At 44.6% G+C, this 245475-nt stretch overlaps 2 protein-coding genes across 2 annotated transcripts; one reads left to right on the top strand and one right to left on the bottom strand.

Annotated features, from left to right (window-relative positions):
* Positions 1–18603: 18603 nt before the first annotated feature.
* Positions 18604–195077, bottom strand: LOC130121798 (protein unc-13 homolog B-like). Its single transcript, XM_056290699.1, has 40 exons — positions 194824–195077; positions 164095–164124; positions 136865–136964; positions 128132–128249; positions 126073–126196; positions 123715–123788; positions 122843–122900; positions 117730–117943; positions 96396–96701; positions 96216–96306; positions 81074–81120; positions 79864–79942; positions 79591–79596; positions 78810–78884; positions 77257–77476; positions 74079–74306; positions 72479–72620; positions 69156–69325; positions 62885–63000; positions 61711–61874; positions 60388–60538; positions 59920–59988; positions 58056–58145; positions 56787–56924; positions 55482–55612; positions 53776–53861; positions 53033–53159; positions 52303–52399; positions 50541–50684; positions 49806–49883; positions 48220–48297; positions 39251–39339; positions 38788–38934; positions 34426–34549; positions 32393–32446; positions 30449–30526; positions 28994–29141; positions 27800–27892; positions 23115–23274; positions 18604–20383 (listed from the first exon to the last, which is right to left on the bottom strand). Exons 1-40 carry the CDS (start codon positions 194843–194845, stop codon positions 20098–20100), a joined length of 4752 nt encoding a protein of 1583 aa, XP_056146674.1. The 5' UTR covers positions 194846–195077; the 3' UTR covers positions 18604–20097.
* Positions 195078–207376: 12299 nt separating this feature from the next.
* Positions 207377–230985, top strand: pigo (phosphatidylinositol glycan anchor biosynthesis, class O). The gene is made up of 11 exons (XM_056290695.1): positions 207377–207408; positions 207877–208373; positions 209286–209429; positions 209731–209854; positions 210394–210553; positions 215137–215319; positions 215691–217293; positions 218186–218389; positions 219102–219286; positions 225534–225604; positions 230856–230985. Exons 2-11 carry the CDS (start codon positions 207896–207898, stop codon positions 230983–230985), a joined length of 3282 nt encoding a protein of 1093 aa, XP_056146670.1. The 5' UTR covers positions 207377–207408; positions 207877–207895.
* Positions 230986–245475: the final 14490 nt, after the last annotated feature.

Here is a 245475-nt window from a genome sequence, read left to right as displayed (position 1 = left end):
TAACTGTGAATCCTTAAACCCCGCCGGACTCGAACCTCCGCGACGGCACAGGACGAAACGGACTCGAACCTCCCCGACGGCAGAGGACGAAAAAACGCGGGAGAGAAAGCCACCCGGCGCGCGCCATGCGTGCGGAGGCGGAGCTTCTCGAAGCTTCTGAGGCGTTCCTACGAATCGGTGGATTTTGTGTCCCCAACGTTTAACAATCAGAAAAAAGCCTAAAAATGTATTAAAAACTATGTGTATTATGCATTATTTTATCAATCAAGGTGTCCTCTTTATTGGCTGATATAAAAAATTGATAAAAACTGCATAGAACACTGAGAGACACCCGATTTTGGCCTGTCCCCACTGTCTACACTAAACTTTAGTATGAAATATAATCTATATAATAATTTATAAAAGTACGTATTTTTCATTTATTGTGTAGCCCCACTTGTAATTTAGACATTACATACATTTTCCTCTCAAAAAATTATTCAACATTAGTTTAAAAATACACTTTTAGATCCATCCCCAGGTTTTCCCTCAGTCCTGTTATCCTGATACATAAACCCCCCTTAAAATGTTGGAACATTCCGCAAGTGACATCATCAACAGGATATTGCATCATCTCAGTCCCCTGAAGGAAATGGCAAAACCCAAAGTAAGTTCTCTCACTCTGTCTTTTATATTTTTAATAATACTGTAAGAATGACAGGCAACGTAAATCATAACCTTATGTCCTCTTACCAAAAGTATTTCTTATGCTCTAATGATTTTTTTTATTATTTGAGGTTTTTTTTTATCACTTGAAGGTGCTTGAAGTCCACATGGTGCTAGCATGGTTTTTCATGTGTTAGCTTTGGCTGCGTAGCTACATTTGTGCTAAATCCTCAGTCCTGTTACGACTGAATAACAGTAACAGGAATGAGGATTTTCAATGAAAGGGGCATTTTGAAGGGGATGGTGAGGTAGAGAGAGGTGGGGTGAAATAGGGAGGGGGGTAGGTAGAGTAGTGGACCTACTGTAGGGTAGTGTTTCCCCCCTAGTGGTATCTGGTGGAACTGCAGGGGGTCCATTGGAAAGCTTTCATCCCTGTATTGGGTGGTAAATATTGTAGAACTAATAATTAAGATAAAATCATGGTAATAACTAAGTTATAAGATTCTTCAGCACATTATGTCAAATATTTTTATGGGGGGGGGGGCTATATGCTAGGGTTCCAGAGCTCTAAAAAAGCTTGAGAACCAGTGGTGTAGAGCAGTGTTTCTCAACCGGGGGTCCGCGGACCCCTAGTGGTCCGTGGTGTAATTGCAAGGGGTCCGTGAAAATAAAATATCTTTAAAAAAAAGATCCTGACATTTATAGAAATAGGATTATTTTACTAAAATGTGACTGAGACCTTTATCTACCTAAACTATAAAGGGTAATAGGACTTTTTTCTCTACTTACATCTGTTTGACAAGTGTCATTTATTGTATTTTAATAAGAGATCTCGCTCCCGTTTGCATTGTTAAACGTTACTGAATACATATTCGGTTTTGTTACATATATCTGAAAGTTACTGAATACATATTCTGTTTTGTTACACATATCTGAAAGTTACTGAATACATATTCTGTTTTGTTACATATATCTGAAAGTTACTGCATAAGAATTCTGTTTTGTTACATATATCTGAAAGTTACTGAATACATATTCTGTTTTGTTACATATATCTGAAAGTTACTGCATAAGAATTCTGTTTTGTTAACTATATCTAAGTTACAACTGAAAGCTCTTATTTTTGCCCCAAAGAGTGAATAAATGCTATAATGCAATTTAAAATGCAGTTTCTACTGTTTCTATCAAATTGCAACCCCCCTCCCCCAAGATCAGGTGGAGGGGTCCTCAGGGTAGATCAAAAATACGCAGGGGGTCCAGGACCCCAAAAAGGTTGAGAACCACTGGTGTAGAGAGGCGGGAAGGTCAAGAGGGGAGGGACTGGAGTGCAGAAGTAGGTAAAGGAAGGGTGGATGGATGCAGGGATGGGTGGAGCAAGATAGAGAAGAGGGGAAATTGAGTTTGTTTTGTGAATTTTGTATAACATGAATTCATTGGTTGGTGTTTTACAGCTGGACTTGCAAACATTTTAATAATGTGAACACCTTACTTTCAGGGAGGCAGTCGTTTAAGTGCTGCAGAGAAGCAGCGGAGATATCGTGCTCGGCGCGATGCTGATCCAGAAAGGAGAGAGCAATACTTAAAAAAGTAGCAGCAGAAATACAAGGATGACTTAGCTTCAGGCAGGAAGAAGCTTGTTAATGATTCAGGCAGGAGGGACAAGGCCAGACGTCGGAAAGAATGGAGGGAGACCTACTACAGGATGAAGTCCAGGAAAAAAACGTTACAAAATGTTTTTGCCTTTGCAGAAGATGCAGAGCCCATAGGCGCAATACACACATACAGAGTGAGAGGCGTGGGACATGAGCGCAGCGATATGAGTGGGACACACACACACACACACACACACGGTTCCTTGTTTGGTCAAATTCTGACACTTGTGACACCTGTTCAGACATGATTAGTTACTGTTCTCTATTTTACTCTCCATTCTTTATAGCCCTTTTAATTTTTTTCTCTTCTCTACAGATACATGCACATGCAAACTCACACACACACACGCACACACAAACGATTGAAGGAAGAGGACATTTTCGGTTCCATGTTTGGACAATGTTGACACTTCTAACACCTATTCAGTTACTTTTCTTCATTCTGTTCTGTCATAGTCAGCCATTGAGCACTTCTTAACAATTCTTTTTTACTTACATTTGATTGAGGGAGGTTCTGAGACATCCAGTTGTTCACATGGACGTAGACACTCAATCCTGTTACTCAGCTTTCATTCCTGTTACTCGGTGTTCATTCCTGTTACTCACTTGTTTTACTTGAAAAAATAAAGATTAAACATGTATTTTTCAATTTGTCTTTGCCCATCATTTAAACATAAACACTTGTTGGATACATCACATAAGCATTTTTTGATCAAATTCAGGTTGGGGTCTCCCCAAAAAAATAAATAACTGGCTTTGTATTTTGAAAATAAATGCATTTTACCTGCAAACTTCTGACTTTTTACCCAAAGCTATATATGTTTTGAATATTTATCAAATTATTTCATATACACACACAGTTCCTTGAGGGAAAAAATTGATTTACTTTTATTTGATATATTTATAGTAAAAAAGAGTATTGGTAACAGGACTGAAACATATGTGGTTATCTTCCATTTTGAAACCTTGTAAAAATTTAAATAAATGTGCCTGAGATTGACGGTTACATATTTTGAATAGTTAAACATGTATGTTTTCAGATACAACCCTGAAAAAAATTGAAAACTGAAGTTTTAATTTTGAAAAATATCAACATGCAAAATCCACCAATTCGTAGGGCTGACCCTTCTAGTTTCTAGATTAGACGCTTCTAGATTAGAAGCTTCTAGAAAGCCGCCATGTTTGTATGACACTGCATTGAAGGTGACTTTGTAGGAGAGGTCCGTAGCTTAGCATGTTAACCACGTTAGCAATGATAAAAAGTAGATTTAGATTATGTACTTCTATAAAACACCAGTCGGGATAACCGAAGATGATAAAATTAGTTCATGGCTATGTGATAATTGTTTTTTGTGTGCCTATGAGCCGTGTGTGATCTGGTTTAACCGTCCCAGCTGCCCCCTGAATTCGCTGCCGATAGCATCCGGGTGTGGGCCATTTCAGGCAATGATGCGGCACTGGTGGCCTTCTTCTGACCCTGACAAAATGGATGTGAGCCTGAAGTGGCCCACATGTATAATAGCAAATATGGCTCAAATATGCCAAACAAAATGTGGACCTTTTTTTGGCAAAGATGTGGTGCTCTGGGCAACATGTGATCTGGATGTGTCCCTGAAGTGACCCGTGTGGTAAATAGTGACTATGGCCCAAATATCATAAAACAAATATGGGCCACCTTTGGCAAATATGTGGCACATGTGGCTGCTATGGCTTGCTTCTGGCCCAGATCTGGCAAACATAAGTGGACCGCCCAAGTGCCACATTCCATGCGGTATGTGGGCCGGATGAAAGTGTCAGTGTGGGACGGGTCCGGGCTGCAGCAGTTTTGCTATCTGGGTACAGTATTGTAGTGAATTAAGGGGGCAGCCCGGGACCGCCACAGCCGGGACGCGAACCCGTGTCTCCCACACCGCAAGTGACGGCTGTGGGAGACTGCCTCCTTAATTTGCTACATTGGCGTCAGAAGTGGAGCGGGGTAGTGTAACGTGCATGGAGAAGTAGACACGTTAGGCCTTGGCTAAGGGGTCGGACCCTTTAGTCTAGCGGTTAGCGATGTCTCCCGCGGTACGGGGGCTACGGGTTCGCGTCCCGGCTGCGGCAGTTCCTGTGGTTGCCCCCAGAATTCGCTACAGTATGTTAAGTACACTGAGGGAGCCATGAAACCGGAGTCACCTCCCATATATGCAAACCTACATGGCCAATAAAAGTGATTCTGGGATATATCAGATCACTTAGATACCGAGTTTATTGTCTGTAGTTGTAGAATCGTGACAAAACTTTTCTTTGAGACAACAAGAATCAATTGCAGATTGTTTTAATGTAAACATGGACGCATTTGTTACCATTGTGGTCAGAAATGTCTTGGCAGAAATGATACACAACCATGTCGCGTACTGTCAGTAGACAACAGTGGGAGGTGCTGAGCAGTTCTGAAGCAGGCTTGTGAGCCTCTGCTGATGAATCTGGCCTGCATTAGTAAAGACGACACTGCTCTGGGTTTTTTAGGAAAGGTTAGCCGAGTTATTTCGCCAGACGTGTTTTTTACCCATGCTGCATGTCGGCACCAGAGGAAAGCATCACACACATGCATTGACTGACACTACTCACATAGTTTACAAATCACTTAATTGGAGTGTTTACATGAGTGTTTACATTTTAAAGCACGATACATTTTCCAAGTAGCAATAATACAAATAAAACATTACAAAAATGCAGTTTGACTGATACACCACGCCTGCTTATGACTGTAGGGATCTACTGACAGTGCAGGGTTCACAATGTCAGAATAGATGCAATAAAAAAACAAAACATCAACAAGAAGTCAAAACTTGGCACAAGGAATATGTACATCACAGAATAGATACCAGTCTGCAAAACCACTTATGAGGATGAAAGAGAGTTAATTCGCTGTAAGAAATGAGTAATTTCAGAATGTGTTGTTGTTTTGGTGGTTTCCACGTGGTGTGAAGAGGAACTGATTAAAAAGGTGCAGATGCTGACTTGGTTTCTTGACAGCAGTGTGAAACCACTGACGCTTTAAACATTTTCATCCATTTATGAGTTGGTTGGCACACACATCAGTCCAACCCACAAGGAGGCTGAAGTCATTCAAATACAACTGACGAGGGCTGGGAGAACAACACATTAAAGAAACCAGAAATACACAAAAACCACAGACTGTGAAGGAATCCCAACCAACACTCTGTCTGTTTTTACAAATCACTTCGGATGAATAAAGACACATCACAGTGAGGGACATCATGTGGGACACTGGTTTGACATAACGGGCAAAGTGACCGATCCCCGTCGCTGAGAGACAAAGGGAATAATGGCTAAAAAAAGAAAAAAGAAAAAAGAAAAAAAGAGGTTGAATTGAAGCACAAACATTTTCTATTTTCACCAAAGTAAGGCCACTCAGAGGAACACAAAAGAAAAAAGAAAAAGAGCAGGAAGTTATAAGTAAACCACATGTCCTTTAATTTCTACTCATCAACTGAACAGCTCGTCTCCAGAATTTAAATCATCCATTATGGAAAAGTCTTAAAAGGAAGGGAGTCTTTAATAAAAGTATCATCATGTCAATAAAATACACAAGTTACACTTTTCTCTTTTAATTTTGTGCTGCCGATCATTTTACAACAGAACCCTTTTCTTTCCCATAATGGTCGGTACCATCTTGGAGCACAAGACTGCAGCTGAACTGCAGTCAACTAGTTCCTGCAGCAACAGCCCATTAAAACCAACCACTGTGCAAATACTCAAACACACTACTACTACTACTACGAGGGACTGTATGGGACATAAATCAAACTTACCTCTTACAAACACAACTGAAAATTAAAGCTTCTCATATTAACAACTGAAAACATCTCACACGTACTCCTTAAAATCAAACCTCTCACATGTACTACTGAAATCCCCTCACACATGCAAGTGTGTAGTGTTGTACTCTTCTGAAGTCCACTCCGACTACTGACTCCCGCCATTGCTCGATGGAGTTTTAATGAATGATAACAATGTGAAAGATATGTCTGGATCAGAACCATACATCAGCACTGCAGTTGCAGTGTCTGACTTTGTACTTGGCCGTAGCAATGTGATAATGTGTCAGTGTAAGGCTATTAAGCACTGGTTGTAAATAAATGAGAACATGAATACAGGTATGCTTTCTGGTAATGCTTAGATATCTTGGCCTATGCTACTTAGGAGCTGGTTTGTTAAACACTCAAGCATCTATGTATTCTGTGGGCTTAGGGACACATAATGGGTAATACATAACATGTAATGGGTATAGATACATTTGGAATTCAAGAGTCTAAAAATTGTGATTTTTTAAAAAAATAGTTAGCAGCAGATTTATGCTTGTGATCCATTGGTGTCATAAGCTTCATTTAAGGAGTGTTTCAGTGTGACATTTCTCAACCTTAGCAGAGACCGTGATCCTAGGACTTTCTTCTGTCTTTGAGTTCTTGAATTACAAGTTTGGGGGTGTAATTTCAATGCCTTATGAATAAGTGTTGCTTTCTGTATTGCCTGTGAGAGGTTTATTTACAACAGAGTATGTAGGTTTAATTCATAAACCCAGCCACTGGGGATGCACAAGCCAATGCATTCTTAGTGCCAATCCCAAGCCCGGATAAATAGGAAGGGTTGTGTCAGGAAGGGCATCCGGCATAAAACCTTTTCCAAATCAAAAATGCGGATCATAAATCAGATTTTCATACCGAATTGGTTGAGGCCCGCGTTACAAACGACCGCCACCAGTACTGCTGGCCAGCAGGGTGTTGGTGGAAAATATGCTACTGTTGGGTGAGGGACGTTGGCTGTGAGATGGATGAGAAAGAAGAATTCTGGAGTGAGCTGAATGAAGCGGTGGAGAGTGTACCCGAGGAGGAGAGTGGTGATTGGAGTGGACATCGATGGGCATGTTGGTGAAGGGAACAGAGGTGATGAGGATGTGATGGGTAGGTATGGTGTCAAGGAGAGGAATGTGGTAGGACAGACGGTGGTGGCTTTTGCAAAAAGGATGGAAATGGCTGTGGTACATACATATTCAATAAGAGGGAAGAACACAGGGTGATGTATAAGAGTGGAGGAAGTTGCACACAGGTGGAGTATATCTTATGCAGGAAGTTCAATCTGAAAGAGAATGGAGACTGCAAGGTGGTGACAGGGGAGAACGTAGCTAGGCAGCATTGCATGGTGGTCTTTAGGAGAGTGAAGAGTGAAGGCAGAGCCAAGGATCAAATGGTGGAAGTTGAAGAAGGAACCTTGTTGTGTGTAGTTCAGGGAGGAGTTAAGACAGGCACTGGGTAGTGGTGAAGAGTTGTAGGATGGCTGGACAACTACTGCAGAAGTGGTGAGGGATACAGCTAGGAAGGTGCTTGATCTGTCATCTGGACAGAGGAAGGAGGACAAGGAGACTTGGTGGTGGTGTGAGGAAGCACAGGAAAGTATACGGAGGAAAATGTTGGTGAAGAAGAAGTGGTATAGTCAGAGATGAAGAAAGTAGACAGGAGCACAAGGAGATGCTGTGTAAGGTGAAGAAAGGGGTGATGAAGGCTAAGGAAAAGGTGTATGGCGAGATGAATGAGAGCTTGGACACTGAGGAAGGAGAAGAAGGACTTGTACCTATCGGCTAGATAGAGAGACCGAGTTGGGAAGGATGTGCAGCCGGTTTGGGGGATGAAGGATAGAGATGGAAATGTGCTGACAAGCGGGGAGAGTGTGTCGAGAAGGTGGAAGGAATACTCTGAGTGGCGGATGAATGAAGAAAATGAGAGAGAAGGTTGGATGATGTGAGGATAGTGAATCAGGAAGTGTGGTGGATTAGCAAGGAAGTGAATTGAGGGCAGCTATAAAGAGGATGAAGAGCAGAAAGGCGGTTTGGTCTAGATGACATATCTGTGGAGGCATGGAGACGTTAAGAAGATGGCAGTTGAGTTTTTAACTAGATTGTTCAAAGGGACACTTCGCCAATTTTCAACCTTATCTCTATCCGAATTTGGGATAGTGTGAAAAACGTCTGCAGTTGTTGCCAATGATCTCTGCGTCTCTGGGACGTAGTTGCAAAATTTGTTCTTCTTCTGGCGCCAATGACGTAATTTGAGGTGTCAGTGACAGTTGGTGACAAGCAAGAACTACAGGCAAGTTCAGCATGGATTTCTAGTCTAGTCTCTAGCCTCCAGGGCATACTCTAGCTGTCACTCAAAAACAAAACTTCCTTGTTCTCGTCACCTTGTATTGCAAACTAGCTACGTTTCCAACAGAGAAAATGGCATCCCAAATGGTGAGTGCAGAGGATCTTATGAACAAGGATACATTTACAGTGTTTTGGCTGACTCGGATACTCAACCGTATTTGTTTGAGCCAGAGTATACGATCGAAGAAATGCTGCGGAGAGAGGCCGAGGTTGCTGCGGCATTAGCCGAGCAAGAGGATATGGCTGGTGGGGACATCCACAACCTCAGCTGCAGAGAGCAAACAGCAACTGGTGGTGCTTTTGCTCAAATATTCTCTGCGCCGTTGCACTTCATCACCTCTTATTTCACCTGTATTAGTCAATCTTTGTGTATACATCTGAATATTGTTGTGTTGTAGTTGTTATTCTATGTTAAGTACGTGGAGAGAGCCACAAAACAGGAGTCAAATTCCATGTTTGTGCAAACCTACATGGCCAAACATGAATCTGATTCTGATTTTGAATTGCCCTCTAGTGCCAACAGAAACTGAATCAGTCTGCTGCAATGAATTTCAGCATAGGCAGTTTTTGTTGGGTGCTGTTGCCATGCAAACCCGAGACCACCTGTGTATGGATTGCTATGCATGGAAGTTTTACAGAGGCGACAGAGGTGTATTGGATACTTTCTTCAGGATCCCAAAGATAAACTGGAAAAGACAACCAAGACCAACAGGGCTGCAAGAGTAGATGACCGTTGAGTATTTTATCACTTAAGTCTGTTTTGGCCAAGAAAGTAATAGCTATAGGTGAGTATGGTGATACACGGCAATGTTGGACAAGCGGTTTTCTCAACACGTTTATACTGACTGCATGGCAACCTCTTTGTAATGTTATAAAATATGTAAATAATAGTCTCGCAATCGGTTGTGCAGCTTTTACCCTGTCTTATATAACTCACTTTATGACAGCCATCAGCCAGTCCAACCTCTTTACGACAGCTACTGTTATCAGTACATCTCCCCACTTCAATGAAGACAACATACAACAGACAGCTTATCATAGGAAGACAACATTAATTTGTGAACATTCTGTCACAGTTCCATGATGGGATGGTGGCACGGGTGATCATGGGAGGACAGGAATCGGCACTGTTTAATGTATGCACTGGAGTGAGGCAAAGGTGTGTGCTGGCACCGTTACTCTTCACCATTTTCCTCCTATGTGTCACAAAGATTTTTCATAAAGATCTGGGACTGGGATCACAGACTTTAGGTTAGATGGAAACCACTTAAACATTCGAAGGTTCCAGGCAAGCACTAAATTGTCTGCAGTGCAGGTCTTTGAGGTGCAGTACACTGATGACTGCGCTCTTGTGGCTCACACAGCAGAACTGCAAACCATCCTTGCCACAGTTGTGAATGCCTACAGCAGGCTGGGTCTATCAGTCTGTGATTGAGTGAGGTCTTTTGACCAGGAATGAACTGAAAGACTGAGCCGTATTAAGCCTTGGCTAGTCTTCAGTTCCCTAGGCTGGCTAATATTGGTGAGGGATGGCTGAAGGAGCTGGGCTAGATCTACATAGTTACCAGAGAGGATCTGCTGGCGTAAAGTTGGAGGGACAGGAGAATGAATTGAATTGAACTGAATTGAATTGATTGATGAAGCTGGCCACAGGGGTAGCATTGTTCTGGCTAGGGTGAAATTGTCACATGTAAAAAAAAAACATCTGGGTGTTCGGGAGGGAGGGGCAAAAGGATAGACCAGTAGAAAATGGAGGTAACTGATATAATGCAGCTTGGTTCATCTGAGATGGGAACCCTGGGGTCGCTGAAGGCTCTTGGATTGATGTGTTGGCTGTTAGGGAAGTATTAGAAGTAGAAGGAGCCGTGTTGTTGGCTATGGCCCTGGAGGAGGAGGTGCCATCATGAGTGACGATCCTGGAGGTGGGTAGCTCAGGTAAGGAAGCACGGGAGGCTTGGAGTCTGCTGTGGCTGGTGTGATGGTGGATGCCGAATAAAGCTGAAACAACCTAATTTTATTGTTGGAGTGACTGAAGCGAGTGCCGTTCCTCTTTAGGGCGTGCTGAAGGTGAGCGACAGTAAAGTCTCTGTTTGTTTTGGAACTTAGATATGGAGATGGCCGACGCGCTGGAGGCGTGCTTTGAGTACTCAGAGGAAGGCTATTGGGAGTTAGCTGTGAGGGAGGCTACTGACGAGGACAGCGATCAAGCCGGCTTCCATATCTGTCTGTTGCGGCCGCGTATGGACTTGGATGGGGTGCCCACGAAGCTGAGACGTGTGTATGATAGAGCGCAAGCGGCTTTGGTGAGAAGATTGGCTATGGTCTGTGAAAATAACATAACTGGAGAAGAACCACTTTTGAGCAGATCGTCGCCTGGATTGGATAGACTGATTTTCAGTTCGGGATCCATGGTGAGTTGGTTTTTGTTTTATTTTCCAAGATGGCATCAGTCTGTTTTTAATTAATGCAGGCACGAAGCATGGTCTGTCATCAAGAGAATGTAGAGAAACAGTGCTGGATAGGTTGATCGGGTATAAGTAGGCTTACCGGGTGATTAGAGGAGTGGTTGAGGTGTGGCCCTGCTCCAAACCTTAAGTTAACAAGTTAACTTCATTAATTGACTTGCCCAGTATTTTTATTTTTCCTCAGCCACTTTGCCAGACTTCTCATTATGTCACTTTACAAAACAGGACTGGTGTTTTGCAGTTGCTTCTTGTTAGGATGGTTTTGGGACTTCTACAGTGCTTGGGGGATGAACAGGCCGAGGGAGCAGGAGTGATGACGTCCGCACTTTGTAGGCAAACGTAGGGCCCCTCCCGTCTTTGTGCAATGACAAGTTCAACAAGGCACACTGAAGTTGTGCGTGTGAGGTTCATAAACTGTCTTCACAACCCATTGCTTTGTCCTCCCAGCAGTAAAGTTTCCTTTGGACCTCACCTGAAATGACAAAAAAAGATATTTGGGGAAACAGAACAGATGAAGACTTGGATGAACTTTTGCTCACTGTCATATTTTCATCACCTTTAAAATGGTGAAGGTGAAGTGTTCAGTTTATTTAAAAAATTAAAAAAGGCAAACAACTTGGGACGGAGGTGACTATGTAAATTTTCCACATTGATGTCTACATTGACATCAAGTGTCATCGAAAAAATACCAACAAAATACAGTTTCTACCTTTGCTGTTAGTGGCAGGCTTCCTCTTCACATGTTTTCAATGTGCCCCAAAACCACAAGTTGCCCTCTTTCCTTCATGCCCATGTAGGAGAAGTGTTGTCTCTTGGGCATGTACTTCCAACATTGCAGAGTAGAACACTTCCAATAGACCTGTGTAATGGAAAAAATACATTGTTTTCAGAAATGAGATTTCTACAACATTGAAATGCTGGTATCCACATAAAACAGTAGGGGAAGGGCTTCCAAGCTGGCCCAACATGATGAAAATATACAAACCCCAATTCCAATGAAGTTGGGACGTTGTGTAAAATGTGAATAAAAACAGAATACAATGATTTGCAAATCCTTTTCCACCTATATTCAATTGAATACACTACAAACACAAGATATTTAATGTTCAAACTGATAAAATTTACTGTTTTTTGCAAATATTCCCTCATTTTGAATGTGATGCCTGCAACACGTTCCAAAGAAGCTGGGACAGGGGCAACAAAAGACTGGGAAAGTTGAGGAATGCTCAGAAAACACCTGTCTGGAACATTCCACAGGTGAACAGGTTACCTGGAAACAGGGGAGTGTCATGATTGGGTATAAAAGGAGCATCCCCGAAAGGCTCAGTCGTTCACAAGCAAGGATGGGGCGAGGGTCACCACTTTGTGAACAACTGTGTGAGCCAATAGTCCAACAGTTTAAGAACAACGTTTCTCAACGTACAACTGCAAGGAATTTAGGGATTTCATCATCTCCAGTCCATAATATCATCACAAGATTCAGAGAATCCGGAGAAATCTCTGCACGTAAGCGGCAAGGCCCAAAACCAACACTGCATGCCCGTGACCTTCGACCCCTCAGGCGGCACTGCATTAAAAACCGACATCATTGTGTAAAGGATATGACCACGTGGGCTCAGGAGCACTTGGGAAAACCATCGTCAGTTAACACAGTTGGTCGCTACGTCTACAAGTGCAAGTTAAAACTCCACCATGCAAAGCCAAAGCCAGATATCCACACCACCCAGAAACAGCACCGACTTCTCTGGCCCGAGCTCATCTGAGATGGACTGACGCCAAGTGGACAAGTGTGCTGTGGTCTGACGAGTCCACGTTTCACATTGTTCTTGGAAATCATGGACGTGGTGTCCTCTGGGCTAAAGAGGAAAAGGACCATCCAGATTGTTATCAGCCCAGAGTCCAAAAGCCAGCATCTGTGATGGTATGGGGGGTGTTAGTGCCCCATGGCATCATGGGTAGCTTGCACATCTGTGAAGGCACCATTAATGCTGAAGGTACATACAGGTTTTGGAGCAACATATGCTGCCATCCAAGCGACGTCTTTTTCAGGGACGTCCCTGCTTATTTCAGCAAGACAATGCCAAGCCACATTCTGCACGAGTTACACCAGCGGGGCTTCGTAGTAAAAGAGTGCAGGTACTGGACTGGCCTGCCTGCAGTCCAGACCTGCCTGCAGTCCAGACCTGCCTGCAGTCCAGACCTGTCTCCCATTGAACATGTGTGGCGCATTATGAAGCGCAAAATACAACAACGGAGACCCCGGACTGTTGAGCAACTGAAGTCGTACATCAAGCAAGAATGGGAAAGAATTCCACCTACAAAGCTTTAACAAGTAGTGTCCTCAGTTCCCAAACGCTTATTGAGTGTTGTTAAAAGGAAAGGTGGTGTAACACAGTGGTGAACATGCCCCTGTCCCAGCTTCTTTGGAACGTGTTGCAGGCATCAAATTCAAAATGAGGGAATATTTGCAAAAAAACAATAAAGTTTATCAGCTGGAACATTAAATATCTTGTCTTTGTAGTGTATTCAATTGAATACAGGTCGAAAAGGGTTTGCAAATCATTGTATTCTGTTTTTATTTACATTTTACACAACAGCCCAACTTCATTGGAATTGGGGTTTGTATATAAAAGTAAAAAGTGCCTTTAATGCAACAACATATTTATCAGTTCTGTGGTAGTTCACAGAAGAAGGTGGATGAGTTTAAATACTTGGGGTCCAAAGTAACGGGGAGTGCAGAAGAGAGGTGAAGAAGAGAGTGCAGGCAGGGTGGAGTGGGTGGAGAAGAGTGTCAGGAGTGATGTGTGACAGAAGGGTACCAGCAAGAGTTAAAGGGAAGGTTTACAAGATGGTAGTGAGACCAGCTATGTTGTATGGTTTGGAGACAGCGGCACTGATGAGAAGACAGGAGGTGGAGCTGGAGGTGGCAGAGATGAAGATGATAAGATTTTCCCTGGGAGTGATGAAGAAGGACAGGATTAGGAAGGAGTATATTAGAGGGACAGCTCAGGTTGGACATTTTGGAGACAAAGCAAGAGAGGCAATATTGAGATGGTTTGGACGTGTGTGGAGGAGAGATGCTGGGTATACTGGGAGAAGGATGCTGAATATGGAGCTGCCAGGGAAGAGGAGAAGAGGAGGGCCAAAGAGGAGGTTTTCATGCAGGTGGCTGGTGTGACAGAGGAAGATGCAGAGGACAGGAAGAGATGGAAACGGACGATCCGCTGCTGCGACCCCTAATGGGAGCAGCCAAAAGTAGCAGCGGTAGTAGTAGCAGTAGCAGTAGTAGTAGTAGTAGTAGTAGTAGTAGTAGTAGTAGTATAGTAGTTCACAGAAAACAAACAGCACTAAGAAGTCAGGAACAAAGGCAGCTACTGCTGCATGCTGCATGTATGCCTACAAGCATTCAGCTACTGTTGCATGTATGTATGTATGTATGTATGTATGTATGTATGTATGTATGTATGTATGTATGTCTACAGCCATGCAGCCTTACTTCTAGGCCTACTGTAAGAGTGTCAGCCCAACATCACAGCACATTTTGGTCAGAGCTCAAGACAAAGTTTCCATTAGCATTAGTTTCTAAAGTTATAGTCAAGTCTTAACTCTGGAATGAGCCCACTTTGATTGTGGGCTGAAGCAGCAACAGGTTGTGTTTCTGTCCCACAGCTGGGCATACAGCAGTTTGTTCTTCAATCTACGGTGACAGAGTAAAAATAACTACGATTAGCAGTTGTACCGGTAAACCATCTCAACACTAAATAGAGCAGACACAATATGGAATTGTACATGCTATGCATTCCATGTAACTAACGTTAGCTAAAAACAAAAAACAAAAAAAAAACTTACCCCCATTCAACATCACTTCTCTGGGAGTTCTCCATTGCCCATCCTAGATAGCAAAATTGCTATGGCCCGAACCCGTCCCACGCCGACACTTTCATCTGGCCCACATACCACGCTGAATGATGGCACTTTGGCGGTCCGCTCCTGTTTGCCAGATCTGGGCCAGAACCAAGCCATAGCAATGCCGCATGTGCCACATATTTGCCAAAGGTGGCCCATATTTGTTTTGTGATATTTGGGCCATATTCACCATTTACCACACGGGGCACTGCAGGGTCACGTCCAGATTACATGTTGCCGAGAGCACCGCATCTTTGCTGTTACGTTAACAGGGAACGTAAGATTTGCCAAAAAAGGCCCACATTTGATTTGGCATATTTGGGCCATATTTGCTATTATACATGTGGGCCACTCCAGGCTCACATCCATTTTGTCAGGGCCAGAAGGCCATCAGTGCCGCATCATTGCCTGAAGTGGCCCACATCCGGATGCTATCCGGGATGGTCAATATCACTTCCAAAGAGTGGGCACAACAGAGGGCATAGCAACTTCTTGATGCGTCCTCTCATCAACCATGACTTTATGTCCCTGTTGTAGTCATCTGCTGCAAAAAGCAAAGAGCATACCCGAAGATTTCCCAGGACTGATGTCGGTGCATTTTCGTCACATTTGGGGCTTTTTAGTCGCCCGGAGACATTATTTGGACCATTCAACATCTGTTGGTAATCGCTGGCAGGTTACACTTCCTCCCCTCTCTTCTTTCTGTAGTTGTTGCATCCAGGTAATATACAATGAGAAGGCATGTTTGTTGTCAATAAAACTAATCCAATTCAGTTTATGTCACATTTTGGTTTTCTGATCAAAGAGTGAAGATTTCAAGATGCCGTTCTTTGTACACAAAGCTGCAAGAAATGCTCGCCTCCATGAGCTGGGCAGGCTTTGGGAGGATTTGGGGTTTGGGTGTCAGAAGTTTGCGCACAATGCATTCTGGTAAATGTAGGCACTGCCAGCAGGGGTCCGCGACCAGGAAAACTCAGATTTCTCTGTCAATATAGCATGTGCTGAGGAATTTATTGCTTCAACTGATTATATTCGCGCTCAACACTGATGGGACATCCACACAAAAACCAACAGTTTCCCTTTAATACAATCATGGAAAGTGAGAGGATGCCTGAGGAGTACAGGGAAGGTTTACTGCAGAACTGTAGCAACTACAGAGGTATAAAGTTGATCAGCCACAGCATGAAGATATGGGAAAGAGTAATAGAAGCTAGGTTAAGAGGAGGAGAGGTGATGATCAGCAGCAGCAGTATGGGTTCATGCCAGGAAAGAGCACCACAGATGTGATGTTTGCTTTGAGAATGTTGATGGAGAAGTACAGAGAAGGCCAGAAGGAGTTGCATTGTGTCTTTGTGGATTTAGAGAAAGCTTATGACAGGGTGCCGAGAGAGGAGGTGTGGTATTGTATGAGGAAGTCGGGAGTTGCAGAGAAGTATGTAGGAGTGGTGCAGGATATGTATGAGGGCGGTGTGACAGTGGTGAGGTGTGCAGTTGGAATGACAGATGGGTTCAAGGTGGAGGTGGGATTACATCAGGGATCGGCTCTGAGCCCTTGCTTGATGGACGAGATCAGGCAGGAGTCTCCGTGGACTATGCTGTTCGCGGATGACATTGTGGTCTATAGTGAGAGTAGGGTGCAGGTTGAGGAGAGTCTGGAGAGGTGGAGGTATGCACTGGAGAGAAGAAGAATGAAAGTCAGTAGCAGCAAGACAGAATACATATGCATGAATGAGAGGGAGGACAGTGGAATGGTGAGGATATCAGCAGAGATGGATGAGATTAAATACTTGGGGTCAACTGCCCAAAGTAACGGGGAGTGCAGGAGAGATTGCAGGCAGGGTGGAGTGGGTGGAGAAGAGTGTCAGGAGTGATGTGTGACAGAAGGGTACCAGCAAGAGTTAAAGGGAAGGTTTACAAGATGGTAGTGAGACCAGCTATGTTGTATGGTCTGGAGACAGTGGCACTGATGAAAAGACAGGAGGTGGAGCTGGAGGTGGCAGAGATGAAGATGATAAGATTTTCCCTGGGAGTGATGAAGAAGGACAGGATTAGGAAGGAGTATATTAGAGGGACAGCTCAGGTTGGACGGTTTGGAGACAAAGCAAGAGAGGCAAGATTGAGATGGTTTGGACATGTGTGGAGGAGAGATGCTGGGTATACGTGGACTTCAACTGTTGTGCTGATGACACCCAGATATACCTCATCACCCATTCCCCTCACAATCCACCCCTCTCTCACATCGACTCCTGTCTGTCTGCAGTTAAAGTCTGGAAGCAGCAAAACCTTCTCAAACTCAAAAGTGACAAAACTGAACTCCTCTTCATTGGCTCCAAGTCCACCCTCAGCCAAATCAACAACCTTGCACTCACCATTGATGGCACTACTGTCTCCCCTTGCTCCCAGGCACGCAACCTTGGTTTGATCCTTGATCCCACCCTCTCCCTTGAGCCACATATCCACCAACTGGTCAAATCCTCCTTCTACCACCTTCGCAACATTGCGAAAATAAGATCCTCTCTCACACGCCCTGCTGCTGAGATACTGATCCATGCCTCCATCTCCTCCCGCCTTGATTGCTGCAACTCACTCCTCTGTGGCATCAGTGCTAGCTCTATCAAGAGACTCCAACTGGTCCAGAATGCATCCGCCCGACTTTTAACTTTCACCAAATCCTGGCACCACATCATCCAGGTCCTAAAAGACCTCCACTGGCTACCCATCTCCCACCGGATCAATTACAAAATCCTGGTTCTTACTTATGAAGCCCTTCACAAACTGGCTCCCCCATACCTCACCGACCTCCTCTCCCCCTACCAACCCTCTCGGTCCCTCAGATCCACCTCAGCCTCCCTTCTGTCTACCCCCAGGACCAACCTCCGCAGCTTTGGTGACCGAGCCTTCTCCAGGGCAGCTCCCAGGCTCTGGAACTCACTTCCCCAAATCATTAGACTCAGAATCCCTCCCACTCTTCCAATCCCGTCTCAAGACACACCTTTTCTCCATTGCCTTCTCGTGTCCCCCGTCCTCTTGTCCACCCCTGGTCTGGGGCAGGCTGGGGACTGAGCGCTCGACCTGCCCCCTCCCTCAACTCCCTCCCCAAGCGCATCAGACTGCTGCGGGCTGCCCACATTCAGGTCATTGATTGGGACTCACCTCTTGAGACTTCATCTGTGATTTATGTGATTTAGGATGTTTGTTTTTCTTTCCCTTTTATATCTGTCCAAGTGGGAGAGTACCGCTGGCCTCGTGTGTGGCTGCCCCTTCTCCCTCTTGTAGCCTCCTTTCCCATCCACCCCTGTATGTCTGTTATGTTTATCTGTCGTCTTGTTTCACCCCGTTTATCGTAAAGCCACTTTGAGTATTAGAAAAGTGCTACATAAGTTTAATTTATTATTATTATTATATTGGGAGAAGGATGCTGAATATGGAGCTGCCAGGGAAGAGGAGAAGAGGAAGGCCAAAGAGGAGGTTTATGGATGTGGTGAGGGAGGACATGCAGGTGGCTGGTGTGACAGAGGAAGATGCAGAGGACAGGAAGGGATGGAAACGGATGATCCGCTGTGGCGCCCCCTAACGGGAGCAGCTAAAAACAGAGGATGATGTAGGTATATTTATAGTATGTATGAGGCTGGATTTCAGTAGTGTATGCGAGAGGTTTATTTTCAGTGAAGTGTGGACGTTACATTTCAGTAGAGTGTGTGAGAGGAGTTGAATGGAATATGTATTTCAGTATTGTTCTATTTCCAGTATTATACGTGAGAGAATTTCAGTTAAGTATGTGAGCGATACGTTTGTTTTATGTCACCATACGGCCCCTCATACATAATGAATGCCTACCTGGGGGGTTTTTTTATTCATAAGGTTTTGGTCTACTAAGAGTTGACACGCACAATAAATACCACATCTGTTGCAGAGTTTAGCACAGACACAACTCTATGTCTTAGGTTCATCAATAGCATCTTTCAGACTGGAGATTTCAGGGAAGCCTTTCAGGAAATAAGAGGAGAATTATGAGCATCATGAACACAAAAGTTTATGTCAAGGCACACAATCAGACTGAAAACACAATCAGACTGAGAACTTCTTTAAATTCAGGGCTGTTATTGACCTCAATCCTGCCCTATAATGCTGGCTGTGTATTACAATACAAACATTTTGACACCAGTGAGACATCCGAGTGTCTCCGCTCCCGCTGTGTCCAACATAGTTGACAGGTTGTAGAACTCAGGACTGCACATTTTACCATTTCCTGTCTGCTTGCTGTCATCCTTTCCTCCACTGTGCACTCTTCATACACAAATGATGGGTTGCTTACGCATTCATTTGGCTCTGAAAAATGGCAGCCATCACTGCAGTGGAGTTAAAGAGGAAGGCCGGCAGCACTGACAAGACTGTCCAACTTCACCACATTCACAGTTTGTAAAGTGTAAGGCATCAGTCACATGGCAACGGTATAGGGGAGTAAGACTGAAGGGGGTACTACACAAAAAAACACCAGGGATACGAGGGGGGACGGGCTTACATGGCTGTCTTGGTGGGCCTGGACCCTTACCCTCAGCATTCCCTTGAGGCCGTGGTGTTGCCTAATTGGCTGTCCACAGCTGAGGAATGGGTTCAAAGTGTCTGCAGGTCAATATCAGTCGGGATGCCTGTTTAAGTGGGTAGCTGTATGTAATTGTGTGTGTGTGTGTGTGTGTAATCTGTGAGTACTGTACAACGCTAGTTTAATCATGTGGGAGTGGTTAAAAACATGGAAATATGAGTAGGTGAGAATACTGGAAGTTGTGAGCGTGACAGCGTGTGTTGTTGAGCTCAGCAAGGTGACGCCAGACAACCAACAGCAGTAGCAGAAGTTCAGGAAGAGTGTCACCGGGAAAACATCCCCTGATACAAGAACAATGGCAGAGCTAATCTGTTAAAATAAGATGGGATGGACTTTATTTCCCTTTGAGGAAATTCATATCCTGCATTCATCCCAACACACACTGGGAGCAGTGGGCAGCCGCTGTGGAGCATCCGGCGACCAACTCCAGTTCCTCTTGCCACGCCTTGGTCGGGGGCACAGACAGAAGTATTAACCTAGCACAAATGTCTTTTTGACATTCATTTTCATCCCACAACTAGCTCTCAATGGGAGGGGGGGGGCACCCATAACTAGCTCTCAATGGGGGGGGGCACCCATCCTTCCATCGTCCTTCCTTCCTTCCTTTCTTTCTCTAAGTGCTCCTCATCTCCCCTCCTCAGCCGAGCGTGTCTCTGACTTCAACCTGACAAACTCTTTGGCCACATCATCACCGACGCGCTGGGAGAGGATGCGCATGGCAGTGAGTCCCGTGTCGTCCATGCAGACGCGCTGGCCCAGCGGACACCAGCAGGCGCAGCTGCCCTTCTCCATGATGTCTCTCAGCTGAATCACAGTCAGGCCCACCACGCGGTCTGCGCGGCCGAAGCAGTAGTCCTTCACGCACACCTGCAGCTCGTAGCAGTCGAAGCCATCCTGGTTTCCCAGCAAGCTGTGGGGGGAGGAGGAGGATGGTGATCAACTCATTCTTTTAAACATTTAAAGTATGGAGCAGTACAACCTTTTTTGTTTTTCTTCCCACTTTTTCTCCCCACTTGTACCCGGCCATTTGCCCCACTCCGGTCTCTGCTCCACCCCCTCTGCTGATCCGGGGAGGGCTGCAGACTACCACATGACTCCTCCCATACATGTGGAGTCACCAGCCGCTTCTTTTCACCTGACAGTGAGGAGTTTCACCAGGGGGACGTAGCACGTGGGAGGATCACGTTATTCTCCCCAACCAACCAGAGGAGGCGCTAGTGCAGCGACCAGGACACATACCCCCATCGGGCTTCCCACCCGCAGACACGGCCAATTGTGTCTGTAGGGACGCCCGACCAAGCCGGAGGCAACACGGGGATTCGAACCGGTGATGCCTATGTTGGTAGGCAACGGAATAGACCGCTACGCTACCCGGATGTCCTGGAGCAGTACAATCTGGGTACAGTCGCTTAGTTTAAGTGGCTCCCAACTCGAGGGAAGTAGTGCTGAGCGGTGTAGACTTGGCTGAGCGGTGCAGACTTGGATTGTGTGAAGTCAATGGCAGATTAATTTGGATCGTCAGGTTGTTTTTCCCACCATGAAATCCACACAGGCTCCCATGTGCCAAAGGATGCGGTAAATCACACCATCTTGCTTTTATTTGTGACATGTTACTCGTTGCTGTTGGTACTGGACTTTACTCTCAGGTAAAATCTCTTGATACCCACACTCGAGTTTGGACTGGAATCGACCCAATACCCAAAACCAGTTTTGCCAGAGGTGCATCCTTAAAGTATACAACAGGCCCGGGTGATGCTGACAAGATCTATTATCACACAGCATCAGTGTTTTAAATACTGAATGTTTCTTAAATAAGTCAACATCATGATCATGAGATTCTGGCAGGGACTTCACACTCTTTCATATGATCACACTCTTTACAGGGCCTAGAGGGAACAGTCCAGCATCGTTTATTCATAACGCCACAAAGAGAAGCCTAAAAACACAAATGTAGTCACACGGTTTAAAGTAGAGTGCATAAAATGATATCTTCACATAAATAAGAATATCCTACATAAATATGATAATGATAAAATGTTCACAACAATAACAGAGGAAACAGATGGAAAAATAGAAAAATAACCATTTAACCCACACCACATCTTCTAACCAACCATGCTGAGGCCTTCTGCTTTTCTGTTTTTGGTGCCGACCTTTTCTTGTACAGTCTCGTCTCTGTTTCTCTGGTTCATCTTTATTTAAAACAATTTGTCGACTTTGTCTTTGATATAGGGCCTAATAAATTAACTATAGTAACAGTAGTAACTAATGCAATAATAACAACAATTGCAATGATAATAATTAGTATTATTGTTATAAATCTAAAAAAATGAGAGGTCTCATTGTACTTGAGTAATAACAATAACTTGATTGTTATCATTATTATATTATCATTAATAATCATAATTTATTATTATCATTAATAATAATACATTATTATTATTATTATTATTATATAGTACCCAGCTGCTGTTGGACTTGGTCTGGAATTTGCAGGTTTTCCCCCTACTTTTTTAATAGTACTACTCATACTGCTAACGATAATAATAAACTTTTTTAATATTACTACTACTACTACTACTCGTACTGCTCATGATAATAATAAACTTTTTTAATATTACTACTACTACTCGTACTGCTAATGATAATAATAAACTTTTTTAATATTACTACTACTACTACTCGTACTGCTCATGATAATAATAAACTTTTTTAATATTACTACCACTACTCGTACTGCTAATGATAATAATAAACTTTTTTAATATTACTACTACTACTACTCGTACTGCTCATGATAATAATAAACTTTTTTAATATTACTACTACTACTACTCGTACTGCTCATGATAATAATAAACTTTTTTAATATTACTACTACTACTACTCGTACTGCTTATGATAATAATAAACTTTTTTAATATTACTACTACTCATACTGCTAATGATAATAAAAACTTTTTTAATATTACTACTACTACTACTCGTACTGCTAATGATAATAACAAACTTTTTTAATATTACTACTAGTACTACTCATACTGCTAATGATAATAATAAACTTTTTCAATATTACTACTACTACTCGTACTGCTAATAATAATAAACTTTTTTAATATTACTACTACTACTACTGCTAATGATAATAATACACTTTTTTAATATTACTAGTACTACTACTCGTACTGCTAATGATAATAATAAACTTTTTTAATATTACTACTACTACTACTCATACTGCTAATGATAATAATACACTTTTTTAACATTACTAGTACTACTACTCGTACTGCTAATGATAATAATAAACTTTTTTAATATTACTACTACTACTACTCGTACTGCTCATGATAATAATAAACTTTTTTAATATTACTACTACTACTACTACTCGTACTGCTCATGATAATAATAAACTTTTTTAATATTACTACTACTACTACTACTCGTACTGCTCATGATAATAATAAACTTTTTTAATATTACTACTACTACTACTACTCGTACTGCTCATGATAATAATAAACTTTTTTAATATTACTACTACTACTACTACTCGTACTGCTCATGATAATAATAAACTTTTTTAATATTACTACTACTACTACTACTCGTACTGCTCATGATAATAGCAAACTTACAAATGATAGGTCTCGTTGTACTTTGGAGCCCAGCTGTTGTTCTTGGACTTGGTCTGGAATTTGCGTTTCTTGTCGCTGAGGTTTGGTCCAATCATGGTGAGCTCCACGAACGGCCGGAACATTCCAGATGTCTGCCATTTCAAGTCACTGGCTCCCACGACTGATGTAACACACACACACACACACACACACACGCACACACACACACACACACACACACACACACACACACACACACACACACACACGGAAAGGAAGGTGCAGATTTCTTTAGGATAAGCAAGATGAATCATTTTCATAACTCCATGTTTAACACTCGTCTGTCTGCCCTGTCTATTATACTGAGCTGTAGCATGTTTCATCTGTCTGCCCTGTCTGTTATACTGAGCTGCAGCATGTTTCATCTGTCTGCCCTGTCTGTTATACTGAGCTGCAGCATGTTTCATCTGTCTGCCCTGTCTGTTATACTGAGCTGCAGCATGTTTCACCTGTCTGCCCTGTCTGTTATACTGAGCTGCAGCATGTTTCACCTGTCTGCCCTGTCTGTTATACTGAGCTGCAGCATGTTTCACCTGTCTGCCCTGTCTGTTATACTGAGCTGTAGCATGTTTCATCTGTCTGCCCTGTCTGTTATACTGAGCTGCAGCATGTTTCATCTGTCTGCCCTGTCTGTTATACTGAGCTGTAGCATGTTTCACCTGTCTGCCCTGTCTGTTATACTGAGCTGCAGCATGTTTCATCTGTCTGCCCTGTCTGTTATACTGAGCTGCAGCATGTTTCACCTGTCTGCCCTGTCTGTTATACTGAGCTGCAGCATGTTTCACCTGTCTGCCCTGTCTGTTATACTGAGCTGCAGCATGTTTCACCTGTCTGCCCTGTCTGTTATACTGAGCTGTAGCATGTTTCACCTGTCTGCCCTGTCTGTTATACTGAGCTGTAGCATGTTTCATCTGTCTGCCCTGTCTGTTATACTGAGCTGCAGCATGTTTCATCTGTCTGCCCTGTCTGTTATACTGAGCTGCAGCATGTTTCATCTGTCTGCCCTGTCTGTTATACTGAGCTGCAGCATGTTTCATCTGTCTGCCCTGTCTGTTATACTGAGCTGCAGCATGTTTCATCTGTCTGCCCTGTCTGTTATACTGAGCTGTAGCATGTTTCACCTGTCTGCCCTGTCTGTTATACTGAGCTGTAGCATGTTTCGTCTGTCTGCCCTGTCTGTTATACTGAGCTGTAGCATGTTTCACCTGTCTGCCCTGTCTGTTATACTGAGCTGCAGCATGTTTCATCTGTCTGCCCTGTCTGTTATACTGAGCTGTAGCATGTTTCATCTGTCTGCCCTGTCTGTTATACTGAGCTGTAGCATGTTTCACCTGTCTGCCCTGTCTGTTATACTGAGCTGTAGCATGTTTCACCTGTCTGCTCTGTCTGTTATACTGAGCTGTAGCATGTTTCATCTGTCTGCCCTGTCTGTTATACTGAGCTGCAGCATGTTTCATCTGTCTGCCCTGTCTGTTATACTGAGCTGCAGCATGTTTCATCTGTCTGCCCTGTCTGTTATACTGAGCTGTAGCATGTTTCACCTGTCTGCTCTGTCTGTTATACTGAGCTGTAGCATGTTTCATCTGTCTGCCCTGTCTGTTATACTGAGCTGCAGCATGTTTCATCTGTCTGCCCTGTCTGTTATACTGAGCTGCAGCATGTTTCATCTGTCTGCCCTGTCTGTTATACTGAGCTGTAGCATGTTTCACCTGTCTGCTCTGTCTGTTATACTGAGCTGTAGCATGTTTCATCTGTCTGCCCTGTCTGTTATACTGAGCTGTAGCATGTTTCACCTGTCTGCTCTGTCTGTTATACTGAGCTGTAGCATGTTTCATCTGTCTGCCCTGTCTGTTATACTGAGCTGTAGCATGTTTCACCTGTCTGCTCTGTCTGTTATACTGAGCTGCAGCATGTTTCATCTGTCTGCCCTGTCTGTTATACTGAGCTGCAGCATGTTTCACCTGTCTGCTCTGTCTGTTATACTGAGCTGCAGCATGTTTGGTCTGTCTGCTCTGTCTGTTATACTGAGCTGCAGCATGTTTCATCTGTCTGCCCTGTCTGTTATACTGAGCTGCAGCATGTTTGGTCTGTCTGCCCTGTCTGTTATACTGAGCTGTAGCATGTTTCATCTGTCTGCCCTGTCTGTTATACTGAGCTGTAGCATGTTTCACCTGTCTGCTCTGTCTGTTATACTGAGCTGTAGCATGTTTCACCTGTCTGCTCTGTCTGTTATACTGAGCTGCAGCATGTTTCACCTGTCTGCCCTGTCTGTTATACTGAGCTGTAGCATGTTTCACCTGTCTGCCCTGTCTATTATACTGAGCTGTAGCATGTTTCACCTGTCTGCCCTGTCTGTTATACTGAGCTGTAGCATGTTTCATCTGTCTGCCCTGTCTGTTATACTGAGCTGCAGCATGTTTCACCTGTCTGCTCTGTCTGTTATACTGAGCTGTAGCATGTTTCATCTGTCTGCCCTGTCTGTTATACTGAGCTGCAGCATGTTTGGTCTGTCTGCCCTGTCTGTTATACTGAGCTGTAGCATGTTTCATCTGTCTGCCCTGTCTGTTATACTGAGCTGCAGCATGTTTCATCTGTCTGCCCTGTCTGTTATACTGAGCTGTAGCATGTTTCATCTGTCTGCCCTGTCTGTTATACTGAGCTGTAGCATGTTTCATCTGTCTGCCCTGTCTGTTATACTGAGCTGCAGCATGTTTCACCTGTCTGCTCTGTCTGTTATACTGAGCTGTAGCATGTTTCATCTGTCTGCCCTATCTGTTATACTGAGCTGTAGCAGGTTCATCTGTCTGCCCTGTCTGTTATACTGAGCTGCAGCATGTTTCACCTGTCTGCTCTGTCTGTTATACTGAGCTGTAGCAGGTTTCACCTGTCTGCCCTGTCTGTTATACTGAGCTGTAGCATGTTTCACCTGTCTGCTCTGTCTGTTATACTGAGCTGCAGCATGTTTCACCTGTCTGCCCTGTCTGTTATACTGAGCTGTAGCATGTTTCATCTGTCTGCCCTGTCTGTTATACTGAGCTGCAGCATGTTTCGTCTGTCTGCCCTGTCTGTTATACTGAGCTGTAGCATGTTTCATCTGTCTGCCCTGTCTGTTATACTGAGCTGCAGCATGTTTCATCTGTCTGCCCTGTCTGTTATACTGAGCTGCAGCATGTTTCACCTGTCTGCCCTGTCTGTTATACTGAGCTGTAGCATGTTTCATCTGTCTGCCCTGTCTGTTATACTGAGCTGCAGCATGTTTCACCTGTCTGCTCTGTCTGTTATACTGAGCTGCAGCATGTTTCACCTGTCTGCCCTGTCTGTTATACTGAGCTGTAGCATGTTTCATCTGTCTGCCCTGTCTGTTATACTGAGCTGTAGCATGTTTCGTCTGTCTGCCCTGTCTGTTATACTGAGCTGCAGCATGTTTCATCTGTCTGCTCTGTCTGTTATACTGAGCTGCAGCATGTTTCATCTGTCTGCCCTGTCTATTATACTGAGCTGTAGCATGTTTCACCTGTCTGCCCTGTCTATTATACTGAGCTGCAGCATGTTTCATCTGTCTGCCCTGTCTGTTATACTGAGCTGTAGCATGTTTCATCTGTCTGCCCTGTCTGTTATACTGAGCTGCAGCATGTTTCACCTGTCTGCCCTGTCTGTTATACTGAGCTGCAGCATGTTTCGTCTGTCTGCCCTGTCTGTTATACTGAGCTGCAGCATGTTTCATCTGTCTGCCCTGTCTGTTATACTGAGCTGTAGCATGTTTCATCTGTCTGCCCTGTCTGTTATACTGAGCTGTAGCAGGTTTCATCTGTCTGCCCTGTTTCATCTGTCTGCCCTGTCTGTTATACTGAGCTGTAGCATGTTTCACCTGTCTGCCCTGTCTTTTATACTGAGCTGCAGCATGTTTCGTCTGTCTGCCCTGTCTGTTATACTGAGCTGCAGCATGTTTCATCTGTCTGCCCTGTCTGTTATACTGAGCTGCAGCATGTTTCATCTGCCTGTCCTGTCTGTTACACTGAGCTGCAGCATGTTTCATCTGTCTGCCCTGTCTGTTATACTGAGCTGCAGCATGTTTCACCTGTCTGCCCTGTCTGTTATACTGAGCTGTAGCAGGTTTCATCTGTCTGCCCTGTCTGTTATACTGAGCTGCAGCATGTTTCATCTGTCTGCCCTGTCTGTTATACTGAGCTGTAGCATGTTTCGTCTGTCTGCCCTGTCTGTTATACTGAGCTGTAGCATGTTTCATCTGTCTGCCCTGTCTGTTATACTGAGCTGTAGCATGTTTCATCTGTCTGCCCTGTCTGTTATACTGAGCTGTAGCATGTTTCATCTGTCTGCCCTGTCTGTTATACTGAGCTGTAGCATGTTTCATCTATCGTGCAGCTTGATTGTCCAGTCACTGCCTTTCAGGGATCTAAGGTGCACATCCAATAAATACACCTAACATGGCATGATATTCTTGGCTGTGATATGATTACTATGGAGCAAATGTACTATTGCTAGTACTACGCTATAGAGTACTACTATATGATCAGTTTTTAGTGTTATATGATGCCAGCTGGTGAGTTAATCTGACTCTGCTGTCTGCTGCAGTGGATACGTGTCTGGTGAATCTGGAAATGTAAAATGTGAGTAATGAAAGTGACCTTTGACAGTAACTTTACGCTCTCCATTTCCTGGATGAGTGTGAAGGTCAATCTGGATGGAAACCTCACCGATTGGTTTGTCCACCCCCGAGCCTAGTGCGAGGATGAAGATGCATCAGTAAGTTTTCATTTGCACGGTCATTTTAATCTTAACACAAAGAAATCATGTATGATAGAGAATTCAGAGCTATTATGATGATGAAGATACAGGCTGGGTAACAGAGTAGGATGAGGAAGAGGAGATGGGCAGGGCTGAACCACCTCAGAGGTAGCTGACATATATTAAGGAGGGGTGGGGGAGGGGAGGGGGTGGCAGGTCAGGATGGGGGAGGGTTGCTGGGATCACAGCATTAACCTACCCCTGCTGGGCTGTATTTTTTCGCTGGGCGTTAACCTAATACCCTTTCCATTGTGCACTGGTATAGAGGCAGCACAAGAGATTAAGAGAAAACAGCAACATCGTGTCAACAAACCACAGCAGTGACACCTCATAAAACACAACAGACAAAAGAGCAAACATACTGTTAACAGGTGTTTTAATGTAAATAAATATCATATGTGAATAAATAATTATAAATTGTCAATTTATAATTTATAAATAATAAAATAACTTATGAATTTATTATAAATTATAAAACTTAATAAATATAAATAAGCATATTAATGAATAATTTATATTTATAAATAATATAATTCATAAATTTACTGTAAATACTTAAATATGAATATCGGTTTTAAACCATTGATAATTTATAAATAATAATTTATAAATTTATCATAAATTATAAATACTTAATACGTATAAATAAATATCAGTTGCTTTATATCCTTCAAATGGGAATTTTAAAAAGAATATAAGTTACAGTAACTTAGCATTAGCTTAAGTAAATTATTAATAAATCATTAATAGGCTGAGGCCTAAAAAGGAAAGTAAGCCATTGACACTTTAAGCTAGCTGATGACTTTGGAGGCTGATTTTTGGATTTTTAGAGTTGAGGTGGTGCCACTCAATAACACTGGAGTAAGAAAAAAAAAATTTTTTAACACTAGATCAGAATAACTAGACAATTTAAACAGTATTAGTACAGGAAGGAAAAGATGGAAACGGACGATCCGCTGTGGCGACCCCTAACGGGAGCGGCCGAAAGTAGTAGTAGTAGCCGAAGTAGTAGTATAGCAGTAATTGCGGGCTACCTTGAGTGTGTTGCGTGGTCACAAATGTCTTGATGAGTGTGTCTGTTGTTTGGGTGTAGAGAGACAAAGCATGGCGTAGAGACGACAGTTCAGGACTCTTCTCCAGGAAGCCCTTCTTCAGCCCATTACCTCCAGCGTGGAAGTATTGCTGCAATAGAGGAAGAGGGACACAAAAAAATGTGAGGAGAGAACAGAAAATAGGTTGCCACTGTTTTCTGATTATTTACATTACAACGATTAGATACATCTAGATGCTAACCACTTCATAATAACATAACATCTACATATCATCTAGACGCTACCCGCTTCATACATAACATAACATCTACATAACATCTAGACGCTACCCGCTTCATACATAACATAACATCTACATAACATCTAGATGCTAACCACTTCATACATAACATAACATTTACATATCATCTAGGCGCTAACCGCTTCATACATAACATAACATCTACATAACATCTAGATGCTAACCACTTCATACATAACATAACATGTACATATCATCTAGACGCTACCCGCTTCATACATAACATAACATCTACATAACATCTAGACGCTAACCGCTTCATACATAACATAACATCTACATAACATCTAGATGCTAACCACTTCATACATAACATAACATCTACATAACATCTAGGCGCTAACCGCTTCATACATAACATCTACATAACATCTAGATGCTAACCATTTCAGCTACTTTCTTATGACTCAAGCTCTCGGCCAGGAGAAGATGTGCTTCACTGTAGGTTTTGAATATGTACATGGTGAACCATTTTTATTTTACACAATTTTTGTTAAGATTTTCTTTTGGCATATATTTTTTTCCCTAATTAGATTAGACAGCGACGGTGAAGAGGCAGACAGGAATGGGAGACAGAGAGAGGTATGGCATGCAACAAAGGTCGCCGGCTGGAATTGAACCAGCGTATTATAGTGTAACTTTTTACAAATGTTATGCAATCAATGCAACGTTGGTTGTGTTTCAGGGCAGATAAAACTACAATGAAACAGTTCACATACCTTTTGCATCACTGTACAACATTTAACAGCCCATGTGTGACTGTTTTCTCAACCTGCCTTGTCAACACTCATTAAAAGTCTGCAGTGTAACTGCTCACATTAACGTCAAGACCAAAACAAACCAACAACTCATTAATGTATTCTGAAACATCAGCCTGGAAGTAGCCCAGAGCACCTACAGCCTTTCTGAGTGGCCAGAGATCTGCAGATGGTAGCTGGTTTAGATGCCTCACCATAATCATTCACTTCCCCATTGCCCTAAAGTCACCAGAAAATCCAGGGTTTTAAACTAGCAACCCCACAGGATGGAAGTCCACTTTCTTAACAACAAAGGTACCAGAGGTGATAAATGAATACTGGATGAGGCCGAGTTCACCCTGTCTACACGACACTGTCATAAATGTACTATACACTGACCTTGATGGTGTCCAGAGCCACATCCATGACAGCACACTGCCTGGGAGACAGGCTCCTGGCTTCCCCCGCCATGTGATCCTGCATCATACAAGAGAAGAGATTTTCACTGTCCAACCAAAACTGACATCTTATCTTCGGCCTCTCTCATGCACCTTCCCCTCATCCCCTTATTGCTACGCTACGAAGAAAGAAGAAGAAAAAAAAAGCTCCTCGGTCTTTGTGACAGTTGATGCAAAGACAAAAGATTTTGCTGAAATCCAAAAACGTACCTGGTGCTGCTTTTAACACACATAGACAATACCAGACAGACAGATGGATGGACGGGCAGATAGATAGATAGATAGATAGATAGATAGATAGATAGATAGATAGATAGATAGATAGATAGATAGATAGATAGATAGATAGATGCAGGCAGATAGATAGATAGATAGATAGATAGATAGATAGATAGATAGATAGATAGATAGATAGATAGATAGATAGATAGATAGATAGATAGATAGATATAGAAACGTGGTTTGAAGTATGTGGTCAGGTTTACGGACTATGACCTGTATACGTTCCTGTATAAAGTTGAATGATATAGGAAATCCAGTTGCTTCTGCTGGCGTCCAATTAACTCGCGCGCTGTGTTAAAAGGAACATTTCACCAATTTTCAACTTTATTGACATCCTTCTGCAACAGAGATAGCACATCAACATCACCCGTACTTCTTCCTGATAGTTTCTGCATCTCTGGGTGGGGCAGCAGTGAAACAGAGATTTTTCTATCCATTCTGGCATCAGTTCACAGACTGAAAACTAAGCTTGGGTTTCTCATCACCACTCTAATCGACTCTAAAGATGGCATTTAAAAGACACATCTCGAGGATGTGTTTTGCCAGTGGAAGTGTTTTTACAGCGATGGGAATGATGATACAAAAACATGCACACAATGCATTCTGCTGTGGAAAAGACTGTGCAGGAGAACACCAGTTTCTCTGTCAATATAGCACATAGTGAGGATTGTAGTGCTTCAGTCGAATACATTACCAGTTAGTACTGACTGGACATTCATAAAACCATTGGCAAAATGTTCCTTTAACAATCCTGGCCAACTTAACCTCATCCTTTATTTGGGTTTCCATAACGAGCTGTAATACCAAACACAAGTAAAGCTGACATAGACGCTCTCAGAAATGTCCAGGCTCTCATGCACCAAAACGTTTCTATTTAAACAGTTTCTGATTGGCCAACTTGCCATCAATGTGTATCGCTAAAAGATCACAACATTCTACAATTTCAACAGGTTGGTCACAGAGAGGGGGTGGGAGAAGGGTGTCGCCACTCTTAACAATAAGTTCCTTGGTCAGGGTTAGACTTATTCTGGTTCTGACAACGTTATCTAAAAAAACACTGGACCAGCACCACAACTGAAGACTAGAGACTTGACCCAAGTAAGAGTTCATTTAACTGCTGTTTTTGTAAAACAGGCCAACAAGGGCCATGTCATCAGCATATCCAGACACTTTACAGTACAGCCTCATTTCATTGGTTTATATAGAAAATAATAAAGGTGATAATACAGTGTTATAATGGTACAATTTCATTTAGCAGATGCTTTTATCCAAAGTGACGTACAGCTCCGAGTTAATACAACATAAACAAGGATTTAGTCAGGAGATAACAATGCAAGTGCAAAAAACTAGATTCAGGTCTGGTAGGACATAGGTGCACAAAGGCAATGCATAGGGTGCATAGAAGTGATTTTTTTACACCAACCCCCACATTCAAAGAACCAAATAGACAAAAAGCCAGCAGAGACAACCGACAGTGATGAGTTGACTTCAGATAATCAGACAGACCAGTTGATCACAACACTTTCTGATTGTCAAATGAGTAATTCTGAGGTTAGTTACTCATTAAAGGCAAGCTGATGGAAGCGCAAATAGAAAATGGTACCTTGAGTTTGGAGAGTTGTCCGAGTTCTTTGGCAGCAGAGAGGATTTGAGCCCCCTGATCACAAGGTAACAGTAAACACAAATTATTGACTCAATTATGTATGATTAGTCATCTGAAGAGTTGCTGAAAAAATTGTAGATGTATTCATTCATTCATCCCTTCTTTTCACATACTATTTTAAAGCGATTTAGTGTTGTGGGGTTTGAGTCTATCCCAGTAGGTAGTGGGCAGAGGGCAGGGAGACACTCAGGACAGATAGGACCCACACACAATTCATCCCATTTATACCAACAGACAATTTGGGCTTTAAGGACTCAATTTTAGAGTGTCTAGTTCACCTAATATGTGTGTCTTTTAAAGGTATGATCCATAATGGCGTGCAGCACCATGGCTATGTGAGGTAGGAAGTGCCCGGATTACAAACAAGTTCCATTTTTGAGTCTGTTCGTAAGTTGAATTTGTATGTGAGTCACAACAGTTATGTACAGTTCACATCTAGTGTCAATTAGTCAAATGTTTATCTCAGTATATAGTATATATTTGACCTAAAACATAAATATAACAATGCAGTAATAATAATAAATGTAACTACAGTACAGTATTGATAATTGAGAGAATGTGTGCATGGATATAACACATTAAGAAAAGTTTCTTAAGCTGTTTAGATGAAAAAGAAAAGATAAATAAAGGTTAACAAGTGCTCTCATTCTAACTGATGTCTTGCATACTGGAAGGAGCTTTAATTAACTTAATTAATTAGGAATATTACGCTGATTTTGAGCCTCTAACCAAATTACCAACAACCTTTACACTTCAATAATTAAACCCGTGTTGCTTAATGATAATTGTGGCTTTCATTTGGACAGAGCCTTACACAGACTCCATCACTCTCCCCTTGTCCTTTATAATTGTCCCGATGGTTGATCGACTGTAGCCGAACGCTTTTCCAATGTTTGTTGGCATTTCACCTCTCTGAACGCTTTAATATTTCCACTTTCGTTTCAACCGTGATCGTTTTGCTTTTCTTCGATGCATCACCATCACTTACACCAGATTTACGCTTTGAAGCCACGATTATGAGGGTAAACACGTGAAAAAATTAAGTCAAAATACAATACACACAATGTTTACGCGATCTGACTTAAAATGGTGATGATGACATGGCGTTGTTCTGTCTTGGGCAAACGAACCGCCTAAAACGTGCAGTGTTTTGAGCGTCGCCCAAAGTTGTGCGACCGTTCGCTAGTACAAACCATGGTGTGTAACTCCATCCATCCATTCCATCCATTATCCAAACCGCTTATCCTGCTCTCCGGGTTGTGGGATGCTGGAGCCTATCCCAGCAGTAATATGTGTCTAGCTTTATTTTTAAAAATAATAGGCTTTATGCAGGTCGGTTCATAAGTGCGGGAGTTCATAAGTTGGGCGTTTGTAAGCTGGGCGTTCATAAGTCGGGCGTTCATAAGCTGGGCGTTTGTAAGTCAGGCATCCGTAACCCGGGGACTACCAGTATTGCTACAACATGGGCACTCTACTGACAAGAAATGTGAGGTTCCTCACCATCAGGTCAACACTGTATCTTCTCATTATCAAGAAACAAAGCAAACAACAGTTACAAAGTGTGACCAAAACAACGGCACGGGTGGAGCGGATGGCCACCGTGTGCATCAAGGTTGTCCCTTCAACTGTGTAATGAAAACAAGCTGTGGACAGACAAGTCACTGAATCATAAGCTACATCAACGCAACATACAACAGATGAGTACTGGGTTGAACCCAGATAAGCTCTGAGGAAACATATCTAACAAATGCTGTAAAGTATAACATGTATTGTAAAACAGGAAATATAGGTGGAGGAGTAAGGGGGTTGACACATGTAGCTAGAAGGATGGATTCAAACCTGAGCCAAGCTTGATGCTGTATGGTATGTGCTGATCTGACTGAGTCACTTAAATGGCCCTTTCAATTTGAAATTACAACAGGTTTAATTTAAAAACACAAAAAAACCTTACGCCTTAAACTGCGTACACTTACAAAGGTGTCGTTGCCCTGGGGCAGGACGATTGTCTTCTCCAGGCTGCTCATCACAATCCTCCACAGCTCCTTCAGGACCCGCTTCAGTACGGTCTTCTCACACACCGTGGCAAACAGCGTCAACCTGAACACACACACAATAATTCACGCACATGCAAACACATGCAAAACACACACACACTGGTTAAACATAGTGGAATAACTGGTTTATTGTTGCAGCGCGGTGTGTGTAGGCCCATTGGGTGCATTTGTGTATGAATACACATGAATGATGGTTGAATGTGTACCCCATTCATTCATTCATTTATTCATCATCAGCTGCTTTTCCGGGGTCAGGTTGCGGTGGCAGCAAGCTAAGTAGGGCACTCCAGACATCCCTCTCCCCAGCAACACCCTCCAGCTCCTCCTTAGGGATCCCAAGGTGTTCCCAAGCCAGACTGGACATATAGTCCCTCCAGCGAGTTCTGGGTCTACCCCAGGGTCTCCTCCCAGTTGGCCGTGCCCGGTAAACCTCCAAAGGAAGGTGCCCAGGAGGCATCCTAATCAGATGCCCAAACCACCTCAACTGGCTCCTTTCGACACGGAAGGAGCAGCGGCTCTACGCCAAGCTCCCTCCGGATGTCCAAGCTCCTCACCCTATCTCTAAGGCTGAACCCAGACACCCTACAGAGGAAACTCATTTCAGCCATTTGCATCCGTGATCACACCCTTTCAGTCAGCACCCAAAGCTCATGACCATAGGTGAGGGTTGGAACAAAGATTGACTGGTAAATTGAGAGCTTTGCCTTCCGGCTCAGCTCCCTCTTCACCACAACGGTCTGGTACAATGTCCGCATTACTGCTGATGCTGCACCAATCTGCCTGTCAATCTCCCACTCCAGCCTACCCTCACTCGTGAACAAGACCTCGAGATACTTGAACTCCTTCACTTGAGGCAACAACTCATCCCCAACCCGGAGGGAGCAATCCACCATTTTCCGGTAGAGAACCATGGCCTCAGACTTGGAGGTGCGGACTCTCATCCCGGCCATTTCACACTCAGCTGCAAACTGCCCCAGTGCATGCTGGAGATTGTGTTCTGATGAAGCCAACAAAACCACATCATCTGCGAAATTGCAGAGATGCAATTTTGAGGTTCCAAAAATGGACACACTCCTCACCTTGGCTGCACCTTGAGATCCTGTCCATGAATATCACAAACAGAATCGGAGACAAGGGAAAACCTTGGCGGAGTCCGACACCCACCGAAAACCTGTTTGACTTTGTGTCAAGAATGCGAACACAGCTCTCTCTTGGGTTAATAAAGGGCCAGATGGCTTGTAGCAACTGCCCGGTACCCTATATTCCCGCAGTACATAGTCGTAAGCCTTCTCCAAATCCACAAAACACATGTAGACCGGCTGGTCAAACTCCCATGCCCCCCTCAGCACTTCCGCAAGGGTAAAGAGTTGGTCTGTTGTTCCAAGGCCAGGACGGAATCCGCATTGTTCCTCCTGGAGCCGAGGTTCGACAATCGGTCTGAGCCTCCTTTCGAGCTCTCTAGAGTAGACTTTCCCAGGGAGGCTGAGCAATGCGATGCCCCGATAATTGGAGCACACCCTCCGGTCCCCCTTTTTGAATATGGGAACCACCACCCCAGTCTGTCACCCCACAGGCACTGTCCCCGACCTCCACGCGACACTGAAGAGGCGTGTCAACCAAGACAGTCCAACAATGTCCAGAGCCTTCAGCATCTCAGGACGAATCTCATCCACGCCTTGCCACTGAGGAGCTTTTTAACTACTTCAGAGACCTCTGCCAGGGATATGGGTGGGGCTTCCCCTGAGTCTTCATACTCTACCTCCTCCACTGACGACATGTTAGTCGGGTTCAGGAGCTCCTCAGAGTGTTCTTTCCACCGCTCGACAACATCCCCAGTCCGGGTCAACAGTTCCCCTCCCCGGCTGAACACAGCCTGAGTCGAGCCCTGCTTCCCCTTCCTGAGTCACCGGATGGTTTGCCAGAACTTCCTTGAGGCCAACCGAAAGTCCTTCTCCATAGCCTTGCCGAACTCCTCTCACACCCGAGATTTTGCTTCTGCGATCGCCGAAGCGGCAGCCCTTCTGGCCTCCCGGTACCTGTCTGCTGCTTCAGGAGACCCCTGGACCAACCAAGTCCGAAAGGCCTCCTTCTTCAGCCTGACGGCTTCCCTCACCCCCGGTGTCCACCAGCGGGTTCTTAGGTTGCCGCCTCGACAGGCACCGATGACCTTATGACCACAGTTCCTGCCTGCCGCATCTACAATAGAGGCTTTGAACATGGCCCACTCAGACTCCATGTCCCCAGCCTCCCTCAGGATACATGAGAACTTCTTTCAGAGGTGGGAGTTGAAGACCTCACGGACAGGGGCCTCCGCCAGACGTTCCCAGTTCACTCTCACTACACGTTTGGGTTTGCCAGGTCTGTCCGGCAGCCTTCCCCGCCATCTGAGTCAACTCACCACCAGGTGGCGATCAGTCGACAGCTCTGCTCCTCTCTTCACCTGAGTGTCCAAAACATACGGCCGCAGATCTGATGATACGACCACAAAGTCCATCATCGACCTTCAGCCTAAGGTGTTCTGGTACCAAGTACACTTATGAACTATACCTTATGTTCGAACATGGTGTTTGTTATGACCAATCCATGACTCGCATAGAAGTCCAATAACAAGGCACATTACATTACAGTCATTTAGCCGACGCTTTTATCCAAAGCGACTTACAATAAGTGCATTTAACGTAGGAAATCAAGAGAACTACTTGTCATCAGAGGTCATAAGTGCATCTAAACAAGCATCTAAGAGCAAAACCAGTGCTAAAGTAAAAGTGCAAGAAAGATTCCCTGATCTGAACCGCTCGGGTTCAGATCAGGGAGGCCATTCCTCCCGATCATGCCCCTCCAGGTTTCTCCATTGTTGCCCATGTGAGCGTTGAAGTCCCTCAGCAGAACTATAGAGTCCCGAGGCGGAGCCCAATCCAGGACACCACCCAGAGACTCCAAGAAGGCCGAATACTCCAAACTGCTATTCGGTGCATAAGCACACACAACAGTCAGAGCCTTTCCCCCAGCGACTCGCAGTCGTATAGAGGCAACCCTCTCATTCCCCGGGGAGAACTCCAACACGGCGGTGCTCAACCGGGGACTTGTGAGTATCCCCACACCCGCCCGGCGCCTGTCACCTTGGCCAACTCCGGAAAAGTAATGAGTCCATCCCCTCTCCAGGTGTTTGGTACCAGAGCCCATGCTATGTGTGGAGGTGAGCCCAACTATATCTAGTTATTACCGCTACACCTCCCGCACCAGCTCAGGCTCCTTCCCAGCCAGAGAAGTGGCATTCCATGTCCTGAGGACCAATCTGCGATGCTGGAAGTCGGCAAACCCCGGTTCCTGCCTTTGCCTGCATTACACCCTACCCCAATGCTCATCCGCACGTGTGGTGGGTCCACGGGGTGGTGGCTCCATGTTGTTTTTTTGGGCTGGGCCCGACCAGGCCCCATGGGCCAAGGCCCGGCCACCAGACACTCGCCAGCGAGCTCCCCTCCCAGGTCTGGCTCCAGGAGGGGGCCCCGGTTTCCCTTTTCCGGGCGAGGTGCAGTAACTCTGCTGGCCCCTCCCCTGAATGTGTACCAACACATTTAATTTGATTAATACAATAATAAAAAAAATCCTTCTTTTCTATAAATGTATATTCTTGAGACACATTCATCTCACATCTGGAGTATAAGTAGTACAGGTTCACTTCGACCACTGAACTAAGAATCAAGGTTCATCCTCTACAGTATTACATGGACGCTGTGCTTGACAATACTTAAAAAAAAAATCTTCTGTGATCCTAAAATATGTCCCTTTTTCATTTTGGATTTCCCCCCTTTTTCTCCCCAGTTGTACTTGGCCAAATACCCCACTCTTCCAAGCCGTCCTGGTCTCTCTGCTCCACCCCCTCTGCTGATCCGGGGAGGGCTGCAGACTACCACATGCCTCCTCCAATATATGAGGAGTCACCAGCCGCTTCTTTTCACCTGACAGTGAGGAGTTTCACCAGGGGGAATAGCGTGTGGGAGGATCACGCTATTCCCCCCAGTTCCCCCTCCCTCATGAACAGGCGCATCGACAGACCAGAGGAGGTGCTAGTGCAGCCACCAGGACACATACCCACATCCGGCTTCCCACCCACAGACACGGCCAATTGTGTCTGTAGGGACGCCCGACCAAGCTGGAGAGAACACAGGGATTTGATCCGGTGATCCCCACCAGTTCAAATCCCTGTGTTCAGTAGGAAACGGAATAGACCGCCACGCTACCCGGACGCCCAAAATACTATGTGGCTTTTAATCCACTCACTTTCCATCAAGCAGATCCATTAAAGGCCGCAGCATATTGTCGGAGTCGGCCTCCACCTGGTTCCTGTTGTTGGTGTTGAGTGGTCCTTTGATTTGATACAGCAGAGAGGCCATCTGTCTCATACACTCACTGATCCGAGTCTGGAAACTGTGTGTTACACACACACACACACACACACACACAGGTACAGACAGACAGAGAGTGAGACAGACAGCGAGAGAGAGCCAGAGAGAGAGATAGACAGCGAGAAACAGACAGAGAGACAGAGAGACAGAGAGAGTGAGACAGACAGCGAGAGACAGAGAGACAGAGAGAATAGCACTTAAGGAATTGCAAGTGCAAGAAAGACAAAGTGAACACAGACAGTTGTCTGTATGTACTATGTGTGCACACGTGCGTGTGTTTTTGTGAGTATTTGTGTTTGTGTGTGTGTGTGTGTGTGGGGGGGGGGGGCTGGGATTACCTGGCCCCAAATGTAGTACAAAGCTCATCCAGCACATTGTTCAGCTTGACTTGCAGCTCATTCAGTAAGTCACTGGCCTCTGTATCCATCTGCAGAGAAACACACACAACTGTTAACAGAGAGAATACACACAACTAGTAACAGAGAGAAACACACACAACTGTTAACAGAGAGAAATACACACAAGTGTTAACAGAGAGAAATACACACAAGTGTTAACTGAGAGAAATACACACAACTAGTAACAGAGAGAAATACACACAAGTGTTAACAGAGAGAAATACACACAAATATTAACAGACAGAAATACACACAACTATTAACAAAGAGAAACACACACAACTGTTAACAGAGAGAAATACACACAACTATTAACAGAGAGAGATCTGATTCCTGTAAACAAGACATGTGAAAGCAACCACTATATAACTCATGAAATAATACACCACCCCCCCTTCTCCCCAACTGTACTTGGCCAATTACCCCACTCTTCCGAGCCGTCCCGGTCTCTGCTCCACCCCCGCCGCTGATCCGGGGAGGGCTGCAGACTACCACATGCCTCCTCCCATATATGTGGTGTCGCCAGCCGCTTCTTTTCACCTGACAGTGAGGAGTTTCACCAGGGGGACGTAGCATGTGGGAGGATCATGCTATTCCTCCCAATTTCCCCTCCCCCCCAAACAGGCGCCCCAACCGACCAGAGGAGGCGCTAGTGCAGCCACCAGGACACATACCCACATCCGGCTTCCCACCCGCAGACACGGCCAATTGTGTCTGTAAGGACAGCTGACCAAGCTGGTGGTAACACGGGGACTCGAACTGGCGATCCCCGTGTTGGTAGGCAAAGGAATAGATTGCTACGCTACCCGGACGCCCGAAATGATAAAACTTTGACGATCCAATCCATTCAGTTTACTAGAAAACAATAACGTAATCACTGACACCTACAAATGAGTCAGGAAATAGAAAATAGTCAAATTCAAGGAAGGAAGTGCATGGTGGAGGTGAACACCGTCTGCTGACACCTTCCCAAGTTACATGGATAAAGCAGAGATCCTCATAGTAGTTCACAAATGTGGATTAGTTCATCACTCCCACCACTGACAAAGTGACCTGGTATTTAACTAAAGCACACACACACACACACACACACACACACACACACACACACACACACACACACACACACACACACACACACACACACAAATTCCAACCAACCCACCTTTTTGCCAGCGACTGCCACCTTTTAAAAGGGAGCATATTCAAAAAGAGTTAAATTTGGCATGGAGTCTATGTCTTCATAGCAGTGATTCACACAAGCACTGGGACGGGGGACGGGGGGTCTAGGGAAGGGAAGTGAGCTGAAAATACTCCTCCTTAACATGCTGACACTCAGGTGTAAAATCACCTAAACAACGCCTGCCCAGGACCAACCCTGAGCCCTTCAGATGGAGCAGTGGCTCATGAAGTCACTGGTCCACTGGTCTGGTTGGTTTATTGGTCTGGTTGGTTCATTAGTCTGGTTGGTTTATTGGTCTGGTTGGTTCACTAGTCTGGTTGTTGGTTCATTGGTCTGGTTGGTTCACTAGTCTGGTTGTTGGTTCATTGGTCTGGTTGGTTCATTAGTCTGATTGGTTCATTGGGCTGGTTGGTTCATTGGTCTGGTTGGACCATTGGTCTGGATGGTTCATTGGTCTGGTTGGTTCATTGGTCTGGTTGGATCATTGGTCTGGTTAGTTGGTCTGGTTGGTTGGTTTGGTTGGTTCATTAGTCTGGTTAGTTGGTCTGGTTGGTTGGTCTGGTTGGATCATTGGTCTGGTTGGTTGATGGACGGCCAGGATAAGGTGGTGATATTTGAAAGGAGAGACTGATAAAGTTCTGCTTCAAAACACCAGAGGGAGGGCTTTAGAGGACGGACAGGGGCTAGAAATGGATTGGGTACTGTTGATGATGTAATACTTTTATGTCTATTAAATGATCGTCTCTGCGTGTAAGAGAGAATAATTTAATGTGATTGTCTGTGTGTGTTCATACAGTGCATCCGGAAAGTATTCACACCCCTTCACTTTCCCCACATTTTGTTATGTTACAGCCTTATTCCAAAATGGATTAAATTCCTTTCTTTCCTCCTCAATCTACACACAATACCCCATAATGACAAAGCGAAAAAGGTTTTGTAAAAATTTTTGCAAATTTATTAAAAATAAAAAACTGAAATATTGCATGTACATAAGTATTCACAGCCTTTACTCAGTACTTGGTTGAGGCACCCTTGGCAGTGATTACAGCCTCAAGTCTTTTTGGTATGAAGCTACAAGCTTGGCACACCTATATTTGGGGTATTTCTCCCATTCTTCTCTGCAGATCCTCTCCAGCTCTGTAAGGTTAGATGGGGAGCGTCGCTGCACAGCTATTTTCAGGTCTTTCCAGAGATATTCAATGGGGTTCAAGTCTGGGCTCTGGCTGGGCCACTCAAGGACATTCACAGACTCGTCCCGAAGCCACTCCTTCGTTGTCTTGGCTGTGTGCTTAGGGTCGTTGTCGTGTTGAAAGGTAAACCTTCTCCCCAGTCTGAGGTCCTGAGCGCTCTGGAGCAGGTTTTCATCAAGGATCTCTCTGTACTTTGCTCCATCCATCTTTCCCTCGATCCTGACTAGTCTCCCAGTTCCTGCCGCTGAAGAACATCCCCACAGCATGATGCTGCCACCACCATGCTTCACTGTAGGGATGGTATTAGCAAGGTGATGAGAGGTGCCTGGTTTCCTCCAGACGTGACGTTTGGCATTCAGGCCAAAGAGTTCAATCTTGGTTTCATCAGACCAGAGAATCTTGTTTCTCATGGTCTGAGAGTCCTTTAGGTGCTTTCTGGTAAACTCCAAGCGGGCTGTCATGTGCCTTTTACTGAGCAGAGGCTTCCGTCTGGCCACTCTACCATAAAGGCCTGATTGGTGGAGTGCTGCAGAGATGGTTGTCCTTCTGGAAGGTTCTCCCATCTCCACAGAGGAACGCTGGAGCTCTGTCAGAGTGACCATTGGGTTCTTGGTCACCTCCCTGACCAAGGCCCTTCTCCCCCGATTGCTCAGTTTGGCTGGGCGGGCAACTCTAGGAAGAGTCCTGGTGGATCCAAACTTCTTCCATTTGCGAATGATGGAGACCACTGTGCTCTTCGGGACCTTCAAAGCTGTAGAAATGTTTTTGTGCCCTTCCCCAGATCTGTGCCTCGATACAATCCTGTCTCGGAGGTCCACAGACAATTCCTTTGACTTCATGGCTTGGTTTCTGCTCTGACATGCACTGTCAACAGTGGGACCTTATATAGACAGGTGTGTGCCTTTCCAAATCATGTCCCATCCATTGAATTTACTACAGGTGGACTCCAATCAAGATGTAGAAACATCTCAAGGATGATCAGTGGAAACAGGAGGAACCTGAGCTCAATGTTGAGTGTCATAGCAAAGGCTGTGAATACTTATGTACATGCAGTATTCCAGTTTTTTATTTTTAATAAATTTGCAAAAATTTCTACACAACCTTTATCGCTTTGTCATTGTGGGGTATTGTGTGTAGATTGATGAGAAAAAAAAAGAATTTAATCCATTTTGGAATAAGGCTGTAACATAACAACATGTGGGGAAAGTGAAGGGGTGTGAATAATTTCCGGATGCACTATGCGTCTGTAAACCTACACTCACCTTTTTCTCTTCGAAAGCAATTTCCGGCTAGGGAAATGAAGGAAGAGGCAAGGAAGGACAACCTCGATTAATGTTATTTTTCACGTGGAATCCAATTTTAATCTAGTTTATTAGGAAAAACTCAGAGCTGTTTTCAGTCCTGTTAAATGTGCTGGATGCAAAACTACACCTCAAAATGAACCCCTGAACATACTGCACACCATAGAACCTACCTTCTCCATCGTGGGGGTGTCCATCTTTGTACGAGGAGGAAAAATAAGATGTGGAACTGTAAGACCATCTGGAACTATTTTAAAACTTCATTGAACTTGACATAAGAAGACTAAGCAACAGGGAAGTCTGGAGGACTAATTCACATCAGAGCTCCAAACCTCAGGACAGCTCTACAAGCCAAACTGGAACAAAAACTAGCATCTATGCGAACTTTGACCATATTTGAAATATGTGTGCAACAAACACCCACCTTTTCCTTCTCAGTCTATTGCAAACATAACACAACAAATAAAAAAGGAAAATATCAATTAAAGGAAACAAAGTAGAAAATTCAAATATAACAAGTCTTTCTCAGGTATGAATGATGGGTTTTAGGGAAAGGCCAGGGAAAACAGCACTGCTATCGATGAAGAACGTGGAAAAAGACTACAGACCACCAGCAACACACTGCACATGGTGTTAGGTGTCACCATGAAAGGTATGGTGGGGGGTTAGGTGTCACCATGAAAGGCACAGCGGGGGGTCAGGTGTCACCAGGAAACACATGTACTCTGACCAAAGCACAGATTCAGGACTTTGACCCTGATGGCACATTTTGCGGGAGATACAGGAAAATTAACGGATGGGAGTGCGATTATGACGTTCTTTGGTTGGCATCACTGGAAGAAACAACAGCAAACCTCAATCTCAACTTTGTCCCCTTCCTCTCTGACTTCCTCCTCTTCCTCCTCCTCACTCTCCCCAAACTGGGGGTGGGAGTGAAAAAAACAACACAAATCATAGTAAACGTTGACAGGTAGCCACCAGGGTTTCAAATTGATGTATTCAAATTCAATGTGGCATCCAGATATCAAAATACAAGTTATTACAACATTAACTTAATACTCTGCCTCCATTTTGTTTACTCATTAATGGTATACAGCAGCATTTTATCTCCATAAATGGTGAGGTGAAGATGTAAGTACTGTATGTTGCCATGCATCAGGGACCCTGCCCTCACCCACCTGCCATCCTATCCCTCTAGTGTCGCGCTGGAGAAAGAATAAAAAAAAGTGGCCATGTTTGTGAAATTCCTGACAAAATACCCCTGAATCACAGATAGAAGGTAAGAAAGTGAGAGTACATAATAAGACACCTTTTTTTTTTCTTGTGTCATACCGTTAAAAATAATTCAAAGGCCTACTTTACTTATCACTGGCGCCATGTCTCACTCTGACCCTCTAGACCAGGGGTGGGCAGGGGTCTTATCCAGAAAGGGCCAGTGTGGGTGAAGGTTTTTATTCTAAGCAAGCAGTTACATACTTGTGTCTCTTAATCAAGTTCCCCAGCAAAGACTCGTACTGGTTGATTAGTGGGGTCAGGTGTGTAACTGCTTGGCTGGAACAAAAACCTGCACCCACACTGGCCCTTTCTGGATAAGATTGCCCATCCTTGCTCTAGACCTTAAAGTCTAGACAATATTAGGCAGCTCAGGTCCTCCGTCTGCTGCTTGGATTCTATCCCTACCAAACTTTTAAAAAAAGTTTTTAATTGCTTAGCACATGATTTTTTTTTGGAAATTGTTAACTGCTCTCTTCAGGCAGGTGTATTTCCTGCAGCGCCTAAGACAGCTGTCGTTAAACCACTTCTGAAGAAGAGTAATCCTGATGCGACAGCCACTGCCAACTAGAGGCCCATCTCCAACTTAGCATTCCTCAACAAAATACTTGAAAAACAGTTTATACTCAAGTTAATAACTATTTAATATCGAACAACCTTCTAGCCATTTAAGACTCAGAGACAAAGAATTGCAGCTCAGTTCAGCTCTTTGTCTCTGGAGTGCAAAAGTGAAGCTGGAAAAATCTCAGTGTAATCATAGACAGCGATCTGAATTTTAAGAGCCACATCAATCATCTCACAAGATCAGCCCTCCACCATCTCTAAAACATTTCAAAACTAAGGGGGCTTTCTTTCAAAATCAGACTGTGGGAAACTAATCCATGTATTTACACCAGGTAGACTAGACTACCGTAATGGACTCCCAAAATCACCGGCCTCCCAAAATCAGTTGTGCGCCAACTACAGCTAATTCAAAATGCGATAGCCCGTGTTCTCACCAGAACTAAATTGTATGAGCACATTACACCTGTTCTTATATCTCTGCACTGGCTCCCCGTCAACACCAGAATTGATTTTAAAATTCTTTTAATTTTATACAAAGCTCTAAATGGCCTTGCACCACGCTATGTAAAAGGCATGTTTACTCCTTACAAACCAGCAAGAACTCTCAGGTCTAATGGCAGGGGTCTTTTAACCATCCCTCATGCTAGGTCTAGAGCAGGGGAAGCTGCATTTTCTATTTACGCCCCAAGTAGATGGAACGCCCAGCCTGAGGACCTGAGAGAGGCCCCCCACACTGGACACATTTAAAACCAGGTTAAAAACCTTACTTTCAAATCAGCCTACGGCTAAGTTCTTGGTGTGTTTGTGTGTGTGTGTTCTGTATATTTTGCTATTTTTATATATTCTGCTAAGATTGTTACTTTTAATTAATCAGCTTTGATGGCATTTTCCGAAATCAGTTTTAAACTTGTCTGTACTTTTATAAAATTTGTCTGTACTTTTATTTCTTATTTTATGCTTTTTTTTACTTATCGTTTGCCTGTAAAGCTCTTCGAATGACCTCTGCGCTGATAAGGTGCTATACAAATAAACTTGCCTTGCCTTGCCTTACACACACACGCACACTCACACCTAGGGACAATTTAGTACGGTCAAGTCACCTGACCTACATGTCTTTGGACTGTGGGAGGAAACCAGAGCACCCGGAGGAAACCCATGCAGAGGGTCCACACAGAGGAAGACCCGGGATGACCCCCAAATTTGGACTACCCCGGGGCTCGAACCCAGGACCTTGTTGTTGTGAGGCGACTGTGCTAACCACTGTGCCACCGTGCCTCCAGCCATAGACCAGTTGAATCAAATGTTCATATCAAACAGCACATCTACTTGGCAAAAGGGAGCCTGAATCCAAATGCTGCAGATTTACAGTACCCACCATTGTCTCCATCTCCTGGTCTTGAGTTATAACCTGCTGTCCAAGCCAGAAAGAAATATACGTCTTATTTTCTATATTAATGAATGTAGCTGTAGGAAAAAAAAGCTTCACATTTAATCTAACTACTGAGGACAAATTTGTGTTTGGATAAAATTCAGTACATATATATATATATATATATATATATATATATATATATATATATATATATATATATATATATATGTATATATATATATAAAAACTCGCTGCATCATGATGCAAACCTACCTCCTCATCTTCCTCTTCCACCAGTTCATCTTGCTTTAATGGTAGTAAACACAGTGGATGAAATTTAATATTTGCTCCCTAACTTCTATAATGCTATGGCCTACTACACAAGTCTATGAGAGGCAACACTATGGCTGCAACAATAAAGTAAAACCCCACATGCACAAAGCCTAGAAACACGATGAGGACTCTAGGGAAAGGGAGGTCAAACAGATTCTATTGACAGACCATCATGGTCCTTACTTTACTACGGCCAGGACACTGATATGGAGGACACAAATAAATGACTGGGACTAAGTGAAATGCTAATGCGACACTCCAATCTAATAGCTAGCACAAGGTCAACCTGTGATGGCATTAATCTGAAGCTCTTCTTTCAATACAGTATCACACCGCACAGCACTATGATGGGACACACTACAGTCCAAATCCAGTGCCAACACGCTACACATCCCACTGTACATACCCTTGCTTCTTCTGTGGCAATCTGATGTAGGGAAACATGGATGAAGTGCTTACAAAATATACACACACATATATATATATATGTATATAAAGAGAGAGAGAGAGCTGATGAATTAGAATGGTCATAATCTTCACTGGATGGATGAGGTTTTTTGTGTTTATGTGTTTTTTAAATAGTTATTAATACATGAGGAGTCAGTATGGTCCTCTCTGCCACACTCTCATCACTTCACTCAGTACTACACAGTCACATCTCATTCAGTACAACAGTTTAAACACTCTCCACACAAAAGTTCCCCAAAATAGTAAAAATCCATCCATCCATTATCCAAACCGCTTATCATACGCAGGGTCATGGGCAGTAAAAATCCAGTCCAATGATTTTTAATTACAATGAGACCCCCCCCTTCTCCCTAATTTTACTTGGCCAATTACCCCACTCTTCCAAGCCTTCCGGTCGCTGCTCCACCCCCTCTGCTGATCTGGGGAGGGCTGCAGACTACCACATGTCTCCTCTGATACATGTGGAGTCACCAGCCGCCACTGGATCCCTGTGTTGGTAGGTAACGGAATAGACTGCTAGGCTACTCGGACGCCGACAATAAAAATTTTATGATGGAATAATTATATTTGGAATACAATTTTATTCAGCTTTAGGAGAATCATTTGATTTGTTATAACTGTTTTAGCCTCAGTCCTGAGTTCAGAAGACTCTTCGGCTAGCTAGTTAGTGTACTAAGCTAGCTAGCTTACTAACTAGCATGATGTTCCTGGGCACTTATTCAAAAACAGACCAACTGACAGACTGATGATGACAGTTTACTGACTTTCCGATCAAATCAGAGTGTCAGATGATGATCATTTATTAGCAGAATCTGATTGGTTTTCTGAAAGGGTTTAATTATGTTGACAACCAGGAGGACAGCATCTCCAGGGACTGTAGTCAGATGGTGAAAACAACAGCAGTTCTAATATTTTGGGAAACTGTACATGACCAAACCCTCTGTCCAAAATACGAGATTGGACATTATTTTCAATGGACTGGATCTTCAGAAAAAGTTACAAAGTTCACCAAAACGTTTCTTTTCATTATTATTCATTTGGTTGTGTGGAAAACTATATTAATATCTGAACTTTGTAAATAAATGCAAATTTTTTATAACTCATACTGAAATAAATCCCTTTTGTATATCCTCTTTAAGGGATTCACCCAAACCAGTTATTATCCAGCTATAAAAACTCTGGAAATTCACCGTGTGCAGTGTCATCAGCTTTGAGTCTCCACCAACCTGTTTGGCACCCATGGACTCAAATATCCTCTCCAGCTGGATCCTCAGCTGTTGGGCATTATTCATCAGGACGCAAGGCTGCGACGAAGGTAAATGACATTGTAAATAAAGCTGACCATGGACCTGAAACCAGCACGAGACACATACTGTGTTGAGAATAACACAATTGTTCTCTTTGTTTGTGTGTACAAAGTCAATTCACTTCTAAGCCCACCCGCTGATATGTGGTTCTCAGCCAGGTTCTCAGTGGAAATCATGGAAATTTGAAATATCACTCTATTTATTGTCTGTGCGCTTGTCATTATACTGTATGTGAAGCCCATTCAAATGATGTATCATAAATCTGTTAGTGTCTCCTGGATCATGACAAAAACAGTTTAATGTGTCTGTTTGATGAATACATGTGATGGTGACTTAGGCTAACGTCTTGGACTTGAGACAAACTTGACTGTCGGGACACATGGGAAAGACTTGACACTTTTTTTCCCCTTTGGATCCCCCCCACCCCCACCCCTTTTCTCCCCAATTGTACTTGGCCAATCACCCCACTCTTTCAAGCTGTCCTGGTCGCTGCTCCACCCCCTGCTGATCTGGGGAGGGCTGCAGACTACCACATGTCTCCTCCCATACATGTGGAGTCACCAGCCGCTTCTTTCCACCTGACAGTGAGGAGTTTCACCAGGGGGACGTAGCGCACGGGAGGATCACACTATTCCCCCCAGTTCCCCCTCCCCCCTGAACAGGCGCCCCGACTGACCAGAGGAGGTGCTAGTGCAGCGACCAGGACACACACCAACATCTGGCTTCCCACCCGCAGTCACGGCCAATTGTGTCTGTAGGGACGTCCGACCAAGCTGGAGGTAACACAGGGATTCGAACCAGCGATCCCCGTGTTGGTAGGCAACGTAATAGACCGCCACGCCACCTGGATGTCAAGACTTGACACTTGACCCTGAAAACTTGAATTGAGATGACTCGAACCTACAAATGGGAACTCTGAAAAGTCTGAGAAAATAGTCGGTCATCCCCTTACTTTTAGCATCAAAGACGTGCTTTGGGTGACTAGGAAAGCGCTATATAAATGTAATGATGATGATGATTATTGTCCGGATCACTCAAAATAACACAGGGGCACTGCCTCCTGCTAAAACAGTAATCAGTATTTCCTATCTTTTAAGCACATTGTTCATTTTTCACATTTCATATTTCTTGAAAATGTGACTATACTATACTATAAATTAATCAAACAGCTTTTAACCAGCTGAAAAGCTTTAACCACTTTAAAAAAAAGGGATAATGTTCATCGTTTAAGAAAGAAACATAAAGGAATAGAGAGAACATATCAATAAGTTCAGCAATACTCAAATCAGTGAAACGTGTCGTTTTTAACGTCTTAATAAACCAGTCCGCCAGATGTTTAGCTTTGTGGTCTTGATATCTAGTGGGTTAGTCTGCAAACAGAACAACTGAAAGCATGTTGGTGTTTTCAGACTCCAGCATGTCACCATGAGAGGCTGCATGGCATGAGAGAGACAGGTGAGGAAGATGTCGAAGAGACGGTTCATGTGAAAGCACGGACAACTTACGATCTTTTCTTTGTCAATGTACGAAGGAAAACTCTTGGTCAGAATGGCACTATACTGCAGAAGAACTTTGGCAATAGTCTGTGTGGATAAAGAGAAAGACACGTCAGGACAATGTAGTAGAACAGAAAATGTATATACTGTAATTTTGTTTTATGCAGTTTAAATTCCAATTTTGCACACCAACACTGAAGTGCTGAGCAGAGTTAAGCAAGCTACTGGTCACCATGACAGTTTACTGACAATAGAAAGAAAACATAAAAAAGGAAATGAAACTGTTTGGGCACGTTTGCCGAACGGAAAGGGTAAACAACAGTGAAGAATGGCTACAGACGAGCGTAGTGGAGGCAGGGAGGGCTGCGATGGATAGGGGACAGTGGAAGAGACTTGCTGAGGCATCAGCTGTGCTCCTACAACCTCCATAGGTTACGCAACTGATGGTGATGATGATGATGATGATGAGTAAGTGACAGGCTGCTGTCATGAGGCCTAAGGGTAGCATACTGTAGGAGTACAGTAGGTTGGATTGCAGTATGTCTGCAGGAACATCTAGAATGACTCCCAGATGCTCCTTGATGAAGTGCAGAAAAATAGTTTCTAAACTGTAGCAGAGCTGCCCTTGAGCAAAGGAGATTATTTCCAATTCCACATTTCTACTTAATGAGGACTAATCAAGTTCCTCTCAGAGAAGTGTGGCTGTCCCTGCAGACGGTGCAGTTGGTCAGTGATGAGCGTTACCTTGGAGAACCTGCGGCTGTACTGTGCCATGGCGTTTGGATCAGGACACTCCAGTTTCTTGATGATCTCAAAGGTCTGGTTGAGCTGAGTGAAGACGTCCAGCACGGAGCAGGAGAACAGAGCATGCTCTGACATCTGCTGGAACTGGGAAGAGTAGAGAACCTCAGCAAACCAAACACACAATTATTGTCTATGTCTACTTGATATATTCTACCATATTATAATAGACAGAACATGAACGATAACAAAATTCTTCATTCAACACTTTTCATTTACTTCTTTCAAACTAGAGCTGAAAACTGTGAAAATATGTTGCTTTTAGATGCAAAGCACCTCATGAACCTGGCTTTTAACTCATCCACTGTCAAACTGATATTTAGTCCCACGTTCAGCATCTGAAAATATAGGCTGTGGTAAAATGTAAAAGTTTTTTTTAAAACTAGCATTATTATTGTTATTGCGACTATTATTATTGTGATTATTATTGTTATTGTGATTATTATTATCATTGTTATTATTATTGTTGGGGGGAGGGATGTCTGGACTGCCCTACTTAGCTTGACACCATCGCGACCCAACCCAGGAGAAGCAGCTGATGATGAGATGAGATGATTATTTTTATTACTGTCCATCCATTATCCAAACCTGCTTATCCTACACAGGGTCGCGGGGATGCCGGAGCCTATCCCAGCAGTCATTGGGCAGCAGGTGGGGAGACACTCTGGATGGGCCGTCTCTCTCTCTCTCTCTCTCTCTCTCTCTCTCTCTCTCTCTCTCTCTCTCTCTCTCTCTCTCTCTCTCTCTCTCTCTCTCTCCACTCTCTCACACACACACACACACACACACACACACACACACACACACACACACACACACACCTAGGGACAATTTTTACGGCCGAGTCACCTGACCTACATGTCTTTGGACTGTGGGAGGAAACCCATGCAGACACGGGGAGAACTTGCAAACTCCACACAAAGGATGACCCCCAAGGTTGGACTACCCTGGGGCTCGAACCCAGGACCTTCTTGCTGTGAGGTGACTGTGCTAATCAATGCACCACCGTGCCACCTGGCCAAGTACAATTGGGGAGAAAAGGGGGGGGGGGGTCCAAAAAAACAAAAAGCTAAAACATTTTTGGGAAAAAATTATTATTATTATTGTTTGAACCCAGCCACTGGAGATGTACAAGTGCATTCTTAGTGCCGGTTCAAGCCTAAATAAATGGGGAGGGTTGCGTTGTTCGATCATTGCTTGATGCAATCTTAATAAAAAATTGATGTGTTGTAGCTTTTGTAGGCTGATGCTGAATGAAAAAGATATTAAATTATTTTCAGATTCAGTCAACAGAAACAACCAAATGACCCGTGAGTGCTGGACAGGATTCAGATAAGAGGGTCGTGATACAGCCACAGATAAACAGGGAATGATTTGTCCTTCTCTGCTTTGGCTACATCTAGCTGATAATCAGAGTTTATTTGATGCTCTTCAACAATAAATCTTGAAACTTGACTAATATTGAGCACTAACTACAATAAAAATCCACTTTTAAAAGAAAATAAATAAAGGAGTATAAAGATCAGGAGAGTAGTCACAGCGAACACGTTCCTTAGTGTTCACTGCATCTGGCATCATAGGAGGTATTGTTTTGGACTCAGTATGTGTGAGACTGTGGTGAAGCTCCTGAAGGAACTGTTAGAAAGGTGGCCAATTACGTAGTACAGAGATAACACAGAGGGGCTGGACAGAAAAACAATTTTACTCCTTCTCTCTTGTCTCTCTCTAGGGCCCCATGCATGAACTCCATGGAAACGTCTTCATTCTCATCCAGCCACTGGAGCACAAACGGCAGGAACCACCTGCAGGGTGAGGAGGTCTCATTAAAATCCTGTATGGTCTATGTATATGAACCACCTACAGGGTGAGGAGGTCTCATTAAAATACTGTATGGTATATGTATATGAACCACCTGTAGGGTGAGGAGGTCTCATTAAAATACTGTATGGTATATGTATATGAACCACCTGTAGGGTGAGGAGGTCTCATTAAAATACTGTATGGTATATGTATATGAACCACCTGCAGGGTGAGGAGGTCTCATTAAAATACTGTATGGTATATGTATATGAACCACCTACAGGGTGAGGAGGTCTCATTAAAATACTGTATGGTATATGTATATGAACAACCTGTAGGGTGAGGAGGTCTCATTAAAATACTGTAAGGTATATGTATATGAAACTCTGACTTGATTATCAAAACCGAGGTTAGCATCGAATATTACCCCAAGATTCCTAGCAGCCTGCTTAAGACTACCTGACAGACCACCGAGATTAGTACCAGGAGGGCTGACGGAATTCGGGGGACCACACAGTAATTTTGCTATTGCTGTGTGTGATGTGAAGAACCCAACCACGTGTATTCTGATCCCTATCATCTAATAAGTTAATGTTTCCTCTTCCTATATGCATGAACAGGAAGTGGTTACTTACGACGGGTAGTCTGGGACAACTCCCTTGAAGCTTGGCAGCTCCTTGATATACTCATTGTGGAGCCATTTAACCTTGAAGTGAAGGTTCATGTAGTCGGTACTCTTACACAGTCTGTGCTTCTCGTGCTCTGTGGAGGAACAGGGAAAAGGAGATGAACAAAAACAGTGTGTGAAGTGTGTGGTGGGTAAGTTTCTGTGTTGTTGCAGTGTGAGCTGGAAAAGGTCAGTAAAACAGAGATGATAGTGAGCGGTAACATATAAATCCCTTAGCAGAATGTATAGTTGAATAAGCAATTATCCTGCCAGGTATACAATGTTAAACTGAACATTTTGTAGTGTAAAGGCAACAAAACACAAACAAACGGGGGCATCCAAGTAGGGTGGCGGTCTATTCTGTTGCCTACCAACATGGGGATCGCCGGTTCAAATCCCCATGTTACCTCCGGCTTGATCGGACGTCCCTACAGACACAATTGGCCATGTCTGCGGATGGGAAGTCGGACGTGGGTATTTTAAACAGGCGAACATAAAATTATTATCGGTGTCCGCCAATGTTTTTCTCAATAGCTGCAAACTGGCCAACAATTGTCATATCAGTGTAAGATTATCACATTTAGATTAAATACCAGCAAAATCAAAACGATGGCAGGAAATATGACAACATATATTTTACTTGATCCAGCAAAATATAATTTGGGGGTAGATGGGATATTTTGGAGGACACTGGGCATGTTGGAGTCTCACCTTCTATGGCATACTTCATGTCCTGAGCAAACAGGGTCCACATGACCTCAGCAGACACCTTGCCTACGTTCAGTTCTTGAGGGAACCTGAAAGGGAAATGGCAGGTTGAGACACCATCATGCAGTTATAGAACAACTTCAGGTAATATGAAATACATAATGGACTAATCATTAACTCTTAGAAGGGACGTTTTTTAGACACATTCTAAGGTGTGGAACACTTCAGAGGCTATTAGGAAGCATGGGAAACTGTACTGATACATACTGTATTGATTCGTAAAAGTGCTACACAACTACTACTACTACTTCTACTACTACTTTGGGCTGCTCCCGTTAGGGGGCGCCACAGCGGATCATCCGTTTCCATCTCTACCTGTCCTCTGCATCTTCCTCTGTCACACCAGCCACCTGCATGTCCTCCCTCACCACACCCATAAACCTCCTCTTTGGCCTTCCTCTTCTCCTCTTCCCTGGCAGCTCCATATTCAGCATCCTTCTCCCAATATACCCAGCATTTCTCCTCCACACATGTCCAAACCATCTCAACCCCCCCCCTTTTCTCCCTAATTGTACTTGGCCAATTACCCCACTCTTCTGAGCTGTCCCGGTCGCTGCTCCACCCCCTCTACGGATCCCGAGAAGGCTGCAGACTACCACGTCTCCTCCGATACATGTGAAGTCACCAGCCGCTTCTTTTCAACTGACAGTGAGGAGTTTCACCAGCGGGGCGTAGCACGTGGGAGGATCACACTATTCCTCCTCCCCCTGAACAGGCGCCCCGACCAACCAGAGGGGGCGCTAGTGCAGCTACCAGGACAAATACCCACATCTGGCTTCCCAACCGCAGACATGGCCAATTGTGTCTGTAGGGATAGCCAACCAAGCCGGAGGCAACACAGGGATTCCAACTGGCGATCCCCGTGTTGGTAGGCAACAGCATAGACCGCTATGCTACCTGGACACCCCCACCACCTCAATCTTGCCTCTCTTGCTTTGTCTCCAAACCGTCCAACCTGAGCTGTCCCTCTAATATACTCATTCCTAATCCTGTCCTTCTTCATCACTCCCAGTGAAAATCTTATCATCTTCATCTCTGCCACCTCCAGCTCCACCTCCTGTCTTTTCATCAGTGCCACTGTCTCCAAACCATACAACATAGCTGGTCTCACAACCATCTTGTAAACCTTCCCTTTAACTCTTGCTGGTACCCTTCTGTCACACATCACTCCTGACACTCTTCTCCACCCACTCCACCCTGCCTGCACTCTCTTCTTCACCTCTCTCCTGCACCCCCCGTTACTTTGAACAGTTGACCCCAAGTATTTAAATTCATATGCCTTCGTCACCTCTGCTCCTTGCATCCTCACCATTCCACTGTCCTCCCTCTTGTCACTGGAACTCCTGTCACTGTCTGAATCATTTGGCGACTTTATAATTGTGATTACAGCTCTACCAAATCCTCAAAACAAACAAATACACAGTCCAAGTGAATGTGTAAATCCCAACCCTAAAGCATCCAGATATGAAGCATTCTGTAATTGCAACCAGCTTTGGGTCTGTGGATTAAAAACCTTGTTTAAGAAACAAAGTCTGAACTATGAGACCTAAAGAAAAAAGAGAAAACTCCAAGGGGAAGGATGTTGTGTGATGGTGAAATGTTATGTTTCTTGCCAGTTTAAGAGAGCAAGGTACATGCTGATTACTCACTGGTTCAGTACAGGTGTGTAGGAGTTCCTGTCCTCCTCGATGATGGAGACGATAAGCGTGATGAGTTTGGGCCAGAAGTCCAGGTTCTTGATACTTGGGCCCTGCTCTTCCAGAGGGAGATCCTCCTTGTTCTGAATCAGAACACAACACAGTCAGTCATGAAAGGAGAACTGAGAGGATTTCAACCGATCAGTTCACATTGGGCCTGAAGATCTGAGAGCCTATACAATAGGAGTCGTTGTCCCTGCAGAAGTTCTCATTCATGCTCAGGGATACTGTGAAGTATCCTGATGCGAAAAGAAAATAACAAACAAACAAAAACTAACAATTTCTATTTAGCTTCCGCATTTTGAGGTTCCTCTTCATACCATGAGGGCAGCAGTATGGGTGAATGCAAACGATTTGCTCTAATTTCTACTTGGTGTTACTCTCCACAACAATAACTGTATTCATTTTATTTTATTTTATTTTTTGTGGATTTTTAGATAGATGGATAATTTTATTAGCCACACGACCAGGGCCGGTGGAATCCCCCCCCCCCTTTCCTCCCCAACTGTACTTGGCCAATTACTCCACTCTTTCGAGCCGTCCCGGTCGCTGCTCCACCCCCTCTGCTGATCCGGGGAGGGCTGCGGACTACCACATGCCTCCTCCGAGACATGTGGAGTTGCCAGCCGCTTCTTTTCCCCTGACAGTGAGGAGTTTCATCAGGGGGACATGGTGTATGAGAGGATCACGCTATTCCCCCCAGTTCCCCCTCCCTCCTGAACAGGCGCCCTGGCCGACCAGAGCAGGTGCTAGTGCAGCCACCAGGACACATACCCACATCTGGCTTCCCAGCTGCAGACACGGCCAATTGTGTCTGTAGGGTCGCCCGACCAAGCCGGAGGTAACGCAAGGATTCGAGCTGACAGCCCCGTGTTGGTAGGCACCGGAATAGACCGCCACGCTACCCGTTTTTTCTTACCTTTTTAATCTTATATTTCTAATGTAAATGCAGTCTATAATTAGAACCGAGAAAAAGGTGAATATAAAATTTCAAATGCAATTTCATGAAATCACTGGCCTCCAGAATTGGACATTGGTCACCAGTATCAGTTGTCCTTTTGCATCATAGCTGATGGCGTTGTTACTGGTCACTTTACTGTGAAGTTGTCATACAAAATTTTAGGGTGATTTTTCATGCCAATTTAAGATATTCTTATCAAATAGTCCATTACATCATGAACTGTACTATTCCTTTCTTTCCACCATGTGTTTGGAGCCATGCTAAAATTTCCTCAGGGTGACCACTTTGTGACTCACTGTGTCCAGAGGTTGGTACTCTCTGCTGTAGAGCTCATGACAGTTATTAAAGATGTAGTCATAGGTGGAGTTGAGGCAGGCCTTGACACAGTCTCTCACCACCTGGCTCGCTCTGGGAGGAGACTGCAACTCCTGTACCTGAAGAGACAAACCAACCAATATAAATCAGGCTTGATTGGGGGATATCGTGCTATGTATGTCACCTGTTTCACAACTTAATACTAATACTATTACTACTACTACTACTATTACTGCTACTACTACTTCTACTGCTAATACTGCTACTTTCAGTTGCTCCCGTTAGGGGGCGCCACAGCGGATCATCTGTTTCCATCTCTTCCTGTCTTCTGCATCTTCCTCTGTCACACCAGCCACCTGCATGTCCTCCCTCACCATATCCATAAACCTCCTCTTTGGCCTTCCTCTTCTCCTCTTCCTTTGCAGCTCCATATTCAGCATCCTTCTCCCAGTATACCCAGCATCTCTCCTCCACACATGTCCACACCATCTCAATCTTGTCTCTCTTGCTTTGTCTCCAAACCGTCCAACCTGAGCTGTCCCTCTAATATACTCGTTCCTAATCCTGTCCTTCTTCATCACCCCCAATGAAAATCTTATCATCTTCATCTCTGCCACCTCCAGCTCCACCTCCTGTCTTTTCATCAGTGCTACTGTCTCCAAACCATACAACATAGCTGGTCTCACTACCATCTTGTAAACCTTCCCTTTAACTCTTGCTGGTACCCTTCTGTCACACATCACTCCTGACACTCTTCTCCACCCACTCCACACTGCCTGCACTCTCTTCTCCACCTCTTTCCTGCACTCCCCGTTACTTTGGACAGTTGACCCCAAGTATTTAAACTAATCCACCTTCATCACCTCCACTCCTTGCATCCTCACCATTCCACTGTCCTCCTTCTCATTCATGCATAGGTATTCTGTCTTGCTCCTACTGACTTTCATTCCTCTTCTCTCCAGTGCATACCTCCACCTCTCCAGGCTCTCCTCAACCTCCACCCTACTCTCACTACAGATCACAGTGTCATCCGCGAACATCATAGTCCACGGATACTCCTGCCTGGTCTCGTCTGTCAATCTGTCCATCACCACTGCACAACTTGTTTCACAACTTAATGTTCAGGAAACTATTTGATGCATTTATAAGCAAAGCAAGTAAATGCCACCTGCCCAGAATCTGTACAGGGAAATGAGTGAACAAGTAGAAAGAACAAGGAAAGGAAAGGAGAACTGCAAGACCTGCCCTACCTTCATCCTAAAGAAAGTGATACTGGTTAGAAGGTCCACGGTAGACTTCAAATCCTGTAGCCGGTCTTTACTGCTTGCAGGGAAATGGTTCTAGGAGAAAATAAAGTTATAAACATTTAACTTTTTAAAAACAAAACAATGAAAATAAAAATTGTGCTTATGAAAACATGTCACATTAAAAGAGAGAACTTACACCACATAACATGAACATCAGTGTCATCAGCATAGCGCTCATCACAACTACAAACAGATGTAACGTATGATACCCTTTTTTGAAAACGTATCAAATGACTAAATTATTTCAAAGATCGTGAAATAATCTAAAATCGGGAGATGAGAGTGTTAACATTCACATGTTGCAGATATTTTCAATTTAAAAAAAATGTTTGTTAGCATCCAAACTAATTAATGTAGGTTGCAACCAAAACTGGGGGCACACGGTCTGTAATCAGACTCGGAATCAACTTTATTCATTAGACACAATATCGAAATAAAACGAAAAGAAAGTTTTGTGTGCATCTAAATAAGGCCAATGGTTTGTGTTAATTATTGTAATCCACTCAAGAGGAAAAGACCACAATAAGATCTCCCTAATCTCAGACGACACTTCCATCCATCCATTATCCAAGCCGCTTATCCCAATGGGGGTCGCGGGATGCTTGAGCCTATCCCAAGGCAGCAGGCGGGGAGACACCCTTGACAGGCCGCCAGATCATCACAGCCCCCCCCCCCCACCCCCACAAACACACACCCCCACACACCTAGAGACCATGACTACGTCCAATCCAGCTGACCTACATGTCTTTGGACTGTGGGAAGAAACCGGAGTCCCCGGAGGAAACCCACGCAGACATGGGGAGAACATGCAAACTCCACACAGGGGACGACCTGGGACGACCCCCAAGGTTGGACTACCCCGGGGCTCGAACCCAGGACCTTCTTGCTGTGAGGTGACTGCACTAACCACTGCACCACCGTGCCACCCAGACGACACTTCATATCTCCAAAATGTTTCAAGAAAAAATTGTCAACTTTATTCATGTTTGAGTTTGGGATGTTGGCATTTATTCTTTTAAAACTTAATTCAACGGTTAACACGAATTCATTCTATCTCATCTCATCTCATCTCATCTCATCTTCAGTCGCTTCTCCGGGGTCGGGTCGCGGTGGCAGCAAGCTAAGTAGGGCACGCCAGATGTCCCTCTCCCCAGCAACGCCCTCCAGCTACTCCTGGGGGATCCCAAGGCGTTCCCAGGCCAGATTGGACATGTAGTCCCTCCAGAGAGTTCTGGGTCTACCCCGGGGTCTCCTCCCAGCTGGACGTGCCCGGAAAACCTCCAAAGGAAGGTGCCCAGGAGGCATCCTGATCAGATGCCCGAACCATCTCAACAGGCTTCTTTCGATGCAAAGGAGCAGCAGCTCTACTCCGAGCTCCCTCCGGATCTCTGAGCTCCTCACCCTATCTCTAAGGCTGAGTCCAGACACCCTACGGAGGAAACTCATTTCAGCCGCTTGTATCCGCAGTCTCACCCTTTTGGTCACTACCCAAAGCTCATGACCACAGGTGAGGGCTGGAATGAAGACTGACTGGTAAATTGAGAGCTTTGCGTTCCGGCTCAGCTCCCTCTACACCACAACAGTCCGGTACAATGTCCACATTACTGCTGATGCTGCACTAACCCACCTGTTAAGTTGATTTTTTTTTATGTAGAATGAATTCCAGGAATTTTGCTCTGGTACCAAACTCCTAGAATTCATTCTACATAAAGATAAAGAACTACAACTTGAAGTACAAGATTTATGTACACCCAATCAACATGATCAGTTTTGACAACATCAGTGTGTAGTGATAGTTCAGTCTTACCCTGTAAGTTGAGAGGTCAATGCGCAACGAGTTGTGTAGCTGGTCCAAAAGCTTGACAAAGCGTTCTTTCTACATGGGTGAAGAGGGAAGACATGAGATAAATGAAAAAACGAGGAAACGACAAAAGGACAGAGTTGGACATCAGAGGCAGCAGAACAGAACAGACAAATGCAACCTATGGGGGACAGAGAGGATTATGTCGCTGGTTTACATTTCTATGCTTGTGTACTGGTGAGAATAGAATGAGAGAGAGAGACAGAGACAGAGAGAAGAGAGAAAGGGTGATTAACAGACAAAAGACAGAGACAGAAGCAGAGTCCATCTGAATGTCGCAGTGTGTCTGTGGGTGGCTCTCTCAAAGGTTGGAGGAACAGAGGAAGTGGGGATGACTGAACAGACAGACATAAATATGGACAGACTGACAAACAGAGACAAAGAGACGTTGTGTGTGTTCATGCTGATACAAACCCCAAAGTTGGAGGCAGCGAAGCGATCGGAGGCGGACACGTTGGTTGAAGCGGTGGTGTGGGCGTAGAAGGCGTTGATGTTGGCCAGCAGGGTGCTCATCACTGCAGGAACCCCGGGACACATGTACTTTGAAGACAGACAGGCAAAGTGCCTAGAGAGGAGCGGGGGAGGGCACCATGATGAGGGCCAGAAGAACCACCGCCACTTACAGATCAACTTAATCATGTATGTATAGGGGTTACTCTAACCTAGAATATTCCATCATTTACCAAATATTAAAAGCGTCTTCAGGCAATTCCAAATGCCATCCGTCATTATGGTGAACCAGTATAACTTGGTTTAGTTGGCTTCTTGAGAAAACCCTTACTTATATTCCTCTCAATTACAGTGTGGAGCAGAGCAAGTACTGTACAGTGACATTTATATTTATGATTCAGAAAGGGTATACAAGTAATCATCTTTGCTAAAGCATTATCAAAAACATAGCCTCCATGGTAGACAGATATATTGGCGTCTGTGTGAAGTAGGAAACTAGCCTTTAAAAAGTGCACTAGATATTGCCAGTGCAGGCATGTGCAGTTGCAGCATGAATACATTGCCATTCTTTTACATGTAACAGTTGTGTTGAGCACAGCCCTAGTGAGGCCTGTTGTAGAGCTTGACCATTATAACCCACACATACTCAAATGCAAAACAAAATAAAACATTCGCAAACTCGAAAACAAATGACAGGTAAAACCCCTGTCAATCACAGTGACGGATCATGATGCTATGTGTTGCAGTACCTACAAAGGACACTAGAGGGCTTTGACTCAAAACTGGGAGAAGGCGCCTCTGAATGCAGGTTGGATGTATTCATAAGTACACAGGTATGCAGAGGTTGGATTTGGGCAATATCATGTGACGGTTCACCGTGACTGGCCGTGCCTCTGTTTGGCCAGCAAGAGTCCTCTTGGGGGTCTTGTTTTCCCCTAATGGTTCCTAATAGAAACAGCCATTTCATCTCCCCCATCAGCTACCTGGCACGGTTAAGCTGAGGGATGGCCCACCGAAGTGCACTTTGTGTGAGTGATGGGCCCAGCTAACAGGCATCTGTATGGAGGATGACATTTCATGGAGACTGATCCGTCCTCAGCCCATTTATAATTGACTTTCCTTCATTTGGAGGCCACGGGGGAATGACAACACCACCAAATGGCTACTTCATAAGGGAGGAAAAGTAGAATGGGGGGGGGGGGCAAGAAGGAACAGGGGATGAAGAGATAGAGGTGACAGGTACATGGACATTTATTCCCTTTGTCCGAGGGGTTATCTTAGACTCACGTCATAGCCTGGTAGATTGATTCAATACCATAACGAATGGCAAACTCATCCACTATCTCCTGTGTCACGTCATCGAAGTAGACCTTCCAGGCTTCATCTCCATGAGCCTCTGGGATCTTCACCACCCCTTGGCCCAACACGTCGGTCGAATGATGGAACAAGTTCTGGGATGGAGAGAATCACAGTTAACGAAAACTCCCTTTGATTCTTTAGGATTTGAGTTCTCTTGACCAGTCTGTCTCACAAAACTCCTTAAACCTTTATCCAACTTTATCTATTTTTATGAGAAATAATACTACATGCTATATTTTACAAAATAAACCGTCTTAACTTGGGTATTTTTAGATTTATCAATGTGATTCCTGCTTCGCTGAATCACAGGACAGTCTACAGCCAAGATTGACAAAAGGTATAGGTGGGAGGTATAGGTGGGAGGGAGGGGATCTGACCCAGTGTTAGTGAGCAGGCCTTTACATTTTACTGCATTTCAGGCATTTACTTGAAGCTATTACCATCAGTTAAAAAGTGACTTGCTCAAGGACACTACAAAAGGGCAGATGGCTGCTGATGGGCACAGAACTGTTGTGCTGTTATAAAGACTGGACCGGTGACATTTTGGTAACACTGTATTGAATCCAAAAGAAGAAACTAGTAACTTAGCTTGTCCCCCATCAGGGAGGTCAGAGGGACAATCTCTTCAACCATAGGACTCCACTGCTGCCCAAATACATAGCATGTTTTTTGTTGTTTATAGTTTTAGCAGACATAAAGATATGCAGCTCCTGTGCTGAACTCAAACTCACGATGTTGTCATGAGACCTGCGTCTGCATGGCATGCACTTTGCTGGTAGAGCCACTAGCATGTCCACACTGTGTGAGCCTCAAAACAACCCATGCACCTGTGTGTTTAGGTCGCTGACAAACAAACTGCTGATGCCTCTGCAGATGCTACATCAGCTGCAAGACAATGCTGCAGGATGCAGTACCTCATGCAAGCACATCAGCTGCAAGACAATGCTGCAGGGTGCAGTACCTCATGCAAGCACATCAGCTGCAAGACAATGCTGCAGGATGCAGTACCTCATGTAAGCACATCAGCTGCAAGACAATGCTGCAGGATGCAGTACCTCATGCAAGCACATCAGCTGCAAGACAATGCTGCAGGGTGCAGTACCTCATGCAGGCACGTGTACTGCACGTGATAGGGAGCAACCTTCTCCTCTCCTTTGATCTCCACGCTGATCTGGAGTCGAATGGCACCCGATACAGCCGACTTGTCCGTTCTCTTCTCTGTTTGGAAACACATGAGCAACAGCACGGTTAACCTGTGTAGGCACAAAGCTGTACACACACACACACACACATCCATCCATCCATCTGTTATCCAAACCGCTTATCCTGCTCTCAGGGTCGCGGGGATGCTGGAGCCTATCCCAGCAGTCACTGGGCTGCAGGCGGGAGACACCCTGGACAGGCCATCAGGCCATCACAGGGCCCAAACACAAACAAACACACACACACAAACACACATCCCTTTTTTTGCATATGTATGTGTATGTACACACACACATGCAGACACACACACATGCATAAGTAGAGACAGACACAGACACACAGGCATTCACAAGTCATCATTCCAACTGAAGTCTGTGTAAACTCTGCCAGTACAACCAGGTATGTTAACAGACAGTCATGACAGTCTGTTATCATGTCAACACGACGGTCATGACAGTCTGTTATCATGTCAACATGACGGTCATGACAGTCTGTTATCATGTCAACACGACAGTCATGAGACAGTCTGTTATCATGTCAACATGATGGTCATGACAGTGTTATCATGTCAACACGACGGTCATGATAGTCTGTTATCATGTCAACACGACAGTCATGAGACAGTCTGTTATCATGTCAACATGATGGTCATGACAGTGTTATCATGTCAACACGACGGTCATGATAGTCTGTTATCATGCCAACACGACGGTCATGACAGTCTGTTATCATGCCAACACGACGGTCATGACAGTCTGTTATCATGTCAACATGACGGTCATGACAGTCTGTTATCATGCCAACATGACGGTCATGACAGTCTGTTATCATGCCAACACGACGGTCATGATAGTCTGTTATCATGCCAACATGACGGTCATGCCAACATGACGGTCATGACAGTCTGTTATCATGCCAACACGACGGTCATGATAGTCTGTTATCATATCAACATGACGGTCATGAGTCTGTTATCATGTCAACACGACGGTCATGTCAGTCTGTTATCATGTCAACACGACGGTCATGATAGTCTGTTATCATGCCAACATGACGGTCATGCCAACATGACGGTCATGATAGTCTGTTATCATGTCAACACGACGGTCATGATAGTCTGTTATCATGCCAACATGACGGTCATGACAACATGACGGTCATGACAGTCTGTTATCATGCCAACATGACGGTCATGACAGTCTGTTATCATGTCAATTATCATGTCAACACGACAGTCGTGACAGTCTGTTATCATGTCAACACGACGGTCGTGACAGTCTGTTATCATGTCAACACGACGGTCATGACAGTCTGTTATCATGTCAACATGACGGTCGTGACAGTCTGTTATCATGTCAATTATCATGCCAACATGACGGTCATGACAGTCTGTTATCATGTCAATTATCATGTCAACACGACGGTCATGACAGTCTGTTATCATGTCAACACGACGGTCGTGACAGTCTGTTATCATGTCAACACGACGGTCATGACAGTCTGTTATCATGTCAACATGACGGTCGTGACAGTCTGTTATCATGTCAATTATCATGTCAACACGACGGTCATGACAGTCTGTTACCATGTCAACACGACGGTCATGACAGTCTGTTATCATGTCAATTATCATGTCAACACGACGGTCGTGACAGTCTGTTACCATGTCAACATGACGGTCATGACGATCTGTTATCATGTCAACACAATGGTCATGACAGTCTGGTATCATGTCAACATGATGGTCATGACAGTCTGGTATCATGTCAACATGATGGTCATGACAGTCTGTTATCATGTCAACATGATGGTCATGACAGTCTGTTATCATGTCAACATGATGGTCATGACAGTCTGGTATCATGTCAACATGATGGTCATGACAGTCTGTTACCATGTCAACATGACGGTCATGACGATCTGTTATCATGTCAACACAATGGTCATGACAGTCTGGTATCATGTCAGCATGATGGTCATGACAGTCTGGTATCATGTCAACATGATGGTCATGACAGTCTGTTATCATGTCAACATGATGGTCATGACAGTCTGTTATCATGTCAACATGATGGTCATGACAGTCTGGTATCATGTCAACATGACGGTCATGACAGTCTGGTATCATGTCAACATGATGGTCATGACAGTCTGTTATCATGTCAACATGACGGTCATGACAGTCTGTTATCATGTCAACATGATGGTCATGACAGTCTGGTATCATGTCAACATGACGGTCATGACAGTCTGGTATCATGTCAACATGATGGTCATGACAGTCTGGTATCATGTCAACACGACGGTCATGACAGTCTGTTATCATGTCAACACGATGGTCATGACAGTCTGTTATCATGTCAACACAATGGTCATGACAGTCTGTTATCATGTCAACACGATGGTCATGAGACAGTCTGTTACCATGTCAACATGATGGTCATGACAGTCTGTTATCATGTCAACACGACGGTCATGACAGTCTGTTATCATGTCAACACGACGGTCATGACAGTCTGGTATCATGTCAACATGATGGTCATGACAGTCTGTTATCATGTCAACACAATGGTCATGACAGTCTGGTATCATGTCAACATGATGGTCATGACAGTCTGCTATCATGTCAACATGATGGTCATGACAGTCTGTTATCATGTCAACACGACGGTCATGACAGTCTGTTATTGTGGCAGATCTGTTCGAGGGTCGCCACTGTAACGTCTCTACATCTGTGCAGGAGCTGCAAACAGAAATAGGACCCCTCCATCTGACAGCAAGGAAGCCAATTCGCAGTGGGCATGAACGCGTTCCAGAGGTGGTGTTGAGATGGTGCTGTTCTGGGGGTGGGGTACTGAGTGGCTCACCCCTGCTATTTGCCCTGACAGTCCCATTATTAGGGGTAATTTGTACGTGTTGCTGGAGCGGTTGATTTGTGACTGGAGTGCTGGTACTTGAAAGTCACAGATTGGCTTTGAGAAGAGAGATCGCCTGAGACAGGAGAGGGGAGGGGAAGATGATTGGGTGGTTGGGGGCGGGGTGCTGGGATAGCGTACTACTGATCCTGCATTTGTCCTTATGATATATACAACATAAAACAACATCATATGGTATTCCTCTTCGAAACAATTAGGCAATCGAAACGCCTTGAAGTTCCTCTCATCTCAGCGAAGTTGAACTCTCACTTGAAATATGATGATGATGGTGATGATGATTTATTTCTAACATGTAATAAGTAGGATATAGCATACAGTTAAGCCACTGCCAATAATGTGAAGTGATCAACAAATCCACACATCAAACTCAGTGAACACAACTCCGTATGCATCACATTATTTGTTACATGTTGGAAAAGCAGTAGGAAGTGCACACTTATTTTTTTCCTGCCCTTTCTCTCCTGCTCTTAAGTTATTTATATAGATATTGTTCCTACCCCTTCTCACCTACTCTAAGTTATATTATATTATATTATTTATTTTTCCTACCCCTTCTCACCTACTCTTAAGTGAATTCAGCTACCGTACATTACAAACTCAAGTCCCACTGTACTGTATAGTTCACGTTCAATGCTGCACAATACAAACTCACCTACTGTGAACAATAAGAGAAAAGACAAAAACACACGACAGAAAGAGAAAGAAAAACATGCTAATGTCATGTAGCAAGAATAAACATATCTCAGTGCTAAATACAACCCAAATATCGACTCACTGTCATAGAAAGAAAAAAATGTAATTAGGATTGTTTGGAGATAGACGGTTAACACAACTCTTCATCGTCCCTATATCTCTTGATAATCAGACCTTTGTACTTCTTGAACTGTGTAATGTTTGTACTGTGTTTGAGTTCCATGCTCATACTGTTCCACAGTTTACCCCACAGATTGAAATGCCCATGCTCTTCACAGTTGTACCAACACATCATTTCTTGAAGTTTGATTTCCCTCTCAAATTATATTCCACTCCTCTATCTGAGAGCATTTTTGTATATTACTGGGTAGTAGATTGTTTCTTGCTTTGAACATTATGGTTCCAATCTATAAAAATTGTGACAAACATATTGTATCAAATTATAGACCTGTGTCTTTGCTATCTCAATTTTCTAAAATACTTTAAAAATTATTTGTAAATAGACTTGATGACTTTATTGACAAATATAAGTTATTGAGGGCCTGTCAATATGGGTTTAGGAGCAACCGATCGACATCTTTAGCAGTGATGGATTTTGTAGAAAATATACCAACAGCAGTAGATAAGAAACAAAACACTGTAGGTATTTTTATTGATTTACGTAAAGCATTTGACACAATCCATCATTCCCTACTCTTGCAGAAATTGGAGCACTTTGGTATAAGAGGTGTCACACAACGCTGGTTAAGAAGGTATTCAATAATAGGTTTCGATATGTGAATATTGAAATCACTGAATTACATCTAAGAAGAGTAACTTGTGGTGTTCCACAAGGTTCAGTATTGGGACCTAAGTTGTTTATACTTTATTTAAATTAGATTTCTATGGTATCTAACATGTTGAAATTTGTTACGTTTGCTAATGATAGAATTTTATTTTGTTCTGGGGAGGACATGAACAAATTGTTGAAAACAGTAGAAAGGGAATTAAGAATGTTACAAAAATGGTTTGATACCAAGAAGTTATCACTAAATGAAAATAAAACAAAATGTAAATGTTCGGTGGTTTTAGGGCAGGCAGGGCAATTAGCAACACTCCTGGGTGTTATTCTTTTCCATTGCAACTAAAGTCTCCTACAGGTGGTGGGGTGACTGTACAGCTACAGGTGGATCCAGCATGAGCTTCAAGTCTATGTAGAGCCTCCACACGTGTTACATTCCCATGGATTAAAACCACAGCTGGCAGATGAAAAGAAACATTAGGTGACTCTATATGTATGAGGGCGCCCTTGAAAGTTGCCCTCCCTGAATACTGTAGGGGGTCGTGCAATGGTGGGACCACAGATTAACAGGGAATAGGACTGGGGAAAAAAGGTTAAAACCTGGGAAAATATAGGACCTTTAACTTTAGACTACATTCTCAAAATGTAAAACCTCTAAATGTTCTTGTGAAAACCTTCTTGAGTCATGTGACTAACATTGGAAAACAAAAGGGCATACAACCTCTATTACTAGGAATCCTTTGCCATCGTTGCCACTCATATATATATATGTATTTTTTTTTTTTTTTAGACAGCTGCAAAAAGGTAACATTTTGAATTGAAGGCTCAGAAGACAAACACAAGTTGCCTACCAACACGGGGATCCTGGTTCGAATCCCCGTGTGGCCTCCGGCTTGGTCGGGCGTTCCTACAGACACAATAGGTTGTGTTTGCGGGTTGGAAGCCGGATGTGGGTATGTGTCCTGGTAGCTGCACTAGCGCCTCCTCTGGTCGGTTAGAGCGCCTGTTCAGGGGGGAGGGGGAACTGGGTGGAATAGCGTGATCCTCCCACGTGTTACGTCCCTCTGGTGAAACTCCTCACTGTCAGGTGAAAAGAAGTGGCTGGTGACTCCACATGTATGGGAGGAGACATGTGGTAGTCTGCAGCCCTCCCCGGATCACCAGAGGGGGTGGAGCAGAGACCGGGACGGCTCGGAAGGGTGGGGTAATTGGCCAAGTACATCCATCCATCCATCCATTATCCGAACTGCTTATCCTGCTCTCAGGGTTGTGGGGATGCTGGAGCCTATCCCAGCAGTCATTGAGCGACAGGCGGGGAGACACCCTGGACAGGCCGCCAGGCCATCACACAGGGCCGACATATACACACACACACACACTCATACGTAGGGACAATTTAGTACGGCCGATTCACCTGACCTACATGTCTTTGGACTGTGGGAGGAAACCGGAGCACCCGGAGGAAACCCACGCAGACACAGGGAGAACATGCAAACCCCCCCAAGTCCCCAAGGTTGGACTACCCCGGGACTCGAACCCAGAACCTTCTTGATGTGAGGCGACTGCGCTAACCATTGCACTACCGTGCCCCCTGGCCAAGTACAATTGAGAAGAAAAAGGGGGAAAAATACAAAAAAAGAAAAAAAAAGAAAAGAAAGATATTCTATCAGAGTGAAACATCAATTTAAGATACACCCATAGCCATACGATCAACCTCCTTCCATGTCATATAGTATTTTTCATAAGGGCACCATACTGACCCAGGTTGTACCAGACGTCCATCTCTCCGCTTAACGTTCGCACTTCGATTATACTCTGGCCCAGGAAGTCGTCAGACTCCCTTTTCAGACGCTGCTTCACCCTGGACTTAATGTCATCGTCCTCATCCCACACTCGCACTTTGATCCGATCCGATGAATTGTGGCACTCACTGAGGGAGATCATCAGAGATGGTGGACATGGCAGGAATATAGCATACGTATGTTAATGGACAAATTCACCGAACCTAATGTGCACATCCAGGAAGTAGCGATGGTCTGTATTGCCTATTAAAACTTGGAACTGCTTTGGTGTAACTCATATTACACAAAAACCAGTCTTTTCCTGTTCAGAGCCTGTCCCACACTTACTACATGTACCAGCAAGCTGCTACAGCGTAATGCTTCTAATACCTCCGCTCTCGCTCTCTCTCTGTCTCACTCGCTCTCTCTCTGTCTGTCTCTCTCTCCCTCCCTCCCTCCCTCCCCCTAACTCACTGTCTCTCCTGTAGTGTTTTATTTCCCAAGTATGTGACATCATTTTACATGTTATCCTTATGCGGTGCTAACAGAGAGCGATTTAGTCTGTGTGCATGGAGTAACTTTGGTCTATGTGCATGGAGTAACTTTGGTCTATGTGGCATAACTTTGGTCTCTGTGCATGGAGTAACTTTGGTCTATGTGCATGGAGTAACTTTGGTCAATGTGCATGGAGTGATTTTGGTCTATGTGCATGGAGTAACTTTTGTCTATGTGCATGGAGTAACTTTTGTCTATGTGTATGGAGTAACTTTAGTCTGTGTGCATGGAGTAACTTTAGTCTATGTGCATGGAGTAACTGTCAGTGTGTATGGACGAACTTTAGTCTATGTGCATGGAGTAACTTTGGTCTATGTGCATGGAGTAACTTTGGTCTATGCACATGGAGTAACTTTGGTCTCTGTGCATGGAGTAACTTTGGTCTCTGTGCATGGAGTAACTTTAGTCTATGTGCATGGAGTAACTGTCAGTGTGCATTGAGTAACTTTGGTCTATGTGCATGGAGTAACTGTCAGTGTGCACTGAGTAACTTTAGTCCAAGTGCATGAAGTAACTTTTGTCTATGTGCATGGAGTAACTTTAGTCTATGTGCATGGAGTTACTGTCAGTGTGCATGGAGTAACGTTGGTCTATGTGCATGGAGTAACTGTCAGTGTGCACTGAGTAACTTTAGTCCAAGTGCATGAAGTAACTTTTGTCTATGTGCATGGAGTAACTTTAGTCTATGTGCTTGGAGTAACTTTACGTGCATGGAATAACTTTGGTCAATGTGCATGGATTAACTTTAGTCTATGTGCTTAAAGTAACTTTGGTCTATGTGCATGGAGTAACTTTACATGCATGGAGTAACTTTGGTCAATGTGCATGGAGTAACTTTAGTCTGTGTGCACGGAGTAACTTTGGTCAATGTGCATGGATTAACTTTAGTCTATGTGCTTAAAGTAACTTTGGTCTATGTGCATGGAGTAACTTTAGTCTGTGTGCATGGAGTAACTTTAGTCTATGTGCATGGAGTAACTGTCAGTGTGTATGGACGAACTTTAGTCTATGTGCATGGAGTAACTTTGGTCTATGTGCATGGAGTAACTTTGGTCTATGCACATGGAGTAACTTTGGTCTCTGTGCATGGAGTAACTTTGGTCTCTGTGCATGGAGTAACTTTAGTCTATGTGCATGGAGTAACTGTCAGTGTGCATTGAGTAACTTTGGTCTATGTGCATGGAGTAACTGTCAGTGTGCACTGAGTAACTTTAGTCCAAGTGCATGAAGTAACTTTTGTCTATGTGCATGGAGTAACTTTAGTCTATGTGCATGGAGTTACTGTCAGTGTGCATGGAGTAACGTTGGTCTATGTGCATGGAGTAACTGTCAGTGTGCACTGAGTAACTTTAGTCCAAGTGCATGAAGTAACTTTTGTCTATGTGCATGGAGTAACTTTAGTCTATGTGCTTGGAGTAACTTTACGTGCATGGAATAACTTTGGTCAATGTGCATGGATTAACTTTAGTCTATGTGCTTAAAGTAACTTTGGTCTATGTGCATGGAGTAACTTTACATGCATGGAGTAACTTTGGTCAATGTGCATGGAGTAACTTTAGTCTGTGTGCACGGAGTAACTTTGGTCAATGTGCATGGATTAACTTTAGTCTATGTGCTTAAAGTAACTTTGGTCAATGTGCATGGAGTAACTTTAGTCTGTGTGCATGGCGTAACTTTGGTCTATGTGCATGCAGTAACTTTAGTCTGTGTGCATGGCGTAACTTTGGTCTATGTGCATGGAGTAACTTTAGTCTGTGTGCATGGAGTAACTTTGGTATATGTGCATGGAGTAACTTTACATGCATGGAGTAACTTTGGTCAATGCGCATGGAGTAACTTTAGTCTATGTGCATGCAGTAACTTTAGTCTATGTGCATGGAGTAACTTTAGTCTGCGTGCATGGAGTAACTGGTCTATGTGCATGGAGTAACTGTCAGTGTGCATGGAGTAACTTTGGTTTATGTGGAGTAACTTTGGTCAAGCAAATCACCATCGTCTATGTGTTTGTACTGAGCTCTAGTTACTGAGCCTCGTGTTGTTTTTGATTGCAGTCGTCCTTTAAAACAAAGACTTGATGAGTCCGCGGTGGTGTAGCGGTCTAAGCATCGGCTCTGTGTCGATGCAGTTGCCCACTGGGGACTGGGGTTTGCGCCCCGGTCTCGTCAGATCCGACTATGGCCGGACTCGACGAAGCAGCGATCATTGGCAACGCTGTCTTCGGGAGGGGGGCGGAGTCGGCTTGTGTTCGTCACGTGAATGCGTCCCTGTGTGTGTCGGAAAAACAGTGGTTCGGCTTGGAGTCGCCTTGTCACGAAAGTGGCGAGGCGGTCTCCTTCGAGACTGCCGGCCGGAGAGATGCAGTTGGCGAACGCATACAGTGCGAGGGTGGGTGTTTGAATTAAAATAGGGATCGATTGGCCACTAAATTGGGAGAAAAAGGGAAAAATCAGAAATAAATTTATAAAAAAAAAAAAAAACAAAGACTTGATAAATATAAGACACATAAAAACCTTCTGCATGAGAATATGAATACATTTTTGTCAAAACACAAGAAAAGTTTTCTCTCTAGTATATATAATTAATAAAACACATTGAAACTTTATGATCAGGCTCATCAGCATCTTTGGCTGAAATTGGCTGAGATTTGGAATACGTTTGTATTCCAACCAACTTTTTAAGAGACAAGAAAACAGAAATGTGGTGAGCCAACATTTTACAGCACAGTTTGTTTTGGTGGTCAGACTCACAAATGGAACTTCTCTTCCCAGACAGGGTTGAGGTTTCCATAGATGGTTTTGGTCCTCTTTTTGGTCTTTCCCACCTGGACAGTTACATAGGGATCACTGGACCCAGTTTTATCTTTTGCTTGAAGGCCTTGGGCGCACAAGACTACAGATATGAAGAAAAGCAATAAACTTTTTAGAAAAAAAAGAAAAAACTTTCCACACACAAGATCATCTTGTTATAAAAACACTATAACCATCTATGGTATCGATGTAATCCTGAATAATGGGCATGCACCTTCATTCACCCCTTTCTCACTGCTGCCACAAATTCTGTGTGTAACAGTGGGTAATGTACCAATGTGATCACACAGCCATCTGAAATATTACACATATTGCCTGAAGTCAGAATCTCATAATAGCTCATCAAAATATTGATAATTGTTAAATGACTACTTTAATAAGGGCTTCCGCATGACTTTTCCCTTTATGGTTCTTCTGGATTGGTTTGTTGGTGAGTTTGTCTCTCTCTCCCCTTCTTACTTTAACCAAGGTGTCCAGTTCACCCCCACCTCACCTAAACAAGGGTCTCATGCCACAGCCAAATTCTTCTTCTTCTTCTCTCTCCAATAACCATTTCTTATACAAATATTTTATCAGCTGGATATCTGATGCCCATGTCAGTATGTCTATCCCTAATGCAAATCAAGGATGTGACAGAATGTAGTACTGACACTGCATAGAGAGACTGACTGGCTGACTGAAGGCCAATATACACAGGCACCAGCTGATAGGTGTCAGAAAGTACACCCCTATTCATTTCAATAAACAGCCTGCCCACATTGGTGCCTTCTAGGCTCGAGTCCACAGATAGCTGTTTGACGAGAGGGACTTGTCAGTACACTGTTCCATCAGCAGATGTCAGTGCTCCTACAGACGTGTGTTTTCTATGGGAGGAAGGCATTAGCTGAATTTTGCAGAGCAGTGCTAAACACGGCCGGATTAGTATTTGAAGGGTGTCATTCTAGTGTGTGCTACAGGAGGCATCTTTTTACATTTTCACCCCTTTTTCTCAGCTATTGTATCCGGCCAATTACTCCACTCCCCAGAGCCGTCCCGGTCACTGCTCCACCGCCTCTGCCGATCCAGGGAAGGCTGCAGACGACCACATGCCTCCTCCGATACATGTGGAGTCACCAGCCTCTTCTTTTCACCTGACAGTGAGGAGTTTCACCAGGGGGACGTAGCGCGTGGGAGGATCATGCTATTCCCCCCAGTTCCCCCTCCCCCCCGGAAAGGCGCCCCGACCGACCAGAAGAGGCGCTAGTGCAGCAACCAGGACACATACCCACATCTGGCTTCTCACCCGCAGACATGGCCAATTGTGTCTGTAGGGAAACTCGACCAAGCCGGAGGTAACACAGGGATTCGAACTGGCGATCCCCGTGTTGGTAGGCAAAGAATAGACTGGTACGCTACCCGGAGGATCCTACAGGAGGCATCTTGACTCAAGTCATTAGACTCACTGCTCTGTTTTGGCACCAGTGTGTGCTGGCCTTGACTCACACAGAATTCCTCATCCACTCTATGGTATGGATCAGTGAGTAAGGCATACAGTACCTACCTGTGATCGTGATCTTGGCTGACCACTTCGAGGTGCCATCTAGGACACTTTGTTTGATGGTCTTCATCTGCTGCGCGTGGATTGCCTTGTTGATAACAAACACATCCCTGATAACATCAAATATCTCTGGCTTGTTCCTTTCCCTGATCTTCATCCGATCCTTCATCGCCATGATGATGTTCTGGGTGCGGTCCTCGGCTCCATGCTTTGAACTCTTCTCTGCAGCACCTAGTGGATCAGCCCCAACACACAGTGAGACATCCGTTTTAAGAGGGGGGGAACAAAAAAAAAAAAAAAAAACATGTTTCTGTTTGTTCATATTAATTTCACTAGGCTACTAACTGCAAACTTGACAATATCAGAAATGGCCAGTGAGTGACTTCCAAACAAATCCACAAACTGATTTTTTTTCTCTCCCCTTTTTCTCGCCAGTTGAATCCAGTATATTACCCCACTCTTCCGAGCTGTCCCGGTTGCTGCTCCACCCCCTCTGCCGATCCAGTGAGGGCTGCAGACTACCACACGCCTCCTCCCATACATGTGGAGTCACCAGCTGCTTCTTTTCACCTGACAGTGAGGAGTTTCACCAGGGGGACGTAGCATGTGGGAGGATCACGCTATTCCCCCCAGTTCCCCCTCCCCCCCCCGAACAGGTGCTCTGACCAACCAGAGGAGGCGCTAGTGCAGCGACCAGGACACATACCCACATTTGGCTTCCCACCTGCAGACACGGCCAATTGTGTCTGTAGGGACACCCGACCAAGCCGGAGGTAACACGGGGATTCGAACCGGTGATCCCCGTGTTGGTAGACAATGGAATAAACTGCTACGCTACCCGGATGCCCCAGAAACTGAATATCAATTAATTATGTGTTTTTGATATTTCATACAGAGCTGGAAACACAGTGACGGTTTAAATGTCACAGACTATCAATATGTAGAAAAGCTGAGCTGAAAAACATCGCACAACTTTCAAATTGAAGAAACGTGCCAAAATTATCTTGTTTCATTTGTATTTTATAGCTTTCATTTATTCAGACACAAATGCAGCCACACACACACACACACACACACACACACACACACACACACACACACACATATTCACACCTAGGGACAATTTAGTACAGCCAATTGACCTGACCTACATGTCTTTTGATTCACCTGACCTACATGTCTTTTGATTCACCTGACCTACATGTCTTTTGATTCACCTTACCTACATGTGTTTTGATTCACCTGACCCACGTCTTTGAGTCACCTGACCTACATGTCTTTGAGTCACCTGACCTACATGTCTTTTGATTCACCTGACCTACATGCCTTTGATTCACCTGACCTACATGTCTTTTGATTCACCTGACCTACATGTCTTTGAGTTACCTGACCGACATGTCTTTTGAGTCAACTGACCTACATGTCTTTTGATTCACCTGACCTACATGTCTTTGAGTTACCTGACCTACATGTCTTTGATTCACCTGACCTACATGTCTTTTGATTCACCTGACCTACATGTCTTTGAGTTACCTGACCTACATGTCTTTGAGTCACCTGACCTACATGTCTTTTGATTCACCTGACCTACATGTCTTTGAGTTACCTGACCTACATGTCTTTGAGTCACCTGACCTACATGTCTTTTGATTCACCTGACCTACATGTCTTTGAGTCACCTGACCTACATGTCTTTTGATTCACCTGACCTACATGTCTTTTGATTCACCTTACCTACATGTGTTTTGATTCACCTGACCCACGTCTTTGAGTCACCTGACCTACATGTCTTTGAGTCACCTGACCTACATGTCTTTTGATTCACCTGACCTACATGTCTTTGATTCACCTGACCTACATGTCTTTTGATTCACCTGACCTACATGTCTTTGAGTTACCTGACCGACATGTCTTTTGAGTCAACTGACCTACATGTCTTTTGATTCACCTTACCTACATGTCTTTGAGTTACCTGACCTACATGTCTTTGATTCACCTGACCTACATGTCTTTTGATTCACCTGACCTACATGTCTTTTGATTCACCTGACCTACATGTCTTTTGATTCACCTGACCTACATGTCTTTGAGTCACCTGACCTACATGTCTTTGAGTCACCTGACCTACATGTCTTTTGATTCACCTGACCTACGTCTTTGAGTCACCTGACCTACATGTCTTTTGATTCACCTGACCTACATGTCTTTTGATTCACCTGACCTACATGTCTTTGAGTCACCTGACCTACATGTCTTTGAGTCACCTGACCTACATGTCTTTTGATTCACCTGACCTACATGTCTTTGAGTCACCTGACCTACATGTCTTTGAGTCACCTGACCTACATGTCTTTTGATTCACCTGACCTACGTCTTTGAGTCACCTGACCTACATGTCTTTGAGTCACCTGACCTACATGTCTTTGATTCACCGACTTACATGTCTTTGAGTCACCTGACCTACATGTCTTTGATTCACCCGACCTACATGTCTTTGAGTCACCCGACCTACATGTCTTTGAGTCACCTGACCTACACGTCTTTGAGTCACCTGACCTATATGTCTTTGAGTCACCTGACCTACATGACTTTGAGTCACCTGACCTACATGTCTTTGAGTCACCTGACCTACATGACTTTGAGTCACCTGACCTACATGTCTTTGGACTGTGGGAGGAAACCGGAGCATCTGGGGGAAACCCATGCAGACACGGGGAGAACATGCAAACTCCACACAGAGGACGACCCGGGACGACCCCCAAGGTTGGGCTACCCTGGGGCTTGAAGCCAGGACCTTCTTACTGTGAGGCAACTGTGCTAACCACTGTGCTGCACAATATAATCTAATAGTAATATATTACCGTGCAATAAGATAAGGATGTCCAATTTGCCTGTTTTTATTCCTTCTTGTAACACAAATTATGGCCGTACATATTAAAAAAGGTCAGTTCCAAGGTATTAAATAGAGAATAAATTAGCCCAACTGGCTGATGATATGACAATATTTCTACCTAATAGACGTGCGGAGACCAAAACAGTTAGATGTACTGAGGAATTTTCTGCTGTGTCAGGTTATATACATTTCATTTCATTGTTATATGCATTTCTGTATATAGCAATACAATATTCCCACTTTTATTTCTCCATCCCTTTCTTTCTTTTCTCTATCAGTATTACTTACGTTGCAGACAGTCTGCATTCAGCAGCTCTTGGCACTTCTCATGACATTTGACGCCGCATTCTGAGCAACGCATGCCTTGGCGAGCGATGCCCCATAGTAGTCCCTCACACTCATAGCAGTAGGTGGGCGTAGTGGCGGTCCACACCTCAAAGCTATGTGGAGTGGTGCAAGATATCGGGTAAATGAGAGCCTGCAAGGTCTTCTTGTAGACATGGTTTTTCTGCAGGACGGATAAAAAAAGAGTTTGATTTACTGTTTGGGATCATTTCTGATATGTCTGACAGTTCAGGAAAATTAAAGTGTCATAAGACAGAAGGTTAAGTCATATTGTAATCCAGATCCATCAGCTGGGCTTTTTTTGAAATTCAAGCGTGTAGGAAAGCATCTCCTTGACGCTGGTGCTCCACTCCTCCACATCGGCCACTCTCTGCTCTATCCCCTAAAATCTTTCTGCTTTTTCTTTTAACTCAGGAACAATACCATTTAGTTTCTGAGTTATTTCTCCTCGGAAGTCCACCAGCTCACTCTTGAGTGCTCCAGTTGTTTAGTGGAATTCTTTCTCCACATCCGAATGGACCGGACCGCCTGTATCTCCTCGGCAATGACGTTAGCTTGGATAGCCTCCATAGCTTTGTGTTCAGCTAGCGTGTTAGCTCTATTGGCTGTGTCCTCACTTTTCGTCAGTGATTTCTCGTCTTTTCTTAGGTTTTGTTGCGGTTTTCCTCTGGTCCGTCTTTTGTTTCCCCGTTTCATTCTATAATATCAACTTCTTGATTATCCAGTACCTTTTTTTATGGGGGGAGTAAGACCGTCTGGGAGCCTCCGTTTTATGCTACTGCTAGCTCCTCACCATACCGGAAGTCATCAAGACACTGTTTGATCTAAAAATCTAATTTGTCTTGTAAAATGTAAAAATAAATAAATAAATAAATCCACCAAATGGATTGGCGCTGGGTCTCATTTCTACAAGGCAATTATACTTGTGTAACCGGTTATTTTCTTGCCCGGTGCGGGATTCGATACGGGGTGTACTGCACCACAAGGCGACATTGCTAACGGCTCGGCTAAAGGGTCAGACCCGTTAGCTAGGGGCTAACGTGTCTTATTAGTAGTTTACAGTCGTCACCCTCCCCGGAAGCGCGCCCTCGCGCTTTGTTATTCCCGCGCTCCGAAAAGACTTCTGAGGATCTGCACACTTCCGGATCCCACCGCTGCCACCAATGTAACCGGTTATTTTCTTGCCCGGTGCGGGATTCGATACGGGGTGTACTGCACCACAAGGCGACGTCACTAACCGCTCGGCTAAAGGGTCAGACCCGCTAGCTAGGGGCTAACGTGTCTTATTAGTAGTTTACACTTGCTTCTAGATTACTGTGAAACGAAATGCCTCCGTTTTATTTCTCTCTAGATACTGATACATGAAACATGAAGAAGGTTCTTACTACACTGGAGGCATTTATAATTAATTTGAGAAATACAAGATTTTGAGATTGAATATGAGACCAAATGATCTGCTGAGAAATGTTTTCTGCAGTATTTGTAACCATACATACCAACTCTTCATCTTTGATGGATGAACGTGCAGCCATGGCCGATGTGATCCCTGCTTTCCTGGCTTGGACCAGCGACTGGAGTAACGTGTGGCACAAAAATGAGGTCAGTAACTATCTTAGCTGACATATCAACATGGAAACAATCCCCCAACGAGTTCAATCCCAATACATCACAAAAAGAATGAAGGCCAGGGTGGTAAAAAAAAAAAAAAAAAGAGCGGGGGGTCAAGAGTCTTCCAAGGGTGGTCAGTAGGGTTATGCAGATAAAAATATTTATTTTTAGAGACATCAGAGGATTTTTCCCAACACCCATGTCAGTAGTATTAGGGAACAGCTGGCGTTTTAAGAACATTGCGAGGAAATTACCACCAGGATCATGGCCATATTAGTGGTGAAAATATGGAGCAACAAAACCATCACCGGCAAATTTATGTAATTGTTAGTGTGTCATCATTTGCCCTTTCTTAAAATGTTCTGTACAAGGCTCAACAGGTGTAGATGGGGGGAATAAAAACATAAGACGGATTTATATTTGTATCTGATGTGTTGATTGTACCTCAAATGACAATATCAAGTAGGAGCAAAGTGTACCTCTTGCAAAGAGGATGCAAGAAAATTGGTTATTTTACATGAAAAAGTCTATCATCATTACTCATCGGCAACATAACGAGAGTTGCGTGCTTTGCAAATAAGCGTTTCATGCATCTGCAGTTTAGTTTGTCCTACTTGATATTTTCTCATTAGTAGAAAAGGGAGGGGCAGCTGCGTTCTATTAACTTACCATAGCCTGACCAAGGAGAGTGAATGCATTCAAGAGAGTTGTGGGTGGATAGTTTTGGGTTTAAGAGAGGAGGGAGAGAGAAATTAGCAGTCTGATTTCATACTTGTCTCCATCTGTTGATATCAATCTCATCCCAAATTCACCTCAAGGGTATAAAAATAACTGACACTTCAGTGCTTCTATCACAAATACACAAACATGCCATCACAATGAAAGAACGAAACAAACAGAATTGATGAAGGGGGTGGGGGGTGGATGGGGGGTGGTACTGACCACATCGCTGACCAAGGGAATGGGCTTCTTCTTACGCAGGTCTGGCATACTGTCAATTCCATACAGACCTGATCCATCACTGAAGACCAATCAAAGTTTAGACATATTAGAAAAACCTCAGTATACAGACAAGACTTACAATTTATGGGTTTGCAAACTAATTCCACTAAACTTAAGAAAATGAAATCATAACAACACTTCCTACAAATATTTAATGGATAAAATCATTAGACCAGTTCCGCATTATTGTTCAATTGCTTAGTTATTCACGTTTAAAAACCAAGCATTGTGATTTGTCCAAATAATAGTGTGGAGAACGAGGGGGTCGGGGGTTGCGAGAGTAGGTTGCAGGTGGAGGAGAGTCTGGAGAGGTGGAGGTATGCATGGGAGAGAAGAGGAATGAGAGTGAGTAGGAGCAAGACGGACTACCTATGTGTGAATGAGAGGGAGGACAGTGGAATGGTGAGGATGCAAGGAGTAGAGGTGACGAAGGTGAATGAGTTTAAATACTTGGGGTCAACTGTCCAAAGTAACGGGAAGTGCAGAAGAGAGGTGAAGAAGAGAGTGCAGGCAGGGTGGAGTGGGTGGAGAAGAGTGTCAGGAGTGATTTGCAATAGAAGGGTACCAGCAAGAGTTAAAGGGATGGTTTACAAGATGGTAGTGAGACCAGCTATGTTATATGGTTTGACAGTGGCACTGATGAAAAGACAGGAGGTGGAGCTGGAGGTGGCAGAGATGAAGATGATAAGATTTTCATTGGGAGTGACGAAGAAGGACAGGATTAGGAAGGAGTATATTAGAGGGACAGCTCAGGTTGGACGGTTTGGAGACAAAGCAAGAGAGACAAAATTGAGATGGTTTGGACATGTGTGGAGGAGAGATGCTGGGTATACTGGGAGAAGGATGCTGAATATGGAGCTGCCAGGGAAGAGGAGAAGAGGAAGGCCAAAGAGGAGGTTTATAGATGTGGTGAGGGAGGACATGCAGGTGGCTGGTGTGACAGAGGAAGATGCAGAGGACAGGAAGAGATGGAAACGGATCATCCGCTGTGGCGCCCCTTAACGGGAGCAGCTGAAAGTAGTAATAGTAATAGTAGTAGTAGTAATAGTAGTAGAAGTAGTAGTAGTAGCAGTAGTAGTAATAGTAGCAGTAGTAGTAGTAGTAGTGTGGAGAACGACTCAAGAGATGTTTGCTTCACAGTGAGACTTACCCTGGTTTGACCCAAGTCTGTCCGGAGTTGGGCTTTTCATCACGCGCCTACAAGATTTCAAAGGTTAAACTTCAGATGCAGTTCTTACAATGTCTAAGATGAAATACTACATGATGAAGTTAACTTTGGTTGAGTTTCACCCCTTCAAAAAATTGCATGCAAAGTTCCAAGAAAAATAAAACAAAAGATGATGCAGTATTATATCCATAGTTAAGTACAGTTGAACCACTTGGTCAAATAAATGCTGTCCAACATGTCAGCCTGGTATTATGATAAAATACAAGATGTTTTTTAACACAGTGGAAGACAGAAATGGAGCACACACTGAGAAGATGAATAAGTGGTACTCTTAAATCAAGACGGGTGAAGCCGTTCGACTATTACTTTTGCCGGCAGAAGTTACTGGGGCTTGTGGTTCCCTCTGGGGGGTTTTCTCCCAACATGGGCTTCTGATACTGTTTGAAACGTATGGGAAAACGAAGAATCATCTGCTGTATGCTACCGCTAGAGATGGGGCTGAGAGAGTGCTCCGGTGCGTCAATGAACACCATACCAAATATGTTCTATTGATAGTAGAGAAAAATTGATGAGATGATATAAATCACTGCTGTCTATTTTGGAGCACCCATAGCTTGAAATTTCAGATGACAAGGGTGCTCATGGTCTTGTTTGAATTAGAACGTTGTTTAAATATTGAATTTCCATCCATCCACTACCCACACCGCTTATCCTGCTCTGAGGGTTGCGGGGATGCTGGAGCCTATCCCAGCAGTCATTGGGCGGCAGGCAGGGAGACACCCTGGACCGACTGCCAAGCCATCACACAGGGCCGACGTGCACACACACACACACACACACACACACACACACACACACACACATTCACACCTCGGGATAATTTAGTAATTTAGTACGGCTGATCCACCTGACCTACATGTCTTTGGACTGTGGGAGGGAACCGGAGCCCCCGGAGGAAACCCACGCAGACACGGGGAGAACATGCAAACTCCACACAGAGGACGACCCGGGACGACCCCCGAGGTTGGACTACCCCGGGGCTCGAACCCAGGACCTTCTCGCTGTGAGGCAACCGCGTTAACCACTGTGCCACCGTGCTGCCCATAATACTGAATTTATTTCACCTTATTTAGATTCACAGAAGCTTCAATCAACCGTTGGAAAGCTGTGGAATATTCTTAAAAGTGCATCCTAAACGCATCCCAAAAGTTAGAAAAATATAGATCGTAGGTGGTATGACAAATGCAAATCAAAGAGCGAGAGCAAAGCTTGAGGCTATCGATCATGGGATATGAGAAAGGCAATGGAAATTGTGGTGGTGTCATAAAAAAATTATAAAAATTTAGGGCAAGCAACACAACCATGGTCAAGAGAAATAGAACACATAAACTTAAAAACAACACATGAACTTAAATAGGTAGGTTTTATGTCACGAGTGACCTGATAATCTTCTCTGTCATTTTCTGCAAAGGAAAAAAAAAAAAAGGTAACAGAATCAGAACTCATGAAATTACTGCAGCAGAGCAGGTTTACCAGAATACATCTAAACACTGGGGTTTAAAGAGAGGGCAACACATAAATACTGTATTGTTTAAACTCAAAATTGCATTATCAGAGGCCAATTTCAGAATGCTATTTATATGGGATGGATCAACATTTCATATATTTGGCACATTTAGCTTTGCTAATCAATTTTGGTCTCGTGATTAAAATCATTCTATGTTTTTAACATTGAGCCTGGCAGTACCAGTGACACATTTCAAACAAAATCTACTGAACAATACCTGGGTTAAACTCGTCTTGAGACTGCGACCCCTGGGAGCCGTGGGACCCCTGAGATCCCTGAGTGGATTTGAACAGTGCGTCACGAGGTTGCCTCCTTTCCCTCAAAATGCGCTGGAACTTAGCTATGCGCTCTCTGTGACCTGCATCTTCCGGCTTTCTTGGTTTCACATCATCAAGGCTGTGATCTTCCCCTGTCGGACTTAACCCCAACCCATCTGTCCCGTGTGTTGTACCAACAGGGCTCTGATCCCACGCTTGTGAACTGTGGTCTGCTGTCAGGTCCAGGTTGGACAGCTCTTCATCTACCGGACATTCACCTCCGCTCTGTGCTGACTCTGCTGAATTATACTCAGCAGGGGTTTGGTTGGAGGGGCTTGCCTCGCTGGGGGAAACTTGAAGGGAGCAGGACAGATTTTCATGCGTTTGCCCACAATCCACATAGAGTGAAGCCTTGTGGTATTCCTTCACTGGAGAGCTATATTCAGTATGATTCTCTGGGAGATTGACTCTTCTCTCTGAATGCCTGTGAGTATTCTTCCCCTCTAACACTTCACTTGATTGTCTCACAGGTGAGGGGGTGCCCTCAGACCCACTGCCACCTTTCACATACTCAGGGTTAGATCCATCCAACTTCCTCAAAGCCCCTTTCAAAGCAGACTTGAAAGTGAGCACCGCCTTACTGAAGGTCTTCACATCAAATCCACCAGCAAGGGGCTCAGATGTGCAATCAGATTCAATTTCAGCAGGCTCTCCTGAACCACCTCCGGGCATACTCCCTTCTGTCCACCCCCTGTCCAAGCTCTCCACAGACCCTACATCAAAAGTATTAGCTGAAGATGGGCAGTGACCGTTGGGGGACTGTAGTTCAATGTAGCCATCATCATAGTCTGTCAAAAGCAAAGTAGAGCAGCTCGGGCTTCTGGAGGGCCCACTGCCTAGCTCATCTGCATAGGCATCCATGGTATGGTAACCAGAGCTACGTGAGTACGGGCAGTTGATGGTGCAGTTGCATTCTAGGATTGGTTCATCAGCTTGCAGCCTGGTGGACCTCCAGTTTGTCACACAGGAGGAGCTGGAAGGAGAGTTGTATTGGTGTCCAAATAGCAGCGAAAGATGCTCAGAGCTGCTTTGTGAAGAATGACCTGGTGTGCTGCTTTGTGTCTCCTCAGTTGTACATCTGTCCCACACTCCTGGACAGTCTTCCACCTCCTCCCCACTGTACAAACATGAGCAGACATCCTCCTCACTCCAACCCCCCTCTCCACTCACACTATGGTGCATGTCAGCAGAAGTCCACCTGTTAAAACCTGCGTCAATGGGATGGTATCTGCTACCTACACCTGGACAATTAGAACTGTGTAATGAGGACAAAGAGCTAGTGCTATGATAGTCATGGCCACATTGGTGTTCCATGTAGCAGAGTCCCACTTTCCCTGGGCCTAACAGGTGCATGTCTGAACTCTGGTCAGTGTTCTCCTGTTCGGTTTGCTTTGACTCCTGTGTAAGTGGACCATCACCCCATTGTTTAGGTGATGTGTGGGGTGGTTTAAGTCCAGAGTCTTTTCCCACTTCCTGCTGATAGAGAAGCGGACTTGTGGCTCTCTTATGGAGAGATGTGACTGCATTCTGTCTGCCCAGACTCCCTCTCCTAACTCTGGATGTTTGAGGCACAGTCTTGAGATGGGGCGGTGCTGCAGCACCAGAATAAAGCTCCCCGATCTCAATGAGTACAGCATCCACACAACAAGACACCTCATCTACAGAGCCTCGCACAGATGTCAAGTACTGCCTCAAATCAGAAATCTCCTCCTGAATCTTGTTAATGCCTTGAAGCTCTTTAAGGATATGCTCTACTATGTTACCAGAAGATTCCTCCACCACCTCATCTTTTACATCCTCCTCTTCATCTTCCATCAACCCTCTGGACCTGGGTATGTTGTCTTCTACAACACCAACACCATCCTGGCAATCAGAGCTGCTGTTCTCCCCTGATGATGTGAAGTCTGGGAGGTCCCGTGTGGAACATGTGGTGTGCACAGTACAGGGAGCCTGGATGTGGCCTTCCCTACTTAGCTGTAGCCCCTCTGGGAGAGGTTTTCTTAGCCTCCCTGTATGACTGTTACCATTGGGCAGCCTGTAGGGCTCTGTTGGCTCCCCGCTAGCGGGATTTCTCTGCAGACTGCAAGTGAACACATTTTGCTGCTCCTCCACTGATAAATCATCCCCAGGTCCCAGCAAGCTCTTCTGCAATTTTCTTTGCAGACTTTGTTCCATCCTAGGGCTCTCGGACCTCCTTTTCCCCAGATCTCTCCTCTTTGACAGTTGTTGTGGAGGTAGCTCTGTATTGTAACGTCCATCCTGTCCACTTAAGTGACTGCTGGAGAACATCCCTGAGAATTGGCAGTCTTGGTCAACTGGTCCCCCACATGGATTGACCAGCACCTTAGGCCTCAGAGTGGTTTGAGTACCATCCTGACCTGTAACAGACTGAAATGCTCAGGGAGCCTACTCCATGATAAGAGGACTGAAAAATAAACCAGTGAAATTATAATTTTTCATTCATTCTAATGTCAAAAATATCAGATATTATAATATCGAACTATGCCATGAAGATTGGATAGCCGTGTTTATATACAAAATGACCAAAGCTAATAATGTAATTCTTGAAGTTAAGCCAGAAATTGCTTACTTAATTCCAGATCATGGTGTTTAGAGACAATATCAAGCTCCCATTAAGACAACAAAAACAACGTTAAAACTCAGAGGATCAAACAAAAGCATATGGTTTCACTGTTCATTTCCTTAATTGTGAGCTTGCCTGTATTCTAATATTTCTGTCCAACATACCAGAAAGTACAGAGATCAAAACAAAACTGAGTCCCACACAATGCAATTGTTTGTATGAAATTGTGACTACAGAGTAATTTACTGCTTCAGCCTCCAAAGTCAAACTAGGATCCTATTTGCTTGCAGAATTTAAAATGTTATTGCTAGTATGAAAGTAAAGGACAACCAAAAATAGTATTTTTTCCTGCTAAATTAATGAAACGTAATATGCACCTGCACATACACGCACACATTTACAAATACAATACTTGAGTGTTTAGCACATGTTTTATCACTGCATCTAGGAAATGTCATTCGATATTTACGCTACTGTAGGTTGAGACACCAGGGTGTGTGTGTGCGTGTATATATATGTATATATATAAATTCAAGCAATCAGGGTTAATCAAGCAATCGTCAGCTGCCAGCTAATGATTGCTTATGGCATGAAACAGGCTTGTACTGTCTCATAAAGAATTTACTTGACTCACTGGATTATTTTGCTCCTTATTTGTTGAGCACTTTCTCTACTGTTGAGTGTTTCTTTAAACAAAGTTGTTTATATAAGTGGAACAGACAATACTGGTTACACTGACTTTATTTCCCTAACAGAGGTGCAACTTCTACACAGGACACCATGCAGCTGGCTAGATCTGTGTAATTAGGATGCAGTGGAAACATGGTAATTAAGTGACAAGTCAATTCTTTCCTCCAAGGCCATGTGATTCTGCAGTACCTTCGCCAGCTGCACAGCTTAATAGCTTTGACCCATTACACATCACGTATATACTAAGAGATTTTTTGGAAAGCGCAACAATATTGTGTAAATCTGCTTGATGACACAAATAAATCCAGGAAAGAACACAAGCATGTGTCACAGTTCATAAATTCATGTGTCACTGGTCAGTTAATGAAAATGACTGATCTTTGTCAAGTTGTAAAACAGAGAAGTTAAACATTTTACAACTTGTGACTTTCTTAAACTCTACACAAAAATATAAAAAACAGCATAACAGTATAAATGACCTAACTAATTGTGCTGCGTGCTGCTGCATTCTTAGTCTGCACCCACTTATCAGATTCATGATGTCAACAGGACTAGCTCTGTAAACCAGAAATTATACACATTCTGTGTACATAGGCATCTCTACCGTACTCAGTACAGTAGAGATCTCTTCTGTTGTTCTGTCTGTGTGGCAGACTGCAAACATTCTGACTCACAGATGAATATAGCCCAACTTTCAGAAAACTCATTTGTTGAAGGAGATGCTTATTCCCAAATTCACTAAGCACATCATGCCAGAAGGAGTGAATGGAGTAAAGGGGACGATCACATCCTGTGTGATGGTTTGGAACATCATTAACCATCCATGCACAACAGGTTTCTAATGGTGCTCGAGCACTGGAGGTGTGTATTAGCAGAAGGGCTAGGTAGGCAGCAAGGCATAATGAAGTTCATCACAAAGGAAAACTTCACAGACCCACAGAGCATGAGGCACACTATGACCTCCACAAATTAGAAATTAAGTCAATTGGTACATCAGCAAAATGGATTCAGGCCATCAGATACATGCCAGCAGCATTAAGTTTTTTCTTAATATTGATGTACCCTTTATCTGCAACAGTATCATTATCACCACCAACATTATCAACATTATTATTATTATTAATACTATCAATGTTCTGTTATTTCCTGTAAGAGCATATTTAAACTGTCTAGCTTGTTTCTAGCTTGAATTCATTGATAATATAAACATGACAAAGACAAATTTATCGAAAACAATTTTCATTTACACTCAAGGATAAAACTGGCCCATTCAGCAGAGAGCTGGTGATCTAGTTTGTGATCTAGTTGGACTGTCTGTGAAGAGTCTCATCAGTGAAGAGTCTCATTAGTGAAGAGTCTCATCAGTGAAGAGTCTCATTAGTGAACAGTCGCATCAGTGAAGTGTCTCATCAGTGAAGTGTCTCATCAGTGAAGAGTCTCATCAGTGAAGCATCTCATTAGTGAAGTGTCTCATCAGTGAAGAGTCTCATTAGTGAAGTCTCATCAGTGAAGAGTCTCATTAGTGGAGGGTGTTATCAGTGAAGAGTCTCATCAGTGAAGAGTCTCATTAGTGAAGTCTCATCAGTGAAGAGTCTCATTAGTGAAGTGTCTTATCAGTGAAGAGTCTCATCAGAGATGTGAGGCTGAGATGGCCGGCTGGTGTCTGGCTCATCATCACTGACAGTCATAAGAAACGCCGGCAGCTATAGCCTTCCTCTCCTTACTTAGCAGCTTGGTAAAAGAGATGATTCTCTTTTCTAGGTTAAATGATTGACCTGACTTCTTATGAAAGACTCTTATTTGGCGCTAAGTGAGACAAAGCAAACTCAGAGCTGAAACTACTGTAAGTTACTCAGCTTGACTTCAGACATTCCTTACAAATCATATGAGTCCCCGGTTTATAAGATATTAATCAAATGCACAACAGTTTTCCCTAATACTTCTATTGATTTAACATACTGTAACTATGCTAGAAAAGTTTGTTAAAGTATTATGTTTATGCGTTAATTCAATAATCTACAACAAACATAACTCCAACAACAATTTTGCGACACAAGACAAAATCATGTAAACCTTACCTCCTTCAAAAACTAAAGATTAAAAACAACTTATGAAAATCATCTTGGTAGATCCGTGACAGCCAGGCAAGTGTATGGATCATCAGGTAAGATAAAATTAAGGCGTCTCATTAAAAATATCCTCAGGCGTATTTAATTCCTCGCTCTGTGCCTGAATTGAACCACTGCCGACGAGGTTTCCAGTAATTCTTGAGCCAAACTAGCAGAGATGCAGCCGTGCTGAAGCTCTTTTTCTACCAGAGGAAGGACAGGAGCTGGAGTGTTAGCCCAGTTCAAGCTCCGGTTAAGGACCCCTCCCTCCTTCCCTCCCGCCCTCTTGTGCATGCTTTCTCTGTTCGCTCCTCTCCCCCTTCTGTCCTCTGACAATGTATTCCAGCAAAAGCTAATCTGAGGCTGGGAGAACGCCAGCTCTCTCTTTGTCCCTCCATTCTCCCCTTTTTACCCCATTTCAACACCATCCCACTCCGGCCCCTCTCCATACTGACTCTCTTTATCAAATTGTATGGCGTCGTTAGTCAAAACACACCTGAAAAACATGCCAAGCCTTCCCATACGATCACTCAGCAGTGGCAACCCTTCGGTACTGGAGTATTCCCTCCCCTGACAAAACATTTTTGAATATAATTTATCACCAGGAATTATTGCTCTCTCAAAACAAATGAATATAGGACAACTGCAGCCTGACTAGTCCATCACAATAATGGTGATAGAATTGGATGAATTTTCAAATCACAAAAGAAAATGACCGTGGGAACAGGTCTGGCAGCAAACCCTCTCGATTTATCCCTGAAGCTCACTGCCTCCACAAATACTGGGAAACCTCTGAATGCACCACACATCCCGTCTCATTTTCCTCTTTGAATGTGAGCTAACATGTTAGGGTATTTTATACAGTTGGGCCCTGCACTCGTTTATTATGCTGCTCTCATTGTCACTGCTGTGACAGATTAACTACCAATTCTAATTCATTACAGTGTTGTGTTTTAAGTGCTTCCCTATGTTCCATAATAAATAATACTTAGCCAGCTTTCACCTTGCTCCCCATCTTTCCTCTTGCCTTCAATCAGCCAGCATTTACATAGTCATCTCAACCAGTCCAGGCAAACCAATCATCATGATGGAGACCAGCAAGGAACCCAACATGATGGAGAACAGCTAGGAACCTAACATGATGAAGACCAGCTAGGAACCCAACATGATGGAGACCAGCTTGGAACCCAACATGATGGAGACCAGCTAGGAACCCAACATGATGGAGGCCAGCTAGGAACCCAACATGATGAAGACCAGCTAGGAACCCAACATGATGGAGACTGGCTAGGAACCCAATATGATGGAGACCAGCTAGGAACCCAATATGATGGAAACCAGCTAGGAACCCAAGATGATGGAGACCAGCTAGGAACCCAAGATGATGGAGACCAGCTAGGAACCCAGTATGATGGAGACTGGCTAGGAACCCAATACGATGGAGACCGGCTAGGAACCCAACATGATGGAGACCAGCTAGGAACCCAACATGATGGAGACTGGCTAGGAACCCAATATGATGGAGACCAGCTAGGAACCCAATATTATGGAGACCAGCTAGGAACCCAAGATGATGGAGACCAGCTAGGAACCCAGTATGATGAAGACTGGCTAGGAACCCAATATGATGGAGACCGGCTAGGAACCCAACATGATGGAGACTGGCTAGAAACCTAACAGGCTCTCCACTGCAACACTGTAACACCTTTCATCAATACACTGACAGAAAAAGGACGTGCACTGTATGGTTACCTCTACTGGCATCTAAGTGCAGTTTGTTTGAAATGTGAAAGGCAAGGTTATCACAGCATCTATACAGAACATGTAAAGAGCAGAGATAAACATAATCTCTAAACAAGTAATTAACAACTTCTATAAAATATTGGCTAATGTGATATTGAGCTGTTATTTGTGTCGCCTTGTGTTTTTAAACGACACAGGCGTTCCACATACACAGTTTGTGTATGTGAGCAAGCTGCCCAGCCACTACACAAGAAAAAGTGGCATGTGATACGGCCGCAGTGTAATCAGTAAATTTGGGAGAAATAACCAGACGTAAGATTAATACTCATCCCACATCTCTTGTTACTGGAAAATCGAGCAGTTATGAATGATATAGTTGTTAAATATCATGTTAGGCCAATGGTAACGTTGATGATAGGAAGTGCTGGTTGACAACACTGCTGCAATAGTGGCTCACTAGTCAGCAACGTCATCCATTTGTCTGTCTGTTTGACTTGTTGAGTGACAACTGATTTTTTTGTTTTTCTAATTTATTTCTGATTTTTCCCTTTTTTCTTCCAATTTACTGGCCAATCGATCCCTATTTTAATTCAAACACCCACCCTCGTACTGCATGCATTCGCCAACTGCATCTCCGGCCGGCAGTCTCAAAGGAGACGCCTCCCCACTTTCGTGACAAGGCGACTCGAGGCCGAATCAGTTTTTTCCGACACACACAGAGACGCATTCACGTGACGAACACAAGCCGACTCCGCCCCCCTCCCGAAGACAGCGTTGCCAATGATTGCTGCTTCATCGAGTTCGGCCATAGTTGGATCTGACGAGACCGGGGCGCGAACCCCGGTCCCCAGTGGGCAACTGCATCGACACAAAGCCGATGCTTAGACCGCTACACCACCGCGGACCCCCGAGTGACAACTGATTTTTATGCACGTGGTTAGCCTGGCATGCGCTGAAATGATTAAATCTATTGGAACAGTTACCATGGAAACCCATTCGGCTGTGTTAATGTGCAAAGTCTGTGTGCTGTTCAGAGGCTCTGATTCATTCCCATGTGGTAATAATGGAAATGTTAATGTTAGGTGCAGCAAAAAACTTTGTAGTTTCTGGTGACCATTCCACTGCTGTCGACAATCCATTATCTGCATGCCGACTAAGGTCGGTCACTGGTCTGCTAAATGTCAATAGTCTCAAACGGCCCATGTCAAATCTTTTTGTAATACATGTGTGAATAAGTTAATCATTGTAAATCACATTTTGGTGGCCTTACGCATACGAAATAGGTAGCGACTGTACAGAAATGGCTTGTGTTCTGTTATAACAGGTGTCTGAAATTCAAATTTGACCAGAAATGTAAAGCGCTTTTGAGTGGCTGTTGCAGCTCGAAAAGCGTTATATAAAATGCAACTTGATTGATTGATTGATAAAAAGTTTAAGACTCTGGTACCAGCCTACAGGGCGGTGAAAGGAACAGCTCCTTCCTATCTCCAGGCCATGGTCAAGCCCTACACCCCCGCCCGACCACATCGCGCTGCTGCCTCGGGATGGCTGGTTGCCCCGTCGCTCAGAGGCCCTTGCTGCAAATCGACCCGGTCCCGGCTCTGTTCTGTCCTGGCCCCACAGTGGGGGAATGAACTCCCCACTGATGTCAGGACAGCGGAGTCGCTGCCCATCTTTCGGCGCAGATTAAAAACTCACCTCTTTAAGAACTAGTACCCTGCTACTTGTTCTTAGCACTTATTGTATTCACTCATTTAAAAAAAAGAAAAAAGAAAAAGCTTTCTTGCGCTTTTACTGTAGCACTGGTTTTGCTCTTAGATGCTTGTTTAGATGCACTTATGACCTCTGACAACTAGTAGTTCTCCTGATTTCCTACGTTAAATGCACTTATTGTAAGTCGCTTTGGATAAAAGCGTCGGCTAAATGACTGGAATGTAATGTAATGTAAACAAGTGACCCTACCCACCAAAAGTACAAGTTCCCTACATTGACTGTGTGTGATACCCACAATGTTAAAAACTGAATCAGTATGAGTGGTAAGTAAGTATGGACAGGAAAGGTATTTGTACAGCAATTCTATTCATGTCAGTCTCTTTCTTGTCCATCGTACGCACGGCTACAAAGTCCTCCATTGTAAATTAAAACTAGCTTTCACATTCACTGTCATGATCATACCTGTTGATGTAGTTATGTCCACCTTAATTTGTTTATCTTACTTTTCAATTTGAAAGAGGTTCTATTCAGCACAGTATAACCTAATTAAGACATGGTACTATGAACTTGGCTGCATTACTACAGGATTATTTGAACATGTTAACTCTATACTCTGGCCTATCCATTATTTTGGTCAGTTTTGATATTTGCCTTGAGCTGATGATCTTTAGAATAGAATAGAATACTCTTTATCCCTCATTTTGTACATACATACAAATGAAATTCATTCTCTGCATTTAACCCATCCTAGCTGTGTAGCTAGAAGCAGTGGGCAGCTGCAGCACCCGGGGACCAACTCCAGTTATTTCATCCTATTGCCTTGCTCAGGGGCACAGGCAGGAGTATTAACCCTAACATGCATGTCTTTTTGATGGTGGGGGGGAAACCGGAGCACCCAGAGAAAACCTACGCAGACACAGGGAGAACATGCAAATTCCACACAGAAAGGACCTGGGACGGCCTGGGGTTTGAACCCAGGACCTTCTTGCTGTGAGCCAGCAGTGCTGACCACTGGACCACCGTACTATCTTTGTTTCTACCCAGCCCTGATCATGGGAAAGTCGCATGACTGCAAAACAAATACCAAGGGGACAAATATGACTGCAATTTATGATGGGGGAATAGAATAAATAAACAAGAAATCAATTTATAACTACACCATGCATGACTGAAATGAAAATGCAAGTGCAAGACAATAAACTAAGCAGTCTTCTGTTATTCATGTACACAAATTAACTGAATTATTCTTACAAGTAAAGGCAATATTAAGATCATTGTGTGAAAGCAAGTCATTTCACCTGGACCTTTTAAAATGCAATAAGCAGTGACCATGTTTCTTTTAAAGTAAGAACAACTCTCTCTCCCAACAGTGAACATCCTCAGGGAATGAAGCGCTATAAGCTACATTTGTCTTTATGTGCAGAAAAAAGAGAAATGCACGATGGACCAACAGCTAGGTACTCCCTGATCTCTCTCACACTCTTTCGCGCTTTGCCTGCATCGCCTCCTCTCTTTCAGTTATTCAGTCTCTCAGGCTCAAGTCCCATCTACTAAATCAGTCATGGCAGAAAGAGGAGGAAGTACAGAGGGAGCTCTATTGAAGATGACAAGAAGGGAGAGAATCTTTGCTCAACGGTAGAATTACTACACTCATTAGCAATTCGGCCCGGTGTGGGTTTTCTCATATAATGCATTGTTTCAACGGATCTAGCTGGGATACTCAATGTGTCGTGTTAATGTGACAGGAAGTGACAAATTAATCTCAAGGCTCATCCAGATGTCCTTTGCAGTACATCATCATAAGAGGGACTCTCATGGGTGAATCATCAATTAATGCAAATTACATATATCTGGAGACCTGTGAGATGGGTTTAGATCTGAAGGATAACATGCCTCAGGGTTGTATTCTCATGAGAGGAGGCGCAATAAGCCTCTGATGGAGGACAGTCGAGTTGGACATTGGGTGCATGCAGAAGAATACTACAGATTCTATATGCTGCCAGCTCGCTCTTCTTCTTGTTCAGCTCAGTTTTTGGATGTGATGAAGTTGGGTTGGTACAACAAAAGTCATTCCAGCAATGAACTTGATGACAAACGTCAAAATGCAACAAAAGAATAACCATCCATCCATCCATTATCCAAACCGCTTATCCTGCTCTCTGGGTCACGGGAATGCTGGAGCCTATCCCAGCAGTCACTGGGCGGCAGGCGGGAAGACACCCTGGACAAGCCGCCAGGCCATCATAGGGCCCACCCACACACACACACACTCACACCTAGGGACAATTCAGTACGGTCGATTTACCTGACCTACATGTCACAGTGGCGCAGTGGTTAGCGTGGTCGCCTCACAGCAAGAAGGTCCTGGGTTCAAGCCTCGGGGTAGTCCAACCTTGGGGTCATCCTGGGTCGTCCTCTGTGTGGAGTTTGCATGTTCTCCCCATGTCTGCATGGGGTTTCTCTGGGTGCTCCGGTTTCCTCCCACAGTCCAAAGACATGTAGGTCAGGTGAATCGGCCGTACTAAATTGTCCCTAGGTATGAATGTGTGTGTGTGTGTGATGGCCTGGCGGCCTGTCCAGGGTGTCTCCCCGCCTGCCGCTCAATGACTGCTGGATAGGCTCCAGCATCCCTGCGACCCTGAGAGCAGGATAAGCGGTGTGGATAATGGATGGATGGACAATTCACTTGACCTACATGTCTTTGGACTGTGGGAGGAAACCGGAGCACCCGGAGGAAACCCACACAGACACAGGGAGAACATGCAAACTCCACAAAGAAGATGACCCGGCACGACCCCCAAGGTTGGACTACCCCAGGGCTTGAATGCAGGACCTTCTTGCTTTGAGGCGACCGCGCTAACCACTGCACCACCGTACCGTAGAATAACCATTCAAACTGTGTAAACAGACATATTCCCAACTTCAGGCTCAATCATAAATGGACAGGACATTCAACCATTTACACGCCAGACATTTGTGTCAAAAACCTCCTCACGCACCTGAAGTGCATTCACCTTAATGGTTAAGCCCCAGGCACACTGCCAAAACCAGCAAAAGGAGAACATACACAGAAAGGTGAGAGGTCATATGCCTGACATGTGGCTAAGTCAAGTGACCTGTCGGCTAACCTAACATTAACCCTTATTACACCAAAATTAGCGTGTATAAGTGGGTTTTTTAAACACGGGTAAACCCACTAAAAATAGGCAACTGACTCCATTCACAGTGCCAGCAGACCCGGGTCTGACTGCCGGCAGACGAGTTTGCCTTTCTTTCTTCTGTAGCGTCATCTTTGACGTTATGACGTTCGTGATGTCACAAACATGCCAGAAAACGGAAGTAAACAGTAGAAAGCAGCGTGGAAGCTAGAGAGCTGATGGTTAACATTACTTTTTTATATCTTGCACTTCAGTCTCTCTTTCAAACCATACAAACTCAACACAGACTGAACGATGTTTGAGCGCTGCTTGAACGAAGACGGATGGAATTTGGGGCTGAGACGGTAAAGAGCGGCAGAAGTTGCCGGTGACATTTTTTGACGCGGGGGCAATGGCGCTACGTTATCGCACAAATTAGCACGTCCACCCGGGTGTTGCGTTTACATCCATGCCGATCGGAGGTGGAGCCGATAAACATCCGTGACTACTGCAGAGTCATTTGACTCGGGAGCGAATGCTGACTGTACCCTTTTACACTGACCACCAAAGGCGGGTGTTAGTGGGTTTTTTGGCTAGTGTGAAAGCGGGTATTGAGATACTTTCCTGCTATAAAGATATCATAATAATAATAATAACAACCACCACCAATGTGTAGCACCACCTGGGTGATGCACAGCAGCCATTTTGCTCCAGAATGTTCACCACACATCAGCTTGAGGTGGAGATGGAATCATTGAGCCAACTGCATGGGGGGATGATTAGGTGGCCAGATGGAGAGAGCCAGGTTGGGAATGTTGCCAGGACACCGGGGAACCCCCTACTATTTGTGATAAGTGCCATGGGATCTCTAATGACCACAGTGAGTGAAGGTATTCTATGATTTTTTTTCTCATGATGGCAGCTCAGCTGTGTAAAAAATAAGCTCTGCATAAACACGAGTCCCTTGGCCTGGTGGAGGAAAAAAATGCAAACTCACTGGAACATTTGTAGTAACAGTTTCGTGGTGAGTGGAGAGGTAGGTCTGATACATTTCATTGATCGTTTAGAATCCACATAGAGGTGAAACTCAACCAGTCATTAAATGAGTTGCAGGTGTGTGTGTCCATGTGCATGTGTGGTATAATGTTTATGTCTGTGTCAAGGTTGGTCTGCATACTATGTGCAGGAAAAAGGGCATGAAATCCAGATTAAAAGTTGATAAAATATAGGACATGAAAAAGAGACCTTATGAAGACTCTGCCTACCTCCCGGAGTTGAACTTGGACTTTATTAATGGCCTTCAACCAGCGCACTCTGGATTGGGAGAAGGGCAATGGCGGTCCGGCATCATAGAACCTGGGTTTAATTGGATTAAAAGAGATTCTCACACATTTCCATTAGAGCACACATAGATTTCGCTGCACAGCAACACACAAAAAACGTACCTTTGAAGTGTAGTAGATCTCCTCTCAACTGTAGCATCATTCTTCATGGAGCCATTTATAACCTGTCCTCCATCCGGAGAGGGCCTCTTGACTTCCTTCTCTCCAGTCATGGAGTGTCCATTGGCAGGATGATGTCCATTAGCGTGCGGCTGCCCATTGGTGAAGGGGCGGAAACCAGTGCTGTGGTATGAATGGAAGGACTCCTCCAGTTCTGAGCCTCCAGCGCTCTCCTGGCCAGTCTCGCTCAGCTGAGAGCTAGCTTGGCTCAAGTTTCCTGATGATCCAAAATGACTACTGTCCACCGGACTATATTTGTGAGAGGAGAGTGAGGAAAAATGTTATGTTAGAAAACTTGGAATGCATTTGGGATCAAACCTGGATCAAAGCATAATAGTGATTTTTTTTTTTGTGTGGATTGACTGACATAATTGCCAGATTAAGAGGGGTTTTCACAGAGAATAAACCAATTATATAACACTTCAAGTAATTTTACTTTAAATATACTTTATTTTTACTATTGCTGAAAACTAGAGTGTAATTTTTTCAAACTGTCTACATGTTGTCGACCTGCCAACCCCTGCTTGACCAGTTAACAAGGTGAAGATGAGAACAGATACAAAAAGTTATTTGCGAAATCTTTTTGGGAAAGTGTATTTGAGATTGCAGTAATATGATTAACACAATTTACACAACTTCTAGTTTGAGTGTGCCTGAAAAACAGAGTACAGAAAAAGATTCTCAACCTTACAGAAAAAGAACGGCTTCAAACTGGAAACATGAAATTTAGTAACATTACAAGTTAAATGTCCCAAATTATTTCTCTACATATGCACTGTACACACATATGTATAATTTTTGTGGAAAATGTAAAATTTTGCCATCGGCGCTGTGCTCTCACAGGGTACCGATGCAAACTATCAAATCTGCCGTGGTGACCCCTGGGAAACAGCGAACAAGCCGGAAGAAGAAGAAGAAGAAAGAGGAGGAGGCGGAGAAGAAGAAGGAGGAGGAGAAGAAGAAGAAGAAGAAGAAGAAGGTGAAGAAGAAGGTTTTCATGAGAGGTTATTCTGAAAGGTTGAGTTCTTTTTTGTTTTGAAACTATTCAAAGGATAAAAGAATGTTAATTGTGCAAAAAAATGTGTTTGCGTGTATAAAGAGACGAATTGAATGTCAATTTGGAAATGGAAACAGTGAAAATGAAGCAGAAATCCACATACAGGGTTTTAAAGCTTCATACTATCTTGGACAGCTCTGTATATATTTCCATGAGCACACCGTTTCATAATTTAGGACCACGACAGCAAAGGCTCTTGGATCATTTTGGAGTAGAAACACAAGAGTACATTATTTTTGCCCAATTATTTGCAATGGGGAAGTTCCGGAGGGTATCTATGGATGCCACAAATTATAATACTGCCTTTATGGATTCTAGTTTAGAAAAAGAGTCGTTTGTTTCCACAAGTTATTGACTCAGTTTTCCAAGATCACATGAATCACATGTTTAAATTCTGTTGTGGAATTCTGTTTCGGAAAGGTTTTTAAGTATGCCACACTAAACACAAATACAACACACACAACACACACACACACACACACAAAACTGCACATGGCTAACAATGCACACACACCTACAAACACACCCACACAAACAACTACACACATAATCAAAACCTATTAGGTGGGTTGCAGAGCTGGACAGGGAAAAGTCTACACCAAAATGTCAATGCATCATAAATGGTATTGAGGGATTGCCATTTATGCTTTTACTAGCCTTTTTGCACTCAATAGATCCTTAGACTGGTTGTCCAGCTGCACTTCGGATGTGGGACCTGCAGAGGGGTATCTTTCTACAAGGTTTTCCTTCTCCTTTTGGGACAGGGGTGCTGAAGGATCTACTTCAGGAGTGGATATGCAAATTTGGGGGGTTGCTACATCATCCGAGGAACCTACCGATTCCTTCTTTGGAACGTCAGATGTTTCACCCTTTTTTAGAGTCTGTGGTTGACCACTTGTTGAATTGTTGGCTTTGAGCTGAGAGGTTATAACCGCGGTTGCTTTGTTTTTTGGGGGCTCTGCCTGCCAAGGAAAACCTATCTTTGCGCCAAATAATGAAGCAGTAGGTGGTGGTTCCTTTTCTGCAGCAGGCTTTTCCTCTTGAAACAGGCCTGCAGAAAATGTTTTGAATCCTGAGAACAAACCACCACCGCCCTCTGCTTGAGGTATTGAGGGAGCAGGTACAGGCTGTGTGGGTGAGGATGAAAATAAAGATCCCAGAGACTTGCCTGCATCACTCGGTGCAGACATAAAGCCAAACAGGGACATAGCTTGGGACGGCTCTGTGACTTTGCGCAACTGTTCAACCTGTGGAGCTTTTTCACCATCTGCTCCTTGGCTATCAGGTGGGGCTGATTTGTAAGCATTTTCCCTTTCGGGTTCACCTTTGATGATCATGGGCTTTTCATGTATCACCTCTCCTTCAAGAAATGCCTTTTCTTTTTCAGTGTTGTCTACTTGATGACCCCCTTCACTTACTGTGGTTGTGGTAGTGCTAGTAATTGTACATGTTGTTAGAGAAGCCCCCTCACTAGTGGCGACTATACTACTATTGGCCTGGGCAGCTGATGTTACTTTATCAGGTAAACACAAGGCAGTTGTTTTACTTTCACTGCTCTTAGTAATAGCTGAAGCTTCTGTAGCACTTCTACCCTTAATCTCTGTCTGTGGTGGAGCTCCAGGTGTTTGTTTGGGCTCAGGTTGCTTTGATGCAGATGGCGTTGGTGCTTGCCCCATCCCCCCCAAAAAAGATCCACCTATTCCCCCAAGTAACGATGTCCCAGTCTGGGGTGCTGTTTGGACAGTGGCTCCTCCAAACATCCCACCCAATAGAGAACTACCAGTCTGTGTTGTTCCACTTGAGGTAGCAGATCCTCCAAACATCCCGCCCAGTAAAGACCCACCAGTCTGGGGTGCTGCAGACTTGGGAGTGGACCCAACTCCAAATATACCACCCAATATTGATCCTGCAGTGGGAGGGGCAGTGGCTTGAGGAGCAGCCTGCGGAACAGACCCACCGAATAACCCCCCCAGTAATGATCCACCCATCTGAGGAGTTGATGTCTGAGTGGCTGGCCCTCCAAAAATGCCCCCTAATATCGACCCACCAGGTTGAGGGGGAGCAGTTTGGGGCGCTGTTTCTCCCACGACAAAAAGCGAGGTTTTGTGCTGGTGTTGGGGACCTTGTGCAGGAGCAGTTACTGGTTTGAAAAGTGAGGACACAAAGCCTGAAACTGCATCTGCTGATGGGTCAAGAACAGATTTTTCTGGCTCCGGATGCTTCTGCTGTCCCTCTACACTGGGGGTTGTTGACTGAGTAGCTTGCATTGCCTCTTCGGTTTTGATTGATGTTTGCTTCTGACCATGCTGTTCGCTTGCTAGCAGCTCAATTTTGGCTACCTGCTCTGGTTTTGCAGGTTGCTCTGATGATGCAAGAATTTCAGCTTCTTTATATTGACTATCATTAGCTGGAGCAGGTGAATTGTCAGAATCTTGGCCTTTACCATCAATAACTCCTTTATCATCAGTTTTAGGGGGGCTTGCCTCCAAATGTTGAGCTGAACTGTTAGGCTGTTTAAGTGTTTCTGCATGCTCTTTGGTTTTGGGAATGTTATCAACTGAAGAAGTATCAGATGTAACTGGTGCTTTGCTGTCATCAGTGGATTTTGACAGAGCTGTTTCAGTAGGTGCTGCTGGTGTACTTGGCCCTCCTAACATTGAAAGTAAGCTTTTACCAGGTGTCTCTTTAGGAGCAGAAGATCCAGGTAAAATGCCATCCAACAGAGATCCACCAGTCTGTGGTGTAGCTGGTTGAGAATTAGAGCCCCCAAACATACTTCCAAGTATTGAGCTTCCTGTCTGGGATTCTGTAGTTTGGGCAGCATTCCCACCAAACATTCCACTTAACAAGGATCCACCAGTCTGATGTGTTGTGGTTGAGGCAGCAACCCCACCAAACATCCCACTCAACAAAGATCCACCAGTCTGAGGTGTTTTGGTTGAGGCAGCAGCCCCACCAAACATCCCACCCAAAATAGATCCTCCGGTCTGTGAACCAGCAGCCTGAGGAGCAGATCCGCCAAATAAACCTCCAAGCAATGATCCACCTGTCTGGGGCACTGGTGTCTGTGGAGTAGATCCTCCAAACACCCCACCCAATATGCCCCCTCCTTTCTGAGAAGAAGTGGCCTGAGGGGCAGCCCCTCCAAACATGGATAACAAACCTCTGGTTGGTGGTTCTATGGGGTCAGATGATCCAGGAGCAGCACCTGAGTGGTGAGCACCTGTCTGACCAGCACCTGTCTGAGTATTAGGGCCAGAAATCATTGAAAGTAGACTTTTTCCTGGACTATCTGAAGTGGGTCCAGTTTGGGAAGATGGTGCCTGTGAAATTGATCCACTAAGCACAGAAATCAGGCCTGAGGCTGGCAGCATTTTAGGGAGAATGTTTTCCTTAGGTGGACAATATGTGGTTGATTCTATTTGCTCTGTGGCAGGCTCTGCATTGGACTCTGATATTGTACTATCAGCTGTTTTATCAGTGGTCCCAGCTTCAGAAGAAACTGTTACAGCTGCTGCAGTCACGTTGGCATCAGTGGATGGCGTAGCATGTGACTCACTCAGCATTTGTGATTTATCTGTTGTTTCACTGGTTGTTGACCCCTCTGAGAGAAGATTACAAGGAATAGATGATCCTTGTAAGCAGCCCTGTTGTGATTTTTTGTCAGTAGTTGCACTTCCTTGTTGTGGTGGTGACTTGGGTTGAGTGAATATAGACAGCATGCTTGTAGCACCGTCTTTGGGTGCATCAGTCCCTTGGGTAGGAATATTTGCAGTTGGTCCAGTTGTGGCAGGGGGTTGTGGGGTGCCAGAGCCCCCAAACATGGAGAATAAACCTTTCCCTGGACTTTCACCGGAGTTAGATAAGCCACCTAGTATACCCCCAAGAACAGAGCTGGCAGGCTGACTTTGTGGTTGAGGCTGTGCTTGCAATTTTGACTGCAGTTGTGGTGAATCCTGTGGCTGACTTTGTGACAGTGCTGTACTTTGTTGTGGAGACTGTGTTTGAGGTTTGGGTTGAGATTGTGGTGGATTGGAACCACCAAACATTGAAAACAATCCCTTTGCCGGGCTTTCAGTTGAACTGGATGTACCAGGCAGAATACTACCTAGAATAGAGCCGGTTTGGGCTTGAGGCTGTTGTGAGCTAGGACCACCAAACATGGAGAGAAATCCTGTAACTTGGGGCTCTTTTGGAGGAACTGAACCCTGTGCAGCTGTCTGAGCAGTAGGAGTAGGCTGAGAAGGACCTGTGCTACCAAACATTGATAACAAACTTTTCCCAAGTGATTCTTCTGAAGAAGCTTGAGGAACAGTACCTGTAGTTGGAGGAGCAGTGCCTGAAGCTGGGGGCCCAGTCTGAGTTGAAGGCTGAGGTCCACTGAACAATGAAAATAAACCTTTACCAAGTGATTCTTGCTTAGGAGCATTTGGAGCTGGACTTGGGATAGTTGTTTGAGGCAAGGGCCCAGTGTTAGTTGCAGGTTGTGGAGGACTTGGCCCACTAAACATTGATAATATACTTTTACCAAGTGACTCTTCCTGTGGGGCATGTGGAGTAAAACTTGGTGGAGGTGCTTGAGATGAGGTCCCAGCTTGAGCAGCCGTAGCTGTTCCAGATAGCATTTCACCAATAGAGAAGCCAAAGAGCCCCCCTGATGGTTTAGATTCTGGCTCCTGTTTAGTCTGTCCTGTTAGTGGCATAGTTTGTGACCTGCCCGGGGCCGGGGCTGGGGCAGAATTAGGGGGAAATACCTGTGAGACACTTTTACTTGGTTGTTGGCTTTGAGCTGTCCGTGAAGCCCCACTTTGGTCCATTGTTTTTTGTCTCTGTATGCCCTTAGGCCTAAATGCTGTTGCCTGAGAATATTCTGTGACACTGGGCTTTGATTGCTGTGGCGGGGTGGACTCAGCATTAAATAGGCTGCCTATTGATCCGAAGAGATTTGACACTCCTGTAGCCTCTTTATTTGGCGAGGAACTGCCTTGTAAGGAAGCGGGGCTGGCAGTTTTACTTTGCTGATTCAAAAGTGATTGTGGAGCTTTCTGGGGCTCTGGCTTGGGTTCCTCCATTCCCACTGCTGACTTAAAGAAGCTCATGAAGCCTGCCTGTGGTTGTTCTGTTTTTTCCACTGGCGTTTCAGATATTTTGTCAGCTGTAGGATATGGTTGTGACTGTACAGGAAATCCAGCTTTATTTAAGGAATCTCTTGATCCCGAAGGCCCAGTGACTGTGTGCTGCACTGGTGGTATTGTCGGTTGTGACATGGTGGACTGACGTGCTAGTCTAGGTTTCTGAGCAGTAGTCTGTCGTTGTGTTGGAGACTGAGTCATTTGACATGGGGGTGTGGGCAAAATCCTGGAATGAGTGGTGGCTGGCCCCTGTGGTTGTTGTTTTGCACCTTCTGGTTGAGTTTCAGCAGCAAGGGAATCCCCTTTAATGATCTTTGACTTAAGACTTTGGAAACCTGACGAGAGAATGCTTTTAGCATGTTGGTCGGGAACCTCAGTCCCAGGTAATTTCTTTTGATCACGGGTGGCTGCATCAGCTTTGTTTGAGTCTGACTGCAACGTCTTACCCACAAAAGATGATATGAAAGATGATATCTTCTTTACTTGACGATTAGGCTGCTCTTCCCCAGGGGACACTCTCTTTCTCCATTCTTCCTCTGGTGTATCATCTACATGTTTAACTGTGACCCCAGTTGATGAGCGTCGCCGTTGGCTAGGCTGGTAACAATTGTAAAGTAACTGCTGATTTCTATTTGCAGTAGGGGTAGAGTTGAGAGAAACAGGAACTTTTTGAGCAAGAAGAGTCTTCACTTTCTGGTTGTTCCAATATGGGCCATTAATTTCCCTATTGTGAAACGAAAGGTCAATTACCTCTGTGGATGGACCTTGATAGACATAATTAGGCTGTCTAGGATCCATCCTAACTTTGTTTAATCTGTACGATGTGAAATCTACACCTTGTTCTCCTTGTGACAGAAATGAGCTTTCAAACATTTGGGAGAAAAGTTCAAGATTCAAATTCATTATCTGGTTTCCTTTTCTATATGCAGCTGACAAGTCAAGGGGAGCATTGAGAAGCTGAGAATCACTCCGAACTTGTCCAGGTAGCCAGAGAAGCTCATCCTCATTATAGAGTGGGACTTTAAAGCCACATACTGTAACCATCTCATTGTGTAGCCAAGCATTAGGGAAACTCGCTAATTGCTGCACATTCTCCCATGGCTCTCCTTCTGGGGCACAAGCATAAACATATTCACCTGTTGCATCTGTGAGTAAGGCATAGATGTATTCATGATCAGTGTAAACAAAGTAGCCACAATCCCCATCATCTGCTGGCCACCAAATTCCTTGCTCCAAAAGTGCAAGCCACTGCTGGTACCATTCAGCATCCTCAAGATACATGATGTCTTCCATCTCACTGTTGGCACGTTGAGGGTCACTTGAATCTACTGGTCTACTTAAGTTAAACTGACTCTGATGGATCATGCCATCAGCATAAAAATCGCGATTATTGTTAGCTCCGTACTGCCAACTGGCTGAATAGGATAGGCTTGGTGCAGTCTCCTCATAATATCCTTCATGATATGAAACGCCACTCAAGCTACAACAGCTACCATCATTAAACGAGTGGCATTTTCCAAATTTAGCATTATTCTGTTTGATAGTTAAGTTCAATGCACTTTCCTCTTTGTTTGTATATTGTAAATGTTCCAAGTCATCATAGCTGTTCCATAATTTCTTTTTACCATTTGGATCATCGTTGAAACCTCCATATCCCACAGATTGATATGATCCAGTCATCTCTTTGTGACAAACATCTTGCCACGATTGTAAGGAGCTATATGGCTGATTGACACTTGAGGTGCTCCAGTGGAGAGAGGAGCCCTGTATTGATCCCCCTTCACATTGTCTGTATCCTTGATCCTCTCTCTGATGTTGATAATTCTGTGATTCATTTTGAAATTGCTGCCATAGAACAGATTCTTGTATCCATTGATTTTCGTCATAAGTAGGACTTATTCCATAGGAAGACAACTGACCCTGTGAAAGACTTGGTCTGCTTACTTCATACAAACAAGGATTACTTCTATCAACATATGTTTGCATGGTAATCGCTGCAGAATTTAAATGATCATGTAAAAGTGACTGATAACTACATGTGCTATTAGCCATTTGGTGAACTGACGGAGATGAACCATGATAATAAGATAACTGAGCTATATTACCTGTGCTAATTGAGGGGTATGTTGCTTGACTTTGAAGAGATCTTGCAAAAGTAGCTGAAGTTCTCAAGTCTAAACTTTCAGTATCGATCGAGACAGGTGCACTACAGAAAGAATGGCTACATTGTCCTGGAGTAAAAAAAGGTGGTTCAACTCGTTGCTTACTGCCTCTTTCCAAACCAGAGGTAGCATTTGCTGTTGTGATGTTTGCCGCAGTTTGTAATACCACTGAGCCCTCTGAAATCTGAGCTGAGGTTTCCACTTGTTTATGAGAGGAAGGTTCCATGGCTGCATTTTTGTTGAACAGTCCTGACAGAAACCCTTGCTGGGCAGGCCAAGCTGGCTTCTTGTCTTTTTCATTCTTTTCTTGCCAGGACTGATATGTTGGATTGTTGGCTGACTGAATATCTAGTGGTGTCTGCCTCGTTACTGCACTCATATTATCTCTCTGCTGAACTGAATGCCCTGTTGATGCCTGGCTGTTGGCCTCAACATTCTCTGATGATTTTGTCAGCTTGTTAAATAGACCAGAGATCACTCCAGAATGATTCACATTGTCTTGCTGTGTCTGAGCAGTCTGACTATTTTGTATTGGTTTCATCTGTTGAGACCTCTCGAGGATTATTTCTGACTGCTGTTGTGGAGGCATATTCTCTGAGGATTTAAAGAGTCCAGAAAGTAGACCACCTTTTTGACTTGTCTTTTGTGTTGAACTATCTTGCGGGCGATTTTGTCCTGGCATTTGAATATTTGTTGCTCTTTCATAGCTAGATCTGCTTAGGGAAATTCCCTGTTGTGAAATTGATGGAGACTGTTTGTTATTTACATTGTCTGCTGAAGCAAATTTAAAAAGGCCAGATAGGAGACCGCCTTGCTGAGATGTCGGTTGCCGTAGTGGAACAGTTTGCTGTCGTGTAAAGCCTGGCCTATTAGTCTGTTGCTGTGTAGCTTGTTCACTTGGTGATCTAGCCATGAGATGGGATGGACCCTGAATATTTTGTTGGTTGAGATTCTGTGGATTATGTTGGAAATTGCTTTGAGGCTGTTGGGACTGAGTTGTTTTGCTGTTTGCAACATTTTCATGGGAAGCAAATTTCAATAAACCAGAAAATAGTCCTCCGTGCGGTTGTGTTTGTTGAGATGAATTTGAACTCTGTTGCTGAGTTGGTTGATTGTTATGAGCCATCTTCTGTTGTTGAGCTTGAGGAGTCTGAATGTTTTGTGGGATATTCTCAGTTGATGAACATTTCAATAGCCCTGAGAGAAGGCCTCCTGTCTGAGGAGGGTGGGCATTCTGTTGTGAGGGAGGCTGTAGAGGGGGTTGTGGGCGATTACTCCCTCTGGATGGTTGACTGCTAAGGAGAGGCTGCTGTGGCAAATTGCTAGATAAGTCACTTGTAGAGCCAAATTTAAGAAGCCCAGAAAGCAGACCTCCTTGCTGGGTCTGACTGGATCCCATATGAGACATGTCCTCAGATGAACTCACTTTAAAAAGACCTGACAAAAAACTTTGTGATTCACACTGAGGGCGTTGCTGTTGCATCCCATGAGGAACTGGTGTTGGCTCCTGATTTGAGATATCCTGTTGATATAAGCCAGATGGCACTTGACTCATCTGAGTTCGGTTCTGGCCACTGACAACAATCTGGTTTGAACCAGATGGAGCTGTTGCAGGGTTAAATATACTGGAGAACCACCCTGTCTCTGTGTTTCCCTCGGGCTGTTTAGAAGGGCCAGCATTTGGGTTCTTTGGCAAGGGATTTGAATTGACTAATGTTGAAGGTGCAGGCTGCTGCATAGGATTCTGTGTGTTTCTGGCAGCACTAACATCTTCACTAGATGTAAACTTTAAGAACCCAGAGAACATCCCTCCCTGTGGTTTGGGAGGTGGCTGAGTAGAGGGAGTTTCAGAGAGGAAAGGGTGCCTGAGCTTACTACTTGATGATGGCTCTTCTACAGATTGCTCTATTCTTACATCTTCTGCTGACCTAAACACAGGATAAACAGCCAAAGGTTGTGGACCCTGAGGTGGAACAGGGGTAACAGGTATTATCAATGAGCTGATCGACTTCTTAAAAGGGTTAAAGAACCCCGAGCTGCCTGGTTCTGTTTGACTAGTAGACCTTCCATGTAGTTGTGCCGGTATATTTCCTTGTGGGAAAGTCATGGTTTTCTGACTTCCATATGCATTTTTTTCCTGACTGCCACCAAAATGTTTCTCCTGCGATGAATGTCTTGAATTTTCAGGTTTGCTAATTTTTTGAGCAGGCTGTGACTGCACATCTTGATGATTATATTTCTCATTCTCATGTATATTGTCTTGAGAGCAAGTGGTCGATGGATCTTGTTTACCCTCAACTGATATTGTGTCTTCCCCTGAAAAAAGCTTTAAAGGATTAAAATTCCCCAAAACAGAATTTCCTGTAGTAGTGTGAGGTTTAGTTAAAAACTCAGGTACCTTTTCACCTGAAGTGGTTTGTGTCTGTGTTCTTATGGAAGTGTAAGTTTCTTGATTATGACCTTGAGTCTTGGCATTCGATGATGGCTGAGAAGGCAGAGAACTGAATGATTTTTCTGGGGAAGATTCTACTGGAGATACCACAGCTATGGGAGCTGAGCTAGTTGATTTTGGAATAAATGAAAATAGTTTTGATATCCCTGATTGTGAGGGTTTGGCAGATGGCGCTGGTGCAGAAGGGCTAGGCTGTTTGGGACCCGTGGTAACTTTTTCAGTAAAAGAACTAAATATAGAGCTCATAGCATTTTTCACCCCTGAAATACCCTGGTCAGAAGCAGCTTGACTTTGAGTTTCTCCTTTGGCATCCTTTGGTGAGGTGTTTGGGTCATCTCCCAAAGAATCTGTCCTGTTACTGCCCTGAGATGAAAGCCTGGACTTGTTAGACTTTGGAAGAGAACCATACTTGCTTATTTCCTCCTCTTTTTCAGCAAGGTACTCAGAAACTGTTTCAACCAGACACTGGAGTTCATCCATGGGGTCTACATATTCATCACTTGGCTCCTCGACAGGAGAAAGCATTGCCTCTGGAGCCCACCCTCCTGTTTTACTTTTGCCACATTTTTTGTCTCTATAGCCCTGAGGAGTCTCCATGTGACCCCCAAAAGACAATGAATACCTGTCTCTGCCATGACAGCTTTCATTTTCTATCTGAAAGTCCTCAGATAAAAAGGTAATATCTTTCACATCCTCCTCTGGCCTTACGCTGTAGTGCATTTCCTCAGAGCTGCCGACTGAGTCAAAAACAAATCCTGCCCTCAGTCTAGCAGCTTCTTCCTCTTTATAAGCCACATAATTCTCTAACGTGCTCTCAAGGTCATTTTTAGCCCACATCCTTGTCTTGTAGAGAAGCCCATTCTTGTATGGCCTGAGGCATGGGGTCATCTGCTCCTCCTCTTCTTGAATATCTGCTACCTGCCGCATGACTAGCTCCCCTCTCTTCTGGCGTAAGAGAGCAAGGTCAGGGGGAAAAGGCTCATTTCTGAGTTTGTCCACCTCTGTAATGATCGATCCCCCTGGGTCTCTTATTTTTTTTTTCCGCCGGCGATCAATAGTTTCATAACCCTCAGGGTAGGTGGCAGGCAGGACGCCACTAAGTTTGAAGTTTTCACTGGCAGAGCAGCCCAAGCGCTCGGGGCAAGCTCTCCCCATTCGCATGATAACGCTGTCTTCCTCATCATCCAGGAAGTCACTCAGCTGAGGCTTCCCCTGAACTTTGAATTTGTTTTCCCAATCTTCTACACCCATGCCTGAATCTACAGGGATGATCCTGACCCTGCCTTTCTGGTTTAAGGATCTAATATTGGTTAGAAGCATTGGTTAAAGGTAATGGAAAAAGATGGGAAAGGAGATGGGAAAAGAAGAAAAAATGTAAATAAGAAAATAAGGTGAAAAAAGGATAACAAGTCTGGTAGCCAATTAAATACAGAAATTAAAATCAAAACAGTTTCATGCAGATATGAAAACTTAATACCGATATTGAAATTTACATCTGTAATTATGATAACAACATTACTTTTACGGAAAAATCATGTGAAATATTTAATGAAATTAACAGAAGAGCAATTATCATGTTCAGTTTCAGTGAACACAACGAGTAACAGCTGTAATTAGAGCATAATTACAGATGTAAGCATTTAATTAATACTTAAAAATGTTAATAACAATGATGACCTGAGACATGCATTTTTAGTATTCCCAACTGGTATGCATGTATAATCAAACACACACCCTGTTAGCGTGTGTGCCTGTGTGTTTTAGTTTAGTACACTGTAAATCTCTCTAGCAACACTTTTATTGTGCTTATCAGCATTTCAGTTTGCAGCATGTGTGAGAAATACACACTAAAATACCTTGAAATCCCTCCCCCCAAATATGTCCAAGCCAGAAGTTTTGTTCCTTGATGACAACATGTGCCGCTCACCAGTTCAATTTCTTAAATCAGGGTCCTCAGAACCCCAGAAGCCCCATTGTATGTGACAGGAAGAGTGTGGGTAACGTGGGCAAAATTGGGTTCATGGTCATTCAAACTACCAGGGAAAATTCACAATAGCAATAAATACTCAAGACAAAAAAAACCCCGAAGCAAGAACCATCAAGCTCGCTCGGGGTGTAATCCCTTCTCTCTTTTCTGACGTCATAGAATTTTCCAAATCAGCTTCCTGTGAGTCCACACAAACAGATCTGCTTTTTCTCTGAGAAACGTGTTTTTCGCAACAATTCACAAGTGTAAAACAGTAAATGCTACTTTGTCAAGTCTCCTGTCATTGTGAACTTATTAACCAAATCTATTGTCGATTAAAATGCTTGCTACAACTTTATGATTATTATTACCATCATTACTATTATTATTACTATGAACATGATGGCATAATTATGCTGATGCCATAGAGATGGTAAATACATAGGATAAGTCACTGGATAATCACAGGAAATATGGCCACACCAAAAAAGGTGTGGTGATGTCATCAAGGTGGCGCTGTGGATGGTCGCCTCGCTTCTGCGCTCTCTTGTACCTTTTCTGTTTTGTTTATGTGTTTAGTTTCCAGCGCCCCTCACTGATCACATACAGCAGGATCACATACTGATCACATACTGATCATACTTTAATGAAATTAACAGAAGAGCAATTATCAAGTCTCCAACTGTCCACTGGACAACCTGAACAGACTGTTTACCGAGTTTAATTTAACATTTTAAGGAAAGTCTTGCAGAGATCTGGATCGGTACAGTCCTGTGGACTACAACGAAGACGCTGAAGGGGGAAGAGAGTCGGAGCGCTTGTTAAACTGCGAAAGCGGGGACTTACAACCGTGCGCCCGTCAGTCCACCTGGCGAATGTCTGCTCTCTGGCCAACAAGACGGACGAACTGCTGCTCCTAAACAGACAAAACTCGGGACTTTGCCAGATGTGCCGCCCTGTGTCTCACTGAAACCTGGCTTAGTAAGCATATCACAGACAGTACACTTCATCTGCCGCAGTTCCAACTCCTCCGGGCGGACCGTTATACGGACCTATGGGGGGGGGGACAGGGTGGGGGCATATGCTTCTACATAAATGAAGGTTGGTGTAAGAACGTATCAGTGTTGAAGAAATCATGCAGCCCTCACTTAGAGACCTTTTTCATTGACTGTAAACCATTCTATTCACCACGGGAATGCTCATCATTTATACTGGTCGGTGTCTATATCCCACCGCAGGCCTATGCTAGAGACACGTCAGAACACCTGCTGATCAAATTACAAAGATGGAGCGCAAGGGTTTCCGGTTCCGCCACCGAGAGAATGGCGGCCTAATTTTCGAGCTCTCCGACGGTTTTGAGAGATAACCCCAAAAACTTTAGTTCTGTTAACCCTTGTGAAGTTTTGTCGAACAATGAAGAAAGGGGGTAATACTACACGTAGGACAACGATGAACGTGATGGAAAACGATCCCGAAGTGAGGCGATGCAGCCGAAGTAGCTCCCCAAACTCATACCCACATGGCGAAGATGGCCCCGAAGTTAGCCTGCGATGTGTTCCCAACGAACTCCGGGAGTTCAGACGAGACAATAAGGCACAGCTCTCCGACATTAAACAAGAACTAAAGAGAACAAATGACAGACTGGACGAGGTAGAGGGGAGAACTAACGAAATGTCAACGCTAATCAAGCAGCTAATCGGTCTTTGACAGTTACGTATTGTAGCGAATTCGGGGGACAACGCAACCACAGGAACTGCCGCGGTCGGGAAGCGAACCCGTATCGCCCGCACCGCAGGAGGCATCGCTAACCGCTAGACTAAAGGGTCAGACCCGCGAGCCAGCGGCCAGCGTGTCTTCTTATCCATGCACGTTACACTACCCCCCTCCTTCGGGAAGCGCGTCCCCACGCTTAAGCATATCAGCTCCTTCACGCCTCAGGGCGCCTACGCTTCCGATGGCCTTACGGTCGCTCCATCCCACTTCTGACACCAATGTAGCGAATTCGGGGGACAACGCAACCACAGGACCTGCCGCGGCCGGGAAGCGAACCTGTACCGCCCGCACCGCAGGAGACATCGCTAACCGCTAGACTAAAGGGTCAGACCCGCCAGCCAGCGGCCAGCGTGTCTTCTTATCCATGCACGTTACATTATGTTTGTTGATCGTGACGTCTCCCAGCCACCATTTTCCTGGTATCACCAGAGGTGTAGAAATAGCTAACACGGAGACAGGTAGCAGCAAATAAAATCACTTTTTAAGTAGCCATGGCGAAGCATAAAAAAGCAGGGGATACCATACTGAGACAAACTTAGCAAGGATGCCAGGGACCGTTATTTGGAGAAATTGTCGTCAATTAACAACATTGATCCATACGACCTGCCCGCAAAACAGTGGAGTGCTGACCCCGCATTGCTGCCTCCAATCCGTACCTTGGTATCACAAACTAGCTTGTTTACGGTATAAGTGCTTATACCTGGGAACAGTTCCAAAATTACAAATCCCTTGGGGCCCACGGACATTTCACCAATGGCTGGGTGCAGGAATTGTTTATATTTCAACCAGATCACTACGACAACACAGTCCTGACAGCAAAGGTAAGCTAACGTTAGCTCTAGATCAAGGAAACTTGTGCTTAGCATAGTAGCCTTAACTTCTATTTTCTTCACATTAAAAGTAAGATATTACAAATGTATTACACATTTAGAGTGTTATCAAGGGCGAAAAATTAGGGAGGGAGGGTCATTATCTTATTTTTGAGAACATTTTTGGGCTCGTTCGGGGTTGCAGAGGACCACATTCACAAGCTAGCTAACGTTACCCGCTAGCTAACTTAACTTTTAAAATAAGGTCCGCTACCATTAGCTTGCATTAACTTCCTCTACCATATGGCTAGCATTTTCTATGATTGAGGTAACGTTAGCTAGCTAGCTATTTGTGCAAAATAGCTAGAAGCCAAAAAGGTTTTGAAAGAAAAACAAATAAAGTTCCAGACACCGTACCCTGCAAAGATGCAGGTCTTCTACAACGACGGCACCCGGCTATACAAGGATGCTATGGAGACGAGAGATATGGCTTCACGAGGATTCCCAGTGTCTGTGGTGAAGTCCTCCACTGCTCCAGATCAAGAAGAGATCGGGCTCCTGTCTACCTGGCAGGTGGCGGGGAGACTTCGTGACCGGGGTGTAGATCAGGAACTCAACTCAGTGGAAGGCGGCACACAGCCCAAGAAAAACCTCCGCTCTTATTATAAAGAAAATCTCCAGAAATTCAGAAGGCGATCCCCCGCAACAGGAGACTGGTGGTCTACAGCTTTGGCCCAAATGATCTGATTTCTGAGTGCTATGCCTCAACATGGTTATTTACATTAGATTACGTTACATTATCTACATATAAATCCTACAGTTCTATGTTCTAACTAATTAATTACACACCCTCAAAACACCTTAGGGAAAAATCCCATCTTAATTGGAATCAGAACTTATTGAAATATTTAGGAATATACTTACCGAAAAAAATCTCAACACTGGCAGAGATAAATTATGGTCCTCTCTTTTTTTTTTCATAAATTTATTTCTGATTTTTCCCTTTTTCTCCCAATTTAGTGGCCAATCGATCCCCTATTCTAGGTCAAACACCACCCTCGTACTGCATGCATTCGCCAACTGCATCTCTCCGGCCGGCAGTCTGGAAGGAGACGCCTCCCCACTTCCGTGACAAGGCGACTCCAGGTCGAACCACTGCTTTTTCCGCCACACACCAGAGACGCGTTCATGTGACGAACACAAGCCGACTCTGCCCCCCTCCCGAAGACAGTGTCGCCAATTATTGCTGCTTCATCGAGTCCGGCCATAGTCGGATCTGACGAGACCGGGGCGCAAACCTCGGCCCCCAGTGGGCAACTGCATCGACACAAAGCCGATGCTTAGACCGCTACGCCACTGTGGACCCCAATTAGGGTCCTCTCTTAACAAAAACCTAAGACGACATACACAGATGGAATGCTGTCTCTTTTCTTGGTCTCAGTCATCGAATTGATTCTGTAAAGATGAACATCCTTCCACAACATCTCTATTTATTTCAAGCACTCCTTGTAGGAATTTCTTTAAAACAATTCTCTGAATTGAATAAGATCATTTCCAGATTTATTTGGCAGGGAAAAAAACCCAGGGCTAAACTCAAAACTCTACAACTACCAAGGGAGAAAGGACGAATGTCATTACCCTGTTTCAAGGATTATTTTTATGCAGCTCAGACTAAACCCTTAATCAACATATGTAACCCAAAATTTCATGCCAGGTGGAAAGATATTGAACTCTCCATTATGAATGGTCCTCCAATTCATGCAGTATTGGCTCACAAAAATGTTGGAAGGTTTACAGATAAGGTGCAAAATCCATGGATTAACGGCCAACTAAAAATCTGGAATATGATAAGAGAAGAATATAAACAGGGCCATACATTACAAATAATTCAATGATGTACCTATGATCCTGAGTTCAAGCCTAATAAAATGGATTATAGATTTAAGTCCTAGATTTCAAAAGGAATAACAGCATTCTATTCCCTAAGAGAAAACGGACACTTAAAAGACTGAAAACTTGAGGAAAGAATATGACCTTGAAAAATCTGATTTTTATAGGCATCTCCAGATACGTAATCATTTTGAACATAACATTAAAGATAAAACAGGCTTTAATGATCCTATCCTGAGGATACTTATTGGTGCCTATCAAAAAGACTCAAATAGGGGTGTTATCTCGAGATTTTATAAAGGCCTTATGACAAAAAATAAATAAAAACCACTCTACAGAATACATAAAAGAAAAATGGGAAAAAGAAGGTAACTTCACAGTATCAAATGAGGATTGGCTTGATGTAAATTCCAGTGGAAATACACCAACTCCCACATATGGCGGGAGTTTGGGTGGAAGTGTTTTATTTGATTTCTATTACACCAAAACAGAAAGAACATATTGATGGGGGAGGGGGGGCGTCAAATGTTGGAGACAGTGTGGACTTCAGGAAGCCAACCACTGGCACATATTCTGGGGGTGCCCGATGATAAGACCTTTTTGGGCAGAGCGTCACAAAGCAGTGAAAAGCATACTTAACAATGATCGGCCCCTGCAATTTCCCACAATATTCTTAGGAAATGCCGATTTCCAGGCAGGACGGCCGGATGAATATTTATTTGGTATTTTGACATGTGCTGGTAAAAAAGCACTCACAAGGCGTTGGTTACTTCCTGAACCCCCCACAATACAGGAGTGGATAGATATAGTAAATTACATTTATGTTACGGAAAAGATTACTTTTTCCCTCCGTCTTCAGAAAAAGAAGTTTGTTAAATTCTGGACCACGTGGGTCAAATATGTGAGGCCCTTAAGGCCAGATTTTGTGGAGATATTGAATTAATTAGATTTTAATACACCCTCTCGCTCTACCCTCACACTCCTTTTCCCTACCACGCACTGGGAACCTTCATACTCTTCCTACCACAAACCAGGAATCCTCATATCGCCTCTCTCCTGTATAGTCTTATGTGCACACTTTACCTCACCTAAATTGTATAAAGTTCTTATTGTATGTTTGCCTTTTTTCAGATTGTATAAAGGTTGTCTTTTTTTTCAAATTGTACAAAGTTTGTCTTTTCTTTATATATATATATATATATATATATATATATATATATATATATATTGTTTTGTTTTTTCCCATCCATCCATTATCTTGACCGCTTATCCTGCTCTCAGGTTCGCGGGGATGCTGGAGCCTATTCCAGCAGTCATTGGGCGGCAGGCGGGGGGAGATACCCTGGACAGGCCGCCAGGCCATTACAGGGCCCGCCAGGCCATCTCTTGTAAGTTAAAAAAAAACCTGAATGGCAGAGGAAAATCAAACTGTTATTGTTTTGATATACATTTTTTGATATATATATATACTGCTGTGAAAAATAAAGAATAATTAAAAAAAAAAAAAAACAAACAAACAAAAAAAACAAAAACATGGAGCACAAATATCCAGACCCCCTAATCATTATCCTTCGGGATTTTAACAGAGCAAACCTCAGCCACAAACTGCCAAAATACAGACACCATGTTAAATGTCCCACCAGGGACAAAAACACTGGATCATTGCTACACAATATTAAAGGACACCTATCACTCTGTCCCCCGTGCAGTCCTGGACCTCTGATCACTGTCTGATTCATCTGATCCCAGCCTACAGGCAGAAACTAAAACCTGCAAAGCCTGTGGTTAAAACTGTGAGGAAATGGACCAATGAGTTAAACCTGGATCTCCAGGCCTGCCTCCACTGCACTGACTGCAGTGTTTTTGAGGCTGCATCTACAGACCTGGACGAACTTACTGACACTGGGACATCTTACATCAGCTTTTGTGAGGACATGTGTGTGCCCACCAAAACCTTCTGTGCATTTAACAACAACAAGCTCTGGTTCACAGCAAAACTCAAGACAGCTTCATCAGGCCAAAGAGGAAGCCTACAGGATTGGAGATAGGATCCGGTACAACAAAGCCAGGAATACACTCACAAAGGAGATCAGCGTGGCAAAAAGGTGCTGCTCTGAAAAGTTGAAAAACAGGTTTTCTGCCAACGACCCAGCATCAGTCTGGAGAGGTCTGCCAGCCACTTTCCCCTCCCCACCGAACCCCCACCCACACTCAGGTCTGTGTTGAGGTGTGCCAGTTCTTCCAGACAAAAGACCAGGAAGGCCTGGATGGCGTGTCACCCGTCTGTTTTAAAGTCTGTGCTGACCAGCTGGCCCCCTTTTCACACTGATCTTCAACAGATCACTGGATCTGTGAAGTCCCCTCCTGCTTCAAGAGCTCCACTATCATCCCAGTCCCCAAGAAACCCCATATCACGGGATTAAATGACTACAGGCCCATTGCCCTAACGTCTGTGGTCATGAAATCCTTCGAGAGACTGGTGTTGGCCCACCTGAAGGAAATCACAGGCCTCTTGCTCAACCCCCTGCAGTTTGCTTACCGAGCTAGCAAGTCAGTGGATGATGCAGTCAACATGGGGTTGCATTACATCTTCCAACACCTCGACTTCCCTGGGACACAAGCAAGGGTCCTGTTTGTGGACTTCAGCTCAGCATTCAACACCATCATCCCAGATATTCTCCACTCTAAACTCACTCGGCTCACTGTACCAGCCCCCATCTGCCAGTGAATTAAAAACTTCCTGACAGACAGGAGGCAGCTGGTGAGGCTGGAGAAAATCACATCCAGCACCCGGACAATCAGCACTGGCGTCTCCCAGGGATGTGTGCTCTCCCCTCTATACAAATGACTGCACCTCAGGCGACCCGCCTGTTAAATTCCTGAAGCTTGTGGATGACACAACCATTACTGGCTTTATCTGGAATGGTGATGAGTCGGCATATAGACAGGAGGTTGATCAGCTGGCCCTCTGGTGCGGCCATAACAACCTGGAGCCGAACACGCTCAAAACTGTGGCGATGACAGTGGATCCAGGAGGAGCCCCCCCAACACTGCCCCCCCAACCATACTCAACAGCACGGTGTCTACGGTCAAAACCTACAGAAAACCGGAGTCAAATTCCATGTATGTGCAAACCTATATGGCCAATAAACATGATTCTGACATCCTGATACTCTGATTCTGAAACGCACCTGAACCAGCCTTCGACTAAGGAAAAAAACAACCCCCCCCCCAAAAAAACCAACTATCACAACTATATGCAAACTTTAACAAGAAGAGACAAAAACAGATTATCCCTCCTCATACAGCAGCTAGTGGGCAACCAAAATATTATGAACGGACAAGCGAAAGGGATCCCATAGCTGTCTCAATCCAAGTATTTAGTGGAGGATAAAATGTGCGACAAAATTCTGCAACTTTGCCACTGGAGAACAGATCTTTTTAAGCCTGCATCAGCAGATGACCGAATTATGGACAATGACAGAGGAAATCAAACTCTGTCAGCAGAGGAAAAAAAAAACAAACAAAAAACACACTAAGCTCCATCCAAGAAGAATCATTTCAGAGGGAGTCTAAAAAGCACACTATGAGACACAATCATAACGTAAGTAATCAGAGAGGCCATACCCTCTGTAAAGGTTGAATAGTTCCCTCCAATACCATCTAACACCCATAACGAGGAGAATCCAACTATTCCACTGTTCATATTTACAGGGAAGCTATTCACATAAAAACGTTATATAGCTCAAATTTACCCACAAAAATCAAATCGGCTGTTCCTCTGCTGAAAGCCCATATTCTCGCAAAACGTTGTGAGAATATATCCACCTGGTTTCTATTAGATATCTATCTGACAAACAGACAAATGAGGGAAAAATATAACCTCCTTGGTGGGGGTAATATCCCTCAGGAACTATTTCTGGCATGAAGCTGGGATTGGAACAAGAAAGCTGAGGTTTCCAACCACCTTTCATACACTGACCTATGTATTAATATGAGTATGCATGTGTACATGTGTGCTACTGTTTGTATGTACCTGCTCCCTCTCTGGTCCCTGTAATCCATGTCAAAGCTGTGGACAGAGTCTGTGCAAGAGTCTATGTGGTGCTGCAGCCGGGTCCCCATGGGGTACTGGTGCATGGAGGAGTTGGGCTGGGCCGTGGTGTGGTACCGTGGGGGTAGACTGTTGCTTGTCTCACTGCGGTAGTCACTATCCCGGTCATCCACAGCACTATCCTGGTCATCCAGGGCTGAAAAATAGCAGTGGGACAAAGTGAGCATCAGAAAATCACTCTAGAAAATTACTGAATAATTTATTATTAACAACATTTCTCCAAGTCCTGCATTTCTTAGTGCTGCAATGTCCAACAAACCTTAAAAATGAGCCCTGTCGATACCATTAAGTTTGTTCAAATTTCAATATCACATAAATATAGTAAATTGTCCAAGCCAGTGGTTCTCAACTCCTGTCAAGACTCCCCAGTACTGCTGGTTTTCTATTCTGCCAGGTACCCCCACTGTCTATTCAGGGAGTATTTAGACTTGGCAAAACAGGCGTACTTGATTACACAATTCGTCTAGATGTGCATGGATGGATTACCGAAACGAGCAACAGGGCACAAGCCTAAAGACCCAAGGGGTCAGGGGCTCCTAAGCCAGAGCGCCTGTGAGAAGTTGCTGTTATCAACTTGTAATTTCTCATCACAAGTTGAAGTACTGCATCATCTGTGTCAATAACAGCTTATTGTCAAAATTTTTTGGGCGGCACAGTGGCCCAGTGTCAGCACTGTTGCCTCGCAGCAATAAGGTCCTGGGTTCGAACCCCAGGCCGTCCCAGGTCCTTTCTGTGTGGAGTTTGCTTGTTCTCCCCATGTCTGTGTGGGTTTCCTCCGGGTGCTCCGGTTTCCTTCCACCATCAAAAAGACATGCATGTTAGGGTTAATACTCCTGTCTGTGCCCCTGAGCAAGGCAGTGGAAAGAAGAACTGGAGTTGGTTACATGGGTTACATGCAGAGAACACATTTTATTATAAACTAGACAATTTTGTTGTAACCTACAATGACAAAATAAAGTGGCTTTCTATCTTCAGGCTGTATTTGTTAATATTAAAGGTGGCATTAACTAATTTCACATTTTTGACTGAGAGGTGTCTAATGCTTTAATTGTGTGTATCTGTGCTTTAAATCTTGTTGAGGTACAGGTGAGTACTTAGTTACTGTGCTGAGTCTACCTTTGCTTGGGTGGGGTGATATTGCACAGGCGTTAGTGCACAGAGGCCTATTATCTCATACTCCATCTATGAAGTGTGTAGGCATGCCAAACCTCTCTGTAGGTTTAAGAAGTTTGGCATCCCACACACAGTTTGGGTATTTCCTACAAATGCATGACAGAGTTATCCTGTTTGGTTGCTTGACTGGCTGGTATGAAAGCTGCACTGCCCTCGTGCAGATGGAGGGGGAATCAGCAAAGTTCCTCTCAGGCAGTCATTTGCTGGCCATGAAGAATACTTACTCCAGGAGGTATCTGAACAAGGCTCAATCTATCAACATTTTGCTGATGATCTACCCTTATATATTCATATCTTATTCAATTCTCTAATTACTGTTGCTATTTTCATTAATATTATTATATGTAGTACTAGTTTTTCTACAAGTTTATTTTGACACTCCATGTGCTGCATTTCATGTTGTATATATTCCAGCCCCTACCGTGAATTTGAAATTTCCTTTTTGATTGAGCTCTTAGATTAAACATTTCACTGCCAGCAACTACTGTTGCCGTGCTGTTCATGTGCTTTTGACAAATAAACTTTGATTTGATTTTAATGAAAGTGGCTATCAGATATTCTAATGTAAAACACTTTTTATAACATTTGGTCAAACTCGTTTAACATACCAACAGCTACCAAGTAAGCAGATGCAATGAGGAAACAGTCCCGCCTCTGTGGCCACACGAGGCGCTGTAAACGGTGACAGGAAATGTTCTCTGTACCCGCACCTTTTCAGCTAATCAGGAGAGTTCTTTGCAAGCTGGCCTCTCCATTGGCTCCTACTTGTTGTCAATAGCTTGGTGTGTTCACCAGGCTCTTAGGCAGAAGTGAGGGTGCAGGTTCTTTTACTAGCTTACATGCCCTGGATTGCTAACCCCTGCTTTAACTGACTGGCAGGATAGAATCAACTGCACATTTCAGGAGGGGATTTTTAAAACAAGGATATGAGGTATAAACATACCAGAGTTGGGGAGGCCAGGGAAGAGGAAGGTAAAAAGGGCAAAGGTTGTGCACTTTTACTGACTCACCCTTCAAAATATAGGCAAGATCATCTGCCAAAAGAGAAATAGGAAGTGTTCCCAGTCTGTGTGATACATCTATAAAATAAAAGGTTACCAACTTGGCTAACTCTTATTATGTCATCTCATAAACATAAAACAACAGAGGTTATAGATGTAGATGTCATTAAATAATCAGGGAGATTTGATATCATTAATATTATAACTTAGTAAACGGAGACAAACAAAACAAAGGATCAGTTTGGGTCGTACGTATACAGTTATTTCCATAATGCAGCCTTATCACACTGATATAAGACCACTTCCATGCAAATCTCAACTGGCAGACAACGGAGCCGGGGGGGGGGGGGGATGAAGGGAGATTAAAATTATGACACTGAAGCTATTGTTACAGAACAACCGTACTGGTTTGACACCTGGTGCTCATCAGCTAGCAGGCTGGGGAGTAACATGTGGTGGGATTGCAGTTATACTATTATAAATAGCATAATTGCAATCCCACCACATGTTACTCTTAGCACTTATTTATTCACCTATTTGGAAAAAAAAATCACTTTCTTGCGCTTTTACTATAGCACTGGTTTTGCTCTTAGATGCTTGTTTAGAGAGAAGATGCCCTTATGACCTCTGATGACTAGTAGTTCTCCTGATTTCCTACGTTAAATGATACACTTATTGTAAGTCGCTTTGGATAAAAGCGTCGGCTAAATGACTGTAATGTAATGTAATAAATAAAGTTAACTGTAATCTAAAATGGAAACACAATAGTCACATTCTGAATTACGTTTAAAAAAAAAGAACCACAAGACGGATAACTCCACAAGATGATTAACTATATATATTTCTTGATAATGTCTGCAAACTGAAGGGAACAACAAACTGTCAAGGTGACAGCAGAGCACAGTTTAGCAAACACTGCCCCCTATCACTATAGTAGTGTCATTGCATCTTCCAATCTACCCTCCACGAGGCCACTCACAACAGAATGAAGAGGAACGTCTATAGTACGGTGTTAGTTTTCCATTCTCGCCAGACTGCTTGATCAGAAAAGGGAATTTCGTATGATATTTATGTACACCACTGCCACTTTAGAGGAAAAACAACAAACAGGTAAACACGTGGTGGTGGCAGATAATGTAACGAAAGTATGATGCTGAAAGTATTTAAACATATTTTCTGAACAGGGCTCAGCCAGGAAATGTGTGTACTACTGTAGTGGTAAGCTCCAGAAAATGCACCGCTCAATGAACGTTACACTGGAAAAACAATGTACAGCTGCTGATTTCCAGTGACTTTTTGAGAGCTTACATAACTTGGTGACATCCTAAAACTGAGGTTAACATCATCAGAGCTATCTCCTCTCCTTTTTTGAGATCTGTTTTTCATGGTTAGACAGCAAGTTTTTAAAATGACACATTATTAAGGCTGTGTGGCGCTTCTGATTAAGCCCTGGTTCGCTGTCCGACACTAGTACAATGGTATGTGGACATAATGTACATGCGTACATTGTAGTTAATAAGTTCATGTGACATCAGCACAGAGAAATAAGACAAGAGAGGACAAAACGAAAGCAGGGGAAGAAGGGGAAGCACCGAGTCTTACTTCATGACAGGTCACTGGACACTTTCGACAACTGTCACTGTGGAAAAGAAAGTGTCAACACCTACCAATTATCTTTTTTGTCCCCTTTTCTCCCCAGTTGTATTCGGTCAATTACCCCACTCTTCCAGGCTGTCCCAGTCTCTGCTTCACCCCCTCTGCTGATCCAGGGAGGGCTGCAGACTACCACATGCCTCCTCCCATACAGGTGGAGTCGCCAGCCGCTTCTTTTCACCTGACAGTGAGGAGTTTCACCAGGGGGATGTGGCATATGGGAAGATTACGCTATCCCCCCCCCCCCATCCCCCTGACATGCGCCCCGACCAACCAGAGGAGGCGCTAGTGCAACGACCAGGGCACATACCCACATCCGGCTTCCTACCCGCAGACACGGCCAATTGTGTCTGTAGGGACGCCCGACCAAGCCGGAGGTAACACGGGGATTCGAACCGCCGATCCCGGTGTTGGTAAGCAGTGGAACAGACCACTACGCTACCCGGATGCCCCTACACCTACCAATTATGAATTTTGTCAGCTGAACCATAACAACATAAAAAAAAAAAGAAATTGGTAATCAATGCTGACTAAGTGCAGTTTGGCTTCCGTTCCATGAAAACTGTTTTTGTCTCGTGACAGCTGTCACAAGCGTCCGGCGTCCAGCACAAATCAAATGTAAGTGTGTGGGTGCAGACAGAGAGGGAGAACCAGTGAGAGAGTACAACAAAGAAACATGATACACAAACATCTGCGCTGACTAGATAACAGTGTCTGGGTGACTGGGGCAACAGGGGAATGCAGACAGCATTGAGGACTGGCCAGAGGGAAGCTTAGGGAGCGTGTACAAATTCATCACAGTGTGTTCTACATACTGAGAGAGTCAGCCCATCCGAAATAGTTGCCTGGTGGAGCACAGATGTCAGAGGTGAGACGTAGTGTTAGTGGAAGTAACGAGGGTGCAAAAACAAAACAAAACAAAACAAAAGAGAGTGTGTTTACTATACTTGCAGGAAGGTGAGGGAGCCCCATAATCACATCTTACTGTAGACAACAAAGCATTGCATTTTAAAAAGGGGAAAATGTATATATATAAAACCTCTCTGTGGGGTTTGTCACCCAGTGCATGGACAACCAGTAAAATCATGGCCTTCCCTGATTTACAAGATCTAGACTTGACTTGGTTAGAAGGTAGGGTCTGAGCACTAGAGCGGTGGAGGAACATCGCCCTCTGGAGGCTCAAAGTGAGAATAGGGAATGCCACTCACAGCATCGGGAGGCAGCGAAGGGCACCGGGAGATGTTGGACTTCATCCCGAAGAGGGTACTGACGAAGAGACACAAGAAAACAATACAGTCAGCCAGGTTAATGAAGAAGAGCCCCCCTTACACGACAGGGTCCACAAGTAGCTGTCCTTTATTACTGTGATCAGCTGATCAGCTGTGTTGATGTCCTCATCATCGATTTCTTCATCAATATAGTTATCCACAGCATCAACAAAACAACAAAAACAATAAACACACAGACTGCAACTACCTCTGGTCCACACAACCACTAGAATATTTACTCTGTCTAAGTAACTGTACAATGAACACACAAGTATAGAGAATTTGGCCTTTGTCTATTTTCTTTTTTATTTGGAATCACACATTAACAGGATTTATACATAATCCTCTTTAGTTAGACACTTTTATAAAGTGAAATCTGTAAAATCTAAAATAAAAATAATACATAATAAATAATAAAAATATAATAATAAACAATAATAATAATTAATAAATAAATAACACTAATAAGAAAATAATAACAATAAAACATAATGTAGAATGTGAACTCTGTAAAATGCAGGAAAGATGGCCTTTGCCTACTTTCATACGGGTAAGTGTCCAATATGTCCAATTTTCTGTCCAGGAGTAGAAAAAGCCAGCAGGAGTTTTAATATATTGGACAAATGTGGTGATGTCCAACATTTTGAAGGCTAGTTTCTCTTCAACTCTTTGATATGTCAATGAAATTCAGATATTGTGGTTCACAACAGTGTTTTCAGTGCAGTTGCCAGAACAGTGAGAGCCCCGGGGTGTTTACACAGGTAAATACTGTGGTGAATGTGTTCACGGTGGGATGCTGAGGGGTCCTTTACCTCATCATGGATCCTCATGGTGTTGATGCGCTCCAGCTTGCCTGTCCAATACTGTGCCTCATCATCTGGAATGTCTGGTAGCAAGAAACACAGGTACACACACACACACACACACACACACACACACACACACACACACACAGCCTTCAGTGAGTTACGTCTCATTTCGTCTGATGTCCCCCAACAGGCTCTCACATGCCATGATGACATCATACAGTAGCATGCCACTTTCATTCATCATAAGCAGCTTCGCTGAACGGGTCATTGCAACTAGTTAGTTTGCACTGACCACAAGCCGTCACGGGACGGGGACCGGATTATGACACAACCCTGGTTTTGTAAGAATTTTCAACATATCATCACAGATGAGTACACATTACAAACTGACACTGCATCCAAGTAGCATGGCGGTCTATTCCGTTGCCTACCAACACGGGGATCGTCGGTTCGAATCCCCGTGTTACCTCTGGCTTGGTCGGGCGTCCCTACAGACACAATTGGTCGTGTCTGTGGGTGGGAAGCCGGATGTGGGTATGTGTCCTGGTCGCTGCACTAGCGCCTCCTCTGGTCGGTCGAGGCGCCTGTTCGGGGGGGGGGGGGACTGGAGGGAATAGCGTGATCCTCCCACGCACGTCCCCCTGGTGGTGAAACTCATTACTGTCAGGTGAAAAGAAGCAGCTGGTGACTCCACATGTATGGGAGGAGACATGTGGTAGTCTGCAGCCCTCCCGGATCAGCAGAGGGGGTGGAGCAGCGACCGGGACAGCTCAGAAGAGTGGGGTAACTGGCCAAGTACAATTGGGGAGAAAAGGGGGGGGCAAATCAGAAAACTAAAAGAAAGCTGACATTGTCCTTGCAGGTCAAAGGTTAAAACATCTAAGATATGATAAACCTCGGTTGCATTTACATGTGCGCATTTACACAAAGCGCTAAATGGCCTTGCACCACACTATATACAAGACACGTTACCTCCTCATAAACCAGCAGGACCTCTCAGGTCCAATGGCAGTGGTCTTTTAACCATCCCTCGTGCAGGTCTAGAGCAGGGCAAGCTGCATCTTCTATTTACGCCCCAAGTAGATGGAATGCCCTGCCTGAGGACCTGAGAGAGGCCCCCACATTGGACACCCTGCCTGAGGGCCTGAGAGAGGCCCCCACATTGGACACCCTGCCTGAGGGCCTGAGAGAGGCCCCCACATTGGACACCCTGCCTGAGGACCTGAAAGAGGCCCCCACATTGGACACCCCACCTGAGGACCTGAGAGAAGCCCCCACATTGGACACCCTGCCTGAGGACCTGAGAGAGGCCCCCACACTGGACACCCTGCCTGAGGACCTGAGAGAGGCCCCCACATTGGACACCCTGCCTGAGGGCCTGAGAGAGGCCCCCACATTGGACACCCTGCCTGAGGACCTGAGAGAGGCCCCCACATTGGACACCCTGCCCGAGGACCTGAGAGAGGCCCCCACACTGGACACCCTGCCTGAGGACCTGAAAGAGGCCCCCACATTGGACACCCCACCTGAGGACCTGAGAGAGGCCCCCACATTGGACACCCTGCCTGAGGACCTGAGAGAGGCCCCCACATTGGACACATTTAAAGGCAGGTTAAAAAACCTTACTTTTTAAAACAGCCTACAGCTAAATTCATAGTGTGTGTGTGTGTGTGTTTTATATATTTTGCTATTTTTATATATTCTGCTCTGTTGTTACTTTTAATTAATCAGTGTTTATGGCACTTTTATTTATTTTACTAACTCAGTTTTAAACTTGTTTGTACTTTTCTAAAATTTGCCTGTACTTTTATTTATTTTTTGTGAGGGGGGGGGTTATTGATTTCTTTGTTTAATTGTGTGAAGCACTTTGTGTTACATTTGTTTGTATGAAAAGTGCTATACAAATAAAATCTGACTGATTGACTGATTGATGTGTATTGGTTTGGAGGGGTGGATACCAACAGTGGATGTTCATGCAAGTGTGTGTGCGTGCACATGTGTATGTCTTTATGTGTGTGTGTATGTGTTTTATTCTCCATTGAACCTGGCCTCTCCATTTGACTCAGCTATGTGCAGCTACAACATGTTTCATCAAACCTCTCTGCCTGTTCACATGGACCTGTGTGTGTGTGTGTGTGTGTGTGTGTGCATGCATGTGTGTGTGTTGCTCTGCAGAGAGATGCACATAAAAGGGCTCGACACACAAAGGCAGGGCTTCAAAGACACACCAACGCACGGCTTTATTGAATGAGGCTGGTGGCACAGAGAGCTGCCTCGGTCTTTTCTGTGTTTCTCTAAAACACATCTTGATTTTCACTTCTCAGCAGTAATAAATGTGAGTGTGCAGAGGTGGTATCTCACCAAAAGGCAGCTCAAAGCGAGTGTCGAGCAAGACCCGATGAGGTGTTGGGTTTTTTGTGCCGTAGATCTCATCTGCCTTCATCAGGACCTCAGCATCCAGGAAAGTCCAGTCACCTGACCCCTCCTGTAATTAGAAAAAAAAGAAGCGTTATTATTTGTTGCACACCTTGTTCTATTGGATAATGGATGGATGGATGGTTCTACTGGAAGCTGTAAACGGCTGCTAAGGAGTTCAGCTTAACTATCATGATGTAAGGTTTGAAAACCTTGTGTAAAGATGACTCCTCTGCCACATGTGCACACAACTCAGAACACATCCCACTAAGTCTGCTGCCCTGCAGCTTCCTATCTTACTCATCCATAGCCATCAGTGGTGAAAGCATGGAGGAGCCTGGGTGGGAGGGGGTAACAGTAAATCTCAAAGCCTGGGTTGGAGGGGGTAACAGTAAATCTCAAAGCCTGGGTGGGAGGGGTAATGGTAAATCTCAAGTCAACCATTGGAAGAGATTTGCATAGGAGACTGCTGCTCAAGTCCCGTGAAGGCAACCAATGTGAAAATAATGTTAATATTGATCATATGAAAGGGCTGACTGACATGGTGGGTTCGGGGCTAGCATCGTTGCCTGTCAGCAGGCGGCTCTGGGTTCGATCCCAGTACATTTGAGTACAAGTATTCACATGCTCTCTGTGTTTGTGTGGGTTTCCTCTCTGGCGTCCTCCCACAGTAAAAAGACATGCACAGCCGAGGAACAAGCTCCAGACAGGGTCTGCATGACACGCTGTGTTGCTGCTGGTCTGGCTACCAAAACAGCAAAATGACAAGTTCTGCAGTTACAAATGGAGCAGTTAAGTCCAATTTACCATAATAAAAGTGTAAACATTATAATTATTCACTATGAACCAAAGTGGAAAAAGAAGAAGTTAATATTGATAATATGTAATTGATTGACCCCAGGGCAGCATGGTGGCACAGTGGTTAGCACGGTCACCTCACAGCGAGAAGGTCCCGGGTTCGAGCCCCAGGGTAGTCTAACCTTGGGGGTCATCCCGGGTCGTCCTGTGTGTGGAGTTTGCATGTTCTCTCTGTGTCTGAGTGTGTTTCCTCCAGGTGCTCAGGTTTCCTCCCACAGTCCAAAGACATGTAGGTCAGGTGAATCAAAGACATGTAGGTCAGGTGAACTGGCCGTACTAAATTGTCCCTAGGTGTGAATGTGTGTGTGTGTGTGGGGGGGGCGCCTGTGTGATGGCCTGGCGGCCTGTCCAGGGTGTCTCTCCACCTGCCACCCATTGACTGCTGGGATAGGCTCCAGCATTCCTGTGACCCTGAGAGCAGGATAAGCAGTTTGGATAATGGATGGAATGATGATTGACCCCTTACAGAAGTATTCTGTCTGTGCTTGTCCCCCTTCAAAAGGGAAGTCCGAGCACAAGTCAGCCAACGTATCCATCCATCCATTAATCAAACCGCTTATCCTGCTCTCAGGGTCGCTGGAGCCTATCCCAGCAGCCATTGGACGGCAGGCAGGGAGACACCCTGGTCAGGCTGCCAGGCCATCACAGGACCAACACACACACACACACACACACACACACACACACACACACACACACACACACACACACACACACACACACACACACACACACACACACACACCTAGGGGCAATTTAGTACGGCTGATTCACTTGACCTACATGTCTTTGGACTGTGGGAGGAAACCAGAGCAGGAAACCCACACAGTCACGGGCAGAACATGCATAATCCACACAGATGACGACCCGGGACGACCCCCCAAGATTGGACTACCCCGGGGCTCGAACCCAGGACCCTCTTGCTGTGAAGCAACCGCGCTAACCACTGCGCCACCATGCCGCCCCAGCCAACGTGGAAATGTGGTGTAATGCTCCAGGATGCATAGCAGTGCAGATGCTAGCTGACTGCTGGTCTCTTCATCCATGATGCCGTCCTGCTTCCCCGCCACCCAAAGTTCAACCACACAGATCATTACAGCAGGGAAAGCCCGTTTTCAAACGAGGCGTTCTCCTCCTCCTCCCTGACCTCCTCTGACTGCCGGATGCTCTTCAGGGGGATCCAGGCTGTCCCCACCATGGTGTCCCAGATCAAGCCTTTGTTCCACACCTCCACAATGAGGCCCAGGTCCAGCCGGTTGATCTCACTGGGGAGACAAATCAGAAGTTCAGACATGACTCAGAATCAACCCACTGAGTCATTCTTCTATAAAAGAAAAAAAAGATAAAAAACGAGTGGTGTATCATACTTCACAAGTCGAGATGCATTTGCACTGATGAGAAGCTAAGAAAAAAAAGGTCCAAGTTATAAATGTGCCATACAGATCACACGGACTAGACTAGAGCGGGGTGTGTTAGGTGTCATGGTGAGGCCCCTCTCATCTGGTCATACGAGATGCTGCTCACCAGCCTGCGGGCAGCATGACGGCGGCAGCAACACAGGGTGCACACGCTGACAGGAGTCGAGTGTTGAGGGGATCTGCATACGCTCATCTGGGCAGTTTATGACTCTGACCGGCTCACACAAAGGGAGGATGAGAGGAGAACTAATCAAAGAGGAGGCTAGCGGAGAGGAGGGCAGCGGGGCTGGGTAACCATGGTGTGTGTGTGTGAGTCCAGGTGCAAACACAAAGGCTTTCTGAATCGCATTCACACAAAATGGCACCAATGTGATGCATGAAAATTAAACAGTGTTTTCTACTCTCACATTTGTTGTTTTCTATTCATGTCCACTGAAGTCGTGTTTGCAAGACCCCTTTTTTATCTTTTTTTTGCTGATTTTAATCTACACTCGGGACATCAATTGCACCTCCTCTTTGTGTGTGTTTTTTAAAAAGCAAACTATAAAATCTCTGTTCGTTTAATCACTCTGCTACCTTTTATCCCTGTGCACATACACCAGGAATCAGAAACACATTGTCGTTTCACTTTATGCACTTGTGTACATGAAATGAAATGAAATGCCGTTTCCCCCAGCCCACAGCAGTACAACACAAAGACAACAACACACCCAAAACTGCAAGAACACACACATCCAAACTAACCGATATATCTAAGCTAAACAAAAAAAATCACTGTCCAAGGGAACGAACACCAGCCAGGACGACTGTCGGAACTCCTAGTCTGCACGGACTAGCGGTTAGCTTAGCCCACCCCACTTCCGTGTCCTGTCAGACCGCCCTCGGTGTTTCCTCCTCGGGCACAGCTCCAGGCAGGGCCGTGGTCCCCGGGCCCACTGGACAAAGCAGCCCAAGCTCTCCCAGCCGATCCAGCGCCAGCTCTCCCTGCCAGACACCCTCGACACACCTCCCCACACTCATGACGACACCAAAAACACCACAGTCATTGCCAGGTGAGGCCGCCGCTAGACCGCCCTTGGTGTTATTGGAACTGCCGGTCTGCATGGGCTAGCAGTTAGCTTATCCTGCCCTGCTCTTCCAGCTGATCCAGCGCCAGCTCTCCCAGCCATCAAACGAAGACAAAACTTAGACGCAGACATGGACAAAGACACTGCATGGACGGTACTGGGTGAGGCCGCCGCAAATGTGAATTCGTGCTGCCATCTTCTACACTCACCGGAGCACCAAACTTAACATAAACTTGGATTTACAGAACTGGAATGAGGTTATTTTTGTCCTTACCTAATAGTGAATGATGCCTAAGCATCTCATTTTATCATGAACAGCACATTGAAAGCACAATATTCCACATATGCTTCATCGAATTGTAAATCCACGTTCATTCTCTTAATGATTGGAATCAATTTGCCAAAGCCCACATTAGACCGAGCACTTAACAAGACTTGGTTGGAGTCTTGGTGGGAGTCTTCAGAAGCAGTCATGTTGACACTGCTTTACTGACAGTAATTACACTGTAAAATTAACATGTTTAAAAAAGTCTCTATTCTCTGCGTTTTCAAAAATTAGTCATTCATAAGTGCACTGAGCTTCCATTAAAATCCCTAATTTGTTACAATGTTACAATTTCATTTAGCAGATGCTTTTATCCAAAGTGACATACATCTAAAAGTTAATACAACACAAGCAAGGATCTAGTCAGGAGGAGACAATGCAAGTTCAGTGCCAAAAAACTAGGTTCAAGTCCGACATAGGTGTCAACAGGAAGTGCACAAAGGCAATGCATAGGGCGCATAGAAGAGATTTTTTTTTAATTAATACCATCAGGTGTGGAGGTGTTAGAGAAAGAGCTGGGTCTTTAGCTTCTTCTTAAAGATGGAGAGGGACTCAGCAGATTGAATGGAGTTTGGTAACTTGTTCCACCACCGGGGAACTACAGAACAGAAGAGTCTGGCTAGTGACTTAGGGTGGAAGTGCCAGGCGCCTTTCATTGGCAGAGTGCATTGAGCAGGACTGAGTGTAGACCTGAATGAGGAAGTTCAGGTAGGCAGGAGCCGTATTAGCTGCAGTTTTGTAAGCAAGCATCAAGGTTTGAATTTGATGTGAGCAGCAACTGGGAGCCATTGGAGGGATATGAACAGCGGAGTGACATGTGCTGTTTTGGGTTGGTTGAAGACCAGACGTGCTGCTGCGTTCTGGATCATTTGAAGAGATTTGAAAGTTTATGCAGGGAGACCTGCCAGTAAGGAGTTGCAGTAGTCAATGAGTGATATTACAAGAGCCTGTACCAGGAGTTGTGCTGCATGCTCAAGACAGGTAGGGTCTAATTTTCCTGAAGTTGTACAGGGCAAATCGGCACAACCGAGCAATCGAGGCCACGTGAACCTTAAAGATTAGTTGGTCTTTTATCATGACACCCAAGTTTCGGGCAAAATTTGTGGGCATGAGTTGGGTTGATCCGAGCTGGATATTGATCTGTTGTTGTCAGGATGGACTGGCTGGGATAACAAGGAGCTCAGTCTTAGATAGGTTAAGCTGAAGGTGGCATTCTTTCATCCATGGAGAGATATCAGCAAGGCACGATGATATCCGTGCTAAGACTGTGAGGTCATCTGGCAGGAAAGATAGGAAGAGCTGGGTATCGTCAGCATAGCAATGGTATGAGAAACAATGGGAGCAGATGATTTCACCAAGTGATGTGATGTATATTGAGAAGAGAAGGGGACCGAGCAGTGACCAGTGACCCTTGAGGTACCCCAGTTGATTAGCTGTGCGTTTTGGACACTTCTCCCCTCCAAGATACTCTAAAAGAGTACAGTCTTGGTAGAGCGACCCCACTTAAAGCCAGACTGATTTGGATCATACAGATTGTTCTTAGAAAGGAATTCAGAGACTTGGTTAAAGACCATGTACTCAAGTATTTTAATAGAAAGGGTAGGAGTGAAACCGGTCTGTAGTTTTCAACCTGGTCTGGGTTGAGTGTAGGTTTTTTGAGCAGCGGGATGACCTGAGCTTGCTTAAATGCAGTGGGGAACACACCTGTTGTAAGTCAGGAGTTGATGATGTGTGTGACTGCAGGGTTAAGTGCAGGGGAAATGGTCAACAGGACGTTGGATGGTATCGGGTCCAGTGGACAGGTAGTGGGACGAGAGTCCAGCATAAGCTTGGAGACCTTGTAGAACCTGATAATGTAATAAATTCCCAATAATGTAATCACCCCGATAATGTAATAAAAATCTGCTCTTGAGTCCATTGAAAATGCAAAAAAACCTGATAATGTAATAACTTCCTGATAATGTAATAAAGTGCATTTCCCAATAATGTAATAAAATTCTTACCAATAATGTAATAATGTGTTACATTAACGGAACGTTATTACATTATCAGGTTAGCCTTCATTTCCCTGGTCCTGATAATGTAATAATTCCCCAATATTCTAATAATTTAACAGCAGACCACCCATACATGGATTCAAGTGGTGATACTGTTTAAGCAACGCAAGCTTGAGAGGTCTAGCGCCACCGACAGGTCACAGTTGGACGTGCATGAATGCTCTACTCTTCCTCAAAGCTACCTCCAAGCTACTTCCACACATGTTTTTTCTCAGTTGGATCATTTTATTACATTATCAGGAAGTTATTACATTATCAGGTTTTATTGCATTTTCAATGGCCTCAAGTGCATTTTTTTTATTACATTATCAGGGTTATTACATTATCGGGGATTTATTACATTATCAGGTTCTACAGACCTCCTCCTCGGTCAGGGGGGAGAATGAGGTGCGTGAGGCACTGTTAGCTGGCAGCGGCAGACAGAGGTGGTCAGGCTCAGAGAACTGGTTACTGATGGCAGAAACTTTATCAGTAAAGTACGAGGCGAACATGTCAGGAGTGAGCAGAGTGGAGGTTGGAGGAGGAGGCGGATTGAGGAGTGAGTTAAAGGCAAAAAACATTTTTCAAGCATCAGTGGTGCCACAGATCTTGTTCTGATAGTAAGTGTTCTTAGCTTTTTTAATTTTCGGTGGAAGGAGACCATTTGTGGAAGAACGTGAGGATGTTCCAGTAAGGAGGCCATGAATTGAATAAAGAAATGGTCTGACAGGTGTAAGGAGGTGACAGTCAGATTTGCTGTGGAGCAGTTCCGAGTCAAAATCAGATCACGAGCTTGGTGTGTGGGAGGGGTGGGGACCTTTCTGAGGTCAAAGGAGGACAGAAGAGACAGGAAGTCAGTCGCTTGGGTTTTGTCAGTATGGACAGTCATGTCTTCCATGACAATCAGTGGTGTGTCATCGTCAGGAATGGCTGAGAGTAACATGTCTAGTTCGACTATAAAGTTCCCCAGTTTACAGCCTGGTGAGCGGTAACCATGATTACATGGTATTCAGAGGAGGAGAAAGCTTTGTGAATTTCCAGTCTTTGGAAATGAGGACAGGCGTATCGCCTCCACACCCAACAGAACAGGGTGTGTGTAAGAAAGCAGAGTCAACAGAGAGTGCGGTCGGTGTGACAGTGTTTTCTGGACGTATCCAGGCTTTGGTCAGGGCCAGTACCTGAATGTCTGACAGATTAACAAGTGCTTGGATAAATTCTGTTTTATTCACAGCCTACTGGCAATTCCATAAGCCAAAAGAAAAGGAGGAGTGAAAAGAAGAGGCTTTCCTGAGTGAGTAGAGGTTCTCAGGGTTACACTGTGCGACAGATGTCATTTGTTCGACAACCGTGACTGACAGGGATGTCTTTGTAGCACATGGTAGGTGAGGCAGGCAAAGAGAGAAAATATTGGAACCAACTCCAGCAGGAAACCGTGCTTCTGTTGGGAAGATGATCTATATTACTGCACTAGTGTTACAACATATTTTGATGCAGTTTGTGACACATTAGACTGTCTGTGTTTCTTCTGCAATGTTGATTGTCCATCCAGAAGAATCGCCACATCATCAACATATTTCGAATGGATAAAATAACCAGAAACGTCATGGATTGCAGCTTTAAATCTGTCTAATTTTTTTTTCAACTGACAGAACCAACTGACTCCAGTGGCAACCACTCAATGTGATATACTTGTTAAGGCTCAAATCAAATCTATATACCACAGACAACATAGCAGTATATTCCAACACTGTTACACAATCCATCAGAGTCAGCATCACGATGGCAGCACCTATTGACTCCTTGAAAAGCACAGCAGCCTAGCATTTGATAAAACATCACTAGTCAAAGTCAAAGTATCTTCATTGTCCCTTGCAGGGAAATTAGTTTGCAGCCGGTATAAAAACTCTCACATGAAGACAAACATACAAACACCAAGGCGGAATTGACAACAGGACACAGTGGGCAAGGAGAACCACAGGAGTTCAAATATAAAACATAAAGACCAATGAATTAAGCGAACTGCAGACAACAGATGCATTAACTATCTACTATTTAACAATTGGATGGCAGTGGGGACAAAGGAAACCAGAGAACCAGAGAAAAGTGAGAAGGAAACTGCAAAAACTGCAGGTCAATATTGATATTGTAGGGATGACTGTTGGTGCTTTCACAAAACATTTACACACAAGAGATTTTGGATAAACAGTCATTAGTAATGTGAATGTGCTGACCAAGTGGCAAATAACAGCTAAAACAGTCTAGTAAGTTCAGGGAACTGCATCCCTTTATTGTAATAGAGCCTTTAAAACCAGGGAGAGACAACACTTATTTCATATCACCACATGAGTCTCATATCACGATATAGATATATCGATACACTGCCCAGACCTACTACTGTCACACCAAGACACCTTCATTTATCACCGGCTCAACAGCTCAATTCCATAACATCCCCGAGTAAATTATGCTAATCATCATGACGTGGACGCCAACCTGCAAGAGGCAGCAATATGCAAAAGAAGAAGAGGAGGATTAAGAAGAAGAGGAAAAGATTAGCAATTGCATGCCAAGACAGCGTCCTTGTCAGAAATCTGCTTTTCTATCTGCCATGGCAACAAGCAAGGACACACCGCAGCGAGAATTACTTGGAAGACTAACGAAATATTGACCCTGTCTTCGTGCATACAAAACTTTATTGCGTGTAATTTTCTGAATATTGTTGCAGCCATACTGTCATACATTACAGGGTTTTCCCTACCATCATAACACTTCTGGCTCTAGTTTCTGGGTTTCAAAGTATACAGAGGAAGTCATTGGCAAAGAAGAAGTGGGATAGTCAGAGAGATGAAGAAAGCAGACAGGAGTACAAGGAGATGCAACATAATGCGATGAGAGAGGTGGCAAAGGCAAAGGAAAAGGTGTATGGTGAGTTGTATGAGAGGTTAGACACTAAGGAAGGAGAAAAAGACTTGTACCGATTGGCTAGACCAGCGGTGGCTAACCATGTGCAATGGAGAGCCATGCGTATGCAGGTTTTCATTCCAACCCGACTCCACACCAGGTGATTTCACTGATACATTCTTCCTCTTTGGTTGAAGGGTTACTAATCAGTGAAATCACCTGGTGTGGAGCCCGGCTGGGATGAAAACCTGCATACACATGGCTCTCCATGGCACATGGTTAGCCACCCCTGGACTACACAGAGGGACCAAGCTGGGAAGGATGTGCAGCAGGTTAGGGTGATCAAGGATAAAGATGGAAATGTGCTGATAAGCAAGGAGAGTGTGTTGAGAAATGTGCTGACAAGCGAGGAGAGTGTGTTGAGAAATGTGCTGACAAACGAGGAGAATGTGTTGAGAAGGTGGAAGGAGTACTTTGAGGACTGATGAATGAAGAAAATGAGAGAGAGAGAAGGTTGGATGATGTGGGGATAGTGAATCAGGATGTGCAGTGGATTAATAAGGAGGAAGTGAGGGCAGCTATGAAGAGGATGAAGAGTGGAAAGGCAGTTGGTCCTGATGACATACCTGTGGAGGCATGGAGGTGTTTAGGAGAGATGGCAGTGGGGTTTTTAACTAGATTGTTTAACACAATCTTGGAAAGTGAGAGGATGCCTGAGGAGTGCAGAAGAAGCATACTGGTACCGATTTTCAAGAACAAGGGTGATGTGCAGAACTGTAGCAACTACAGAGGTATAAAGTTGATCAGCCACAGCATGAAGATATGGGAAAGAGTAATAGAAGCTAGGTTAAGAGGAGGAGAGGTGACGATTAACGAGCAGCAGTATGGATTTAGAGAAAGCATATGACACAGTGCCGAGAGAGTAATTGTGGTATTGTATCAGGAAGTCGGGAATTGCAGAGAAGTACGTAGGAGTGGTGCAGGATATGTATGAGGGAAGTGTGACAGTGGTGAGGTGTGTGCTTAGAATGACAGATGGGTTCAAGGTGGAGGTGGGATTACATCAAGGATCAACTCTTGAGCCCTTTCTTGTTTGCAATGGTGATGGACAGGTTGACGGACGAGATCTGGCAGGAGTCTCCATAGACTATGATGTTTGCAGATGACATTGTGATCTGTAGTGAGAGTAGGGTGCTGGTTGAGGAGAGCGTGGAGAGGTGGAGGTATGCACTGGAGAGAAGAGGAATGAAAGTCAGTAGGAGCAAGACAGAATACATATGCGTGAATGAGAGGGAGGACAGTGAAATGGTGAGGATGCAAGGAGTGGAGGTGTGGAAGGTGTATGAGTTTAAATACTTGGGGTCAACTGTCCAAAGTAACGGGGAGTGCGGAAGAGAGGTGAAAAAGAGAGTGCAGGCCGGGTGGGGTGGGGTGGAGAAGTGTCAGGGGTGATTTGTGACAGAAGGGTACCAGCAAGAGTTAAAGGGAAGGTTTACAAGATGGTAGTGAGACCAGCTATGTTGTATGGTTTGGAGACAGTGGCACTGATGAAAAGACAGGAGGTGGAGTTGGAGGTGGAAGAGATGAAGATGATAAGATTTTCACTGGGAGTGATGAAGAAGGACAGGATTAGGAACGAGTATATTAGAGGGACCGCTCAGGTTGGACGGTTTGGAGACAAAGCAAGAGACAAAATTGAGATGGTTTGGACATGTGTGGAGGAGAGATGCTGGGTATATTGGGAGAAGGATGCTGAATATGGAGCTGCCAGGGAAGAGGAGAAGAGGAAGGCCAAAGAGGAGGTTTATGGATGTGGTGAGGGAGGACATGCAGGTGGCTGGTGTGACAGAGGAAGAGGGAGAGGACAGGAAGAGATGGAAACGGATGATCCGCTGTGGCGCCCCCTAACGGGAGCAGCCGAAAGTAGTAGTAGTAGTAGTAGTAGTAGTCGATCTTCAAATTCAGTGTTTATTTCTTATATTTTAGCTCATCTTTTTTGCAGTCCGTACACCATGTGTCAGTTTGTACTGTATTCATGTATTGTAGTTTCTGGTTGAAAATGAGTGATTCAAGCTGATTCAAGCAAATCTTGCATATTCATTTCACCCTGAGAGAGTCTATATGACAACTTACAACATAAAATCCTGTTCCCAATATGGCTGGTCCCCCCGCACGGTGACTGTTGTGCTTTTGACATTCTGAACCTTCAGGGTCACGTAGGTGTTGAACTTATCTGAAATAAGAGAATAAAGACAATGTTTTTCAGTACATTTAAAATGCATTAATGGTACTCTGTCTGCATACTGAATGACTGCACTAAAGAGTAAGTGCTGAAGCTGGTAGTAAGATAGAAAACCTTAGCCATGAAAACCATAAAATACATGAATATATGTGTAATATATTTGTTAATGTGTGTGAGAATTTTTAGAAGAATCAATACAAGATAAATAAAAGGTAGAAAGAAAATGTAAACTAGTACTAGTTGCATGTTTTAACACTGACATTGTAAAACAGAGGCTTTCGCACCAGTTCAACAGAGTTAAGGTTAGCTCAGCTGAATCATGTTAGCTAACCAACAACCCAGAAGAGAGTCGACACATCAGAAACACTTAAAACAATATCACAAGATTTACTTGAGCTTTTTAAAGTTGATGGACTAAGGTGACCAGCTTCTTTTTTTTGGGCCCCCGTTTTCAATTACCCCACTCTTCCAAGCCGTCCCAGTCACTGCTCCACCCCCTCTGCTGATCTGGGGAGGGCTGCAGACTACTACATGCGTCCTCCGATACATGTGGAGTCACCAACCGCTTTTCACCTGACAGTGAGGAGTTTCACCAGGGGAACATAGCGCGTGGGAGGATCATGCTATTCCCCCCAAGTCCCCCTCCCCCCCCGAATAGTTGCCCCGACCGACCAGAGGAGGCGCTAGTGCAGCGACCAGGACACATACCCACATCCGGCTTCCCACCCGCAGACATCGAACCGGCGATCCCCGTGTTGGTAGGCAACTGAATAGACCACTACGCTACCCGGATGCCCCAGGTGACCAGATTTTTTTTTGGCATAACTGGGAACTTATGTGGTACCCCTGACAAGACCACCAGCAAACCCCCAACACACCCATCCGCTATCACTGACCAGTTCTCAGAAATGTCATCGTCTATTACAGGTCGGGTGAATGGAAACTGATTGCAGCTTGTCATTTAAACCTGGGGTTGGGGTCAAGACCGGGGTTTAGTCTCTAGCCCCGTGACAATGTCGTTCATTGGCGTGTACTGCTCCAAATCATCCACCCGGTTCTGCAGGAATACTATCCTCCTTCTCTGTGTTTTGTAGCCTCAGGGCCTTGACTTCTTCCACCAGGTCCAAAATCGTTTGCACATGTAATTTGTCCGACCTCCTCCGTCAGAAAGTCGAGCGAGCTTTTTAAATCGTCGACTTCCCCCAGTTGGGGGATTCTTTTTGTTATCCATGTCTTTGTCTGTTACGGACCCCGAGTCTGCAATAAAGTTTTGAGTTGAGTTTTGTTTGTGCCAGCTAGTTAGCTTAGCCAGCTAGTTAGCTTAGCCAGTTATTTAGCTTAGCTAGCCACCGGTACAGCCGTCGTCTTTCTCAGCCGCTACGCGACTCCGTGTCTCTCCCACTTTCGTCCGCAGTTGCCCAGTAAACCGATGTCTTTCAGTGCAAAAGTGGTCTTTCTTGATGGAAGGAACAAATAAAAATAAAAATCAAGTCTCGGAGCTTGCAAACGGGTCAACCGCTCACTCCGCCATCTTGACCAGAAGTTCCCGGAAGCTTTTTTCCCGCCTTTATTGACTAATTAACAAGTTGTACACGTCACCGGAAGTTCCCGGAAGCTTTTTTCCCGCCTTTATTGACTAATTAACAAGTTGCACACGTCACATTTTCACAACATGAATGACTACAGTGCAAACAAACATGCAGGGGGGTGGGCCAAATAAAAAATTAAAATTATAAAAAGCAAAATAAAACACAAACATGCAAGACACAACAGCCAAGATCACAAATCCTTTACATACACATGTTACAGCGAACACATGCCATTACAGGTTTTTGGGCCTTTTTATTAGCACTAGAATTAATACTTTTTATGCACTGCTCAAAACCTTTGTAAAAACAATCAAAAGGGGTCTTTGGTTTGTAAACTTGCACTTATGTATTTAGAATTTAGCTAGAATAGTTCCTGGATGTTATGTTTAAGATTTTGCACCCAACATATGGTATCAGTTGACAAAGGCGCTGTATTTTCCTGTTCTATGCCTGCATGCTTCGAGAGAACATGACCGGAGCCAACACTGCTCAGGGGTCATCTCTGCGTTCTCGAGTCTCCATATAACCATATACCACACAGCTGACTCTTGATTGCATCTGCACAAACTGAAAGACGCTTTCTTATCTCCAGGTCACCCATTTTACCGGACGTTTTAGATGTGCGTTTACTTTGGTGGGTGTAGAAATACGCCTCACACTTAATCTGCCGCGTACAAGTCGCGCATTGGTCCACTTGCTCCTTTAAAAGCGTTTCAGCACGACAATCTGATGACTTGTTCACACTACCCTTGTTGGGCGATGCTCCCGTAAGTGTTCTTGGGTGGAAAGTCAGCACACTGCTGTTACAACATTTACACATTATCGACTCCGGCTCGTGCTCACCCATGAGCCCGGCAAGTCAAACTGAGGGAAGGTTTATGGGATTTTTGGCACGTCTGAATGAGGTTTATTTGTGATTTTGGTTTTTTCCTCTATAAAGCACTTTGAGATGTTGAATTGTACAATTAAAATGTATTATTTTAAAATTTGGTTGGTTGGTTGCAGCATCGGCATTATGTGTGGGCCTTGGGGGACAGGGCCTGTCCAATAAGGTTACTGTGCCCCCTCATCTGATTCTCCCTGACAAAAAAATTAATTAATAAAAAAAAAAACTGAAATACTTTTACAGTAAAATTAAGTCATACAATTTGGTAATGGAAGACCTAACACTGTAATGTAAAATAAAGCACAAAACAGTGATAGTTTGCATTAAGGAAAGCATTTTTTACTAAGAAATAACAGCCCCCTGCCTAGCCAATTAAAACAACCACCATATCCACATTGTATGACCAGCCCATCAAATATATTACGAGGTTGAACTTGTAGTTACTTAGACACGTTAGGTGGGTGGCAACAATGCGGACATATTTTGGCAGTAAACAAAGCTAAAACTTAATGATATGATAATTAAGGGGGCGGCACGGTGGCCCAGAGTTAGCACTGTTGCCTCACAGCAAGAAGGTCCTGGGTTTGAACCCCAGGCCGTCCCAGGTCCTTTCTGTGTGGAGTTTGCATGTTCTCCCTGTGTCTGTGTGGGTTTCCTCCGGGTGCTCCGGTTTCCTCCCACCACCAAAATCCTCAGCCAATGGCTAGCCTTAGAACCCTCTGGGAGCAGGATCTTGGTACTCCTCTACCTGATGATCTGTGGGATGCAGTTTTGGATCAGGTACACTCTTCCTCTTCATGCAGTAGATTTGGGCTTATTCAGTTTAAGATCGCTCACCGAGTCCACCTTACCAAAGCTACACTGGCCAAAATTTACCCCAACATCGACCCCACTTGTGACAGATGTAAACATGCACCGGCTACCCTGCTGCATATGTTCTGGACATGCCCTGATCTACATACATTTTGTCCAGCAATATGTAAATCTTTTAGTGAAATTTTTAGTACAAATATTGGTCCATATCCTTTAACTGCCATACTTCATGTGAGACCGGAAGACCGTGACTGGCCATTTAACATGTATAAATTGGTGGCCTTTACTACATTACTAGCACGGAACTCTACTAGCTCTGGAACTCACTTCCCCAAATCATTAGAGACTCAGAATCCCTCCCAATCTTCCAATCCCGTCTCAAGACACACCTTTTCTCCATTGCCTTCTTGTGCCCCCCCCCCGTCCGCTCATACACCCCTGGTCTGGGGCAGGCTGGGGACTGAGCGCTCCACCTGCATCTGTGATTTATGATGTTTGTTTTTCTTTCCCTTTATATCTGTCCAAGTTGGAGATACTGCTGGCATCGTGTGTGGCTGCCACTTCTCCCTCTCGTAGCCCCCCTTCCCACCCACCCCTGTATGGCTGCCCCCCCTTCCCATCCACCCCTGTATGTCTGCACCCCCTTCCCACCCACCCCTGTATGTCTGTGTAATGTTCATCTGTCGTCTTGTTTCACTCCATTTATTGTAAAGCGACTTTGAGTACTCGAAAAGCGCTATATAAGATTGATTTATTAGTATTATTATTATTATTATTAAATTGAAAGAGCTCAAGACCCCCATCCCATGTCAGATGCATCAGGGATATTATGTTTCATCTTAAGTATGAAAAGATCAAATTTACCATAAGGGGTAACAGGGACAAGTTCAAGAAAGTCTGGATGCCTTTCCTGACTGACTTTGACACTTTAATCAGTATAACAGACTGGGAGGCCTCTTGACTCGAGTCAGGAACAGCCCGACTAGTACAGACTGTAAACCCAGAGATTCTTGGTGTATAGGTGAACCATGCTGATTATTTATTTTTCTTGAACTTTTTCTTTGTCTTCGATTTAGTTGAGTGTAATTTCATTATTTCTTTAATGTGTATTTCTGCTTGAGGATCTGGGAATGTCAGGAGGGGGGTGGGGGAGGTGAGGGGTTGTTAAATCATTCAATGTGACTTGCATATAGTAAAACTGTACACGCCAATAAACATATTTAAAAAAAAAGACATGCATGTTAGGGTTAATACTGTTGTCTGTGCCCCTGAGCAAGGCAATAGGAAAAGAACTGGAGTTGGTCCCCGGGTGCTGCAGCTGCCCACTGCTCCTATACAATAGGATGTGTTACGTGCAGAGAACAGTCACTGTAACCAAACAACTGCACAATGACAAAAATAAAGTGGCTTTCTTTCTTTCTTTCTTCTGACATGGACATAAGAACGTGGTTTGGAACAGCAGCCACATCGGCAGGAAGTCGTGGCAGTGACACCCAAGCTCCAGCTCATGATCCAGCTGATATCAGCTCAGTTCTGCTAACTCAGTCAGTGACTCCAGCTGCTCTGGTGGTGAGTTCATACATCCATTAATGCACCTTGAGAAAAAGTCTCTGCTGCCTTGTGCACCGTGCTCTTTAGGAGTGCTACTGTCTGCACTTTTTAGCCCTGTGTTTCTGGATGAGCATGCTTATGCTTTTATAATTATGCATCCGGGTTCTCGACGTGGCCTAAAGGATGTTGTTTGCCCTTTCATTTGTTGTGCAACCTGTGTTGTTGGTGGCCCAGTGTATAGGGTTATTTGTTATGTAGGATTTCCTCTAGTAGTACTGTATTAAATACCAAATATGTAACGGACTTGCCCCTGTGTATCTTAGTTTACAAACTCGTAGTGCGTAGCGCCGGTGTGCGTAAGTGACAGTATGTATGTACGCCTCTCTGTCATAGTTCATTTCTACCATGACATGTATCACACTTAATAATTGATTTATTCTGACTGGAATGGAAAGTTCAACCCTTCACCGGGGAGCCAGGGGGAGATGGGTGTAGCCCAGGGGTAGCTAACCATGTGCCATGGAGAGCCATGTGTATGCGGGTTTTCATTGCAGCCGGACTCCACACCAGGTGATTTCACGGATTAGTAACCCTTCAACCAAAGAGGAAGAATGTGAAATCACCTGGTGCGGAGTCGGGTTGGAATGAAAACCTGCATACACACGGCTCTCCATGGCACATGGTTAGCCACTGCTGGTTAGACCGTTAGGAGTCTGACCTGACCAGCGTAGCATGGCTCATAACCTGGGTAGACATCTGAAGTTAAGACACCAACTAGGCCAGTTGCACGTTGGCTTTGTGCAGAGGCAGTGACATCATGAGCTCTGGTGACAGTGACAGCGGATAAACCGCCCTTCCCCCCTCTATGTAAAGCTGGACCAAACCAGGCCAGCAAACTGACCCCGTTAATCTCTGATGAGAGTGAGCCACACACAGCAGATACAGCTGTAGCATCCACAGACTGATCTGTTTCTCCTAGCTCGCCGCAACCACTTTACAACAAAGTGTCTCTCAGACGTAGGACAGTATCTGGCCCGCCACATATGTGACCCGGAGAGTTTAGGTTAGCTGATGCTGCAGGGACATGCAGGACACTCTTGACCTATTCCTTCTGCGGTAAAGGTCTCTGTCAACACTCGTACCGTCAACACAGAAACTGAGGTTACGGTGACGCAGAGATGATGGTGACGGTTTGAACCCAGACTCGACTCTCTGCTCTGAGGAGACCTTTTCGACCACGTTTAAATTGGAAATCTCAAACGTAGGACAGAACAAAAATCACCGCAATATCTGCACAGGGTAGTCTGAATCTGACAGCTTGCCATTTGAGATGAGGAGAAATCTGTATGCCGGCACTCGTGGTTATGACGTGGACGTGGAGAGGATTTGCCTCTCTGCTTGGCCCGTCATTCTGTAGACGACTTCCACAGCCAGTGATTTCTGTCAGCCTCCTCTGATATCAGAGCCAGTGGTGCTACGTTGTAGGGCAAAAAGCAACCAACTGCACCAGCTGCCAGCCAAGGGCCGAGAGGGGGCGGGGGGTTCGGGTATTAGTCGGTCCATGACATAACCACCATTTTTCATTTGCCATGGAGGGATGGGGGTGTGCAGACACACCTGCTGCTGTGCTCAGAGAAGCCCACCAGCTTTGCCCACCAGCAGCCCTCACCACGCTTCTTCCTCTGCAAGCAGCATCTCTTGACAGAGTACTGAAGAAGAGCTGACTTACTACACCCTAGCGAAAATGCCAAATATGAATAATCACTGCAAAAAGTCCAAATCTCACAGAGCACATTTGTCTCCTTTCAAGTCAAAATATGTCATTACACTAACACCAGACAGTCACCAACAAGCAACACTTCCTGGAGCTATGAGGACTTGTGTTGCACGGTGCATCTTGTTAACAATTGTGTTTCCTCTAGTTCCACTGGCAGATTTTCTTCACTTATTACTAGCAAAAAACACCGCATATTAATTATTAATTTCTTATTCTTGAAGGGCCGTATGACCATATGAGTGTTGCCACAATTTTCTATGGTTTTAACATTTTTTTCCATTATTTTAGATGAAGCTATGTGATTTGTGGTATATGTATGTGGTTTGTGTGTGATAACATCAATGTGTTGTCGATGATAAAAAATTCACACACCCATTCACACACTGATGGTGGAGACTGCCATCCAAGGCACCAACCTGCTCATCAGGAGCAGTTAGGGGTTCAGTGTCTTGCTCAAGGACACTACAATGCGCTCCCCGGTGGAGCCGGTGATCGAACCAGCGACCTTCCGATTACTAGACAAGCTGCTCTGCCTCCTGAGCCATGCCGGCCCATAAATTGTTGAATTTTGTCCAGACAGCCTCGTCAGCGAGTCGACAAATGTCTCTTGTAACAAACTGATCAATAAAGCACTCCTTAAAATGCTGAAACATAAAACCTTCCCAAGTACAGAAAATACACCTGCAGTTTTTTAAGCACAAGTGTACACCCCCCCCCCACAAACACACACACATAAAGCCTTTAATCTATGCAAGGAGGGGGGAAAACACGGCATCAACTTCAGTCTTTTGTCCCTCTAAGAGTCACGTTGTAAAATGACCAACGATGTCTTGTTCTTCTCCTTCTGGCTGCTCCCTGGGAAGCTTGTTAAAACCGTTTACAAATGTGAATCGGCTGATCTACTACTACCACTACTACCACTACTACTACTACTACTACTACTACTACTACTACTACTACTACTTTCAGCTGCTCCCGTTAGGGGGCGCCACAGCGGATCATCCGTTTCCATCTCTTCCTGTCCTCTGCATCTTCCTCTGTCACACCAGCCACCTGCATGTCCTCCCTCACCACATCCATAAACCTCCTCTTTGGCCTTCCTCTTCTCCTCTTCCCTGGCAGCTCCATATTCAGCATCCTTCTCCCAGTATACCCAGCATCTCTCCTCCACACATGTCCAAACCATCTCAATCTTGTCTCTCTTGCTTTGTCTCCACACCGTCCAACCTGAGCTGTCCCTCTAATATACTCCTTCCTAATCCTGTCCTTCTTCATCACTCCCAGTGAAAATCTTATCATCTTCATCTCTGCCACCTCCAGCTCCACCTCCTGTCTTTTCATCAGTGCCACTGTCTCCAAACCATATAACATAGCTGGTCTCACCACCATCTTGTAAACCTTCCCTTTAACTCTTGCTGGTACTCCCTCTCATTCACACATATAAGGACCAATGATATATTCTATGTATTTAATTGTTTTTTATTTCTTTTTCTTTTTAGGAAATTGTTGTCAGCATCTCTGTGGAATGCAGTGTGTTACGTGTTCAGCGTGTTTTTTATGGTGTGCGTTGAGGTGTTTCTACACCCTTGTTTTGACGTGTGGGTGGCCGAACCAGTTCCTCCGTGGGGGAAAACATGAAATAATAATAAAGTTATCTAACAGTTCAATTCCAGACTAATCACCTGACCACATTAATTATTAAAGTCCATAAATGGGCATCCGGGTGGCGTGGCGGTCTATTCCGTTGCCTACCAACACGGGTATCGCCGGTTCGAATCCCCTTGTTACCGCCAGCTCGGTCGGGCGTCCCTACAGACACAATTGGCAGTGTCTGCAGGTAGGAAGCCGGATGTGGGTATGTGTCCTGGTCACTGCACTAGCGCCTCCCCTGGTCGGTCGGGGAGCCTGTTCAGGGGGGAGGGGGAACTGGGGGGAATAGCGTGATCCTCCCACGCACTACGTGCCCCTGGTGAAACTCCTCACTGTCAGGTGAAAAGAAGAGGCTGGTGACTCCACATGTATTGGAGGAGGCATGTGGTAATCTGCAGCCCTCCCGGATCAGCAGAGGGGGTGGAGCAGAGACCGGAACAGCTCAGAAGAGTGAGGTAATTGGCCAAGTACCCCCCCCCCAAAAAAAAGAAGTAAATAAATGCATAAAGCTGGGTTAAAACTGGGTTTCCCCGCAGTGCCAAAGTGAAGAGTTTACTTAAACTCTTAACACTTCAGCCAGATGAGTCAACACAACTGTTGACTCAGCAACTCTACAAATAGTCAAGAGGGAAGATTCTCAAACATTCCAGTCAAACACAGTATAAATACTGGTATTTGAGCCCCAGAAGGCTGTAGTGACACAGTTCCCTCTGGGTGTCCAGCGGTGAATTTGCTGGACTGCCTGTCTGACATGAAGACCCCTGCTGTGATAAGACACAGGCATGGTTAGTGTCTCAGGAGAGCAGTCACAATGGAGAACAGCCATTCTGCACAGGAGCCTGGGGGACACTCAAGCCTTTCCCTAATCAGATAGTCCTGGTCTTGTGCCACACTTCGGCCGGCTCCCACCAGTGATGAGATGAGATAAGGAAGAGGATGTATGGATGAGATCAGAGCCACCCAGAGGGTTGTGCTCTCTTTACAAAGGGAGCAGCTCCACCTATAATAAAGAAAACATGATACTATCTATTCCATCAGGAGGAAGAAGCAACTGCCAGTAATAACACACAAACATACACACACCTGCTTGTGTGTCTGTACTTGCGAGGACCCCTCACTGACTACATTCATTCCCTAAGCCTGACCCGAAACCATCAGACCAACACACTCTTACCTGAACACCTCAGAACCAGAATCAGAACCATATTGGCCATGTAGGTTTGCACTACATGGAATGTGACTCCAGTTTCGTGGCTCTCTCAGTGTACTTAACTTAAAATAACAATACTACAACACAACAATCCTCACATATACTATACACAAGAACTGACTATACAGGCAAAATAAGGAATCAGGAACATTCATTTGTCATTTCATTTCATGCACTTGCACACAAGAAATGAAATGAAATATGGTTTCCCTCAGCCCAAATCAGTGCAACACAAAGACAAAACAACATCCAGACTACAAAAACACATACATATATCCAACATATCAGGAAAAAAAATCACTGTCCAAGAGAGCGAACACCAGGATGACTGTCAGACTGCCAGTCTGCATGGGCTAGCAGTTAGCTTAGCCTGCCCCGCTTCCGCATCCTGTCAGACTGCCCTCGGTGTTTCCTCCTCGGGCACAGCTCCAAGCAGGGCCGTAGTCCCTGGGCCCACCGGACGCAGCAGACCAGGCTCCCCCAGTTGATCCAACGCCACCTCTCCCAGCCAGACACCTTCAACACACTTCCCCACACCCAAAACGACGACACCATAAACACAGCCAATGCTAGGTCAGGCCGTCATCAGACTGCCCTCAGTGTTATCAGAACTGCCGGTCTTCAGCTTAGCCTGCCCCGCTTCCGGATCCTGTCAGACCACCCTCTGTGTTTCCTCCTCGGTTGCAGCTCCAGACAGGGCCATGGTCCCCGGGCCCAAGAGAGAGGTGATAAAGTGCAGTGGTGCAGAGAATATATCAGAGATGCTGAAATACATGTTAGCAGCTTACTGACATACATGCCTGAGGTAGATGGACATGACAGAGTGTACCAGTATATGTACAATCTACAGTACAGTATATACAACATGTACAGTACAGTATATACAATGTACAGTACAGTACATACAACATGTACAGTGCAATATATACAACATGTACAATGCAGTATGTACAACATGTACAGTACAGTATATACAACATGTACAGTACAGTATATACAACATGTACAGTACAGTATATACAACATGGGTGGATTTACTGACAGTTTTAAGCTTTCATTTGAATGACAGCCCGTGGGAAGAAACTGTTTTATATCTGGTTGTTTTGGGGCACAGTGCTCTGTAGCGCCTACTAGCGGGGAGGAGTTGGAACAGGTTGTGACCAGGGTGTGATGGGTCGGCAGTGATGTTGCCTGCCCGTTTCCTGAGTCTGGAGGTGTACAAGTCCTGAATGGAGGGCAGGTTGGCATCAAGGATTTTCTTTGCAGACCTAACTGTCCATAATAGTCTGTCCCTGTCCTGTTTGGTGGCTGAACCAGACAGTGATGGCTGTGCAGAGGGCAGACTGGATTACTGCAGTGTAGAACTGGATCAACAGTTTCTGAGGCAGGATGAACTTCTTGAGCTGGAGGAGAAAGTACAAACCCCAATTCCAATGAAGTTGGGACGTTGTGTAAAACGTGAATAAAAACAAAATACAATGATTTGCAAATCCTTTTCCACCTACTATATTCAATTGAATACACTACAAAGACAAGATATTCAATGTTCAAGCTGATAAACTTTATAGTTTTTTGCAAATATTCACTCATTTTGAATGTGATGCCTGCAACACGTTCCAATGAAGCTGGGACAGGGGCATGTTCACCACTGTGTTACACCACCTTTCCTTTTAACAACACTCAATAAGCGTTTGGGAACAGAGGACACTAATTGTTGAAGCTTTGTAGGTGGAATTCTTTCCCATTCTTGCTTGATGTACGACTTCAGTTGCTCAGCAGTCTGGGGTCTCCATTGTCGTATTTTGCGCTTCATAATGCGCCACACATGTTCAATGGGAGACAGGTCTGGACTGCAGGCAGGTCTGGACTGCAGGCAGGTCTGGAGTGCAGGCAGGTCTGGACTGCAGGCAGGCCAGTCCAGTACCCGCACTCTTTTACTACGAAGCCCCGCTGTTGCAACACGTGCAGAATGTGGCTTGGCATTGTCTTGCTGAAATAAGCAGGGACGTCCCTGAAAAAGACCTCGCTTGGATGGCAGCATATGTTGCTCCAAAACCTGTATGGACCTTTCAGCATTAATGGTGCCTTCACAGATGTGCAAGTTACCCATGATGCCATGGGCACTAACACCCCCCCCCCATACCATCACAGATGCTGGCTTTTGGACTTTGTGCTGAGAACAATCTGGATGGTCCTTTTCCTCTTTAGCCCGGAGGACACCACGTCCATGATTTCCAAAAACAATGTGAAATGTGGACTCGTCAGACCACAGCACACTTTTCCACTTTGCGTCAGTCCATCTCAGATGAGCTCGGGCCCAGAGAAGCCGGCGGCATTTTAATTTGCACTTGTAGATGTAGCGACGAACTGTGTTAACTGACGATGGTTTTCCCAAGTGTTCCTGAGCCCACGTGGTCATATCCTTTACACAATGATGTCGGTTTTTAATGCAGTGCCGCCTGAGGGATCGAAGGTCACGGGCATTCAGTGTTGGTTTTGGGCCTTGCCGCTTACGTGCAGTGATTTCTCCGGATTCTCTGAATCTTGTGATGATATTATGGACTGGAGATGATGAAATCCCTAAATTCCTTGCAGTTGTACGTTGAGAAACGTTGTTCTTAAGCTGTTGGACTATTGGCTCACGCAGTTGTTCACAAAGTGGTGAACCTCGCCCCATCCTTGCTTGTGAACGACTGAGCCTTTCGGGGATGCTCCTTTTATACCCAATCATGACACTCCCCTGTTTCCAGTTAACCTGTTCACCTGTGGAATGTTCCAGACAGGTGTTTCTGAGCATTCCTCAACTTTTCCAGTCTTTTGTTGCCCCTGTTCCAGCTTCTTTGGACCGTGTTGCAGGCATCAAATTCAAAATGAGTGAATATTTGCAAAAAACAATAAATTCTATCAGTTTGAACATTAAATATCTTGCCTTTGTAGTGTATTCAATTGAATATAGGTGGGAAAGGATTTGCAAATCATTGTATTCTGTTTTACGTTTTACACAACGTCCCAACTTCATTGGAATTGGGGTTTGTACATCCTCTGCTGGGCCTTTTTGGTGATTGTGTCTATGTTGGATGCCCACCTTAGGTCCTGGGAGATTGTGGAACCCGAAATCTGTAGGTTTTCACCACAGACACCATGCTGTTGAGTATGATGGGGAGGAGGGGGGCAGTGTTGGGGGACTCCTGAAGTCCACGGTCATCTCCAGTGTTTTGAGTGTGTTCAGCTCCCGGTTGTTATGGCCGCACCAGAGGGCCAGCTGATCAACCTCCCGTCTATATGCAGACCCCAACCATAGCATAATCCTACTTTTAACCCAAACCCAAACCTAAATCCTAACCTTAAAATAGACCCTTGAAGAAATAAGGAGTGGCCAAAATGTCCTCACTTCGAAAAAATGTCCTCACTCGCATTGGTCCTCACAAATATAGCTGAACAACACCACAAACATACAGTGAAAAAAAGAATCCCCATGTGCGTAACGAACGAGGATGTGTTGACAAGTGCATCATGGGAGGATGCAGACGGTTTGTCCTGTCCAAGTTCTGTGACAGTACTTGATGTTATCCAAACCCTGAGCCTCCACTCACCCATAATGCCTCAGTCAAGTGTCTCCATTCACTATTGATGGCGGCTGAGTTTTTCAATAAATTAGTCAGGAAAAACGCAGGCGGTTGGGAAGCTGACATTTAAAATTCCGACCGCTCATCAATGTTACAACACAGGATGTACCGATCGCAGGCCCAGTTTGTTTTCTCTTCACAGCACCTCACCGGAACGTCCCCGTCCTCACCGTGTGTGTTGTCTATTTCACTGTATAATGCTCAGGGTCAAGGTTTGAGCATGGTTTGGTACCACAGCCAAAGTTGTGTTAATAAACTGTTGAGTTCTTACAGAATAAAATGTATGCTGAGAGGGGAAAAAAACGTGTTGGTTTTACCAGACCTTGCTCTCGACTAAGTCACCGCGGTGCTGCATCCTCACTTCATAACATGCTAAACATTAGCCTGTGTGGCTAGCACACAAAGAAAGGTGCAGATAAAATCAATTGTTTTTACACATTAAAAGAGGAACAAGCATGTTTACACACACACACACACACACACCCATGCACACGCACACACACACACACACACACACACACACACATCGAGTACTAGACAAACAGCGTTATCGCTGGTTTCCTGGAAAATGTGACAGCTGGCCAGTGGTCTGCTGAAGGTCATTTGGAGCTGTGCCCAGGAAAGACCTGATGCAAGCCTCTCATGATAGACCTGATGCAAGCCTCTCATGAAAGACCTGATGCAAGCCTCTCATGAAAGACCTGATGCAAGCCTCTCATGAAAGATTAGTTGGTTCGAGGTGTGGTGTAGGTATAACACAAAACACACATCACAGACAAGCCTTATGTAAACTATGAGGACTCTGCCAATGCACACTACACACTATACAATACACATTACACAATACACACTATACAAGTTGCTGCATACACAGACAGCTGGGCTGTCATGACTGTTAATGAACAGTCAGTAACCGTCACGTTTATGGATTCATTTAATAGGACATTCATTTAGCGGGCCAGGTCAGAAAGACGGGGAAAGGGAGAGTCTCTGGTGCAAGGCTGTACCATCTCAGGGAGTGATTTCTCTGGTTTCTGTTACTGAACCAATGTGGGAAAATGAATTCACAACAAACAGACTGAAAAAAAGAATTGTGATGATATGCAGTTGACTCTTCTTTTACAGAGAGCAACTACATACAGTAGTTACTTAACACTGTAAATAAGTGAAATCTGAAAAACGCGCAAAATGTGTAAACATGCTCATGAAGTAGCAATATGGAAAATATTATGATAATCATAGAGAATTTTACACAATGTTTGAGGATTATGTAATAATGCGAGGTATTGTTGGTCATTGTCATTATTCTGGACAAAAAATATAATTGTGTATCACTTTATGACCATATCTGAATTTCATCCTGATACAATACCAGTGAAATACAATAAACATAAATAATTATTTCCCCACCTAACTGGTACAGTTAAAGAAATGCACTTAAAACGTCATCATATTCATAAAGTGGTTAGAAAAACACTACCCCGTCTAAAATGGCAGGTTTTGTGATGTAAAAAAAATGAAACCAAGATAAATCATGTCAGAACTTTTTCCATGCATTAATCCATTCCATTAATGTGAAGTGCAACCTATAAAAGTAAATTGACCAATAAGCAGAAACATTTTAGGGGGGGAAAAGGAAAACACAAAACTCACAATAACCTGGTTGCATGTGTGCACACCTTTTATAGTTGAAGGTGTGACTGTGTTCAGAATTAATCAATCACATTCAAACTCATGTTAAATAGTAGTAAGTATACACCTGCCACCAATTAAAGAGACTGTGATGAACCCCCAAATAAAGTTCAGCTGTTCCAGTAGGATTTTCCTGACATCTTCTTGGTTGCATCCAGCTGCAAAGCCATGGTCCACAAAAAGCTTACAAAGCAAGAACGGGATGTCAATGTTGAAAGGTATCGATCAGGAGAAGCGTACTAAATAATATCCAAGGCATCAGATATACCATGGAACACAGTGAAGACCATCATCAACAAGTGGATAAAATATGGCACAACAGTGACATTACCAAGAACAGGATGTCCCTCCAAAATGGATGATCACTGCCAGCTGTTTTCAGCTCCCGCCTTCGTGAGCGGCGGCTTCGTGAGATCGACAACTTTTATTTTTCTTGTATTAGTTCTTTATAGTCTACCCTAACCTCCTCATTTTGTTCTGATTTAGCTATTTTCTTTGCTTAGTTCACTTATTGCTAGATTATCTAGTGTCTTTCTGATACGAATCTGTGTTTAGTAGGTAGCTTCTTGTTCCCAGTTTGTTACTAGCTTTGAGCTTAGCCTAGCTTAGCAGTTAGCTCTATTACATTCTCAGTCAAAGCAGCCTGGTTAAAACGATGGTTTGTGGTGACTGCTCCGTAGTGACAGACAGGTTGTCTCTACTAGAGAGACGTGTCCGTGAGTTAGAGCAGCTGCTTTCTGCTAGGATTACGTTAGATGTGACGGGCTGTCCAGATAGCCTTAGCCCCGGGCCTGAGAGCAGACCTGCTATGGTTAGCACTAGCTCAGTAGCCCCGGGCCTGACAGCAGGCCTGGTATGGTTAGCACTAGCTCAGTAGCCCCGGGCCTGACAGCAGGTCTGCTATGGTTAGCACTAGCTCAGTAGCCCCGGGCCTGACAGCAGGCCTGCTATGGTTAGCTCTAGCTCAACCTCGTCGGCAGATGCGGCAGAGTTTGTCTCTGTTTACCGGCGTGGGAAGGCTCGCAAGAGCAAGCCATCGGTCGTGTGGCCTGGTCTGCAGTCACCTCTCCCGACTGCAAACTGGTTTTTTCCACTCACCAGTCATGTTAGTAGTCCTACCGGCCATCGTGCTTCTCCCCCTTCTGTCGACAGAGTAAAGCAACGCACGCTAGTGATAGGAGACTCCATTACCCGCAATGTTAGATTAGCTTCGCCAGCATTGGTTCACTGTTTAACCAGGGCCAGAGTCTCCGACATAGAGGCTAATCTTAGGGTGCTGGCATTACGGAGGGAGAGTCAGGGAACCCAGGCACACAGCACCACTACTTTCAGCAACATTGTTATTCATGTCGGCACCAATAATGCTAGGATGAAGCAATCAGAGATCACAAAAGCCAGCCTAGTCAGAATGCTTGAGTTTGCCAGAAAGATGTGTCAGCATCCATTAATTGTCTCTGGTCCCTTACCTGTGAGGGGTAATGATGAGATGTACATTAGGCTCACCTCAATTAACCACTGGCTGGCTCGTTACTGTAATGAGCAGGGATTCGGCTTCGTTCATAACTGGCCTTCTTTCTGGGGTCGCCCTTACCTGCTGAAAGCGGACGGCATTCACCCTACTGGGGACGGCGCCGCTCTTTTGTCTAGCAATATAGATAGCTGTTTACGTTTAGTATGACACTAGGGACTTATCATTCAGCAGGTTGCAGGTGATTAGAGAGCCTGCTAGGTTTAAATCTAGTGCGGGTGTGGAGTCAAGTAGTTTAATTAATATTAGTCAGGGAATTTATCATAGTGTATATTATCAGCCTGATAGCTTGGTCTATAACAGTGAGACTGTCTCCCTACCCTGCTGTATTGCTCCCAAGCTCTCCTCTCCTAAATGTGTGAATCACAATAATCTAGTAATTATTCCTACCACTGGTAGTGTTGAGATGTGCGACAAAGTACCTAATAATCTACAAAACCAAACAGCTAATGTTATCAAAAATGTAACCACATATCGTCCAAAGCGTTGGTGGCCAAAACTCTCAACAAGGTGTCTAATTCCAATTAATCTTTCACCTATTGGTAGCTCTAAAGCTCTGCCTACTACTGATCACTTCCACAAGAAGCTTAAATTTGGTTTCATAAATATCAGATCACTGCCTACCAAAGCCTTACTAATAAACGATCTGATTCTTGAACATAGTTTTGATATGATTGGGTTATGTGAAACATGGCTGAAACCAAATGTTTTCCTTCCCTTAAATGAAGCTTCCCTACCTGACTATACTTGTGCCCATAGCTCGGGCAAATAAAAAAGGTGGGGTTGTTGCCTTAATATATAAATCTATTTTCAATCTGACTTCTAGACTTGAATCTAAATTCCAGTCTTTTGAGTCTCTTATTCTTGGTCCATCTCCCTCAGCCATGAAGAGACTCGGCTCAGTCCAAATTGTGATACTCTACAGACCTCCTGGCTGTTACTCATTATTTCTTGGAAGAATTTGGAGAATTTGTCTCAGGCCTTGTTACTCACTCTGATGAGATTCTAATTCTAGGTGATTTCAATATTCATCTGAATAACGCTGCTGATCCTCTAAGTAAAGCCTTTCTGGCACTAGCTGATACTTTTGGGTTCACTCAGTTTGTTCAAGAGTTGACTCATTGTAGTGGTAACACACTTGATTTGGTTTTATCTAAAGGAATAGCTGTTTCTGATCTGAATGTCTTACCAATCACATCTGCTGTGTCAGATAATTTTCTCATCAAATTTGAAGCATTATTGGCCTGTCCAGTTAATGTCAGCACAGATGTAATTGCCACTCGCCATATTGGTCCCTCCACTGTAGCTGCATTTGGCCAGCAGCTGCCTGAAGTCTTGGCTCCTTTCACTGTGGTAAATGACTCTGTTGAAAATTTCACTAGTTACTTAAATGTGGCCCTCTCTACTCTCCTCGATTCAGTTGCACCTCTCACTACCAGAGCTAGGCGACTAAAGAGGCCTACACCCTGGTTTAATGATGAGACACGTGCTCTTAAGTGGACCTGCAGGAGACTGGAACGTAAATGGCGAAAATCTAAATTGGAAGTTTTTTACCTATCCTGGCACGAGTGTTTATTGAAATACAAGCATGCTTTATCTACTGCAAAAACATCGTATCTCTCTCACTTAATAAATATTAATAAACATAACCCCAGATTTCTCTTTGACACTGTATCTAAACTTACTAAAAAGCTGTCGCCTATTAGCTGCTCACCATTCACAGCACATGAATTTCTAGATTTTTTCTGCAATAAGGTTGATGAGATCTTAAACAATATTAGTTCTTCAACTCCATCTACTCCTGCAGATCCTGTCATACTAAATTCATATTTACACAATGAGTCACTGACAGTTCCAGTTATTACAGCTTTTGAGACTATCTCTCTTGATACTTTGACTAAGTTCGTGTCAGCTTCTAAACCAACCGCTTGCCTACTTGATCCCTTACCAGTAAAACTTTTTAAAGACCTCTGGCCTTTTCTTGGATCTACAATGCTAGACATCGTTAATTTATCTCTTACTACTGGCATTGTTCCCAGCAGTTTTAAAACAGCTGTGGTTAAACCTCTACTTAAAAAACCGCACCTTGATCCAGGGTCTCTTAATAACTATCGACCAGTCTCTAATCTTCCATTCTTCTCTAAAGTACTAGAGAGAGTTGTGTATCAACAACTTTTGACCCATATAAAAGAAAACCATCTATATGAACCTTTTCAGTCGGCTTTCAGGCCCTGTCATTCCACTGAAACTGCTCTGACCAGAGTGGTAAATGATCTTTTACTGGCTATCGACTCTGATTCCACTTCTGTGCTTCTACTACTGGACCTCAGTGCAGCCTTTGACACCATTTATCACTGTATACTTTTAGATGGATTAAATTGTAATTTTGGTGTCTCTGGCTTAGATCTCTCTTGGCTTAAGTCCTACTTATCTGGAAGAACACACTGTGTCTGCTATAATAATATTATATCAAAATTTTCTGACGTTAAATATGGTGTGCCTCAGGGCTCAGTTCTTGGCCCTCTACTTTTGTTTCTTTACATTACACCTCTTGGCCAAATTATACGGCGTTGTGGAATACATTTCCATTGCTATGCTGATGATACTCAGTTGTATGTGCCTATAAGGGCTGATGATCATACTCAAATCACTAACTTAGAGGCCTGCTTGGCTACTGTGAAAAACTGGATGTCACTTAACTTTCTGCTTTTAAATTCAGATAAAACTGAGATGCTAGTCATTGGCCCTGCTAGACACAGACACCAATTTGATCAAGCAACGATAACAATCGACAACTCTGTGGTTTCACAAAGTGTGGCAGCCAAAAATCTCGGTTTGATCCCAACCTTTCCTTTGATAAGCACATTAAAGAAATCACCAAGACTGCCCTTTTTTCACTTACGTAACATAGCTAAAATTCGGTCTTTTCTGTCTATGGCTGACGCAGAGATTCTAATACATGCATTTGTTTCATCCAGACCTGATTACTGTAAAGTTCTGTTTTCAGGTCTGCCACATTCTAGTACTAAAAGTCTTCAGATGGTTCAGAATGCTGCTGCTAGAATCCTAACTAAAACTAGGACATTTGACTATATTACACCAATTCTTGCCTCCCTTCATTGGCTTCCTATCCATGTTAGACCAGAATACAAGGTGCTTCTGCTGACTTATAAAACCCTAAATGAACTTGCCCCATCCTACCTGTCTGATCTCCTTAAACCTTACATGCCATCTCGAGCACTTCGTTCTCAAAATACAGGGCTCCTGTGTGTACCCAAAGTTAAGAAGAAGTCAGCTGGTGGCAGGGCCTTTTCCTATTGGGCTCCGTTGTTGTGGAATAACCTGCCTGCTGCCATCAGACAATCAGAGTCTGTTGAGTCCTTTAAATCCAAACTTAAAACTCATCTTTTTGCCTTAGCTTACAATTAGTTGCCTTTAAGTTGAGTGCTTCACAACCTGTACTGGATGGCGGGTCGGTTTTCTGTCTCAATGAATTTACCAACCACTGTTCTGCCGACGAGATTATCGAGTATAGATTACAGAGTATAGATTATGACTAATTGATGACTTATTGATTACGGCTAATGACTATTGCAAACTGTTCTCTTCTCTAACAAGTCTTTTCTTTCTCTCTGAATGATGTCTTCTCCTTTCTCTTTTTCTGTGTTTGAATGGTGTCATGTGAGTCTCTCTTGCATGCATGTGCGGTCGGTTCTCCTCCCAGGTCTCCATGGTGATGGTGGTCGCCATTTGGATGCTGCCTGCCCTTCCTCTCCTCACATAAGTTTTTCTTTTTTTACATGATGGTGCTGGTTGCGTGGCTTGGGTCCTGGACTGTTCCGTTGGCATGTGGACAGGAATCCTGTGCATCCTGTGCATCATGTTCTTCATAAATGTTATGTCCATTGTAATTCTGTTATCCTCTTTCAATGTTGTATTATGTAAATTGCGTGAACACAACATCCATTGCACACTGTCCGTCTTGAGAGAGAGATCCTCCTCTGTTGCTCTTTTTCTCCCTGTTAAAGGGTTTTTTAGGGAGTTGTTCCTTATCCGATGAGAGGGTCTAAGGACAGGATGTTGTGTTGCTGTTAAGCCCACTGAGGCAAATTTGTAATTTGTGATATTGGGCTATACAAATAAAATTGATTTGATTTGATTTGATTTGATTTGAAGACAAGGAGAAAACTGGTCAGGGAGGCTGCCAAGAGGCCTATGGCAACAATAAATGAGCTGCAGGAATTCCTGGCAAGTCCTGGTTGTTCCCAACATGTGAGACCAGTCTTGTATTCTTCATATGTCTGGGCTATGGGGTAGGATGGCAAGACAGAAGACTTTTCACACGGCTAAATTTAGCAAAAAGATACATCTAATCTCCCAAAACAATGTGGGAAAATGTGCTATGGTGTGATGAGACCAAGGTAGAACTTTTTGGCCATAATTCTAAAAGGTGTTTGATATAAAAACAACACAGCCCATCACCAAAAGAACACCAGACCAAGGGTGAAGCATGGTGTTTTAGGGCTGCTTATCTTCAGGCTTTAGTCAAGGTGAAGGGAATCATGAATAGCTGCAAATACCAGTCGACTTTGGTGAAAAACCTTCTTCCGCTAGAAAGCTGAAGATGAGGAGGAATTTCACCTTTCAGCACAACAATGACCCAGGGCATACATCCACATCAACGAAGGAATGGATTCACCAAAAGAAGATCAAGGTTTTGAAATGGCCCAGCCACAGCCCAGACCTGAATCCAGTAGAACACCTGTGGGGTGACCTGAAGAGGGCTGTGCACAGGAGATACCCTCACAATTTGATGGATCTAGAATGTTTTTGCAAGGAAGAGTGGAAAAATAATGTCAAGTCAAGATGTGCCAAGCTGATGCTCCCCTACCCAAAAAGACTGAGTGCTGTAATAAAACCAACTGTGCTTCAACAAATGTCTTTATGCCTAGTGAATGGTACATATGGCCATTTTAACTCCAGTTAATGGTCACACCCATATCTGCATATGAAACCGGTCATTGGTTTGGGTCGTTATGCCACTGTATTGTTTATAAGGGTGGGGTACCTGCAGTCAGTGTATTGTTTATAAGGGTGGGGACACCTGCAGTCACTGTATTGTTTATAAGGGTGGGGGTACCTGCAGTCACTGTATTGTTTATACGGGTGGGATACCTGCAGTCACTGTATTGGTTATACGGGTGGGATACCTGCAGTCACTGTATTGGTTATAAGGGTGGGGACACCTGCAGTCACTGTATTGGTTATAAGGGTGGGGACACCTGCAGTCAGGTGAGACTGAAGAGGTCACTTAGATGATGATGAAACGTATCTGCTAATAAATGTTGCGCCCAGATGAACTGATTAACTTTCTGTGCTTCAACAAAGTATTAGTTTAGGTGTGTACACACTTGTGCAACCAGGTTATTCTAAGTTTTTTTTATTTTATTTTATTTTTCTCTAAAAGGTTTCAGTTTGTTTTTTACTTGAATCTTATAGGTCGCAATTTCCCATTAAAGGTGGAAAATGTTCTGACATGATTTATCCTGGTTTCATTTTTTTACATCAGAAAAACCTGCCATTTTAACAGGGGGGTGTAGACTTTGTATATCCACTGTATACAGATTACGTCTGTGCAAATGAAGAGGTGGACACTTTGCTTGATGACACTTCTCTTTAGGACCCAAAGGACAATGTAGCCCTGCTGTTAATTCAGTCATACTTCCAAATAAAAGCAGTCTCATGTTGGATGCAGAGTTCCCCCAGGCCCTGACAAGTTCCCCCGAGTCCTGCAGCAGCGCAGTGTCTAATGTTTACATTTGGCTGATGGCAGACCACAGGTTTAGCTGAATAATGCCAGTGTGTTTGCTCTAGGGCAGGTGTCACATGTGGTGAGGGTGGGGGGGGGCATCACAGGTAGACAGAGAGGCCTAGAAAAACATTAAAACAACAAAGACTCAACAGCTCAACATCTCTGTTGGATAACAATTCAGTTTATTTTTACAAACTGGGTCTTATTTTCGTAGTTTTTGCCATCATGCTGATCAGTTATTATATCACAGACCTGGGCGATAAAACGATAGTGATATGTACCGATATGTGATATGATATGCGATATGCATGTGATATGTGATATGTGATAGTGATATGTAGCGGTGATAGACACTTCATCAATAGAATAAGAAAATTGTTCAATAGAATGTTCGATAGTTTGACTGAAATGCATTAAATGCAAACCGCCATGAAAGCACATAATGAATATGCGCGTTCTCTCCCTGGCTCATAAACAGCCAATCATTTCACAGGTGTGTTGTTCGGTTGCACCGTTGTAATGTGACACAACAACAGAAACAGCGGAGTGAGAGGAAAGAAGTGCAGCTGGTGAGGACACTTCTGATGAAAGCAGGACAGGTCAAGTCGTCAGTATGGCAGTTTTTTGGGTGTTTTCAGTCTGACTGATATGAGAACACCAGTGGTGCCTAAATTCAAAGTGAGGTGTCTGGCGGGGAGAGCTGGCGTTGCTGCTGCGTCCAGTGGGCCAAGGGACCATGGCCCTGCGCCCGAGGAGGAAACACCAAGGGTGGTCTGACAGGACGTGGAAGCGAGGCAGGCTAAGCTAACTGGTAGCCCATGCAGACTGGCAGTAAGACAGTCACCCTGGCGTTCGCTCTCTCGGACAGTGAATTTTTTAATTGTTTTGGATCTGTTGGCTATGTGTGTCATGTAGGTTTTGGATGTGTTTTTGTCTTTGTGTTGCACTGCTGTGGGCTGGGGGAAACGGTGTGTCGTTTCATTTCATGTGTGCTGGTGCATGAAATGAAACGACTAATAAACGCTCCTGATTCCTGATTTATTCAACCTTTTTTCTCCTGGTCTCTATTTAAAATAGGTCATTAACATGATCAATAATCATCGCTATCAACTGAAATGAAACATTTTATCATGATGCATTTTTTTCAGGTATATTGCCAAGCCCTATTATCTCGTTTTATTCACCAGCCTCATTATGGAGCTCGTGGACATGGGACCAGGTCTACAGACAACAGCTCTACTACAGCCTCTTATGGGCAAATGAACACGCGTGTCAGACAAGTTTCAACTAGGCCTGCAAGTAAGGCAATTTATTTTCATAACAGATTAATTTATCCATTATATTTTAATTTATCGATTAATCATTTAAGTCTTTTAAAAGTTAAAAATACTGATAAATGCCCATCTTATGTTTGAAGAGTCCAAAGCGATGTCTCAACACTATTTGTTTAGTCTGATCGACAGTCAAAGACCCTCGTTTTACTTTCACAATGATGTAAATGAGAGGAAATCAAGCAATTCTTTATCATTTATGAACCTGCAACCAACACGTTTGGTATTCTTATCTAATGAATGACTTGAGCCATAAACTGAACACCAAAATTTTAATCAACTAATTTACTGTCGATCCACTAATCAACTATAATCGTTTTGGTGCTAGTTTCAACAAGTCCAATTTAATCCAATTAGTCAAACCACGTATATGGAAGTGCAAGTTAAAAATTATTACCTGAAATATCCAATATTATCAATGTTTGATCACGTTGTTGATCTACTTCCTGGTTCGTTGATCTACTTCCTGGTTCAACTTGCAGGAATCAGCAGCCTGTACTTACCGTAGGTAGCAGTACCCATCCATGAACTACCTGGCCAGCATAACGGACAAGTCATAGGTAATGGGAGATAATGTACACCGTATAACTGAGACACTAGCTTTTTGGTGTTGTTGTTTTTGCTATAGGACAGGCTCAAGGCTCATGTTTCATCTCCTCATAAGACACTTCTGTAAAGCTGTGGTCTACCTGTGGTCTCATGTCCAAAGTCTCTAAAATGAATCTGGTGAGTAAATCACGTCATAAGTGATATGCATGGTAGTATAAAACTCATATTGTGGAAAAAACATCATTGTCCTTTAATACACGGACCTGCCAATTCAAAACCCTCACAACGTCATGTTTGTCCAGGCGATGGGGTTGTTGGTGGGGGAGGGGGCAAGGACAATTTAGAGACACAAATGGAGAGATTAGCTTGTTTATAAACTCTGTCAAGTTTCCCACTCATTGCCAACACAGGAGTCAGCTAGGGACTTAAAATAGGGAAAGTAAGGCAGCGCCATTCGATCCAAAGCCTCTGTCGTTGCTGATGCCGGGTCTGGCCAGAAACGTCATAGGGCTTATTGGATGGGCGTGAGGATAAACACTGGAGGGATTTACTCAGGTGGAGGGCATGGGGATTTGGACTCAGCCGCCAGCGATCTAGCCTCACCTGTCCATGGGCTAACCCAGAACGACACACAGTATTATGTAATGTAAAAAAATAGACTGGGCCCTGAGTGACTTGCCAGAATCTAACTCATTAACCTACAAGAGAAATGAGTGAATGTGGCCCTACACTCAGACATAAAACAATTAAGAGCAGGAAATTAGTACTGCCTTTAAATCTGTCAATTATAATTTTATCTCATCTCATCTTCAGCCACTTCTCCAGGGTCGGGTCGTTGTGGCAGCAAGCTAAGTGGGCACTCCAGACATCCCTCTCCCCAGCAACGTCTTCCAGATCCTCCTGGGGGATCCCAAGACGTTCCCAGGCCAGTTTGGACATGTAGTCTCTCCAGCGAGTTCCGGGTCTATCCCGGGGTCTCCTCCCTGTTGGCCATGCCCGGAAAACCTCCAAAGGAAGGCGCCCAGGAGGCATCCAGATCAGATGCCCGAACCACCTCAACTGGCTCCTTTCGACGCGAAGGAGCAGCAGCTCTTCTCTGAGCTCCCTCCAGATGTCCGAGCTCCTCACCCTATCTCTAAGGCTGAGTCCAGACACCCTACGGAGGAAACTAATTTCAGCTGCTTGTATCCGCCATCTCACCCTTTCGGTCACTACCCAAAGCTCATGACCATAGGTGAGGGTTGGAAAAAAGATTGACTGGTAAATTGAGAGCTTTGCCTTCCGGCTCAGCTCCCTCTTCACTACAACGGTCCAGTACAACATCCGTATTACTGCTCATGCTGCACCAATCCACCTGTCAATCTCCCGCTCCATCCTACCCTCACTCGTGAACAAGACCCCGAGATACTTGAACTCCTTCATTTGAGGCAACAACTCATCCCCAACCTGGAGGGAACAATCCACCATTTTCTGGTAGAGAACCATGGCCTCAGACTTGGAGGTGCTGACTCTCATCCCGGCCATTTCACACTCAGCTGCAAACTGCCCCAGTGCGTGCTGGAGGTCACGTTCTGAGGAAGCCAACAAAACCACATCATCTGCAAAGAGCAGATGTAAGTTTAGGCGTGTTTAAAAACAGAAGAGATCTGGGAAGATTTAGAGTACAGTATGTGAGGTTGCATGGCCAGACGAGCAACCCCTAGGGCTTAGTTTTTACCGGGTCCGGCCAGAACAGGATCCGGGACCTCCCAGATTGGGACTGGCACATATTTGAATGGACCTGGCACGTTGTTTTTCAATATCGAAATCTGTAAATAAATGTTGTATATCTGTTCTGCCATTCTGTAATTTCCCCTTGAAATTACTTGTAAATCACTTGTTTGCCTGTTTTGGATGCATTTTAAATCTGATTTAAAACAAAAAGAAAGAGAAGAGTCGTCAGGTCTTCCAGTGATACCTCTAGCATATGGGGTTTGTGCATGTCACGTGAGCTAATGTTACTGCAGTTTGAATTAGGATACCCTCAGCAACAGTGAGGAAACTGGTAAAATGCCAAAAAGACAATCAAATTTGCTGAACTTCTTCAAGCAGTAGGTCAGTCAGACCCTAAGCAGATCAAAGTTGTTTCAGTGGATCAACAGGGTGGTGATAATGTCACTGTTGATAGAACTGAAACGCAGCAGAGGACACTGACAGACACACAGACAGACAGACAGAACATGTCAATTAGTTCTGTTTCTTAGCCTGCTTGCTTTCCCTGGTTGTAAATAGAACTTTTAGCCCAGATTCCATTTTCCCCCCATTATGGTAATCCACAGATAGAAGGGAAACGACAGGGAAGTGAAGGGACAGTCGACGAAAGAGAGACACAGAGGGAGCGAGAGCAGAGAGAGAGAGAGAGAGGAGAAAGTGAGAGACAGAGAGAGAGAGTGAGAGAGTGAGAGAGCAAGAGAGAGGAGCGAGAGAGAGGAGAGAGACAAACACACAGAGAGACAGAGAGGAGAGGGGGGAGAGACAGACAGAGAGAGGGGGGAGAGCGAGAGAGAGAGAAGCGAGAGATAGAGAGAGAGGACAAAGATACAGAGAGAGAGGAAAGAAGAGAGGAGAGAGGTAGAGAGGAGACAGATAAAGAGAGAGAGAGGAGAGAAAGAGTGAGAGACAGAGAAAAGAGACAGAAAGAGAGACAGAGTTGGAGAACAGCTGTTTCTACGCCCCCCCCCCACTAATTGTGAGAGATTATTGTGAATGCTGTGATTAATTAAATAAATAAAGCTTAGTTTGAGATGAAGGTGTTGTTTGGTTTGAGATGGTGTTGTTTGGTTTGAGATGAAGGTGTTGTTTAGTTTGAGATGAAGGTGTGGTTTGGTTTGAGATGAAGGTGTGCTTTGGTTTTAGCAGCTAGGGTGGTGTCTGGTGTGCTGCAGCCACTCTGGATGTCGTGAAGCAGTCCATGACTTTTTCTCTGCCCGGCCAGCCGGAGCAGCCCCCCGCTCTGTGTGCCGAGACACATGAAGCCCCGGCGAGCCCACCTCAGTTTTCATCATGTTATAATAATAACGTTATGTTATAATGACTGAATGCTAGGCTTTTTAAAAAACACAACTCACCTGGAGGACCTTGAAGCTTGGCTTTTTTTACTGAAAGAGAAAACACAAAAAACAATTAGCCATAAAAAGTCATTTGTTTTGACCCATTTTGAATCCGCTAACCATAGCAGCAAACTGTTTACTGACAAAGTAGAAGGCAATGAAATGCAATGAAACCCTTGTTGCAAGCACACTGGTGAGCAGTCGGATTAAAAACTTGGATATTGAAGTTTAAATAGGCATGAGTGTTGGTCAGGGATGTCAACAGACAGACACCGATTGTGTTGAGAACAAATTTGTCTATATGCAAACCGACTTGGCATATGTTAATGAGTCGTGGCATCCGAGCAAAACACAAAAAGCCTCACTGTTTTCCAAAACCATGCAGCTACAGAGAAGACAACACTTCTGGTGTGTTGATCAAAACAAATGAATTCCTTATTTTCACAGGGAGCACTGGTGATGCTGCACCAATCCACCTGTCAATCTCCCGCTCCACCCTACCCTCACTCAAGAACAAGACCCCGAGATACTTGAACTCCTTCACTTGAGGCAACAACTCATCCCCAACCCGGAGGGAGCAATCCACCATTTTCCGGTAGAGAACCATGGCCTCAGACTTGGAGGTGCTGACTCTCATCCCGGCCATTTCACACTCAGCTGCAAACCGCTCCAGTGCGCACAGGAGATCACGTTCTGATGAAGCCAACAAAACCACATCATCTGGGAAGAGCAGAGATGTAGTTCTGAGGTTCCCAAAACGGACACACTCCTCACCTTGGCTGCGCCTTGAGATCCTGTCCATGGATACCACAAACAGGATCGGAGACCAGGGACACCGTCGGCGGAGTCTGACACCCACCGAAAACGTGTTTGACTTTGTTTCAAGAATGCGGACACAGCTCTCTCTTTGGTTATACACTTTGGTTATCCTAAACGTTGGGAAAAAACAGCTAGATTTTTTTTCCCTAAAATGAAACACACCTTTATGGTTTTAGAGGCTTTATCATGACACAGACAAATAGATTTTGAGGGCTGTACAATGATGATGTGTTTCTATTGCATTACCCCTCCAGACTGCTGCTACATACAACATGGGTACACCGTCTAGCAGACACCCTCCCCACACAGCCCACTACATACTACCAGACACTCCGGGACAGGGTCAATAACCAATCACTCTGTGAAACTAACAGGTTATGTTTCAAAGCAGGCGGTTTTCCTTTGCATTTGTGTTGCTACATAAAGTGGGTCCCTGACTTTCCATATTTGAAGGTCATACACCAATATTAATATTAATATCCAACAGAGGCTCATGTCCTGATTAATCACAGCTAAAAATATCACCTTTTATTTTCAATCATTTCACACACACACACACATTATATATATATAGCGTTTTTTCTTTTCTTTTCAGAAACTATCAATGGTGTTGATAAAAGTGCTCAACAAATGAGGAGTGGAATATCAATATAGATGTAGGACGTTGTCAGCTCGGTGGTACAGCGTCCCGATGACTCCTAGTTTGTGCTCCATTGGGGAGGAGCAGAATAAAGGAGCACTGCTGGGGTCATGCAGGACACAGGAGCTGCCATTCAAACTGAATCCTTGCCTCTGTATAATGTTGACTGTCTGACAACAATAGAGATGGCCTTTTCTTAACTCTAAATTTTGCTGCTGTGAGTTGATTTATTTTTAGATTTTTCAACTTTAGCCCCTCGTTGCAGCTATACAATAATGCAATGTAATCGCGAGGTACTTTGGAGGGGATTAACTGCATTCACTTTTGGACTGCTGCATCTACTAAACCGCTGGAGCCTGAGATGGCAGATGGGCTGGACTGGATAATCGTAGTACAAATGACACAATTTCCATAGCTGCATGTTCCCCCGCTTCTTTACCTCCACACCAAACAAACAAATAAATATATTGGAGAGGGTGAAGGTGCCGTTATATGCTCAATCCTTTATTTTAAGGTGGTCTCAGTTGTGAGGCTTCAGAGGATACTCCACAGCAAACTTCAGTGATCCTAGGTTGAAATCCTATACAAATATTATGGGAGCTTTTTAAAAGGAAATGTTTGAAATGAAAGCCGTGTCCATTTATAACAATCTAAAATCATAATGCAGAGAGGCAGGACAGGAAAGTAGGGAAGGATATAAGTTATCAAAAAAAAAGAAGCAGTATGTCTTTTCCCTAAGCACTTCCTGTTGCAGACATTCCTCTATGTGAAAAGGAAAGGGAGAAGTGCAAATGTGGAGAGGCCGAGCATAACAGCAGGAGTTTTCTGTCTTTCCACTGAGGCTTTCAAACCACCGCATTGTCTCATTGTCACTAGGCCACGGCATGGTGGCCTCCTGCCCCAGTTTGCGTGACATCATACAGGGCTGCGGTAAACAGTGTGGCTGTCCGCAGGGTGTGTGTGTGTGGCTGCCCAGAGGGTGTTGTGATGTGTCCAGTGCAGCACCACGTAGTTGGAGGGAAGGTGCATGTGTTTCTCCAACCCGCTTGCATCCCTCCTGCCTTTAGCTTGCTGCCACTGGCTAGCCTTTGTGGCGAATAGGGAAGCATCCTAGCGTGTAACCCTTCCCTTGCCAGTACATAGCCTCTCCTTCACCAAGACTCCTGCCAGGCCTCCCCGCGGCCACACATGGTAACTGGGGTCTTGCGGCCCCAGGCTAACTGGGCAGGGGATCTCGGAGCAGCAGTGGGCCCCAGAGATATGGTGTGCAGGCCCACCCTGGTGGACACGCCCTGGCACCTATCAACCACTGCCCCGCTGCCTTGTGGGTGAGTCTGGGAAGACATAAGGCTAAGGGAACTTACCCCACCAGAAAAGCAAGCTGTGGCGGCAGACTTCGAGGTGGTTTCCGAAAACGTGGATTTCCGGCAGCCTCCTGCAGTTGTGAGGAGGTGCTGGTTGTCTAGGGACCCCCCTTGCCATCGGAACCATCTCCTCTACGATCAGGTCATGTGGCGTTGGGAGAAGCGCACACCCCCCATGCCATTTTAAAAACCATCTCTGCGCAAGTATCTTCTTCTGCTACCTGAGTCCCAGATCTCACAAAGTCTGGCGGCGATGGAGTATCCAGTGATGGGAGCAGGTCTAAATGAGCTGGGAGCTCTTAGCTGGAACTCTGCACGCCAGCGGCACCGGGCAATGGTCGTTAGCAGCTGGGATTGAGTGGCAGCTGTTTCCGGTAGACCCCTGTGCGTCTGAGCAGCCCCATTTAGGGACCGCACTGCTCACCCCATTTGGGGAACGGCCTAGAAAAGGTGGCCCAAAAATTGCCCACTCAACACTGTGCCTGGGCAGGAAATCGCACCTGCCAGGCCATTCCACTATGCGGTTGAAAAACACATACTATACCACTAAGAACCGCAGCATGGAACATAAGAACACTCCTGGATGTCAGCCATGGCACGGACAGTCCTCAACGCAGAACAGCACTTATTGCCAGCGAGCTGAAGCGCTATTGTGTGATGTGGCGGCACTCAGTGAGACCAGGCTCCTTGAGGAGGGCTTGCTCAACGAAGTAGGAGAGAGCTATACATTCTATTGGAAAGGATACCCCCTAGGAGGTCAACACATCCATGGAGTTGGTTTTGCAATCAAGAACAGTCCAACAGTCCAGATCCAAACAGTGGCACCTGCTTAATTATGCTATTGTGAGGTGGGCTGATCTTAAAGATGTGCTCCTTACAAGATCTATGCGAGGAGCAGACTGCTGGACAGACCATCGCATGATCCTGACAGAAGTCAGAGTGCATGCCTGACCCTTGAGACGCCAATCTAGGCCAAAAAAGAAACCACTCCCCTGCGCAAGACTCTCAAACAGCAACACCCGAAACACCTTCCGTCGTTCTCTAGCTGTCAAGTTAGCTGACATTGAACAGCGGATCCACTAAGAGTCTGGGATGGATGAGAAGTGGACCTCTCTGAGCACCACCCTCTTTGACAATGCAGCCCAATCCATTGGCTTCAAAACCAAGAAACATCAGGACTGGTTTGATGACAATGCCGGAATGATCTCCACCCTACTGGACAACATGCATAAGGCACACAGAGCCGCCCTCAGCAACCCACTATCCCAACCTCTCAAGAAAAAATTGCAAGACCTCCGCTCTGAGGCCCAAGCAACTCTGCGGAATCTGCAAAATGAGTGGTGGATTTTGAAAACCAATGAAATCCAGGCTCATGCAGACAGGAACGACATGCATGGTTTCTATGACGCAGTTAAGGCCATCTATGACCCCAGAAACTGCTCCCTGACACCCGTTTGATCTGATGATGTAACAACTCTCATCAAGGACCAGGCCCTGTTAGTGGAGTGGTGGGCAGAGCATTTTAACACCCTGCTCAACCAGCCCACCCCAGTGGACTCAACTGTACTGGCAGAGCTCCCTGAACAGCGTACCTTGCAAGATCTTGACCTCCCATCATCTTTCAAAGAAATCCTACATGCAGTCAAGACCCTGAAAAACAACAAAACCCCTGGACCTGATAACATTCCAGCTGAAATCCTCAAGGAAGGGGGCTACCTCTGTACAAGGCCACTGTATCTCTATATCCTTGAGGTGTGGAGTCACGAGTGTGTCCCTCGACAGTGGAAAGACGCCAACATTGTGACCATTTATAAAAACAAACGAGACAAATCCATCTGCTCCAACAGTAGGGGTATTTCACTGCTGGCCATTGCCAGAAAGGTTCCAGCGAAGATCATGCTCCGCAGACTAACACTTGCAATAGCCGAACGGGTCATACCAGAGTCACAATGCGGCTTCCGAAAGGATAGAGGGACCATCGACATGATCTTTGTCACACGCCAGCTCCAGGAGAAATGCTGAGAACAGCACAAGGATCTATATATATATACAGCATTCATAGACCTCTCAAAGGCATTTGATACAGTTAACTGGGCCCTGCTGTGGCAAGTCCTGAAGAAATTTGGATGTCCACCTAAGTTTCTCACCATCCTCGGACAGTTCCACTCAGGAATGATGGCCCGAGTGGTAGTGGGGAACCACAGTTCTGAGCCCTTTGGTGTGCAGACTGGAGTCAGACAAGGCTGTGTGCTAGCCCCAGTCCTGTTTAATATCTTCTTAGTCTCTGTTACAACACTGTTATGAAGGAGGATGGGGAAGCAGACTGGCGTCACCATTGACTTAAGGCTCGATGGTAACCTATTCAACATCAGGCAGTTTCAGGCAACCACCAAGTTGACCTCTGAGAACATTATTGAGCTACAGTATGCCGACGATTGTGCCCTGGTAGCCCACACACCAGAAGCCCTACAAAACACTCTGTCGGCAGTTGTAACTGCATACAGGAGAATGGGACTGATTATCAACACCCAAAAGACAGAGGTAATCTGTCAGATGACTGCCGGCCTCCCAAGCCACCCAACAACCTATACAGCAGAAGGGCAACAACTGGCCACTGTTCCTGCCTTCAAATATCCGGGAAGCATGCTATCTGACACCTGCACAATGGACGATGAGATTCAGCACTGCCTCAAACAAGCCTCAACATCTTTTGGTCGTCTAAGGAGAAAGGTTTTCCAGAACAGCAACCTCAACCTCCACACCAAAATGCTTGTTTACAGAGCAGTGTGCATCGCCACACTATGGATGTGAGGCATGGACCATCTACAGCCACCATCTCAGAAGCCTGGAGGCCTTCCATGTGAAATGTCTCCAGAGGATCCTCGGCATGACTTGGGAGGACAGAGAGCCACACACAGAGGTGTTGGAGCGGGCAGGCAGCTGCAGCGTGGAGTCTACCCTAAACCTTGGTAAACGCACTCCTGGTGGGCAGAAGAAGCGGTTCAAAGACCAAATGAAGACCACACACTGAAAAGATGCCAGATCAACCCCTCTTCTTTGGAGGAACTTGCTTCCTGCCGCACCACCTGGTGCTCTCAGGTCTCAGAGGGAGTGAAGTATATGGAAAACCAGCGCACACAACAATGCAAAGAGGCATGCGAAGAGGCATGCTCGCAAAGCTACCCCTGCCCTCCCCCCAGCACCACTTTTACATGCCCGGTCTGCAACCGCAACTGTGCATCCAGGATCGGACTATTCAGCCACCAAAGGACTCACAAATAGGAGAAGATGGTCATCATCGGACACGATGGACAACCAGCAAGCAAGCAATATCAGACCTCAGTTTTAAAAAAAATCATATTTGCTGTGTACGCACCTGGAGATTTACCATGTGGCTTTGACTTGATTGTCATTAACACAAAACTGCAGATAATTCTTTCACATACCATAGTGGTGCTATTTGCATGCTAAATATTTTACTATTTGCTCTCTGAATAGACTTACTAAACTCAGTTTTTCCTCCCTGCCTAATTATGCCAGCTTAAACCTGGATTTTTCTCACCCATTTATTTGAGCAACCCAATTACTAAGTTTCCTTACATGTGCAAACTGCCTTTGCACATGCAAGGAAATGCCTTTACTAATAAAACAAATTTTGATTCTGGCAACAGTATCGGCAAAAGGTACAAAGCAGGATGTGACGAGTACTGAAACTCACTAAGAAATCTATTGCAAGGAATAGCTTGCACTGAAATCAAGTAAAAACCAACAAATTTACACATCATGCGAGCAACAGCATGCATACAATCTAACTAAAATGGAAGTGTCCGGCTGTCTGCCGCGACTGGACGAACAGCGCCACTTCCACATTGTGGTCGGAGGGGGGATTACACCAAAATGGGCACTGCACTTGTTTGTGAAAATTCAGCATTTTCATTTTAAATGACACTGAAAATGAAATGTGGGTTCGGGGAGTTTTCATAAGCTGGGGGGAAATTTAGTTAAACTATGATTAGTATTTGGCAGGGTGGCACGGTGGCGCAGTGGTTAGCGTGGTTGCCTCACAGCAAGAAGGTCCTGGGTTCGAGCCCCAGGGTAGTCCAACCTTGGTGGGTCATCCCGGGTCGTCCTCTGTGTGGAGTTTGCATGTTCGCCCCGTGTCTGCGTGGGTTTCCTCCAGGTGCTCAGGTTTCCTCCCACAGTCCAAAGACATGTAGGTCAGGTGACTCGGCCGTACTAAATTGTCTCTAGGTATGAATGTGTGTGTGTGTGTGGGGGGGGGGGCGCCTGTGTGATGGCCTGGCAGCCTGTCCAGGGTGTCTCCACCCAATGACTGCTGGGATAGGCTCCAGCATCCCCACGACCCTGAGTGCAGGATAAGTGGTTCAGATAATGGATGGATGGATGGATGGATGGATGGATGGATGGATGGATGGATGGATGCATGGATGGATAGTATTTGGCAAGTAATTATTAATTATTAGCCTTTCATGCTTTCCAACAAACAAAGGAATATGCTTTCATATTTTGCGACGCACTAACTAACTACCACTGAAACACAATATTCGTCACACATGGGGGAGACATTGTGCTTGAGAATTTAGGTCACTGTGTATAGTTTGTTTTATCAACAAAAAGCATTCTGCTGAAACAGAATTGCTGAAGCTGTGGCGGACACTAGGGGCTATGCCTCTCACATGACTGTGAGCTGGGGGCGTGGTTTACGTTCCCGGCTTGCTGGTGCAGGGTTGTTCCTGCTGTAGTTTGGTTTTGGAGCTGAGGAATAAACAGCAAACTCGCCTTGGTCTCCTGTGTTTTTCCTCATTCCTGCCACATTGGTGACCCCGAATTGAACATGTTTGGAGCAGAAGAGGAGTGTGAATCCACTTCGGCCACGCCGCCCCAACTCTCACAGCCGGCCGTTCTCGCCGTGGCTATGAAACTCCCAGAGTTCTGGCAGAGCGACCCGGCCTCGTGGTTCCAGCATGTCGAGGCGCTGTTCCACCTGCGTGGAATCTCCGCGGACGACTCCAGATACTATCTGGTCGTCGCTGCGCTGGACCAGCAGTCCACACGCCGGGCCATGCAGCTGTTGCCCCCCCCCCTCCGCAACACGGTAAATACGTCGCCCTCAAACATCTTCTGCTCCGGAGGTACAGCCTATCTACCGCAGAGAGGGCAGATAGGATCCTTTCCCTATCCGGTTTGGGCGACGGGACGGCTGTGGATCTCATGGACAATCTGCTGTCGCTGCTAGGCTCGGAAGAAGGTGGATTCCTTTTCCCGCGCGTTTTCCTGCGCCAGCTCCCGTCTACTGTGCGCACGGCTTTGGCTAACTCCCCGTGTCTGGCCGCAGGTGACTGCCGAGGTTTGGCTGAGGAGGCCGATTGGGTCCTGCTGGCTACCAGACGGTTCTCTGTGCAGAGTTTGGCATCTGAGCCTCTGTAGCTCGCGTCGGAGGACGCGGACCCGGCAGTGGTGGCTGGAGTGACTGTCCGGAGACGGCGCGGGAGAGGCCTCTGTTTCTTCCACCAGCGGTTCGGCGGCAAGGCGAGGCGCTGCGTCCCTCCGTGCACGTTTGAGGCGCCGGGAAACTCCAGGACAGCACTCAGTAGCAGCTGTGGGCGCTGGCGGACGTAGTGAGTTGCTCTTCATTAAGGACACGACGTCGGGAAGTTGGTCGGTTCCAAGTTCGTCTGGCCTGGCCACCGCAAGGATGTAAAGGGGTGAGCCGCTGCATGTGTAGCGTGCCAGCGCGCTAAGGACACCAGCACACCAAGTCGCCCCTCGAACCGTTTCCGATCCCGGCCAGACATTTTGACCACGTGCATGTGGACCTGGTGGGCCCTCTACCTTCTTCACAGGGTTTTACGCACCTGCTCACAATGGTGGATCGGACCACCAGGTGGCCAGAGGCTGTCCCTCTGTCCTCCACAACATCCTCAGATGTTGCACGCGCGTTTCTTTCCTCCTGGGTCGCCCGTTTCGGCACTCCGTCAGATATCACCTCAGACAGGGGCCCCCAGTTCGTGTCAGAGCTCTGGTCGGCACTTGCGCGATCCTTGGGTGTGCAGGTACACCGCACTACCGCGTACCACCCTCAGGCTAACGGCTTGTGTGAACGGTTTCACCGGTCGCCCAAGGCAGCGCTGCGCTCTCGGATGGTAACTGGGTGGACCGTTTACCTTGGGTTATGCTCCTAAGGAGGACCTCGACGCTTCGCCCGCTGAGCTGGTGCTCGGTCAGCCGCTCCGCGTCCCCGGGGAATTGTTTCCTGGGAGTTCCGCTCCTCGACCCCGTCCGGCCGTTTATCCTTGTTTGTCCGACAGCACTCGGGTTCCAGGCCCCGTTCACCACTGTTTTCCGCGGTGGTTCGTACCTGCGGAGCTCATGTCGGCTCGTTTTGTTTTTGTACGGCATGATGCTCACCGCTCACCCCTCCAACCCCCATACGATGGCCCATTTCGGGTTCTTGAGACGGGTCCTAAGGGTTTTGCGCTAGATGTGGGTGGGCGTAGGGAGCATGTCACGCTTGATAGGCTTAAACCGGCGCACAGGGTGGCAGGCAAAGTTGTGTTTCCGGCCCAGGTTCCCCGTCGGGTCGTCCTCCTTCCAGGACTCCGGCAGTGTCTTCACGGGTTCAGCGTTCTGCTTCTCAGCCGGCTTTGGACTGTGTTTCACCTACTGTTCCGGCTCAGCCGTTATGGCAGGCTGCTTAAGCCTCCAGTGAGACACTCATTTTCTTTCCAGGAGTCCCTTCTGGGTGTTCGGGGGGGGGGGGGGGGCTGCGTGGCGGACACTAGGGGCTATGCCTCTCACCCAGCAGGACCGTGAGCTGGGGGCGTGGTTTACGTTCCCGGGCTTGCTGGTGCAGGGTTGTTCCTGCTGTAGTTTGGTTTTGGAGCTGAGGAATAAACAGCAAACTCGCCTTGGTCTCCTGTGTTTTTTCCTCATCCTGCCACAAAGCTACTTTTAAAATATTGTTCAATGAAACCAAACTATTTCTTTGGCAATTCAATGTGATGCCAAAATTATTATTTATTCAACAAATGGTCAATGCTGTATATTGTGAGGGGAAAAAAATCAATATTCAACAGCTGCATAATTAAAATTAAAATCAACAATTAGCCAATTAATTGTGCTATGCTGTCTATCTTCTTCTTTTTTTGGGGGGGGGGCGGGGTTCCCTCCTTTTGCTCCCCAATTGTATCCGGCCAATTACCCAACTCTTCTGAGCTGTCCCGGTCTCTGCTCCACCCCCACTGCTGATCCGGGGAGGGCTGCAGACCACCACATGCCTCCTCTGATACATGTGGAGTCACCAGCCGCTTCTTTTCACCTGACAGTGAGGAGTTTCACCAGGGGACGTAGCGCGTGGGAGGATCATGTTATTCCTCCCAGCTCCCCCTTCCCCCGAACAGGGGCCCTGACAGACCAGAGGAGGCGCTAGTGCAGCGACCAGGACACATACCCACATCTGGCTTCCCACCCACAGACACGGCCAATTGTGTCTGTAGGGATGCCCGACCGGCGATCCCCATGTTGGTAGAGAACGGCATAGACCGCCACGCTACCCAGATGCCTGAACATATACTATAATTTAATGTAATGAAGATTTATGTCATCACAATAAAAGGTGAGTAAACTACATTCTGCAAATAAAAAGGTGGGTAAATTGCGTTTAGGTGCATCTACCCTCCACTAGCTCACTGCCTGTAGGGGTATTTAAGGAAACCTGGTGGGGGATGAAAAAAATGCTCTGCAGTGTTAATGTGTCTGCCGAAGCCAAATGTAAATAACAAAAATGTCAAATCATTTAATCAAAACAGGAAGCAAGATTATAGGAGCAGGAAATGATGTTCAAGTCCCCCATCCCAGCCCACCCCTCCTCCCCTGGTGTTGTGTATTTGGACCTCCTGATAAGGTGGAGCTTGTGACTGAGCAGACCAGAGAGAGGGGAATGAGAGAGAGAGAGAGAGAGAGAGAGAGAGAGAGAGAGAGAGAGAGAGAGAGAGAGAGAGAGAGAGAGAGAGAGAGAGAGAGAGAGAGAGAGAGAGAGAGAGAGAGAGAGAGAGAGAGAGAGCGCACAACAGATGGTGAAGGGATTACTCCCACGATCTCTAAGCGCTCCCTGTCTGTACCTCTTTCTCTCATAATTCCACTACTCCATCTATACTCGACCACCCCGCCTGCTCTCACCACTTCTCTATCTTATCATCCTGGGTGCCTTAACTTTTTTTATCCAACCTCTATATGATCCATTTTCCCCACATCTTTCTCTTGATATTTGTCTGCCTAAATCAGATTATGTCTCTCTAGAGTGTGTTGCTTTACTCGGTCGACAGAGTAAAGCAACACACTCTAGTGATAGGAGACTCCATTACCCACGATATCAGATTAGCTTCGCCAGCATTGGTTCACTGTTTACCCGGGGCCAGAGTCTCCGATACAGAGGATAATCTTAGGGTGGTGGCATCACGGAGGGAGAGTCAGGGAACCCAGGCACACAGCACCACTACTTTCAGCAACACTGTTATTCATGTCGGCACCAATAATGCCAGTAAGAACCAATCAGAGATCACAAAAGCCAGCCTAGTCAGAATGCTTGAGTTTGCCAGAAAGATGTGTCAGTATCGATTAATTGTCTCTGGTCCCTTACCTGTGAGAGGTAATGATGAGATGTACAGTAGGCTCACCTCAATGAACCGCTGGCTGGCTCGTTACTGTAATGAGCAGGGATTCGGCTTCGTTGATAACTGCCCTTCTTTCTGGGGCCGCCCTTACCTGCTGAAAGCGGACGGCATTCACCCTACTGGGGACGGCGCCGCCCTTTTGTCTAGCAATATAGATAGCTGTTTAGGTTTAGTTTGACACTAGGGACTTATCATTCAGCAGGTTGCAGGTGATTATAGAGCCTGCTAGGTTTAAATCTAGTGTGGATGTGGAGTCAACTAGTTTAACTAATATGTCTAGTCAGGGAATTTCTCATAGTGTAGATTACCAGATTGCCAGCTTGGTCTACAACATTGACACCGTCTCCCTAGCCTGCTATAGTGCTCTCATTTGAGCAAGCTTGGGTCACCCTGCTGCTCAAAAAACCTACACTCAACTGAGCCCAGGTTGAAAACTACAGACCGGTTTCATTCCTACCATTTCTTTCAAAAATACTTGAGCGCACAGTCTTTAACCAAGGCTCTGAATTCCTTTCTGAGAACAATCTGTATGAGCCGAATCAGTCTGGCTTTTAAGCAGGGTCACTTTACCGAGATTGCACTCCTGTTGGTGATAGAATCATTGCGTTTGGCTAGAGCTGCTGGTCAGTCCTCAGCTTTACTGTTGCTAGATCTGTGAGCTGCATTTGACACGGTTAACCACCAATTCCTCCTCTCCATACTCACTGAGCTTGGCTGGCCGCCTACAGAGGAAAGCCAGCAACATCAGCAAAGACACAACACACCCAGGTCATTGTCTCTTTGTTCCCTTGCCATCAGGGAAAAGATACCGCACCATGAAAACCTGGACTAACAGGCTGAGGAACAGCTTCTTCCTCAGAGCTTTAGCCTCCATTGCCCCCCCCCCCCACACACCTGCCTATAGCTGCTGAGGACTAACTGGTACTGAAGCCGCTGCAATATGGACAACTACATGCAATGACCCCATGCACTATTTTGAGCTTTAAAAACCGTTGCTATCTTTTATTGTTTCGTTATCATTTTTCCTACCTCACTTATTTTTCCTACCTCACTTATTTCTACTACATTTTGTTTGTTCTTGTTTTGATCTTGTTTTTTTTTTTTTAAATCATTTACCTTGTCTAGTGTTGCTGGTCTAAGTTACCAAAGGAAATTTCGTTGTGTGCGCACAATGACAATAAAGTATCTTATCTTATCTGCCCTCCACTAGTTCATGTCCTACCTCTCAGTGAGAGCTTTTAGAATATCTTGGAGGGGAGAAGTGGCCGAACCGCATGGCTTATCCACAGGGGTAACTCAAGGGTCAGTGCTCGGTCACCTTCTCTTCTAAATATTCACCACCTCACTTGGTGCAATCATCAGTTCCCATGGTTTCTCATACCACTGCTATGATGACAACATCCAGCTCTTCCTATCATTCCCGCCGGATGACCTCACAGTCTTGGCACGGATATCATCATACCTTGCTGATATATCTGCATGGATGAAAGAATGCCACCTGTAGCTTAACCTATCTAACACTGAGCTGAGCTCCTTGTCATCCCAGCCAGTCCCTCCTTACAACAACAGATCGATATCGAGTTCGGATCAACCCAACGCATGCCCATAAAGTTTGCCCGAAACCTGTGTGTTATGATTAACGACCAACTAATCTTTAAGGTTCACATGGCCTTGATTGCTCAGTCATGCCAATTTGCCCTGTACAACATCGGGAAAATTAGACCCTACCTGTCTGAGCATGCAGCGCAACTCCTGATATAGGCTCTTGTAATATCACGCATTGACTACTGCAACTCCTTACTGGCAGGTCTCCCCGCATGCACTTTCAAACCTCTGCAAATGATCCAGAACGTGGCAGGGCATCTGGTCTTCAACCAACCCAAACAACACACATCACTCCACTGTTCATGTCCCTCCACTGGCTCCAAGTTTGCTTTTTTTTTACTACTTTATTAATCCTTATGGCGAGAGTAGGGTGCAGGTTGAGAGCCTGTAGAGGTGGAGGTATGCATGGGAGAGAAGAGGAATGAAAGTAAGTAGGAGCAAGATGGGTGAATGAGAGGGAGGACAGTGGAATGGTGAGAATGCGAGGAGTAGAGGTGACGAAGGCATATGAGTTTATATACTTAGGTTCAACTGTCCAAAGTAACGGGGATGCAGAAGAGAGGTGAAGAAGAGAGTGCAGGCGGGGTGGAGTGGGTGGAGAAGAGCATCAGGAGTGATTTGCAACAGAAGAGTCCCAGTAAGAGTTAAAGGGAAGGTTTTCAAGATGGTAGTGAGACCAGCTATGTTATATGGTTTGGAGACAGTGGCACTGATGAAAAGACAGGAGGTGGAGCTGGAGGTGGCAGAGTTGAAGATGATAAGATTTTCATTGGGGACAATGAAGAAGGACAGGATTAGGAAGGAGTATATTAGAGGGACAGCTCAGGTTGGACGGTTTGAAGACAAAGCAAGAGAGGCAAGATAGAGATGGCTTGGACATGTGTGGAGGAGAGATGCTGTGTATATTGAGAGAAGGATGCTGAATATGGAGCTGCCAGGGAAGAGGAGAAGAGGAAGGCCAAAGAAGAGGTTTATGGATGTGGTGAGAGAGGACATGCAGGTGGCTGGTGTGACAGAGGAAGATGCAGGGGACAGGAAGAGATGGAAACGAATGATCCGCTATGGCGACCCCTAACGGGAGCAGCCGAAAGCAGCAGTAGCTTGATCCCCATGGGGGAAATTCTTTGTCTGCATTTAACCCATCCTAGCTGTGTAGCTAGGAGCAGTGAGCAGCCACTGTGCAGCGCCCGGGAACCAACTGCAGTTCGTCTTGCCATGCCTCGGTTGTCTGTGCCCCGTATGCACCCTAACATGCATGTCTTTCTGATGGTGGGGGAAACTGGAGCACCGGAGAAAACCCACCACAGACATAGGGATAACATGCAAACTCCACACAGAGGACCACCTGGGATGACCCCCAAGTTTGGACAACTCCGGGATTTGAACCCAGGACATTCTTGCTGTGAGGTGACAGTGCTATCCACTGGGCCACCGTGCTGCCCAAAGTTGCTGCCCGCATCAAATTCAACACCTTAATGCTCACTTACAAAATAACAACTAAAATGGCTCCCGCCTACCTTAACTCCCTCATTCAGGTTTACACTCAATCCCAATCACTACATTCTGCCAATGAAAGGCACCTGGCACTTCCGCCACAACGGGGCTCTCCTAAGTCACTAGCCAGACTATTCTCTTCTGTAGTTCCCCGGTGTTGGAACGAATTACCAAGCTCCATTTGATCTGCTGAGTCCCTCGCCACCTTTAAAGTGGTACTGACATCAAAATCTGAAAATTCCTATTGATATGCTATGTTCTGAGTTGGAATGTGACCATGGAGAAATTCAGTGGCCAAAACAGCACGTCTGCGGCCACTCGAGAGAGATCTGTGATTGACTGTAGATGGTGTCTAATGACAAATTGTGCCAGTGGATACGTAGACACCAGCCAATTTGCATATAGTGTGTGTCCGTAGTGAGATGCTACAAAACCACGCAGAAGCCGTTCTTTCACCCCTCTTGCTGGCTACTTGGCTCGAGTTTGTGCTATTTTGCTGAGACTTTATTATTGATCTTGCTACGACGTATTGCAATCTATTTATACATCTATATATCTATCAGTCTATCTATCCATTTACCTAAATATCTATCATCTGTCATCTAAGTTATTTGTATCACCGAATCCTCCTCTTCGAAACTGTAATCCTTGCAGAGGATCTCCCTCTCGCTCTCCGACAATTTTTGTAAATAACAAGTGATGAGTGGTACCGAGCCCCACCCACCCAGGAAGACAGTAGCCAATAGCTTTGAATTCATAAAGCCACACCTATTTCCGGTTATGATTCAAATTCCCAATGTTAAAAAATGTGTTCAGGAAGGGCACGTCAGTCTCTCTTTAAGAAGAAGCTAAAGACCCAGCTCTTTCTCAACCACCTCCACATCTGATTGTATTAACATTAAAAAATTGCTTCGATGCACCCTATGCACTGCCTTTGTGCACTGCCTGTTGACACCTATTTCCTGTCGGACTTGAACCTAGTTTTTTTGGCACTTACTTGTATTGTTGCCTCCTGACTAGATCCTTGCGTGTGTTGTATTAACTCTCAGATGTACGTCACTTTGGATAAAAGCATCTGCTAAATGAAACTGTAACATTGTAACATCCATTGCACCTTGTCCATCTTGGGAGAGAGATCCCTCCTCTGTCTCTCTCCCTGAGGTTTCTTCCTATTTTTTCTCCCTGTTAAAGGTTTTATTTTAGGGAGTTGTTCCTTATACGATGTGAGGGTCTAAGGACAGGATGTTGTGTTGCTGTAATCTGATTACTGATCAGTGGTCATCCAGGTCATTGTGACCTTTCCTTCACACTATCGTTTCCCAGCTGACGGTTCTTTTTTGTTGCTCTGCTTTCTTTTAACTTTTTAACTTTCCCTTTAATCTTTTTAACTTTAACAACTAGCAACTTAATAACCCCTTGGTGGATTTTATTCAATCATCAACTCCTGAACTGACTTGTTCGCACTGAAGCCTCTGCTTCTGTAGCGCTGGGGCTGCGTGTGGCTAAGCTAACCAAACAATTTGCCAACTTTGCCCTGTGAGGACTGTATGCTACTGAAGAAAGCAAATAGAAAGATCGCTGACCTTGAAGAGGATGTTCGAACGGCTTTCTGATGAACTCCATAAAAAGACCTCATCTTGACCTCCTTCATGGATATGGCTTCTGGCCAGTCCAAACGGATTGCCGCTCTTAGCACAACCATCCATGACACAGTTCCCTGGGACCCCTCCAATTGTCCATGGCTTTCCTCTTGTTCGACACTTAACAACCAGTCATCCTGGGCCCAAGTGGTTGTCTGCGGTCGCAAGAGAAGCTCGGACAGGGCTGCCTCCCCCCCTTGCCTAGGCCTCGCCAACTGCTACGTGACCCTGTCTGACGACACTCTGGTCTACCCAGCCGGTGTTCCTGCGGCTCCGACACATCTCCATTGGGGCCCTTCTGAGAAAATGGCACCTGCCGACAGTGCAGCTGCCCCACTGGTGGCTAGCAGTGTTCACTTGGTTAGCCATCCCGCTGTAAAGCCTAAACAACAGCCCTCATCCAGGGTAATGACCTCCTCTTTCTGAAAGAGGCCATGATAAGACGCTCTCAAAGTCTTCCATGTCCGGAGCCAGCAGAGAAATCCATTCTCAGGGCTGATGTTGCTGCTAAGTCACAATACTTGTTTGCTCGGATGCCACATCCCCATCCGGCGATTTCAACACACAGTGAGGATTGTGTACATCGACAGCCAACATCTCCTCATCCCCTCTCCCCCCAGCCACATTTATAGTTGCGGATTCCATAATCAGGAACATTCGTTTACTCAATGCAGCCATTCATTGTTTCCCTGGAGCCACAGTCCCTGAGATATCCTGAAGAAACTGCCGGTGTTGATCCGCTCAGTCCCGTCCTCCACCAATCAAGTGATTGTTCATGTGGGAACAAATGACGCAGCTCATCAGCAGCCCGAATTTCATTGATTTATTTTTATTGATTTATTGATTTTATTGACCTTTTCAGCTTTTTAAGTATGAGCAGAAAGTTTGTTTTTATCTCGGGTCCTATTCCGACACTGGCCCGTGGAGCAGGGTGTTTCAGCAGAATCCCCCATCTCCACCTGCAGAGGTCACAATATTGGTTTTATTGGTAATTTTAAAGAGATACTTGCATCAAAATCCGACTTTTCCTGTTGTTAATCGATGTAAGGAGTGTGGATGTGATCGATGAGACAAACGGTAGCCCTAAAATCACATTTATGGCCAGATGAGAGGTATCGGTGGCCAAGTAACTGATTTCCAGTTGCCGAAAATGTGGCAACTTGCCACGTCACGAATTACCATTAGCATAGAGGGCGTGTCCGTAGAGGGACGCTATAAAAGCAGAGACGCCCCCGTTTGGCTCGAAGGAATACGGCTGTATTGGCTGAGCAACATATTTGTGAGGCGCGTAGTCAACTTCCACTGAGAAAGAGGAATCGTCTTCCACTTCCACATCCTCAATCTCAAAGCTGCTGTCAGGGGTCTCGTCGCTCGCCTTTTTTCTCTTCTTTTTGTTGTAAAGTGACGACAGAGCAGGAAGGGGGCTTTCACCAGTGAATTTCTCATTTTTCTACGGCAAGCAGCAAGCAGTTTAGCCCCAGTGTTTAGCCCACCCACCCAGCCACACCCACACACCCACCCTGAATTTCAGTAGCCAATAGCTTTGAAATCATAAAACCACACCTACCTTTCGGTTGTAATTCAAACCACTCGTGTTAAAAATGTGCCCAGAAACCGCATGAAAGTATCTCTTTAATCTGTTCTGGGCTCGTCTCTCCTTCTTCAGATCTGATGGAGTCCACCCAAACAGACTGGGTAGCTAGATGCTAGCAGCCAACCTGCAGCATGCCGTACAGTGCTCTTCACGCGACTGACTGTTTACATCCCACGCTTCCGCCTGTGGTGGCACTCGACGGTACTGTTCCGCCCACTGACCCCCTCTGCTGGCCTCATCTGTCATCGACCCTCTTGCAGGGAGTTTTCCCCATACAGACTATTATTAGGCACCGTTCCTCTCATCCACACAACATATCTAATAGTAGAAACAACAACAACCAAATATCTGGAGCAAATATCTGCAATTTGCATCCTATTTGTTGCACCCTTGTTGGTTTTAATTCTGCTTTGACACCAAACAATTTTGGCCTCTTGAATGTGAGATCTCTGGGTAACAAGTTCTTTGTCATTAAAGATTTTATTGTTTCTAATAATCTGGACTTTTTTTTATCATTACTGAGACATGGCTATCCCCAGGGGACACTGTTCTCCTGATTGAGGCTAGCCCCCCTGATTTTGCATAATTTCATATTCCCAGGCCCTCTGTTATAGCAGTTGGCCTAGGTGTTTTTTTTATAAGTTAGGTCTTAAGTGTCATCCTGCTACTTTTGGTAATTTTATCGCATTTGAGGTTTTATGTTTCTTAATCACTGGCCCTTGCCCTTTACTCTGCATTTTAATTTATAGGCCCCCTAATTCGGTTAGTTTTATCTCCGAGTTTTCTAACCCTTTTATCTATTGTCATGCCTAAATATGACAGGGTGCTTATTCTTGGTGATTTTAATATTCATGTGTGTTGTCCTTCCCATTCCCATTCACCTCACATTTTTTGGATCTTATAGTCTCTTTTAACCTCATTCAATCTGCTAAAGGGGCCACACATTCCAAAGGCCAAATCTTAGACCTTGTACTCTCATCCGGTTTCTCTCTCAAATGTCTTAATCTGGTGGAAATACCTATATCTGACCATAAAGATGTAATTTTCAAAGTCCCACTACAGCTTGCTATCCCTAGTCACTATCCTAAAACACGCTCTCGCATTCTCAACGCTGGCTCTGCAGTTAAATTCTGTGATGCTTTCAAATCATCATCCTTTAATCCCCCTTCATCCCCCCTCAGTCCAGATGCACTATTAAATTCATTCAATGATTAGTGCCTATCCATCCTCGACCATATTGCACAATTTAAAACTAGGAAACAAAAATCAAATAAACTCTCCTGCCTGAATGATCATACTTGTGAGCTTAGAAGACCCCATAGAAAATCAGAACGTCCGCGGAAGGTCAACAAGTCCCAATTAGCATAAAACACCCTTAAAAACCAAATGTTAATTTACTAGAAGGCAGTTAAGGATGCGAGATCAAATATTAAGAAATAACCATAATCCTAAAGTTCTCTCCAGGGTAACATATTCTGTTCTAGTCTGATCCCGCCACTTCTCCTTTTGAATCTGATGTTGAGTTGTCCAAAAAATGTCTCACTCATTTTGTAAACAAGGTGGAGAATATTAGGTCCTAAATTCAGTCATGCTCTCGCATTCGTTCCCATCCCCATGTTAATTCTGCCTCTTTCACCCAGTTCCGACCAATTACAATATCAGTGTTGGAGACTACAATCTCCAATATGAACTCCTCCTGAATCTTAGACATAATTCCCACTAAGCTGCTCAAGGAGGTATTTTTAACCATTATCCCCATAATTCTGAAAATTCTTAATAATTCTCTGGCCTCTGGTTATTTTCTAGACAGTTTTAAGCATGCCATTGTTCACCCATTGCTGAACAAACCTAATCTAGATCCCCTGTCCCTAAATAACTACACACCAATCTCCAAATTGTTTTCTATCTAAGATTCTGGAGAAAGTAATTTCTTCTCAATTGGTTTCTTTTAAGAACACTAATATCGTTTTTAATAGTTTCCAGTTTGGTTTTAGAGCATTTCACAGTACCGATACAGCTCAGGTTAAGGTCACTAATGACCTTCTGCAGATAGAATTGACTCCTCGAATTCAGTTCTTTTAGACTTATGTGCTGCCTTTGACACAGTCAATCACAACATCCTCTTACATTGCTTAGAGACTTGGGTTGGCATCAAGGGCTCGACTCAGCCTATTACGCTCTTACCTCACCAACATAACTTGTTCTGTTGTTCTGGGTAACTCTACCTCCTCGGTGGCTCAGTTGAGTTGTGGTGTCCCTCAAGGCTCAGTTCTTGGCCCCCTTCTCTTTTATATATTCATGCTGCCCCTTGGCCAGGTCATTCAAAATCATGATGTGCTCTACCATTTTTATGCAGACGACACTCAGTTATACATGCAACTAAAACCCACAGCTCGTAGTGCGCTTGCAAGTCTCAAAACTGGCCTCTCTGACATTAAATCCTGGATGCCCGAAAATTTTCCCCAAATTTAATGATGATAAGTCTGAGGTCATTCTGTTTGGTCCCAAAAATTCCATCAGCCCTTTTGTTACTAATCTTGGTGGTCTGTCAGGTAGTCTTAAGCAGGCTGCTAGGAATCTTGGGGTAATATTCGATGCTAACCTCAGTTTTGAAAATCAAATCAAACATGTTGTTTAGTCATGCTTTCTCCAGCTCAAGCTAATCTCTAAAATTAGGTAATTTTTTTTTCATCAATTGCAGTGCAAAAAGTTGTATATGCTTTTATCTATTCTTGGCTTGACTATTGTAATGTACTTTATTCTGGTATCAGCAAGGGCTCCCTCCACCGACTGCAGCTGGTACAAAATGCTGCCCATTGACTCATTACCTGGACAAAGAGGCATGACCATATCACTCCTGTGCTTGCCTCCCTACACTGGCTCCCTGTTATATTTTGAATTGATTTTAAAAATTTACTGCTCACTTTTAAGGCTTTAAATGGTCTTGCTCCTACATATACTTGTGGTTTATTGACCTGGTATATATGCCCCTTTGACCATTAAGGTCTGCAGATGGAGCCCTGCTAATTATTCCCAAGTCTCGGTTTGTTACAAAGGGTGCTCAGGCTTTTGCTGTTTGAGCCCCCACACTATGGAACTCTCTTCCTGTTGAACTAAGACAAACCAAGTCTCTAGTTTCTTTTAAATCGTGTCTTTAATTTTTATTTTTACGAAAGCTTTTACAAATGTGTGATATTTGTTTTTATTTATTTATGCTTTTTTAAAAATTTTACTCTTACTTATTTGGTCTTACTGTTGTTTTTGCCTTGTCTGGTTTTATTTTTTTGTAAAGCACTTTGTAACATTGTTTTAGAACAATGTTATATAAATGGTTATTATTATTATTATTATTATTATTATTATTAAAGCCCCCTGAGGCAAATTTGTAATTTGTGATTTTGGGCTGTACAAATAAAATTGACTTGACTTGGCTCTTGTGCAGAATCAACTAAGCAGGCTCCAGGCAAATAAGGTTGATTTAATCAAGCATCCTCCCATGTGCTCTTAATTAATGGCTTGACCATTTGTCATGCAAAGTGCACTGGAGAGTACCATGACAAACAACTCCTGTATATATCGATGTTTTCAGTGTTTAAACTGAAATATCCGCAGTGCAATTAAGAAGTCAAAGGATGGACGCTGACCAGAAATCAAGCCACGTGTAACCTACGCTTTGCTTGTGAAATAAGGTTGCTCTCCAACAATAACAATTTTGACTGGGGATGTACTGATAGTGATACTGGTATCTGCTATCAGGCCAATAACAGGCTAAAATGGAATATCGGTATCAGAGATTTTACCCGAGACTAAAATCTGATACCAAAACCCATGAGTAACATGTAACAAATGAAAGCAAAATGGCTCAATGTACTGCATTTTTGGCACATTGAAGACTGTATTTGGTTAATGGTTTATGTCAACTACTGATTCTATCTCAGTTTTTGTTAAATTACTGATTCTATCTCAATTATTTATACTACAAGTATGTATTTTTCATTAAAAGTGATGGATCAGAGTTCGTATCGACCAATATTTAAAGACTGGTACTCAGAGTTTGTATCGGAATGATTTTATGTTTAGTGATACAGATGCATCCCTGCTTTTTACCACAGAAATGGACTGTGAGCATTAGCCCTTTACCTCAACTAGCAGCCAATGTTGAATACTGATCAAATGCATTACTTGAAGTGAATTTCAACTTTAACCATTAGTTTCAAGTCGGTGAGCAAAGATGAATAATTGATTACATTGTCTCCTCTGGTGAATTCTAGATACAGTTAAGTCCTCTTATCAATTCTTGATTATTAATTCTTAATGTGTTAGAGAAGCAGGAAATCAAGTTGCTTTTTCATCTGACATATTAGAAGGAGCATCCCAACTTCCATCACTTTGTGGTTTTACTCTGTCTCTGTATCCATGAAATAAACTTCAGTGTGCTGTCCATACTGCCGAGACTCAGACTGGTTATCATCAGCTCGCTATTGACGAACTACAAGACGGCAATACAAAGAAAACTAGATGAGTGCACTCAGTAGAGAACAGAGCCCCATCAGACATATCACCCCTTCTCTGGTGCTCGCACTTACGTGAAAAAATAGCTGAGGAGTTAGCACTCGACTGCGGTATAAAACAGGTTTTTCAAAGGTTTTGAATCACAGCAACCATGAGAGGTCCTTGATCTTACAGTCATAACTGTGCACAAAAATGATTAGGCTGACAGGCCAAGTAGTATGTGAGATTAGCAACAGACAAATACATGCACATACGGACAGAAAAAACAGTGTTTTTCCTGTCATAAGACTTTTGTGCAGCGTCCAAGTCGATTGAATAGGAAATATGGAAAAAAAAACAAGTTTCTAATATGCAGCACTCGAGCTAATACGTACTAGCAGTAGTAGTAGTTATAGTAGTAGTAGTAGTATTAATAGTAAAAAACTCTACCTAATAAAAACGTTTTGCATGTCAGTCTGTGGATGCACAGCCTCCGAGGGGGACCCTTGCATAAATGCGACCAATATGAACTTGCACTTTCCAAAAAAAAAAAAAAGGTTTGCTACGTGACCATTTTGCTCTAAGCCTAACCCTGTCTTTATTTTCATAATATAATAAAGCTGGATAAATGGTTTACACTCGCACATGTATGACTCACATTTATGGTTGACTCAGATCAGGCAGTGACATGAAAATGCAACACTTCCTGTTTTGACTGCAATGTAGAGGACGTTGTTCCTTGATAAATTTCGCGTTTTTTTTTTATTATCAAAATTCTTTTAATCACGTTTGATCATGTCGCTGCCAGATCAGATGAGCCAACCATAGATGTGAGTGGCACATCTGTGAGCATAAATGGTTTGCTCAGCTTTATTATATCATGAAATAAAAACAGAGGTTAATATTTTTGGTTCATCCAGTGTTCCTCTAGTTCTGCTGTGCTGAGATCAGCTGTAAATGATTTGATGACTTGCGAAATACGATCGACTTCTCGTTCATTTTAAGGATTCATACCTAATAGATAGTGTTTTTACACTGTTGCTGCCCGATCTGAGTCAACCGTGTATGCATGTCTCACATCTATGGTTGACTCAGATCTGGTAGCGACAGCGAGTAGCATCGGTCGAGGGAGCTGGAGAGTGATGAAGAGAGGGAGTGGTGGTGGCAAGAACAAACCTTTTTTCAAAGGTTTTGAATCATTACAACCACGAGAGGTTCTTGATCATACAGTCATAACTGTACAAAATAAATATTAGGCCGATAGGTTCAGTAGTATGTTAGATTACCTGCGGACACACACACACACACACACACACACACACACACACACACACACACACACACACACACACACACACACACACACACACGTGCGACCAAATGTAATATCCTCTCCAGGCGAAGATAATAACAGGAAGAATTGGTGTTGACACGGCCCACCTAAACCAACCATGCTCTTGACAAACTAAGTGTACCAATAGGCCTTCATCACAACCAAAACTGCAACAAAAACCATCTCAGCCAGTCTTCCTAAGACTCAAAATACAGCATACTTCCACAATATCCTGACTTTTCTCGCACTACCCCTAAACTATCTGTGAATCTAGTATCTACAAATCTAACTCGTGCTACCTGCTGCTGACTAGCAGCCTTATTAATATTGTAGCGAATTCGGGGGGGGGGGGGCAGCCTGGGAACTGCTGCAGCCAGGACACAAACCCGGATCTCCCGCACCACGGGCAGCAACGCTAACCAGTCGACGAAAGGGTCCGACCCGTTAGTCAAAGGCTAGCGAGTCCAGTCATCCGTGGCCGTTATCCTATTCCCCCCTCTTTCGGGAAGCCCGTCTCCACACCTCAGCATACACACTCCCTCATGTCTCTGGGCGCACGTGCTTCCGATGGCCTCACGGTCTCACGGTCCCACTTCTGACACCAATGTGGTGAATTCGGGGGCAGCCAGGAACCGCCGCAGCCGGGACACAAACCTGAACTGACGGCTCCGACCCTTTAGTCGACTGGTTAACAGGGTCATCCGTGGTGCGGGAGACCAGCGTTCGCGCCCTGGCTGCGGCGGTTCTCGGGCTGCCCCCCGAATCGCTACAATATTATCGTGGTTGCCTATGATATCAATAATAATGACAACAACAATAATAATGATAAAAAACAATATAATAATGACAACAACATGACAATACATTACATTTAAGGTGGTGTCTTTCTGGACACCCGAGGTCACCTTAACACCGAGTACAGCGATTTGGATATCAGTGCTGGTGAAACCGATAGACGTAATATTCTGGATCTGCCAGTAGTGTCAGCACTTCCCTGACATCAGGGCATCTGGGCCATGTGAGCCATGGCTCCACTCGGGCCTGCTCTGATGTGCAGCGGGGATCTAAGTAATTCTTGCACACGTGTGCGTTTGTAGGGGCAACCACTTATCTGTTGTGTAAAGGCCTCACCATGGAGACGTGCTCTTTCAAGTAATAAATAAACAACACATTGAGCCTGTTTGACGGGGGGAATGAATGAGTCACAACACAATGCAGCCACACAGACCTGGCCTGAGGACCCAATTCTGTTTGTTATCTTCGGGACGTTCAACTCCCACCGGCTTTCACTTGCCATAATGGTGATCGATAAATGGAAACTGTGCAAGCTCCTTGGGGAGAAACCCCTTTTATACAATAACTCTTGATTACCGAGGCCATTAGAAGTCACCCTTGATTACTACAATTAGAAAAAGTGACTGCAAAGCTATCTGACTTGCCTAACCTCTTCTCTCCAATAAAACCTTCTTCTCTTTACTGCTTCCGTTTATTGATGAACATTGATTACATGGAACATGTCGTCCTCCTCTTTTAGCTTCTCTGCACCATTTGCCGGTTGGATTCATGACTGCTTAAGAAGACGTTAATTACTTTTTAAGGCTGTGCCTGGGTCCCTAATTACAGTCCAGAGCTCCAAACACCTCGTTAGCCTGGCTGCAGATTAAGAACAAAGGTGGCCAGGCCCCCCTCTCATGTGCCTGGCTAACTCGATTTATAATAATAAATAATAATAATCATTACATTTATATAGCACTTTTCTAGACACCCTAAACTATATTTAAAATATTTTTTAAATATCTTTGAAATTGCTTATCTGACAAATATTTTCTCAAGTTATTGTTATTATATTGTTTAAAAGCACTTTGAAACTTTGAATGATGTTGTATAAATAGGGTTTTTTTCTCTTCTCTTTCGTTATTTTCATTGTTAGGGGCCCGACTCAGAAGAGTCTTTGTGGAGGTGTCAAATGAAATCTTGCGCTGAGGGGATCTGAAAAGATCTCACACACAATGGACCACCAAGAAGAGAGAAGGCAGCTGGCATTTACATGCTTTCAGCAAACACCTTGTTACGGTAGACAAACAATACGGCCGCTGTGAGGGGAAACCATGCAACTCAATGAGTCGTCTTTTCAGCAAACTATTACGGCACACTTCAGGGACTTCCCTGGCTCTGCGTTACAGTTATTTAGCAAACAGGGCACTAAGCAAATATTACAAGTGGGCAAGTAAGAAGGTGAAAAATAATATGACAAGAGTTACAAGGTACACAATTGAAAACTTCAATATGTAATTTACAATAATTACTATGATGAATCTTATTAGTCCCTTAACAGAAAGCTTATTACTTTTCTTGGTGATGCCCATTCCATAAAATGGAACAAAAGCTGAGAGTTAGATTTTTTGATCTCTGCTGATTTATCAGGCTGTACACATCCAGTTTCAGTTTCAGTTTGAAACTGATGTCCAGTGCACAGATTTAAACTTCTCCTGGATATTTTACTATACGGATGACTGAAGTGACTCTACATAGACATGCTACGCAGAGTATCACAGAAGGTTGAATCAGTACATCTGGACACAACGTGTATCGACAGAAAGGCTTCATCATCATCTAAGTGAACTCTTCAGTCTCAACTGACTGCAGGTATCCCACCCTTATAAACAATACAGCGGTATAACAACAAACCAATAACCGGTTTCATATGCAAATATGGGTGTGACCATTAACTAGAGTTTCAATGGCCAGGTGTACTAGTCACAGAGGATTGGGGAATAGTTACAATCACAGCATGGTAAGATGGTGACAGATGTAATTTTAGCCACCCCCTCGGTTCAGGGATGGTTGTTCCCTCTTCACATAGATGGTCTCTTTGACTCCCTGTTCAAACCAGCGTTCCTCCCTATCAAGGATGTGCACATCCTCATCCTTGAAAGAGTGGCCACTGGCCTGTTGATGGGTGTAGTAGTGTAGTTTATAAGGGTGGGGAAACCTGCAGTCAAGTGAGACTGAAGAGGTCACTTAGGACACTTAGGAAGAGGTCACTTAGGACAACATCCTGTCTTAAGCACAGGATGTTGTGTTGCTGTTAAGCCCACTGAGGCAAATTTGTAATTTGTGATATTGGGCTATACAAATAAAATTGATTTGATTTTGATTTGATTTGACCAAGACACACCAAACCGACTAGCGGCCGACTGTTGCATCGCCTCATATCGCCTGCTGTCTGGGCCAAAAAGTAGGACTTGAACACTCCACAAAGACTATAGCCAATGGCCAACTAGCATGTACGTTCTGCACTGATTCGCTAAGCTGAACAGCCAATCAGAGTGATCTCTCTCACCAACAGGCTCCGCTAAGTCAACATGCTGAATCGGCCGAAAAACTGCCAACAGGGGTCCAACTAGTGCCGACGGTACAGGACACACCACAAAAAGTAGGGTCACAGATGTTCACCGACGGCCTGACGTTGGGCAACAGTCAGCCATCGGCCTGGTGTGTCAGGGCCCTTAAGCCCCCCCCCCCAGTTCAGGGATGGCCGTTCCCTCTTCACATAGATGGCCTCTTTGACTCCCCGTTCAAACCAGCGTCTCTCCCTATGAAGGATGTGCACCTCCTCATCCCTGAAAGAGTGGCCACTGGCCTGTAGATGGGTGTAGTAGTGTAGTTAGATGAGTGATGAAACATATCTGTCAATAAACGTTGTGTCCAGATGAACTGATTCAACTTTCTGGTACGAGATATCAAGCGATGAATCATGCCACATATACAGGAAGGCTACTCTGCAAACTGTGAAATCATGAAGTTACCTGCAGTGACTTATGATCTACCTTTAGCCAAACATCATTCAAATACAAATACACTGCATGTGCATTGCTTACAACTATCAAATCATACATGTGGGCTTTGATATTGATTGTTTCAGTCGGGGCGGAAAAATCCCAAAGGCACTGAAAGAACATAAAGTTGTGGGTTTTGGTTTGAACATGTAAACTTGTGTAATGGGAGATAAAAATATGAACATTATTGTCTTATTAATGATGGAGGCTACAGGCTGAAAATCCACCTGTGTTGCATATCAGTCAAGTCAAGTCAGTGTTATTTGTATAGCCCAATATCACAAATTACAAATTTGCCTCAGCGGGCTTAACAGCAACACAACATCCTGTCCTTAGACCCTCTCATCAGATACAGAACGCCCTAAAAAAACCTTTAACGGGGAGAAAAAACAGTAAGAAACCTCAGGGAGAGCAACAGAGGAGGATCTCTCTCCCAAGACACACAATGTGCAATGATGTTGTGTTTACACAATTTACACAATACACAACTGAAAGAGGATAAACAGAATTATAACGGACTTGTAAAATTTGTGAAGATTTATGATACACAGGACACCAAGCAGTGTCCAGACGCCATCGGAACAGTTCAGGACCCAAGCACGCCATCAGCATCATCATGTAAAAAAAATTATATGGATTTATAAAAAGAAAATGTGATGAGGGGAATGGTCACAGAGTCAGTCAGTCACAGAGGAAGAGGGAGTGAGTATCAACATTTAAATGAGAAGAGGAGGGTAACAAGACAGTATTATCTGTACACTGCTGGCTCTGGTGTTATCATCTGCTGAGGACAGTTCTTGACTCTAATGCTCAGCAATATTCACTGCATCATTTCTGCACCTATGGTGAAGTCATCAATTTGACAAAAAGCCACCAAGCAGCTAGATGTAAAGAAAGACCTCAGAAGAAAAGACACTTTCGTCCAGATCAAGGACTGGATCATGACAACATGACCAGCCAGGCCTGTACCATATGACAATATTACCATGTTCATACTGGCACATTCAGCTACTCATCAACAAATGATCTCAGGTTATTTCAGACCAAACACCTGAAACGAAGATCATTTACTTTATATGTAGAAAAAGCAGCATACACTCATGTGTTTCAACACCAACTATCAGGTTTTGAGAGGGCTAAATTAGGACTGATCTCAAACTTAATATCATGTTGCAGCCCTTGATCTCCTACAGTCAACTGTTAGAGATGTTTCTCAAAAACAAATCTATGACTTAGGGATAAATAGAGAGATTAAAGAACTAAAACGGCTCCTGCCTACCTGAACTCCCTCATTTAGGTCTACACTCAGTCCTGCTCACTACGCTCTGCCAGTGAAAGGCGCCTGGCACTTCCGCCACAATGGGGCTCTAAGTCACTAGCCAGCCTCTTCTCTTCTGTAGTTCCCCGGTGGTGGAACGAGTTACCAAACTCTGCTCGACCCACTGAGTCCCTCTCCATCTTTTGGAAAAAGCTAAAGACCCAGCTCTTTCTCCAACACCTCCACACCCCTGATAGCATTAATCCATCCATCCATCCACCCATTATCTGAATGGCTTATCCTGCTCTCAGGGTTGCGGGGATGCTGGAGCCTATCCCAGCAGTCATGGGGTGGCAGGCGGGGAGACACCCTGGACAGGCCGCCAGGCCATCACAGCATTAATGTATTTATATTAAAAAATCGCTTCTATGCGTTGCCTTTGTGCACTGCCTGTTGACACCTATGTCCTATCGGACTTGAACCTAGTTTTTGGCACGTACTTGTGTTGTCGTCTCCTTACTAGATCCTTGCTTGTGCTGTATTAACTCTCCGGTGTATTTCACGTTGGACAAAAGCGTCTGCTAAATGAAATTGTGACATTGTAACAATATTTTATATTTAAAAAAGGTGGAACTTCTCACACAATCACTGTTATCACATCTCTGCAAGGTCTTAGGGGTCTCAGGTCAGCCTTCAAATGAATATTGCTCGAGTGCTGTGGCATAAATATGTAATCCCACAGTAAAATGACTTTTGCAGCAGTAAATGATGTGTAACTTTAGGCAGCAGTTCCTGGTGTGCTTCCTTCCTTCCTTCCATAACTACAATAGATGAAGAAGACATATACAACTTGTCTAATAATTCATTGCAATAATATTCCATACACATTTTAACCTCCTTTCTGTTTTAAAACGTAAATCTGCTTCTATCCTGAGTTGTTTTAAAAAGAAATACCTGGACGTCTCCACATTAGCATCACTGTAACTACATTGGGGACATTTTACAGTGCACCTACTTATCAGTCTAGATTGCCATTAATCATGTGGATCAACTCAAGACAGCAAATACATTGGAGAGCAAAACAAGTAAGGGTTTTGAGATACAGAACTGTAACACACAGTGATGCTTAATTACTCTATATGTTTATCTTCATTCAGTGTTGAGCATTTTATCCACATTATGCATTATGCTCTACACAGTCTTTGTGGTGCATCAACAGGCCAGGATGCCCCTTTGAGCTACCTGCAACGAAGAAGAAGAAGAAGAAGAAGAAGAAGAAGAAGAAGAAGAAGAAGAAGAAAAGGGACGAGGAAGAACTGGTGGTGGTGATGATGATGATGGTGACTGCTTACATGGCAAAACATAACATACCAGTTTCGTGGCAGGTGTAGGGGTATATTCCCTAATTAAATCAAAATTTTGATTTAATCACTCAGAAATCAAATTAACTCTAGTATCTATTGAATAAAATCGCAACATTATTTCAACGCCTTTTTGTTAGTTATGTTTAAGTCCAGTAATAACCACCGTTTAAATGTATTTGTTTGGCTGCTGTTTAGTGCCGCTTGGCCACGGCTCAGGTCGACCCACTTGTCGACGGGAGCTCGTCGGTAAACAGCTGTAACGGTCCCGGTGGACGGGTCCCGGTGGAGGGGTCAGACCAGAAGTATAATTAAGGCGTACTGGTTTAAAGAGGAGCGTGACAGTAATTATACCGTGTGAAGGAAACGGGGGGGGGGGGGGTTAATCCGGGAAATCACGGCAGACTAGCGCGCCACTTCTCCTCCCTGGGGAGAGGGAGCTCCGCGGAGCAGCCTCGCCGCGGGGTCCCGGAGAGACGCCTCCGAACTAAATCCAGAGGAAGCAACGGCTGAAGCCGCGCCGCCTCCGGCCAGGGGAGCTTGGTTCCGAGCGTTGGTTCCGCCGCCAGGCTGACTGACGCACCTGTTGCCCGTCCGCCACAACAAGGAAACTCACCTCGCACACACAGCAGCGACATGGCGGGTTCGAGTCCGGCGACGGTCCCGCGTTTAAAACTCTTTCCCCGAAGCTTCTGAGAGAGGAGCAAGTTGACGAGGCGGCGGCGGCGGCATCTCAGCGCCTCCGAGCTGTGGGAGCCGCTCCGCTGCTGGGTTCCGCCGGCTCGGCGGCTTCACAGGTGCCGTGGTGACGCTGCTCCTCCGAGGTGCGACGCGGTCCGGCCAGAGCTGCTGCGGCGGCGTCCTGCCGCGGGCGCGCCATGCCAAACTCACTACACCCGGCCGGGGGCCGGAGAGGGAGGGGGCGGGGCCGGGACGCTCGTTATTGACATTCGATGCAGCCATTCAAGTCGCCAAGCGGCTAAGAAGGGCGGGGCTTTCTGGGACTCTGACCAATCGGCGACGGAGGCAGACGTCGCTGCCAGTTTGTAGCAACAGGTGGAGAACAGGGACCGCGAGTGGGATCTGCCGGCGATTTCACTTTTTCTTTATTAGTTTTATTACCACACACCCCCCCTCCACAAAAGAATAAAAGATCATATGTATCACAAACTGACATGACAACAAAAACAAACGACAAAAAAACGCTAATTAACGTTTTTCACAAAAGAATGAAGAATTTTTGTTGTTTTGTTTTGTTGTTTTGTTGTTGAATGATTATTTTGGGGATTGTTAAAATATGTATGTTAAGTGTTTGTTTGTAATTTGACAAATATTGTTAATATTGTTAAAAAAAGATTTCACGTGTTTTTTATGCTTTTTTATTGAATAGAGTTAAAATTTTAAAAAAATCCCTATTCTCTCTCGCCCTCTCTCTCTCTCTCTCGCGCCCCCCCCTGTCTCTGGTTTTTGCTGCAAAGCAGGATAAAAGGGGTCTTTTTGTTATATTTTAGTTGTTGTTGAATGATTATTTGGGGATTGTTAAAATATGCATGTTAAGTGTTTGTTTGTAATTTGACAAATATTGTTTATATTGTTAAAAAAAGATTTCACTTGTTTTTTTTGATAATTTTTTTGTTAAAGACTTGTTTTAAAAATTCAAAAAATTCTCTCTCTCCCCCTCCTCTCTCTCTGTCTCGCTCTCTCTCTCTGTCAAATTCAAATTCAAATAGCTTTATTGGCATGAACAAAAAATATATTGTTGCTAAAGCAGTGTGCAAAAGATTAAAACATTACATCACATATTAAATACACATTGAATTCACATTACATCACGTATTGAATACATCCAAAGGAGTTGAATCAAGTGCAACTGGACTCGGTATATATCCGTGAAGACGTTTCGCCTCTCATCCAAGAGGCTTCCTCAGTTCGTGCCTTTCTGACTAGACCAAGCTAGTCTGACTGGCTGGTGATGAGACTCAGTATTTATCCTCCTAAGTAGCGACGGTGGTTGGGGGTGTTAGTTTGGACTTCCTTGTTCAGTGGTCATGAGAGTGGTTGGAGCCGTTAGTGAGCGACTGTTGTTCTTGGAGGCCAGGCTTCTTGAGTCTCCTGGGTAGAGATGAAAGGACGGCATTGTAAGTGGGAGATAGGTGGTGTAGCAGACCTCCTCCTCTGTTGAGGGATGGTTTTTCCAGTTTCACATAGATGGCTTCCTTCACCCCTCTTCCAAACCATCTATCTTCTCTGTCCAAAATGTGTACGTTGCTGTCCTGGAAGGAGTGTGTCTTCTCCTTTAGGTGTAGATAGACTGCTGAGTCTTGTCCTGAGGAGTTTGGCCTTCTGTGTTGGGCCATCCGTTTGTGTAGTGGTTGTTTGGTTTCTCCTATGTACAGGTCAGTGCAGTCCTCATTGCATTGTACAGCATACACCAGACTGCTTTTCCGGGTGTGTGGTACACGGTCTTTGGGATGAACCAGTCTTTGTGGGAGTGTGTTGCTGGGTTTGAAGTGTACCGGGATGCGGTGTTTGTTGGAAATTCTCCTGAGTTTCTCGGAGACCCCAGAAACATACGGGATGACTGTGCTCTTCCTTCTGTTCCTCTTCTCCTCATCGCTCACCTGGTTGGTCTTTCTGGAACGTGTTGCAGGTTTCACAAAGGTCCAAATGGGGTAGCTGCAGGTTTTTAAAGCTCCCCTCAGGTGTTTGTGTTCTTCTCGTTGGGCCTGAGTGCTGCTGGGCACATTGTCAGCTCTGTGTTGCAGAGTTCTGATGACGCCCAGTTTGTGTTCCAGAGGGTGGTGTGAGTCCAAAAGTAGATATTGGTCTGTGTGTGTAGGTTTCCTGTAAACCCCAATGTGGAGGCTCCCGTCTTCCTCAATGAGGACGTCACAGTCCAAGAAGGACAAACTGTTGTTCTTTACATCTTCCCTTGTGAACTTAATGTTCTTGTCCACTGAGTTGATGTGTTTGGTAAACGCTTGCACCTCTTGTGTTTGGATTTTGACCCATGTGTCGTCCACATATCTGAACCAGTGGGTCGGAGGTGTTCCTCTGAAGGAGTTCAGGGCCCTGTGTTCTACCTCTTCCATTTATAAGTTGGCCACAATGGGAGATACTGGTGAGCCCATTGCACAGCCGTGTTTCTGTCTGTAAAACTGGCCCCCGAATTGGAAATATGTAGTGTTCAGGCAAAGGTCCAGTAGTTGGCAAATCTGGTCTGGGCTGAGGTTGGTCCTATTGTGGAGAGTGTCGTCCTGTAGCAAACGTTGCCTCACAGTGTCCAAAGCCTCCATGGTTGGGATGCAGGTGAATAACGAGGTCACGTCGGAGGATACCATGGTTTCATCCGGTTCCAGTTTTACGCCTTGGACCTTGTCCACAAAGTCAATGGAGTTTTGGATATGGTGAGGTGTTTCGCCCTCTAAAGGGGCCAAGATGTTGGCTATATGTTAGGCAATGTTGTACGTGACCGAGTTTATGCTGCTGACAATGGGCCTGAGGGGGATGGACTCCCTTAGATCCATACATATGGATCAGGACAGCGACTCCGCTGTCCTGACATCAGTGGGGAGTTCAGTCCACCACTGTGGGGCCAGGACAGAAAAGAGCCGTGACCGGGTCGATCGGCAGCAAAGGCCTCTGAGTGACGGGGCAACCAGGCGTATTTAGTGGCTGTGAGTCCCGCAGGCTGTGGCAGCAGATACGTATTGTGCTGCCAGAGGAGGTGTTGATCCTTCACCAGGAGAACTGCCAGGTTCTCCTCTGGGCTTAACAGTAGGAGGTTTGGTGTCTGTTGAGTCCTTTAAATCCAAACTTAAAAGTCATCTTTTTGCCTTAGTTTACAACCGCTTGCCTTTAAGTTGGGTGCTTCACAACCTGGACTGGATGGTGGGTTGGTTTTCTGTCTCAATGAATTTACCAACCACTCTTCTGCCGACGAGATTATCGAGTATAGATTTCAGAGTATAGATTATGACGAATTGATGATTTAATTGATTATGGCTAATGACTATTGTGAGCTGTTCTCTTCTCTAACAAGTCTTTTCTCTCTCTCTCTGAATGACGTCTTCTCCTTTCTCTTTTTTTGTGTTTGAATGGTGTCATGTGAGTCTCTCTTGCGTGCATGTGCAGTCGGTTCTCCTCCCAGGTCTCCACGGTGATGGTGGTCGCCATTTGGATGCTACCTGCCCTTCCTCTCCTCACATAAGTTTTTCTTTTAGTACATGATGATGCTGGTCGCGTGGCTTGGGTCCTGGACTGTTCCGGTGGCGTCTGGACACTGCTTGGTGCTTGGCATCCGGTGCATCATGTTCTTCATAAATGTGATGTCCATTATAATTGTGTTCTCCTCTTTCAGTGTTGTGTTGTGTAAACTGCGTGAACACAACATCCATTGCACGCTGTCCGTCTTGGGAGAGAGACCCTCCTCTGCTGCTCTCCCTGAGGTTTCTTCCTACTGTTTCTCCCTGTTAAAGGGTTTTAGGGAGTTTTTCCTCATCCGATGAGAGGGTCTAAGGACAGGATGTTGTGTTGGAAGATGTTGAGTTGGAACATGTTGTGTTGGAACGTGTTGTGTTGGAACGTGTTGTGTTGGAACATGTTGTGTTGGAACATGTTGTGTTGGAACATGTTGTGTTGGAATATGTTGTGTTGGAAGATGTTGTGTTGGAAGGTGTTGTGTTGGAACATGTTGTGTTGGAACATGTTGTGTTGGAACATGTTGTGTTGGAATATGTTGTGTTGGAAGGTGTTGTGTTGGAAGATGTTGTGTTGGACCGTGTTGTGTTGGACCGTGTTGTGTTGGAAGGTGTTGTGTTGGAAGATGTTGTGTTGGAACATGTTGTGTTGGAACATGTTGTGTTGGAATATGTTGTGTTGGAACATGTTGTGTTGGAAGGTGTTGTGTTGGAACGTGTTGTGTTGGAAGATGTTGTGTTGGAACATGTTGTGTTGGAACATGTTGTGTTGGAATATGTTGTGTTGGAACATGTTGTGTTGGAACATGTTGTGTTGGAAGGTGTTGTGTTGGAAGATGTTGTGTTGGAACATGTTGTGTTGGAACATGTTGTGTTGGAATATGTTGTGTTGGAACATGTTGTGTTGGAAGGTGTTGTGTTGGAACGTGTTGTGTTGGAACGTGTTGTGTTGGAATATGTTGTGTTGGAACGTGTTGTGTTGGAACGTGTTGTGTTGGAAGGTGTTGTGTTGGAAGATGTTGTGTTGGAACATGTTGTGTTGGAACATGTTGTGTTGGAACATGTTGTGTTGGAAGGTGTTGTGTTGGAAGATGTTGTGTTGGAACATGTTGTGTTGGAACATGTTGTGTTGGAACATGTTGTGTTGGAATATGTTGTGTTGGAACGTGTTGTGTTGGACCATGTTGTGTTGGAACGTGTTGTGTTGGACCATGTTGTGTTGGAACATGTTGTGTTGGAACGTGTTGTGTTGGAACGTGTTGTGTTGGAACGTGTTGTGTTGGAACGTGTTGTGTAGGAACGTGTTGTGTTGGAATATGTTGTGTTGGAACGTGTTGTGTTGGACCGTGTTGTGTTGGAATATGTTGTGTTGGACCGTGTTGTGTTGGAACGTGTTGTGTTGGACCATGTTGTGTTGGAACATGTTGTGTTGGACCATGTTGTGTTGGAACATGTTGTGTTGGAAGGTGTTGTGTTGGAACGTGTTGTGTTGGAACGTGTTGTGTTGGAACGTGTTGTGTTGGAACGTGTTGTGTAGGAACGTGTTGTGTTGGAATATGTTGTGTTGGAACGTGTTGTGTTGGACCGTGTTGTGTTGGAATATGTTGTGTTGGACCGTGTTGTGTTGGAACGTGTTGTGTTGGACCATGTTGTGTTGGAACGTGTTGTGTTGGACCATGTTGTGTTGGAACATGTTGTGTTGGAAGGTGTTGTGTTGGAACGTGTTGTGTTGGAACGTGTTGTGTTGGAACGTGTTGTGTTGGAACGTGTTGTGTAGGAACGTGTTGTGTTGGAATATGTTGTGTTGGAACGTGTTGTGTTGGACCGTGTTGTGTTGGAATATGTTGTGTTGGACCGTGTTGTGTTGGAACGTGTTGTGTTGGACCGTGTTGTGTTGGAATATGTTGTGTTGGAACGTGTTGTGTTGGACCGTGTTGTGTTGGAATATGTTGTGTTGGAACGTGTTGTGTTGGACCGTGTTGTGTTGGAATATGTTGTGTTGGAACATGTTGTGTTGGACCGTGTTGTGTTGGACCGTGTTGTGTTGGACCGTGTTGTGTTGGACCGTGTTGTGTTGGAAGGTGTTGTGTTGGACCGTGTTGTGTTGGAACGTGTTGTGTTCTTCCCCATGTCCAGTCAGCTATGTGCTGCTGTGGATGGACGGAGCGGTAAAGAAGTGGAAGGAGTCCACTACACCATCACAGGTTACACGCTAACTGCTCAGATCCGAACATGGCTTTTCTTTGAGCGACTCAGCAGTTGCGCTAAAACGAAGTCAACAGCGCCCCTCTGAGTATTTAATAAGTCACTGCACAGAGACGCATTTGGAAAAAAACGTTTTTACTTGTGTCACTCATTTTCTTTTACCATCAGAGCGCTTTAACAGTTGCAGTAATACTAATGACACCGCAGCAGAACTACAACTACTGCCCCCTGCAGTCAACAGGGGGCAGTGGAACCAGTGCTCGGCCCCATATAACAAAATGTGCTGTTGGGCCCCTCACCCTGATGTATGTAATGTAGTACACTACAAGAACATCTGTCAGGGACCCACAACCCTCCTGGCTATGACACACAATCACCCTATCACTTCCTTTGCTACCACTACTATGTAGTAGTAGTAGCAGTAGTAGTAGTAGTAGTACTAGGGGAAGAAGAAGAAGAAGAAGAAGAAGAAGAAGAAGAAGAAGAAGAAGACCAAGAATACCAAGAAGAAGAAGAAAAGTGAAACGACGGAAGAAGAAGAACTGATGATGATGATGATGATGATGATGACTGCTTACGTGGCAAAGCAGAAGGTGTCTATTTTGTGGCAGGTGGATTAAATCAAACGTGATGTCATCGCTCATAAATCATATCACCTCTATTTTCTGGTGAACAACATCGCAACATTATTTCAACAAGTTTTGGAGCCGAACTTGAGAAGGAGACATTAGTAAAGAAGTTATAATAATGTTCTTATTTACCCAGGCAAGTGAAATGTCAACCAAGCACCCTTCCTAAATTGGTTTAACTTTGTCAGAGGGTGTTTTTAGTGTGGGCTAGCAGTCTGGAAATGACGTCATATTCAGTTAATGCTGTTATGCTGTATGTTGATTGCATGTCAGGAAACAACTTGACAGAATCAAGTTGAAGATAGTTGTACAGTGCAGTACAGTACAGTACAGTACAGTGCAGCATGGCACGGCGCAGTACAGTACAGTACAGTAGAGTACAGCCCAGTACAGTACAGCATAGTACAGTATAGTGCAGTACAGTACTGTATGGTACAGTACAGTGCAGCATGGCACGGCGCAGTGCAGTACAATACAGTACAGTACAGTAGAGTACAGCCCAGTACAGTACAGCATAGTACAGTATAGTGCAGTACAGTACAGTACAGTATGGTACAGTACAGTACAGTGACGTACAATACAGTACAGTATAGTACAGTACAGTAAAGTAGAGTACAGCCCAGTACAGTACAGTACAGTACAGTACAGTGCAGTACAGTACAGTATGGTACAGTACAGCACAGTACGGCACGGCGCAGTGCAGTACAATACAGTACAGTATGGTATAGTATAGTACAGTACAGTACAGTAGAGTACAGTCAAGTACAGTATAATACAGTAAAGTACAATGAAGTACAATACAGTACAGTATAGTACAGTACAGTGAAGTACAGTACAGTACAGTAAAGTAGAGTACAGTAAAGTAGAGTACAGCCCAGTACAGAACAATACAGTACAGCATAGTATAGTATAGTGCAGTACAGTACAGTATGGTACAGTAAAGTACAGTACAGCATGGCACGGCGCAGTACAATACAGTACAGTATGGTATAGTACAGTACAGTACAGTACAATCAAGTACAGTGAAGTACAACACAGTACAGTGAAGTACAATACAGTACAGTACAGCCCAGTACAGTACAGTACAGTGCAGTACAGTACAGCACGGCACGGCGCAGTGCAGTACAATACAGTACAGTATGGTATAGTATAGTACAGTACAGTCAAGTACAGTACAGTACAGTATAATACAGTACAGTGCAGTACAGCACAGCATAATATAGTACAGTACAATACAGTACAGTACAGTACAGTGCAGTGCAGTACAGTACAGTACAGTGCAGCATAGTACAGTGCAGTACAGTACAGTACAGTACAGTGCAGCATAGTACAGTACAGTGCAGTGCAGTACAGTACAGGACAGTGCAGCATAGTACAGTACAGTACAGTAGCAGTACAGTACAGTACAGTACAGTAGCAGAGACCTGAAATAACAGCTAACAGTGATCCTAATCAGGTTGTTCCCTACATAACGACCCCAGCTATGCAACTGATTACCCCACTGTCTTGTTTACAGCCAGCAGCTTCATCTACACACCTCGCACACGTTGTACACAGGGCAATGCAGTGTGCGTTACACAAATAACAACACAACACGAACCACCATACGACACAGGATTAAAAGAGAGGAAATAAAAACAAAGTGGAACAATCATATGGAAAATATAATTAAAAGAGTAGAAAGTACATAAAATGTACTTGAATTAGTATTAAAAACGAGTATTATACTTGAAAGACAGGTACTATAAAAAGAAAATACATTCCGTCCATTATCTGAACCACTTATCCTGCTCCTATCCCAGCAGTCATTGGGCGGCAGTCAGGGAGACATCCTGGACGGGCTGCCAGGCCATCACACACACACACACACACACACACACACACACACACACACACACACACACACACACACACACACACACACGCACACACACACACACACACACACACACACAGCCCTAGGGGTAATTTAGTACGGCCGAGTCACCTGACCTACATGTCTTTGGACTGCGGGAGGAACATGTATAAGGGTGGAGGTACCTGCAGTCACTGTATTGTTTATAAGGGTGGGGACACCTGCAGTCACTGTATTGTTTATAAGGGTGGGGACACCTGCAGTCACTGTATTGTTTATAAGGGTGGGGACACCTGCAGTCACTGTATTGTTTATAAGGGTGGAGACACCTGCAGTCACTGTATTGTTTATAAGGGTGGGGACACCTGCAGTCACTGTATTGTTTATAAGGGTGGGGACACCTGCAGTCACTGTATTGTTTATAAGGGTGGGGGTACCTGCAGTCACTGTATTGTTTATAAGGGTGGGGACACCTGCAGCCACTGTATTGTTTATAAGGGTGGGGACACCTGCAGTCACTGTATTGTTTATAAGGGTGGGGACACCTGCAGTCACTGTATTGTTTATAAGGGTGGAGACACCTGCAGTCACTGTATTGTTTATAAGGGTGGGGACACCTGCAGCCACTGTATTGTTTATAAGGGTGGGGACACCTGCAGTCACTGTATTGTTTATAAGGGTGGGGACACTGGCAGTCACTGTGTTGTTTATAAGGGTGGGGGTACCTGCAGTCACTGTATTGTTCGTAAGGGTGGTGGTACCTGCAGCCACTGTATTTTTTATAAGGGTGGGGTACCTGCAGTCACTGTATTGTTCGTAAGGGTGGGGCACCTGCACTCACTGTATTGTTCGTAAGGGTGGGGTACCTGCAGGCACTATATTGTTCGTAAGGATGGGGTACCTGCAGTCACTCACTGTATTGTTTATAAGGGTGGGGCACCTGCAGTCACTGTATTGTTCGTAAGGGTGGGGCACCTGCAGTCACTGTATTGTTCGTAAGGGTGGGGCACCTGCAGTCACTGTATTGTTCGTAAGGGTGGGGTACCTGCAGTCACTGTATTGTTCGTAAGGGTGGGGTACCTGCAGTCACTGTATTGTTCGTAAGGGTGGGGACACCTGCAGTCACTGTATTGTTCGTAAGGGTGGGGCACCTGCAGTCACTGTATTGTTCGTAAGGGTGGGGACACCTGCAGTCACTGTATTGTTCGTAAGGGTGGGGTACCTGCAGTCACTGTATTGTTTATAAGGGTGGGGTACCTGCAGTCACTGTATTGTTTGTAAGGGTGGGGTACCTGCAGTCACTCACTGTATTGTTTATAAGGGTGGGGCACCTGCAGTCACTGTATTGTTCGTAAGGGTGGGGTACCTGCACTCACTGTATTGTTTATAAGGGTGGGGCACCTGCAGTCACTGTATTGTTTGTAAGGGTGGGGTACCTGCAGTCACTGTATTGTTTGTAAGGGTGGGGTACCTGCAGTCACTCTATTGTTTGTAAGGGTGGGGCACCTGCAGTCACTGTATTGTTTATAAGGGTGGGGCACCTGCAGCCACTGTATTGTTTGTAAGGGTGGGGTACCTGCAGTCACTGTATTGTTTATAAGGGTGGGGCACCTGCAGCCACTGTATTGTTTATAAGGGTGGGGCACCTGCAGCCACTGTATTGTTTATAAGGGTGGGGACACCTGCAGTCACTGCATTGTTCGTAAGGGTGGGGACACCTGCAGCCACTGTATTGTTCATAAGGGTGGGGACACCTGCAGCCACTGTATTGTTCGTAAGGGTGGGGTACCTGCAGTCACTGTATTGTTTGTAAGGGTGGGGTAGCTGCAGGCAGGTGAGACTGAAGAGGTCTCCTAGATGATGATGAAACGTTTCTGTCAGTAAACGTTGTGTGTCCAGGTGAACTGGTTCAACCTTCTTGTGTTTCCCTACCTGGATCATTGAGCAGCATCAAGACTTTGGTTCAGTAGTTTTGCTGTGGGATTCCACATTAGTCCTGCATCTAAAACATTGTAAAATACACAAAGTTGAAGATCCACAATAGCTTTGAAGATCTTATAAGAAAGAATTTAATAAAATAAAATGACATAAAAGTATGGACATCCTCACAACCTCGGTTACCCCAACTCCCTTTGGTACTGTGGTGTTGAATGGAGTTTAAATCTTATAAAGTCCAACAGGTAAAATTACTTATTTATCATTATCATCTATTTATTACTTATTTCGCCTGTATAAGTCAGTCCTTGTGTGTATATGTGAGGATTGTTGTGTTGTGGTGTTGTTATTCTATGTTAAGTACACTGAGAGAGCCACGAAACTGGAGTCACACTCCATGTAGGTGCATGGAGTGTGGCATGATTCTGGTTCTGATTCTGATAGAAAAGCAAAAAGCGTGTGACTCGGATTGATGTACAAGACGGTTTAATGACATCATGAATATCTCTCCCTACCTGAGTGGCGATAGCGTTCTTGTAACGTCTCTACCACATGTGTAAAGTGTTGTGACTTACACACTAAGCACCCTGGTGGTAACCGGTGGCCAGCTGGTTGGATCAGTTTCCGGTTCCATTGAGCGGATGTGACGTATCCAGAGTACCTGAGAAGTAGCTGGCTTGAACAGACAGCATTAGCAATCTGCCACTGACTTGCTGGAAATTCGCCCCAACTGGGGTTTGAACCCCCGACATCCGGTGGGGAAGCTGGCGTCTTTACCTACTTTGATTTTCCTTTAATTTTATAGAAAACATTTTCAAAATACAACACATTTTAAACCACTATGGAAATAAAAGATCCCCGACACACCGAATTCTACAGCATCACAGAAGATAAGAATTAAACATCAAAACACAGACAAGACAGAAAATAGTGAAGACACCTGTAGGCTTTGGCATGGCTTCCGGCCTACAGACCCCCGCCAAATCAAACAAAAAATACACACAGACCATCCCCGATACATCCCAGCCCACACACCACACACCATTTAACCAAAATCCAACATCACCCTCCCTCCTTCCCCAATGACAATAAACGTGCCCCCCTCCACAAATCCACTGATAAACTCTTCTTCTCCAACACAACTATACAACATATTGTAGTGAATTAGGGGGTCAACGCAACCACAGGAGCTGCCGCGGCCGGGAAGCGAACCCGTATCGCCCGCACCACAGAAGGCATCGCTAACCGCCAGACTAAAGGGTCAGACCTGCCAGCCAGCGGCCAGCGTGTCTCCTTATCCATGCACGTTACAGTATGTACATGTCTTTCCTGCTGAGTATGAGTGTCTGTCCCATGCACGTCAGTAAAGTCCCTCATAACCTGCTGCATCATCAAGTCAGCTTGACTGGTCACAAACAAGGGCACTTCATCTATACTGCACTACATATGAAAACGTAGCTCTATCTAGCTCTTTATCCGTGTAACCTGTAGAATGTTCCCCAAGGTACGTCAACCGAGTGACCAGACCTTGCAGATGAAGCTAGTTATCCCACGTGTTTAATCTGGGAGCCGCACGACCATTGAACCCCCAAACCGAGGGGGGTGGGTAGATATCCATCTTTTCACAATTCATATTGCAGCGAATTCGGGGGGCAGTCTGGGAGACCGTCGCCATGGTCGGGACGCGAACCACACGTTAACTAATCGACTAAAGGGTCCGACCCGTTAGTCAAGGACCAACGTGTCTACTTATCCATGCACGTTACAATATCTTTTTCTTTTTTTTCCCCCACAAGGATGAAAAACAAATAACACCACAACAGCATGAAATATTATTAACAAACGGTAGCTACAATAACAGAATATAGCATACCAGATAATCAAGTTTAGATACACAATTTAGATCATTGCCATCATTATTTACACGGCGCTTTTCTGGACACCAAGCAAAACACGTCTTGCTTGGTAACATAACGAGACACGTGTAACACGGCCATGCTGCGGGAGGGTTTCTCTCTTCTTGCAAGTTTCACGTCCTTGCTAAACACCACCAGACCGACCACGGTCCACACCGCCGCCCGTCCGCCCGTCCGTACCTGCTCGATACGCAGTGCGCATGCGCGAGGAAGCGGAACTGGGAGTTACAGTGAAAAGTGTCCGTCGGCTTCTCGCTGAAAGCGCCCCGCCGTCCCCCCCGTTCCGGGCTGTCTCCGGCTAGCCGTACTCACGCCGCGCCGCCGGAGTCCCGATGAAGACGAACCGGATGCGGTGTCCTTCGGTTTACCTGAGGCACCTGTCTCGCCGCCCGCTGGTGTGAGGACGCACGCTTTCATGTCCGCCCCCGGGGGAGGAAGAGGACAAAACCTGAACGCGGCAAGGTCAGTAACATGAACCGGGCTAGCTGTGGCTAACGGCATATATACTGACCCAAAGCTGTCCGGCACGGAACCGTGTAGGGTTAGTCGGCTGCAGTACCACCTGTCCCGGTTTGAGGCCGGACACAGTTAACTGACCTGTGCGGAGCTCGGAACCGCTTTTCACAGCACCGACCAGCGAGGCTGTGTGTGTGTGTGTGTGTCTGTGTGTGTGTGTGTGTGTTGCCTGCCCACCTTCTGCAGCTGTTGCACAGGGTCTTTAGGTCACTGTAGCGTGACACAAGTGTCACTGCTGCTGCTGCAACTGGCAGTCACAGTTAAAACAAGAGAAAAGAAAAGAAAAGAAAAGAAAAGTGAGACTCGATCCGGAACCCAGCGTTCCAGCTCATGACGAACAGACTACTGCAGCAGAGAAGGCCGTTCGTGTTGTAGGGCACTGGACGCCTCTCACTGTGCCCCTTTCCTCAGCAGTGTCTCCCATGTGCCTACGATGAAGAGGCTGCCAATCCTGTCCCTGCTGCTGTGGGTGTGTGCAGTCTTCTATGTTGGCATCTACTTGTTTGTGGGTGGATTTCTGTTGGTGAGGCTGGAGGTGAACAGGACCAGTACCTGTGGGGATGTGCTCCTACCTGGAGGAGAGCAGAGAGACTTCTGCCATGCTAAACCACGTTTCCGTAGGGCTGTGCTTCTCATCATCGATGCCCTCAGGTATGACTTTGCCCGCTTCGACCCCTCCAACACAAGGCCGCGGCCCTATGAGAACAAGCTGCCTGTTCTGCAGGAGATTATGTCTTTAAGACCTTCTCACAGCCGCCTGTACCCTTTTCGGGCTGACCCACCCACAACTACCATGCAGAGAATCAAGGGCTTCACCACTGGTTCTCTGCCCACCTTCATCGACGTCGGTAATAACTTTGCCTCCAGTGCCATCTTGGAGGACAACATCGTTCACCAGCTGGGCCAAATGGGTGAGTTGTCTCTGCCGTGTGTCCCTTACCCATTGTAGTGGGTGACAAGTAGATCCACAGCATTCCTGTGCAGGTCCTGAAAACTTGTAGAAAAGTGGGAAAATGTATTCGGTAATATTCCAGGTGTTTGAAAGTGTCGGAGGTGGACAAACAGTGCTGACAAATGTGGGGGAAATGATTGTTGTTTCATTCTGAGACATGAAATACCATGTTTTAATATTGTAGAACAGCTGTCATATTATATATTCAGTGTTTCCCCTAGATTTTTTTCACTTATTTAATTCCCTTTGGTGGTATGGTAGGTGACCTTAGCTGGGTGGCCCACCTTGCCAAGACAATGGAAGGGCAAACATTGACATTGTTATGTTGGCCCACCTTGCCAAGACAATGGAAGGGCAAACATTGACATTGTTATGTTAACAAAGCTGTGAAGCATAATCCTTAAGTGAGTCCTTTTGTGTCCTTGATGGAAGTCAATATGGCCCACCCACCGTCACCATAAGTACTACTTACTAAGCAGCCAAAGCAGTCAAATCCAGTCCAAGGCATTAAGGTCTGAGGTAATATGGACCATCAAAGCAGAATCTTTGTAAGAACTCCGAATCAACTCTTGACTGATGACTGCAGATGGATGTATATTAACAATGCGTGATAGTCAAAATGGTCTGCAAGTCATGAATGGATCACAAGAGGTCTTATTCTTTGCCCCTGCGGCAGAAGGTACAAAACCTCAGCTGAAGTGGATCTATTTGCACCTCAGGCTCTGAATAACAGGGTAGAACTGTAAAGTCAGGGTGGAGTGCTTGACCTTGGTCATGGGCTATTGTGAAGGCTTTGTGTGTTTTGGCTGTGGTAGTGAGATCTTGGTAAGGTGGTTGGACTTCATGATACTCTTGTGCACCCCTTGCCCAGGCAAACGTGTGGTGTTCATGGGCGACGATACGTGGGAAAATCTTTTCCCCAAGAAGTTCTACCGTTCTCTGCCCTTTCCTTCTTTCAATGTGAAGGATCTGCACACGGTGGATAATGGCATCCTCCAGCACCTCTACTCAACCAGTACGTACCATAACTTTGGCCATGTGGTGGCAGTCTTTATCCATGTAGCCTTAAGATAACATGAATTTATATATTTTTTCCAAAGTATAGCATAAATGGCAAAAGAATGGCAATCTGTGGCAGTGCTATAGTGTCTTGTTCTTACAGCTGAGTTTCACAGAACCTGATGCAAGAGATTAATAATTGTACATCACAATCTAGAGGCATTTTCAATGTGAATTACATTATTCTGTCAGTGTGGCAGATCTGTTTGTGATTGTCCTGTCCAAGTGAAATTGTGTCTGGTCTTTGCTGATCGCAGTGGTGGGTGATGAATGGGATTTCCTAGTTGCTCATTTCCTCGGAGTGGATCACTGTGGGCACAGGTTTGGCCCCGACCATCCCGCCATGGCGGACAAGCTCACCCAGATGGATGGGGTCATCAGGTCAGACAACAGTAGAGCTATCATAAGTCCGATTCAGAGAATTTCCTGCTTCGGCCTTCAGTAGCTGCTGATATTATAATACAACTGTCGCAGTACACACAGAGTTCATCACTACATGCATAATAGGAATAATGGTTAAACAAAGGCCTGTTGACAGAGTGGCTCAAGTTCTGTGTTGCAGGTCTTAATATACACCCAGGATTCATGTGTTTATGAAATAGACAATATTAACATTATTTTTCTCAGGCCAAATTACAGGAAAATGACGTTTTGCAGAGGTGATTGACGTCATGGAAATATTACTATCAGGTGTTTAAAATGTCAAATTGAACAGGTACATTTACTTACTTTCATAGAAAGAAGGGACAAAATAGTACTTTTCCTTACTACAGAAGTATAGTCACTGCTGGCCAAGACCTCCCCTGTGGTTTTTGACAGCAAATAGTCATTGAAAAATCCTGGAATCTGACACAAGAACAAGTAGAGTAGTCTTTGTTCATTTCATTTTCTTCTGTCCTCATCCATCCTCACTCCAACAGGTCTGTAATTGACCGTTTGCAGAATGACACCCTGTTGGTGGTGATGGGGGACCATGGTATGACGGACACCGGAGACCACGGTGGAGAGAGTCAGAAGGAGACTGATGCTGCCATCTTCCTTTACAGCCCATCCCCTCTTTTCCCTGGACCCCCAGCCCAGGTTAGTCCAGCTGCCGTATTCGCTTTGTCCTCTATGACTGTGGTTTTTTACGAAGCAGTGAAAATGAAAGGATAAAATGGAAGTTTGGAAAGTTTGACAAAGAATGAAGAATGTAAAGAATATAGTTTGGGAATTGAACAAATTTAGTTTGAAAAAGTGTCCACTGGAGCAAGACCAGCCTGTTTATATCGTGCTTGGGATGAACTAATTATTTTCAGTACACTGTGGAAGTAATCATTTTTGGTAATTCATAATTAAGAGCATGTGTACAATACTTATATCAAGCACATTTAAGTGTCATAATGGTTGAATACTTGGGTGATGTGAGAGCTTGAAATTCTTTTTCACCCAAACAACTCATTCAAGTCATTCAAGTCATTCAGGTCATTCAGGTCATTCAGGTCAGAGTGTCCTGATGCATGCTTAGTAATCCAGGTCAGGAAATCACAGAGTGCTTTAGGAAAACCGAAAGGAGCTTCAAGAAAGTATTAGTTCGGGGCGTCCGGGTAGCGTAGTGGTCTATTCCGTTAACTATCAATACAGGGATCGTTGGTTCGAATCCCTGTGTTAACTCCGGCTTGGTCGGGCGTCCCTACAGACACAATTGGCTGTGTCTGCGGGTGGGAAGCTGGATGTGGGTATGCGTCCTGGTCACTGCACTAGCGCCCCCTCTGGTCGGTTGGGGCGCCTGTTCGGGGCCGAGGGGGAACTGGGGGGAATAGCGTGATCCTCCCACACGCTACGTCCCCCTGGTGAAACTCCTCACTGTCAGGTGACAAGAAGCGGCTGGTGACTCCACATGTACTGGAGGAGACATGTGGTGGTCTGCAGCCCTCCCCGGATCAGCAGAGGGGGTGGAGCAGAGACCGGGACGGCTCGGAAGAGTGGGGTAATTGGCCAAGTACAATTGGGGAGAAAAAAAAAGGGGGGGGGGGAGTATATGACAGTAGAGTCCAGTTGAGTGTGTTATTTCATGAAGGGTTTGAGTCTGGGTGGCTGGGATGGATGTACGTGGGTACAGACTGGGTACATTTTAATACTTAAACTTGGCTTTAAGGGAACAGACTGATTATGCAAACAACTCCACCCTCTAGTGGAGCCAGTTGTTGTTCTCTGTGTCATTTATCAGAGTGCACTGTATCGATTCAAGTGGCTTTCTGTTCAGTATAGACATCCTGCTTTAATACTGTTAGTCTTTCCATCTAGTGTTCTATTATCTGAAGTGTCTGTCTCCCTCCATTTGCCATCTATCCCTTTGTCTGTCCATCTTTGTGTGTTCATCTGTTTACTCATCTGCGTACTCACTTACCACCATGCATGCTGTTTGTTTGGCAAAAGTCTAACCATTTTATGAACAAAACAGTTGCAGCCTTTACTTATTCAGGCTTTACATAATTCAAGTCCTGAATAGTTGGGACCATCACAGGGTCTTCCACGTTGCTGCTGGCAGTCCACTTCTGCCCAGACAAGAAGATAAAAGACAAAACAGAACAGAACACAGTTCTCATATCCAACACCCTCGTATAACCAACAGCTGGTCTCCATAACCACAGCACGATCGGTGGTACCTGATACTGCATACTGCCCTGTTGATGTGTGCAGAAACCAGTTGGTACTGAAGAAGAAAGAAACACCAGAATCAGAAACACTTTGGCGTCTCATTTTATGTACTTCCACGCATGAAGTGAAACGACTCATCGTTTCCCCCAGCCCACAGCAGTGCAACACAAAGACAAACACACATCCAAAAACTACAAGAACTACAAGAACACACATATCCAAACTAACACACATTTAAAAAAATAAAATAAATAAAAACAAAAAATAAAAATAAAATAAAATGGTCAGGTGAAAAAAAAAGTTTGGATATACACTACCGTTCAAAAGTTTGGGATCACCCAAACAATTTTGTGTTTTCCATGAAAAGTCACACTTATTCACCACCATATGTTGTGAAATGAATAGAAAATAGAGTCAAGACATTGACAAGGTTAGAAATAATGATTTGTATTTGAAATAAGATTTTTTTTACATCAAACTTTGCTTTCGTCAAAGAATCCTCCATTTGCAGCAATTACAGCATTGCAGACCTTTGGCATTCTAGCTGTTAATTTGTTGAGGTAATCTGGAGAAATTGCACCCCACGCTTCCAGAAGCAGCTCCCACAAGTTGGATTGGTTGGATGGGCACTTCTTTGAGCAGATTGAGTTTCTGGAGCATCACATTTGTGGGGTCAATTAAACGCTCAAAATGGCCAGAAAAAGAGAACTTTCATCTGAAACTCGACAGTCTATTCTTGTTCTTAGAAATGAAGGCTATTCCATGCGAGAAATTGCTAAGAAATTGAAGATTTCCTACACCGGTGTGTACTACTCCCTTCAGAGGACAGCACAAACAGGCTCTAACCAGAGTAGAAAAAGAAGTGGGAGGCCGCGTTGCACAACTGAGCAAGAAGATAAGTACATTAGAGTCTCTAGTTTGAGAAACAGACGCCTCACAGGTCCCCAACTGGCATCTTCATTAAATAGTACCTGTTAGAGCCTGTTTGTGCTGTCCTCTGAAGGGAGTAGTACACACCGGTGTAGGAAATCTTCAATTTCTTAGCAATTTCTCGCATGGAATAGCCTTCATTTCTAAGAACAAGAATAGACTGTCGAGTTTCAGATGAAAGTTCTCTTTTTCTGGCCATTTTGAGCGTTTAATTGACCCCACAAATGTGATGCTCCAGAAACTCAATCTGCTCAAAGAAGTGCCCATCCAACCAATCCAACTTGTGGGAGCTGCTTCTGGAAGCGTGGGGTGCAATTTCTCCAGATTACCTCAACAAATTAACAGCTAGAATGCCAAAGGTCTGCAATGCTGTAATTGCTGCAAATGGAGGATTCTTTGACGAAAGCAAAGTTTGATGTAAAAAAAATCTTATTTCAAATACAAATCATTATTTCTAACCTTGTCAATGTCTTGACTCTATTTTCTATTCATTTCACAACATATGGTGGTGAATAAGTGTGACTTTTCATGGAAAACACAAAATTGTTTGGGTGATCCCAAACTTTTGAACGGTAGTGTATGTGTTCTTAGTTTGGATATACACTCACTGGCCACTTTATTAGGTACACCTTGCTAGTACCGGGTTGGACCCCCTTTTGCCTTCAGAACTGCCTTAATCCTTGGTGGCATAGATTCAACAAGGTACTGGAAACATTTCTCAGAGAGTTTGGTCCATATTGACATGACAGCATCACGCAGTTGCTGCAGATTTGTCGGCTGCACATCCATGATGCGAATCTCCCGGTCCACCACATCCCAAAGGTGCTCTATTGGATTGAGATCTGGTGACTGTGGAGGCCATTTGAGTACAGTGAACTCATTGTCATGTTCAAGAAACCAGTCTGAGATGATTCGAGCTTTATGACATGGCGCGTTATCCTGCTGGAAGTAGCCATCAGAAGATGGGAACACTGTGGTCATAAAGGGAAGGACATGGTCAGCAACAATACTCAGGTAGGCTGTGGCGTTGACACGATGCTCAATTGGTACTAAGGGGCCCAAAGTGTGCCAAGAAAATATCCCCCACACCATTACACCACCACCACCAGCCTGAACCATTGATACAAGGCAGGATGGATCCATGCTTTCATGTTGTTGACGCCAAATTCTGACCCTACCACCCGAATGTCGCAGCAGAAATCGAGACTCATCAGACCAGGCAACGTTTTTCCAATCTTCTATTGTCCAATTTTGGTGAGCCTGTGCGAATTGTAGCCTCAGTTTCCTGTTCTTAGCTGACAGGAGTGGCACCCGGTGTGGTCTTCTGCTGCTGTAGCCCATCTGCCTCAAGGTTCGACTTGTTGTGGGTCCAGAGATGCTCTTCTGCATACCTCGGTTGTAATGAGTGGTTATTTGAGTTACTGTTGCCTTTCTATCAGCTCGAACCAGTCTGGCCATTCTCCTCTGACCTCTGGCATCAACAAGGCATTTTCGCCCACAGAACTGCCGCTCACTGGATATTTTCTCTTTTTCGGACCATTCTCTGTAAACCCTAGAGATGGTTGTGCGTGAAAATCCCAGTAGATCAGCAGTTTCTGAAATACTCAGACCAGCCCGTCTGGCACCAACAACCATGCCACGTTCAAAGTCACTTAAATCACCTTTCTTCCCCATTCTGATGCTCGGTTTGAACTGCAGCAGATCGTCTTGACCATGTCTACATGCCTAAATGCATTGAGTTGCTGCCATGTGATTGGCTGATTAGAAATTTGCGTTAACGAGCAGTTGGACATGTGTGCTTAATAAAGTGGCCGGTGAGTGTATGTGTTCTAGTTTGGATATACGTATGTGTTCTAGTTTGGATATATGTGTTCTTAGTTAGGATATATGTGTTCTAGTTTGGATATATGTGTTCGTAGTTTGGACATACGTATGTGTTCTAGTTTGGATATGTGTGTTCTAGTTTGGATATATGTGTTCTAGTTTTGATATATGTGTTCTTAGTTTGGATATAAAATATACCTAATGGTGTTCATACATATTCATGAGGGAATTGTAATCTCAAGCGGTGTCTCTTTGTTGAATCTTGACAGGATGAACCAGACGTGGTCCCCCAGACAGACCTGGTGCCCACCCTGTCTCTGCTGCTGGGAGTACCGATCCCTTACAGCAGCGTCGGTCAGGTCCTCCTGCCTCTATTCCCTCCACATCAGCTGACTGAAGATGCAGTTACAGGACTCAGCCAGCTGGAGGCGCTGTGGATCAACGCCAAACAGGTAATTTATTCAACGAAGATTCTTTTTTAGATACTGACAAACAAATTGTGTTAATTGTCAACCAAGTTGGTTTTGTAGGTACGTATTTGATTTTTTTTTTGTTTGTTGGTCACCTAGTTTTTTTTTTTCAATTTTTGTATGGTATGTATGCATTTATTGATCTATAATTATCTATTCATTCATTGTCTTTTGTCATTCTTTGCCTTTTCCCTCTCTGCATGTCTCAGTTTATGTTGTTACAAGTTAATTAAAGCATCAATTATGTACAAAGTAGGAGTAGGCATAAAACTAGGTGAGATTTTTCTAACTCATGCACTGCTTATGTCGACTCAGCTTTTTCATTGTTTGATATGATTGTTTCGTTTTTGAAGGTCAACCGTTTCTTGGAGACTTACTCCAGCATGGCCAAAGACATCCCACCAGAGAGTCTCTCCAAGCTGCAGGCCGAATTCACCCGCCTGTCCTCTCACTACATCGCCACGGTCCAAGAGGCTGCGGGGACCTCCCCACAGCGGATGGCCGCCGTGCAGGCCTACCTCACCTCTGTCAGGGACACTTGCCGGGCTACATGGGCCCGCTTCAACCCTCTCAAGATGGCCACAGGCTTAGTCATCCTGGGCTTTGCCTGCTTGTTGTGTGTCATCCTCTCCGAGCTGTCGTGTGTGCTGGTGATGGAGCTCAGACTTCTGAAGGCCCCGGTTGTGGCGGCTCTGTCGTTGGGGGTATTTGTGGCTGCTGGCCAGCTGCTTAGTCAAGGCCACATTGAGGTTGCATGGTGCCTGGCCGCCATCGCCTTTGTCTCAGAGCTGCTCTTTCTCTGGAGTACCTGTCGAGCCAGGGTATCTGCTGTGGCTGTAAATGGATCCAAAGTTCACAAGCGAGCTTGTTGGTTTGGTTGGTTGACCCCACGCCATCTCCTGGTCCCACCCCTCTTGGTGCCGCTCCTTCGCTGTGCCTCCCTGCTCTCAGACAGTTATGTAATAGCGGAGGGCCGCGTGGTCACCTTTCTGGTCTTCTCTCTGGGCCTGTACATCCCCATCCATCTAAACTGGGATGGGCTGCTTCTGCCCCCTAGCCACGACACTCTGAAACCCGTTGGAGTGCAGCCATCGCCAGTTCTATCCCCCTCGGCTGTGAGGAGGGAGAGCACCACCCTTCTGGGCTGCCTGGGACTTCTGGTGTTCAGCCTGTACCTCTCCCTGTCCTTCCATGGCTGCCGGGAGGAGCAGGGCTCCTGCCAGCCTTCCCCGTTCCTCTCTCCTCTCTCCCGCCTACAGGACAGCCAGCTGAAGAATCTTCACTACGTCCTCTCCTTGGCCTCCCTGGGACTGTGGACCTACCTGCTGAGATACTGGCTCCGCCACTACGGGAACCTCAACTCCTCAGGTGGGACTGTGTTCACGGCCCGCTGGATCCTGCCGACGCTGTGCATCTGCCTGGGCCTCCACTGGGCGGTCAGCGCCACTCCAGAGGACAGCTTCAGAAATCTGGCAGAACTTATCAGTCTGGCTCAGCTGGCCCTCCCCAGGGCTGCCTTCTGCCTCCTGGGTCTGGGGCTGTTCCTACTTTGGCTTGACCCTCTCACTGTGTTTGTGAAAGCCAGGGCCGCGGCTACATCCAGGGGTTCATCACTGCCACTGCCCTGCTATAGGGCAAGTACAGGTATCAGCCCCCAGGCTGAACTTCATCACCTCATTCCCCAGATCTACCAACGCATGCGTCGTTCCCTGGAGGATGGCGATCCAATTGGGGGTGCCGAAGAGGATGGCAGGCCAGCTGTTGAGGCTTATGGGCTGGGAACGGTTTACTCTGCCCCCCTGCTTCTGTTCTGTGGCCTGCTGGGTATTGGACTGTTGCTGCTGCACCCAGAGGGCATGGCTCTGTCTTTTCTCTTGCTGCTCCTGGAAATGGGAGCCCTGCTGCATATCCACGCCTCCTCCATGACCCTAAATTGCCTGAATGGGGTGGTCTCAGGTAATAGGGTCATAATTAGGGCTGCACGATTATGGCTAAAATGATAATCATGATTTTTAGCTGCTGTCACATTCATACTGTATTTTATAAACCTTTAAATGAATAAACCTTCAAATATACAAATCTTCAAATCAAAATAATATCTTCATACCAGAGCTAGCTAAAGCCAACAGGATTCTGCTCCAGCCACGATCAGTTAATTGTGGAGCCAATCTTGAACTCATGATTAATATACAATTACTTGTGCAGATGGCAGAAGCTGGCGGCACGGTGGCCCAGTGGTTAGCGCTGTCGCCTCACAGCGAGAAGGTCCTGGATTCGAACCCCGGGGCTGTCCAACCTTGGGGGTCATCCCAGGTCGTCCTCTGTGTGGAGTTTGCTTGTTCTTCCCGTGTCTGCGTGGGTTTTCTCCGGGTGCTCCGGTTTTCCCCCACCATCAAAAAGACACGCATGTTAGGGTCAGTACTGCTGTCTGTGTCCCTGACCGAGGCATGGCAAGACGAGCTGGAGTTGGTCCCCGGGTGCTGCACGGCAGCTGCCAACTGCTCCTAGCTACACAGCTAGGATGGCTTACATGCAGAGAAAGAATTGCCCCATGGGGGTTGATAAAAAGTAGTAAAAGACCTAGTCATAAGTTACCATTATGTTCAGTTTAGTTAAGTTTTGTTTATTTTTTCCTTCGCTAGGACCTGTAGCACCCAGTAACAGGGGTCTGACCACAACTCGATGAATTGATTAATTCATTCATTCATTGCATATTTCTCCTTAATCCAGTATCAGATTGTAGGAGTTAGTTGGAAGTGATCTTCAAAAGTCTCTTCATCTTTAATAGCTCGGTCTCCATAAGGAGAGCTGCTAAACCAGATACATGCCTTTCTCTTGTCCCCTGCAGGTGGTTTCAATGTGCCCTGGACTCCCATAGTGCTTTGGTCCTTGGCTGCCACCCAGTTCTTTCATGCCACAGGTCACCTGCCCACCTTCCCTTCCATTCAGTGGGGAGCTGCCTTTGTGGGCTTCCCTGATGGACACACGGGAACGATACTGCCGGCCTCGTTGGTCACTCTCAACACCTTCTCGTCGCACATCCTTTTTGCAGGTAGATAAGCTTAGCAACACACAAGTGGTTGTGGACACAGGTTTGTGCAGATTTGTTAGTGATATGTTGGTACAAATGTATATGACCACTGCAGTGTCATATATAGTGTCATATATATATTTATTTATATCGAAATAATGAAAGCCAAAATAATGTATGGGCTGAAGATGAAGGAACTGGTTTGAAGAGGTAAGTGTAACTCATGCCACACTCATTTTAAAGCTTGCCTATCATGTGATGACCTTTTTAATATGGTACTGTACAGCTCAGTGGTTATTTTATGGCATTACATGGTGTAATGGTTTTTGGCATTATGGCACGGTGGCGCAGTGGTTAGGACTGTCGCCTCACAGCAAGAAGGTCCTAGGTTCGAACCCCGGGGTTGTCCAACCTTGGGGGTCATCCCAGGTCGTCCTCTATTTGGAGTTTTCATGTTCTCCCCGTGTCTGTGGTGGGTTTTCTCCGGGTGCTCCGGTTTCCCCCACCATCAGAAAGACATGCATGTTAGGGTTAATACTCCTACGGGGATCAATAAAGTATCTAAAAAAAAAACCCAACCCTTGGACGTGTGAAAGGGTGCTTGACCCTGCTCGCTCATCATTGAACGTTCGTCGGGATGTGAGTTTAAAAAGTCCGCCGTGTGCCCTTCCTTGTCGGTGTACATTTGTCAACTTGCTGATTTCCTCCTGTGCTTGTGTTCCCTCCTGCTCAGTGGGCTGTCCGTTACTCCTGTTCTGGCCACTGGTGTGTGAGGTACGTGGAGGCAGAGGGGGGAGGACGGGAGGGGAGGAAGGAGAGGATGCTGTGATGGAGATGAGGCTGAGAGAAAACCCTCTGCAGTTCAGCTCTGCCCTCCTTCAACTCTCAACACGCTACCTCTTCATCCAAGGAGCACAGGTCAGGTCCAAACTGAGATGGATTCATTCACACCAGACCTGGACATGATATTGATATGGTGATCATGATATTCATATGGTGATCATGATATTGATATGGCGATCATGATATTGACGTGGTGATCATGGTATTGATGTGGTGATCATCATGTTGATATGGTGATCATGATATTGATGTGGTGATCATGGTATTGATGTGGTGATGTGATGTGATGATCATGATGTTGATGTGGTGATCATGATGTTGATGTGGTGATCATGATGTGGATGTGGTGATCATGATATTGATGTGATCATAATATTGATATGGTGATCATGATATTGATGTGGTGATCATGGTGTTGATGTGGTGATGTGGTGATCATGATGTTGATGTGGTGATCATCATGTTGATGTGGTGATCATGATGTTGATGTGGTGATCATGATGTTGATGTGATCATAATATTGATATGGTGATCATGATATTGATATGGTGATCATGATATTGATATGGTGATCATGATATTGATGTGGTGATCATGGTATTGATGTGATGATGTGGTGATCATGATGTTGATGTGGTGATCATCATGTTGATGTGGTGATCATGATGTTGATGTGGTGATCATGATATTGATATGGCGATCATGATATTGACGTGGTGATCATGGTATTGATGTGGTGATCATCATGTTGATATGGTGATCATGATATTGATGTGGTGATCATGGTATTGATGTGGTGATTTCGTGATCATGATGTTGATGTGGTGATCATCATGTTGATGTGGTGATCATGATGTTGATGTGGTGATCATGATGTTGATGTGGTGATCATGACATTGATGTGATCATAATATTGATATGGTGATCATGATGTTGATGTGGTGATCATGATATTGATATGATGATCATGATATTGATGTGGTGATCATGATGTTGATACGGTGATCATGATATTGGTGTGGTGATCATAATATTGGTGTGGTGATCATGATGTTGATGTGGTGATCATGATATTGATATGGTGATCATGATATTAATATGGTGATCATTCATATTGATGTGGTGATCATGATATTGATGTGGTGATCATGATATGGTGATAGATTAGATCTGGTCTGGGGTTTTGGCTCTAGTAATGTGATAAAACTAAATGTTGTCATTCACTGGTCTTAAAGGCAGCATTAGAGAAAAGTGGGACAATTTTCTGAACTTATTTCAGGAACAATTTTTTGTCATCTCATTCGTGAACTTGCGTACACAAAAGAGACGAAATGTCGTTTCTTCCAGCCCACAGCAGTGCAACACAAAATACAAAAACACACATCCAAAACCTCCCAAAAACGACACCATCGAAATATACAAAACCAGAAAGAACAAAGGGAAAAAGCGCAGACCGACGATAGCACAGTCCATTCAGTAAATTTGCAACACAATTCAAAAATTTCACTGTCCAGAGAACGAACGGCAGCCAGGATGACTGTCTGAACTGCCGGTCTGCATGGACTAGCAGTTACCTTAGCCTGCCCTGCTTCCACGTCCTGTCAGACCACCCTCGGATTTTCCTCTTCGGGCACAGCTTCGGTCAGGGCTGTGGTCTTTGGACCCACAGGACGCAGTAGACCAGCCTCATCCGATCCAACGCCAGCTCTCCCTGTCAGACACCTTCGATACACCTCTCCTGCACCACACACGACGACACTAACACATATGCAGTCAAAAACACTGCACAATCGACGCTAGGTGAGGCCACCGCCGGACCGCCCTCGGTGTTATCTTGGTGTTATCAGAACTGCTGGTCTGCATGGGCTCGCAGTTAACTTAGCCTGCCCCGCTCTCCTAGCTGATCCAACACCACCTCTCCCAGCCATCAAACAAAATCGACGGTCACAGACATAAATCCTCATAAAAGTTCTTCACACGATGACACAAACTCAGATGTAGACGTGGACAAAGACACTGCACAGTCGGCACTGGGTGAGGCTGCCGCAAACATGAGTCCGCGCTGCCATCTTCCCACACCGGAAGTCTGTTTTAGCTGAATGAAATGAATAATGAATGTCTCTACCTGCCTCATCATCATATCCACATTAACAATAACCATTATCAAAATTTCTGTTGTCTAACTATCTTACCAGCAGTCATCCATCAACTATTGTCACAGTATTGATATCGAGGAAAACATATTGTGATGTTTTGTTTGAAGAAAGCCACTTTACTTTTTTATAGAAGAAAAAATAACGTTGCTTTCTTCTTCTTCCTGACACACACACACACACACACACACTGGGTATCATGTAGTTGTGGATTGCAGCTAACTGTTTTTCGTCTTTAACAATAATAATAATAATAATAATAATAATAATAGAAGAAGAAGAGGAATCCAAAGAAATGTCCCAAATGGCTCACATGGGGAACCACGTACCTGTTCCCGAAGACAGAGGAGACACAGAACCCGAAGAATTACAGACCCATCACCTACCTACCAACAATGTACAAGATCATCACCTCCATCATCACAGAGAGGACCTGTAGCTTCCTCGACAAAAACAACTTGTTACCAGCAGAACAGAAGAGATGTAAGAAAGGTAGCTACGGATGCAAGGACCAGCTACTCATCAATAAAGCCATATTGCAGAGGTCAAATCGAAGAAAAAGAAATTGTCAACAGCATGGATTGACTACAGGAAGGCATTTGACAGCATGCCACACTCCTGGAGAGAGAAGAGCCTCAAGATCTACAGATCTGCCCAACAATTGTCAAATTCATCACGGTGAGCATGAAGACGTGGAAGACCACCCTGAATCTCCATCATGCAGAGGGGTCCCAAGGGGGCTCACTATCACCACTGCTCTTTTGCCTTGCACTAGCGCCACTCAGCAATCTACTGAACAACAGCAGCTATGGGTACAAATCGCAGAATGGCAAACTGACCCACCACTTCTACATTGATGACCTCAAGACATTTACCAAGGACGACAATCAGCAGAAGGGTCTACTCACCATTGTCAAGACCTTCAGTGACGACATCAAGATGGAATTTGGAATCGACAAGTGTGCCAAAAACAGATGACCCACTCCTCCGAATAGTAAGGCATCAGATCTACTCCATCAGTATAAAGAAGCTGCACAATTCAAGAAAGCGCTTGATGTCCCAGAAACCCCACCAACAGAAAATAAGGCAACTACCATCTATGCCAAATGAGTGAAGCAGAAGCCAAAATACCATGCCCAGCAGCAAAGGCAAAAACCCTGGGGGACAAAGCAATGCACGGGAAGTACCCAAAAAGAATGAAAGATGCAGATGTGGACCAACAAAAGACACACCAGTGGCTGAGGACCACCAGGCTGAAAGCAGAGACGGAGGGCCTGATAATCACTGCACAAGACCAGAGCCTGGCAACCAGATCGTATCACCATCGCATCATCAAAGATGGAACAGACCCAAAATGCAGAATCTGTGGAATGTAAGAAGAAACCATCGACCACATTGTCTCAGGCTGCTTGGAACTGGCATAGACGGAGTACATGTACAGGCACAACAAGGCAGTAGCATATCTGCACTGGAAGATCAGCAGGAGTTACAAGCTCAAGACCACTGAGAGGTGGTACGAACATCAGCCAAACACGGTCACTGAGAACAATGATGTCGCCATCCTCTGGGACACGCCCATCCACACTGGCAGAGATAAAAGCCAACAAGCCCGACATGGCAACACCATCCCGAAAAAAACAGCTCAGTGAAAGTCACAGAGAAGCTGACCAAGTACAAAGACCTGGAGCGAAAAAACAACAGGATGTGGGGAATGAAGACCGAAACAACACCAGTGGTCATCAGAGCTCTAGGACTCGTGAAGAAGGGAATGGAAAAGTTCACCAACCGTATCCCAGGCAACATCAACATCTGTTTATTTGTTTATTTGTTTATTTATCGGTATCCCCATTAGCTGTACCCGAAAGCACCGCTAGTCTTACTGGGGTCCACATAAACACAATACATTTAATACATATATATTTAAAAACAAGACAGAGAAAAACAAAAACAAAACAAACAAAAATAGCAAAAACCTACATTAAACTTAACAGTACACGTAAGTCATCATCCAACAGCAAAGAGACGTACATAAATCATTCCAATGTACAAACTGTTGAAACCATCCAGGCTATACAATTCAGTTCGAATCACACCTTACCGTCCTTTGTGTGTGTGTGTGTGTGTGTGTGTGTGTGTGTGTAATATGTGTACGTATGACCATGTATTTTGCATCCTACAAATATAACATTCCAAGGTGTTTCTTTATTTGCTTTTTAAATATTGATTTCTGTGTCAATTTAGTCATTGGCAGCGGTAACGAATTCCATGCTTTCAATGAAAGCATGGAATTCCAGAAGATCACCCTACTCAGAACAGCCCACATATTACGACGAATACTGTCAGTCAAGTGACATCTGCCCTATAGTGCCTCAGGTCCATAGTTTGGACCCGGCTCTACAGGATGTAAAACAGGAAACGAGAAAGAAATGGTAATAATAATAATAATAATAATAATAATAATATCAGTAATAATAATAGTAGTAATAATAGTAACAATAATAATATTAGTAATAATAATATTAATAATAGTAATAATAATAATCATCATTACGTTTATATAGTGCCCAAAGTGCTTAAACAACTTCAGCATTTATCATCTTTACACTTGATAGTAGAGCAGTTATTTGTAATTAACACTTCACTGTGGAACTGAGTTACTGCCCAAATATATGGGCGGTGTTCATCATAATGACGTTGTCATGACAGCAACAGGTCAAGTCAAGTAGGTCAAGTCAGAGTTCAGTTAAAGTGCATCATCACGCCGAGGAGTCCCAACACACATTGCAACAACAACAACAGCGTAATACATTAATTAATTAATTAATATGCGAATCAACATACTTTACAGTAAGAATGTACATGACATGTTGAAAACAAAAGAAAGAAAATATTATAAAAGTATAAATTAAAGAATGCAACATTAACAACTGAGCCAGCAAAAAGAATGAGGTCGGTTATGGGCTGTAAAGAAACATAAGTAATGGATTTTTTGTAAAATCAAGTGTAAAACTTTATAGTGTACACTGGTAATACTGATGTTGATATGGATATATGGATGATATATGGATATATGGATGATATCAGGTCAGTAACTAAATAATAAACTCAGCCCTGTATACACAAGCTGAGCAAATGTGAGGGCATTTGCATCTCACCATAGTTTTGCTTTACAAAGGTTAATTTGATGTCTTATTGTCCTTTTTTTTGGTCAGGCTTGTTGACTATCATTTTCCTCATATTTTTCATCATAAAGTAGGTTGGCACACAGTTTTGATTAAAAGCTAGTTAGATAAAATCTGATTTAGTCACACCTGTCTGACCGTCATTTTGTCCAAATCCCAGATTCAATTCGAGTCAATTCAATTTATTGTCATTAAAAACAATGTGCTGGCACATGTTACAAACAAAATGAGGGCTGCAGACCACTTTCACAATAATGCCCATCCTCACATCAGATACACGAGTCAGATAGATGGGTCAGATACATGGATCAGATACATGGGTCAGATAGATGGATCAGATATATGGGTCAGATAGATGGGTCAGATACGTGGATCAGATACGTGGGTCAGATAGATGGATCAGATAGATGGGCCAGATACATGGATCAGATATATGAGTCAGATAGATGGGTCAGATAGATGGATCACATACATGGATCAGATACATGGGTCAGATACATGGATCAGATACATGGGTCAGATAGATGGGCCAGATACATGGATCAGATACATGAGTCAGCTAGATGGGTCAGATAGATGGGTCAGATAGATGGGCCAGATACATGGATCAGATACGTGGGTCAGATAGATGGGTCAGATAGATGGGCCAGATACATGGATCAGATATATGAGTCAGATAGATGGGTCAGATAGATGGATCACATAGATGGATCAGATACATGGATCAGATACATGGATCAGATACATGGATCAGATAGGTTGATCAGATACATGGATCAGATAGAACCAATGGAGAATTTTTATTCAATTATAAACTTGTTTTCAGCATGGGAACCCAATTTCTTTCACCAAAATCACCTTTGCTTGACAACCATCACCACATAACAGTACACCAACTAACAAAATAACAAAACTAAAGTTGATAGATGACTGGATTAGTACATACACATCACAGCGCCTCTCTCCATGTCTTCTGTGTCTTGTCAGGTCTTTGCATCAGTCTGTGCAGCTGCTATCCTCAGGAGACACCTAATGGTATGGAAAGTTTTCGCACCCAAGTAAGTGCCTTAGTGGTTTTCCAACTCACGCTGACACGCTGACAGGAAAGGCTTGTGAGGATATGATGTGATATGTGATACAGATATTAGTGCACCATAAAGGCTGGCCGTCTCCTTCCTGGGCTGCCTGGTGCATGCACATATGACTGAATGCTAGTTGGTGCCTGATAAAGCATAATTGTGAGGCGTGTGTGTATCTGCACACCTTAAAGAGAACTCCTTCATTTATCCTGACAACTTACTTATTCATGTGGCCCCACATTACACAGTTAGTACGTATGAACGGGAACAAATTCCTCTCCAAGCCACGCATGGCAGAACAAAGACTCTACCAGAGGATGAAAATAATATCGGGCGTCTGGGTCGCGTGGCGGTCTATTCTGTTGCCTACAAACACGGGGATCGCCAGGTCGAATGTTACCTCCGGCTTGGTTGGGCATCCCTACAGACATAATTGGCTGTGTCTGCGGGTGGGAAGCCAGATCTGCCCTGGTCGCTGCACTAGCACCTCCTCTGGTTAGTCGGGGGGGAGGGGGAACTGGGGGGAATAGCGTGATCCTCCCACACGCTACATCCCCCTGGTGAAACTCCTCACTGTCAGGTGAAAAGAAGCGGCTGGTGACTCCACATGTAGGGAGGAGGCATGTGGTAGTCTGCAGCCCTCCCCGGATCGGCAGAGGGGGTGGAGCAGCGACCGGGACGGCTCGGAAGAGTGGGGGTTAATTGGCCGGATACAACTGGAGGGAAAAAGGGGAGAAACCCCCCCCCCCCAAAAAGAAAATAATATCTAGATTAAAAACCTGGAATTCAGTAAAAAGAATTTTTTTTTCTTCAGTGGCATTAAAACGCTAAATGTTGCCCTCACATTTTTCCTCCAGATAATCTGGTTTTCTCCTGTTCCGTACAGATGATCTGGGTTTTTCCTGTTCCGTACAGACGATCTGGTTTTCTCCTGTTCCGTACAGATGATCTGGTTTTCTCCTGTTCCGTACAGACGATCTGGTTTTCTCCTGTTCCGTACAGACGATCTGGTTTTCTCCTGTTCCGTACAGGCGATTTGGTTTTCTCCTGTTCCGTACAGACGATCTGGTTTTCTCCTTTTCCGTACAGATGATCTGGTTTTCTCCTGTTCCGTACAGACGATCTGGTTTTCTCCTGTTCCGTACAGATGATCTGGTTTTCTCCTGTTCCGTACAGACGATCTGGTTTTCTCCTGTTCCGTACAGATGATCTGGTTTTCTCCTGTTCTGTACAGACGATCTGGGTTTTTCCTGTTCCGTACAGACGATCTGGTTTTCTCCTGTTCCGTACAGATGATCTGGTTTTCTCCTGTTCCGTACAGATGATCTGGTTTTCTCCTGTTCCGTACAGACGATCTTGTTTTCTCATGTTCTGTACAGACGATCTTGTTTTCTCCTGTTCCGTACAGACGATCTGGTTTTCTCCTGTTCCGTACAGATGATCTGGTTTTCTCCTGTTCCTTACAGATGATCTGGTTTTCTCCTGTTCCGTACAGACGATCTGGTTTTCTCCTGTTCCGTACAGATGATCTGGTTTTCTCCTGTTCCGTACAGATGATCTGGTTTTCTCCTGTTCCGTACAGACGATCTTGTTTTCTCATGTTCTGTACAGAAGATCTTGTTTTCTCCTGTTCCGTACAGACGATCTGGTTTTCTCCTGTTCCGTACAGACGATCTGGTTTTCTCCTGTTCCATACAGACGATCTGGTTTTCTCCTGTTCCGTACAGACGATCTGGTTTTCTCCTGTTCCATACAGTCGATCTGGTTTTCTCCTGTTCTGTACAGACGATCTGGTTTTCTCCTGTTCCATACAGACGATCTGGTTTTCTCCTGTTCCGTACAGACGATCTGGTTTTCTCCTGTTCCGTACAGACGATCTGGTTTTCTCCTGTTCCATACAGTCGATCTGGTTTTCTCCTGTTCCGTATAGATGATCTGGTTTTCTACTGTTCTGTACAGACGATCTGGCTTTCTCCTGTTCCGTACAGACGATCTGGTTTTCTCCTGTTCCGTACAGATGATCTGGTTTTCTCCTGTTCCGTACAGACGATCTGGTTTTCTCCTGTTCCGTACAGACGATCTGGTTTTCTCCTGTTCTGTACAGACGATCTGGTTTTATCCTGTTCCGTATATATGATCTGGTTTTCTCCTGTTCCGTACAGATGATCTGGTTTTCTCCTGTTCCGTATAGACGATCTTGTTTTCTCCTGTTCCGTACAGACGATCTGGTTTTCTCCTGTTCCGTATAGATGATCTGGTTTTCTCCTGTTCCGTATAGATGATCTGGTTTTCTCCTGTTCCGTACAGACGATCTGGTTTTCTCCTGTTCTGTACAGACAATCTGGTTTTCTCCTGTTCCGTATAGATGATCTGGTTTTCTCCTGTTCCGTACAGACGATCTGGTTTTCTCCTGTTTCGTACAGACGATCTGGTTTTCTCCTGTTCCGTACAGACGATCTGGTTTTCTCCTGTTCCGTACAGACGATCTGGTTTTCTCCTGTTCCGTATAGATGATCTGGTTTTCTCCTGTTCCTAGAACCTTCTAGACAGAGACCTCAGATGTTGTTCCTGGAATCTGCTGGAGCCACTCTCCCAGTTTGGGGGTCACAGCCCCTAGTGCTCCTATCACCACTGGGAATACTGTGGATTTCCTCTTCCACATCCGATCTAGTTCTTCTCTCAGCCCTGGGTATTTCTCTAGCTTCTCATGCTCTTTCTTGTATTCCTTGTCGACCACCAGAATGTCTGGTTGGTTAGCAGGCACCTGCTTGTCAGTCTGGAACTTAAAGTTCCACCGGATCTTAGCTCTGCCATTCTCAACCACCTTTGATGGTTTCTCCCATTTGGATTTGGGGACTTCCAGTCTGTTTACAGATATTCCTGTACACTATGCCAGCCACTTGGTTATGTCTTTCTGTGTATGTTTTCCCAGCTAGCGTTTTACACCCTGCTACTAATTGCTGGGCTGTCTCAGGGGTGTCTTTACACAGCCTGCATCTTGGGTCTTGTCTAGTGTGGTAGACCCCTGCCCCAACTGATCTGGTCCTGAGTGACTGGTCTTGTGCTGCTATGATCAGAGCCTCTGTGCTGTCCTTTAGTCCAGCATTTTCTAGCCACTGGTAGGATTTCTCGATATCAGCTGTGTCTTCTGTCTGTCGATGGAACGTCCCATGGAGGGGCTTAATCTTCCATGATACCTCCTCTTCTTCTTCCTCTGCACCCTCTTTCGTCTGCTGCCTGAGGTACTCACTTAGCGGTTTATCCTGGGGGGCCCTCGTTCTGATGTACTCATGGATGTCCCTTGTTTCATCCTGGATAGTGGCCCTGACACTCACTAACCCTCAGCCCCCATCTTTTTGCTTATCATACAGTCTCAGGCGCTGGACTTCAGGTGGAACCTTCCGTGCATTGTGAGGAGTTTCTATGCCCTGATATCTGTGGCCTTTATCTCCTCCTTTGGTCAGCTTATTAGTCCAGCTGGTATCTGATGACTGGTAGGGCGTATGTGTTGATGGCCTAGACCTTGTTCTTCCCATTGAGCTGCCTCCTCACAGTCTCAGTTTGCTTGTGGAATACCCAGGTACTTGTAACTGTCCTGTATGTCTGTTATCCTGCCTTCTGATAATTCAACCCCTTCAGTGCTCACCATCTTTCCTCTTTTTGCCACCATTCGACTGCACTTGTCCAGTCTGAATGACATCCCGATGTTGTTGCTGTAGATCCTGGTGAGGTGAATCAGCGAGTAAATGTCTCACTCGTTCCTGGCATACAGCTTGATGTCATCCATGTATAGGAGGTGGCTAATGGTAACTCTGCTTCTGAACATGTATCCATATCCACTCTTTGTGTTGATCTGACTGAGGGGATTCAGGCCTAGGCAGAAAAGCATCGGGGATAGTGCATCACCTTGGTATATGCTATATTTGATGGTTACCTGTGTGATTGTCTTTGAGTTGGCCTCTAGTGTTGTTTTCCACTGCCACTTCGAGTTCTTGATGAAGGCTATTAGTGTCCTGTTGGCTTTGTGTAGTGTCAAGCACTCCAGTAACCACGTGTGGGGAATTGAATCATAGGCTTTCTTATAGTCAATCTAGGCTGAGCTCTGGTTGGTCTGTCTGGTAGAGTCTTTGGTGACTGCTCTGTCAACCAGTAGCTGATGCTTTGACCCTCTGGTGTTATTCCCAGTTGCTTTCCGAGTTTCCTTCATGTCTTGACTCATGTGCCCATTCAGCTTAGCTGTTATGATGCCTGACAGGATCTTCCATGTTGTGGAGAGGCAGGTTATCGGCCAGTAGTATGAAGATGTACCCTTGTGGGAATCTTTCATAATCAGTATTGTTCTCCCCTGTGTTAGCCAGTCAGGGAGAGACCTTTATGTTAGCAGCTGGTTCATCTGTGTTGCCAGGCATTCATGGAGTGCAGTTGCGTCTTTAACCAGTAGGCGTGAATCATGTCAGGGCCTGGTGCAGTCCAGCTCTTCATGTTTGAGACTCGTCGTTGGACTATGATTATAACTGGTTCTTGTTTTGGGATATTGTTGTGGTCTTGTCTTAGGCCCACCAGCCACTGGGCATTGGTGTTGTGTGATAACTCCTTTTCCCATATGTCATTCCAGTATCGTTCAGTCTCTTCTCCGGGTGCGTCTGATGTTTTTCCCTTGTTACTCTGCAGCTGGGAGTACACTTTGGATGGTTCTTTGATATATATATACATACATACATACACACACACACACACACACACACATATATATATATATATACATACATACACACACACACACACACACACATATATATATGTATCCTTTTTTTCCCGAAACTGTCAATGGTGTTGATAGAAGTGCTCAACTAATGAGGAGCAGAATATCAATACAGATCGGAGTATCAATACAATCTGTATTGATATATATATATATATATATGTGTGTGTGTGTGTGTGTGTATATGTGTATGTATGTATGTGTGTATGTATGTATGTGTGTGTGTGTGTGTATATATATGTATATGTGTGTGTGTGTGTGTGTGTGTGTGTGTGTGTGTGTGTATGTATATATGTGTATATATATATGAGAGAGGAGAGAAAAAGATGATGTTAAAAACTGTGATAGTGTACCTTGGAGAACTGAACTATAAAATCATTGAACAACAAATAAATCTCAAAATTGTGTGCAGAAATGTAAATTTTCCAATAAGCTGACATCACTGAGTTCTCTGTCCTCTCCTTTCAGGTTAATGTTCGAGGCCTCCGGGTTTCTGGTGAGCAGTGGGTTTCTGCTGGTCGGTGTCAGTCTGGTGATGAGAGTAGATGTGGCTGTCGGCCGCTGGTTTAAAAGACTTCTCCCTGATGCTTCAAGGTAGCAATAACACAGCTGCTTTTACCACCGTGGTTCGCCGGGAGTCCCCACTGTGCCACATGGAGCAAAAGCACACGGTGGTCAATACAAACTGTCATAATAACTCCTCATCAAGAAGAAGAAAAAGTTGCCATTACTGTCTGTCACAAGGATCTCCAGAAATGTGTCAGAGTCAAGTCAAGTCAATTTTATTTGCATAGCCCATTATCAAAAATTACAAATTTGCCTCAGTGGGCTTTACAGCAATACAACATCCTGTCCTTAAACTCTTGCATTAAATATTCGTCACTGCCAGCTCTTTCTGGTTTCTGCCTTTGTGAGAGTTGGCTTCCTGAGATCAGTAACTGCTGTTTATTTTCTTACTAGCTCTTCTCTACGTTCTGCCCTAAGCTCTTCATTTGTTCTTCTGATTTAGCTGTTTTCTGTGCTTAGTTCACTTATCACGAGATTCTCTTGTTTTCTTTCTCAAATGACTCGTGTTTAGTAGGCAGCCTTTTGTTCCTAGTTTGTTATTAACTTTGAGCTTTGTCAAGCTTAGCAGTTAGCTCTATTGCATTTGCAGTCGAAGCAGCCTCGTTAAAATGATAGTGTGGTGACTGTTCTGCAGTTACAGATAGGTTGTCTCTACTAGAAAGACGTGCCCATGAGTTAGAGCAGCTTCTTTTGGCTAGGATTAAATGTGACGGGCACTCCAGTTAGCCTTATCCCCGGGCCTGACAGCAGACCTGTTATTGTTAACACTAGCTCAGCCTTGTTGGCAGATACAGCAGAGTTTGTCTCTGTTTACTGGTGTGGGAAGGTTCACAAGAGCAAGCCACTGGTCGTGTGGCTTGGTCTGCAGTCACCTCTCCCGACTGCAAACCGGTTTTCGCCCCTCACAAGCCCTGTTGGTAGTCCTAGCGGCCAGTGTACCTCTCCCGCTCCTGTTGACAGAGTAAAGCAACATGCTAGTGATAGGAGACTCCATTACCCACAGTATCAGATTAGCTTCACCAGCCTTGGTTCACTGTTTATCCAGGGCTAGAGTGTCCAACATAGAGGACAATCTTAGGGTGCGGGTATCACGGAGGGAGAAACAGGGAACCCAGGCACACAGCACCACTACTTTCAGCAACATTGTTATTCATGTCAGCACCAATAATGCTAGGAAGAAGCAATCAGAGATCACAAAAGCCAGCCTAGTCGGAATGCTTGAGTTTGCCTGAAAGATGTGGTGGCATAGATTAATGGTCTGTGGTCCCTTACCTGTGAGGGGTAATGATGAGATTTACAGTAGGCTCACCTCAATTAACCGCTGGCTGGCTCGTTACTGTAATGAGCAGGGATTTGGCTTTGTTGATAATTGGCCTTCTTTCTGGGGTCGCCCTTACCCGCTGAAAGCGGACGGCATTCACCCTACTGGGGACGGCACCGCTCTTTTGTCTAGCAATATAGATAGCTGTTTAGGTTTAGTATGACACTAGGGACTTATCATTCAGCAGGTTGCAGGTGATTAGAGAGCCTGCTAGGTTTAAATGTAGTGTGGATGTGGAGTCAACTAGTTTAGTTAATATGTTTAGTCAGGGAATTTCTCATAGTATAAATTATCAGACTGACAGCTTAGTCTATAACATTGAGACTGTCTCCCTACCTTTCTGTGTTGCTCCCGAACTCTCCTCTCCTAAATGTGTGAATCACAATAATCTAATAGTCATTCTTACCACTGTTGATGGTGAAATGTGCAACGAAGTACCTAATAATCTACAGAACCAAACATCTATTGCTGTCAAAAATGTGACCACATATCGTCCAAAGGCTAGGTCATCAAAATGACCAACTAATAATACAATCTGTCTAATTCCAATTAATATAATAATAATAATAATAATAATAATTACATTTATATAGCGCTTTTCTAGACACCCAAAGCGCTCCATAGAGAAGGGGGGAACTCAGCTCAACCACCACCAATGTATAGCTCCAAAGTGGGTGACGCACGGCAGCCATTTTGCGCCAGAACGCTCACCACATATCAGCTTGACGTGGAGAGGGAGGAATTATTCAGCCAATTACATGAGGGGATGATTAGGTGGCCAGATGGAGAGATCCAGGTTGGGAATTTTGCCAGGACACCGGGGAACCCCCTACTCTTTGCGATAGGTGCAATGAGATCTTAAATGACCACAGTGAGTCAGGACTTCATTTAACGTCTCATCCGAAGGACAGCATCTCCTACAGCACAGTGTCCCCATCACTGCACTGAGGCATTGGGATTTTAGATATTTGTTGTTTTTATTAGGACCAGAGGGAAGACTGCCCCCTACCGGCCCACCAGCACCACTTCCGGCAGCAACTCAGTTTTCCTGGGAGGTCTCCCATCCAAGTACTAGCCAAGCCCATACCTGCTTAGCTACCATTATTTAGCAGAGCCAAGGTACATGTTGGTGTGGCTGCTGGCAATATTTATCTTATTGGTAGCTCTAAAGTTCTGCCTACTACTGATCACTTCAACAAGCTGTTTAAATTTGGTTTCATAAATATCAAATCATTGTCTACCAAAACCTCACTGATTTGATTCTTGAACATAGTTTTGATATGATTGGGTTATGTGAAACATGGTTGAAAGCAAATGGTTTCCTTCCCTTAAAAGAAGCTTCCCCACCTGACTACACTTATGCCCATGTGGCTTGAGAAAATAAACAAGGTGGGGGTGTTGCCTTAATATATAAGCCTATTTTCAATATGACTTCTAGACTTGAATCTAAATTCCAATCTTTTGAGGCTCTTGTTCTGGGTCCATCTCCCTTAGCCTATCGACCTCCTGGATCTTACTCACTACTTCTTGAAGAATTTGTCTCAGGCCTTGCACTCATTCTAATTAGATTCTCCTTGGTGATTTCAATATTCATCTGAATAAGGCTCCTCTTAATAAAGCCTTTCTGACACTCGTTGATACTTTTGGGTTCACTCAGTTTGTTCAGGAGTCGACTCAATGCAGTGGTTTTTATCTAAAGGGATAACTCTCTGATCGGAATGTCTTGCCAGTTGTTCCTTGTCTAATACGAGGGTCTAAGGACAGGATGTTATGTTGCTATAAAGCCCACTGAGGCAAATTTATAACTTGTGATATTGGGCTATACAAATAACATTGACTTGACTCGACTTGAATAAGGAACAGCTCTCTAAAAAATCCTTTAACAGGGAGAAAAAAAGAAGAAGGAAGAAACGTCAGGGAAAGCAACAGAGGAGGGATCTCTCTCCCAAGATGGACAATGTGCAATGGATGTTGTGTTTACACAGTTTACACAATACAACATTGAAAGAGGATAACAGAATTATAATGGCATTGTAAAATATATGAAGAATATGATGAGGAGGAAGCCAAGCGGTGTCCAGATGCCACCGGAACAGCCCAGGACCCGATCCACGTGGCCACCATCACCATGTAGACCTGACAGAGACTCCCATCACACCACTGACAAACATGGGAGAAGAGACAAGAAAAGACATTAATCACACATCGGAGAGAAAGAAAGATATAACATTGAAACAGCAGTGTCCCGGTGGTGACCACCATCACCATGGAGACTTGGGAGGAGGACAGAGTGCACGTGCACACAAGGGAGCCTCACATCACACCATTCACACACAGAAGACGAGAAGGAGAAGATATCATTCAGAGGGAGAGAAAAGACATGTGAGAGAAGAGAACAGTTTGCACAACCTGTACTGCACCCACCATGCAGTACAGGTTGTGAAGCACTCAACTTAAAGGCAACTAATTGTAGGCTAAGGCAAAAAGAGGAGTTTTAAGTTTGGATTTAAAGACTCAACAGACTCTGATTGTCTGATGGCAGCAGGCAGGTTATTCCACAAGAATGGAGCCCGATAGGAAAAGGCCCTGCTGCCACCAGCTGACTTCTTTTTAACTTTGGGTACACACAGGAGCCCTGGATTTTGAGAGCAAAGAGCTCGAGATGGAATGTAAGGTTTAAGGAGATCAGACAGGTGAGATGGAGCAAGCCCATCTAGGATTTTATAAGTCAGTAGAAGCACCTTGTATTCTGATCTAACATGGATAGGAAGCCAATGAAGGGAGGCATGCAGTGGTGTAATATGGTGAAATGTTCTAGAATTAGTTAGGATTCTAGCTAAAGCTAATGCTAGCGAAAGAAGAAGAAGTTAGGATTCTAGCTAAAGCTAAAGCTAGCGAAAGAAGAAGTTAGGATTCTAGCTAAAGCTAAAGCTAGCGAAAGAAGAAGAAGCTAGGATTCTAGCTAAAGCTAAAGCTAGCGAAAGAAGAAGAAGAAGAAGTTAGGATTCCAGCTAAAGCTAAAGCTAGCGAAAGAAGAAGAAGAAGAAGTTAGGATTCCAGCTAAAGCTAGCGTGAAAGAAGAAGAAGTTAGGATTCCAGCTAAAGCTAGCGTGAAAGAAGAAGAAGTTAGGATTCTAGCTGCAGCATTCTGAACCATCTGAAGACTTAAGACTTTTATGAAGTTGCCTCTAAGGAGTTATTGTACTACTGACTCTGACGCCGGCCTCCTTTCATCCCAGATGGATACGAGTACTGCAGATGAGGGATTCAATAAACTTTGAACTTCTGGACTTGGTCCACCTCAAACAAAGTTTTACACTGCATTTTCGGTGATAAGCTTGTGACGGTGATAACTGGTTATTTGAAAGAGGCAAATTGAAAGTTGGATGTTTCTCTTAAAGCTCTTTTTTTTCTTTTCTTTTTTTTTTTTACAATGGCTATGTCCATCCAAGCCCCAAAAGCAAGACAATCTTGCATGTTGATCACAAAGCAAGACACTACTATCCAAAGGGATGCCCAGAAAAATGTGGGCCCACGTGAAACTCATCCCCATCTGTAGAATCAGTAACGGCGATGGCTAATACCTGTGTCAATAATATACAACATCTGTTAGGAAAGACGTGGTTGGTGATAGAGAATGGCATCAAATGCGCCATAGGAAGAACAAAAGAGCTGGACAGATGAGTGAAGTGTAAAGTCAGTTACACAAGCTACAAGTTAGACATCACTGGCTGACAACCTCGGCATCATTGTTACTGTTTAATTTTTAAACTAATTGCCCAAGTTTTCTCTGACATTTCCTGCTTTTGGTCGTTGAAGATTGCATGTGGATATGTGGGACACGATGAGTGATTTGAAGCATCCTACAGGTAATAGCTACTATTAACCGGGACAGGGAGACAAGTCGTGTTCATTAAAAGTATATCTGGGATATTAATCTAATTCTCTTAACAGTGTAACGGGCGTGGGTACGGCATGAAAAGTGACTACGCAAGGGGTTGGTTTCCAGCATTTATTTGCTCCTCTTCTGTTGGCTGGAGTGCTGTCTCGCGTCATGTGGCCCATCTAGGTCAGAGAAGGTTTTCTTTTTTTTTTTTTTGGATCCCCCCCCCCCCCCCCCAATTGTATCCGGCCAATCACCCTGCTCTCTGAGCCGCCCCGGTCTCTGCTCCACCCCCCCTACCGGTCCGGGGAGGGCTGCAGACTACCACATGCCTCCTCCCATACATGTGGAGTCACCAGCTGCTTCTTTTCACCTGACAGTGAGGAGTTTCACCAGGGGGACGTAGCGCGTGGGAGGATCACGCTATTCCCCCCCAGTTCCCCCTCCCCCTTAACAGGCGCCCCGATCGACCAGAGGAGGTGCTAGAGCAGCGACCAGGACACATACCCACATCCGGCTTCCCACCTGCAGACACGGCCAATTGTGTCTGTAGGGACGCCCGACCAAGCCGGAAGTAACACGGGGATTCGATCCGGCGATTCTTGTGCTGGCAGGAAACGGAATCAACCGCTACGCCACCCGGACGCCAGGTTTTCTTTTTCTGGTAGCTCGCGCGTGTACCGCATAGGGCTGAGCCCTCACCGCAGCATGCTGCTCCTCATCCCCAGAGCTCTCTGAGCCGGTTCAGTTGTCCTGCTCACCTTCATATCTGATGATTCCTGTAAGCTGTTCTCTTCACCACCGTGGTGGTCTTCAGTCATGGACTTGCCATTATGGGCCATCAGTGTGGTTTTATGCCCCTCAGAGTGCTCATTTGTCATGTCCTGTACCCAGTTTGGTGGGGCGCTATTTCCTCGATCCGCGTGCCATGTGAGGTGTTATTGGCTTGCTAGCTATCCTGCTAACGCTAGCAACCTCACACGCATGCGCGGCTGGACTTGCTTCCAAATCAAAGAAGAGAGAAACTCGCATTACAACACACACAGAGGCAGTGTGACGTCATTCCCTGCTCAGGACGCCGTGACGCCACCATCTCTTGACGTAGCAAGTAGTTGTGTGCTGCTATATTCGTCTTCTGAATCTCACAGCCTTGTATAATCCTGGCCATACAACAAACTTAAAATGCAGACCAGGGGCGTCCGGGTACCGTAGTGGTCTATTCCGTTGCCTACCAACACGGGATGGGATCCCCTTGTTGCCTCCGGCTCGGTCCAACGTCCCTACAGACACAACTGGCCCTGTCTGCGGGTGGGAAGCCGGATGTGGGTATGTGTCCTGGTCGCTGCTCTAGCGCCTCCTCTGGTCGATCGGGGCGCCTGTTGGGGGGGGGGGCTGGGGGGAATAGCGTGATCCTCCCACGCGCTACGTCCCCCTGGTGAAACTCCTCACTGTCAGGTGAAAAGAAGCGGCTGGTGACTCCACATGTATGGGAGGAGGCATGTGGTGGTCTGCAGCCCTCCCCAGATCAGCAGAGGGGGTGGAGCAGAGACCGGGACGGCTCGGAAGGGTGGGGTAATTGGCCGGGTACAGTTGGGGAGAAAAAATAAATGAAATGTAGCTCAGGACGCAGGCCAGCATCCTCGACGACAAGCTGGTCTCTGTCTGTCCTCCAGGTTGATTGATCCTCTTCGTCAGGTAGGGTTTGACTGGGCATTTAGCTGTCAGCTGAGTCATTAGCTGGAAGAGAAATCAAACGTGTGGCTGATGAGGCACAGGTTCATCTGTTAAGCCAGTCGGGCCGCTGAGCGTCTTGCGTATGATCAACCTGCCAGAGCGTCCGGCTTGTGAGGCTCGGTCCGTCAGTCCGTCCACGTGCTTTACCGCGCGTGTGTCTTCAGGGTCTGCTGGAGGACCCTTCAGATGGTTTTTAACGTTTTGTATTTCTTCCAGCCGCTGAAACGACCCCTCAGATTACTGCCTACTTGTGTAGTGTTTCACTACAGCTTTTTTGCACACGTCCCCATTTTTAATCTCCTTCAGCCTTGTTGTCGAAATTCCTGTTCTTAATTTAATGCCTTTTATTTCTAATAAATAGACTTTATTTCATCAGTGTGTACTGTTTTCTAATCCCAGCTTCAATAAATGCCTTTTGTTCTTGTGTGCCATGACGCTGACAGGGTCATTAAACTCCAGGACCTCCGGAAGCACCCCCAGTTAACGTGTTTCTTTGTGGGATGTCTGAGTTGTGTGTCTGCTGGAGGATGTGTTGCTGTTGAAGTCAGCAGCTAAAGCCTACCAGCTAACGCATGATGTGGAAGGGGTGTTGAACTCAGGTCGAAATACCCACAATGCAATTGAGCTGCCTTCCTCAGCTGTTGTATGTGAGTGACGGGTGTTGAGTGGGTGTGTGGTGATGGGTGCTGTGGTGTCCCAGATGTTGTATGTGAGTGACGGGTGTTGAGTGGGTGTGCGGTGATGGGTGCTGTGGTGTCCCAGATGTTGTATGTGAGGGACGGGTGTTGAGTGGGTGTGCGGTGATGGGTGCTGTGCTGGGATCAACCCCAGAGGACGTTGACTTACTCGTTATAGGAGACAGCTGTGCATTGATTGTGTTGCACATTTGTTTTTTTTAAAGTTTTAATACACAACTGATTGATTGATTTTTCATTCTGTGATACATGTAATAAAATATTTTGTACACAATACAACGTTTTCTAAATGTCCCTGAGGCTCTTTGATCATGTGCCACAAGGGTAGGAACGTTTGTTGACTTCTAGTCAATTCTGTCTTTTATTTGATGAAATTCAGTCCAAAACGCCAACCTCATGTTTATTTGTATTTTTATTGTTATCTGTTCCAGCACAAATAAATTATCTGGCACATAAAAAAACCCAAAACCATACTATTATCAAAACTGTGACCACATATCATCCAGAGCATTCCTCTTCAAAATTGTCAAATACTAATACAAGGTGTCTAATTCCAATTAATACTTCACCTATTGGTAGCTCTGAAGTTCTGCCTACTACTGGTCACTTCCACAAGATGGTTAAATGTGGTTTCATAAATATCAGATCACTGTCTACCAAAGCCTCACTAATAAATGATCTGATTCTTCAACATAGTTGTGATATGACTGGGTTATGTGAAACATGGCTGAAACCAAATGTTTTCCTTCCCTTAAATGAAGCTTCCCCACCTGACTATACTTATGCCCATGTAGCTCGGGCAAATAAACAAGGTGGGGGTGTTGCCTTAATATATAAATCTATTTTCAATCTGACTTCTAGACTCGAATCTAAATTCCAGTCTTTTGAGTCTCTTGTTCTGGGTCCGTCTCCCTCAGCCATGAAGAGACTCGGCTCAGTCCAAATTGTGATACTCTACAGACCTCCTGGCTGTTACTCGCTATTTCTAGAAGAGTTTGGAGAATTGGTCTCAGGCCTTGTTACTCACTCTGATGAGATTCTAATTCTAGGTGATTTCAGTATCCATCTGAATATGGCTGCTGATCCTCTAAGTAAAGCCTTTCTGGCACTAGCTGATACTTTTGGGTTCACTCAGTTTGTTCAAGAGTCGACTCATTGCAGTGGTAACACCCTTGGTTTGGTTTTTATCTAAAGGAATAGCTGTTTCTGACCTGAATGTCTTACCAACCACATCTGCTGTCAGATCATTTTCTCATCAAATGTGAAGCATTATTGGCCTGTCCAGTTAATGTCAGCACAGATGTAATTGCCACTCGCCACATTGGTCCCTCCACTGTAGCTGCATTTGGGCAGCTGCCTGAAGTCTTGGCTCCTTTCACTGTGGTAACTGACACTGTTGAAAAGTTCACTAGTGACTTAAATGTGGCCCTCTCTACTCTCCTCGATTCAGTTGCACCTCTCACTACCAGAGCTGGGCGACTAAAGAGGCCTACACCCTGGTTTAATGATGAGACACGTGCTCTTAAGCGGACAAACAGGAGACTGGAACGTTAATGGCGAAAATCAAAATTGGAAGTTTTTTACAAATCGTGGCACGAGTGTTTATTGAAATACAAACGTGCTTTATCTGCTGCAAAAACATCGTATCTCTCTCACTTAATAAATATTAATAAACATAACCCCAGAATTCTCTTTGACACTGTATCTAAACCTACTAAAAAGCAGTTGTCTATTAGCTGCTCACCATTCACAGCCCATGAATTTCTAGATTTTTTCTGCAATAAGGTTCATGAGATCTTAAACAATATTAGTTCTTCAACTCCATCTACTCCTGCAGATCCTGTATTACCAAATTCATATCTACACAATGAGTCACTGACAGTTCCAGTTATTACAGCTTTTGAGACTATCTCTCTTGATACTTTGACTAAGTTCATGTCAGCTTCTAAACCAACTGCTTGCCTACTTGATCCCTTACCAGTAAAACTTTTTAAAGACCTCTGGCCTTTCCCATGACCTACAGTGCCAAACATTGTTAATTTATTACTCACTACTGGCATTGTTCCCAGCAGTTTTAAGATAGCTGCGGTTAAACCTCTACTTAAAAAAAACTGCACCTCGATCCAGGGTCTCTTAATAACTATCGACCAGTCTCTAATCATCCATTCTTCTCTAAAGTACTAGAGAGAGTTGTGTATCAACAACTTTCGACCCATATAGAAGAAAACCATCTTTATGAACCTTTTCAGTCGGCTTTCAGGGCCTGTCACTCCACTGACACTGCTCTGACCACAGTGGTGAATGATCATTTACTAGCTATGGACTCTGATTTCACTTCTGTGCTTCTACTACTGGACCTATTGATCACTATTAGACAATAAATTGTTATTTTGGTGTCTCTGGCTTAGCTCTCTCTTGGCTTACATCCTACTTATGTGGAAGAACACACTGCTATAGAAATCCATCCATGCCATTATCCAAACAGCTTGTCCTGCTCTCAGGGTCGGGGGGATGCTGGAGCCTATCCCAGCAGTCATTGGGAAGCAGGTGGGGAGACAGGCCACCAGGCCATCTCTGGGTTTTTTAACAAATCCGCTGACATTAAATATGGCATACCTCAGGGCTCAGTTCTTGGCCCTCTACTTTTTTCTCTTAGTATTTCACCTCTCGGCCAAATTATACGCAGTAATGGAATAAATGTCCATTGCTATGCTGATGATACTCAGCTGTATGTGCCTATAAGGGCTGATGATCATACTCAAATCACTAACTTAGAGGCCTACTTGGCTACTGTGAAAAACTGGATGTTACTTAACTTTCTGCTTTTAAATTCAGATAAAACCGAGATGCTAGTCATTGGCCCTGCTAGACACAGACACCAATTTGATCAAGTAACGATAACAATCGACAACTCTGTGGTTTCACAAAGTGTGGCAGCCAAAAATCTTGGTGTTACGTTTGATCCCAGCCTTTCCTTTGATAAGCACAATAAAGAAATCACCAAGGCTGCCCTTTTTCCACGTACGTTACATAGTTAAAATTCGGTCTTTCCTTTCTATGGCTGATACAGAGACTCCAGTACATGCATTTGTTTCATCCAGACTTACTGGATGAAACTGTAATGTTGTGTTCTCAGGTCTGCCACATTCTAGTACTAAAAGTCTTCAGATGGTTCAGAATGCTGCTGCTAGAATCCTAACTAAAACTAGGACATTTGATCATATTACACCAATTCTTGCCTCCCTTCATTGGCTTCCTATCCATGTTAGATCAGAATACAAGGTGCTTCTGCTGACTTATGAAATCCTAAATGGACTTGCTCCATCCTACCTGTCTGATCTCCTTAAACCGTACATGCCATCTCGAGCACTTCGTTCTCAAAATACAGGGCTCCTGTGTGTACCCAAAGTTAAAAAGAAGTCAGCTGGTGGCAGCAGGGCCTTTTCCTATCGGGCTCCACTGTTGTGGAATAACCTGCCTGCTGCCATCAGACCATCAGAGTCTGTTGAGTCTTTAAATCCAAACTTAAAACTCTGTTTGCCTTAGCTTATGCTTATGCTTCACAAGCTGTACTGCATGGTGGGTCAGTTTCTGTCTCAGTGAATTTACCAACCACATTTCTTCCCACCAGATTATAGATTATAGAGTATAGATTATAGAGTATAGATTATAGAGTATAGATTATTGACTATTGCAAACTGTTCTCTTCTCTCACATGTCTTTTCTCTCTCTCCCTGAATGATGTCTTCTCCCTTCTCTTTTTCTGTGTGTGAATGGTGTCATGTGAGTCTCCCTTGTTTGCACGTACAGTCTGTCCTCCTCCCAGGTCTCCATGGTGATGGTGGTCGCCACCTGGACGCTGCTTGGAATCCTACAAATTATATTTTCTTATAAATCCATATAATTTTGTTATCCTGTTTCAATATTATAGCCTTTTTTCACTCAGACGTGTGACTAATGTGCTTCTTTTTTTTAAAAAAATCTACATTTTGATGGTGTTCCCGTGGCTCGGGTCCTGGGTTGTTGTGGGGGTGTCTGGACACTGTTTGGCATCCTCCGCATCGTATTCTTCATATATTTTATAATTCCATTATAACTGTGTTATCCTCTTTCAATGTTGTATCGTGTAAGTCGTGTAGACACAACATCATTGCAGGTTGTGCGTCTTGGGAGAGAGCTCCTCCCCTGGTGCTCTCCCTGAGCTCTCCTCCTAGTTTTTCTCCCTGTTAGAGGAGTTTTTTTTAGGGAGTTGTTCCTTATCTGATGCGAGGGTCTCAGGACAGGCTGTTGTGTTGCTGTAAAGCCCCCTGAGGCACATTTGTAATTTGTGATATTGGGCTACACAAATAACACTGACTTGACTATTAAATCCTGTTATTGTTTGTGATGATTGATGCAAGTGCTTGGTTTGGAGATGGTTATTGCCAGTGGGCAATAACTTTACTTCCTGTCAGTCAAGTGGGCGTGGCCAAGTGCTGCTGTATCTGATGAGCTGCTGAGGCCTTTCCACAGTTTCACGTTCATGACTGTAAAGCACTCATGTGAAGTTGTGTGTTTGCTTGTGCACACACTGATAAGGTCCAGCAGTCCACTCTCTTAACCTTAGCTTCACCTTATCAGTGAAGGAGAAGTCGTTCGTTGACGTGAAGGGAGAATATCTGTCTGTCTGTCTGTCTGTCTGTCTGCCTGTCTGTTTTCTTTCTTAGCATCTAAAGTGAGGCGGCACAGCCCTCATAAGCTCAGTTTTCCATTCCATTGCATCATCCAAGCCGCTTATCCCAACCGGGTTCGCGGGATGCTGGAGCCTATCCCAGCAGTCATTGGGCGGCAGGCGGGGAGACACCCTGGACAGGCCGCCAGACCACCACAGGGATAAAGCTCAGTTTCTCAGTCATTCTTTAAATCAACCAATGAATTTAACCTGATTGGTTAAAGTTATTCCCCCAAAAAATCTGAAAAAAACCCCAAACCCACCTGAGCAGTCAGCAATGTGGCTGCAGAACGGGATCATTACATTCACTTTAACTGGTCTCATTTCACTTCACAACGTTGAATGTGGGACAGACAGGAAGGAGAGGCAACTGGAGGAGGACAGTTTTACTTTTTCCTCAGGTGAAACAACAGAAAAGGTTCTGACGTGCTAAAATTGGACCTGGTACCATTGTAATGTTCAGTAGTGAGCTATGAATTTTATTACCAGGGCAACTAGAATAAATAAATATAAAATCACCTTAACCTCTGTTTGACATTTTTGCCCACAATCCTTTTTTTGTTTTTAACATTTCCTGTTTTTAACAACATTTTATTAGAACAAGGATGTAACACAAAAGCACTACCACTAAAGAACACCTATCTGCGTATTTTACAATTTCAAACCCGCTTTCCTCAAACCAGAAATTCCTGTATAGATATAATCAATCATTCATTCATTCACCATGGTGGCAGCAAACTAAGTAGGGCACTCCATATATATATATATATATAACTATATATATATATAACTATATATATAACTATATATAACTACATATATATATAACTATATATATAACTGTATATAACTATATATATACAAAACTATATATATAACTATAAATATATCTATATAACTATATACATAACTATATAATTATATATATAACTATACACACATGTATATATATATATATATATATATATATATGTGTGTGTGTGTGTACATATGCATGTGTGTATATATGCTTGTGTGTATATATATATGTATATATATATGTATATATGCATGTGTGTGTGTGTGTCTGTATATACGTATATATAGCGTTTTTTCTGAAACTGTCAATTGTGTTGTGAGTGCTCAACTTATGAGGAGTGGAATATCCCTGTACTGCAATGTATTAAAATCTTTTTTCCTGTATCTGTGTTGCTATATATATATATATATATATATATATGCTCAAACTGGTTAAATGGCAGAACAAGCCTTTTTCATGCTCGGTGCACTCATCAGCTGCCCGATGAGTGCACCGAGCGTGAAACAGGCTTGTTCTGCCATTTAACAACGTTGAGATATAATATATATCTTTGCTCCTGAATTGTTGAGCCATTTTTTCTACATCGAGGCAGCAAGTTAAATGAATAAATCTTAGCCTCTGCTGGATTAAATCTATAATGTTAGAAGAATAAAGTATCAGGGCACACTTCACTGTTTTTTGTTTTTGTTGTAGCTGGCATATGTTAAATTCTTTGAATTTAAAGCTACAAATGTAGAAAATTGCAACACAAATGTATTATTGATTTATGTTGTGTAATACAATCCTATGATTATTACTCCTTAAGATTTTATAAGGCCAGAGATAATTGAAGGTGTTGACCCGACCGCATGTCCAGGGACAACCCTCCCCTGCCAGGAAACAGCTGACCCCCTTCCTTCCTGTATGGTGTTTAGCTGCCAGAGGTCTGAGCAGACAGCTGGCAGCATCCAGCATCTGAAAAGCCACTGTGCTGTTGGCAGGAATCCACTGTCAGTGGGACAGGGCGAGGTGAGCACTTTGTCCAGTGGGATGTTGCCTGTGATAACAGAGGGAAAATAAAGCAGCCGAAATCAGCGGGCCTGGGACTGCCACCTGCCCTTGGTCCTGTGGTCTTACCGGACTTCTGTTCAGGAGTCCAGCCAGTGTATGCCTGCTGCCCTCATGTTTGGGCGGGAACTCCGGACACCGATGGGCTTGGAGTTTGGGACCCTGCCTGAGCCTGAGATTACCAGGCGAAAAGAGATGAATTACCTGCAGAGACTGGGGGATCGCCTGTAGTTGGTCTATGATCGAGGTCAACTCCGGGGTACGGCAGAAGAGGTCCTATGACACCCAGTGCCTCGGGCAGGCCTTCGTGTGAGGGGACAAGGTTTGGGTG

The sequence above is a fragment of the Lampris incognitus genome, chromosome 12, assembly GCF_029633865.1.
Source record: "Lampris incognitus isolate fLamInc1 chromosome 12, fLamInc1.hap2, whole genome shotgun sequence".
In the NCBI taxonomy this organism is placed as follows: Eukaryota; Metazoa; Chordata; class Actinopteri; order Lampriformes; family Lampridae; genus Lampris; species Lampris incognitus.
This window is presented reverse-complemented; position numbering and strand designations above follow the sequence as displayed.

Bases quoted from the DNA above. Each gene is read 5' to 3' on its own strand.
- LOC130121798 (XM_056290699.1), bottom strand. From the start codon at position 194,845: ATGTCGCTGCTGTGTGTGCGAG. The intron at 61,875-62,884 runs GTACTGCACCCT...TCTCCATCCCAG, and splicing joins AGTACACGTGCCTGCATGAG to AACTTGTTCCATCATTCGAC. The intron at 49,884-50,540 runs GTAACGCTCATC...TTATCCACACAG, and splicing joins ACAGCCGCAGGTTCTCCAAG to ACTATTGCCAAAGTTCTTCT.
- pigo (XM_056290695.1), top strand. From the start codon at position 207,896: ATGAAGAGGCTGCCAATCCTGTCCCTGCTGCTGTGGGTGTGTGCAGTC. The intron at 209,855-210,393 runs GTCAGACAACAG...TCACTCCAACAG, and splicing joins CAGATGGATGGGGTCATCAG to GTCTGTAATTGACCGTTTGC. The intron at 219,287-225,533 runs GTCAGGTCCAAA...GTGTCTTGTCAG, and splicing joins TCTTCATCCAAGGAGCACAG to GTCTTTGCATCAGTCTGTGC.